At 37.5% G+C, this 264,814-nt stretch overlaps 46 protein-coding genes, 1 long non-coding RNA gene, 1 other non-coding gene and 1 pseudogene across 80 annotated transcripts; 25 read left to right on the top strand and 24 right to left on the bottom strand.

Annotated features, from left to right (window-relative positions):
• Positions 1 to 1,151: 1,151 nt before the first annotated feature.
• Positions 1,152 to 4,548, bottom strand: LOC140771123 (uncharacterized RNA-binding protein C25G10.01-like). Its single transcript, XM_073112529.1, has 7 exons — positions 4,449 to 4,548; positions 4,323 to 4,342; positions 2,721 to 2,852; positions 2,532 to 2,631; positions 2,312 to 2,461; positions 1,708 to 1,777; positions 1,152 to 1,605 (listed from the first exon to the last, which is right to left on the bottom strand). Exons 1-7 carry the CDS (start codon positions 4,449 to 4,451, stop codon positions 1,376 to 1,378), a joined length of 705 nt encoding a protein of 234 aa, XP_072968630.1. The 5' UTR covers positions 4,452 to 4,548; the 3' UTR covers positions 1,152 to 1,375.
• Positions 4,549 to 5,470: 922 nt separating this feature from the next.
• Positions 5,471 to 10,189, top strand: LOC140770061 (uncharacterized). Of its 3 annotated transcripts, none has more exons than XM_073111048.1 (5): positions 5,471 to 5,697; positions 7,073 to 7,324; positions 7,479 to 7,622; positions 7,709 to 8,428; positions 9,977 to 10,189. In XM_073111048.1, exons 1-5 carry the CDS (start codon positions 5,572 to 5,574, stop codon positions 10,169 to 10,171), a joined length of 1,437 nt encoding a protein of 478 aa, XP_072967149.1. In that variant the 5' UTR covers positions 5,471 to 5,571; the 3' UTR covers positions 10,172 to 10,189. The 3 variants fall into 3 exon arrangements, with proteins under 3 accessions (XP_072967149.1, XP_072967150.1, XP_072967148.1); XM_073111049.1 differs by lacking the exon at positions 9,977 to 10,189 and adding an exon at positions 9,702 to 9,960; XM_073111047.1 differs by lacking the exon at positions 9,977 to 10,189 and adding an exon at positions 8,861 to 9,520.
• A 241-nt stretch (positions 10,190 to 10,430) lies between these two features.
• Positions 10,431 to 12,303, top strand: LOC140770063 (serine/threonine protein phosphatase 2A 57 kDa regulatory subunit B' beta isoform-like). Its single transcript, XM_073111051.1, has 2 exons — positions 10,431 to 11,465; positions 11,580 to 12,303. The coding sequence occupies exons 1-2, from the start codon at positions 10,431 to 10,433 to the stop codon at positions 11,874 to 11,876; spliced, it is 1,332 nt and encodes a 443-aa protein (XP_072967152.1). The 3' UTR covers positions 11,877 to 12,303.
• Positions 12,304 to 12,460: 157 nt separating this feature from the next.
• Positions 12,461 to 16,487, top strand: LOC140770062 (probable hexosyltransferase MUCI70). Its single transcript, XM_073111050.1, has 7 exons — positions 12,461 to 12,817; positions 12,896 to 13,072; positions 13,911 to 13,982; positions 14,062 to 14,258; positions 14,922 to 15,337; positions 15,422 to 15,606; positions 15,985 to 16,487. Exons 1-7 carry the CDS (start codon positions 12,733 to 12,735, stop codon positions 16,356 to 16,358), a joined length of 1,506 nt encoding a protein of 501 aa, XP_072967151.1. The 5' UTR covers positions 12,461 to 12,732; the 3' UTR covers positions 16,359 to 16,487.
• A 163-nt stretch (positions 16,488 to 16,650) lies between these two features.
• Positions 16,651 to 20,621, bottom strand: LOC140769505 (RNA pseudouridine synthase 2, chloroplastic). The gene is made up of 7 exons (XM_073110209.1): positions 20,236 to 20,621; positions 19,997 to 20,140; positions 19,384 to 19,638; positions 18,853 to 19,052; positions 17,893 to 17,971; positions 17,354 to 17,529; positions 16,651 to 17,256 (listed from the first exon to the last, which is right to left on the bottom strand). Exons 1-7 carry the CDS (start codon positions 20,575 to 20,577, stop codon positions 17,154 to 17,156), a joined length of 1,299 nt encoding a protein of 432 aa, XP_072966310.1. The 5' UTR covers positions 20,578 to 20,621; the 3' UTR covers positions 16,651 to 17,153.
• Positions 20,622 to 20,844: 223 nt separating this feature from the next.
• LOC140771095 (probable protein phosphatase 2C 60) lies at positions 20,845 to 24,055 on the bottom strand. 3 transcript variants are annotated; one of them, XM_073112490.1, is made up of 5 exons: positions 23,631 to 24,055; positions 22,897 to 23,315; positions 22,180 to 22,547; positions 21,500 to 21,736; positions 20,845 to 21,336 (listed from the first exon to the last, which is right to left on the bottom strand). In XM_073112490.1, exons 2-5 carry the CDS (start codon positions 23,213 to 23,215, stop codon positions 21,091 to 21,093), a joined length of 1,170 nt encoding a protein of 389 aa, XP_072968591.1. In that variant the 5' UTR covers positions 23,216 to 23,315; positions 23,631 to 24,055; the 3' UTR covers positions 20,845 to 21,090. The 3 variants fall into 3 exon arrangements, with proteins under 3 accessions (XP_072968591.1, XP_072968592.1, XP_072968589.1); XM_073112491.1 differs by having other exon boundaries at positions 22,897 to 23,260; XM_073112488.1 differs by having other exon boundaries at positions 22,897 to 23,254; positions 23,631 to 24,054.
• A 6,535-nt stretch (positions 24,056 to 30,590) lies between these two features.
• Positions 30,591 to 33,807, top strand: LOC140770779 (aspartyl protease family protein 1-like). 2 transcript variants are annotated; one of them, XM_073112046.1, is made up of 10 exons: positions 30,597 to 30,949; positions 31,026 to 31,158; positions 31,504 to 31,742; positions 31,828 to 32,055; positions 32,146 to 32,281; positions 32,361 to 32,434; positions 32,551 to 32,656; positions 32,742 to 32,802; positions 33,181 to 33,252; positions 33,336 to 33,807. In XM_073112046.1, exons 1-10 carry the CDS (start codon positions 30,633 to 30,635, stop codon positions 33,536 to 33,538), a joined length of 1,569 nt encoding a protein of 522 aa, XP_072968147.1. In that variant the 5' UTR covers positions 30,597 to 30,632; the 3' UTR covers positions 33,539 to 33,807. The 2 variants fall into 2 exon arrangements, 1 of the variants encoding a protein (XP_072968147.1); XR_012106053.1 differs by lacking the exon at positions 32,742 to 32,802 and having other exon boundaries at positions 30,591 to 30,949; positions 33,336 to 33,474.
• Positions 33,808 to 35,987: 2,180 nt separating this feature from the next.
• On the top strand, positions 35,988 to 39,376 carry LOC140770903 (aspartyl protease family protein 1-like). Its single transcript, XM_073112227.1, has 10 exons — positions 35,988 to 36,351; positions 36,644 to 36,767; positions 37,045 to 37,280; positions 37,378 to 37,602; positions 37,698 to 37,833; positions 37,907 to 37,992; positions 38,080 to 38,182; positions 38,278 to 38,338; positions 38,775 to 38,846; positions 38,925 to 39,376. The coding sequence occupies exons 1-10, from the start codon at positions 36,029 to 36,031 to the stop codon at positions 39,131 to 39,133; spliced, it is 1,575 nt and encodes a 524-aa protein (XP_072968328.1). The 5' UTR covers positions 35,988 to 36,028; the 3' UTR covers positions 39,134 to 39,376.
• Positions 39,377 to 45,674: 6,298 nt separating this feature from the next.
• LOC140770651 (putative UPF0496 protein 2) lies at positions 45,675 to 47,203 on the top strand. The gene is made up of 3 exons (XM_073111904.1): positions 45,675 to 45,814; positions 46,185 to 46,645; positions 46,760 to 47,203. The coding sequence occupies exons 1-3, from the start codon at positions 45,754 to 45,756 to the stop codon at positions 47,201 to 47,203; spliced, it is 966 nt and encodes a 321-aa protein (XP_072968005.1). The 5' UTR covers positions 45,675 to 45,753.
• A 2,162-nt stretch (positions 47,204 to 49,365) lies between these two features.
• Positions 49,366 to 52,182, bottom strand: LOC140770650 (aspartyl protease family protein 1-like). The gene is made up of 10 exons (XM_073111903.1): positions 51,875 to 52,182; positions 51,611 to 51,722; positions 51,060 to 51,295; positions 50,740 to 50,964; positions 50,512 to 50,647; positions 50,362 to 50,435; positions 50,136 to 50,238; positions 49,994 to 50,054; positions 49,693 to 49,764; positions 49,366 to 49,610 (listed from the first exon to the last, which is right to left on the bottom strand). The coding sequence occupies exons 1-10, from the start codon at positions 52,180 to 52,182 to the stop codon at positions 49,366 to 49,368; spliced, it is 1,572 nt and encodes a 523-aa protein (XP_072968004.1).
• A 1,360-nt stretch (positions 52,183 to 53,542) lies between these two features.
• LOC140770754 (putative UPF0496 protein 2) lies at positions 53,543 to 55,628 on the bottom strand. The gene is made up of 2 exons (XM_073112016.1): positions 55,261 to 55,628; positions 53,543 to 54,804 (listed from the first exon to the last, which is right to left on the bottom strand). Exons 1-2 carry the CDS (start codon positions 55,319 to 55,321, stop codon positions 53,768 to 53,770), a joined length of 1,098 nt encoding a protein of 365 aa, XP_072968117.1. The 5' UTR covers positions 55,322 to 55,628; the 3' UTR covers positions 53,543 to 53,767.
• A 1,767-nt stretch (positions 55,629 to 57,395) lies between these two features.
• On the bottom strand, positions 57,396 to 61,174 carry LOC140769519 (uncharacterized). The gene is made up of 5 exons (XM_073110229.1): positions 60,852 to 61,174; positions 59,976 to 60,094; positions 58,132 to 58,189; positions 57,941 to 58,018; positions 57,396 to 57,864 (listed from the first exon to the last, which is right to left on the bottom strand). Exons 1-5 carry the CDS (start codon positions 61,030 to 61,032, stop codon positions 57,671 to 57,673), a joined length of 630 nt encoding a protein of 209 aa, XP_072966330.1. The 5' UTR covers positions 61,033 to 61,174; the 3' UTR covers positions 57,396 to 57,670.
• Positions 61,175 to 62,330: 1,156 nt separating this feature from the next.
• Positions 62,331 to 64,196, bottom strand: LOC140769581 (peroxidase 64-like). Its single transcript, XM_073110328.1, has 4 exons — positions 63,760 to 64,196; positions 63,458 to 63,646; positions 63,222 to 63,384; positions 62,331 to 63,125 (listed from the first exon to the last, which is right to left on the bottom strand). Exons 1-4 carry the CDS (start codon positions 63,952 to 63,954, stop codon positions 62,731 to 62,733), a joined length of 942 nt encoding a protein of 313 aa, XP_072966429.1. The 5' UTR covers positions 63,955 to 64,196; the 3' UTR covers positions 62,331 to 62,730.
• Positions 64,197 to 71,766: 7,570 nt separating this feature from the next.
• LOC140770875 (protein FD-like) lies at positions 71,767 to 73,238 on the top strand. The gene is made up of 3 exons (XM_073112192.1): positions 71,767 to 72,589; positions 72,698 to 72,775; positions 72,901 to 73,238. The coding sequence occupies exons 1-3, from the start codon at positions 72,239 to 72,241 to the stop codon at positions 72,970 to 72,972; spliced, it is 501 nt and encodes a 166-aa protein (XP_072968293.1). The 5' UTR covers positions 71,767 to 72,238; the 3' UTR covers positions 72,973 to 73,238.
• A 3,907-nt stretch (positions 73,239 to 77,145) lies between these two features.
• Positions 77,146 to 82,829, top strand: LOC140770180 (protein FREE1-like). The gene is made up of 10 exons (XM_073111231.1): positions 77,146 to 78,061; positions 78,396 to 78,482; positions 78,586 to 78,717; positions 79,693 to 79,839; positions 80,074 to 80,139; positions 80,227 to 80,337; positions 81,013 to 81,105; positions 82,073 to 82,106; positions 82,191 to 82,261; positions 82,567 to 82,829. The coding sequence occupies exons 1-10, from the start codon at positions 77,315 to 77,317 to the stop codon at positions 82,642 to 82,644; spliced, it is 1,566 nt and encodes a 521-aa protein (XP_072967332.1). The 5' UTR covers positions 77,146 to 77,314; the 3' UTR covers positions 82,645 to 82,829.
• A 442-nt stretch (positions 82,830 to 83,271) lies between these two features.
• LOC140770649 (GDSL esterase/lipase At5g42170-like) lies at positions 83,272 to 85,855 on the top strand. The gene is made up of 7 exons (XM_073111902.1): positions 83,272 to 83,393; positions 83,512 to 83,587; positions 83,918 to 84,203; positions 84,311 to 84,441; positions 84,878 to 85,108; positions 85,194 to 85,449; positions 85,653 to 85,855. Exons 1-7 carry the CDS (start codon positions 83,272 to 83,274, stop codon positions 85,853 to 85,855), a joined length of 1,305 nt encoding a protein of 434 aa, XP_072968003.1.
• Positions 85,856 to 87,047: 1,192 nt separating this feature from the next.
• LOC140771059 (uncharacterized) lies at positions 87,048 to 87,839 on the top strand. The gene has a single exon (XM_073112438.1). The coding sequence runs from the start codon at positions 87,059 to 87,061 to the stop codon at positions 87,575 to 87,577; it is 519 nt and encodes a 172-aa protein (XP_072968539.1). The 5' UTR covers positions 87,048 to 87,058; the 3' UTR covers positions 87,578 to 87,839.
• Positions 87,840 to 88,250: 411 nt separating this feature from the next.
• On the top strand, positions 88,251 to 90,958 carry LOC140770181 (uncharacterized). Its single transcript, XM_073111232.1, has 3 exons — positions 88,251 to 88,461; positions 89,309 to 89,764; positions 89,870 to 90,958. The coding sequence occupies exons 1-3, from the start codon at positions 88,351 to 88,353 to the stop codon at positions 90,551 to 90,553; spliced, it is 1,251 nt and encodes a 416-aa protein (XP_072967333.1). The 5' UTR covers positions 88,251 to 88,350; the 3' UTR covers positions 90,554 to 90,958.
• A 2,214-nt stretch (positions 90,959 to 93,172) lies between these two features.
• LOC140771181 (cell number regulator 13-like) lies at positions 93,173 to 101,104 on the top strand. The gene is made up of 7 exons (XM_073112619.1): positions 93,173 to 93,963; positions 94,716 to 95,077; positions 96,665 to 96,765; positions 97,732 to 97,803; positions 98,593 to 98,699; positions 99,646 to 99,739; positions 100,452 to 101,104. Exons 1-7 carry the CDS (start codon positions 93,556 to 93,558, stop codon positions 100,502 to 100,504), a joined length of 1,197 nt encoding a protein of 398 aa, XP_072968720.1. The 5' UTR covers positions 93,173 to 93,555; the 3' UTR covers positions 100,505 to 101,104.
• A 538-nt stretch (positions 101,105 to 101,642) lies between these two features.
• On the top strand, positions 101,643 to 103,686 carry LOC140771182 (SKP1-like protein 1A). Its single transcript, XM_073112620.1, has 2 exons — positions 101,643 to 102,034; positions 103,265 to 103,686. Exons 1-2 carry the CDS (start codon positions 101,702 to 101,704, stop codon positions 103,436 to 103,438), a joined length of 507 nt encoding a protein of 168 aa, XP_072968721.1. The 5' UTR covers positions 101,643 to 101,701; the 3' UTR covers positions 103,439 to 103,686.
• A 2,077-nt stretch (positions 103,687 to 105,763) lies between these two features.
• LOC140770036 (basic leucine zipper 19-like) lies at positions 105,764 to 109,916 on the bottom strand. 4 transcript variants are annotated; one of them, XR_012105989.1, is made up of 5 exons: positions 109,732 to 109,916; positions 108,743 to 109,531; positions 107,566 to 107,712; positions 107,258 to 107,379; positions 105,764 to 106,073 (listed from the first exon to the last, which is right to left on the bottom strand). XR_012105989.1 is itself a non-coding variant. In XM_073110994.1 (3 exons), the coding sequence occupies exon 2, from the start codon at positions 109,503 to 109,505 to the stop codon at positions 108,744 to 108,746; it is 762 nt and encodes a 253-aa protein (XP_072967095.1). In that variant the 5' UTR covers positions 109,506 to 109,531; positions 109,732 to 109,915; the 3' UTR covers positions 105,764 to 106,073; position 108,743. The 4 variants fall into 4 exon arrangements, 1 of the variants encoding a protein (XP_072967095.1); XR_012105987.1 differs by lacking the exon at positions 107,566 to 107,712 and having other exon boundaries at positions 109,732 to 109,915; XR_012105988.1 differs by lacking the exon at positions 107,566 to 107,712 and having other exon boundaries at positions 108,743 to 109,528; positions 109,732 to 109,915.
• A 1,617-nt stretch (positions 109,917 to 111,533) lies between these two features.
• On the bottom strand, positions 111,534 to 112,944 carry LOC140770039 (ubiquitin-conjugating enzyme E2 28-like). Its single transcript, XM_073110997.1, has 4 exons — positions 112,734 to 112,944; positions 112,121 to 112,248; positions 111,907 to 112,011; positions 111,534 to 111,819 (listed from the first exon to the last, which is right to left on the bottom strand). The coding sequence occupies exons 1-4, from the start codon at positions 112,801 to 112,803 to the stop codon at positions 111,676 to 111,678; spliced, it is 447 nt and encodes a 148-aa protein (XP_072967098.1). The 5' UTR covers positions 112,804 to 112,944; the 3' UTR covers positions 111,534 to 111,675.
• A 96-nt stretch (positions 112,945 to 113,040) lies between these two features.
• Positions 113,041 to 115,446, top strand: LOC140770040 (uncharacterized). The gene is made up of 2 exons (XR_012105990.1): positions 113,041 to 113,186; positions 115,012 to 115,446. It is a non-coding gene; the product is annotated as an uncharacterized lncRNA (long non-coding RNA).
• On the bottom strand, positions 113,735 to 117,038 carry LOC140770038 (rac-like GTP-binding protein 5). The gene is made up of 8 exons (XM_073110996.1): positions 116,928 to 117,038; positions 116,611 to 116,775; positions 116,009 to 116,096; positions 115,807 to 115,916; positions 115,652 to 115,715; positions 114,429 to 114,493; positions 114,241 to 114,306; positions 113,735 to 114,157 (listed from the first exon to the last, which is right to left on the bottom strand). Exons 2-8 carry the CDS (start codon positions 116,707 to 116,709, stop codon positions 114,056 to 114,058), a joined length of 594 nt encoding a protein of 197 aa, XP_072967097.1. The 5' UTR covers positions 116,710 to 116,775; positions 116,928 to 117,038; the 3' UTR covers positions 113,735 to 114,055.
• An 869-nt stretch (positions 117,039 to 117,907) lies between these two features.
• LOC140770037 (proteasome subunit alpha type-7-B-like) lies at positions 117,908 to 120,831 on the bottom strand. Its single transcript, XM_073110995.1, has 3 exons — positions 120,591 to 120,831; positions 120,095 to 120,509; positions 117,908 to 118,315 (listed from the first exon to the last, which is right to left on the bottom strand). Exons 1-3 carry the CDS (start codon positions 120,761 to 120,763, stop codon positions 118,154 to 118,156), a joined length of 750 nt encoding a protein of 249 aa, XP_072967096.1. The 5' UTR covers positions 120,764 to 120,831; the 3' UTR covers positions 117,908 to 118,153.
• A 5,911-nt stretch (positions 120,832 to 126,742) lies between these two features.
• LOC140771209 (uncharacterized) lies at positions 126,743 to 131,958 on the top strand. Of its 2 annotated transcripts, none has more exons than XM_073112654.1 (2): positions 126,743 to 127,020; positions 128,538 to 131,958. In XM_073112654.1, exon 2 carries the CDS (start codon positions 128,658 to 128,660, stop codon positions 131,616 to 131,618), a length of 2,961 nt encoding a protein of 986 aa, XP_072968755.1. In that variant the 5' UTR covers positions 126,743 to 127,020; positions 128,538 to 128,657; the 3' UTR covers positions 131,619 to 131,958. The 2 variants fall into 2 exon arrangements, with proteins under 2 accessions (XP_072968755.1, XP_072968756.1); XM_073112655.1 differs by having other exon boundaries at positions 126,743 to 127,094.
• A 5,054-nt stretch (positions 131,959 to 137,012) lies between these two features.
• On the bottom strand, positions 137,013 to 141,081 carry LOC140771207 (26S proteasome non-ATPase regulatory subunit 4 homolog). Of its 2 annotated transcripts, none has more exons than XM_073112652.1 (11): positions 140,947 to 141,081; positions 140,722 to 140,835; positions 140,474 to 140,579; positions 139,664 to 139,778; positions 139,349 to 139,558; positions 138,983 to 139,268; positions 138,553 to 138,679; positions 137,909 to 138,012; positions 137,735 to 137,800; positions 137,495 to 137,582; positions 137,013 to 137,248 (listed from the first exon to the last, which is right to left on the bottom strand). In XM_073112652.1, the coding sequence occupies exons 1-10, from the start codon at positions 140,956 to 140,958 to the stop codon at positions 137,532 to 137,534; spliced, it is 1,191 nt and encodes a 396-aa protein (XP_072968753.1). In that variant the 5' UTR covers positions 140,959 to 141,081; the 3' UTR covers positions 137,013 to 137,248; positions 137,495 to 137,531. The 2 variants fall into 2 exon arrangements, with proteins under 2 accessions (XP_072968753.1, XP_072968754.1); XM_073112653.1 differs by having other exon boundaries at positions 138,553 to 138,676.
• Positions 141,082 to 141,674: 593 nt separating this feature from the next.
• On the bottom strand, positions 141,675 to 145,656 carry LOC140770129 (bifunctional protein FolD 4, chloroplastic). Its single transcript, XM_073111144.1, has 5 exons — positions 145,315 to 145,656; positions 143,742 to 144,067; positions 142,488 to 142,724; positions 142,210 to 142,377; positions 141,675 to 142,057 (listed from the first exon to the last, which is right to left on the bottom strand). Exons 1-5 carry the CDS (start codon positions 145,499 to 145,501, stop codon positions 141,887 to 141,889), a joined length of 1,089 nt encoding a protein of 362 aa, XP_072967245.1. The 5' UTR covers positions 145,502 to 145,656; the 3' UTR covers positions 141,675 to 141,886.
• Positions 145,657 to 145,781: 125 nt separating this feature from the next.
• LOC140770128 (peptidyl-prolyl cis-trans isomerase CYP21-1) lies at positions 145,782 to 149,262 on the bottom strand. The gene is made up of 7 exons (XM_073111143.1): positions 149,055 to 149,262; positions 148,686 to 148,764; positions 148,181 to 148,228; positions 147,379 to 147,402; positions 147,052 to 147,234; positions 146,336 to 146,411; positions 145,782 to 146,258 (listed from the first exon to the last, which is right to left on the bottom strand). Exons 1-7 carry the CDS (start codon positions 149,127 to 149,129, stop codon positions 146,096 to 146,098), a joined length of 648 nt encoding a protein of 215 aa, XP_072967244.1. The 5' UTR covers positions 149,130 to 149,262; the 3' UTR covers positions 145,782 to 146,095.
• A 642-nt stretch (positions 149,263 to 149,904) lies between these two features.
• LOC140771538 (small nucleolar RNA U3) lies at positions 149,905 to 150,118 on the top strand. Its single transcript, XR_012106192.1, has one exon. It is a non-coding gene; the product is annotated as a small nucleolar RNA U3 (small nucleolar RNA).
• Positions 150,119 to 151,037: 919 nt separating this feature from the next.
• Positions 151,038 to 155,407, bottom strand: LOC140771428 (uncharacterized). Of its 2 annotated transcripts, XR_012106163.1 has the most exons (6): positions 154,676 to 155,407; positions 154,033 to 154,138; positions 153,843 to 153,949; positions 153,670 to 153,737; positions 153,465 to 153,556; positions 151,038 to 151,269 (listed from the first exon to the last, which is right to left on the bottom strand). XR_012106163.1 is itself a non-coding variant. In XM_073112983.1 (5 exons), exons 1-5 carry the CDS (start codon positions 155,245 to 155,247, stop codon positions 151,199 to 151,201), a joined length of 924 nt encoding a protein of 307 aa, XP_072969084.1. In that variant the 5' UTR covers positions 155,248 to 155,405; the 3' UTR covers positions 151,038 to 151,198. The 2 variants fall into 2 exon arrangements, 1 of the variants encoding a protein (XP_072969084.1); XM_073112983.1 differs by lacking the exon at positions 153,465 to 153,556 and having other exon boundaries at positions 154,676 to 155,405.
• Positions 155,408 to 157,747: 2,340 nt separating this feature from the next.
• LOC140770404 (endoplasmin homolog) lies at positions 157,748 to 163,242 on the top strand. Its single transcript, XM_073111594.1, has 15 exons — positions 157,748 to 157,852; positions 157,972 to 158,098; positions 158,190 to 158,343; positions 158,431 to 158,511; positions 158,600 to 158,711; positions 158,824 to 158,950; positions 159,041 to 159,179; positions 159,870 to 159,987; positions 160,100 to 160,284; positions 160,504 to 160,719; positions 160,798 to 160,963; positions 161,040 to 161,181; positions 161,272 to 161,422; positions 162,107 to 162,511; positions 162,772 to 163,242. Exons 1-15 carry the CDS (start codon positions 157,786 to 157,788, stop codon positions 163,033 to 163,035), a joined length of 2,454 nt encoding a protein of 817 aa, XP_072967695.1. The 5' UTR covers positions 157,748 to 157,785; the 3' UTR covers positions 163,036 to 163,242.
• A 707-nt stretch (positions 163,243 to 163,949) lies between these two features.
• On the bottom strand, positions 163,950 to 166,295 carry LOC140770648 (thaumatin-like protein 1; annotated as a pseudogene).
• A 77-nt stretch (positions 166,296 to 166,372) lies between these two features.
• On the bottom strand, positions 166,373 to 167,256 carry LOC140770203 (cold shock domain-containing protein 4-like). The gene has a single exon (XM_073111260.1). It carries the CDS (start codon positions 167,176 to 167,178, stop codon positions 166,612 to 166,614), a length of 567 nt encoding a protein of 188 aa, XP_072967361.1. The 5' UTR covers positions 167,179 to 167,256; the 3' UTR covers positions 166,373 to 166,611.
• Positions 167,257 to 168,947: 1,691 nt separating this feature from the next.
• On the bottom strand, positions 168,948 to 176,816 carry LOC140770114 (protein PSK SIMULATOR 1-like). 3 transcript variants are annotated; one of them, XM_073111117.1, is made up of 12 exons: positions 176,458 to 176,816; positions 174,820 to 175,145; positions 174,611 to 174,703; positions 174,446 to 174,536; positions 173,204 to 173,297; positions 172,617 to 172,714; positions 172,408 to 172,477; positions 171,854 to 171,954; positions 171,598 to 171,714; positions 169,895 to 169,971; positions 169,707 to 169,751; positions 168,948 to 169,589 (listed from the first exon to the last, which is right to left on the bottom strand). In XM_073111117.1, exons 1-12 carry the CDS (start codon positions 176,623 to 176,625, stop codon positions 169,067 to 169,069), a joined length of 1,803 nt encoding a protein of 600 aa, XP_072967218.1. In that variant the 5' UTR covers positions 176,626 to 176,816; the 3' UTR covers positions 168,948 to 169,066. The 3 variants fall into 3 exon arrangements, with proteins under 3 accessions (XP_072967218.1, XP_072967219.1, XP_072967220.1); XM_073111118.1 differs by having other exon boundaries at positions 172,617 to 172,711; XM_073111119.1 differs by having other exon boundaries at positions 174,820 to 175,138; positions 176,458 to 176,597.
• Positions 176,817 to 180,641: 3,825 nt separating this feature from the next.
• LOC140769470 (probable magnesium transporter NIPA6) lies at positions 180,642 to 184,568 on the top strand. Its single transcript, XM_073110165.1, has 9 exons — positions 180,642 to 181,122; positions 182,200 to 182,256; positions 182,341 to 182,431; positions 182,536 to 182,696; positions 182,781 to 182,908; positions 183,041 to 183,178; positions 183,870 to 183,962; positions 184,057 to 184,174; positions 184,261 to 184,568. Exons 1-9 carry the CDS (start codon positions 180,999 to 181,001, stop codon positions 184,350 to 184,352), a joined length of 1,002 nt encoding a protein of 333 aa, XP_072966266.1. The 5' UTR covers positions 180,642 to 180,998; the 3' UTR covers positions 184,353 to 184,568.
• An 860-nt stretch (positions 184,569 to 185,428) lies between these two features.
• On the top strand, positions 185,429 to 191,093 carry LOC140771414 (uncharacterized). Its single transcript, XM_073112951.1, has 13 exons — positions 185,429 to 185,759; positions 185,846 to 185,933; positions 186,011 to 186,218; positions 186,293 to 186,383; positions 186,835 to 186,870; positions 186,983 to 187,081; positions 188,006 to 188,136; positions 188,311 to 188,359; positions 188,518 to 188,607; positions 188,685 to 188,738; positions 190,054 to 190,119; positions 190,491 to 190,588; positions 190,656 to 191,093. The coding sequence occupies exons 1-13, from the start codon at positions 185,679 to 185,681 to the stop codon at positions 190,723 to 190,725; spliced, it is 1,161 nt and encodes a 386-aa protein (XP_072969052.1). The 5' UTR covers positions 185,429 to 185,678; the 3' UTR covers positions 190,726 to 191,093.
• Positions 191,094 to 193,404: 2,311 nt separating this feature from the next.
• On the top strand, positions 193,405 to 194,976 carry LOC140770338 (uncharacterized). Its single transcript, XM_073111488.1, has 4 exons — positions 193,405 to 194,032; positions 194,124 to 194,186; positions 194,282 to 194,356; positions 194,469 to 194,976. The coding sequence occupies exons 1-4, from the start codon at positions 193,625 to 193,627 to the stop codon at positions 194,796 to 194,798; spliced, it is 876 nt and encodes a 291-aa protein (XP_072967589.1). The 5' UTR covers positions 193,405 to 193,624; the 3' UTR covers positions 194,799 to 194,976.
• Positions 194,977 to 196,401: 1,425 nt separating this feature from the next.
• LOC140771055 (E3 ubiquitin ligase BIG BROTHER-related-like) lies at positions 196,402 to 201,531 on the bottom strand. Of its 12 annotated transcripts, XM_073112428.1 has the most exons (10): positions 201,270 to 201,531; positions 200,896 to 201,178; positions 200,768 to 200,808; positions 200,349 to 200,390; positions 200,146 to 200,267; positions 199,963 to 200,071; positions 198,248 to 199,255; positions 197,129 to 197,229; positions 196,867 to 197,021; positions 196,402 to 196,634 (listed from the first exon to the last, which is right to left on the bottom strand). In XM_073112428.1, exons 1-7 carry the CDS (start codon positions 201,453 to 201,455, stop codon positions 199,202 to 199,204), a joined length of 837 nt encoding a protein of 278 aa, XP_072968529.1. In that variant the 5' UTR covers positions 201,456 to 201,531; the 3' UTR covers positions 196,402 to 196,634; positions 196,867 to 197,021; positions 197,129 to 197,229; positions 198,248 to 199,201. The 12 variants fall into 12 exon arrangements, with proteins under 12 accessions (XP_072968529.1, XP_072968531.1, XP_072968526.1 ...); XM_073112430.1 differs by having other exon boundaries at positions 196,402 to 196,449; positions 196,556 to 196,634; positions 196,867 to 199,255; XM_073112425.1 differs by having other exon boundaries at positions 197,129 to 199,255.
• Positions 201,532 to 202,642: 1,111 nt separating this feature from the next.
• Positions 202,643 to 207,405, top strand: LOC140769694 (triosephosphate isomerase, chloroplastic). Its single transcript, XM_073110515.1, has 9 exons — positions 202,643 to 202,895; positions 203,444 to 203,470; positions 204,132 to 204,201; positions 205,198 to 205,321; positions 205,714 to 205,798; positions 205,957 to 206,089; positions 206,183 to 206,356; positions 206,807 to 206,889; positions 207,059 to 207,405. Exons 1-9 carry the CDS (start codon positions 202,734 to 202,736, stop codon positions 207,113 to 207,115), a joined length of 915 nt encoding a protein of 304 aa, XP_072966616.1. The 5' UTR covers positions 202,643 to 202,733; the 3' UTR covers positions 207,116 to 207,405.
• A 667-nt stretch (positions 207,406 to 208,072) lies between these two features.
• Positions 208,073 to 212,232, bottom strand: LOC140769693 (transcription initiation factor IIB). The gene is made up of 7 exons (XM_073110514.1): positions 211,758 to 212,232; positions 210,796 to 210,820; positions 209,552 to 209,681; positions 209,331 to 209,461; positions 209,081 to 209,169; positions 208,555 to 208,631; positions 208,073 to 208,474 (listed from the first exon to the last, which is right to left on the bottom strand). Exons 1-7 carry the CDS (start codon positions 212,105 to 212,107, stop codon positions 208,341 to 208,343), a joined length of 936 nt encoding a protein of 311 aa, XP_072966615.1. The 5' UTR covers positions 212,108 to 212,232; the 3' UTR covers positions 208,073 to 208,340.
• A 951-nt stretch (positions 212,233 to 213,183) lies between these two features.
• LOC140771138 (uncharacterized) lies at positions 213,184 to 216,775 on the bottom strand. Its single transcript, XM_073112555.1, has 6 exons — positions 216,372 to 216,775; positions 215,460 to 215,659; positions 214,411 to 214,551; positions 214,254 to 214,334; positions 213,526 to 213,650; positions 213,184 to 213,444 (listed from the first exon to the last, which is right to left on the bottom strand). The coding sequence occupies exons 1-6, from the start codon at positions 216,592 to 216,594 to the stop codon at positions 213,396 to 213,398; spliced, it is 819 nt and encodes a 272-aa protein (XP_072968656.1). The 5' UTR covers positions 216,595 to 216,775; the 3' UTR covers positions 213,184 to 213,395.
• A 693-nt stretch (positions 216,776 to 217,468) lies between these two features.
• LOC140771380 (uncharacterized) lies at positions 217,469 to 220,670 on the bottom strand. 4 transcript variants are annotated; one of them, XM_073112898.1, is made up of 4 exons: positions 220,517 to 220,670; positions 220,319 to 220,391; positions 219,024 to 219,922; positions 217,469 to 217,977 (listed from the first exon to the last, which is right to left on the bottom strand). In XM_073112898.1, exons 3-4 carry the CDS (start codon positions 219,848 to 219,850, stop codon positions 217,803 to 217,805), a joined length of 1,002 nt encoding a protein of 333 aa, XP_072968999.1. In that variant the 5' UTR covers positions 219,851 to 219,922; positions 220,319 to 220,391; positions 220,517 to 220,670; the 3' UTR covers positions 217,469 to 217,802. The 4 variants fall into 4 exon arrangements, with proteins under 4 accessions (XP_072968999.1, XP_072968997.1, XP_072968998.1 ...); XM_073112896.1 differs by having other exon boundaries at positions 219,024 to 219,907; XM_073112897.1 differs by lacking the exon at positions 220,319 to 220,391 and having other exon boundaries at positions 219,024 to 219,907.
• Positions 220,671 to 222,137: 1,467 nt separating this feature from the next.
• LOC140770343 (putative HVA22-like protein g) lies at positions 222,138 to 225,333 on the top strand. 3 transcript variants are annotated; one of them, XM_073111496.1, is made up of 7 exons: positions 222,138 to 222,318; positions 222,515 to 222,594; positions 222,699 to 222,797; positions 222,885 to 222,941; positions 223,028 to 223,091; positions 223,176 to 223,388; positions 224,706 to 225,333. In XM_073111496.1, the coding sequence occupies exons 2-7, from the start codon at positions 222,563 to 222,565 to the stop codon at positions 225,030 to 225,032; spliced, it is 792 nt and encodes a 263-aa protein (XP_072967597.1). In that variant the 5' UTR covers positions 222,138 to 222,318; positions 222,515 to 222,562; the 3' UTR covers positions 225,033 to 225,333. The 3 variants fall into 3 exon arrangements, with proteins under 3 accessions (XP_072967597.1, XP_072967596.1, XP_072967595.1); XM_073111495.1 differs by having other exon boundaries at positions 222,549 to 222,594; positions 222,699 to 222,941; XM_073111494.1 differs by having other exon boundaries at positions 222,699 to 222,941.
• A 1,378-nt stretch (positions 225,334 to 226,711) lies between these two features.
• LOC140770219 (novel plant SNARE 11) lies at positions 226,712 to 231,518 on the top strand. The gene is made up of 10 exons (XM_073111283.1): positions 226,712 to 227,112; positions 227,446 to 227,538; positions 228,111 to 228,204; positions 228,311 to 228,348; positions 229,079 to 229,173; positions 229,464 to 229,543; positions 230,626 to 230,682; positions 230,791 to 230,883; positions 230,971 to 231,045; positions 231,183 to 231,518. Exons 1-10 carry the CDS (start codon positions 227,039 to 227,041, stop codon positions 231,273 to 231,275), a joined length of 792 nt encoding a protein of 263 aa, XP_072967384.1. The 5' UTR covers positions 226,712 to 227,038; the 3' UTR covers positions 231,276 to 231,518.
• An 8,591-nt stretch (positions 231,519 to 240,109) lies between these two features.
• On the bottom strand, positions 240,110 to 243,160 carry LOC140770088 (probable inactive purple acid phosphatase 29). Its single transcript, XM_073111077.1, has 4 exons — positions 242,766 to 243,160; positions 241,838 to 242,229; positions 240,912 to 241,362; positions 240,110 to 240,412 (listed from the first exon to the last, which is right to left on the bottom strand). The coding sequence occupies exons 1-4, from the start codon at positions 243,154 to 243,156 to the stop codon at positions 240,381 to 240,383; spliced, it is 1,266 nt and encodes a 421-aa protein (XP_072967178.1). The 5' UTR covers positions 243,157 to 243,160; the 3' UTR covers positions 240,110 to 240,380.
• A 3,569-nt stretch (positions 243,161 to 246,729) lies between these two features.
• On the top strand, positions 246,730 to 251,413 carry LOC140769476 (uncharacterized). The gene is made up of 2 exons (XM_073110171.1): positions 246,730 to 246,859; positions 250,571 to 251,413. The coding sequence occupies exon 2, from the start codon at positions 250,585 to 250,587 to the stop codon at positions 251,119 to 251,121; it is 537 nt and encodes a 178-aa protein (XP_072966272.1). The 5' UTR covers positions 246,730 to 246,859; positions 250,571 to 250,584; the 3' UTR covers positions 251,122 to 251,413.
• An 871-nt stretch (positions 251,414 to 252,284) lies between these two features.
• LOC140771404 (uncharacterized) lies at positions 252,285 to 255,877 on the bottom strand. Of its 4 annotated transcripts, none has more exons than XM_073112931.1 (4): positions 255,731 to 255,877; positions 254,719 to 254,902; positions 253,001 to 253,274; positions 252,285 to 252,730 (listed from the first exon to the last, which is right to left on the bottom strand). In XM_073112931.1, exons 2-4 carry the CDS (start codon positions 254,885 to 254,887, stop codon positions 252,397 to 252,399), a joined length of 777 nt encoding a protein of 258 aa, XP_072969032.1. In that variant the 5' UTR covers positions 254,888 to 254,902; positions 255,731 to 255,877; the 3' UTR covers positions 252,285 to 252,396. The 4 variants fall into 4 exon arrangements, with proteins under 4 accessions (XP_072969032.1, XP_072969031.1, XP_072969033.1 ...); XM_073112930.1 differs by having other exon boundaries at positions 255,760 to 255,877; XM_073112932.1 differs by lacking the exon at positions 255,731 to 255,877 and adding an exon at positions 253,388 to 253,511 and having other exon boundaries at positions 254,719 to 254,859.
• A 3,322-nt stretch (positions 255,878 to 259,199) lies between these two features.
• Positions 259,200 to 263,110, top strand: LOC140770996 (two-component response regulator-like PRR95). The gene is made up of 8 exons (XM_073112341.1): positions 259,200 to 259,493; positions 259,624 to 259,785; positions 259,885 to 260,015; positions 260,105 to 260,257; positions 260,380 to 260,554; positions 260,656 to 260,983; positions 261,939 to 262,656; positions 262,736 to 263,110. The coding sequence occupies exons 1-8, from the start codon at positions 259,313 to 259,315 to the stop codon at positions 262,805 to 262,807; spliced, it is 1,920 nt and encodes a 639-aa protein (XP_072968442.1). The 5' UTR covers positions 259,200 to 259,312; the 3' UTR covers positions 262,808 to 263,110.
• The last annotated feature ends 1,704 nt before the right edge of the window (positions 263,111 to 264,814 follow it).

Below are 264,814 nucleotides of genomic sequence, written 5' to 3'. Positions count from 1 at the left end.
GGCTTCACGGGTCGGGTGCATAGCATTAAGTAAAAGAAAAAAAAAACCCATCTCCTTCAAAGGAATGAGCCCTAGCTCCAGCACCCTCATCTCTCCTATCTCAACAGTCAACAGTAGATGACTGAGCACCACACAGACAAGTGGTGACTCTCTCTCTCTCCTCTGCTACCGCAACTGGCGAGCAATTGGTCTCGCCACCTCCCCCTCCCCCTCTCTCCCTCTCTCCCTCTAGTATATCACTCTCTAATTAGTCTTGCAAGACTGCCTTGGTGCCCACCTATGAAACACGGACACTTCAAATAGCATGCCGTGTCCGTGTCCGACACTTGTCGAACACCGACACTCGTCGGACACTCATTGGACACGTGTTGGATACTTCTACGACATATCCCATATTTAAAAAATTATAGAATAAATTCGGACACTCCATAGACACTTTTAGACACTCTTGAGAAACTTTTTGGACATAAAATTTATCATATAATATAAAAGTTGATAATATAAATTATCGATTTTAGGAAATTCCTGCATATGCTATAGAAATATAATACAACAATCACAAGTTAGTACACACAAGAAAATTAATATTAATGCAAATTATTGTAAAATCACAGATTCGCCTATGCCATCCACTGTAATTAAGTAATGATAGTTAGTTATTTATTCTCAGGTAGTTAGATATTTATTCTTATAATATAGAATTTTATTATCACATATTAGCATTATCTTTTTGGCTTTGTAGTATTGTAGACGTTTTGTTTTTCTCTCATGAATAATTTATGCATGCTTATGTATTTATACTATAAGTTTAGAAAAATATTTCTTTAAACGTATCGATAATATATATAATGCTTTTATTTATTTATTTTGCCGTGTCCTAAACGTATCGTGTCCTGTTTTTTTAAGATTTGTCGTATCCCCGTGTCCGTATCGTGTCGTATCCGTGTCTGTGCTTCTTAGGTGCCCACAAATTGCCTAAGCGCAGATATGCGATGGGTAATTGCCCACATATAGCACTGCCTTGGCACCCACATATTGCCTAACCACAGCTATGCGGTGGAGTAATCGCCAAAATATTGTGGCCTTCTTTCAAACATTACTCAAGAAAAATAAGTACCAACTAACCATGACAACAAACATTACCCACTGGCTGAAAAAAACTTACTCTAGATTTACCATAATAAAGCATACAGATAAGAATCTTAGTCAACAGGTACTGTAACAAAGCATACATCAGCATAAAAAACAGAAATATTTAAGCCCTTCAGTGATAGTCTTACAGTTAACTAATCTAAGGTGGTGAAAACCAACAGAAAAGGTCCACTTCCAACTTCACATCCTGAATCGATGAGGAAAAGATCAAAAGATACTAAGCTTACCTGGCATAAGTTGTGTGGCGGCCATAGCCACCTCTATCTGGGCTTCTATATGGGGAATATGGTAAAGACCTAGATCGATCTCTTCTTGTCCTACCACTATAAGGTGACCTACGAGGAGAATAATCACGGCCACCACGATAGGGGGAGCGCCGTGGAGATCTACGATAGCCACCACCATAATCATCACGATCATACCCTCCACGGTATCTTCCACGATCATACCGACCTGTCAAAAGAAAATGTGGGAGAAAAGTTAAAGTCACTAGCAAACAGCAAAGGCAACCATAAAGGCAACTATCACAGAACAGAGTTTAGAAAGAAAACTCACTGGTGTCCCGGGTGCTTTTCATGCCAAGATAGTTTCCAGGTGTAGGTGTTCGTGGACGCCCTCTCCTCGACTGAAGACAAACAAGAACCATAATTCTTTACAAGTATCCCACCAACAAGAGATACAGAAATAAATAGCAGTTCATGTTTTGTCAAAAAAGGTTACTACAAAAACATGATATTGAAGACATACTAGATGAGGAAGAAAAGAACAAGGACAAAAATAACAAATTCAAACACTGAAACACTAGCACCAACTCCTGACTAGCAGACATCTGATAATTGCTATTGGTAAGGTACCATATATGCTTGATTAGAGTTGATAAAGTCCGTTGATTAGTTGTTGTGAGAGTTGAAGATGAATGCTGATGTTGTTTAGTTGGAAATTTGCTATGTTTAGTTGATGTGATGCATGGTAAACCATTAGGCTGTCCATTCATCAAGCTGTATGACTTAAGTTGAAATGGGTGAACTCATCATCTTGATTGCTGCACATAGCTTGCGCAATGTCTTCTGAATATAACCAAAAACCTTCAAGTCAAAGAAGGATAAAATACAAGGACACATCTCATAATCATCACCCGAGCTGAGATGCAAATAATTACCCTTTCAACAGTTATGTATCTGCCCTCCAGAACAGATTGGTTGAGATATTTGATACACCGCTCTGCATCTTCAATGGTATCCATAGTCACAAATGCAAAGCCTCGTGAAGCGCGTGTACGAGGCTCAACAACAAGATGGCACCCAACCACCTGAGGAAATGAAATCATCAATACCAGTTTCGTCTACACCCCTAAGGAAGAAGTTGTAGTACAGACTAACCTTTCCTTCCTTGAAAAAGTGATCTTCAAGGTCCCTCTTCGTAACTCTAGCAGAAAGCCCAGTTACATAGAGAGTATTCCCAGGATTTACAGCATCACTCCTGCAAGTTGTCAGATAAGATGTGCAATCTCATCTAAAAGAGCAAGTTTACTGGCTTGGAAAATAAGAAATTAAGAATACACTACAAACCTGCCACGGCTTCCAGATCTTGACCGTGTCCGTGATCTAGGAATGGGAGACCGAGACCTAGACCGAGACCGACCCCTAGATCGCGATCTTGACCTACGTCGATCCTCATAGGGAGAAGGAGATCGTGAATACCTGAATGAGTCGTGGTCATATTAGATCAATCATTCCAGACAGCTATTAATAGGGGGGAAAAAAGAAGGAATATCTGGTAACAGGGCAGCTCTTCAACAGAATAAGACACATTCATAATCTTTGCATGAACAAGCTTGCATTAGGCCAAAGAAAACAAGTTAGAGGTCCTTTAATTATAATTTCTAGATCAAAAGAACATTTCACCACTATAAACAGACAAATTTCTATCAACTTTAAAAGAACAATAGTGACATGGATATGAAATGCAACCAATAATGATTAACTTGCAAAGAAAATAAGGCAATGCATAAGAAGTTTGATTAAATATTGTGTATAGGACAATTTATGTCTGAAGAAGGCCAGCCCAGCACCAGCCGTTCCACATCTTGGGAATACATATCAAGACAAAACAAGTCCACTCATCTAGTTCAGCTGCACTCCACACCTGAATCTAATCAACAAGATGTTTACCAGCAACATCCACATCTTGGGTGAAACTGATAGATCTCAACACATATCAATAAATTGAATGTGAATGCCTGTTGGAACAACATTTGATCGCTCAATGGCAAGACCTTTGAATGTTAACAAGCAAGTAGGAAAAACCAGAAAATTCGCACCTTAACTTCCTGACATAATCTCAAGTTTAATGAGAAAACTGAGGAGCCTATGTTATTCAGATATGCAGACGACCCATGATATTAGCACGAAGATCTAAGCATTACCATCTACATCATTTCCATAGTGAAAGTGGTTAATATGCCTCATTTCTTAAATCAGTTCGCAGATAGTAAAGCAAACCCAAAAATATTATGAAGAGGCAAGAAACATGACTAAAGAAAGACTGCATACTTGAGATGCCCTGAGCTCATATTGGAGTAGATTGAATAGGGATGAGCAGTTTCATGAACTGTTTCTCATCAGCATAATTCTTTTAACTAGGAATAACAATGTAATTGATGTCTACAGCTTAATTCTTTAGGTTACCTAGATATACATTTTCTAAACAAGCAATACACCTTATAACTTTTTCCCATATCTTTCCTTAAGTTTCTTTTCAATCTGTTTAATTTTTTGTTAATCGTTTCACAGAGATGAACCTGAAGAGAGAACAGATAAGGAACAGAATCTATCTAGACCCCAATTTTTCCACACGTAGGTAGTACATGATCGACGTCACATCAAACCTTCTCCATATCAAATCACTAGCCATCAATAAAAACCGACTGTATAACTAAGACTTATACGATAGATACAAAATAAAAACGACAACAAGATATATTACTCCAGTTTACGCAGCACAAGACATCCATGCAACATAAGGATCTCAAGACCTAGAAATCAGCTACCAGTACTACCAATCAAGATGGGAGAAAATCCTAAACCTTATAACCGATTCAGATAGAATTAAAGTATGGAATAGAAGAAGAAAGATAGCATCGCAGAAGGTTAAAAGCGTCAAAGCTTTACCTCTTTCGTGGAGAATCTGCCTGCAAAGGACCGTGAACGAGGAAAAAGAAAACAAGTATTAGGAGAAGAGACAGCGCATCCTAGTGGAAATATAAGACAAAACAAGCAAATAGGTATCGAAATCACCATGGCGAGATGGAAGCAAGGAGACTTAGAAGACGGAAGCCAGCCGCTAGGGTTTACTATTTCTCCTCCTCGATCAATAGAAAGTTTCAAAACTCCAGAAGAGCCCTATTAATGGCACAGAAGCCTCTTGTATATAGATCGGCGCTAGAGTGGATCTAAACGGGTCGGGTCGGGTCGACCTGGATAGATCCAGTAATAGTTTGGATCCAATTAAGAAATGCTTATTATCAATGGTTGGAGTTATAGCCGCAATTTTTATTTTTATTTTTAAAAAAAAGCACTGTGATTTCCATTTAGGATTATCCTAAAATAAAGACATATAATTTGTAATAAAAATAAATTTAAAATAAAAATAAAAAAATGTAAGAAAAAAATAAATAATTCACCTTGAAATTTTTTACACAAAGATCAGATAAAACACATTAGTTCAACGTGGACCGAGCTAGATTGATGTTCGTCGTTATATCTTAACTAGAAAGATTCATCTTTTTTCAAACTATAAATATTTTCACACCTCTATAAAATGACTAAATAGGCTAAGAAAAATAACATATAATTGGAAAGAAATTTAGGAATTTTTAGTTTATTAATATTAAGTTTTAGATTCTCGCATAGACTACTTCATATTATATCAAAAAAAATATTAAAGAAAGAAAGAAAAATTAGAATTTCTCTTATTTTCTTTTCTCTTCTATTGTATAATTAACTAAGAGAGAGACTTTTTTTTTTACTTTTATCTTTTTTTTCTCATATTCTTATTATTTAAATAGAGTAATAGTTATTCTGGCATTAATACTTTAAAATTAGATCGTTATTATTTTTTAAAAATCTTATTAAGTTATTTATAGTTTTGTATGAGAATCTTCAAATTTAACTTGTAGATTAATTAAACATAATAAAAAAATAAATATAATTATATTGGGGTAAAGTGGGGATTAAATTGTAGTTTAACCATCTATATTATCTCCTATATCTTTCAAGTTCATATACATATGATTGTTATTTACATACGACATAAAAGCTCTCGCGAATCCTCCTCCGGCTTTGTATCCGTCACCGTCTCCTCTGCTACTCTTTTTCTGTTCTCCCACTCTCTCGTGCATTTCGTCGAACATCTGAGGTGATGAACTTTAAGAGGGTCTTCTCGTCAAGGAAGAGCAGCGCGGAGAGAGGCTTCTTTAACCTATGGGGAAGGGAGGTCGGCAAAGTTGCCCCGAGAAACTTCGCCAATCGCATCAAGGCTTCCGAGGTCAGTTTTTGTTTACAGCCCCCGTTGGGATTGTCTTTGAGAACTATGATTTGATCTGATTCTGCGAGCAAATCGATACCTTGATATTTGTCGCTTAAAAACCTCCCCTTTTTCCGAATGGGCATTCATAGACATTATCCTATTAAGAATTTACAATTGTTTTCTTTTTTTTTTAAATTTTTTTCAAACTATCATAATTAAGAATCTGTTATGACTTTTTGCACTAAATTAGATCATGCATACACTTAATTTGGCTTAATCCCCCTAAGGCCCAAGTACTATAAATTTAATGGAATTGAGCTTTTTCCTTGAGAAGAAAAGGCAAATCCCTAGTTCAAAAATGTATCATTTGTCTCCCTCGTGCAGACTATTCCCAAGTCTGGAGGGATTTGTGGAGGGTTGCTCTTACTCTTCTAGTTTGCATTAGCGTAATTGTAATGAAGAAGGTTGATACAGTTTAGGGGTTTAGTCCGAATTTTTTTACAAAACTTCTATCCAAGCATAAGTTATGTTTTATTGTTCAGCAGTTTAACCGTCCTCATAGCTTTTGTGAGAAGTCTCTATTGTTTGATTTTGCTTTAGTCGGGAATGTGAAACCAGTTTATAGAGGGTTGATGTTAGATGGGCAGCCTCTTGTTAAAATCAATCAATTCTTTAGAGCTTCTTCATTGAGTTGTATGTTACCAGGCCCATTTGTTGAATGATGAGGATGATGATGAATATATTAACATAAGAAATTGCTTGACAAAGACACCATTTCTCTTGCATGATATAATCATTTTCAAGCTCTCCTAAGAAAATGGTAACTTGAATTAAGAAGATATCTTGGCTTTTTGATAAAAAAAACTAAAAAAGACATGTTGACTTTGATGTATGTACAAGTTGTCTTGCTCCTTTAAGTTATTGTAAAATTGTCATCATGTATTTATACATCTGGAACTACCGGTCAAATAAGACTTACTCTTTTAATGAGCACTTGCATGTCAATTGATGCAATGATGTGAGTACAGAATCTTTATACCTTTTATTTTGAACTTCATTCAACATGTGTGACGAATGATTGTACATTGGGCTGCTTAAACACTTTTGGTTGAGTAAGTTTATTTCATCATGTTGACGACACATCTGATAGTCATGTTATTAGAATGGAAAGCTGGACCTGTAAAGTATGACTTTTATATTCTCCTCCTCTTCTCAAATAAAACCAAGGAAATTCTCTCCTATGCCTTTGGTTGGAGAACAAATTTTAGCTGCCAGAAGACAGTTTTGATGCTAAGCTTTCTGTTCTCGATTATACTATTTTCTTTTGAATATCTATTGAACAATATTAGTTATTCCTCTGGTTCTCTGAGTTTGACTAAGTTTCTCGGTGCAGGATCTTATTCTGCGTTTAGGAATCCAGAGAAAGCTGCAGAAACACAGAGGCTGTGTGAATACTCTAAGCTTCAGTGGAGATGGTAGAATTCTTCTGTCAGGATCTGATGATAGAATGATAATTCTCTGGAATTGGGAAGTTGGCTTGACTAAGTTGTTATTCCATTCTGGACACACTGACAATGTTCTCCAAGCAAAGTTCATGCCCTACACTGATGACAGGACCATCATTACATGTGCTGCAGATGGGGAGGTATATTCTCTTTCTGTCACTTCTCGCATGCTCTCTCTCTCTCTCTCTCTCTCTCTCTCTCACTGTGTGAGCATGCATGCATATGTGCGCGGGTGTGTTGTTTCTCCATTAACTGACATATCATATGTATTGTCTGTGTTTTCTATTATTCCAGGTAAGATATACTCAGTTAATGGAAAGTGGAGCAGTAGCTTCAACGATGCTTGCCAAACATGAGGGCTGGGTTCATAAGTTGGCTATTGAGCCAGGAAGTCCCCACACATTTTATAGTTGTGGAGAAGATGGTGTAGTTCTTCATGTGAGTTGTTAATCCATTTCCTTTCTTTTAGAAGTTTCCTTCTATCTGCTGCTTTATATTAGCCTTACCATTTTCCATCCGCACAGTATGATCTGAGGACAAAATGTGCTACAAAGCTCTTCACATGCTGGTCTATTCAGGATATGTCATCTTATACATCAGTTGTTGAGTTGCGTGCTGTTGCAATAGATCCAAGAAACCCCAATCTCTTTGCAATTGCAGGAACTGACAACTATGCTCGAGTTTACGACATTCGCAAATACAATTGGGATGGATCAAGTGATGCTGGTTGTCCGACTAATTTCTTTTGTCCTCCACATCTAATAGGTAGGGACATTAATGGAATAACAGGATTGGCTTATTCTGACTCCAGTGAGCTGCTAGTATCTTACAGTGGAGAGCATATCTATCTCTTTCCGAAGGAAGGACTAGTTTCAAATCATGTCCATTCTGCTCCAGTGCCTATGCTGGATGAAGATGCTGAATGTGCATCCTCTCATAGTCCAAGTGGCAGGTGTGGGCTCCAGGTTTATAGGGGACATGTCAACAGGGATACAGTCAAGGGCGCGAGTTTTTTGGGTCCCAAATGTGAGTATGTTGCTAGCGGGTCAGATTGTGGTCGCATATTTATTTGGACAAAAAAAGATGGTGAGCTTTTGCGTGCAACGGAGGGAGATAAAGTGGTGGTGAACTGCATCGAACCCCATCCTTCTTCCACCGTGATTGCAAGTAGTGGCATTGAGAAGGACATCAAGATTTGGAGTCCTGATGCAAACAGAGCAGTTTCACCATCTAGTATGGATGAGGTACACTTTCTGTTTATCCCAACCTTTTCTGATTATCTTGGATTTTCTTTTGCTCGTTCTTATCCATAACTTTTGGCCATCGCGAGGTTACTACTTTTTTCTCCCTTATATTTACCTGGATATAGTTTTTGATGTTTATTAGTATGACCTCGATGGCTCGGCCTTCAATGTGATAGTCATTTGATCAATTAAGATCTTTACTTTTGATGAGACATAAGTTTGTATTGTTAATTAGCCTTCATTTTCATGGGTTATTTGTTCTTCATCACTTACCATCATCGTTGAAGCATGATATTTAGGCCTGACATTTTCAATATACATTTTCTTGTTGAGAATATTGTCAAAAAAGTTGTAGAGAATTTTACAAACTAGTATCCATGATTTGAATGGTGGAGAAATATTCTGATCTGCTTTCTGTTTTTTATTTGGAAGATCTCGACCGACAATTTGTCTGCATCTGATGATACCGATTCCAACTCTAATGACGATAATGATCACGATGATGACAGTGATGATGTATTTGATGATAGTGACTTCGATATGGACATGGATTTTGAGTATGATGATGAGAACATTGATGATAACGATGATGATGATCATAGTAATAATGATGAAGAAGACGATGACGACGACAACGACGATGATGACCAACAAGATGGAAGCAACAATGGTCACAATTATGGCTATGACCTTAATTCCAATGGCCACAATGACTGTATGAATGGTTTGCCACATGTTATTAGATGAAGCAGAAAATTAGAAATTAGGGCTTTCTCACTTTAGCTTTCCTTTGGACTTGATGATGCAATGCTGTGAAGATAAAAGTCAAAACTGCTGAAAATGGTGAAGAATGCATCGTTAGTGAATCTTGTAGCAAATTATGCTGGTAGAAGAGCATCTGGGGAGACCTCTAGGAGCCCTCTGATTCCCTACAATCTTCCATTTTAAGCCTCTCAAAGTAGAAATTAGAATATACATTTCATACACCTTTCTTTCTATATATATATTTTTCTCATTATTCTAGAGTTCTTATTAGTCTGTACAGAGGAACATGAAATGAATCTAGCAATTCTTTTTTCTTTTTGTCTCAAATGAGAAAAACTTTATCTGTTGTTGGTTTGTGATCTATCATATGGGCTTCATAATATTCACTATTACTGTCTGACAAGAGAAATTTTTTTTTTAATGTGGAGCTGATGTTAATTAACCTGCTGTTTTCCATTTGGTGATGTATCTTGTTTTTAGTACCTACCATGTGTTACTTGTTTGTTAGATGGCTGTCAACACATGGGAGACACCTCTGAACTTAGTAGCACCATAGAAGTTGCTCAGAATGAGCTTATGACAGATAGGCCATGGACAATGGATGCTTCATTAGATGTCTAATGAGATGGCAAGGGACAAAAATGCTCACATTATACTAGAGTAGGCATCCTATTTCTTGAGATGATCTTTGGTTGACAATCACATTAATGAGTGTTAATTTAGCAAGTTTTGATAGGTTCAAGGTTTATACAATCGTTTTTACCTTGAACAATAACTTGCCAGGTAAACTACAAATGGCATTTAACTAGCTGCATAAAGTTGCTGCAATCAGGCATTCTGATTACTTGCTACTCTCTATTTCCCAGCTTGATCATGTATGCTTGGATTGAGTTTAGCTACGAAGCTGGTGTATTTACTCTCATTTTTCTTTTAATTAGAGTAAGATATCTTAAAGGGTTAAATGGGTTTAAAAAATAACACAGTGAGTTGAAGAATAGTACTAGCTGAAGTTAAAACCAATTCTATGTGCTATCTCTATCTCCACCTCAACCGTCGGAATTTACAACTCTACCTTCCACCGAATCCTTCGCCTCCATTTGGCTTCTTCCTCCATTACCCGCCAAATAACCAAAGCAATTAATATAAAACCACAACCCTCTCCATCTCTCTCTTCTTCTTCTTCTTCTAGCACATCGATCCGAAGCAGCCATGGCGATCTAGAGATAGAGAAAAAGAGATGGGCGCTCCCGAAACCGCACCAAAATCCAAGAAGAAATCCACCACCCTCCGCCGCCTATTCGACCTGGACCCGAACCCAATCCCCCTCCCCCTCCCCCTCCCCCGACCACCCCAATCTGAGACCGAACCCGAACCCGAACCAGAACCCGAATCCGCCACCTCCGTCCTCCTCTCCCTAATCTCCTCCTCCTCCGACCCCTTCTCCGCCCAAGAAGCCAAGCGCCAAACCATCTCCCAACTCCTCTCCACCCTCAGACTCTGCAAGAAACCCCTCCCCGACCACCTCGTCCCGCCTCTCCTCTCCCTCTTCTCTGCCCAGCTCTTCCGTCCCCTTCCTCCCCAACCCGACCCCCTCCTCCTCCTCCTCGTCGACGTCGACGACTACTTCCCTCCCCCCTCCTTCTCCCCCTCTTGGCCTCACCTCACCCTCATCTACGACGTCCTTTCCGCCCTCCTCGCCATTGTCGACTCCAAATCCTTACATTCCCACATCACCCACTCCTTCCTCTCCAATCTCACTGCTCTCTTCCACTCCGCCGACCCCCGGGAGCGCCACAAGCTCAAGAGCACCTACCACCAACTCTACTCCCAGCTCACCGGCGAGCGCGCCTTCATGCGGAAGTCAATGCGCAACGCGCTCCTCGAGGCCGACCGCCATTGCGGCCTGGGCGTGGCGGAGTTGCTGGAGATATGGGGGAGCATAATCAATGGGTTCGTGGTGCCGCTCAAAGAGGAGCACAAGTCGCTGTTGAAGAGAGTTCTGATGCCACTCCATAAGAGTAGAGGGATGCCAGGTTTCTACAAGCAGCTGTGCTACTGCGTGTTCCAGTTTGTGGAGAAGGAGATGGAGTTGGGTGAGGTGGTGGTGGAGGGGATGGTCAAATATTGGCCAGTCGCCAATTGCCACAAGGAGGTGTTGATGATTGAGGAGTTGGAGGAGTTGGTGGAGGTTTTGGATTCTCATCAGTTTGGGAAGGTGGCTGTGAGGATATGCTCCAGGATAGCCAACTGCATGAGCAGCTGCAACTCTCAGGTTCTATTTCTTTCCTTTACTACTACAATATATATATATATATATAGCATGGATAGCAGAGTTAGATTTTTGATAGAATGGCGTATTTTTATTTTAAAAAAAAAATTTATATAGGTAGCAGAAAGGGCCCTCTATGTATGGAGCAATGAGCAATTTGTGGAGATGGCATCAGGAGTAATGGATCAAATACTTCCAACCATTGTTGAAGCCATTGAGAATAACCTCAGCTCACATTGGAGCAAGTCTATCCACCATCTCACTACTAGTGTCAAGAAGCTGCTGGAGGAGATGGAGCCCACTCTGTACTCCAGGTGCCTTGAGGAGATCAAGAACCAGGAGCCCATAGCAAGGAAGGAAGAGATCAAGAGGAGAGCTATGTGGGAGATGGTGGAAATGGCTGGGAGATTATAAATCCAAAATATAAATGTATATAAATGTGACAGAGGAAGGAAAGCCTTAAGTTTGGTGATGATGCAAAAAAACATCAGAAGTTTTAGTATTATTAGATCTAATTTATTAAAATAAATTAATTATACTACGAAAAACTCCATAATTTTTTTATATAGACGAGCAATTAAGGAAATAATTATTTAGGAGATTTTATATAAAGTTAGAGAATCTAAGTGTCAGCAAAAATAGTGAAATGTATGCAATAACTCGATGGAGGTGTAATTATACTTCAATCAAATTCACCTATTTGCATAAAATAACATAGACTAGATTTGTTGCCATTGGAGGAGTTATCATCGATTTGCAAATCCTTTAATCCCAAAATAAAACATTAATAGATCTTTTATTAACTTCTTAATTAAAGATCCAATATTGATATAAGAGATACGCACGCGACTGCAAGAATTCCCGGATATAATTGAGTCTCATCCAAATCCGAAACCCGCTTCATGAGTGGATCCGCTCCGCTCGACACTTCCCCCCACTTCCCTCGAAGTCACTCGCCGCATCTCTCTCTCTCTCTCTCTCTCTCTCCCTCTCTCGCCCCCCAGATCTACTGTGTTCCTCTCTTGCTTTCTTCTCCACTTCCTTATTATTCTATGTTTATCTATACCCCATTCTTTCCAGTCGAGCAGTAGTTCTTCTTTCTCCTCGAAATCACCTTAAAAATCCCATCTTGTTTCCAGTTTAGATTAAAAAAACTAACAACTTGGGATCTTGAAATCTTTCTTTCATCTATTCTTTGAGTGAATTTGCTTTACTGTCGTCCAAATTTCTCGTTGTAATCGGATTTAAAGATGGAGTTCGGGAGGTAACGATGGAAGCGGAAGCCCAGCAGCGCTCGCTCTTGCTGCGAGCGTCTCGAAGGGCGGATCGGAGCGATCAGACACCTCACAGCAAAGGTCAGAGGCACGAAAGTTGCCTTCTTGGAGCTTGTTTAGACATGTAGCTAGGGTTTTGATGGGTTTCCTTTGTTTTAGATGAAGATGATGGTGTCTTTTCCCCCGAAAGAATCTCACAAGATCCTCTCAGGATGGTTTGGAGGAGGGGTTTCATCCGGTTGGTGTTCGTGTCGGCCATTGCTTGGGTTATGCTCATACTCGTCGCTTTGTTGTTCCATCTGTGGTCTTGTCATTCTTCTATCAGCTTCCTCTCAGGTACGAGGAAGGTGCAAGATTCTTCCTTTTTCCTGTTCATTGATCAGATATCTTGTTTTAGTCTTGATTAGTTATAGTTTCTTTCCAGTTTCAAGAGTTTTACAGTGTGATTCGTGCCCCAAGGATTCAATTTTGCTTTATTATTCTTCTCTTTGTCGTGGTTCTTTTTGATATTGATGTTTATATCCTTTTAGTTAATTGGATAAGTTACGGCATAATAGCAATTTAGCATGTTGTAAAAATATGAGTGCATCCTACATAGTGAGGTTTTTGTGATGCAGACTTAATCATGCTAATCAGCAAGTTCTGTTCACAAGTTATTCCTAATTTCTTGTGAAGGATTACTTGCCTGGTTCTTTCGTGCAGAATGGAGGAATCATAAATTCATTAGTCTTCATCCCTGTCTTGAAAATTTTGCATATGCTACTTGCTAGTCTAATTACATCAACTTTGATGTTTGATAATCCCTGGCTGCTTTATTCTTTTTAACATTCTTCTTTCTTTTCAATATCCAAAATTAATAAAAGGAACTAATTATCAATCGCACACACTTATTCCTATTAGGCTATTAGCCTTTCCATGTACATGTTTAACACTTTTTTGGTGGTTATCAATTGCTTTTCCAAGTCAATATAAGTAATGCTGTAATGCAGATAAATTCTTATCTTTATATTTAAATGCGATGATTTCCTATTATCATAGTCTGTCATGCTGGTGCATGTCAAATAGTTTGTGGAGCTTGTTAGCATCACTGCCTTTCCTAATTTTACCGAACAGTGGCTGCAATTGTAGTTTTCATTTCTAACATTACATGGTTTCTCATTATATGTTCCTGCAGCTCTTTGTAGAAAAGACAGTAAAGTGCTTCTCATGTTAGACACGATGGGACTGTCACCAAAATCACTCCATCGTAAGATTTTGTTGCAATATTTGGGCATGTATCATGATGGGTTCTATTGTCTGACTTTTTTGCTGCATTTTGCGATTAGGTTGCCCTATTCCTCTTGCAGATGATCCTGAAACCATAGTTATCCCAGAGAGGACGCCTGATAAAATTCCAAAACGTTTGTCATATATAAAAGTTGATGAGCTAGACACTGAAAATACCAATTCTTCTCCACTGTTTGGAGGGCATCAAAGTTGGGCCCAGAGGGAAGACAGTTTTAAATTGAATATTACTATGAAGGTGAACTATCTACTTATATTGTGCTCACATTAAATAATTATTTGCTCATTTACTCTTGCAAATATTGAACCTTATTTTATGCATTCATCTTGTTCTGCTGTTCCCTTCGAATGACCTTGATATGAATAATCTTGACAACCGACACATTCTAGAGTGGTAACCTAGACACAAGCAAGTTATTTTTCTTTATATGGCAAACATTTTTTCAGGTGTCACCATATAATTTATACGTTTCTAGTAGAATAAGTGGATAACCTGAGTTACTGATGATGTAAAATGAACTAGTGTCAGGCGTCTGTCTCAGGCAAAAAATTTCACAGTTAATTTTTATTTATGGTAATAGTTTTGCATGTTTACTTCTTGGCCTATACTAATTTATTTAACTTGCGTCAGTAAGCAGTTGACTTCCTCTGGGTCGTACATGGAATAGAAACTGCCCAGTATTTTTATTCCCAAAATCAACGAATGAAATTCTAGATCTTCTATCTTTGAAACATTGATGTCGGTTAAGATATGAGAAACTCCAGTGCTCAAAGTTGGTAGTTGTACTATCTATATAGCAATTTGTTTTGTTCTTGTGACTGAATTTGTAATAACATTGTAATGTTATTGTTTCATTCGCTTTTGGTCCTGAGACATTGTTTTGCTTCCGCCCGCTCTTAGGTACACTGCGGATTCATGAAAAATGGAGGTGCAGAAATGGATGATGTTGATGTTAAATATGCACGGAAATGTAAGTTTGTGGTTGCCTCTGGTATTTTTGATGGATACGATATTCCCCATCAACCGTCGAACATAAGTCTTCGTTCCCAGAAGCTATTCTGCTTTCTGATGGTGGTGGATGAGGTATCCCTTGATTTCATCAAGCAAAACACTAGCATTAGGGAGGACAGTGATGGAGGAAAATGGGTGGGCATTTGGCGCCTTGTGACACTGCACCATCCACCATATGATGAACCTAGAAGGAATGGAAAGGTTCCAAAGATATTGACTCATAGATTATTTCCTCAAGCTCGGTATAGCATTTGGATTGATGGAAAAATGGAACTTATTGTTGATCCATTGCTTATTCTGGAAAGGTGAGCTCCTCTTACTTCAAATAACCAGTTCAATTATTTCTTCTGTTCTCAGACCAAAAGCCTAACAGTCTGTAAAATTAGCAGATATCTTTGGCGAGGAAAGAACACATTTGCAGTTGCTTGCCATAAACATCATAAGAGTATCTATGAGGAGGCTGATGCAATCAAGCGCAGGAAACGGTATGCCCGGCCACTAATTGATCTTCACATGAAAATTTACCGTTATGAGGGGATGGAACCGTGGAACCCGAATAAAAGGACAATCAGTGGTAAGCAGAAGTTAAATTTTTTCTCAAGTCTAGCTGACATCTATTAGCACTTCTCAATATCCTTGTATTATATATTCTTAACATCTACATTTTCAAATGCCATTATTTGACCTTAAGTATGGAATCAGGAATGTTATTAAAGAGTCCCAACATTTGGTAGAACTCAGTTGGAACTACTATTATACTCTTTCTTGATCTAGGCTGTTCAGTGGTAGAGCATCGCTTACATTACTCATAATGTACTGATATAGAGATAGATCTTTGTCTATGTAAAGATTGGCACAGAACCATTTAGATATAGTACCAAATAGTTTATGCATATAAGAACTCCCATTCTTCTTGCTTTATTGCTAAATTTACTTGCCAAACTAAATGCAGATGTACCAGAGGGAGCCGTCCTAATACGAGAACACACCACAATGACCAATTTGTTCAGCTGCCTCTGGTTCAACGAGGTCAATCTTTTAACCCCTAGGGATCAACTCAGCTTTGGCTATGCGGTGTACCGCCTCGGAGATGCATTCAAGTTTTTCATGTTTCCCAACTGTGAATATAATTCGTTGTTCATCTTGCATAGACACACTAGGGAACATTCCTCTGTTGTCGAGTGGGTTAAATCTCTTGATGAGTTTAAAGGGAACAAGAGTGGGCTAAAAGAGAGCAGGGGAGGATTAGGGCTGTGGACACCTTATCCAGGAGATCTCAACTCTGTCCAACTCCCGCCTGTTTCGAGAACGTCGCCTGCAGGCTGAGATTATAATTCTCAACCTTTTATTGGTGTGGGTCGGGGGCCTTAACATGATTGGAGAATTTTTGTTGTTACTTGGTTTACATTCATTTATATATATATTTTTGATGCCCCATTAAGGTATACTTGGCAATTTAATGAGATTAAAGTTATAATTTATTTTTTGAAAGCTAATGACGTAGATGAATTCTACCCCCAAAATTCATTTCCTATTCTCCAAGGTGGATTGTCTCAGCAGGGCAGTGAAATTTTCAGAATTTGTCAAGAATTGGATCATTAGATTAGGAGTATATAATAAAAACAGCACAGTGAATCTAAAGCCTAGAATCTCAAAAACATATGTAGCTTGAATAGTACATGAAAAAGAACTTTCAGTTCTGATGACAGTATGGACATCATGCGTAACTGACATTGGACCAAATCTTACGCTCTTTTTACATTACAATTTTCTTTTCTGTCAATATTTATTCCCGGAAACAAACCATTTTTGAGTCAGAGATCTGTCAAAAATCAGCCAATACCTTCCTGTTCTGAACCCTTGCAATCACTAAAATGGGGTATCATTGTATGTTACAGTGTTTAAGGACTTTTCTCAGAATGTTGTTGGATATAAATCAGCTGCATGCGGATGCCATTCTTCTGTGCCTGTTCTGATGCAAATCCAAGAACAGAACAGCATCTCAGAAACTAGCTTGAGAGACAGCGCAGGGTGAAGCTGTGTAGAGTTGCTTTAAATAAAATTTTGGCTTTTCTTCAAACGTAGAATTGCGCAATTGCTCAGCCATGCTCAATTGCCTGCTCATGAACGTGTTATGTTCCTAAGTTGGTCCAAAACTTCAGAAAAATCATTAGGTGGAGAGCATGAGAATTGGAGAAACTCTCCTGTGTGCGGATGCTTGAATCTGCAAAAGGTCGTGTTATGAAGAGATGACTTAAAGAGTCAACCTCACAAAAGTGGACGAGAAGTACCAGAATGAAATGTATCTAGTGCTTTCTTACCCAAGTGATAAAGCATGAAGGCATGGCCTCTCTAACTTTGATATCAGGCTTGAGATATGGCCATGGTATCTTGAAGGAGTTCTTGGCTTGAGCAGCGACAGTGCCATGCTTTTGGTACCTCCATAAACTTCATCACCGAGTAGAGGAATTCCCAAGTACTTTGCATGTGCTCGAATCTACCACAGGCCACAGGGCATCAATTAAAAGTGGCAAGGGAAAAGATAAATTAACAGCAAACAAAAGAGATAATTTTATGCCCAAGCAATATCCAGATTAGAGTGCAGCAATCCAAATCAGTATGTGCATATGAATGAAAAAGGAGAATAATGAACTTTTGATTGACACTGGCACGAATTCACCATGATTAAAAAAAATTCAGAGGACACTAGAAATAAATTATTCTGAAATTTTTTGTTCACACAATTTTCTGAAGTTTACACTGAAAAAACATTTGTCATACTTCAGAAAGGCAATAAAACAATGTCTTGAGTATTGTTGTTTCTACTCCACTATGAAGAGGCTCACTGATGTTTTAGTACCTGATGAGTGCGCCCTGTTTCCAATCTCCACTCCACTAGTGCGGATCCACCACCGGCAAGAACCTCAATTACTTCATACCTGATGTGTGGACAGCTCAATTAGAATTGCAAAGGTGAAGTACTCTCTAACCACAACATAAGCCTTATATCTGATTGATCTGCACTTAGATTCCAACCAGGCACAAGAGCACGCTTTTTAGTGCCTAACAAACCATCAAACTGGTATACGCCATCAGGACCCTGAGCCAGGAATGGTGGTTTCAGACACAAAGCACACTTCATGAGTCTACAGCAACAGTATCTATAACTGTTTCTATAAGTTATTCTATCCGTCAGATATCTATTACTAGTGTTACACCTCAAGTCCTTAACAATAAGGAGCCACATGGAAAGTGTCTGTGACTGATTATTAAAGGTATGCCAAGCTTAATCCTACCTCTATTTCTTTGTATGCAACAAATAACCACAGATGTTCCAACCTCATAGGTAGCTAAATCAAACACTGCTTGATCCAAACATGAGAAAGCAGAGTCAAAGAAAGAGTTAGAGAATGCCAGCATTGAGAAGGTATATATTCATACCCCTTTAATTAAAATCATCTAACTAACTAGATTTATAAGATATGTAGGAATTGTACACCATTGTAGACTAACTAAACCAGGGAATTAACTTAAAAACAATTATAACATGAGCCTAATACCATTTTGGTGTTTATTTCTGTCATTGTGGTTTAGTGTGATATTATAAACCAAGTAATAATATGATCCTGCTTTATTTTCATCACTAAACCTAGGAATTCCAATTTTGGTAGTTTTGTTATTATATAAGATTGCCCATCCAGGACAATGCTTTAAGCTGTCCTTCCTGAGTAGCAAGTTCAGTTTAATCTTGTGTCAACTATTTTCCTTGCAATACATACCACATTGGGAATAAGTAAGACGCAAGAAGAACATGAATCACCTACTAGCAGCATGGCGAGCATGTCTGTGACTTGAAGCAGAAACAGCAACCATACGTGTTCGATTATTGGGGTCACGAGCTATTGGTATCTCAACTCGTGCAGCATTTGGATTAGGTACACCAGATGTGAGACTTACATATACTCTATTAATGGTGTGCAGCTTGAATTGTTCTGCTAATTGGGCATGAGCATGCTCATCCTGCCATCAAAGAGGAACACAAAAGGTATAAGCTGAATTTCAGCCTGGCAAGCCTACCATAGTAATGCGTCTCAGAATAAGTTAATTTATACCAACACGAATATTCTAAAACAAAATATCTTATAAACCAGCAAAGTTACTAGATCCAAGTGGTGTGAAATATGTTCAACATATTTTATATCTAACATGGAAATCATTTGAAACAACTTGATTTGCTTCAGCGCAATATGTTTTATTTGTATTCTTTAACACTAAGCTAAAAATTTGTTTTCATAGAGATAGCTAGCTAATGAAGATAAACCTGTGTGGCCATTCAACTAGTATTAGTTACCTTGGCAACGACAAGCAGTCCACTTGTCCCCTTGTCAAGCCTGTGCACTATTCCTGGGCGCACAAGAGCCTCATGAAAACCTGGACTTATTTCTGCAGATAGTTGATCAACATGAAGGGCATCAATCTCCTCATCAGAAGAATCCAAGTCAGCCATCATATTATTCTTCACGCAGGTAAAGGTTGGAAGCCTACAATGATGAAGAACAGCATTCACAAGGGTGCCATTAACATTTCCAGGCGCTGGATGAACAACCTAAAAGACACCAGAAAATAAGCAGCAGCAACACAGGATTCAGACTATGATACCTTATTGAGATCAAGACTAAAAGAAAACGTTTTAAGGGATAATATTGGAAAAAAGAAAGTCCTGCTCACCACAAAATTATAGAAGAAAAGTCACATGAGAATTAATCAAGATAGCTAGAAAATGTCTAGAGGAGTCTATTGATTTCTTCAATTCTTAACAATCTCCATGGTTTATCTCAGCTGATGGGAAGACAACCTAATAGTCTTGGACATCATCAACAATCTAACTACATGATTTAAACCTCAATGATTTTTTTTTATAAAAAAACGTCCTACATTTTACTGCAAGCAAAAAGAGTTTTCACCATGTGTGCAGGTTTATTCACGACAAGAACATGCTCATCTTCATATACAATATCCAGGGGAATGTCTTCCGCTTCCGCCCTCAGGGGTTTCAACTCAGAAACCGTGCAACTAATCAAATCCCCGCCTTTTACAATATGCGAAACCTGCCAAAAAAGAAAGATAATTAGAACGCAAGTGAGAGAGTTATTGAGTAAACAAGAACGGAAACCCTAGGGGAAAATGCGAGCTTGTTCAGAACCTTATCAATGGTCCGGCCATTGACGGAGACGAGGCCGGATCGGATGCTCGACTGGATCCGAGCCCGGCTAACGCCTTCGATTCGAGAGGAAATCCAAGCGTCGAGCCTAGACTTATTGGATCCCGAATCCACCGTCTCTTCCAGACGAAACCCGGCGTGGTTGCTCCTGGGTGGAGGAGACGGGTGCGGATCCAAATTGCGTGGAGAAGAAGAAGAAGAGGAGGAGGAGAAGAGCGACTTGGAAACCCTAGCTCTAGGGTTTCCACGGAGGAAGGCGAGAGAGGAGGAGATGGAAGACGAAGAAGTGGTGGCGGCGGCCGCGGCCGCGGGAAAAGATAGCATTTTTCGACTGCTACGAGGGAGGTGTCCGTTTCTTTTCGGATTGAAGAGATATTGTTTTCTCTATTGGGCCTCTAAATGGGCCGGACTTAATTAAAATTTGGGAATATAATTTAGCAGATATATATATATATATATATAAGTTCATATTCAAAAAAATAATTTGCAAAATCTAATGCTATCCCTTCATAATAATTCAGATAATACTAAGTAACATTAACGTTTACCCAAAAGAATTCACCAACATTAGTATGTAAAAACTAAATAAAAGGCAAACAACTTATTCTGAAGATCTTATTTAATCTAAGGAAGAGTAAAACTGATTAAAATTCTCAGCCTTGAAGCTCCTTTCTTGCTGTTCAGATTGAGACATTGGATAACATGGATTTCTACTCTATATTAAATTTATACAGGTAGTGAGAGCTTCGACGCCACCATTTTTACATCATTGTTGAGAATACAATTTGGTGCAGCAGACAGAAAAGATGAACGATTGGTTCATAAGGAGATGTCGAGTTAGGTCGATGGCGTGTGAGAATTCCCTGCTGGGTTGATACCTCCACATCTTACAGAGAGACCAGGACCTTTGTGTGAGCTTGCCTTACTTGCGAGATTTGAATCAAGGAATACTACGACGACGGTTATGTCATCGTGGAAGTGCCTACGGACCCCTCGGTCAATCTTCTTGAGATCAGAGTACCTCATCTCTCTCTTCTTGGCTGCTTCTTGCATTGCAGCTTTGACAAGCCTCCGAGCACTTCCCTGCGATATTCCAACGGCAAAATGTCAAATGGTAGATGAGTATATATCAATGTATTAAATGGTACTCCAACTAAACAATGTCCAAGAGGACTGGTCTAATGCACAAGTCAATACTCTTGCACAAGCAATAGTTATAACTAGTATTGATGGAAAAAGAACTTACACTCCGTGGACTGTTATGAACAATGTCAACAGCCTCTTGGTTGCTAAGGTGCTCCCAAAGTCCATCAGATGCAAATATAAGAAACTGATCGTGAGGTTGTAGTGGTTGCACAGAAATTGACGGTTCTCCACTTAGTATAGGTTTGCTGAAAGGTTCCCGAACGCGAAATTTTGCATATAACGGTTCCCTGTTGAATTCTGCTTTTTTCAGGTAAGCATCACCGATGGACCTAGAAACCTGCATCAAATTGCTGTGCTTTCTGAGATTTTAAGAGTTTGTAAAATTATAGCTAAAATTATCATTAACATGTATTGAGGTAGAGTAAATAGAGTAAACAGTAGGCACCTAATGTGCGGGCAGTTCCAGTGTTATGAGAGAAAATGTAAAACAGGGTAATTTGAGAACATTGTGTAGAAGTGAAAGGTGTAGTTAACACTTGAACTGTTCAAGGCCACAATTGACAAGAATAAACAAAACAAGATGAGAATCATCTCAGCTGAATCTTGAATAGCTTCCAATGTTATCAATTATCACCAGAAGTGCATGTAACTAACCTGGTTAGATCATTCCCTTTTGAGTTAATTCCGAAGTGTTCTTCGGAGTTGGGTCGACATGCTTTGTTTTGGGTTTATATACAATTTCCACTAAATGAAATATGGGAGCGATGATATGTTGCATACCTGAATGAGACCCTTAACACGCCAAACATTATGCTTCAGAACAACAATTTTTGAATCATCTGGGTGCATTGCCTGCAACTCTTTTCTCACAGACTCGATTCCTGCATTATGCTCTGCTGATAGCTGGACAGCCAAAACTTCTCCAGTTGCTTTGACTTGTCTTCCCAAAACAACACGGGAGTCCCCAACATTAGCTACATATAGCATACCACCACTGATTACGCCAACCAGGCAGCACGAGCCAACAGCCGCAAGCTGAGGTTTCATAGGCCATTGTTTGGCAACAAGAGAGAAAAATCCCTCTTCAGTCGCTTGATATGCTTTCCGTATTACATCAGTTGAGATTGAGTGTTGTTCAGATGTAAATCCTGCCAAATATGGCAGCTAATGTCAGACAATACACACAATTGCCATTGCAAGACAAAAAAACATTATTAGCTCTAATTACATAAAGAGGTACGTGATATGCAATCATGCCGTTAGAGCAGATATACTATAAACTGATCGAGACTAACAACAATATTCATGATGTCACCAAGCAAAAACAAATTTATGTCAACGAGTGAATCAATATACCCACTTAGCTCAAGAGGAAGCCTTCTAATTACTAGTGGATCATGATATTGAGCTAAGAGTACAGATTGAAACAAAGGAGCCTAGTGAACTAAAAATAAATTACAATATCTTAAGTATAATATGTCCAGGTTCAGAACCTACTCTTAAGATTCTGGAAGAGATGATCAATAATATAGTGAGACGTCTCCGGACCACCATGGCCATCATAAACCCCAACGAAGGTCCCATAAGGGCCCGAATCCAAAGAGCTCAAAGGCCCTGACTCAATCTGGCTTTGATCCTCAAGCAAGCTATTGGCTTGGACCACAGCCATGGAGAACTCCCCATTCATGTGCTGTCCAGTGTCCTTGTACCAAAGAAGTCCATCCTGCTTTCCAACTGCATCAGCACCTGTTCCGATATATCGATCGGGCGACGTCCGCCAACAGGCCTTCAAGAAGCTCATCAACCTTGCTAACATCCCTCATCTCACCCAGGCCAGCCGGCGAGATCTCATCATCTATTCCTTACACAACAACAGCATCCAAAATTAAAATTCAAAAGCTCTGATCTCCCTTTCCCTATTCCGAAACAAAAGGAAGCATATAAATGTTGTCAAGTAGAGCAACAACAATCGAATCAATTAAAATATACTCACCCATCAACTAGAAGATAAAGACAGGTTCTAGACTAAGGTAAAGGTCAAAAATTTCATCTTTTCTTTGTTGAAAATTTTGAGAGCATAAATGGACTTTGAGGAGGAGTTGAAACATAACACGAGATGTCTTTTTTCTATTGTCATCTCCCGAAGTAGATGATTCTTACGCAGTTCAGCATATCATACATCACAAAAATCCAAAACCAACATCCAAGCATCAAACGGTTCTCATTCTTACCTCCAATAAGGACTCCAAGACTTGAGGGGGGGAACTAGGAATCCTTGTCATACCGAATCATAGAAACCGAGCCGGAGAGAGCCTCAGAATCCAAAGGAAGCACGACCCAGGTTCCCATCTCCGTACAGCGAAGATAACCCAAGAGACAACTCCCCTCGATAGTGCCGTATCCGAGGGAATTATTCTACCATTACGGGCAAAAGGCCAGGAAAAATCCCACCTTTCCGTCGGGAATCGCTCCAACCGCGTCGAGATTGATCCGCTCCGGTGGATTACGCGGTTGCAGACGACGCTAGATTGGCTCCTGGATCGGGAAAAGGAAGTAGTTGGGCGCTCGATATTTGGTTTCTGTGTAGCTCTCTCTCTCTTATGGGATATTACAACAACAAAGAAAAGAAATATAAATCTCTCTCTCTCTCTCTCTCTCTCTCTCTCGGAAATAAAAACCCCATTTAAATAAAGGGAGGCAACGAAGGGGAGACGAAGCCAGCGAGGCAAAGAGGCAGCTCGTGGGGCCCACCACCACACCAAAGCTGACAGGTGGCGAGAAAGCGTGCATGGAAGTAAATTAACTTTGGCGTCGGCATAGATTATGTGGATCTTTTCGTTTCAAACCCTACTATATACGTTTATTTTATTTTGGTGCAAAAGTAAGGACTAGACCATAGTAAATGTTTCTTTCTTATTTTATTTTGCTATGTTATATAGTACGGAATCACAGATAGAAGACTTAAATCCTACTCCTTCTTTCAAACAGTAAAATTTCTTATCAATTACTGGGGAGGGTGGAAGTGAAGAGAACTCACTCTCGATCATGCAATATGTCCTACAATTAAATTAAATTAAATTACATTAAGATGGTTATTCTTAGCTATTCTTAATCAATCCTCCTCATGCTTTATGACTACTAAATAGACCAAGCAAAGAGGTGCTTCTCCCCCCCTCATAGTTTACTTGCTCTTTGCTCTAGAAATAGAGAGTGAGAGAGAGAGAGAGAGAGAGAGGAGATGGAACCAAACTCCATTAAAAGCACTTTGAATAATGGAGGGGCTTTTTGGGCTCCACTTGAGGAGATCCAACCTTACCTCCATGTCCACAAAACTGCACATTGCTTCCTCTTTGATGGGAATGGAATGATTGGTGGGTAAACCCATGAAGGTGCAAGGAAGATGTGCTCTCTCCCTCTCCATAACTTTTTCCTTTTTCTCTTTTCATTGAGTCTTACAAGGTGTCTGGGAGTAGGATTGGCAAGTTCATGCATGGCTGAAAAAGAAATATGGAAGGAGAAGGCTTGTGGAAGGAAGCCAATTCTTTTGAGAAGTTCACTTTTTGAGCATGCCATTGTGATGGTTTCTCTCATTTTGACAATGATAGACAGTGCAATTTAGTAGTATTTGCGATACTAAAAATGATGTCAAGGACAAAGAAAGAAAGAAATAAATCTTAGTTTTTATTCATAAATTAAAAGGTGCCTAGCTAGCTAGTTGGATTTAGTGATTTATCCCATCCAAAAAAATTCAAATTATTCCTTATAAGCCTATTTGGTGTATCTTTTCAGAATGTTGCTTTCATTACATCATTAATTTTATACTTGATTAGGTTCCACCAATAGTCAAGTTTATACGTGAATAGAAAAGCTTTTCTCCTTGTGAGGGTTTATCTTAAATCTAACTAATGCTAGCCTATACAAAATTTAATTAATTAGGTGATCCTTGAAAATAACTACTTGTTGGATACCATAGATATATAAAACTTATATGCTCATAAGGTAACATGGTCAATATTAAGCTTGCAAAGAAATAATTTAAATTGTAAACTTTGACTGCACTACTATATACTGCACAAGAGTGGAATATACTTATGATGTATTAAATTGAATGTACTTCCAAACAAATAGTACTCAATGAAATTGTCTCTTTTGAAGTCAAAAAGGTGGTGGAATATATTTATGATGTATTAAATTGAATGTAGTTCCAAACAAATAGTAATCAATGAAATTGTCTGTTTTGAAGTCAAAAAAGTGTAATACTACATAAAATATTGAGAGGGATTTTAAGAGGTTAGTTAGACCTTATACATCACCACCTCATCTCTTTCTTTGAATTCCTCCTTCATTTCAATGATCTTCTGGAGGATTCAATCTGTCTTATTCATCCATTTCTCATGTCACTCATGCAATTATGCAAATTAATTAGAATCCCTACTTCTAGACCTCTTCTCATTTGGATAAATAACTCTTGGGCTTCCCTTTTGTCCTATGTAGTCATCAACAATGACATTGATTAATTCTATACTTCGACGAGAATAAGAACAGGAAAAAAAAATATGTCAATCGAAGCTTCTTAAGGAAATATAAACACTCCACCAAATGATTTTTTATTTTTAATTTTTCTTTTTTTGTCAAGGCATTAATTGTGTGTGACGAAACAATATTAGTCATGAAAACAACCTTAGTATTTTTATGTTCTAATAATGTTTGATGTTCAACATGTTAAAGTACTATTATCGTCTTACGTATCATATCAACACAAGTTTGAGATTAGCATTTTGATAATAAGTTACAAGAAAAATGCTATATATATATATATATAAAGAAAGGGAAGGAACTTTGAAAACTAGTATTAGGTACAAGAGTTGGAGAACGATAGAAAATAAGAAGAAGAGAGATACCTAAAACCCTAGTTAATACCTCCCCTTAGTTAAGTTGCCCTTGTGATTTTGATTTGTAGCTTACTACGTGTCCTTTTCTAGAAACTAATTTCTAGTCTCCCTCTTCCCAAATGCATCTTGTTGGACCAAACAGTTGTCAATTCATAGATCTCTCTCTCTCTCTCTCTCTCTTATTCTTTTTGTGAGAGATAGAAGTATTATTTTGTTAGGTAAAAAGGGAGTCATGACCACACAAAGTTGGTCTACGTGCTCAGATGACCACCATGCATGATAAGCATGCGTGGATGGAGAAGTATCAAAACCTAATTTCTATGCACTCAGAGCAGTGAACTTATCAATAGCAGGCCATAGTTGGTGAACTATAGCTTCGACTAAAGCATAGTTTGTTTTTTTTCCTCTTCTTCTTCTTTTTGTGTGCAGGTTGATATCCCATGGAGATCCAATACAAATTTAGAACATGCATGAAAGAATAATAAGATGGTGGTTAAGAAAAAAGAAGAAGCTATCAGTGGGGATATGTCTGCCCTATATATATCCGGGCATGAGTTCCTTGTAACCCTAACCATGTAAATTTTTCTTTTCTGGCTAACTTAAAGTGGGAAGTTGTTTTGAATTTGTTGTTGAAACATACAAGAAACTGAATTTAGAGGGTTTGATATAAAGAGAAACAATCCTAAAGAGAAACATGGAGAGAGGCTTAGATATAATAAGTATTGTGATTCAGTGCGGGCAGATCACGTGTGGGTTGCTCATATTGGGCAGTTCTAATCATGGCCCATGTTACCCCTAAAGCTTCGAGCACACTTAGAATTGTCAAATGCGTATAATTGATATATTAACATATATTTCAGATAGATCAAAGTAGATGATCGCTACAAATAATTTGATGATGCTACTAACATGCAATTACATAGTTATAGATATCTAATTCGTTAAAATTGTTCAACATTTTATGTAGTTTTAGACATGAACCATCTTTTGTTAATATTTTAATTTTTTAAAAGAAGCGAAGACAAGCTTAAGAAGGATCACCACCACACCTTTTGTTAATATTTTGTCCTACCTCACTCCTCTTCCCTTCTCTCAATGTCAAAGAGGTACTTGTAACATAAGTGCATAATGAAAAACATTACAGAAACAAGTGTCAACTTGTTTTATCCAGAAACAAAGTACATCATCAAGCAAAAATCCTTTACATTTAGCAGTGCTGGAGATATCCTGACATGAAAATGTTGAATTTTGGCTCTGGACAGAGACCACATTATTGAACACCATGAGATATGCATATATCAATGAGTTAGGGATGACTAATCAACTGGGAAGCCAAGAAATTTGTTCATCAAACTAGCAGTTGGCATTGGATCTCCTGGTGTTTAAGGAAGGAAAGTCTCCAAGTTCATCGCCTCAATAGTCTCGCACAGAAGAGATTAAATCCTCGTTAATGACCATGATTAGAGGTTTACCCAGTTGCAGAGTCCTGCACCTGCATTGGAAGCTCAAAAGTTCAACTACTTCAAAACAGAGCATACCTTTCTTTCAGTCTCAATGTTACAACGAAGGGAAATATGAGACAATAGATTCACTTCATCAGAATTATTTTAAAGGGCAAAGCTACACTCTATCACAATATATATATATAAACAGTGTGTTTTGTGCAACGTAAGAATTGGAAAAGTAGAATATTCTCACTAAACAAGGTGTACACTACATTCTTGAAAACCAAAACTAAGTTCAATACTTGAGCTTATCATAAATTAAACTAGTGAATTTGCAAAAATATTTTGGTCATCCAGACAGTGGATTTGCTCCTGGGAGCTGAATATTGGACGATGTAATATCAAGATAACTTGTGATTCAGTCCACAACTTCCAGATTTAATTGGACAGCCATACAAGAACTATCCAACAATGGAGGTAATCCAGTATGTAAGTGTTCACTTCACCAATTAGAAGTTTGGAGATTGTTAGAAATATTAATCACTCACATTGGAAAATAATGCACATGCAAGATGAACACAACCAAACAAAAAGGAGATTGTATACATGGATTTCCAAGCACATCGTACAAAATGTTTTATTTTATACCAGTTCAATAAAAATAAGATCTCATATGTTATGCCACTTAAATATTTTAATCAGAACAGTGCTTCTCCATTCAGTTATAGAAATCACTTTAAAAGAACTTTTAAAGCACAGGGATGTAATGATATATTTTCCCGCTGATTTAAGTAAATAATCACCTCTTTCTCTGCATGGCAAGAAGCTGACAGAGATCCTCTGATAGTTCCTCAGAAAATAAGTGTCGAAATATAATGAATACACATCCAAAGAAGGTAATATTAAATGTTTCTTTTAAGGCTTCAAATGAGTTCTCAAACATCATATTCCCACTTTTGTTCTTGTAGTTCTATTATTTGATATATACAAATAAGTAGATGAAAACCACTATAAAAGCATGTCAGTAGGACATTGTTTTAATTTGAGACTAACAGAGAGCTGGTGTCAGATAAACAGAGGACTTATATTTGGGACTATTTTTGCTTGATCATTGAAACACACTAAACTAGGGAACCACATAGAAACCACTAGTTTTAACATTACATCATGCCTTATCAAATAGATATTCAGAAAAGTTTTAACATTACATCATGCCCAACATCAAGATATATTTTAACCATCAAAAAAATATCAAGTCGACTAGACTTCAACTTCCACTAGACATTAAACCCTTAAAAAGGACACAGATAACCAACTTACATTGTTTGTCCATGTAAGGAGCTCAAATACCACTTATTAATCAGGATTAATTGTAGAAAATTATTCACTTAATGAATGTAGATCATTGAAGATGCAAGCATCATGAAAAACCCTGATGCTTAAAGACTATCAAGAATGAAGCTTATTATCTAGAAAAAGCAAAGAGAAATGAGTGCCTTTGAAGGTATATAGGTTCCATGGCCCATTTGAATGAGAAGAACAGTGTAGCCCTTTCGGAATAATACTTCTACCACTGGAACTCAATACTCTCAGTACTCAGTAGCCATTTATATGTGGTAATATGGCATGAAAGCATTTTAACACAACATATAAATATATACATTTGCATCCAAGTAACTAAACACTAAATAGTCAATTTTCTCTACAATCTAACATACACATTCTCTACTAACTAAACTATGTAATTCAACACAGCAATTTCTACTAACAAACTTTCTCTACAATAGCAATTCAGCATACTCATATAGCAAATTAAGGAACACTGACAATGCTAAAACGGTTTTAAATTCTAGTTGAGAAAGTTATCAAGAACAGAAAAATGCATCAAAATGGCATATTTAAACAGGTGGTAGAAGAAAAGCCACAAAAGAATCAAGCATCTGTCAATGAATCCATCCATCTACCAAATCCAACTAAAATTTTCAACCAGACAGGATGTGACCATGAAGAAAACTACATCCTTTCTCGACACCGAGAGGGAAATGGGAAGCCGAGGGCTCGTCCTCAGCGAGATGGCGCAAGAGAGAGAGAGAGAGAGAGAAGGCAGCTACGACGCGCAGGAAGAAAGAGGAATTGGGCCGACGGCCCAATTTCCGTCACTTAATGACGTAACGGGTTAAAAGAAAAAGTTTAACGGGTTTAAAGCGACCCAATACCCGACCCGCTATAACCAATAACGTCGAAAACTATCCCTAATCAGAGCAATCGATTAGATGCATACCAATCCAAAGATCTGTAACAAGAGAACGATATCTCTTCGTCAATCCTACTTTCCCAGATATATTCCATAGATTGTAATAATATTACTAATTTTCCTCTGAATGATTAGTAATGGGAAGCACGATGCTTTACTCCGAGTTATTGATCTATGTGACAAGAACCTTATAAGGGGCAAGTGTTTCATGGAATGCCACTAAGAATATCTACATTATTATTATTAAGAATTTGATAAATAAAAGAAGATATAAATATTTTTATTCTTAGTTATATATTCCTTTTTAGTTAAGTATATATGTGTCTGAAAGGTATCCATACATAACTTATAGGTTCTCAAAAAGTATAGATGTAAACATGACATTTAGAAATATATATACACCAATAAGAAAATTTAGACCTATTTATATATTTTAATTATTCCTTTTATTTTGTAGTAAGAATGAGAGAGAAGAACTATTCCGACTCCAACTGTCAACGGAAGCCGACGACTCCCGCCAAGACCGCTTCTTCTCCCCCTCCAACTACTGTTCTCTCTCTCTCTCTCTCTCTCTGTGTCGCCCGTTGACCAAAACTCAAGGTTAAATACCCAAATGTCAACTCAGGCAATTGAGCTCCTCCAATGGCTTCCTCTTCTCCTCACATCCTCCTCCTTCTCTTCCTCGCCGCCGCCGCCATATTTGCCTTCTCCTCTTGCTCCGCCGCCACCTTCGGCTTTGACATCCACCACCGGTTCTCAACCCCAGTGCGGCGGTGGGCCGAGACGCACGGCCACCCGGGCGCGTGGTGGCCGGAGAAGGAGGGCACGGCGGAGTACTACGCCGCCCTCGCCCGCCATGACCGCGCCCTCCACCGCCGTTTCCTCGCCGACTCCAGCTCCTCCGAGCTGATCACCTTCTCTGACGGGAACGAGACCTTTATGTTCAGCTCTCTCGGATTGTAATACTCTCAACAGCTTAAAATTTACTTGTAGTGTAATTATTATTCTAATTCTTACTTATTATTATTATTATAGCTTGCATTACGCATTCATGGAGTTGGGAACGCCGAGGAAGCGATTCCTGGTGGCGTTGGACACCGGAAGCGATCTCTTCTGGGTGCCCTGCGATTGCGTGCAGTGCGCGCCAACCACCTCCCCTAGATATGGTGTATGCCTTCTACGACATTTCCCATTATTATCATTATTATTATTATTATTATTATTAGTCAACTATGTTAAGGGCATTCTTGTAAATTTACACCTCTATGATATACTCTTCTAGGCATGGCTGTGTCCAGATCTACAAGGGATAAAATTATCATGGTTTATTCAGCATCCCCCTAAATAGATTAAAAAAAACTTATTGAGAGATTAGAAAGTCAGCTCTTGAGACGAAAATTTTGTTTTGATATATAAACCGCATGATAGAGAAGAAAACAAAGAGACTAATTATGTTCTAATTTGATCTTTATCCTTCCAAGTAACTTTGTGTGGAAATTATAACTTTGAACAGAAGCTTAAATTGAACATATATAGTCCAACTCAGTCTACAACGAGCAAGAACGTCCCTTGCACAAGCGGTCTATGCGATCTCAGCAGGCAATGCTCTGCAGCAAACAGCAGCAGTTGCCCCTACGTTGTTCAGTATCTATCTGCAAACACTTCATCCTCTGGAACTTTAGTGGAGGACACCTTGCACTTGATAAGAGAGACAGCTACTCCTGAAGCTGTTGAAGCATCAATTGTGTTTGGGTACTTGTTCTTCTCTTTTTAAAAGCATCTCATGATATCAGTAGTACTTCTTCATGTTGGATGCCATCCTCATCATATTTTGCAGTTGTGGGAGAGTTCAGACTGGTGTTTTATTAGAAGCTGGAGCTCCCAATGGCCTGTTTGGGCTTGGTTTGGATAAGATATCAGTTCCAAGCATCTTAGCAAGCAAAGGAACTATTGCTTCTAACTCCTTCTCCATGTGCTTCGGAGATGATGGTTATGGGAGAATAAATTTTGGGGACAAAGGTAGCTTAGACCAGGATGAAACTCCATTCAGTATCGACATTCGACAGTAAGTGTTTTTTTAATTTTCTTTGCAGCGGTCCTTATTTTCAGCAATCACATATGAGTTACTCTGTTGCGTTTAAATCGTTCTCTGCAGTCCATCATACTTCATTAGCATAACAGAAACACTAGTAGGGAAGAATAAATCCAGTACTGGGTTCAGAGCTCTTGTTGATTCTGGTACCTCCTTTGCATTTTTTGCTGATCCAATCTACACACAGCTCGCCACTAGTGTAAGTTTACTCACTTGATCATGAATTTGAACTTCGTACTTCGAATGTAGCAATAATGTTATTTTCTTTCCTTCCATAGTTCACTGAGCAGGTTCAAGAGAAGAGGAGTGCACTTGATCCTAGTATACCTTTCGAGTATTGCTACGATTTAAGGTAGTCTTATATATATATATATATATAGATAGATTTACGCAGATGTTTTCATATCTTTATGATATTTAGAGGCCACCCTAGGCCTTACCTAATAGATTTATTGTTGCCCTGTGCAGTCCTAATCAAACAGAATTATATTATCCTGAAATCAGTTTCGTGACAAAAGGGGGTAGTTTGTTTCCTGTTAACCATCCTTATGTTCTACTCGGCGACCAGAAGGAGGTAAAAGTACAGCATTGATGCACAAATACATTTTTCTGACTTAGTAGTATTCTTACCAAATGGTGTTCTTTGTTTTGATACTCAGAATAAATTGATCGGATATTGCCTAGCTATTCTGAAGAGCGACAACGTGAATATAATTGGGCGTAAGCTCTCAAAAATTTGGTCTCTTCGACTATGATATACTCTTCTAGATTTTATAGAAAACTTCTCTCTTGATCAATTTTGTCTTTCTCAAACTACAAGCAGCCAATTTCAGAGGTCTGATTGTAGCAAACTTGCTAGTAGCAAATTTAATTGGTCTACATTCTTTCTCAAGTTGCTACTAGTGATTGCTCTCTTCTTCACTTATTATATGCTCATCTAGATTTTATAGTAAATTTCTCTCCTGATTAATTTACCTGAAATCAATTTCAGAGGTCTGATATCTGTTGACAATCAACTGAGAAACATATTTTCCTTCCTATAAGACTTGCTATAACCTTATTCAAATGACATGACATATTCACCAACTCTTGATGCAGAAAATTTTATGACTGGCCTTCGCATTGTCTTTGATCGAGAGAGGTCAGTCCTGGGCTGGAAACAATTCAATTGTAAGTGCTCACCCCCTTGAAATAATACAGCCATCAGCCTTTCATCGAATTACTATTTACAACGACAGAAAATATCACAACAGGTTATAATAGTGAGAGTTTCGACAATCGAAATTCCTCTTCCTCTCCAACGGCTGCTCCTGCACCAAGTAGTGATAACTCCAAGGGAGCATCAAACAAGACTATAGATGCATTGGCGCCATCACCTTCAGGCGTTTCATCACATCTGAATGCCATGGCAAGCATTTTCCTGATGCTTTTCCTGCTAGTAGTGGCCATTCTCTGATCAATTCTAATGCTGTGTGATTGATGGTATACTTGTTGATCCGCATACATCATCATGCACATATTTGCCTTCCAGTAACAATACCACATCACAGTGCAGAGGAAGGGTTCTGTATTTGCATTGTAAATTTTATTCCTTTTGTTTGTTTGATATTTGACATTGAGATTTGTTGCTTCTCTGCATGATCAAGTTTCAGCAATAAGGACATGTTGGCATATAATTGTAACATCAATACTATCAATGTTTGGATCACAACTCTAGATTTTTTTTGACTGGATTACTGCCGTCAGCCGTTAGGTTTTCCATCCAAAGCTAATTGCGCTCATATTTTTATATCCTAGATAATGTTATCAATTTGAATATGTACTTATACAAGGTTTTTGAACATAGCTTTGATTAATGCGAGAATTCTACTTGGATTGATGACTATATGATTATTGTGTAACAGCTGGTTATAACAACATTTTATGAGGATTGTTTGTTAGAGAATGTAGTGTTGTTAATCTTCTTTATTATTAGTTCTAGCTATTTGCTCAATAATATTGGTAGTATTTAAATGATCTAGAACACAGTTTACTAGTTAATATTCCAAGTATTCTCCTTTCAGATATTGACCCATTCTTAATAATGTTAGCTCACCACTAACAGGATTTGAACATAGACTATATTTCAAATTAAGAATCTGTTTGAAGATTATGCCCTCTTGGGGATTTAATTTGCTTGGTAAAGAAATATAATCATCATCATCAATAATTAACTTAAGCTCTTGTACAAGGTTCTGAACATAACTTATACTATGTAAGAAAATTTTTAATTGGATTCAAAACTATATTTTAGGGTAAAAGGATAAGATATAGCGTAGACAGTTGCATCTGTTAGTCAACCGTTAATTACAATCAAGACAAAGTTAATACATACGTTATTCAACTATTATTTACCCCCACAAAATATAATCTGATTTGAATATCGTATAAGTAGTTTAGTTATTTTGTAATTTATAGATAGCGAAAAAGATAACGGTGCAAATGAAAAACAAATAGTTTTATGTGAAAATTTTAATCCAATTTAGTCTAAATCACAGAGTGATTAAATGTTTAAGTTTGAAGTATAAAATATTAAGTCAAAATCAAGCTAAATCAAAAGAGGCAAACTATAATTTGCAAATAGAAGACTTGGTATAATATTGCTATTATTCTTCTAAATGATTAGTAATGAGGAGCATGATACCTAACTAAAACACTCTGAATGTTAATTATTATTTAAAGGGGGTCAAAGTTTGAGCTCCATATGCATTCTGTGCCATTCTCCTGGACTCAGGATTTTTTTTTTTGGAAGATTAACATCAAGTGGTTCATGGAATGCCATTAAGTCATGCTAGTTGTGTAACAAATATTCAATAAGGTATAGTGTATAAGATTGATAGGATTAAACCAGGTCAAAGTCAGCTGTGAGACTTGCTTGCTATGGTGAATGATATTAATTTTATTTTAAAGTGATATTAAATTTATTTAAAGAAAATGTATAATTACTATTAACATGAAGAAAGGTAAGTTATGATATTTAATAGGATATTATTAAGTTCCCACTTATCTTTAAAAAAAGGGATAAACTATGTAAATAAGTAGGAGGTAGTAAACCTCACATATCATAAATAACTCTTTTATTAGTTACTAAGACCAAACTAAATACCACCTAAATTTTAAGTTACAATTTAAAATTTCTATTTGTGTCGCTCAATCTACTTATAGTTTTAATACAGGTTATTTTACAAATCACATTCTATATTTTATCTATTTTATTATTTATACTCATCTTTGATGATTTTGTAACTCGACCACTATTTTTCTTTATAGTTCTAGTTTCATATTTGGATATTATTTTCACTAACTAATATTAACCAAATTATTAAAATACTCTGACCACTATCTTTTCTAAAGGCATAAATAATTTAAGTATTTATAAATTATTTTGTATATTATAATGAAATATTATTTTGCTGGTACCATTTAAATTAACCGAGGATATTAAATAAGAATTATAAGAAAAAAAAAGTAGGTATTGGGTTACATAAACATCGTAGCGAGTATGATTCATAAAATAGATAAAATATAATGCGTGATTTATAAAAATTTTATAAAAGTAGCAAAACAAATAAAAATAAAAGAAAATTATGTTTTGATTTTTTTTTTGTTTACATTAAAATTAAATTTAAATTTTGAAAAAGTTTAAGGAAACACTCTAAATTTTAGCGTTAACTATGGTGACTACATATCGTATTATAATGATTATTATCTTCACTTCTACCGTACTTTTCTATATTACATTTTTTACCCTTCACCGCTGTGGAGTTTGGTGGGCCCCCCGATCTTGACCACCAACTGTCACATAAACCCGACGACTCCCGCCATGGATGCAATCCTCCCCACTTACCTACTTCTCCGTCGTTGACCCCAAGATTAAAGTTCTATTAAAACCCACCATGGAATCCCAATGCACACCGAAGACTCTCCAATGGCTTCTCTTTCTCCTCTCCTGCTCGTCGCCGTCATCCTGGCGGTCTCTTCCTTCCGCCTTGCCGCCCCCGCCACCATCGGCTTTGACTTCCACCACCGCTTCTCCGGCAAGATGAGGCAGTGGGGGGAGTCGCACGGGTACCCCGGCGAGTGGTGGCCGGAGAAGGGCACGGCTGAGTACTACGCTGCCCTCGCGCACCACGACCGCGCCCACCACGGCCGCTTCCTCGCCGCCGGTGACTCCTCCATGCTCACTTTCCTCGACGGCAACTTGACGTATCGCGTCAGCGACCTCGGAATGTATAGCTTTCGCTTTCTCTCTTTCTTCTCTCAAAATCTAAGTATTAAATATAGAAACTAGTAATAATTGCTACCAAAAATTACTTCATTAGTTAAATCTAAATAATTATGATTAAAACATAATTAGTATAACGAAGTATATTTTATCTTAAACAAAATTTATTGTAACTTAAAAGAAATAAGAAGTATTTAATAATAATCTGCTCAAAAGAATTTAATGATAATAGTGTGGAACTGGTACGTTTTGGAAAATTTGGGCTTTTATTTAATATTATTTGACATGTAATTTTAGGTTGAATTACGCGTTCGTGGAGTTGGGGACGCCCAAAAAGAATTTTCTGGTGGCTCTGGACACGGGAAGTGATCTCTTCTGGGTGCCCTGTGATTGCGAGCAATGCGCACCAGCCCAATATAGAGTATGTCTTCCTCGATACTCTCCCATCCTCTCTGTTTCATTCTTCCTATCTACTTCTTTACTGTCTTCCATTTGGTTTGGTTTGATTTGATGAAATTAGCTATTTGTTTTGGAGGATTGAACGAGATTAATAGAGTTATACAGAATGCAGTTTTGCTCTTTGCGTGAACTAGATGTGGATTGATAGCTTTTCATGCTCAAAAGGATTAGAATTTATCTTGGGTTGCCATTCTCCTAACTCCTTTTTTGGTTGTGTTGTGGACATTAAACTCTGACAGAATGTTACCTTCAACATTTATAGTCCTAGTAACTCTACAACAAGCAAACTAGTTCCTTGCAGTAGTAGCTTGTGTGAGCTCCAAAGCTCTTGCTCTGGAGCAAGCAGCAGTTGCCCCTTCGAGGTTCAATATTTATCTGTGAACACCTCATCTTCTGGAATACTGGTTGAGGATGTTCTGTATCTGACAACTGAGACTGCTAGTCCTGATGTTGTCCCAGCTTCTGTTGTCTTTGGGTATGTTTGGTTTCTTTTTTTTCTCTTTCAGTATGTTATCATCTTAATACGCCTTCAACATTTTATATGATTTAATGGGTTCCTAATTATTTTGTAGCTGTGGAAGAGTTCAGACTGGTGCATTTCTAGCTGATGTAGCTCCCAATGGCCTGTTTGGGCTTGGTTTGAGTAATATATCTATTCCTAGCATTTTATCAAGCCAAGGTCTCATTTCCAACTCCTTCTCTATGTGCTTTGGAACTGATGGTTATGGGAGAATTACTTTTGGGGACAAAGGTAGCACAGACCAAAGTGAAACCCCATTCAATGTCGATAAAAAGAAGTAAGTATTTTTTTTAAATATATATATATCTTTGCCGTATTTGTTAGAAGAAGAAATCTTCATTCAATTTTCTGAGTGAATTCTTTTGTATGCAGTCCATTTTATTCTATCAGTGTGACAGGGTTAATAGTGGATAAAGCGAATTTTACTACTAGGTTCAATGCTTTTGTTGACTCTGGTACCTCGATCACGCTTTTGGCTGATCCAATCTACACACAGCTTGCCACTAGTGTAAGTAGTTACTTGATCATGAAGTTGGATTCCACACCTTGATGAAGCAATTATATTTTCTCTTCTCTTGTAGTTTACTGCCCAGGTTCTCGAGATGCCACTCCCACTCCCACTCCCACTTTATCCTGATCTACCTTTCAACTTTTGCTACGCTTTGCTGTAAACTCACATTCCAAAGATTTGTTTATACCATTATGGTTTTCAGAGGCTGCAGTGCCTAATAAATTGTGTTATTTCTCCATGCAGTCCTAATCAAGATAGCATTTATATTCCCAGAATTAGTGTTGTAACCGAAAGTGGAAACCTGTTTAATGTTACTGATCCTATTGTCCCACTCATCAACCAGGAGGTAACATAAAATAACGGCACAATTATTATCGTCTTACTTATTATATATTAATATGCTTAGTAAATCATGTTTCTCTGGTTCTCCTCAATATGTAGGGTACTCTATTTGGGTATTGCCTGGCTGTAATCAAGAGCAGCAACGTGAATATAATTGGGCGTAAGCTATTCTATTCTCCATTTTGACTTATATACTGTTGCAAATCTTGTTTTGAGCTTAGAATTTCTATAGATGCTTTTGCTATGATTTTTCTATGTATGTTGACAGTAACAGCCAAAAACACTCCTAGGATTACCTTTGAGCTGAATGACCAATACCATTGAGCTGCGAATGATTATTCTTTATGTTCTATTATGAGAAGCTCATCTCACTGTCATAGTAAACATTTGATGAGAGTTCATGAAGCAACTCTTGGAACACTCACATCTGTCAACAAGCAGTAGCAAAATTATATTCTTTTCTAGGAGGCTGGATTAAAAATTATACTCTATATATTCTTAACTTATGATAATGAACAATATGATATTCGCCACTTGCTGCAAAAAGTTTACAGTATCTGATAGTTGTGTTTGCTGCATGACTACTCCTGATGCAGGAGATTTTTTGACTGGCCTTCGCGTTGTCTTTGATAGAGAGAAGTTAGTCTTGGGTTGGAAAGAATTCGATTGTAAGTGCTCACCCCCTTGAACTAATACAGGCATCAGTCTCTCACCCAACTATTATGACACCAAAAATATTACAACAGGTTATGGAACTGCGAGTTCTGGTAATGGAAACTCTTCTTCCCCTCCAGCATCTGCTCCTGCACCAAGCAGTGATATTCCAGATAACTTTAAGGAAGCATCAAACAAGACTAAAGCCACAGCTCCAGCACCCTCACGCAATTCATCACATTTGAACGCCAAGACAAGCCTTTTCCTGATACTTTTCCTGCTAGCAGTGGCCATTCTCTGATCAATTCTCTATGATGGAATGCTTATGCGTCAGATACCTTGTTCATCCACATACATCATGATGCACATATTTGTTTTCCAGTTACAGACCGCATCTTCAGTGCAGAGGAATAGCTCATTATTTTTTATTGTAATTTTTATTCTTTTTGTTTGCTTGATATTTATTCGTTGATCAATATATTATCTTGTATCCTATGAATTGGGTGTTCATAAGTGGTGTTGCACTGAAATAATGAAGAGTACATTTGGGTGTATCATGTTGCATTGCTCCCCTCATCAGTCATTTTATTTTGAAGGATGCAATTACAATTACCGTTAAAATTCGTCGCATCCTTTTTGTATAGTGTCTGAATTCTTATTTGGATACTGTGTTGAAGCATGCATTTGTTGAGTTAAATCTCTGTGAATGCACTGCACAGCGGTTAGATTTCCACTTCATTTCTAAACCTATATTGCTTCTTTCATGCCAATGTTTGAGAGACTTCTTCCATTTGTTAGGTTTCACAACTACGAAATACAAACAAGATTTTATCATCAAGAAATAAAAATTATCATTCTCTAACAGCTTTCTTTCAGATAAGTCTTGACAATAAGAGCCAAGTCTACCAACCAATACATATCACAAAGGCATGTGCACCTAAGTTTATAATTCAAGGGAGTGATAAGATATCCCAAGCAATCAAGGGATAAGTGTTGGTTGTGATAAATGCATTCAAGGGGTATCTGAAAGTGTGGAAAGATTTTCTTGTATATCACGTATGATTACAGGGGTACATATATAGCAGCCAAAGGGAGAAATTCAAGCCTACCTCTAAGGCACAATTACAGCCACAATTACATGCCTAATTATAGTGGTCTAACACTCCCCCGCAGTCTAATCGGGAGCTTCGCTAACGGTCAGACTGGACCGAAAATCCTGGAAGAGTGAGGTAGGAAGACCCTTAGTGAAGACGTCTGCGTACTGTGATGTCGTAGGTACATGAAGAACTCGAGTATGACCGAGGGCAACTTTCTCTCGAACAAAGTGGAGATCAATCTCAACATGTTTTGTTCGCTGATGTTGCACTGGGTTGCTGGAGAGATATACGGCACTGACGTTATCACAATAGACCACGGTAGCTCGGCGAGGTGGATGGTGAAGCTCATTTAACAACTGTCGCAGCCAGGTAGCTTCAGCAACACCATTTGCCACAGCTCGGTATTCTGCCTCGGCGCTGGACCGTGAGACTGTGTGCTGGCGCTTGGAGGACCAGGACACCAGGTTGTCTCCTAGAAACACTGCATAGCCGGAGGTAGAGCGACGGGTATCCGGACAGCCAGCCCAGTCTGCATCCGTGTACACGACAAGGTCTGTAGGTGAAGAGCGGCGCATAGTTAGGCCAAGTGAAAGAGTACCTTGCAGATATCGCAGAATCCGCTTGAGAGCCGTGAGGTGAGGCTCCCTGGGGTCATGCATATAGAGGCACACTTGCTGAACAGCAAAGGCGATGTCTGGACGGGTGAAAGTCAGGTACTGTAGGGCACCAGCTAGGCTGCGATACTGTGTGGCATCAGCGACAGGAGATCCCTCGGCAGATAATTTGGAGTGTAGATCAACAGGGGTGCTGCATGGCTTGCACTCACTCATCCCGGCTCGCTCCAAAATATCTTGCGTGTACTGACGCTGAGAGAGAAATAACCCAGTAGCAGACCGTGACACTGAAATACCCAGAAAATGGTGAAGTTGACCCATATCTGTCATAGCAAACTCACGCTGAAGGGCCGCAATGATATGCTGTAGAAGACCAGCAGAGGAAGCAGTGAGAACAATATCATCCACATAGAGCAACAACAGAGCTGTATCGGCTCCTCGACGATATATGAAGAGAGAGGTGTCTGACTTTGCTTCAACAAATCCAAGCGAAATAAGATGAGAGGCAAACCGCTGATGCCAAGCACGCGGCGCCTGCTTCAGACCATATAGTGATTTGTTGAGTCGGCAAACAAAATTAGGACGAGAGGAATCCACAAAGCCCGTGGGCTGAACGCAGTAGACTGTCTCTGTGAGAGTACCATGCAAGAACGCATTCTTCACATCCAGTTGGTGAATAGGCCAGTCCTGAGAAAGAGCCAGAGAAAGAACTACACGGACTGTCGCGGGCTTGACCACGGGACTGAAAGTTTCATCATAATCAATGCCAGGCCGCTGCGTGAAACCCCTGAGAACCCAGCGAGCCTTGTAGCGATCAAGAGAGCCATCAGCGTGCAGCTTGTGACGAAAAATCCACTTGCCCGTAACCATATTAACACCAGGAGGTCGTGGCACAAGACTCCAGGTGTCATTGGCGAGCAATGCATCAAACTCAGCTTGCATAGCAGCGCGCCAATGTGGATCAGTCAGGGCATCGCGGACGGAGCGAGGCAGCGGTGACATGGCCACAGCATGGAGATTTAGGCGATCCACAGGTTGGGCGATGCCGGCTTTTCCGCGCGTGCGCATGGGATGCGCGTTGTCGACGGGGGTGACGGAGACGGGGCGTGTGGCCACTGTGCGGCCGGTGGTGGTGGTGCTGGTGGCAGCAGCCCCTGCGGGATGGACGGAGGCAGCAGCACCGGGGCTCCCAGGTGGCGAGGCAGGGGAGACGCTACTGGCAGTAGGTTGTGCAGGTGACACAGGGGACAGCTCAGGATGTGACGCCGGGCTGGTGGGTATACCTGCATGCACAAACGGAGCTCCAGGAGCCGGAGTGGTAAGGTCATCCTCATCAAGAAGGAAGTCCAAGCTGGAGGATGCCATGGGCGTGGTAGACATGTTGGCGAAGGGGAAGGAGGATTCATCAAAAACGACATGGCGAGAAATAAGAATGCGGTTCGACTGAAGCTCCAGACATCGGTAGCCTTTGTGTTCGGAGGAGTAACCGAGGAACACGCATAGAGAGGAGCGGGGTGCAAGTTTGTGAGGTGCTGTGTCGGTCATGTTAGGGTAACAAGCACATCCAAAAACTTTGAGATGGTCGTAGGAGGGTTGGGTGGAATAGAGGTGGGTGTAGGGAGTTGAAAAGGCGAGAGTTTTGGTGGGGAGGCGGTTAATCAGGTAGGTTGCGGTGTGAAGTGCCTCGACCCAGTAGACCGGCGGAAGACTTGCCTGAAAAAGAAGAGATCGCAAAATATTGTTAAGTGTGCGGAGAGAGCGTTCGGCCTTTCCATTTTGCTGGGAAGTGTATGGACACGACATGCGAAGTGCAACGCCGTGGGAGAGAAAGAACGTGCGGGCCGCAGAATTGTCAAATTCGCGGCCATTGTCACACTGGATGCTCTTGATGGTGGTGCCGAATTGAGTTTGAACATACGCAAAAAAATTTGAGAGAGTGGAAAATGTCTCGGATTTTTGACGGAGGGGAAAAGTCCAAATGTAATGGGAACAATCATCCAAAATGACAAGATAATATTTGTACCCAGACACACTAACAATAGGAGATGTCCAAAGATCACAATGTATCAAATCAAAATTATTAAATGCTCTAAAGCTAGAAGACCCAAAAGGCAGCCGTGTGTGCCGACCGAGTTGGCACGCATGACAGATGTGGTCTAGATCATCTTTATTGCAGGAGATAACACTGGAACTGATGAGTTTGGACATTGCTTCACGCCCAAGATGGCCGAGACGCCGATGCCAAATCGAGGTAGGTGCTGCGATGAAGGCTGCGGTGCTGATGTTGGGTGGGAAGAATGGGTAGAGGTCGCCGGAGCTATTGCACCTGGCGATCACGTTCCTGGTGTGTAGGTCCTTCACAGAAAGGCCAAATGGATCAAATTCAATAGAACAGTTGTTATCAGTGGTAAAACGGCGAATGGAAATCAAGTTCTTAATTATATGTGGGGAAACTAAAACATCATTAAGAACAAGATGACGATGCGGGAAAGAAAAGGTTTGTGATCCAGTGGCTGTTACGGGAAGAAGTGCACCATTTCCAACAACGATGGATGAAGGTGTAAGTGATGAAGGGGATGAAACAGAGGAGAGTGTACCAGCGTCCGCAGTCATGTGGGAGCCAGCGCCCGAGTCGGCATACCATTCGGAAGGTGGTGGTGGTGGGGTGAGCGACATCGTGTTGAAGGACTGCACCAACGAGTCTTGGTTCCATGCACCACCATGAGTGGGGTTCCAGGGTGCCGACGCAGGCACTTGATAGTGCGCGGGGTGCCCCTGGTGCGTCGGTGTCGAGGGCGCAGCTCCCCCGTAGACATACGGCGATGGCGTAGTGTAGCCGTATCCGCCTGGAACGCCGCCAAACGGGCTGCCATATTGTGGAAAGGCGGTGAAGGCCTGCTGTGGCGGTGGTGGGCGGCCATATGGCCACATCTGCAGAGAACCAGTCCAGGGCTGGCCGAAAGAAGGGTGTACCCCTGGAGGTGCACCGCTGCCAGGAAGCTGCTGCTGACCTACCCCTGGAGGTGCACCGCTGCCAGGAAGCTGCTGCTGACCGCCACGGCCGCCACGGCCACGGCGACGGTTGTTGGAGCGCTGCCCGCCGCTGCCGCTGGGCGCCCCAGAGGGACGATGTGGAGCCATCTGGTTCACCTGTCGCGGCGTGTTGGAGGGTGGAGTCGGGCCGGACGCGACCGGCGTCATGACGAGGGCTGCAGGCGGTGAAGGAGGCCGGGCGTCGATCTCCAGTTCCTCCAGCAGGAGATGGGTGCGTGCCTCGGTGAACGTCGGAAAGGGGCGGTGCATCTTAAGAATCGTCACCATGTGCCGGAATTTCCCGTTCAGGCCACGGAGCAGAGTAAGGACCATCTGACGATCGCCGATAGGATCGCCGAACTCAGCGAGAGACGCCGCCATTGTCTCAAGGCGACGACAGAAGTCGGTGATTGACAGGGAGTCTTGGCGAAGGTTGCGGAATTGCGTCTCGAGGAGGAGGGCACGGGACTCCTTCTGCCCAAGGAACTCATCCTCGAGATAGCACCACGCCTCACGTGCGGGGCGCTGCCGGATCATGAGGGACTGCTGCAAGTCGCTGGAAATGGTGCCGTAGATCCATGTCAGCACGACGCAGTCCGCCTGGAGCCATGTAGGGCGCTCGGGAAGTGCCTCATCCTTGAGGACGTGGTGAGTCAGCGCGTACTTGCCGAGGACAGTGAGGAACAGCCCACGCCACTTGGTGTAGGTGTTCGTGGCCTTGTCGAGTATGACGGGGATGAGGGCCTTCACGTTAACGACGGCGGTGGCCTGAGCCCAGATGGCCTCGTGGGCGGCTTCAAATTTGTCGAGGGCCTCAATGTGGAGACGGGCTTCCTCGTCCTTGCGTGCCTGCTCGGCAAGGGCGGCCTCCTGGGTTGTGGCCGCATCGCTGGTATCCGGCATGGTGGGAAAAGAGAGTGGTTGAGATCAGCGACCGCGTATGCGTGCAAGGGGCAGGGCAGGGCGGGCGATCAAGGCGCGGCGATCGGCTCAGCAGCGCTCCGGGCGAGTGAATCGGCGGCAGGAGCGGCGAGAAGGACCGGCGGCGCGTAGACTAGGATTGCGGAAGGGTAGCGGATTGTAGCCGCTCTGATACCATGAAAGTGTGGAAAGATTTTCTTGTATATCACGTATGATTACAGGGGTACATATATAGCAGCCAAAGGGAGAAATTCAAGCCTACCTCTAAGGCACAATTACAGCCACAATTACATGCCTAATTATAGTGGTCTAACAGTATCAACCTTAGGATGTATATCTAGTGGCTATTTAACATTATATGCCACGTATAAGAATGGTTCTTGCACGTTTGGATTTCTCAAGATATCTAATTCCATAATATCTAAGAGATGGAGAGATCAATCCACAAGCCAAGGGTTTCTTGCTGAGTTGATGTACACGGGAGTGCACCCAACTTTCTTTTATAAATTTGGTGGGGATGATGATTAGAAACTTAATAGTGATTAATTATATTAAACTAACAAGATTAGTTATACATAACAACGATCATTGGATGATATATATATATATATATAGAGAGAGAGAGAGAGAGAGAGAGAGAGATAAAAGAGCACTCTTTTCCAAAAGGAGACAAGTTTTGATATCTTAGAAACTTATGCCTAATTGACTGTAGATAATTTCCCTTTTTGGACTATCTCAGGAGGATTTGCCAACTTGATCTTATCCAAGGCTAGATAGTGTGATATTAACCTTAATAGCTTGTGTATAAAGCGAGCTTGTATGAATTTTTAATTAGTCATAGAGCATAAAATCTTGATATTGAATCTCATTTGCCCTAATAATTGGTACCTATTTAATTTAATACATGTCTTGGGCCTATGAAAAATTATTAGAGTAATCAATGAAATTATCAAAGAAATTATTATAATTGGGATTGTATAAGATCCATTCCAATTTGGGTACCTATCCAGGTCTTGACCTAATTAACTTGCTCATAATGTACATGGTGATATCTATGGTGAAATGGACAGGCACATCTAAAAGGTGATCAAGAATAGATATCTCCCATATATATGCAAATTAATTGTTCAAATTTATGCAACTAGAAGGAGCCACTGCATTCATGTATTCTCCTCTTACTCGGATAGCTATTCATCATCATCTTCTTATTCTTCTTCTTCTTCTTCTTCAACTATTCCATCATCCGTTTCAATCAAATGCTCGCCAAGTTGAAGACTCTCCTCTCCAAGTCTCCCCTTGTTCCTTGGACATGCAGTAGTGAGTTGCTTGGATTCTTTTCTTCCATAAACTACGCATCCTTCATCATATTATATATTTTAAATTATTATCTTTTCCTATAGGATTGACTCAAGCTCCGGATCTCCAGCTGATCATGATGATGGAAGAATTAACAACATAAAAAAACTTAAATCTTTTTGTTTCATTTACACCTTGGTTTAATTTTTATTTCTCTAATTGTCTAAGATAATTAGACAAATAAACAATCAAAGCTAAAGTTACAAAATACCCTCCTATGTTTGGTTCGATTTTAACTTAAACCTCTTATGGTGTCGTGCACTCTCCAAATTAATTGGGTTAAACTATATAAAGGGATAATTTTTTTTAATTTTTTGTCTCCATTTTCTAGGCAATAATAATTCATCAAGAACAATCCGTAGCAAGGGAAGGAGTGGGAGCAACCACAGCTTGAACATCATAGAGGAATACATGGGTGCATTCCGGACAAAGTCCTTCAATGCTATGTGGACTCGAGTCCGACAACATCTCAACACAACTAAGACCAGACCATTCGAGTCCGAACCAGACTGCACCGATCTCCTTGAGCCCAACCAGGATCTACTCACCTCCATCCTCTATGATTCCCACGCCTATATCCCCTCACTCCTCCTCGACTTCTTTAACACCAGCATCCATGCCTGCAACTTCTGCGTCTCCCTCATTGAATCCGTCGACAAAGCCCGCGACAACAACCGCTTGCTTCGCTCCGCCCTCGACCGGCCGGAGGATCGCCGCGACCTCGAGCAGTTTTCGCGCCTCAGCAACCCCTTCTCCGGCCCCAGTTGGATAAAGTTCCAAAGAATCCACGAGGTGCGCGCGTCGTCCAATTATATAATATATATATATATATATATTAGCATCTGAAGCTCTGCTCTGATACTATGTTAATAATAATATATGTATGTATGTATGTATGTGTGCAAGATTTATAGTCGTATGCAGAAGAAACTCACGTTGGCCCACCGGAAGGCCGGGCGGCGGGTGAGGCTAGTAAATGTGGCCGCCCGGGCGGCGACATGCGGGGTGGTGGACGAGGTGGAGGGGTACTGGGCGGCGTGGGAGGTGGTGCAGCTGGACGCGGCGGCTAGAGGGGCTTTCGCCCTCGGCCGCGATTTCGACACGATGGGCCGGATGGTGGAGCGGCTCGCCGACGAGATCGAGCACGGCAGAGAGGTGATCGGGCTCGTGTTAGTGGAGATGGAAGTGGAAGAAGGGAAGGGGGAATTGGTGTTATTAAGGGAGGTGGTGAGAGAGTTGCAGGTGAGTGAGAGTTGGTTCATGGACCAATTGGCTGAGTTAGAGGAGCACGTCTACCTTTGCTTGCTTAATATTAATAGGGTTAGGAGGATGGTGCTTGAGGTGATGTAGAAATGTTGAAAACTAGTAGAGTGGAAGATTAATTTTGTATGAGTTTCTATTCTTCTCTCTCTCTCTCTCTCTCTCTCTGTGTGTATATATATATATCATTGTGTGGACTAAATTCCCAGACTTGTCTATGCACATGACCTGTGATAATTAAGTTGATTTATTTGGTAGAATTTATTAAGATATGAGCTAAGTTTCACACTAGCAAAATTTATTGAGAACAGTGTATGCGTATAAACCACTTTACAAATTAACATTCTACAAAAAGTGATGGCGTGGAATTTTATTAATTCTTGATTAGTTTTTTTAACCGTCCGTCACTTTTTTGTTATAGAACGTTTTAAAGTGTTTGTGGGTAAAATAATTATTCAAGATCCTCATCATCTTACTTAATTTATGGCACCAACCTAATAGTGTGAGAGATTACTAACTTGCTTTGTAATATAGTGTTTGTTTTAGAAAGAAATTCTCTTTCTTTGTAATATATTATGAGTTGCATGACAATGCATCTATTGTTGTCTTCTCAAGAATTTATGTTTCAGTGTGATTTATGATGGACTTGATACCTTTTGATATGCCTTTGCTTACTTTTAGATGTTTAAGAGTTCTTTCACCAGCTTTTGGCCTATCAATTATTTCATGGATATGAGGTTAGTTTATAATTATTTTGAACAATTTGTCAGGTTTTATTTATACTAATATAATAAATTATGTTTTAAAATATAATTTTTTTTATTTAATGTGTCTAGATTTTATGTATAAGCATATACATAAGTTATGACAAGTTATGAAATATTTGATGAAAAATATTAAAATGAAAGATTAATCTTGAAGTTAAAGTATTCGAAACGATTCTAGAATGATTATTAAAGTGATTAAATGGTGTCATGATGGTTAAAGAAGTATTAAATTTTATCAAAAGGTACAAGAATAAGCACTCTGCATTCAACTGTCTAGTCTGCTGTTTGAAAAGGACATTCGAACGCACTTGGGCTACGTTTGAACATACCCTACAGCGTGTTTGAACACGAAATCGTGTTCACACATACAGAGAACGCGTTTTGGTCGTTCGAATGCACTCGAGCCGTATTCAAATACACTCGGGCCGCATTCGAACGCACCCAAGTAACATACAAGTTTTTGGACTTCTAAGAGTTCTGATTTAACTTTGATTTAGCTTTATCTTGTTAACTGATATGAGAGTTGAGATGCCCTAACTCTAGAGAGGTGGGTGATTGCTTTTGAAAAAAATTTCTTAGAGCTATAACGTTCTTCCACCAACAAGATCCGTCTCTTTTATAATGCACTAAGCTTTTGTCTTAAAGATTATTTAAAGATCAATCTCAAGGAGATTGGAGATCAATCACGGGAAGCGGTGAATCATAGATTCTAACGAGTAAGACTAAGAGAAACAAAGATCTACAAACAACAATTGAGAGAGAGCCAACCAAGAACGAAAGAACCTGGAAACAAACCCGCGAGCGAATACCAAACAGAGCAAGAAGGAGGAAGGGCCGAAGGCGGCTTACTAAGCGAGAAGGCTTAGTAAAATCGATCGGTTGTTTTGTAAATTAGTTTTTTAACTGCCACAAGTTTAGTGATTGGTTTTAATCCAAGTTTGGATATTTTTTTTTCTTGTTTAGATTTTTCCACATAAAAATCTTGGTGTTCATTTTTGCTTTACTTTTTTATACTTATTCCGTATTTATTTAAGCAAAGAATTGATATCATTGCTAAGGGTTTAAATACATACGCGTGTCTAAATTAATTTTTTCACAATTTAAAATCTACTCTATATTTCTATCAACTATACATTTTTCATAAATTATTTTATTATGTCTTATTTATGGTACTCATAATAATATAATATTATGCAATACAACTAACTAACGATTTTAATAAATACAGCTTACAATCTCGTTATTTTTCTAGATATAATATCTTGAAAAACATGTATCTGTTATACATATGTGTCTTTAAATAAAATAAAAAACAAACAACCCCTGCAACCAAAGGGCAAGTTCGAACAAAAAAGAAAGGTAATAGTTTAAAGCACTAATGAACTTCTAAGAATATCAGCCAGCAGGAATCAGCACAAAGGTGATATATTAAGAATGACTCAGCTTATTGATAGCATTTATTATACTTCGAAAAAAATAAACGTGTCAAACAAAGACTAAGAATGCCCTTGGAGCCACTGGCTGAGGCTCAACTTGTCGTCGACGGCGGCGAATGCTGATTGTGACGAAAACTACGAACAGGACCAAAACAGATGCACCGATAATGTAAATGGTTGTACGAATTAGATTTATTGAACTGCCTGAGGGTGATGGCTTTAGTGCAGAGTTAGCCGTTGCAGGAGGAGGAGGAGGAGGAGAGTTTCCATTGCCGGAGCTCTCAGTTCCATAACCTGTTGCAATAATTTTTGGTGTCATAATACTTGGGTGAAAGACTGAGTAGTGTATTATTTCCAGGGAGGGGTGAGTACTTACAGTCGACTCGTTTCCAACCCAAGACTAACCTCTCTCGATCAAACACAATGCGAAGGCCGGTCATAAAATTTCCTGCATCAGGAGTTGTAGTCATGAAGCAGGTGGTGAATATATCATCATGCATGGCAAGTATATATCAATAGTGTTCATCATCATAAGTTAAGAATAGAGTAGAATTTTTATTCCGGCCTCATAGAAAGGGATATAACTTTGCTACTGCTTGTTGAGAGATGAGAAAGTCTAAGCTCAAAACAAATTTTGCAACAGTAGACAAGTCGAAATGGAGAATGGAATAGCTTACGCCCAATTATATTCACGTTGCTGCTCTTGATTACAGCCAGGCAATACTTAACTGGATTACCCTACATATTGAGGAAAAACATATTAATTATAAGTAAGACGATATTAAAAATAATAATAATAGCACCATTGTTACATTTTACCTTCTCATCAAACACCAAGGAAATGGGAGGAGTAATTTTAAACAGGCTTTCAGTTTCGGTGACAAAACTAACGCGAGGTGTAGTGAGTTCATATTGATAAGGACTGCATCAAGAAATAACAAAATGTATTAGCTACGCAGAGCAGCCTCTGAATAGATACCATAATGATATAAACGACCACATCTTTAGAATGAATATATATATATATATATATATATGAGTTTACCGCAAAGCGTAGCAATAGTTGAAAGGTAGAGCAGGATCAGGTGGGATCCGCTTCTCTGTAACCTTGTCAGTGAACTACAAGGGAAAAGAAAATATAATTGCTTCATCAAAATATGAAATCCATCTTCATAATCATCAAGTAACTACTTACACTATTGGCAATCTGTGTGTAGATTGGATCAGCCAACGTTGTGAAAGAGGTACCAGAGTCAACAATAGCGTTGAACCCAGAAGTAAAACTCGTATTCCCCACTCTTGATCCCGTTATGCTGATAACATAAAATGGTCTGCACACGAACATTTAAAATAAAATAAAATCACTCACAAAAGTAGATGAAGACTTCTTCTGATGACAAATAGAGCAAAGGAAAAGGCTAACTTCTTGTTATCGACATTGAATGGGGTTTCACTTTGGTCTGAGCTACCTTTGTCCCCAAAATTAATTCTCCCGGAACCATCAGTTCCAAAGCACATAGAGAAGGAGTTGGAAATGAGACCCTGGCTTGATAAAATGCTAGGAATAGATATATTATTCAAGCCAAGCCCAAACAGGCCATCGGGAGCTACAGCATCTAGAAATGCACCAGTCTGAACTCTTCCACAGCTACAAAAGATTTTGGAACCTATCAAATCATATTTATAAAAACTTGAAGGGGATATTAAGATGATGGCATACTAGCAAAGAAACACCAAACATACCCAAAGACAACAGAAGCTGGGACAGCTTTAGGACTAGCAGTCTCAGTTGTCAGATAGAGAACATCCTCAACCAATATTCCAGAAGATGAGGTGTTTGCAGATAAATATCGAACCTCGTAGGGGCAACTGCTGCTTGCTCCAGAGCAAGAGCTTTGGAGCTCACACAAGCTACTACTGCAAGGAACTAGTTTGCTTGTTGTAGAGTTACTAGGACTATAAATGTTGAAGGTATTATTCTGTCCCAGTTTAATGTCCACACAACCACAAAAACAAAAGGAGTTAGGAAAATGGTTAGATATGGAGACTAACTTGTAAATTCTAATCCTTTTGAGCATGAAAAGCTATTATTGATCCACATCTAGTTAGTTAATGCAAAGAGCAAAACTGCATTCTGTATAATCCTATTAATCGAAAGACCCAACACTTGTTCAATCCTCGAAAACAAATGGCTAATAGCATCAAATCAAACCAAATGGAAGACAGTAAACAAGTAGATAGGAAGAATTAAACAGAGAGAGAGAGAGAGAGAGAGAGAATGGAGGAAGACATACGGGTGCGCATTGCTTGCAATCGCACGGCACCCAGAAGAGATCGCTTCCCGTGTCCAGAGCCACCCGAAAACGCTTTTTGGGCGTCCCCAACTCCACGAACGCATAATTCAACCTTAAATTACGTGTCAAATAAAAACTCTTTTTAATTTTAATTAATCTCTTAAATCTTAATCCGTTAAAAAACGGTAATTTTTTTTATATTTTATATTCTAACAAATATATTGATTTAATCAATTATGGTTAATACTTGGAGAGTAGCCATACAGTCCGTGGTCGTCGAGGCGAGACGTCAAGTTGCCGCCGGAGAAAGTGAGCATGGAGGAGTCACCGGCGGCGAGGAAGCGGCCGTGGTGGGCGCGGTCATGGCGCGCTAGGGCAGCATAGTACTCAGCCGTGCCCTCCTCCGGCCACCACTCGCCGCGGTAGTCGTCAGACTCCGCCCACTGCCGCATCTTGCCGGAGAAGCGGTGGTGGAAGTCGAAGCCGATGGTGGCGGGGGCAGGGACAGCGAGGCGGAAAGAAGAGAAAGCCAAGATGACGGCGAAGAGGAGGAGAGGAGATAGAGAAGCCATTGGAGAGAGGCTCAATTACCCGAGTTAGCATTTGGACTCCGTTGGGGTTTAAATACGAGCTGACGAAACCGCTTGGTGTTCTGCGTCAACGGTGGAGAAGAAGGGAATGGGACGAATGCGTTCTTGGCGGGATTCGCCGGGTTCGTTTGACAGTTGGAGAACGGAAGAGCGTGCGGCCCACCAATTAAACTTTACTATGACTCTATGAGCAGCATTACTAGCTAATTAATCATCTAGTATAGCCTTTGCTCAGCATTACTAGCTAATTAATCATCCAAATGGATGATATTTTATGCCCAGAATTAGTTTACTCATCCTATAATATCTTGTATCAAATCAGTGCTCATCTACTTCTCTCACTAAACACTTCAAATTGTTAGTGATTCCATTCTCACTCAAGTATAGTATCTATTATATTTGATATTTTAACTGATTCTGTTAAGTTGGATAAAAACAATTACAATGACTCGTTTGAAACAAAATTATACAAGGGTATGGATATGTAAGTATCCAAAATAACTCGATGGAATAATCTTAATATCATCCACCATTACAAGCAAGTCTCTCAGCTGACTTTGACCTGGTTTGATCCTATAAATTTCCTATGATAACTAATAGTACTTAAACATTTCTAATAAATATAGTGCCTTAATGCAATATATAGTAGCAACTAGGATGCTGCATATATGATGGCACTCCATGAACCAACCACAGATGTTGTTAATCTTTCCATATATTATTCTGCATCGAGAAGGGAAGAGATTGGCACAGAATGGGTACGGAGTTCAAAACTTTGATTCCATTCCGAGTGTTTTTTAGCTACGTATCATGCTCCCCATTAATAATAATTATGTTAATTATATCTAAATAATATATTTTGATTATTTTAAATTTAATTAATATCCGTTTAAGATCCGATCCTTTATTCGAAAATTATTCGTTTTCGTTTAGTTAGGATATGGTTTTAAATTTTACTATCCTATTTATTTTCACCCTAGATCTAACCCTGGTCACTGTTACTATCTAAACTAAATCTGGTACGGAAGAATTGCCTCGTTCACCCTCGAAATGAAATCTGTAACCTCGCTGTTAAATGACATCTGTCTACAGATTTATTCCTTTAAAAAAAAAAGGTCGTTTTAAATTTTAATGAAAAACCATTCAAAATATTCTGTAAATGCTGTCATTGCCTGGTTTTTATTTTTTATTTTTTCTTTCTGGACTTTAATATTTTGCAAAGCTAATTATTAATACAATAGGATGTAGGATATGAGTGAGAAGTTTAAGAGGGGCTAAATTGCAAAATTACATAAATTTGAGGGAGCTGAAATTTGCAAAAATTCTATTAAATGTTCGGATCTCGGCCCCTACTTGAACCAAAGTCTTCGTAATATAATTTAACACAATTAATTGCACTAAGTGGAGGTGAAGCCTCATTAACCATTCATTAATTTACACTCAACCCCCCTCCTCTCAAACAATCTCATATCTCACCTTCATTTCCTAAGACAAATGGCTAAACAATAAATTATAATAATATTATTATTAAAAAAAAAAAGAATCAAGAATGAATTGAGTTGAGTTATTATGGCATCATCTCTTGAGCTACCAACCTCCTGCTCCTGTTAATAGTAACCAAGCACAAGCAAACATGCTCCTCCAACTCCTCCAGCTGCTCCCCCAACTCCACCTCCCCTTCTTCCACCTCCTTCGCCACCTCCCTCACCACCTCCCTCTCGCCGCCGTTCCGGAGCACGATCCTCGCCACGTCCCTCCCGTGCTCGATCTCGTCGTGAGCCCGCCGCACCATCCGACTCATCGTGTCCAGATCCCTCTCCACAATGTACGCTCCCTTCGCCGCCGCGTCCAACTGTAAGCTCGCCTTCTCGTAGCAACCCTCCCTCCTCCCCCTCCTCCTCCTCTGCCTCTCCCTTGCTGCCGCCGACGCTGTTATCACCACTCCCAAAGCCAGCGTGGCGTGCAACGCGAACACCAGCGCGGCCACGATCGCCGCCCCGCACGCGCCGATCAGAATGAATCTAGACGCCTTCTTGATCATCCGGATAATCCTAGAGCGGCGGAGGAACTTTTTGTGCGCGGCGGCTAGGGTTACGACGAGCGGGGGGTAGCGGCGGTGCGCAGTGTGGAAGAGGGAGAGGTTTGGAGGGGAGAGGGGATTGTCGAGCTCGACGCGGCGAGCAAGGTCGGCGAAGGCGTTGTTCTTCTTGTTGTTGTTGTTGCTCTTGTTGAGGGAGAGGAGGCGGAGGAGGAGGTTGGAGATGGACCTGTGGTGGTTTCTGGCAAGGGCGATGGAGTCCAAGAGGGAAATGCAGGCGTTGGAGGCTTCGAGGGTGGCGTCGAAGAAGTCGAGGAGGTGGGCGGCGGCGCGGAGGCCGGAGGCGGCGGAGAGGAGGGAGTCTTGGCTCGGGTCGAGGTGGAATTTGGTGGAGAAAGTAAGAGGAGGAGGAGGAGAAGAGGAAATGGAACGCCTGAGATGATGATGGTGATGGTGGTGGTGGTGGTCGGATTTGGACCAGAGGTCGATGAAGGAGTTGGTCCGGAGGGCTTTGTTGTACTCTTCTTCTACGTTCACGGTTGTATTAAATCTTTCCATGGAGACACCTGCCAAAGATTGAAATTTTTTTAAGAAATTTTCAGATAACACCCTATATTTGAGTAATTTTATGCTTAATGTGTATGTCTTTAAACTAATTTTAACATATATCCTTAAGAATAGAAGGAGTATCAATTGTAAAACTATCAAAATGCAGGTCTTATTTGCAAAAATCCCTTATTTTTTTGTTTTGTTTTGTTTTGTTTTGTAGAGACTGATTAGTGTATAAGTTGAAGAAGTAATGTTTATTCCTTGGGGAGGAAGTAAGAGGTAGACAAAAAAGAGACGAGTTATGTTATCCAACTTAATTGATGACAGAAAGAGATCCCTACAATTAGATTCATGGTTTATGTTTGCTTAAAAAATATATGGTAATTAATGTAACCAACAAATGAGATCATGAAAGGAAATAATTCATCAAACAGTCTTAGTTTTTCTGTGGATTGTAATGAGGAAAAACTCACCAGCTGATCTTTGTAAACTTGAATTCACTGAAGCAGATCTTAACTTGTGCCACATTCCCATCTTCACAAAACTAGAAGCTCACTTTTGGATAATTAATCAAACTTGAAAATGAACACAAATCAAATCAAGCCATTGCCTTCTCTTTGAGGTTAGCTGAGAGTTGAAACTCCCACTTCCTCCCTGCTTTCTTTCTTTCTTCCTCTCTCTCTCTCTCTCTATAGCTAGTATTTAACAAGTAGGAGATCAGTGGAAGAGGAGAGGTGAAGGCCTTATAAAGGGAAGACGAAAAGAAGAGAAGAGGAAGCCACTTCTCCCACCGACTCTAAAAGGAAACCCTTCAACACGTCAGTTAATCTCTCTCCCTCTCCCTCTCTCTCTCTCTCTTTCTCCCTTACTCTTTGCCGCGTTATCTTCCTTGCTATGCCATATAATTAATGAGCGTGATACTTCCACAAGCACACGCTACTCAACTAGCTTAGTCCTCCTCATCCTTCCTTAATTCTCTCTCTAAACCAAAACACTCTCTATCACTTATGTATATATATATATTAATGCCTATATAGGTGGAATTAAGTATTTTATTTGGTAATTTCCTAGAAGATACTTCCTTATCATGGGGATATCATTAATTAGGGCCCAAAAAGACTAGGTCAATATAATTAATAGCTAGCTCCTCAAATGTTGTATGCGTTGCTACTTGCTAGGGAGATCGATGACTGTTTGGGGTATGTTATGGAATATAGAATAATTAACGAAAGTCTTATATTAAACCCAACGTAGTCCCTAGTTAGGGTTGGTGATAGAGATTGGCCCATGAGAACAATTATTAAAGAAAATTATCCTCTTCTGTGACGTATCCTTTAATTTAGATTTTTTTTTCCACGAGGAGTTTGTGTCACTATGAGGTTGGTAAACGGATGTATACAAGTTTATACGTAGGTGACGATTTATCCACAGTTTTTATGACGTGTTTTTGGATAAGTATTTCAACAGAGCAAACGTATATCATTAGGATTGGCTTTCATTTTTATTTTTATTTTTATTTTTCTACTAATATAAGTTATGTGGGGATCTTTTCCCCCCTTACTATTTCCACTGTTTGACTTTAAAGGAAAAGAAGAGGTAAATTTTCATTTCACACCCTGAATTATATGTTTATTGAGGTGTGCATCCCTGCATTTTAAAATAAAATACCAAGAAAGAAACACATTGGATTACCATTATATTTTCCATTGCATTTTATAGAAGAAATTTGCCCCCAAGTAGGGTAGGACTAGGATACGGTGTAAAATAACATAAAAAGTAAGTTAGGGTGCAAAATGAAAAAAAGAATTCCAAGAGTAAGGCATGAACGCAATTCTCCCAACTATGATTGAGTGATAGGCCTCCTTTCAGCTAAGTGTGTACGTAAGGCAATCCAGTCATGCTTCAAAATTCGGACTTATTCCATATGAATACATTTATTCACCTCTCTACCTTATAATAATGGACAAAGATTTGGCATACAGGTGGCACCTATTGGAGCCTCCAATTTCAAAAACCCAATTCCTCAAGGCAAAGATTTCGTGCCACATACCATTTAATAGAGAGAAAGAAGGGAAATAAGCGGTCACGGATAACTTCGAGATATCTTGGGTTTATACGGATAAAAACATCTCACAGGTCGTTATCCGGGGGAACGATGGATAAGGGAGGAGGGAGGAATTGCTTCGACGGATATCTCGCCGCGATTTCGTTACCGACTGCGGGTGCCACGTCACTGCAGAGGCATATGACACGAATATCTTATTCTTGATGGGAATAGTGTACATGGTGAGAGGCATGCAACTCGTGCCAAAAAGTCTTTATGGAAATTGTTGGTGATATCATTGGATGTGATAGAGATGGCTCATCATATGAAATTAAGTCATTAAATTCTTCCTAATTGCTTACAAAGTAATCAGATACACAAAACAAATAAGCTTGACAATTTACTAAACATTCATGCAATATCTAATAAAGAAAGCATAGGAGAAAAACTTAATCATAATTTCCTCGATAAGTTTCTTGATTATAATTTTAATCTCTTTCTTCTTCTTTTTTTTATTTATTCGCACTCTGATTGAGCAGCAAAATAGAAACAAATGCAGAGATGTCATAAAATTATTTTCGAACATTGTATATAGATATTGACTCTATTCAAAAACCATTTGACCATTCAAACAGGATAAAGGTGGCGACATTCACTAACTAGTGCACAGAGATCTACATCAGAAAGCAAATGCAAGAAAGTTAAAATGCAACAAGATTACCCAAGGCTTACCTCATTAGACATGTAATAGCAGAGCTATCTCAGTTAAGAGCAGGCAAGAAGAGGAAGATTAAATAAAAAGGATTAGTTTCGCAACCAACCATGCAACTCTGGATGATCTAGAGAGGAAGAAGCAGCACAGGGCAGGGGATAAACTCTGCCAGTAAGTTCGCATCGACGTGCTTTGAGTGAATTGCTTCCATGCTTAAGACTACTAAATCCAAGTTCAGGTCATCAGCAATCTCACCAATGATAGCAGTTGGTTTCTTGCCTTCTCCAAGCCGCTCCATCAACCCAAACTCCTTAAACCCGCCTGTCCAAGAAAAGGTTATACCTTAGGAATGAAGTTTTACTCAAATCTTTTGGACGGACATCTGAGCTACACTTACCTTCAGAAAGGTGCCATCTGATGCTAGATAATTGGGCATCATGCTCTGGGATGGACTCCTTTGCCTTGTCATCAATAACTGCAAGGAACATCGAGCCCTATATCACTTGATCTCCTGTACTAGGAGGTTAAATGTCTGAAACTTGTGTTTGCAAGACTTCTACAGTAAGTAGGTGCAATTGGAGAGCATACCAACAACTGTGATGTCAGCTCCATACTTTTTCGCCAGAGAAGTGGTAGTTGCTGCAGCCTGAGATTTTTTTTTAAAAGGTTGTAAGTGCCTATAATATGTGCTGCACAGTCACATTCTACAAAGCAGAAGGAAATACTATGCAATACAAATATCAGATTTTATACAGTAAAATAGAAAGATGTCAGAAATCCCCTTTCTTGAAATTATTTAGCAGAAATATGTTAGCCATAAACCCTTTTAAAGGAATCTGAATTGTAATAGTTGGTGGTAGATAACTGTCACCACATACCACTGATTGCAGGACATTATTTCTTATCACCAGAGAGGCAGTACGTGGGAGAATAGAATGAAATAAATTTGGAATCAGGAACATATATCTGATATTCTGACATTGGGCAAAATTACTCAACTTGAAACAGCCCAGTAGTTCATAAAGTTATGAGTAAAGAACAATTATATACTAATATTCAGCTTAATAATAAGTAATTCTTTTTTAAGGTAGTTCAGAAACAGTATTACAAACCCAACAGTCTATTACATGTCATTTTCCTCACATACCACATTGCAAAAACTCACCAGTCTAGTCTGCATTAAAAGGACTGAGATGCTCGTTCCAATAAAATATTAGCATAAATACATGCAAACAATCATGGGTAGCACATTAGACATTTGGAGTGGCTTACTTCAAACCAATGCATACTCTACGTCATGATATATGCTCAAGTATTTTCTCCATAAACTCTTTATTCTTCCTCCTGGATTCTTGGGATCACTTGAATTTATCTACTATATGTCTTGAACTTTCCTAAAAGCGTAATGTCTGCAGATAAACTAGTTATGCGACACCAAATGTACCTGCCTACCACATATTCATTTGCCTTCAACAAATTACTATGCATTAGCTCTCTAACTACAAATACTTATAGACCACTCTGATTCTTTTAGCAACACATATAGGCACACAAGCATCAATACCCACATACACATACCGAGGTTCTCAAATGTGAACGTGTGCAATAAACATTCCCACTCATGTTCAATTCCCAAAAGCCACATGTCACCTACATAGGGCAGATTTAAGGATCAAGATATAGCTAATAGTGACTGGCTTGCATCCTTATGACACTACTATGAATCACTGCCTTTTCTGATATTAGCCCTAACATTTCATGGATCTGTTGCCCAGTTTCTAATTAAAGCATCTTTGAGAAAGATGACATATAGTACAAATAAGAAACCAGACAGCAGTAGAAGACTGAAGATCTTCCTCCTGCCTACTTTCATTAGCTAGTTTACCACAGTAAGTGTAAACACCTGATGGTTAGTAGGTTAACTAGAGAAACAGAAGAAAGTTCTACGCAAGAGGTAGATAATTGGTCCGTAGTATATTCATCATAAATGCACCTTGGAAAGAAAAACAAGAAAAATCTATTGACCGATCAATAAATGATATCCTATTGAAAGTGAAAAGACAAGAAATGAAAGCCGCTGCAGTTGCATCATCGTCACATGAGAAAAATAAATAAGTGGAAGTTTCAGTGGAGAACATTCTGCAAATGCTCATAACTAGGAAGACCATGAAAGAGAACTCAAGAATTTCAATAACTTGATCAACAATATTTATAAGATACTCATTCACCCACCCTGATTAACACATATCTTGCAACCATGCTTCCACAGATTACTGTATCATAAAAATAAATAAAACAAGAGCAGATATTTGCAAATAGCTTAGAAGAGGATACTGGAACTTCTTTTCTTTTATTGTCAAAAATATAATAATAGTTTTTCAATATTAAACTAAGATATAGTAGGTAATTAATATCATCAAGAGAGATAAAACCTGTCTTGTTCCCTCTGAAAGGTAAGGGTTCCGGTCAGTGATTGGAAGGAGGACGTGCTTAACATTCGTGAGAGCATCTCCAGCGACAGCACTTCCAGAGTCGTCTGTTTCTGCCCTGACTGGCATTCATTCATGACAGAAAAATTAAACTTTACAGACCATCTAAATCTACTTAAATTTAGCACATTGACATTATACTCCAAATTTTGGAAAATCAGTAGCAAGAGTTCCACAGGGCATTCCGTATAAGGGTTTTTCTATTAAATTAAGGAACTTGGATTTCCACAAAAACCAAAAGTACTAATCATAATCATGAGGTATATTTATTGCTCTTCTTATAGTAAGTATCATAATAGTTACGAGATGAGGATCCTGTATAAGGGGTGAACCGTAGTGGATAGGATCAGAACATTCTTTGGCTCTAGGGTTCTAAAATTACTCCCAACAAAAATTGTTTCTATCTAATCACCGAATTCATTAAACGGAAGGTATGACGGCAGCTAAACTTTAATCAATTAGATAATGAACCTATTGTAGAATGATTAAAAAAAAATAAAGGGTCTAAAATGTACCTTTAAGATGAAAGCTACAAGGTGATTCAGTTAGGTCTTCCTTAAATCCCTCTGACTAACTAATACCCAATTAAGAAGCATTCAAAATGCTAATGCACAACATTTAAAACACTGTTCATCGAAGTGTTGAACATAACCAAATCCACTTCACATCTCTACTCTAGCAACACGTAAAACTGAACTACAAGAACAAAACTTTCCGATCTATTTCACAGAACATCGAGAGACAGATTTCACGGATAACCAATCCATCCATTAAGACGTGCAAACCACAGCGATAACGGAAAAGATCAGTGACGGGTACCTCTATGTTGGTTTCTTCGAAAGATGGAAAGAGACTTCGCCCTCTTAACCTGCAGAGGAGAAGAAGAAGAAGGGAAGCGAGAGAAGGCGATGGGCACCAACTGCTGCGAGGAATCGGCAGGGGCGACGGTTGGATTTGGGCAAGCGAGAGGGAGAGTAAGGAGAGAGTTGGCGAAGGCCATAGAGGATTTTGGAAGACTTGAGCAAGAGGAGGTATTGCCGTTTCGAGATAAGTAGTGCAGGCGAGCTGTTCGACGATATTACTCTCAGACGACACGAGCAGCTTCGAATACAAGAAGTGGCATTTAATGCGATAACCCAAATGAGACGAATTTTTGACCCAACTCATTAACATGAAGTTGTGATCGGATTTGAATCTAATATTAGGGTTAATTACATTTTATACCCCCTAAAATATACTGGAATTTTACGGGAACACTTTAAACCTTTTTAGGTTACAATGTCCCCTCTAAACTTTAGCACAAAATAAAATGACTAACTAACGAGGGTGATGAAAAATGCTTGATGACAATACCTCTAATAAATTAATGAGCTTATCGATTAGCAAGCAAAATAAAATAAAATTATAAAATTACCTAAATAGCCTCATTAATTCTCCCCTTACCCCTTACCTCACATCTAACATTCTTCTTGTCACCCCCGGCGATGAGCTCGCACTGGCCTTGTGCGCCTCCACCCTTTTTGGCCGTGGCTGTCCTCGCCCTTACCATCCGTGCTCATGGCTACCTTTGCCCTCACACTCATCGCCCGTGGTCATGGCTATAGCTATGGCCATAGTCGCCCTTGTGCTCACCCTCACTGCCCCTAGCCTTGCCCTTATTGCCCTTGTCCTCACCGTCGCTGGCTTTGCCCTCGCCCTTATAGCAAGCAAAAGCTTCTTCTCAAGGTCAACGGGTGGATCTACCAGCACTACCCTTCAAAGATAGGGGAAAGGGGTGGAGAAGATGGGGATCGGTAGTCCTAGCCAATTGGTGCTAGGCCAACGATGGAGTCTCGGTCATCAATGATAGTGAAGAGTGAGGAAGAGGATAAATTTTGAGAATAAAAAAAATTATATTATATTAATATATATCTTTTTATTCTAATTTAATAAAGGGTGGTATAAATGTTACAAGGACATTTAGGTTATTTTAGGGTTAATAACTACAAGTAATCGAATTCACCAAATTTATTTGGCAGTGGACTAACGGAAAAGTGACATTGAAATTTCTAAAAAATGTAGGAGGAAATTAAGGAGTTTCTATAAAAATTATATATAATTCAAATGGTTTAGACATAAATAACCCTAAATATTATCTAGCTTTTCTTATAGATACTCTATCATCTAATTCATTTAATAAACGGATCTTATTTGTGTTTACGGTATCTTTTGTTAGAAAAACACATAAGGACCAAATTAAAAAAAAATAATGAAAAGATAAGGAGTAAACTGGAATAATCACATATGTAGGGTGTAAAATTGAAAAATTCATATGGTGCTTATCCTCGACAACTTTTACACCATCATCCTCGACAACTTTTACACCATCTCTGCATGTGAATCCAAAATTTCCAACTTAAAGCAACCAACAATGTCATGGCACAGCACAAGTATGGAGGACAAGAACTTCCCACAAGTTTGAAGACAAGACCTATTCAATTATGTTTGAACCCAAAAAGAAAAAAAAAAAATCTAATTACTGGTACATAGAAAGCCACAATAGAAACATATATAAGACACAAAATGGTTACTACTCTCAAAAATCTTCTTTGAAAGATGAATCTAAGTTTTATCCATCTCTCAGTTTATTCTACATGCACACAGTTGACAAACTTAAAAAAGCCAAGAAGATAAATAGATGAACAGATTCTTCCTTCATCTAATTAACCACCCTGCAATCCAACCTCACTTCGTCTCCACCATTCAAGCTGCTCATTCTGATGATAGACTTCACAAAAGCTTTGTAGAATTCTTCTTGTGAGGTAGCAAAAGTTGAGACCAACTCCTTTGTCTTGGCATTTGTCAGCAGAGCTTCATCAGAGGAGAACAAGCTCATCCCACTCACCAAGAGCTTGTAGTAGTTGTTGTCGAACACTGTGGTTGTGGAGTCCATGGTTGAGCCTGCACTCCTTACTTTGTTATTTTCAGGGCATGACTTCCTTATTCTTGCAGCAAAGGATGGATTCAAGGAAGGATCAATGTCATTGGTTGCATCAAAGTTGTGGATTCTGTTCTGGAATGAGGAGCAATGGGCAAATCCAAGGGTGTGACCACCTGTAACAATAGAACCATGTCAAGATTCTTTTTCTTTTTATTACTTATAGTTGTCAAAAAGGAACCGGTCGACGCTCACCGACAAGGTATTATTACCTGAGAGCGCGGCGAGATCTCTGGTCGATAGGCCTCTCTGAGAGAAGCTTTGCTTCAATTGAGAGAAGTTGAAGGTTGGTGCTGGTAATTGTGAAGTATCACTGGCCTTTGAGATCCTCCCATCTTTCCTTCCCTTTGGCACCTCCCATGAAGGACCTCCAGACTGCATGCAATTCAATTAATTAGCACTCACTCCAATTATTGTACATCGATCTTTAGTGCATCACAGTACTTACAAGGGCTACTGCATCTCTTGCAGCTAATGCCAATATGTCAGCACAGGAGACAACACCAGGGCAAATTGCCTCCACTGCTTTCTTGGCATTGTCAATCACATAGAAGGCATGCAGTGAGATGTTTGGAGAACCATCCTTTTCTGCTGTGTTATTCCCCTTTGAGTCTATCAACACTGAGCCATCACAACCCTGTTCAGAAACAAAAATAAAAAAAATATAAGTACATTTATAGTCAGAACTTGCAACAAATTGACGGGATTAATGCAATAATCCATAGGTATATATTGTAGAGAGAAAGAGACCCTTATGAAGCAATCATGGAAATGCATCCGAAGCAACGCCGCAGGAACTGTCTTATCGTTAGCCATGGCTTTCTTAACGGCCTCGGTAACCGTCGCCTCGACGTCGGGGCATGTGTCGGCGTAGTATTTTTTGCTGAGTGCATTACTAGTATGAACAAGAAATAGCATCAAAAGTGAAGTGATAAATGCAGCCATCTCTTTCTCCCTCTGACTATCTCTCTCTCTACCTCTGACTATCTCTCTCACTTTCACAGTATTTATCTGATGTTGAAATGAATTGTGAGGAGAGATGCAACATATATAGAGAGAGGGAGATGAGGAGAAGGATATGAGGAGTGATGGAGTTTCTTTGGGATGATAAAGTTGGGTAAACGAAGTGTTTGGTGATAAATTAAAGAATGGTGATGATAATGGAGTAGTGTTCTTGAAGCTATCCTATCTACCTGTCCTATGATAGAAGCTGGTTTCTTTCTCATTGGGAGTTTTATCTGTGGATTTACTTAATCCAATGTATGCTGGACTAGAGAGAGGATGGATTAACATAGTTACAAGACACTACTTATCATGAAACCAAACAAACATATTTACCTTGACCTCTTTGTAAGGATGAAGGCATCCAAAGTATTTGTGGGACAAGAGACTATGACCCAACAACAAAATCAGAGTGGTTAATGATACAAGTTTCATCTGTGAACTTACATCTACAAGAAAGAACTTGAGAATCAAGGAAGATTAATGGTGAAAACAGCAGTGTTTCTAGCTTGCCTTGAAAGGTAGTTTCTTGAGTAGGATTTATTCTCAAGCCTCAAGAAACAATGCTGTGAGAAGTGATTTGGTGGTTGTCCTGTCAAACAGAAGCAATTCTGACACAATTAATCAAGTATCAACACTACTGAGAGAACAATTTAGAGAAGTATCAACATCTAATAGCATTACAGAGACTCATCTAATAATTGAAAATTCTTTTCTGATAATGATAGCATAAACTTCTTATCTACTCTGCTGAATCTATGAAGAGTTTAATAGTTAAACTATCAACCTTAATCCATTATACCACTTCATCTTCTGGAGAGTTGCATAACTTTCACAGCTAAAAAACAATCATAAACAAGATTGACTTGTCCTGGCAAAAGGGAAGTTGGTAGTTAGAATTGAACTATCATGGCTACAAGCTCTTAAGTTTTACCTACAAGCATTTAGGTCCTTTTCTTTGGCCCCCATTTCTAGTGTTCTTTATTGACCATTGTAAACAAAACTGGGGTCTATCAGTTGGAGAAGGAGGTGACATTATAACAAACACATTGTCCTTTTTTCTTTTATTCATGCGTGCATGAGTGTTCCTAAATCATCTTAAGAAGAGAAGATGTGGTCTATGAATCCAATCATGCTACAATCCTTGCTTATTGTCTGATACTCTCGTCCTACCCTATAAATCTCAATTATTTCTGAAACAAAATGAGTGATGAGACTAGGCAGGGGTGTAGCTTTTGTTTTGGGTATAAAATATTCATGGACTTTCTTCTGCAATAAGTGCTATCAAACAAGTCGATGATTAATGAGAATAACTTTAGTTTTTCAATGTGTAGCGCAATTGGTCATGCAAGGACTGAATTTTTTGGGCCATGGATGCACAAACTGAGCTTGCTTTATAGGCCTCTCTCTCTCTCTCTCTCTCTCTCTCTCTCTCTCTCTCTCTCTCTCTCTCTCTCTCTCTCTCTCTCTCTCTCTTTGGAGCTTGTGTAGAGCAATGTGTATAGAGGTATAGATTAGAAGACTTTATGCTTCTTTCTCTAGGTGATGATTGAAGGTCTACAATTAACTACATTTGTGCAAAGAGCAATGATTCAATGATTAGTTATTAAAAATAACTTTCATCTGTTGATAAATTCAAGAGTATATAAGACATTTTATACTAGATTTATCGATAAAAAATTAAAACTTAAGTATTTTCTTATTGCTTATTCTTATAACTTTTTTCTTAATAATAGGAGTATTAATTTTTACCAATTTATTACTATTATTATAACTAATTTACCCTTCAATTTAGAAAAGTGATTAGTATTTTCAGTTCATATGTCTGGTACTTTTGGTTAATATTATTTAGTATTATTTAATCTCAACCGTTTGATTATGAAAGAGAAATTAATAGTCCTTATTGAATCATTTACTTTGTATAAAAACTGGGAGTACTATCCGATGATGATTGAATCCCACTAATATATAATAAAGACCATGAGTTTGAATTCTCTCGTAAATTTGGGAGTTGATATATCGATTGCTACTGAAAAATTGTACGATCTTCTAACTGTAATGATAGAGTAGAATAGTAGCGGATAATCAGTAAAACAAAATAAATAAAACAAATTTGAATATATTTATCTCAGCTTTTAGTTAGGATAAAATTTTCAAATATCCCAATAAGTTATTTCAAGATGGAAATGACTATTTCACCCTCCCCAATATTATTTTTAGAATATGAAAATATTTTGATACCGTATTTCTTTGTGATAGTATCTATATTGTGTAAATATAGTGAATTAAAATTAGATTAAATTTTAGCCAGAAATTCTAAAAACAATTATGATATGATAACATAATAATTGTAAATTAAAATCGCAAAATTAGGGCAAAATTTTACTTTATCTCCGGAATAAGTCCTCGTTTTATGCCAATTCGAATTTTTTTTTATCCCGCCTGCAGCATATTTGAGAATCCGAGCCTGCACAAAATCCTTCGCCTTCCAACATCCGCACCATCATTTCTGTCTGCACGAATTTCCTACATCCAGATTTGTACAAGATCCCTTACCTGCTATATAGACATGCTTCAGTATCGCAGCCCTAGCGGAAGGGTTTGGGAGATAGAGAAGGGTCGATCTCGGCTCGGATGCGGTGAAGACGAAGGTGGTGGTTGAGGCGATAGCCAATGTGATTCTTTTGATTGGCTCTCGTAAGTTAACCGACTTCTAATTGGATCCCCATTTATAGCCTATTTCACTTTTAAAGATGTCACCTTGCGATGTTAATCTCGTTATGATTGTGACAAGAGTAGTTGTGCTTTCTATTATGTTGCTTTAGTGGTGTTCTAGTACGTCGTTGAAATGTGCAATTTGCCCACAGCTTGCCATGTGAGACTCTATAACTTTATATACGGAGTTTGTTTGATGAAATGCCTAGGTGACGCAACGCAACTTTCCACGAAATATTATTCACATATAGTGTGTTACGCCATTCTCTGGTATGGAGATGGTTAACTAGCAATGCGAATCGTGACTTGATCTGTCAATGTGGAAAGTGCAGTATTCGTTGAATTTTAGGTTCAGGAATGGTGGTTGCACACTGAAATGGGTGAGTTGCCCACCACCTCCAGTTAAACTAACTCTGGAATTCCACGTATAGTCATGCAATTTACCAAAAATCATGAAGTTTAATGGGTACATTTCAGCTTGAGTAGTAATAACTGTTTGCAATGAGTATGTATTGATTGTAGTCTAGTTTCTTTAGCATCCAATTTTGTTATGTGTAGCTAAGTATTAGATGTGCTCAATGTTAGAAATATTAATTTCTATGGTGTTTTTTAAACTAAATAAATAACTTTGTGAATGGATGTTTAGATAAAGCATATTTTCATGATTATAACTACTCTAACTAATTGTCAGTTATATGACCGGCATATTTTGGTCTTTGACTTCCCTAACTATTTTTCAGTTATGTAACTATCTAAGCACCTTGGTGTCTTTTCATTTTCTATAGATTGAAAATGATGCTATTGTTTGGTGACATACTAAAACCTTTATGGTTGTTGTTACACTTCATTATTTTTCAGATCAAAGTTAAATTTTGCCAATTGCAACTTGATTTGTGATGGTCTTATATCTCGAGAATATATTGCATTTATTATGTTTGATCGCAATCAGTGGGCGACAAATTTGTTTAAGAGATACTCACCTTTGCTTGATCATTGCAAGAACCTAACCATTTGATTTTATTTGCCTCCACTATTTTCTATTTAGTTCCCAACACTCAAAGTCTTTCTTTTTATAGAAAATAAAGATTACTCACACATATAAGTTCAATAGATAATAAGGCCACATTTGAATGAACCATACACCAATGGTTGACATTTCTATATTACACCAGGCAACTCGGGTGACAAACCTCATCAATGCCAATCTGCCATTAAGGCTACTCTTGTGACCAACTCTAACTGCAGGTACTCAATTATTGTCTTGGAAGATAGATAGAAGGTATATTAGAATATGGAGTTACTATAGGATGTTTAGAGTAGATGTGGTGGAATCTCAGTCACGTAAGAATAAGAATAACTGTTTCAACTTGTCTAAAAAGAAAACTAAGATTCTCAAGGAGTTTGTCTTAAGCAGAATCCAACTAAGAGTTGAAGTTTTGCTCTTTTTTCATGAATGTTGAAGCTTGCATCTATGTATGGACACTACAAGCTTATGTGGAACTTTGAGAGAGATCTTTTCAAATGAAAGATTGTCCCATTTTGTTGCTTTCATCACCTCTACCAAGATCACCTTGATTCTCTATTTCAATTCCGGTTCTTTATTTTTGTTTCGTACTAACAAGTTGAAACATCTGAATAGTGGTTCAAAGCTGAATGGCTGATTTCCTGAAGAATTCTCTAACCTCTTTTCTGTGTTAGTACTAGAGCTATCGTAGATCCAGGGCCTCCTCATTTACCGGAATCATGGTAACACAGTAATTTTGTCCATTGCAATTTTCCGAACAAGGTCCTGACTCCTGAGTTAGTCCAATATTGGTGTGTTGACTTGGTTAAACTCTAGTAACTATGTCCAAATTTACGGGATGCTGCATATTTTGCACACAACATCTGGTAAATAGGTTCACATTAACTTACCTATAGGGGTTAACTGTCCTATAAGAAGTAGACTTATTTTGGGAGTCATACATTTTTCATAGAGGCGTAATTGTTATAGACTTATAGTTACTTCCTCCCTCACTATCCTGGCTTCATCCATGATCTAAAGTAGCATCCAATTGGCACTCAAGTGAAGAAGTATGATGCATATTTTTCTCACTACTATTTCATTCAGAATGTAAATAATGTAACAATCTTCTCTTTCCATCTAATATAATCTGCAAGAAGTGGATCTTTGTGATAATCATGTGGCATTCAATTCTTTGTTTCTGAGCATGGATCAGAGAAGCATTACTTTCTTAAATATGGGATAATGCTATCCCTACCGAGAGGCTGTGGAGCTAGTAATTATCACTTAATATATCAATGTAGTAGTAAAGATTTTGTAGCACCAAACCATATGCAGATTGCACAAATTCACAGTTGGAGCTATTGATAAAGGTTCCACGGCAAATCAGTAAATGCTTATAATATTTCACCTATTCGTCATGTGTTCCAATTTTCTGTCTCATTGTATCTATAATCTGATGTATGTTATTCAAAATATATTGAATCCTCATGTAATTTATCGCACTATATCCTATCTTTCTGTGTAGAAACATGTTCTGATGATCTACATCGCCAAATAATGTATACGTCGGTGTTCAGTTTTACAGGGAATTCCATGCTGCATAGTGCACGATGCTGTTTCCAACCCATTCCATGGCCCAGGAAAGATCACCTCAGATTTTGCTAAAAGAATAGGCAGCACAAAGATGTCTTTGGATGAGTGACACACCTATCAACTTTCTAGAGTCTATCTATTCCTCACTAATAATTACTCCTCTACCTTTTTCCTTCTTTTTGTGGGTGTTTATGTGTGTGGATTCAACCTTGTATGAGGTACTCTAGATTGTATATATTTAACTAAATTCATGTAAAGCTTTATCTAAATTGACAAGCAAACGATCAATGTAATCAAATTGTTATACGAAGTGAAACAGGATAGCATATTTCCAGGCCACTTTGATAGTTCGAATAAGCTTATTTTGAGACATCTATGGATTGAGAATTTGCTGGCTGATTGCAGAGAGTTGTATGTTATGATTGTATCTTCTTCACAGGAGTGCATGTAAATCTACATGCACTTAATACAAGCAGGCAACTTGCTCTTCATTTAAACATGTTAGTTTCCACAAAACAGATGATAGTATTTGAATTATTAGTTACAAGCAAGGAGAGAGATGTAAAAAGGAACAGTGATTATTATGCTAAACTCCGATCTCTCCATGATATCTTTTACCATCTTATATATATAGAATAGATTCAAAACCTAGATTTACCACTAAAAAGTTGGTAAAATAACAAGTTCAAAATTGAATTTGAATTTTAAAGCAGCAATCTTTATATTGCATGCCTCCTCCCCACCCCGACACAAACTCTCATGCATGCAAAAGGTTAGTTTTCCTTCAAGCTAATATGAATTCAAAACTCTCAAAGGCATAAATTTTCACACAATAATCGAGAAAAATCTCTTCTCAGTTTCCAATGCAGTTATAAACATCATCATCGTCAATCATATATACATTTTCCCAAGATTAAAAGTTCATCAGATATGAAACCCTCTAGTAATATACACCAAAATTAAATATAATTAGATATACTCTTAACTCTATCTTTATTTACATATATCTATCTATCTATCTATCTATCTCTATTCTCTATCCACCTTTCTTCTTCGTCTTTTGCTGCCTCTTCTCGGGAAACCCTTTCTTAGCTACAACCGGAGCCGTCGATGAGTAGACGTCGTTGATCAGACGGTAGCGCTTGTTCCTCCGCCGCAATCCTCCCACCTCGTCCTCGTCCTCGTCGTCCTCCGCCGCCTCCGGCGGCAGCGGAGGAGCGAAGTTACCCCTCGTGCTGACGGATCTCGGCGAGGAGGACGAAACCGACGCCGACGCGTCCGGCGACTCGCCGGTGCTCTCGCTGAGCTGGACGAGCTGCTCCGCCGCGTCGAGCTCGGTGGTGGTGAAGGCGTCGGCGGGCGGCGGCGTCGGAGGGGGAGGAGGAGGGAGGGAGGAGGAAGACGAAGAGGGGATTCGCGTTTCCATTCTTTTCGCGGTTTTAGAGAGTTGGTAGTATTCGTGGTTTTCTTCTTCTATTTTTAGCTTTTTCCCTTTATTTATTTAAGAAGCCGACTTAGAACTTGGACGGGCTTTCCGTTGTGGTGTCTCGCGAGTAATTTTTAAAGTGGCGCGGCGCATAAGTTGAGGGTCATAGTAACTGTGGGTAATACTGAGGGTGGACTTCATCAAAGTCAACTCAGTGTTATTTAAATATATTGGATTATTAATTTGGAAGAAGATAGTCGACGACTATCTGTTCATCATTCGTCAATGATGTATAAAAACGATTCCTAGATCGAACTTTCAACTCAATATATATATATATATATATATATATATATATATATATATATATATATAATTTCGAGCTTTTTGAGCACCCTTTTTATAATTTCAATATAATTTTGTTTTAAACTTTTGAAACATCTAGGATGTTATTTAAATGAGCCTGGCCTGGCCCATTCTATGTCAATCAGAGCCCAGCCCATGTAGTTAGTACTGAACCTGAAATCTCTCTATCTAATCCTTTTTGCAGAGAAGAGTAGACGTGTGCATTTGATTTGAAGGAGTTTGAAATCTTGGAAGGATTTCTAATGTAATTTTCCATGTCATCCTATTTGTTGGGGGTGAGGCATATGAAACACTGTGAACCCACAAGAAGAAGAAAGCCAATGTACTTAGTACTTGTTAATAGAATCTCATGTATGAGTAGCATATATTATAGATATAGTGATTCCAGACTGTGGATCCACAAAGAGAGCAGCAGTATAGAATGGGCTTGATTATCCTACTCTTCTTTCTCTTCTAATCATCTACACACCTCTATAGCTCTACTACGTCTTGTGATCGTCTCTACAGAAAACAAAAGGAAGAAGAAGAAGAAGAAGAAGAAGAATTCTTAATATATTATTATATGAGAGTGATTCAAAACTTGGGAATTGGCACTTGGCAGGGAGTTTCTTATGCACTTTCCATCTACCAATCCATTAAAGCAGCTCAGATCTCAGATGTAGATCAGTCACATCCAAGACCAAAGGAAAGGGTACTCTTTGCTCTCTCTCGTCCACCACAAGAAGCAGTTCAAAAAGCCCCATCATTCTTGGGGAATCCCATTTACTTGCTACTACAAATAGTATTGAGGAAATTAGCAGGTAGACCCAATGGGTAAGCCCCCACATGAATGGCCTGCGTTTCTTAGTGTACATCTTGTACCAAGATCCCATTTTTTTCATAGGTCAAAAGCATCAACCCACAGTGAGCAGCAACAATTAGCATCCTTTCTCCTCTTTTTTCTCAATCTACCATCTGGGCATCTAATAACACCAACAAAAGCAGTATAGAAGAATAGCTGCCATAATAATCTTCTCCACTTTCTCATCTCCTCCTCCTCCTCCTCCTCCTCTTCTTCTTCTTCTTCTTCTTCTTTCATTTCTCTCCTTTTAGTTTTAAGGAGTTAATTAAGAGGAGGTAGCATGGAAGAGGTGTGGAAGGATATAACTCTCTCACTCCATGACCACCCAACCTTAACCTTAACACCTCTCCTTACCCATCCCCTACCTAAAAATCCACATCAATTCACGGCTCTCAACCTCTTCCACCACCACCCGACCTATGCCAAGGACAAGATTAACAATGGCAACCCCTCTGCTCCTCCTCCTCCTCCTCCACCTCCTAATCACTTGGATCCCATTAGTCTCTGTGGCAGGAAGCGGGAGGCGCAGGCCAAGAAGCCCGACACCGGCCCCGGCGGCGAACTCGAACGCCGAAAGAAGAGGATGATCAAGAACAGGGAGTCAGCTTCAAGATCAAGAGCAAGGAAGCAGGTGGTGCAGTTGTTGTTATTTATTAATCAAACAAACAAACAAACAAAAAAAATCAACTTTTGAGCTTATGATCAATAAATTCTTTGTTGTTTTTGTTATTAATTGTAGGCTTACACAAATGATTTAGAGATCGAAGTTGCACGTCTAGCGGATGAGAACTCCAAACTTAGGCGCCAGTTTGATGAGGTATATCTATCTATCTATATCTATATCTACATATATATATATATATATATATATATATATATGGGAGATTGAAGTATATATAAAGTCATTAATTAGTAAATTTGTGAGGTTGTGACTGTTTGTAGTTGAGGTTGGCAATGGGTGCGCAAGTCCCTGTCAAGCGAGTGTTGCTGAGAACCTCATCAGCTCCAGTTTGAGGAAAAAAAATAAAGAGAAAAAAAAAAGGAAATGTAAGAAGATACCAATTCAACTTTCTTCTAACTTAATTCGCCACCTCTCTCTCTCTCTCTCTCTCTCTCTATTATTATAGATTGTATAGTAAATAACAATATATATGTGAATGTTTGCAATGAATGCTCTTTTCTCTGTTTCTTAGCTCTTAGGTAAATTGCATGCTGTGGACTTTGTAAATCTAACGCTCTTTTGAGTTTGTAAGACTCGCCATTAATTCATTTCAGGAATGCTTGGCTGATGTCCTCCTCCCTTGATGCTAAATTCTTCAACTCTACTCTTTCTCTTTCTCTTTCTCGAATATCATGAATTAGAAAAAGATTTATTAAAACCACTCTGCCTTTTGCTTTTTATTTGTCGAGACGTCTTTAATGTTGTCGGAGATATCCACTTAAGGATAAGAAGAGATAAGGTCGGCCAAAGGCTTATCTTTTCTCTTAGGGTTACCTATATCTACTATACCTCTTATTCTCTAGGGTTTCTATAATAATATCATTGGTTTACTAAATATTTATATAAAATACTAACGTATTGTGTTTCTCATTATATTTGCTTGACTAATGCCCTCATAAAAGCGAAGCCAGCGGACAAATCTATCCATATCAAACGAATCAGATGCGATTTTGTAGATGCATGCATACCATGTCACTTTTGTTCTTTATATAGTATATATAGTATATGAACGCATCCTAAAATTAGCTTCCATTCTCGCATGATATGCCCATTAAATTATATATTATATTATATTATATTATATTATATTTGGCCCCTCCAATGGGCCACGCATAGATGCATGACTATGTCATGCATGCGTATTATGGCATCTATAATTGTACACATCTCTCTCTCTCTCTCTATCTCTATTTTTATAGATATATATATATAGAGAGAGAGAGAGAGACAGGGGAAAATAATTATCAAAAAATGCCTTACATTGTCCTCATTATCGTTCAATTTTCAAATTGTAATTTTTAATGCATTAAAAATATTAATATTAAAACGTATGTGTTCTTCTTCAACATTTATAAAAAATATTTATTTATTTTTTTCATATATAAATATATATATATTAGGCTTCAATTATCCTTTATTTATTTGTATGCCTGCATGTAAATTCCTCTAAATACATATTTAATCAATTTAAGTATAAAAAGATAAAAATATTCTTAACCTATTTTTTCAAGTATTTTTATCCTTTTCCTATCAAATTATTTAGACTTAATTTGAAAAAAAAAGAAAAAAAGAAAAACAAAGTAAATAGTTTAATATATCGTACTAGGGCTAGGGCTAGGCTAGTCGTGGGATCTCCTAGTAGGTCTTCAATTTGTTTTTGACCAACTTCGATATTGGTGAGATGTTGCCAGATTTTGATAGTACGGACTTAATGTATGGCACCGTCTGATTTGTACCTCCTTTAATATTCCTTTTTCTTTTCTTTATTTTTTTATTTTTCTTCAAGGGAAAAGCTTCGTACGACTCATATCATTATAATTCATCAAAATAGTATCATAAAAAGGGCATGGCCGGATGGCCCCCCTCCCTTCCCCTCCCCTCCCCTCTCCCCCAACCCAAACACAAGCTCAAACTTTTGGCAGAAAACAGATCGTATAATAGTAAAAGCATAGTATCAGTACAAGTACTCAAGCATAATTAAGAGCCAGAGAAGAGAAGGTAGGGTGACGGTTCGAGAAAATTTGATAGATCCAAAAATCTTTGACAAAGCCAGCCCTAAGAGAAACACGAATCGTCTGACTCTGTCGAGACTAACATAAGGAGTCGATGAATATTGTTCTATAGTACCACCACGAATCCTACATAATGGAGATGCCGCCTCCAATTGGAACACTGATTGATGTGGAAAAAGATGACACCCTTCCTTCCTTGGAGACCAGTTCCATAGAAGAGGAGAGGCCACAAAATTTTTGTCTACACCTTTATTGAGCAAATCTGCAAGAAAGCTAAAACGGAGCTCTTCATGGCTGAGCGAAGGAATACAATGAATAAGGGGAGCTTGAGCTCCTACACTCCCACTCTCGTCGTCGGTGCTAGTGAGAGACGAGACAAAAGGGGAACAAGGTTAGAGAGAGAGAGCTTAACCTCTTCGCACCTTGCCAAACATCGACGAAATTGTCCCATCAGAGAAGAGCAACGCTAGAAATGAGAGAGAGGGCATACGCATCGGTGGCACCCTAGCAACACATAAAAGAGATAGAAGAGGGGGCAAACCTACCGGTGCTATGCTAGGGTTAGGGATGTATCAACTCCTTGATCTCCCTAAATTATTCATATAAAATATGTTCAAGTTCTCATCTTATTGGTAAATTAACAAGTAAAGTAAAGTCATCAATGTTGATGTATCTTAGCATGGCAAATATTGATTTTATAAGAGTTAAAAAAAAAATACATGTAGAATTTTCAAAGTGGCATGAATTACAATCAAACTAACACCCACTATGTTCTCATCTATTACACATCCACAACTTTTTCAAGCAGTACTAAATAGACCATGAACATGAGAGACATGGGAGATATATCAATTAGGTGAAGCATATGGACCCATCAAGTTACCTATCCCATGCTTTATGGAACCTTTTAATGCACAATCTCCTGTCCCATGAGTAACTTCCACTTTATCCTTTCTAGCCATATAGGTCATCAATCATACATATTATAAGGTCTTGTTTTGATGATTCCATTTCATGTCCTAGACCTTCAAAGTGTTACAATGTCCTCCTAATACAAATCCATAGTACACATTAAAACTTTGTCACTTATATATATATTATAATTTTTATTACTAGCTATACTTTTATGAAGGTTGTGGGTGGCTCTGCACTTGAAGGGGTGTGTGTTAAAAATATTTATATATTATTGGTTGGTAATTTAATAACATAGATTTTTAGTCAAATTGATTAACTGTGTTAGATGTCTACAAATTTCTTCTTTTACAACTCCCATTAAGAAGCTTCATTGTAGCTTAGCATGGCAATATATGATAAATATAAGGCTTAAAAGGGAAGGGAAAAGCTAATTGTGCTAAATGGCAACTTAGATTTAGCTTATATGAACATAATTCTTTGTTTAGGTGCAAAAGTCTCATTTGCCAAAATCTTGGCCTAAGCATTGGTAGTCTAGTTTGGTATTTCCTATCTTATTCTTTTTATTCCTTTGCATGTGTTAATTATTGTTTTTAATTTTTGTATAGCTTTATACTTTTGTTGTATATTAAGTGGCCCTTTTATCTTAGGGTTAACTTTTTTTTATTATTATTCTAGAGATACAATCCATTATTCCATAATAACAATCAAATATTCTATCGCGCACTAACTCAATTATCAATTTATAATTAATATTTATCCTATCAATCTACTTTATATCAAATCAAAAATATATTTTTATCTTTTTATTCACTTTATATCTATCATTACACTTTTATTTTAAATACTAATAAAAATAGGAATAATTATTTCTAGTATAAATATTTTATTTTGAGAATAATAAATAAGAATACCTATTTTCAAATAATCAATATTCATATTAATGAATAGAGAGGGAAAACAAGAAATAATAATAATAATTACATTGTTCCCTTGTTATCTGCTGAGGAGAAAAGGTGGAGAGAAAATGTTTAGGATAATAATATTTATTTCTACATAAATAGTTTTATTTATTTTTTATAACATATTTATCTTTAACTATTGAGAAAATGATAAATGAGGTGTCACATCATTAATTTTAGTCCATAGAATGATCATTTTACTAAATAAAAATTCAGAAATATTATATTTTTTTAAACTCAGTTAGAGTTAGAAGGTAAGAGATTTTCTATAATTTATGAGGTTAATATATATACAGAAATAGGCAATAAATTTTAGTATAATTTTCTCAAAATTGTAATATATCCAGGCCCCATATCTTAAGCCCAATTGAGGCCCATCTTTGAAGCCCAAGTTACCGTGCGTTCTATTAGAACGCGAAACATATAAAAACCAGCTAAATACCCATCAAAACCGTTCATTATTATCTCATAGTTATCAGATGGACGGCATCCAATTACGCGAGCACGTTAATGTAAAGTAATCCTCGACCGCCAAGTTACGTAATAGTTGAAAATAACTACCGCACGACGAAGGCAGCGTTTCTTCTTCCCGAAGCCCCAAGGAGACGAGGGCGCACGAAAGCTATCAAACAACTCCATTTCCTTCCTCTCGGATTCAACCAAATTCTAACCCTAATTTTATCTCCCTCATCTTTCTTTTGTCCTTGATTGCGACCGCGGTCTTGAATTCGATCTCTTCTCGATCGGAGATGCAGCAAGGAAGCGATTACAGCTCGCCGCGGCCCTACTACCCCCCTTACTACGCTCCCTCCTTTCCGAACCCTAACCCTAGCCCTAATACCAGCGAATTCCCCGCTTCCAATCCGGTACAGTCGAGTTATGCCTCCGCCCCATCTTACTCCCCGTATTCCTATCCGGCTTATTCCCAGAATAGCGAGGTAACCCCTTCTGCTCCTTCCTATTCCCAGCCCCAATTCCCTTCCTATGAATCGTATCAGTCTTCGCCCAATCCCAGTTCGGCTTTTGCTTCTCCGTATGAGGGCGCCGCCGGTAGATTTGATCAAGATGATGGGTATTGTAACGACAATTCGAGGTATGTGCCTGCTGTGACAGGTGAATACGGCAAAAGCTCGGAATTTGAGCAGGATTTCTATGGGAAGAAGCCGGATATTGGGTATCGATACGATCAAGGCGGCGTGCCGGATGATGGGCTTAGCGAGGGTGTATATGCATATGATGGGGGAAAGAATGAGCCATATGGTGCGAGGGGAACGGCGCCTTCCAGATCTTCGGCTCTGTTTGATGATTATGGAAGGTCAATTAGCTTGCCTTCGGGTGGGATTGGGAAGGAGCAGGGTAGTGGCAATGCAATGAAGATCGTTAGGGCCGTGCCGAAGGTGGATGCCCAGCAAGATGCGAAGAATGGGGTGCAAAAGTTCCGGGTCAAGCTGTTGGCAGAAGGGTCTGGGCAGAGCACCATGGATGTCCTTTGCCAGGTTTGGATTGAGAAGAAATTGGAATTGAATTTTTCTTTGTTGATTATTAATATTGTCTCAAATTGGAAATAAGTCGAAAATAGAGCAAAGTTTTTATTTATTTATTGATATCATGTCAAATTGGCATTTTCAAGTTTAAGCTGATATTTCCAACAAATTTTATCTTCTCTTTTTTGGTTGTAACATCCATTGCATAGAAGTAGTTGAGATTTTATTCTAAAAGCCGTTCATTCCTTTAACTCATGGCCCTCCTACTTTGCTTTTAATAACATATGTAGCTTAGTTTGTCTATTATCTGTTTTGTGCTTTAGTGATTAAGTCTATTCTCTCATAGGTTGGTTTGGATGGAATTCGGATGCTTGATCCCACCAGCAACAGGACATTGAGGATTTATTCCCTTGATACCATGACAAAATGGGAAGTAAGTCAGCTGAATTGGTCATTGCAATACTAAGTGTATGACTGTATGTTAACTTCAATTCGAAGCAGATTACTTCATTGCTTCTATTGACTTCTTTACCTAGGTATTGGATTCGTCTATCTTTGCCTTTTGGTCTAAGAGCTCTGTTGACATTGAACCAAGACGAATAAGGTTGAAATCAAACAGTTATACTACCAGCACCATTCTTGACACGGTGACAGCCGCATCAGTGCAGGTTTGGCATGCTATCTACCTTGCTGGTTTGGTGGTCTTTTATTTGTAATATTGACTATTGAGAAAGAGACTACCATTATTCATTATGTGATTTTGTGTCACAAATCCCAAATCTATTGTCAATGAATTTACTTGTTTTCCAATTGTAGATTGTACTGATGGAAAGTGCATCATTCTACGCGAGAAAGCATTACTTTTTTTTTGTAATATTTCTCCATAATTTGACATTTTTCCGAGTGGCTGAATTAATCTTCACTCAGATTCTGCTCTTTTCATTGAGCTTCCATCACTAATATTGTAATAAACTAGCTAAATTTACTTGTAACTAATTGTCTGGAGAAATTTTCAGTATGATATGACAATGGCAAATATTGCTATAAGAGTTCACCATGATAAGTTGTTCAGCATTATTTGTTTGAGCACTGTTTTAACTGAGTGAACATGATAGACTGGACTTAATCTTGATAGGCGAATTGATAACTCTTGTAAATTGTACCATGTACTAATTCGTTCAGGGTATAATCCGTTACCTTTAGTTTCTGATTTTATAGGCTGGTTGTTTGAGTATTTGATATAACTCATATAAGAGCTCTTATTAATATGTATTAAGTATTAACTAGATAACTAGGACAAATGGAAACCCAAAGAGCTGGCCATCAGATGATCCATACCTTAAATATTTCTTCTTTGACAATTTCTTGTTGAATTTTCATCTTTAAACTGTTGGGCAAAATACATGGTGGAACATTGCTGTTATGCAGGAATCTTTCCTGCTTGGTGTTTTGTCGTGCTATTATGACTTGAACTTAGTTATTCTTCTTCTTATACTTATATTTGTTTCATCTCTTCTCTTCTACAAATCTGCTGTGGTAATATTTTCTTTCATGCCTTCCATTGTTCTGCATACTTTTGTCAATTATGGTATGTTTGTAGATTATACCAGGAATTTCTCATTCTTGGGTTCTTCTAATAATAGTTCAAGGAGATGGGTGAAAATAGCCTTATTAGAGGCAAAGGACTTGCTGGTGCTGCCAAGCTGTCTGAACAGCCAACTGAAAAGAAGAAAGGTCTTGTTGATTGGGTGAACTTAATAAAACCAGGCGATGAGGAGAAAGACCACTGGGTAAGGTTTTGTGTGTTAATTTTTTTCTTCCACTGTCTAACACCATCATAGTACAGTCATCTCTTTCATAATCTTTTTTCTTTTGTAAATAATGATCTGCTAGAAGGATGTGTTTTTAGATTATTCTGGATTCACAATCCTATAGGCTAATGTAACTTTTATTGGTCCTTTGTTGGTCCTTTTCTCTGGAGGCCTTAGTTTAATTAGTGCTGTTGTGTTCCTTTGTCTGTTCAGGTGCCAGATGAAGCAGTCAGTAAATGCCCATCATGTGGGACAGATTTTGGAGCATTTGTCCGAAGGGTGCGCGTTTATGTACTTTATAGTTCATCCTCCACAGCTACGATTTAAGTCTCATATTCTTCACTAACAAGGTAACTTGCTTTTCAGCATCACTGTAGGAATTGTGGTGATATTTTTTGCGACAAGTGCACCCAGGGTAGAATTGCTCTCACTGCCGATGAGAATGCTCAACCAGTCCGAGTTTGTGATAGATGCATGGTATTCCTTTTTCATCAAATTCTATTGTAGTTCAATTGGTTCAGGTTAAGATTGTATAGCTTCTGTTAGTATTCGAATTATATGGCTCTGGCATATTCTTAAGGAGTATTTTTCATGAAACCTTTCCAAATATATATCAGGTGTCTTTCTTAGTAGTTTTTTTCTCCTTAATGGAGGAGGCTTTACATGTTTGTTTGCACTGCTATGTTTGTCATGTGTTGTTCCAGTATCTTTTCTGTGCTTGGTTGTGGTCGTAGGCGTCTTCATTTTTAAGATAGTTTATATATTTATTCTTCATTTACTGCTCCACTATTATCTTTTTAGCTGTGTAATAATAATGTAACTATATTCAGTTTACTTATATCTGCTGATTTATCCACTGTATATTACTGGTATCTTCTTTTATGTTACCATTTGTCTCCATTTTCTGAATAACTTGACTGAGGTTTTCGTTTTGTCCAGTCAGCATGGTAAATTTCTATTTGCTTGCAAAAGTATGTCAATATTTGCATGGTTTAGAACAAAGAGAAAATGGAGATAACAGCCCTAAGCAGCTGGTCTTTTCTAATTAGGTAGTAGCATCAAGAACTATCACAGTATCAAATATATCTCTAGACAAAATATGTTCTCTATTGCTCACTCAGGTCCAAGGATTTCTCATCATTTATTCCACAGGCTGAAGTTTCTCAAAGGCTGAGTTATGCAAGGGAATCTGCCAATAAACCTGTTGGACTGCACAGTCATGAGGATCTTGCTAGAAAGCTTCAGGTGTGCTCTTTATGTTAAATGTGGTATATATAATTGGTGCAACTTTACTACTTTGCAGAATTTATACTTGGCCCATCTGATTTATGGAAGAAATATACAAAAGACTCATCAATGGGTTAGTTAAGTAGCAGCCTCCATTACCATCACATTGTGGCTTTTTGGTTGGGAAAAGTTTTTTAGTATACTTCTTATATTTATTTGGAAGAGAATGGATGAAAATATTAGGGTTAATCTTTCTCCCAATCGCCTTCACTTTCCTAAATTTTGTCACCCTCCTAACTAGAAAGAGTGTTTTCCGAAATCCTAATTCCTTCAAGTTCTAGTCTTATAATTGACTCCACCCTCTTCCTGCTTTCACTTTCTTAAAAGCAAAATTCATCTTTTCAGTAATACCAAATGCATATGGTATCCAGAAGTCCCACTTTTGGCAACGAAGCATTCCCTTTGAGAGGCTGTGCTTTTCAGTATGTGATATAAATGGACACCTCATCCTCAGTTGGGCACTTCCCTAAACTGAAGGAAGATGACTGTAGAGTGCAATGTAAAATTTTCGAGTGTCTCAATGGGTTAACTTACAGCTGGTTGCTGCCTGGGGTCGACCCTTTTAGATTTAAGGTGCTATCAACCTGTTGGACTAAACAAAAATTGTCAGTGCCAGTCATTTTAATTATTAGGCCTAGTATCGTTAATGGAACATGGTCTTAGTACAAGTGTTTGCCTGCAGGTTACTCCTGCACTTGTCATTAAACCTTTTAAGCCTGGTTGGTGGATTGGTCGATCCATATTATCTCTTAGTCTATGACAGCCAAAGAGCTCCAAAAATCTGCTTTAGAAAGAGAATTTAAGATGGTGGGGAGGGCTGGTTTCCCCATTTCTAATCACAGAAATAAATATAGACTGAAGTTGTAGGATTAACTGTTCTTTTAATATCTTTTACTTTTTTAAACTTATTGGTGCTTTTGAACAGGAGGAAATGGAGAAAAATCTCAATCTATCTTCAGGTATTGTACTTGTACTTTTATTCCCGATATCCTGATACATGCTCTATACATTGCCTGACATTTCTCTGGTGTGCTGCTTGACAGGATCAAAGTCGGATGGATCTGGGAGGCAAATGAGGGAAGTTGCATGCCCTACCTGCACAGTTCATCTTCAGGTTAAACTTGACATCTATCATATATAGAGACCTTTTCTACTTGTTTTCCTGGAAGCTTATGTGGGAATTCTGCTGCCCTGACTGCAGCAGCAGCAGGAATTTCCTGCGATCATCCAACATTTTGGAATTCCCAATTTAGCTGCCAAAAATCAAAAACTTAGAACTCTTCCAACTGGTTTGGTAGGCGAAAAGGCCTAACAAGCAAGTGGTCCGACTTCAAGAAGTTCCTGCATTTGGCTGCAGATGATCTGCTTTAGTTATGTGCCTGTATCTGTACTTATGTGTGTCATGATGTTCATTTGCAGGTCCAAGTTCCAGCATCTGGATCAGAAACAATAGAGTGTGGTGTGTGCCAACATCCTTTCCTTGTTAGTGCTCATTGACGGCAAATTCATCAATACAGCATCATGGCTTGGCTATTTTAAATATGTATATTTTAAAAACAATTTAGTTGACTTTCAAATGTAACTCTGAGTTGGTCTTGTACACAAACAAACGGTTATGTTGTTTAAGTGATGGTGTGATGATAGAAGCTGGAAATAAAATGAATCGGATGGGTTTTTTCCCCAGTTTGCACTCACCAAATCTGTAATTATTATTTATTTTTTTTTTGTATTTTTGAGGAAGAATCTTTCAAAGCTGACGTGGCTTTACAAAAGTTCTCTCTGTTTTCCTTTCTTGGTGCTCTAACTCGCATTTGGCCCCTATCTGACATAATAGGGAAAATTTTATAGAACACTAATAGTTGCAGTTAATTCTCACTTAACCACATCTAACAAAAGGGCATCAAAATGTTCACTTGTTTGGAATCATTGTTCTCTTCCAATCCAGTGTTGCTTTTATGCTAAAATTAATAATTTCATCTGTACTCGAGAAAACAAAACAAAACATCCTCTTTTTCGCCCCCTTTTCCACACATCTCTTCTCTCATTTATTTCGATTCACTCGAGTTGTCTCATGCCAGCAACAAAGACAGGCTGTGCCAGACAATCACACAGCAACAAGAGTCAATGACTTGGTCTGGGCCTGTCTTGCTCTTTGAGATTGAATGCAACGACTCAGAACCTGACGTTGCTCAGATTTCTAAGTGCTCCTCAAACGGGAGGTTGTGGAAGAAGTTGCAGTCAGATAGGTAAGCAATAAAGACAAGGAGAAATGGGTTTCTTCTTATTTAATGCAACTCCCCCATATGGATTGCCATTTACTTGAATTCATCGAAACTTGAACCACATGTATTTACTTCTGTCTAGATTAATTGCTTCAATGGTTTGTGGATGTGAAAGGGAGCAAGGATTGAAAAATATAATCGAGATAAGGAAGGAGAGTGTGAGCTTATTATGACTGCAGAGTATCTGACGTATCCTCTTCTCCTACCCTATTTTTCAATGCTTGTAAGTCCATTGCGCCATTTAGGTGTAGACATGATACGTCTGCATGCATTTGCTTTGGTCTGTTGTTGCTCGTGATCGGACTCATTTGCCACCCATTTCTTATAAGTGTTTGCCTATACGTCATATGTCTAATTTATATATCCGGGAGATCTCCATCAACTAAAAAAAGTTATAAAACATTAACTTGGAACAGTTATGCGAACATGGTTGGTCCAGAATTGAGCTATTTTCTTCTCGATATAAGTATATATTTTTCACTACATAGTCGCACTGCAAGCACCTAACTGCACCTTCCATGGCAACTCCTTATCTCACCTTGCTGTTTCTCTCACTCATGGTGCCAACCATTCAATCACAAGCGTTAGTCGGAAATGAAACTGCGCCCCGGGTGCCGGCGGTGATAGTGTTCGGCGACTCGATCGTCGATCCGGGCAATAACAATGGCATCCCAACGCTTACAAAGTGCAACTTCCCTCCATATGGAAGGGACTTCAAAGGACAGAGAGCAACAGGAAGGTTCAGCAATGGAAAAATTCCTACAGACTTCATAGGTAAGACAAGAACATGCATTGACCCAGTTCAGAATTATTGCAGTCTTTGATCAGAAACTTTTCTTTTCCTCAATTTCCAAAATTCTGAACTGGAACAAAAAGTGCAGTGTCTCAGTTAGGAGTCAAGGAGTACTTGCCAGCTTATCTGGATCCACAGCTCAGTGAACAAGACCTGCTTACTGGTGTAAGCTTTGCTTCAGGTGGAGCTGGATATGACAACATTACAGCTGAGTTAGTGGTATAATCTCCCATCTTTTGGCTTAATTAACATATTAGTTATATACTTGAACTCTACATGCAGTAATTGGTGTTTCATGTTTGGAGTTTTGGACTTTGATGTAGGATTCAAGTTAAGAATCCATAAAAAAAACATCAGATAACAGTTTCTACTTCTCTTTCTTACCCTGCATTTTCTGCAAGAGAACAAACTAATATCATGCAGATTAGACAATGATTATGAGTTAATAACACACACCAAATCTAGGAGATTAGCTCCAAAGTTGGCCAATGAAGAAAGAAAGTATCTGATTGATCATTTAGCTACTCTGATTACTAGCATATCCAACTTGAATTCTTGTTATGACTGGTCTCAAATGCAACAACTGATCACTTTCACCCCTGAAGCATAAGTTTGCCACTAATGATGTCTTGATGCTTCCTCCTGACTGTTTCAGTCAGTTTTCACATTATGGGATCAGTTAGAGATGTTCAAAGACTACAAAAGGAAAATAGAGTTAATTGCAGGCAGCGAAAGAGCAGCGATTATAATCCGCGAAAGCCTTTACCTAATCTTTGCAGGGAATAATGATCTAATGGTTACATACTTCACTACCCCTCTCAGAAAAAGCTATGATCTCCCTTCATACATCAACTTCATAGTTCAGTCTGCTTCTAGCTTTATCAAGGTACATATGAACTCACAAATGAATGATCATAATGGTTCATCAAAATCATGAGCTAATATTCCTATGTGTTCTTTTTATTGAACAGGATCTCTACAATCTAGGAGCTCGTCGGATCGCCGTCGCAGGAGTTCCTCCCTTAGGCTGTGTTCCTGAGGAAAGAACACTAAATGGAGGAGTGAATAGAGATTGTGTGGAAACATACAACCAAGCTTCAATTAATCTCAACAGTGAGCTAACCATGAAGCTAAAAAGTCTCTCTGTTAATCTTCAAGGGAGCCACATCATCTACATGGATGCCTACAATTCACTGCTTGATCTTATGATGCATCCTTCCAACTATGGTACATAACTCTTAACTTATAATCATCAAAAAGTAACATATAATTGTCGAGGGATCTGAGAGGTATACAAGCAAATATATCAACTTTAAAATAATATACCCATAAATAAGAAACTATATAAATATATATGTATTCAGATCGACATCTAAGGATTCTCCATTTGAGGACTAATAATTTGTTTTGTGTGCTTATATCTATGTTAGGATTTGAGGAAGCAACAAGGGGATGCTGTGGAACAGGGAGAGTTGAAGCTACCATCTTGTGCAGTGAGCTCAGTCCATTCACTTGCATGAATGCATCTACATACTTATTCTGGGATAGCTTCCATCCAACAGAGAGAGCATATGAGATCATCGTAGCTCCCATGATTCAAACTTACCTCCCTCTCTTAATTAATCCAAACTAGCAAACATAGCATTGAGATTTATTTCTAAACTCTTGGGTCTTTATCATAATATCCAATTTGTTTATTTTTCCTCATTTGCAATCAGAGAAAGCTATCATAAGGAACTGTGATAACCCATCTTTATCATCTGAGAATTATAAAAAAGCCTCACTCTAAACAAGGAGAGGGTTTAAGATCCCAGATTTATCTTAGTTATAACTGACACTGTTAACAAGAAAAATATTAAAGGATCATTATGCCCTTAGAACTCACATAACAAATATACCCACTATGATGGGAGAAAGGAAAAGAGAATTAGAGAGATGTTTGTAGGGATTTAGGAGATAAAGGAGAGCAGTTTAAAGTGTAATTATCTCTAATCCAGTGCACGAGCTTAAAAAGAAAAGAAATTAAAAAAAAAAGAGGGTAAAATATTTTTATGAATTATTACTGAAATAACTCATTATGCTGTCTCGAACACGCCGACGTTAAAAGGTCAACCGGGGAGCAAAGCTCCCGCGTGCCTGCTGACTTTTATGTAGAGTCCAGTCCAAGTCGACGAACACCGAACAATCTCCTCGCCAATACAAAGATGACTCGTCATCCACGCTCCAGCGAAAGCTCATCGCCCTAAACTAGTAAGCATCCCGTCCAGTTTCGGTCATTGCAGCTGATCGAATGTTACTCTCATATAGCACGTGACCCGGTCCGCTTATCCGCAAGCCGAGGAAGAGCGTAATCATATACCCACCACGCAAGCACACAGAAGCAGAAGGCCAAATTACGATTTTACCCCTGAGATGGATGTTTTCTTTTTAGATTATAAATTAAAAGATTTAAAAGCTAATTAACGTCTAAAGGGAAAATGTACTTAACTTTAGATTGGACACCTTTTGTTTTCTTATTGGTCGACACTCTGTTCTGTGTTCGCTCACGACATAGCTGATCTCTTGTCGGATAAATCTCTCCGGCACCATCCACGTATAAGTACGGCGGTCGGCTCCGCAGGCGCGACAAACACCCCCTCCGCCTGACACTTTTTAGTAGTTTTTCTTCTCTCTCTTTCTTTCCCTTTTCTTTTCCCCCACTTTTGAGCTGCTACTGCTCAAAAGTTATTTCTCTTTGACAACCATCTCAATTCCTCATACTCATATGTGTGTGTATATATATATATATACAAACCCAAGAGATCGAAGCCCAAAAGAAGATAGAATCATATAGGTAATGGAAGAAGCCAAGAGGAGTACTACTACTACTACTCCAAGGAGAGAAGAAGAGATAGTAGAGACAGCCTTAGCAGCAGCAGGAGTTGCACTCTTAGTCTCCGGGCTCAAACGCCTCCTACCATTTCTTCTCAACCAATGGCCAATGGCCTTGGTGGTCTTCCCATCTCCTCTTCTCTTTTTGCTGCTCAACGTTGTGATTGCCTCCATAGTGGTGGTGTCAATGCAACCCAAGTGCAGTTCTGGAAGCAAGAAGAGTACTACGGATCATGGCGTCCCACGCAAGAAGAAGAGCATGAGGAGGAGACCAAGGAGGAAGGTGGGGAGTTCTGATGCAAAGTTAGAGGAGGAGGAGGAGGAGAAGAAGAAGAAGAGAGGAGAGGAAGGAGGAGGAGGAGGAGAAGAAGAGGTTGATGCAGAGGAGTTGAACAAGAGAGTGGAGGCTTTTATACTGGCGTTTAGGAGGCAACTGACGGTGGATTCCTTCTCCGGTGGAGGCCAATGCAAGCTTGTTAATTGATTAGGATTTCTTCTAAAATAATATATATATATATTCTTTGATTTGAACAGTGGCTGGGCTTGTAACTCCTAAGCAAGCTTGTCGGATGTCCGGACTGACTCTACGAGGTCGGCCCGATAAAAAATCTAGCTCAATTGTGATTGATCTATATTGTTGTTTAGGTGTTTGAGTTAAGGATCATCTTTAATCCTCTTCTTATCTTAATTACTACCTAATTTGAGGTACTGTTTTGGGTTGCCTTCCTTTAATATTTTGTTTATTTTCCCACATTGATAGGGATTATAACTTAAGCTGTAACTAATCCATTGTTAAGAAACTGTGAAGTTACTCATTGAAAGCTATTAAGAAAGATTTATATATTTTTAGAACATTTTGTAATTATGGCAGTTAATTAATTAAATTTGTTCGTCTTTATTAAAATATTATCTAGTATTATTTTTTTCTAAATTCATTCTTTGGACCAAGTACCAATATGTTCTTTAATATATATATATATATATATATATATATATATATATATATATATATATATATATATAGAACATTTTTCTTATATGGGTTAGTGGAGTTTAACCCGTTAAGACCCGAACCCGTTCAAACCCGACAAGGCCTACCGCCGTTTATTTTGGGGGTATCAAAACAAAAATATCTAACATTTTCCCGCTCGCGAATCTAGAAGCTTGTATAGACGACGGTCGCAATCCCAATCCTTCTTCTTCGTCTCTAACTCTCCTCGATCTGTATTCGATTTGGTGCTTTTTTTTGGTACGAGAATGGATCCGTGGGCCTCCGTCTTGGATAGAATCAAAGATTTCGCTGAATCTAGCAGGCGATTCGTTAATGGCGCACTTCGGAGGCATTCAGATTTCCGTCGTGATAACCCCGTAAGCAATATTAGTTGGATTCAGTTCTTTGGTTCTTCTCGGCTTTTGTGCTCCTTGACTCTGTTGCTGTACTTGTATTGCATGTTAACTGTTTGGTTAAATGTCAAAGAAGCTGAGGATTCGTTGAATCCATGTCTGTGATCTTGGTCCGCATACGAAGATTTTCCCAGATGTGGTTCTTCATTTGATTAGTATACGTTTTAGTGCAGTTTTCAATTTCTTTTGTTTGTGTTGCTAATTATTGCGAGTATGGTTGCAAATTTCTGCTTTTTTTTCTTCTTGCTCTTGGATTCACAGTGCACATCAATCAAATGTGGTGAAGTTGGTCCTGGAAAATTGGTGCCTCTTATTCTTACCATTGAGGAAGTTGTCAAATTGAACATCCATATCAACCAAAGTTGTCAAAATGAGAAAAAGAAAACTAGTTCTTTGAGTTGTAGTTCTGTCTAAATTTCTGTTTGTAGTTGAGATTGGTGTGTAATTATTGCATATGGAGTGCTCTTGATTTTATGCCAAACAAGATAAATTTGTATACTACATGACTGAAAAGGGTGAAGGTTCCATCATAATAGTCTGCGAGTTGGGTGAAGCATATTGTTACATGTCAAACATAAGGTTTGAAGGTTCTCATTAATAATCACAAGAATCGATGATACTGGTTGCTCAATGCATATTCAACTTAAGCAGCTCGACCTATCTTGACTTGGGAACTGGGAAGTAACAGTAGGCATGAATTCTGTATTCTGTCTATGTTTCTTGTAAGTGATTATGAGTTATGACAAGTTGACTGTCATCTGCAGCTTTCTTTTTTTTTTTTCCATTTCTAACTTGTTATTTCCTCTTGTAGATAGAAATTTTGAAGCGTTTGCAGCGAGAAGCATTTCTTGACATAATGAAGCTAAGGGACAGACAGGATAAAGTGGAACGTGTGCTTTCTTTATATAAATCTGGTAGAGAAGGTCCTTTTGCAGAACGAAGCACACATATTAAGGGAATCATTAATGTGGGTGGAGCTCTATTTTTCAGTCCTGAACAGGAAGACCATGGTACCCTCGATGGTGCAGAAATAAGCACCGGCATTAGTTCAAGGTTTATGTTTGAGACTACAGTTAGACAGAAGGATTATCTTATAACAGAGCTTGTGGCTAATCATAGCATTTATCATCCAAATGACGTTATAGGGATCCCTCTAGTACTTGCAAAGGTGATGTATGTGGCGAATATCAGTGATTATTTATCTGTTATCTCAATACCATTTGGAGCCAGATGTGATGATTTTCAAATTGATACTAATCTTGCACAGGTAGTGAGTTCTAGAAATTTTGGCTCTTTATTTTTCCCTTAGAAGTTATGGATAGAGTATTGGTAACTATTGACTGCTAATATATGAGGTAATAATTTTTGACAGGGTGGCTACATTAGCGGCCTATCTTCATTTAGACCACCTTTTTTCAATAAAAGTTACATCTCTGCTGCTGGTTTAAAAGTCAAAGCTTCACAATTTTCTGCTTCTCTAGCTGGTTTGGCTTCTGTAATGGGGAAGCAGATGGATGCTGACAGTTATAGGAGTGTCTTGAGCACGTTTTGGCAAATTTCCTGCCAACTAGCTGAGCAATCAAAACTGACCGTGTCTGGTGTTTGGAAAACACCTTTCACATTTTCTCAACCACTCAAACTTGGTAACCTTGTCTATTCCACGGGCAATTTGCAATCCCATTCCAGTCCTGATTCCAGTGTTAAAGCATCTCCTGCTGCTTCAAGGTGGACAAGTGACGGAATTCCTGTAGGATCCATGGCTATGGTGTTAGAGATTGATGAAGATACAAAATTTGGAGGTTGGATTGAGGTGCAGAAGTCAAAACGTCAATTGCTGAAGTGGGCCATCTCCTTGTCTGATACACCAGAAGATGAACTAGGCTGGGCTGTGAGTGTAGGAGGAAGGGTTGATGGGCAATTTAATATGGTGCATTTGGAAAGCTTCCTAAATTTTAATGTGGGGAAGAAAGGCAATTTGCAGCCTGGTATTGTGTATATGATGGAAGGGAGAAGTCACAAACCTGCACTAGTATTCCGGTCAAGTTGGTTAATGTGATTATCATATAGCCTACAATTTAGATGACTACACTGTAAATTGCTGGAAGTTGTTATGGTTCTCTGATGGAGGGACCTGCTATAACAAAATGAGGTCAGATATCTTATTCATGCGATACTCTTATATTTATGTTTCATATTCTCAGTATTCGCCCTCTCAGATATATGTATCTATGTAGTATCAGGGGCATACTGATGATTATGATCAAGATTACAAACAAATTATGCAAGTCATTTATTTATGTGTTAGTTCTTCCTTCAAAAAATCTGTCCATTGCCTTGGTCATGCTCTTCTGGGAAATTCTTCAGAATTATGTAACATGATGTCATTCCTTTGTTCACTGTATTCATTTGGTTCACATAGGAATCTATTATGTAACTTTTATGCCCTAAAGAAGTTATCACTTCTCTACTAGGTGTACAATTCTTTTACATTGATAAGCCTGAATCAAATAGCCCACATGCTAATACTCTATAGATAAGTAAAAACAAATTAATGATTATAGTGAATCTTGCTGAATTTAGTGGGGGTAATAACTGGATGATACAAATTTATCTTAGTTTTGACTTGAAAAACTGGCTTCACCTGGAATGGTGATTCTGTTGTAAGAAAAAACATTTTGGGTTGTTTGGTTCGACGTATGAAAATACTGCATCTGTGGAAATAGCTATAATTTTAAACCAACACCACTAGTAAATAGTCATCAGGTTCTCACCAATTTAGGGTAAAAGAAAGTGGTCTAGCTCCCTCCCCTTTCATTTAAGGTGGAGAAACTGCATTTTGGCATTTAAGGTGGAGAAACTGCATTTTGGCATCCATTCTAATTGAATGGATGTTAAAATACAACACATTAGCTTAGATTAGTATCTAAAGACTCTACATAATGGAATCTATAAACTACACGGTGTATTTAAAACATATCTTGATGCAGCACCTTAGAAGCTTCACACCAAAATGCCTCTTTGTTCTGTTTGGTGAGTTAAGGGATCAATATCTTCTATAGATTATCATGTTATTCATGTAAAATATTGACAAAATTAATATTTTATATATAGGATAAAGCATTGAAAAAAATTAGCATTTTACATCTTATATAAAATGTCTATAAGTTCATTGCTTTTCAGACGAGCCTATGTGGTAGCAAATGATGTGTCAAAAATAAATCCTTTGAGGTAATAAATTTAAGAGGTGGACCATTTAGTTACTGGTAAGTTCAGCAATGTTTTGTAAAGCAAGCTTATGTGGTGGCAGTTAATACTTAAAAAAGAAACCCTTTTAAGTTCAGAAGAAAGAACCATTTAGGTAATTAAATTTGTGAGAAGTGATAGTTTGGTCAAATACTCCTCGTATGACTCGACTTACATGGCGTCAACATCTGAAGAGGTACTGCTGGATTTTTATATTACATCATAGTTGGCACTACACATGAAGGACCAAAATTTTATTCTTTCCAGTGCCTTCCATTAAGCAGTAGAAAATCCTTCACATGTGATATAAAGGGACAACCATCACTTTGGGAATCTTGATTAACGTAAATTTACCTATAAAAATTTAGATAGTTGACTTAAAATAAAGAATAATATTCTGGACATTGAGAAGTTTTTTTTTCTTTTGGATAATGTTGTCCTACTGGAATAGTCTTTAAAAAATATATATCGAAAACTAACAGGATTTCTATGCAGCAAGGCACTTGGGATGATTCATTTCTCAAGCTTGATATTAATATATATATATGACAAGGTAATAAAAATCATGATTTTTTATTATAAGTGGGATTATGTAGATGACAGCTTGTATTGAATTTTCTACCTTTGTTTTTCTGATTAATGGTTATAATTGCTCCTTGGATTAGTATCTGTGCTAGGGAGACCCTTTATTTATTTATTATCTATGCTTAGGTTTTATCTGCTATGTTTAATGATGAAATGAATGAGGATTTGATAGATGGGTTTAGGATTAATGATGATATTAGAATATGCCATCTTATGTTTATTGATGATATTCAAATTATTAATAAAGCAAGCTTCTTTAACTATGATGCTTTAAACTTTATTTTGAATAAATATTTTATGTAGATGAATCAACATGTCAACCTGCTAAGACCAAAGTCCAGTCGTTATGATTTTTAGCTTGAGGGTGAAAATGTGCCACCTTGATCAAGTCTACTATTCATGGGTTGCTTTCCTACCTCCTTGGCTACATACACATCTGCCCATCTTATTTACCATTGGTAAAGGCAAGGGGTTCTCTAGTCTGCATCTAATCAATTGGGATATTTGCTAGTCGCCTACCTACACTGGGGGTCTTTAACCTAACCTGTGGGATTCTCGGGTATTTCACGGGATAATGTGTTTTTAACACCCTACACGGTATTATATAATTTATAATTTCTCTGTGCCTTTTTTTTTTTTTTCTCCTCTTGAAAGAAGAGTGAAATACAAGAAAAAATGGTGATCACCGTGATGGTAGCGACGATGCGACGATGAGATAGGTAAAAAAGATAATGATAAGATATGGAAAATAAGAGGAGATGATGAAAATATTTTAATAATTTAATCGATATTAATTAATCAAAATAATATTATAATTGTAAATAAGAATTATAAAAAAAATTTGTTCGGATTATAAAATCTTCAACACAACACAGTAAAATTTTCTATGATATAATTGACTTTTCTGATTTTTTTTTAAAAATAATATTACAAAGGAGGAACAAATGTCACTGTAATTCCCCTAGTACAGTCCAGCTGTAACACTCTCTCTCTCTCTCTCTCTCTCTCTCTCTCTCTCTCTCTCTCTCTCTGTCTGCTACAACAGAAGTCTCACTGTCACAGGGAAGTCTTCGCTTGCTTTTTTTACTTCCCTGTGACTTCCCAAACTCCACCGGAAGAAGACGACACTCTGCTCCTCACCGAAACCAAAGCCATTCTTCCCCAATCAAAGCTCGGATCTGGCTTCGCCTATAGCCATTTCGATCCACCTGTATAAAAGCTCGGATCGAAATGGCGACGTGGGAGCAGCTCGGCGAGCTCTCAACAGTGGCGCAGCTCACCGGCCTCAACGCCGTACAGATCATATCCCTAATCGTCGGCGCTGCCAACACCGCGCGGTTGCACAAGAAGAACTGCCGGAATTTCGCGCAGCACCTGAAGCTGATCGGGAATCTCTTGGAGCAGCTCAAGATCTCGGAGCTCAAGAAGTACCCCGAGACCAGGGAGCCGCTCGAGGGATTGGAGGACGCGCTGCGGAGATCGTATGTGTTGGTGGAGAGTTGCCAGAACCGGAGTTATCTTTACCTTCTCGCTATGGGGTGGAACATCGTCTACCAGTTCAGGAAGGCGCAGAACGAGATCGATCGGTATCTAAGGATCGTGCCATTGATTACGCTCGTGGATAACAGGCGCGTAAGGGTAAGATCGCTTAAAATCGTTTCTTTTGCTGATCTAGTTGAAGATTCCTTTTACTATAATTGGTCAAGTGGTTTTCTTGGTGCTGGATAGCGACCTCTATCAGCGTCATCTGAAGCTGAACTATTAGTTTTTGACTGCAGGGTCTGTGGTAATTCAAGTGAGTAGTCAACTCCACAAGTCGTTATCATTTATTTTCTGAATAAGAATGAGAAGAAGAATACTCGATACATCTACATACATCTTAGGATGCTTCTACGAGGATAGAAAAAAAACTGGGATAGATTTTCATCTTTTGTTCTATTGTGTGGAAATTTTCCTTCCATTAATTTAAGCATCGATGAAATGGTGCATGGATTATTCTCTTTCGATTTGGAAGAAGGCACCCATATTATGGAGATGATGCCAGTTATGACCAATATTGTAGGATTGTTCTTGAATTATTCGGATGCTTTCTACTTATTCTTGGGAATGAACTGTTATTTACTTTTGTGCGCAAATTGCAATGCTGCATTGGATATTGACTGTTGTAAGTTATATCTATGATTAGGAAAGATAGTGTATTGAAAGGAGATGTATTGTATTTTGAGATTTTCATTATGCTTGTATCCTTATAGACATCAATGTGCATGCTTCATAGTATTATGACTATCGTAAAACCTGCCAATACATTGATAATTGATGTGCTCTTTGATTACCAGCAGTTCCCCCTCCTTGTAGTGTCATTTACACTTTTTTCTAGTTACATTTCTCAGGAAAGGCTGGAGTATATTGAGAAGGATCAACGTGAATATACTTTGGATGAAGAAGATAAAAAGGTGCAAGATGCTATATTGGACCGCGATCCCTCAAGAAACCATACAGTGGTACTCAAGAAGTCTCTTTCTTGTTCTTATCCAAACTTGCCTTTTGATAAAGCCCTCCAGAAAGAAAATGAAAAGCTCAAATCAGAACTCCAGAGATCACAAGTTAATTTCGATCCTGGTCAATATGAAGTGATTCAACATCTTCTTGGGGTGACACAAAGTGTAGTTAGTTCTCTACAAGAGAACAGTTCGCCACTCAAAAATCCCAAGAAAGTCGAGCAAGAGTATTCAGATGCCAACAACAGCAAAGGGTATGCCTTTGATGGACATTATGCTACAAAGATATTGATAAGAAAAAAGCATCTAGTCTCTTTTCGTCTTACTTGCTCTTGAATATTAGGTTAAAAGATAGGAGTTTTGACAGTGTACTTTTAGGCCAAGATGATAATTGTTTTTGCTTTCTCTTTGATGTGCTCAGTATTTTGTATATATGTCAGGCTTCTTGTGTTACCTTTTATAGACTTTGAAGTTTTATGGCTGGCTGTTAGTCCTGGAAAGATGCATTTCTGTTGCTTCCATCCTTTTAGTGTAGTTCTGTTAGTTCTGCATATCCATCAATTCCTGTCTAATTATCTGGATTCAACATTTGAGTCTCTTTTTGAGCATGTAAAATTCACAATAGTTTTCTTTGTTCAAGTGTAAGGGACTGGATTTGTGAAGGCCATATCATTTGATCCTTGTTGCTCATGAATTCTGCCTCCCTTAAATTGGTGATCCTCAATTTCCTGAGGAATACCTAATTTGAGGAATTGTATGAAAAGATCGTGGAAGTGTGAGTATTATCAATTGTAAAAGGAGACCAGAGGCTTGTAGAGAGATCTTGGACTTAAAACTGCAGTAAGAAATTTTCACACAATTGAAGTCAGGGACCTTTGCTTAATATGTTATTGAGATGTCTTTCCTGCAATGAGGGTGAAATGCAAGACTAATAGAAGAAATTCATGTTTTAGAGTTGGTATCGTCTATTAGATAGAAAAGCTACAAACTAATGCAAATATGAAGTACAAGCCTACAATCATCTAATATTTCGAGTATGCAATAACTTTTTTATATAGTGTTTATTGGCCAAAAGTATGGATTATTGGACTAAGAGAATTCCTCAATATGATACAAGAACTTTGTATGGACTATTATAATTTAATGAGGATTCTTTTTGGTCTACTTGAATATAATGTTTGGACGATGACTGGCGGCACAGTGTGTCTATTTTCATCATTATTATTTCATTTTGTGTTGCCTCAATTGAATCAATATGAAGATTTTCAGGCCTTTCTAGGGAAAACCTAGCTTCATTTTTGCTAGTCGTAATTGATGTTTCCGTATCTTATGAGGTTTTCTAGATGTGTGATTCTATGATAGTGGTTCAGCTTATTGCATCTTTATTTTGTATCTAGAAGACTAGAAGACTCAGAAAGAAGAATTAACATACTTCGTTCAGTGTAGATGTGAGATCTTCAACAGGTATCTTCAGCTACCTTTTGATTGGGAAAAGGAGGAACGACTCATTAGACTATATTTTAAATTTCATCTATGACTATTAATGCATTGGTGATATCATGTCCTTATAAAATCTTTTGATAAATTAGGGTGCTGAATATATTCTGTAAATGGACTCCTGATTATGAAGATTCCTCCAGTCCATATTGCTCCCTTATTTTCCATTGTCAATTCATTTTGAAATTTGTGATATATGCTCTTTGAAGAGTGACATAAAATGCAAAATTGCTGATATAGCTATTCTTTATATCTTGCTGTGTAATCTACATGACATAAAGATCTTAATTTATGGCTTCATGCTGACCAGATTTTGACATTGTTAAAACTTGGATTTGATGCAGAATTGCTTCACCAAATTCATCAGATTATCACTCATATTCCAACAACGGACATGAGGAATGGCATTCAGATTTACTTGGGTGTTGTTCAGAGCCTTCTTTGTGTATGCTATGCTTAATGTCCTTATCTCAGATTTATTATGTATTAAATGTATCAATGAGTTTTAGGGTAATTTTCATGTCCCACGCTGCCTTACTAAAAATGTGTTCTTGTTCTAACCCTGTATTTGCACTTGAGTTGCTACTTCAAAAAAATTTACACCCTTTTAGCCATTGAGTGCATCTTGGGATCCTTAATAGACAAGTGGGGAGAGTTTGAAGTCTTTTTCACTTTTTTCAACTCTGTGTGAGCATTTTTGAAACCCAAGGCACCTTCAATGGCTACAAATGTGTTAAACAAAATTCTGAACACAAAGTCTGTAGTCTAGACCTTTTCACTATTTCTAACTTGAACCAACCATGTATGTTCCCAAAAACGTTCAAATAACACGCTGGGTCAACTTTAGCTTCATATATTTTACCAGAGATACTAAAAAACAAACATTCCATTTATTTGTATGTAACATTTTGTGAAGCCCAAATTCCTTCCTTATTTTTTCTCTCCCAAATCTGACCATTACATCTTCTTGTTTCAAATGTTTGTTGGAATGTTCAGTTAGAATTGTTGCATATTTTACTTAATGTGATGCATGTAAACAAGGCCCATATTAGATAGCCATAATTGGTCTGATAAGTTTGCCTATCTCACTAGAATAAGTAACTAATTTGTGCCCATTTTCTTGTAGCTTTTCACTGCTGAATAGTCTCTTCCTAGCCAAGGGCTACACTCCTGTGATTCCTATGTTATGTCAATCACCTAGCACCCTAGAAAGATTATGAAAAGAATCTTTTATTTGGCTACAAATTACTGATATTTCAGATGTAAATGGGCAATCTCATTAGGGGAGTTATTTTTAAATGAATACCCAATACTGCAGTGAGAATCTAATATTTTCTTGTTACTTTTTTTTTCACTGTTGCACTTTCTCTAGGCGTTCTTGAACTTATACTATTTCTCTCTTCTCTTGCAGGTCTGAAAACTTTCTTTTATCCTTGTGGAACATTCTCAAAAATTGCTACAGTTGCCAAAAATAGGGACATCTGTAGGTGCTTGGAAAAAGTTCATGAGTTATCTTTTATTTTCATCTTTTTTGCTAATCATAGTTCTATTGTAAGCCTCAGCTATTTTCTATAGTACCAACTTATATTACAAGATTAGATTTGATTTGCTACCTTTTATGCTATGACATTTTCCGAGAGGAATTTGTAGACTGAAGTGATGATCAGAAGGATACTTTGTGGATAATACTGTTGGTAAGGCTAAGAAGCATGATCACCGAGATTAATCCACCAGAATAAAAAAAAATTGTATTAGATGGTACAAAATGGTAGCTTTAAGTGGTCCCTCAGTAATGTTTACTCCTCCTTATCTCTTTAAAATCTTTTCTAGGGAAGCAAAAACCATTCTAAATATAGTGATTGTTAAGGTTTTCTAAATAATGTCTAATAAGGGATAGTAACACCTTTGTAGTTATGTTTGACCAGTAGATTCAAGTTCACAATGGTCTTCTCTTTTTTCGATGCACTAAGTTTGTTCATATACTTCATCTATGCTCTCTCTTTTTTCTCCAGATAGCTTATGAGAATAATCCAATGAAACAAGTATTGGGTGATCGGAAGTTCATACTGCTTACAATTTTCAGCATTTTGAAAGAAATTGTAGTTTAATCTTAAAGATAATCACATAGATGTTTCTTTTGCCAATCCTTTATTAGAGGTTCCAGCTTAAAAAAATAAATGGATAAATTAGGTCTTATATTTGTAATTTCAATGCAAAGCTTGAAATCAATAGTATCATCTGAACATTAAATGACTGAGTTTCTTCTAAACAGCTCCAGCAGAAGTCTGCAATGACTTGATAGCATATTCATTAATATTATCATGTTGCTGTTACACATGCTGTGTCAGGAGGAAACTTCGAGAAACATTAAACATCACGGTAACTATGCTTTTCTGCACTTCTGACTATTTAATCTTTGGTTTCTTCTGTGGTTTGACTGATTCAGTAGGGAGATTTCCTTCTAGCAACCATGGAGTGTCCTTAAGCATTCAATATTTCTGCTTGGATCCTTTCAAAACAGAAAAAGAAAGACAAAGCTAGAAGTGTGACATTTTGCCTATGAAAGTTAAATTTAGACTGTCTAAATGCACAGCATATTTACTATGGATCACCATGGCACTTCTGCTTTACTGGATAGCTCCTTATAAGGTCTCCGCTCCAACATGGTTGCTAGCTGACTGGCTTATACAATATTTTCTTCTTCTTTTTTTCTTTCTTGTTATTAGTTTTATTTGCAAGATAATTCCACTCTGTAATCACTAATATAGACCAAAACTGTTGTCGCTTGCAAACAACATTTACTGTGCTGTAACTATGTGATATACAGCTATCCACAACATATGTTAATTTTGGTTCTTATTTGTGTTGAAATTCAGCTACATATTAATATTATAGTTTTGCAACTGGTAGTCAGCCATGGAAAATACCTTTCAGTAATGGGATAAGGCTGCATCTTGGCCTCCCCACACCATGCATTGAGAATACTCGTGCACTAGGATGTGATTTCTTTCTTTTTCCTTGTTTTCTTATGTTTTAATGATAAAGATGAGACTTCAAATGGGCTTTTACCTTGGTTGAACATTTGGTATATATTTCAAGTCATGTGCACTATTCATGACTCTATATATCTCTAGCAACTACTATCTGAGAGTAACTTCTGCACACATATTTTATTTATTTATTTATTTTGGTTACTTGCACCAAGTTTTTACATGTAAATGTGCATTATTCCACAACAGATGCAGCATGACATAGTGCATTGTGCATGGTGCAGTTGCTTGGATTGTGAATCAAGTTAGATAATGTAATCTTCTTTTCTTGGCAGGGAGGAGTTTTTGATGATTTCTTGTCGCATTTAATGTGTTGTTGTTGTGCCCTTGTTCAAGAATGGCGAGAAGTGGAGATTCGCGGGGTTTATGGTATGTCACTCCACCACAGAATTCTCTGCTTGTGCCCATTGGTCAGTTTGGTTTATCCTTTATCTTAAACATGTCTTATCCCTCTAATTTGGAATGATTATGAATTATTCTTTTGTTAGAGGCAAATGAACCTCATTAAAATCATGTCTCCTTAATCTGTTATGTCTAATCAAGTTTTCAAATTAATCTCTTAACCTGAAAATGACTAACTTAACTGTTGAGGTTATCTTTAGACCAATACAATTATAACCTTTAACCACAGAACTAGTGGAGCTACAACCTACAGCCCTTCAATCATTTTTCTAGAATAGTACTACTATAGTAACATAACTTTGAAGTTTTAAAGAGAAAAAATATAGGATCTCTTTGCAAGTAAGCACAATATGAAAACACTTGGTTTCTCATAAATGAATCCTGAAAACTCTCTCCTTATAGTGTGCTTGGAGTGTACTTGGTTAAGTACATGCACTTTGCATATGTATCATTTATGTCTCTTACTGGTCAAAATTTACTTTAATCTCTTATTACATATAAACCAAGATATAATAATTTGTGGTTCTGGAAGATATGCATGTCTCAAATCTCAATAAAAGGCTCTGCCTCTGCTTGTTGCGAGCAATCCGATGTGCTAACATTAAATTGATATATTTTGGCTTCTTAGATAGTTGAGCGGTTGATCAATCTTGACTTTCCCGTTTTCATCTAATTGCAGGTCCTAGAGAGACCAAAATGACCCCACCAGTTTCTCAATATATGCAATCTTGAATCACTATTCAAGCTGAAGCACATCGAGTACCATATTGAATCTCTCCAGCTGATTTAATACTATAGTAAATGCTAATTACTACTTCCAGGGCTCCAAGTCAGCTTTGTCTGATTACTTACTCATTAACCTGTACAATTTCTTGTCCTTATTCCATACTCCATACGTAGGAGGATGTACAAGTATCTTTTGTAGTGTGATTATGTTGAAGTAACTGAGCAGCGTTAGTACCTTACATACCCTCAAGTTTTCTTACGTATTAGCAAAACTTACCGAGGTTCAGATTGCCTTTATCGTTGCTGCTTCTAGGATGACTCACTGCAGGAAGATAGCAAGATGATCACCAGAAGGAAAGAAATATTTACTGGTGCACTGCAAAATATCAGTGGGTGCAGAATGAATTCGAGCAGTACTTTATGGTATTCATCTTGCTTGAGGCAGGGAATGAGATCTCTAGCTAGAGACGCCTCACTTTTGATAATGAAAACAGAAGTTATGTATGATTAAAAATGTTGCCCAATTACTTTGTGCCTATATTATGTTATTCGGACATTTTATAGTGTTTCATAATGGCTAGGCACTGTGGTGATGATGCTGATGAATTTATTGCAGGATAGAATGATATTTCCTGGTGCCTTCCGACATAATTCTTTCAAAAATTATGTAGTATTCATTTAAATTTAATTTAATTTTTAAGCCTTTAAATATCTTACGCATGTGAAGAAATATTAAAGTATGACATGAGAAGAAGTGGTAGGAGGCATCAAATTTGTTCAAAAAAATTTAAGCGGGTAAAAATTTGAAATATATTATATTCAACTAAAGATAAATTTAAGATCTTAGAGTAGATAATTACTAATTAAAATGATGCTATATGAGTTTGAGACTGTGAGACTAGAACTAAAGCTATGCACGTATCTGAAATATGTGGAAGGAATAAAAGACCGCCCATGCAGCAAATCCGAGGCCTTCTACGAGGTAATCTAACGACCGTCCGATCAACTATCAACCGCATTGATTTGATTGACGACAAATTCCTTATGCCTATTCGGAAACCAAATATCTCGCTCTCACTGCGACTCCCCCCGCTATTTATACCCACCCCAAACTTCACCCCCCGCTATCCTCACTACTCTTCTCTCATCTCCCTCGATCGATCGCTTAGGGTTTTCTCCATTGCCTTTCTCCTCTCCACTCCCATGGCGTCGATGGAATCGTCTACTGCTCCGGCGAGGAAGAGCGATATCGTGAGGCTGAGAAGCTCGGACGGCGAGATTTTCGAGGTGGAGCCGGCGGTGGCGAGGCAGTCGGTGACGATCCGAGACATGATGGACGAAGACGAGAACGGGGTCAGATTATTCCCCATCTTTAACGCCACCAGCGCCACCCTCAGCAAGGTCATCGAGTATTGCCGCAAGCACGCCTCCTGCACCGACCAAGGCGAGTGCTTGTATATTACCGACGATGCCCTAAGGAGGTTCGATGAGGAGTTCATCAATGTTGACCAGGATACCCTCTTTGATCTTATGATGGTGAGTTTCCTACTGTTCTTTGATTCCTTTCCTGGGATTCTCTTGAATATCTCTCCTTGTGTTTCTTTCTTTCTTTCTTTATATCGGATTAACAAGACTTTATTATCGTATTTGATCTGTTTCTTCTTGATGTTTCTCTTTGTTTACCATGATGGTGTGAAAGAATAAATAAGGGTTAGTATTTTAACCTTTTGGTTTAACTGTTTATCTAACATGGTATTAGAGCTACTACTTGTATCGAAGGTCATGAGTTCAAACCTCAATAACCAGAATTTGCTACCTTATTCTCGTACTATTATGGTATGATGCGTCATGCATCATATTATCTATCATCTATTTACGTGTAGTATTAGAGTTCACACCTAAGGGCGCATTAGAAAATAATATATATTGTTGGTTTGTTATATAACAGTTTAAGCTTTTAGGTTAACTGGTTAGAAAATTTAATTAGTGTTCTTGTTTTTTTGTCTATATGTTAGTGAAATGATTTAGATTGAGGATGTTGTTAGTTATGGTTAATTTATACGTTGCACTGGTACACAGGTATTGGCAATGCATGTGATGGTTCTTAACTTTTTATTCAAGATGTTCTACGCATAAACCGATCCTGAAATGGTAAAGTGTTGTTTGATGTTAATATGTATTTCTACTTTTCTCATGTTGATTTTTATAGTTTAGAAACAGTTCCGCTTGTTGTTCACCAAGAATTTCTAAGTCGGAAAACTGCAGCTCCCATAACTCAGTTGCTGCATTAGGTGCCAGTATAAGAATTTCTAACAAATAGAACCAACTATTTTCCAGCAATACCCCGTAGTATCTATCAGCTTCTGTAAATTATTATGTCAACATTGTCCATCGGATCCATGCATATCTTGGAGATCATAGGCTTTGGATCCAAGGAAAGGTAGTCCAAAGAGTGAGGACGAAATGAAGGTCATATGATTTCGAATACATAGAGATATGATATGGATATTCTCTTGTTGCCTTCTGCTTTACATACGCTTGATTAAAAGCTTATCTACTTTTTCTCAGATCTCTTTCACTCGTAGCTCACAATGTGTTCTACGCAATGCTTTTGGCAACTTAGAGAATCTGCTTATGTTTCTGTCATGTCATTGTTCTTCTTGATGATTTCTTTGCAGACAATTTGATTAATCCTCTTGGCTATAATATTGCTGAAATATTTGCGGTTGCTCTACAAGACTAACCCTTTTCTTATGGCAACTGCAGGCTGCTAACTATCTGAACATAAAGAGTTTGCTGGATCTGACATGCCGGACTGTGGCTGGTATGATGAAAGGAAAAACCATAGAGGAGATCCGCATTACTTTTAACATAAAGAATGACTACACCAAAGAAGAGGAGGAAGAGGTGAGAATGGAGAACGCATGGGCCTTTGATTAACTGAAATAAATCTTCTTTCTGATTAGAGGAGTAAGAAGCAGCAGACAAGAGTTCACTACATGTTTGGTTTATGGTCTTCTGTGTTTGTTTGGAACCACAAATGTTTTGCCTTTGTTCTTGGCACATGGAATGTAAATTGAGTTGGCTAATAACTCTTTGTTCTCTAGATTGATATCGATAGAAAATTTGTTAGTTTTCATAAGAATAATTCAATGACTATAAACATTTTTTCTCCAGGGGGAGGCCTAACTTCTACTCATCTCTACTCGATTCGCGAGTTGTTCTATATTTTTGTTCCCGATCCTGTGAATGATTTATCTAGAAGTCAAAATTATAGAAAAAAGAAAGAATTTTAGAATAAGCTGCATCAAATTGATTGCATTAACTGAAAAAAAAAATCCAGGAGAAATGGGTTATGATGCTGGTTGGAATGCAGACATACCTCTCCTTGGGTAAATGAGTAGATTAACTGTTCACACAATTTGACCGCAAAATTCCAATTAAATGTACTTTGAATGCAAGCATCTCATCATACATACCTTCAGCTACTACGATTCACAGTAAGGAATGCTAAGGAAGCACTCGAGGTAACCTCAAAGTATTTAAATACAAAATTATGGAAATGAATATGAGATTGCATTCGTCTTCAAAAAGTTTATGACAAGAATCTATTTTAACTGCTAAGGTGCAGGTAGAACCAATCAGATAGGATCACTTCTGCTTTTTAGATTTCTTCGTTGGATTGTCGAGTTCCTCCACGTAGTCCTCCGAGGACCCCTCAATAGCTTCATCAGGAACATCATTTGGAGCATTGTGCTTGGTAATGTAGTCTTTGAGTATGCTCACACTCTTCTCTTTCATTTCAATCAACTGTTGGGAAAGAATGCCAGATTCTGAATTGATAGAAAATGACTCTGATCCAAGACACAGTGTCGCTTTAACCTTGGGAGCAGAATGCCCTGCATCATGTAATTGATCTTCCATTACCAGCAGACCTGCATTAGTAAATTGTGTCAAAGGAGGCAAATTACGAACAATATAGTTCGTAGAAAGTTGGCAATGAATCATACTAGCTTGTGCATTTAGTTATGAAAGTGAATAACTATTGCCACATTCAACTTGAAAGGATATGAAATCTGTCCTCTTACATATATAATTATGTATAGATTGATCACTTCTTGTGCTAATGAGGTCGCATTTACATTCATTTTGCAAGCACTCACAAGCAAGTGCCAAACTGGTATATAAAAACACAGACACAACCCAAGAGAGGACAACTTCTTTTACCAACTTCATATAGAATGATGTTCCACAAATTACAGCATCAAAACTACTATTACATACTACAATGTTGGTTAAACAGCCTTTTCTGGCATATATTAGGATGTTCTCCGGTCACTCAATCCATGTTTCCATTTCCATATATTTCACTGCTACTTTGCCCAACATTATAGAATTATTTGTAGCCAGAGAAAAAAAAAACTAGAAACAAGACAATCAAATGCATAAGTTTCCTATATATAAACACACCCATGTACAAATTCTAGTTGAACTACTACTATATGCACAAAAATGTGACCCTTGACCCACTAAGAGGCCTCCACAAACTTTGCCCTACATAATATTAACACCATCAAGTGGACGCCTTGCATGCAATAAAATCAATAGGATTCAAAAGTAATCTATGAACTGAACCCAACAAATAAAACATTAAAAAAAACAAAACAAAAATATAGTATAACTATATCCCTAAAAAATCCAAAAAGAAATAAACTTTTCAGGAATCAATTACTTGGTTGGTCTTGAATTCGATTTAGCCGATGCCCCACTAGAAATCCAACCCCAGAAACTAGAGAGGAATCAAGAAACCCAAATCCAAACATAAAAAAGAGACCGTCGAGCAAGGGAGGAGAAGAAATCTTCACCTTTTGCCTTTGCCTTTGCCTTTGCCTCCGCCGCCGCTCTTTTCTTCTCTCGACAACACTGTGTCGTAATTTCTTTTCTCTCTCTAATAAGATGCCTGCGCCCCTTTACGAACGAATCGGATCTCACACCAAACCCGTTATCAAGGTCGGATCCGACCCGAAAAGTACAACAATTGGTTCTATTGGTAAATTCGGGCCAACATCTTAAATTACCACTAATTGGAAATTATTTGATTTTACGAACCCTTTTTCTGGATTATTAAAATAAAAAATGTGATTATTAAAATAAAAATGTGTCACGTAAGTATTTCCAAAGAGGTGTTAGTGGCTTAGTGCTGCTAGTTTCCAAATTTCTCACACAAAAAAAAATAAAAAAAATAAAAAATAAATTTAATCACAGTTAAACAAATGAAGTGCATATATATTCATTCGGAGGTCAAACAGTTAATACATTTTGGGTGAACAAGAGAACTGAGCAGAAGAGGATCAAACTAATTACAATGACTAAGATTAGCCAACGCAACTTAGGGATCAAAAAAACATGAGCAGCACTAAGCTCTCAGTTCAACATTAAGAGTAGCAAAATGTAACCACGAAACTGGAACGGAAAAAAAAGGAATCTATGGAAAAGAGCTGGCGTGAAGCGATCGCTCATTTGCTGATGAAACCCTTCGATGTTATTGCCCCGGCGGAATATCAGCATCTGATTGCTGCATAAGAACATAAAAACGACGAGGAGAGGGATCAGTAACCACAAACACAAAATTGAGCAGAAGAATCACTTGATTACTCCTGTTTTAGATTAATATGTTCATCAAATGCCGCCAAAAAGAAAAACAATATTTACCAGAAAAGAAAACAAATGCTGCATAGAGCACAACTTAAGAGAAATTTTCCCAGGAATTTGATAACTTTACGACTAGCTACCAAGCAGAGAGAAAGAATAGGTGGGGGTAAAGTTTAAGCTACAAAGAAAGCTTTCTATCTATGTAGCATAGATGATCCGCTTTTTAGTTGACATCCAACTCTCTAAATAGCACAGGAGATAAACTAGCTAATTGGTTCTTTAACTTATACCATTCCAAAATCTAAATGATGAAGCACTGCCAATAACAAACTCAGATGATACCGCATTATAGGTTATTCATATTAAGATCAGCCAATATCCTGCACTCTGAATCACTAAAAAACTACTCATTCAGTGCACTTCTGCAGCTAGTATAGATGTAGGCTGTACCTATGACACCCTTATGTATTGAATGCACTTGCTTCCAATAGGCATTATATGATTCACCATTAGATTGCTAGGAAGTCAGTCACCTTAAGTTTTGGTATTCTCTAATACGTCAAGATCAGCCTACAGATGCTTCAGTCTTTAAAAAAGTAACTAACTACATTCAGCATCAGCCTCAGGGTACGTAATTTCCATCCATACTCGCAATTAATTTTTGACCGCTAGCCAAATCTGGGGATAAATGCTTACAGAACAATTATATTGTCATACTGACTTGCCAATCCCATTTAATGACGACACTATAAATGGTTTGATAATCCAGTACCGAGAAGTGACAACAATGTTTCCACTTCAACCAGGGTAGGCGAGACCACAATAACATCCGAGATGAGGTGAACCTTGCATTACATAGCTTTTTGGAAGCAAAACAGCACTAGAAGCTCACTTATTCAAAACATGACAAAGAACTACCATCCAAATGAGAACCTTCTAATGCTATTTGGCTTAGTATGTGCCTTCTCTGATTGGGTTGACAAGTATGTGCTATGGAGAAATGATAGTCAATAAGATCATGTTAGTATGTACTATGCATATCTCTTTTGCCCTCTTATTTCCGTTATACATGGTTAGTCAATGTGTGGGGTATGGAAAATTTCTCACCTTAGCCAACTCCATAACTCTGCTCTCCGACAAGTATTTTCTAGACACCACTTCACACCAGCCCCACAAAAAGAAAGATGCTCTTACTTATTTCTGAATAGTAAATTGCTACCGGCCAAATGCTACAGAAGAAGAAAACATCAGAAGTAAGCTTGCAGCTCAAGACATATAGGAGATGCACGGTTTAAAAAACTACAGTAAAGTCTTGATGTCATTAAACAACAGGAATTACTGGAATTTGATTAACATCCTTACTATTACTCTATGGCAAATAAAGGGTAAGAGATCCAAAAGTTGTTATCTCTTACCTTGGGCAACTCAATAATGCCCCAGCACATCATGAAACCACTGGAACGCCATGCACATGGGCCAGCAGACTTCAGAGATTTTATAAGGGCAATAGAGTAGGAATGCACTTGGCTTGATCTCAAGTTAAACTTTCCCAACCTGATGATCTGTTTACATGCTAGGTAAGTTGATCGTAGAAGCTAAGTGTTCATGCAAGAGTTTCAAGAGAAGAAGATTGACCTATACAAGGTCTTTTGTAAATGAGAAGAAGACTTCCAGACGAGTTCCTATGGAATTGACGTGGTGGATTTAGAAAAGAAAGAAGTGCATATAGATGTAATAGTGTAGTTAAGGGCATATTAATAAAGTAATGACAGTCTAAAAACAATACACAGAGATATAAGTGAATTCCCTATTACGATAAGTTCAAAGGGGTCGCACTAAGGAGCAATATTTATGGACTTGACTTCAAATTGAGATCAAGAATGTGCTATCTTAGAAGGGTTAAACAATGAAAACAAGTCGGTGCTCCAAACTTGAAAAGTACAACTTTTATTACACTAATTTGATTAAGTCAATCATTAACAATAAATAACAGCAACCAATGTAAACAGAGAACAATTCTGAAATGACACAAAGTTCTTCCAACATCTACAGTTGGACTCAGAACAAATCAAATATCACCTTCATGTCCAGAAGTCTTTAAGATCCAATTCATCCAGCAGCATATCAAGAATTAGTACTTGGTAGGACATTGAATAAAAAGGATTACTCAGTGACAAAAGACCAAATTCGGCTTCACATTTCTTTGATAAGAAGGGAGGAAGTAAGTCAGAACAACAAAAGAGTTTGGAATTGGAAGAGATTAATTGGACAGTTTAATGTAATTAAGTCTTGATTGGGGCATACAAGTAGTAAGTTTGTAAACTTGCACATAAAAATTATGGGCATAACAAGGGCAGACAATTAAATCCTTTCCAACTTTTTAAATCGAATAAAAATTCATATGCCCCACTGATAAGCACCATTACACTGCCTAAAATAGGATAGTGAACTCGCTACTTACAGCTAAACTGGAGTATTGAGCAAACAGAAACAGAAGAAAAACGGTGATTTGTTTAGTTACTCCATGCACTAGCTAAATAATGCATGTATCTAACTGAATGGACATAAAACCAGAAAACAGATAAATCTGACCTTAATATTTTTCCACATCTGATGAACAGCCAACTGGCATCATACTCCCGCATCCGCATGCCAGAGAATTCTTCGATCCAGAATTTGAACTTCCGATGCACTGAATGCTTGCAATATCACAAACACCTAATGCCTGACCATTCACAGCACCATTTTGACCCACAGTTTTCCCTTGCATTCCTGGGCCAACGCAGTATACCTGATCATCACATATAAAGTCACAAGCATTTATAACCTGGCCACCTCCTAGCAAGTTCCCCTGCGTCACATCTGACGCCAATTCCCCACCCCTTTTCACCGGCTTCTGGTAAGGAAAAGAACCAATCTCCCCTTCAATCCTCCCCCTTATATCAACAAGCAAGCATTTAAGCCTAGCAACCTCGGCTTCAAGAGCGGCTTGACCTTGAACCCTCTTCATCAGCTGTTGGTTTATGGCTCTCAATTGGACCACCTCGTCCTCAAGCGACGCAGTTTGGGCCTTCTTCTTCTGCCGATACTTCCGAACTGCTTCACGATTGCCGAAAGGTCTTTTCTTTGAGGAAGAACTCTTCTCGGTGGACTCCGCAGTCTCGTCCCCCGAAGCCGAGAGGATCTTAGTGTGGACGTGGAAGCAAGTGTGGGTGTGAGAAAGGTCAGGGCCAGGAGGGTTGCATGTATGGGTGTGGGTGCAGGAGTGGTGTTGGCTGCTATCTTTAAAGATCTCGTTGAAGAAACTATCAGAGAATTCCTCAGGATTGGCAAAATCAAGGTCCGCCTCCTCCATGATCTTGACTAGAAGAAGCAAAGCTACTAGAAAGAAGAAAAAAGTAGCCAATGCCTTAGAAATCCTACTTCAAGTAAGACCCAAAGAACAAATTTGGATCCGGACAACTACGAATTGCACACCTTTTAATAATTAAAAAAAAGATCAAATTTCGAGCACGACCCAGAAGTCAAAAACCAATCTTTAACCCAAAAACTAAGTTGCAAAAGGGGGAAGAATCGAATACCCAACAATAACAATCAAAGATTCCAATCGCGAGCCTTCGAACGACTCCCCACATCCATCAAGAGGAGAGCTCCAACCAAAGAACCCTAACAACGCTACAAAAGCGAGGACTTTGCGACCGACCCCAAAGTCGACCAAAGCCAAACGACGAGATTGGAATTTTTGACAAGAGATACAACCGAGAAAGCGAGCCCAAGCGATTGGTTAAAATCATCCATGTAAATTACAAAGGAATCACGCGGGGGGTGGGGTGGGGGGGCCATGGGTGATCTATGTACGATTTCCTTTTCATCTCAGCCGTCCATTACATATATATATATATATATATAAATATATATAAAGTTACCAACACTTTGGATCTTAATCGCCTGTTGACTAATAAACAAAGAAAGGCAAAACGTGGGGTGAGTTTTTCTTTCAAATTTCTTTTTTTAATCCGTAGATATAATGATGTGATGTGATGTGAAAGTTGGACCATGTGGCCATACCTCATGTGATGCGATAGGTATAATTACGTGGAGCCCCTCAAAGAAGTATATATAATAAAAAAGGAATGGCTTCAAAGTTTTAAAACAATTATTATTTCTTTGTTTCTTTCTTTTATAAAATTAGCTCACTTATTAATTTTATTTATCAAAATATATTGCAACTCAAATTAAGTATCTTACTTTTATTAATATTTCTCGCTTGATGTCTGATTAAATTTTGATCAAAATTATTATATTTATTTATTCCTCTTCGTAATGGCATATTGTGCATCTAAAATGAACGGTTGATTATAAAATTATGACTTTAAAACTAGGTAAACTAAAATAAGTGGCTAACTAATCTAAAAATTAAATGCTAAATTTATCGGTGTTTTACTATGGTTATAGTAAAACATAGACATCTTTTAAATAATATAAAGAGTCCTTTTTCACATGTTTAATGCTATTGAAAAAGGTGAAGGGTATTTTTTTTATAATTATCTTTGTTAATGTTAAACATGTTAACCATGGTATTTATTATACTAAAGTTAAATAATAGAGTAAGCATGTATTTTTCAACCAATCACCACCTTAGATATGAATTTAGTTTGTACAAAAACTAAATTGCCATTATTTTTGTCTGTATATATAGTTCTTATTTAAAGATATTTTTGTATCTTGTCTATTAAATTACTAGAATTTTAACTTATAGATGTTAAAAATATACACTCAAAATATGAAATTTAGAAGGGTATACATGTGAAAAATAAAAACTGATGATTAAATCTATTAGCCTAATGGTCTAATTGTGGGGGCATTAGCTTTTCTTAATCTTGGGTTTAAACTCTTTGTTTCGATTGTGCCTAGGGAGTTTATTTGGAGGTATGTGGGTATCAGTGGTCCCTTGTTTAATTAATTGTGAAAACATACATGCTTAGTGGAATTAACAAAGGAAGAAATCTAATCCACAGAGATGGAACTCATATATAAAACATACTTGTCTATTTGGCTGTCTTGGATCATATGAATCAATTAATTTCTTGAACCTTGTTTAGGTAATAGCTATTGGTGCTCCTGAATAATATTTCACAGAAAGTTTATTCTGCAACAAGGGCTTAAAATAGCATCAAAGGCTTTGTTTACTATAGTCTTACCATCTGATGGAACACTGAGAGTTATCAGAAATTTCCTTTCAAGTTGAGCTACTTCACTTTATATACCTTCCAAAATCCATAAGAAACCTTAAGATCATTCATACACCACCTAAATACCTTCATTGAATTTATCTTAATGTTGTCTTCTTTTTGTTGCTTCTGTTTTATGGTGAAGTTTCAGCTTAAAAATTCATCTGATTCCTTACTGATAGAACATCCATAAACAGAATGCAAGTCAAAATTGCCCTGATTTATTTTCACACACTGTTGCTACACTCATCCTCTCAGTATAGCATTACTGAAACAAATGCTATAGATATGTCTCTAGCCCATGGCATACTTTTGAGTCCAATTGCGAGCAGTCGACTCATACCGCGATCGGTCAGTCTTGCAGATGTGAGCAATCTCAGGGACCAGTGGATCATCAGGGTTTGGATCAGTCAGCAAAGAGCAGATTGATAACAATACCTGCAGATGATGAATTAGTGTAAAGCATCAGAATAAGAAGATATTAGTGAGCTCTCACTGAAATTAATAGATGAAGTGAATAATAACCTTGGATATGGTTAGAGCTGGACTCCATTGATCCTTGAGGATGTCTAAGCAGATGTTTCCATTGCTATTGATGTTTGGATGGAAGACTTTTGTCCTGAATACTACCTATCAACAGTTTTTTTTTTTTTTAATCAAATTTCTAATGCTTAATCTGTGTAAAAGATGATACTATTTTCTGTTTTGAGAGAATGAAGTATCTTGAGATGTTTGTTACCTTGGGAGGTTTGAATGGATAGTCTGGTGGGAAATGGATGGTCACAAGGAAAACACCACCAGAGTAGGGGCTATCATTTGGGCCCATAATGGTTGCTTGCCAATGGAACATGTCATCTGCTACAGGACCTGAAAAATAAAACAATTAACAAGGTAATCTCCTTGTGGTTGAAACTAAGTTACATTTGTTATCATGTGTATGCCTTAAGCACGAATAAAAAGTTTATGCACATATTAGTTGGAAACTAAGTCATATAATTTTATCACACTCTTTCACCGAAGATAGAAAAATAAAGTATAACTTTAAGTTATGCACGTTAATTACACTTAAGCATAATTTTAGAAAGAAAGTGGTATTTAGTATGTTATTTAAAAATAAGGAATGTTTATGCACTAACCAAATAGTGATAAATACAGTTTGATTTAATGATGGTATGGATAGTTATGTCATTTGTATAGTCAGTTTTAGATGGAAAATCTAACGGTTAAAATTGCATCAAGCTATATAGAGGGTAAACTATAATTTGCCCTAAAACAAAAAACCAAAAGAAGAAGAGTTCATCCAAGTAGACTGATTAGAGCATATCAAGAACAATAAGCAACAAGACAAATACCTGCACTGCAAGAAGTTGGTGGGTCTCTTTGCAGGTCCTTGAGCTCCTTAATTATTCTCCTTGAAGCCATTCTGACAAACTACTGCTACTACTACTTATCTTGGCTCTGAATTGGAAGGAGGAGAAGTAAAGATTTTATAGGAAGATAATTGGTGGATTACAGAAGAAGGGTATCAAATAAAAGATGAAGAAATGGTTGGAGAATTCCATCTGCTAAAATTAATGGGTTGGGTGGTAGGCACCACTTCTTTTGTATGCTTGCCATGATACTTTGAATTTTAAAGGAGACAAAGGTAGGCATAGAACCAGTGGTTACCATTACTCAAAGGAGAGGAATCTATGGGTGGAGGGCCTACCACTCATACAATGCAATGTATATGACCAAATAGAAAGCAAAGATATTTGTGATTTGCTCAATGAGAATCTTCAACATTTGGAGACTAGAGGTATCAGGTATGTTCTTCTGATCTTTGTACTCCAGAATTCAGAAATTTCTTTTTTTTTTCAGTTCACATAGGACCCTAAGAATAATGCTATCTTATCCAGTTGATATCTTCTTTGATGCAACTTTTGATAATTGCATTGGCCAGCAAGTCATACAATTAGCTCAATGAGATGATTTCAACTTATTCTCCTGTTTCTTTTCCAATCTATTTGAGAGTATTCTTCTATGTAACCATGGATATACAACTCCTGGAAAAGTATGCTTGCCTTTCTCTTGCTTGATTTCAGAATTAATCAGCATGAAAACTTCTTATCACAGTATGATCCAAAAACATACAATCAAGATGAAAAGAAATTCCACTAACTCGTGATCCAAAACAACTCTTTGATTGGAATAGAAAAGTAAACAATATTGCATAAAAACAACAGGCTATCATTTATAACTAGCTGACCTTAAAGACCACTACTCGCAAGTCTTGGAAGGAAGAATATAAAATATAGAGAATTTGACTGGAGATAAGCAACAAAAAGTTGTTAAATATGACTCTAGAAAGCTATTGTGCAAAGTAATCAAGCCTCCAGTAATTAAATTAGGGTACAAGAGAAATATTACCATGTCCAATCTAGGAAAACAGGGGGGTAAAAAAACAAAAGGACTTCTCTCACATCAACGTGAATAGGTAAATGAACAAGATACACCTTATCTTACATAAAGTCAGGTACAAGATCACCACAAAGACAGAACAAAGTATCAGTTGATGCTTCAACCGCTTGCTTGCTGCTTGTCAGTAGATAATCCACCAAGGTCAAGAATTTTAATTGACATGAGAGTACGAAAACAGGGTAGCTTGTGGGTCATTGTTTTCTCTATCCTATGATCATAAAAAGGAGCAGCCCTTCTGTGCCTTTCTCTTCTTCTTCTTTTGCTTGGGAGGCTGGAGCACCACCTTTATAGCCGCATCAAAAACTGCCTTGACATTCTGCAAATTAATGCACAGAGAATATAAATCAGTAACAAGGAAATGACAATGTGATATAATCAAGGATAAAGAATCAATAATACTTGCTGGGTCTTCGAGCTGCACTCAATGTAGGCAGGAGCCCCTATTAGCTTCCTCAGTTCTTCTCCCTTCATAAGTTAGCAAATTCAAACATGGAACTATGATAAAAAAAAATTGATGACAAGAATATAACAATAATATATAGGAAAGCGGCAAAAGGGAAAAATGCAGAATTGCCATAGACCAACACCTGAACAGTAGTAATTGGAACAGCACCAGGGTGATCAACAAAAAATTGCTTATCATCCCGAAGATCTGCAAACAAGCTAATTGGCAGTTACATACAACATAAAGAAATCTATAATATAAAGGACATCAAGCTACAGGACTAATATAAACATAAAATTTAAAAAGTAGGAGATCAATTATTTGTATCGCCAGATAACTTATGTTGATTATAGTATGTATCTTGGAAGCATGCTCAGAAAAAAAAGAATCTCAGGAGATGTCACAAAAAGCTAAAGAATACACAAAAACTAATGCTGCATGTGAGCTTAAGTGTCAAGTTCAACCTGCAAGGAGTAACATGCTTCAAATCTTGATCTTACTACACTAGAATAGATGGTAATGAGCAGCATTAAGATGTAATGTTCATATGAACACATCAATACATCATTCAAATTCATCTGCCAAAACACATAAACAACTATGGATATACGAATATATACTAACATAGTCTAACTAGACAACAAGTTTATGGCAGAACTATAAGTATAGAAAAGAATCAATTTGCTAGTATGTCTATAATCAAATTTTTAATCCATTTCATACAGGTTCGGAAAGAAAAGAGTAAAGGACTCCCACAAATGTGAATGTTTTTGTTCTTATAGGTTTGACTATCTTATATGGGGTCAAATCAGGGCCAGCTACATGGGGAGACCCCTCAGGAGGAAGGGAAATTTGAGTCTGAGACATTGATGCCGATTATAATCTATATTCTCATAAGCACTCACTACTTCAGTATTGGAACTCTACCAGTATATAGGTACCACTCCTCATCTTTTACCAGTGTCTGAAACTCTACTTCCTGGATTCTAAGCTTTCTTTGAGTCAACCTCTTCCATGCTGGTACACATAAGGGAGCAGGAGCATCTTTAAAATATTTGACACTATGTCGTCTGTAACTAAAGGCCAATGAGGAATTGCAACAAACATGCAGGTTATATGTCAACAGGTTTTTAGCCTTCTATGTTATGGTTATTGAAATATGTATACAAGCATATATGAGCTTTTAATTTCATAATTTTTCTATATCATATATTTCTTAAAAATGAATTAGCATACTAAACAAGGATTATGATCTCAGTGGTAACCAAAAAAGAACAGCGTACAAGCTGATATATACACTTCAGTTTTACACATTAATAGTAATGCAAGATAGCTATAACTGTATAATGAAAATGGAGATCATACCAAGCTTTGTCCCTACAAGAATTATAGGCACACCAGGAGCATAATGCCTCAGTTCAGGAATCCACTGAAAAGATAAGAATCAGCAACTCAGAAAAAACATGAACTTAACTTATTACAGAAAACTAGAGCAAGGGATAAAAGAACAATTTTCTTGCCTTCTTAGAAACATTTTCATAGCTCGCCTTACTGATAAGAGAGAAGGCCAACAGAAAAACGTCAGCCCCACGATAGCTCAGCGGTCTTAATCTGTTGTAATCCTCCTGCCCTGTTTATTCAGTTAACTGTGATATTGATAGCCAAAGAAATATGACACATATGAAGAAGTAGTAAATGAATAACAAGATGAGAGAAATGTACCTGCAGTGTCCCACAAACCTAAATTCACAGTGCTACCATCAACCACCACATTTGCGCTAAAATTGTCAAAGACCGTTGGTACGTAATCCTGCCTCTCGAAACATCAAAGTAATGTTAAAAATCCTATAACTAAAGATTTTGTGGGTAAATATCTGTAATCACTAACCAGTCATCCAAAAACAGAAAAACAGACGAGAAGCTAGAAGAAAAGTTGCCCTTGGATGAAATGGTCTTCCAGCAACGACAGTTTAACACGATATTGTATCCCAAAAGCAATAAAAATAGGGACCGTGCTTGTTCATGAGACCCTATATAATTTTAAATAAAATGCACGTCAAAGTCCTTGTAAACAATAAATAACCACTTTTGATCAGCAATGCCCTAATCTGAGGAAGTCATTCCCAACATTCTCGGATCAAAACAATGGCGAATCAAATGATCCTCGACAAAAACAACAGAAAAGCCAAAAGAAATGATTCTCCAAACACACATTGCCTCCGACCAACAAAAAACCGACCTTTCTCCTAGAATTAAACCCTACTGGAAACCGGCTACCCAGAACTCATTCAAAAGAGCAATTTTTATCAACCACCAAAGCTCACCGTGGGGAAAGTATTGCTGGTGTAGGAAATAAGCATGCAAGTCTTCCCGACCGCCCCATCCCCCACCGTGACGCACTTTATAAACCTCGAGGCGCTCATCTCCTCCTCTTCTTCAGCAACGCATCTGAAATCCCCAAGAGAGAGTCCCAATTGCCAATTCCAATTCTTCCATGAAATCAAACAAAAGAACAGTAAGAAACGAAACCTAACCCTAAACCTGGAAGAGGAGATCTACAACAAGATCTCTATTTTCGATCTCCCTTTAACTTTTTCTTTTAGCTTTCTTTGTTGCTCGCTTAGGATTAGAATTTTTTTACCTTTCGAGAACCAAGAAATCGCGCGGTTGAAGCGGTCGTCGACGAATTAGAAGTGCAGCGAGTGAAATATAAGAATCGCAAGGGAACAAATCGAGAGCTTATTCGAGCACCAGCTAATAATAATAATAAGGGTTAATTACATTTTTCACCCTTTCGACTATCAGTTTCTCACTTTCACCCCTCAATAATCTATCTAATTGTATCACGCTACGTTAAAAAAAAATTATTAGAATTTTTTTAAAAGAAAAAATGACTAATTATTTAGATTTAAATAGATAAAAATATCCTTATTTTATCCTCTTCACTCGTTAAAAATGGATTAGTTATCGTAAAGACTATTGAAAGAGAAAATAAATGTTTTATCCATATACTAAGTTAGTTAAATATTTTAAAATCAAGATATAATTAACCCTAATAATAATAAGGGAATTTTTCATTTCACACACTCTACATTATAATAAGAATACACGCACGGCCATGCTAAATACCCACAATTTCCCAGAATACCAATTAGATGTTTGTAGTTATTGATTTAACATACAGGAAAGAAAATTGGTTGAAATCTTATTAGGGGACCAATTTATTTTCCCCTCTTCAATATTATCCAAAAATGAGGCAGATATATAATTCCAACAGGCAACAGGGATCCTTCTCATTCAAAAGAAAAATGTTGAAGAGTTTTCTGGAGAGTCTTCTGTATGCAGGCATAAGCCTAATTCTTGGCACAAGAACTCTTAAGACAGCATCAGAAGATGGTAATGATCCAAGCAAAACTACTACATAACAAGAGCCTAATCCTTCTCACTTAGTCTCAGAATCACGATTTAAGAGCAAAACTTATGAAGCAAAGTCTACCAGTAAACCAATGCAAGCCAATGTCAGGCTTACGTTTCACAAAACCTCCAACTCATTGTATAAGACTTCATGTTCACATTGTTCAAAACGAGGACATCAGATCATTAAAATTTGTGACAGCAATAGAAAAGTACACCAGGCGAATTGAGAATAATTATGATAAAGCCACAATACATCTGATCGAGATGACTGAGAAATAGCGTAATTAAGTGTGACAAATAAACCTCAAGTCAGTGACACCTTTACTAGAAAAAGATCTACTGAGTTGAACCAATTTACCCAGTATTTATCTGAATAGCAAAAGTTTGGAATGGTAACAAACAAGAAACTACTATTGAAATATTCCTGGAATTTATGACAGGATCCAGACATCAGGTTTCTCTAGCAGGGCCTTTCTTTGCAGCCTCAGCAGCAGCCTTCTCTGCCTCGATCTCGGCAACATAGGCATCAATTTCGGCTTCATCAAGTTGCTGAAGACCCTTGTCACGTGTCATGACAGCAATTTCTATGTTCTTTCCCCCACTCTCCACGACCTAAAAAATTGTTAACCAGTGCTCATCAAATTGATATGGACCGTGAAAGGCACAATTTAGATAAAAATCATAGAACAAGTCATTAAAGAACCTTTCTTTTCTGACAAATTTGGGCAAAGATTGCTATATATATATGTAAGGAGGCTCAAATGGTTTTGGAAAATAACGAAAGAAGGATTAAAGGGTGCAGTGGAGATCAAAGGTTCAAAAGGAAGAAAATTTTCCAGGAAATATCTATGACAGTTGATTTGCAAGCAACAGTTCACTCCAGTATCAAAAAAATAAGTTCAAATTGAAATTTAGAAAAAATAATTACATCTATAAACTAGTAGAACAAACCACCAGATCACCATCTGCACTCATGGTAGGTGCAAACTTTTCCAGTCCTAGCTGCTACTTGCTACTGATGAATTATGATCTGATATCCATTACAGGCTTACGTTCTGTACTATTTGATTTAAGTATGTGATACTACATGTTACATTTAAGATGAAAACTGCTAATTTCTAAGGTAAACATCAAAATTTTGTTTGACAAAGCAAGTAAAAGAGAAGAAACCTCAAGCATCAACTATCTGATCTCAGCCTTGTCATTAAAGAAAAACAGGAATGTCCATCAGAAGCGGGAGGATAAACTGGGAACTGGGAAGTCTTCTTAGTTCCCTTTGGTTAGAATAGAAATTTCATAAAGCTAGACGAATCAGTTCAACATAAAAATGTGTCACAACAATATATTTGAGTCTCTGTTAAAAATATATGGGAAATGAGAAAATAGACATAAGAACATTTAAGGACCTCTTTTATTGCAATTGGTAGACAAAAGGTATTGAAGAAGACATTGATATACAAATGGAAGTGCCACACAACATCAATGATGGCCTCCCGCTATAGAAGTTTCCAGTTATGGCCAATGAATGTTATACATCATAATTGATGTGTTAGGCATCAATAAATCTGATCAAGAATTAATGTTGGCTAGGCCAAGACCGAACTCTGATAACAGGGCATTTTGGGCCTGACCCAAAAGCAACATAGTTTCTAGTGGATCAGCTCCTTTCTATCTGAAAGACTGAAACCAATCTATGTATCTAACAAATGGTATGCTCAGTTTAAGGTCAAAATAGGTCATGTTGGCCAAGATAAGCAACTCATGCCCCCAAATGAACTACTTAAATATATAAGTGCTATACTAAACCGATCTCCAACCTGGTTTCAAGCAGGTTGGCATTGTTTGCTACTAATTCAAAAAGGTAGTGCGGCATTCATATGTGAAATCTGAGCAGAAACAAGGTAATAACTTTGTCTTTGACTGAAGTGCAAATGTTGAAGAAAGATGATACATGCATAGGGCATACAATATGGCATAGAGAGAAAAAAAAAATCATAATTGCTAAGAGTAAAATACTAACATATAATCTTCATAAGGGTCAGAAAAGAGTAAGTAGCAATTAATCATTTCAGATAAAAATTTCAATGAGTGGAAAACTACGAATCAATGAGAGAAAAAAAATTAAGCCCCTTGGTTGTTTAGCCTAATTGTTAGTTTTTCTTTGAGTAGTAGGGGGACATGCTGAACATGGAAGGTTTTGACAGATCGAAACCTCTTTGGTTCTGGTGATGATGTTTTATTTTGTTTCAATGAAACAGGGCTCTTCTGTCAACCAAAAAAAACCTACGAATCCACACACATTATACTCTGCCGCATATCTAAATCCAAGTCTAAAAATATTAGAGTATTCAACATTGTCTTGTAATTGACGGAAGAAAAAAGGCAACTTACTTCGAGCAAGGCGCGGATCGCCAGCTTCACAGTCTCCTTCCCCGACGTCTCCTTGTAGTTCTTCTCCAAGAACTCCCTCATAGAATTCGAGTTCCTCCCGGTAGCATTGGCCTTCCAGGCTGAGAAGGTCCCCGAGGGATCCGTCTGGTAGAGCGCGGGCACGCCGGTGTGGGGATCAAACCCAACGATGAGCGTCGAGAGACCGAACGGCCTCACTCCACCGCTCTGCGTGTACTTCTGCTGCAGCCCGGCGATGTACCTCGTGATGTACTCGACGGTGACCGGATCCTCCACCGTGAGGCGATGGCTCTGGCACTCGATCCGGGCCCGGTTGATGAGGACGCGGGCGTCGGCTTTGAGACCCGCGCAAGCGAGGGCGATGTGGTTGTCGAGGTTTACGATCTTACGGACCGACCTGAAGAAGGATAAGAAGGAATTAGAACAAGACGAAGAAGAAGAAGAATAGATCCTAAACCTAACCAATAGAAGAAAAGACCTGGAGTCTTGGAGTTTAGGGGTGGATTTCTTCTCGACGCCGAGGACGAGGGTGTCGAGGCCCCGGACGCCAACGGCGGCGTTGCCCTTGCGGACCGCCTCGAGGGCGTACTCGACCTGGAAGAGGTGGCCATCGGGGGAGAAGACGGTGATGGCGCGATCGTAGCGAGCCATGGGTTCGGAATGCGGTGATCTTTTTGAGTGGGAATAGAACGGACGAAGAGGGGAAAAGAAGTCTCCTACGGAAGCCTCTTGCTTTACTTGGAGAAGAAGGTGGTAAACTTGGGCTAATCCTAACACTTTAATTGGGTCTGGCCCAATTAAAGCCCATATTTTTTGTCAATTGAGGCTTACTTTATTAAATCCATATAGATATTTTTAAAGATTGTTTAACCAGGGTTTGAAAAATTGGGATTAGTAGGAAAAACGATACGTATTGACCGGAACAAGATTGTTTAACAAGATTTTGAAAAATCCAGATTAGGATCGGTCTTAAGGAAAAATGATATGTATTGACCGGAACAAGATTGTTTAACCGAGGTTTGAAAAATTGGGATTCGGATTAGTCTTCCAGAAAAACGATACATATTGGCTGAAACGGCTACATCGATCACTCAGATTAGGTCGAATTTGTTTCATTATATAAAATTCTAAATATTATTTAAAAATATATTTATAAAAATTTAGAAATGATGATAATAAGCCTTAAAAATTAAACAAAAGTACTAACTTACTCAAAAGTCAGAATTTGATGAATGTTGAATTCGCTCTCATAAATCCCTATGGTCATCGTCATAATCAACATGAGTTTAAAAATAATGATGTCTAGAGTTCGATGCTTCAAAGAGTGATTGCATCGTATCAAATGAATCTTATTTATTTATGGGGAGGATAATAATCAATATATGAATCTTATGTTATGATACTAAGAAAGATAGTGAAGAGAGTAATAACCAATATAAGGATCGTGTGATTATTTCAAACAATAAATATTTGATGAACCATAGTTCGTTAAAGTTCACCAGGGTGAAATTTGCGTAACCGGAGTTAATCAGAGCTAGATCTCCCCGTTAGAAAGTAAAAGTGAGAATAAAAAAAGAAATGAGTGAAATAGAGAGTGTGAGAAGAAAAAAGTAAAAGAGAAACGAAAAGAGCTTGGGGACATTAATAATTGATATCTCCAAAACTAACTGATCCCAGTCATTTCTCGACCGATCCGACGAACCTCGTGTTTAACTATAATTCATGAATAAGAAATGATAAATCAAAGAATTTCACTCTTATTGGCCAACAAAATGATTAACAAATCACTAAGACTATACCAACATAAGACCCATGATATAAAAGTATATAATTGAAATGCAAAATAAGCTATATATATATATATATATATATATATATGAAATCAATTGAGCCGTATATACCAAGCTATAGTTAATTAATTGGGCCTTAATTTTACACCTAAATTAAATTTTTTTTGGTGGGGGAGGGGGGGTGCCAATCACTAGAATTTTAGAATCCAAAAAATTCCAACCATTCTCAATTGGTAACAAACAAACTAGGGATTTGTGGGATTATCTCATGTGTAGGTGTCACATATGCATGATATAAGCAAACAAGACCACCATAGTATAATTAAATAGATCCCAATGAATAGACTATGCTAAAATAAAAGTTTAGTTGGTAATCGATGTGATACTTCCAGTCCACTATGTTATACTAAATTCAATCCAACACTCTGTTATCTTAATAAGATATTATCAAAACCTACTATATACATAATAACATGTTGATGCTTATTTAATCATTTTAATTGTTGAAATATTATTTTTTAATTGTGAAAGCTATCATGCCCTTCTAAGATTGTTGACCACTCGAATTTGTTGCATATGGGAGGTCTTTCCTCTTATCATTTTGGTTATTGGATGCAATGCATGCTTAGGTCACCAACACCAAACTTTTAATTTTTAATCATGGAAGCTTATGCTAATTGAGTTGAATAATTATCTAAACACATAAGTCTATGGATAGGCCAACTAATCTACATCATGCATAGTTTTATTTTATTTTTTTTAATATTATTAATAATTGTTAATTCACTAATTATTTTAAAAGTTTAAGTTTTTAAAAAAACAAATGATATTTCTTTTCTTTTATTTATTTTTCTTATTTAAGGGTTTAAATATTTTAATAGGCCTATTAAATAGATTTAACTTAGACATGTGGATATTTATATTTTTAAACAATAGACATACCTAGTATAACACGAACTTATGACCACCATTTTGATACTTTTATAACTCATTAATTACTCACTCTGGAAGCTTAAGCTTTTAAATTTTTTATTTATTTATATTATAACAATAACTAATATTTTTGATATATTTTTTGTTCATCATAAAATGTAAATATGACTTAATTAATATCAACATTTTTTTCTATATTATAATAAACAAGTTGAAGATGTCATAGTTTTATTAGAAAGGAAGGGGTTTTCCACTTAATTGCGCTAACTATCTTAATACTATTTAAATTTGACTATTTTTTCAATTAAATATGGAAAATACACTAGATTTTTTTTCAAAGAAAAAGCTCTTTTATCATAAAAATTTATAATTTAATCAGACTAGTTTCAAATAGACTCACTCTTTTTTTTTCATGAGACTTTTCACCTCTCAACTCTATATATAACTTGTTCATTTTGATTATAATTTAGATGCTTTACTAACCATTTCACTCGTATTTAGTTGATAAATGTATTGAATTGAATCAATCATAGATGTCTTACAAATATACCTTGATAAAAAAAACCACCTAGACATGAAAAAAAGAAGAGATAAATTAACGTAAAATAATTATTCAATATTTTTCGTCCATACTAAAATGTCAAAATAAACACAGATATATAATATAATATAACAATTTTTATAACTACACTCTATATTTTACCTATTTTGTTATTCACACATTGTTTTCGATGATTTTATAACTTGACCACTCATTTTCTCCTATAATTTTCATTAATACTATGACGTTATTTTGACTAACTAACATTGACCAAATTACTAAAATATCTCTACCATTCTATTTCATTTTCTATATCCATCAATCTACTTTATTCACCATCATCGTCACTGTTGCCACCGCCTTTCCTCATCTTCCCCTGTCCCCCTCCTCCTTATTCTTTGGTAAAAGAAAAGGAGGATAAAGAAGACAGGAGTAATTTATATATTTATATATTATAATGAAATATTCATTTCTAGTATCGTCTAGATTAACCTAGAGTGTTAAATGATAATTATAAGGGAGAAGGATAAGTAGGGTTACAAAATTCTCAAAAACAGTGTGTGAATCATAAAATATATAGTTCGATACATAAAAATCCCTATAATATAATACAGTATAGTGTGTGAAATAAAAAAATAAAAAAATTGAAGAAAAATTGGAGCCCTTTACCATTGATGGGCCTATGCTATGGGGCCCAGCGATAAGGAAAGAATCACATGCTGGGCTTCACGTCATGGACCCCAATGTTCGGAATATTGGAAAATCACGGGTCCTGAACTGCAAAAAAAAAAAAGAAAGAGAGAGAGAGAAGTTTTCCACATCGGGGCCCACCGGGACTGGGAATAGTTTCTTTGCGAATGAGTCCAACTTGCCAAATCGGGACTCACGGCCACGCCACGAGAGCTTGACGTTGCTTTTTGTGACCACGTGATGGATTGGTGAGGTGGAGAACGATACCAACCTTATGAACCCCAAAAGAAACTTATTGTTCTGAATCTGGTATGGACGCACTTGCTTTAATTCTTCCCATCATGCTCAAGTTGAGATGTATCCAACCATCCCCCCATCCCCCCCCTCCCCTCTCTCTTATCACCTCTTGTGCAGTGGAGCCTCACATCCTCCCCAATTCATCATTTCCTTGTAGATTAATTCTATAAAATGTTAGTTTCATTCGTCACTGGGATTCCGTCATTATTTCGGATCAGATGAATTTTGTGGGTCGAGTCCTTCCAATCGGTCCGCCGCCTCCCCTCGTCGATGTTTTTATTTTTATCGCACTTGGAAATTTTAATCGTCGACTACAAATAATTAAATATTAGTGTGTATATGACTGATCCGTCCATATCGATTAGCCATTGTATATTGTTAGGATTTAGTCTGATTCAACATATTGCTTGTTTGATAGGCACTTCCTTGGTTTCTTTTCTCTCCCTCTTTTATTTTCTTCCTCATCTCTTTACTTGTTTTTTGGTGCTATTGTACCCCTTCTCTCTGCTGTCGCACATTCTATGTCACTGATGCTCCCTTCCTCTCCTCCACCACCATTTGCTAAATTGATAGTGGTCGAAGCTTGTCAAATCTAGTGGATAGGGTTATCAAGCTTAACCAGTAGCTCGAGTCTGGCTCAGCTCAGTTATAGCTGAGTCGAGCTCGAGCCGCTAAAATCGACTCGAAATTAATATCAAGTCGAGTCTGAGCTGAATTCGGCTCGACTCGATAAGCTCGATATAAAAGGGGTGAGATCACCTCAATCCCTAAATCATCGCCTCCTCCTCTGCCGTAGTGTGTCGGTGCCACCTCCTTTTCCTTTGCCAAGCCGTTATCGTTGTGCGTTCTCCTCCTCCTCCTCCTTCTTCTATAGTTGGAAGTCACCGCGGTGTCACCTCCTCCTCCTTTTTTGGCTCGGCTTGAACTTGATTTGGTTTGATCCAACTCGACTTGAAATGAGGCTTGATGATAAGCTCATTTTAGGCTCAAGCTTAGCTTAGGCTCGTCTCAAGTTAAGGTGAGCCGAGTTTGAGTTTAATTCAAACTTGCTCAGGCTTTGTCCGTTTACACCCCTACTATTAGAGGGGTTTTTTTTTTCTCTCTCTATTATTCTTGTGTATATTTGCTTCTTGGCTAAAATGAATTTGTAATAAAATACAGATGCGGTGGCTTGGACAGTGTTTCTTCAAATATGTGTGTTATTTAAGTTTGATACCGTGTGCTGTATTATTGTTCTGTCGCTCTTTACCAAGCAGCGGAGATTTATTTAGACTATCAGAATGAAATGTCTCACCTCATACTCTCTCTGTCTAACAAAAAAATCTCAATCATTTACACCCTATTAATTTTTAATTATTATAATTACGTTTTTCGATTTTGTCGAAATCCATCTATCAGAATATTTCGCAATTAACAGGGAAAAGAAAAGGAGGGGAGTAAAACTTACTTCTCCTATAATCTAATAACCCCAAGATTGTTAATAATTCTTTTTTAATATAGAAATCCTCAAAGATAATAGTAAACAATCCAAGGTTATCAATACCATGAGCTGGTGCAAAATAATTCAGAAAATAAATTAAGTTGCCCATATGCATCATAAATACCCCTAATTATCATACAATCATATCCTTTTCTCACAAAGAAAGTGAGGTTGGAAAATCTTCTAGTAGCTCTTCATTCTTCATCAAACTCCTTAAAACTAACTAGAAAATATAGATCAAACCAAATTACATCAAGATCTAATTAAAAAATAAAATAAAAGATCAAACCAAATTTATCCCAATACAAGGAATACCACTGATCTCATTAAGAACAAAAATACTGGGGTGAGAGATGGGAAGTACGTTTTTGTCGGATAGTTGGAAATTAGCGTACATTCGTTGAGAATTATACAGCTCACTTGCTACTTTTATTTACATCATGTGTTAGGATTTATTTGCTCCTGAATTCATGCACAATAATGCAATTAATTATGTATGCTTTTAATTCTTTTTATTATTATGTGGTGTTATTTAATGTAATTAATTACTACCGACTAGATTAGCGGGTTATCGGGTAGGATTACTATCCATACCCGAGTGCGAATTTACTGGTTGCTGTTTTGACTGACAGCTATCGCTTTTCTTTTGGTGAAAGCGGTGGTTTGAGTCTGACCGCTCCCAAACCCCGAAAACCGGGACCAGACTGCTGCCGTTGCAGTACCTGTCACTCCATCCACCGGCCACAGCCGGTCTCGCCCACCGTCCCAGCTGGTCACCCCGCGGAGCCGTCACGCGACTCCTCCCATGCCGCACGTGCCATATGGTGGGCCCCGCCCTTCTCCCAGCTAGAATAACCTAATTAACTATTTTAATTAATTAATCAGAACGGAATGTGAGGAAACAAATCACAGAGAGAGAGAAAGAGAGAGAAGAGCGCGTGAGAAAGAGAGCGAGAGAGGTCGCGCTCAGAGGCGAAAGGGCGAGGGTTCGTGGAGAGAGCGAGAGAGAGAGAGAGAGAGAGAGAGAGAGAGAGAGAGAGAGAGAGAGAGAGAGAGAGAGAGAGAGAGACGGAGACGGAGACGAGAGGGACAAGGAGAGGGGGTCAAAGACGGAGCTACTTCCCCTCCTTTTCTAGGGTTCCGGCGGCGGCGGAGGCGGAGGCATCGAAAGACCTCGGTAGATGTGGCTTCCTTTGTTTCCTGATGGTTTTCTTTTTCCTTGGATTCTTCCCTATCTGTTGTTTTCGCTCGGTGAGCGGATCGGATTTCATTTTTGTCTGTTTGCCTTTTCTTTTCTTTCCGAATTGGACGCTTCTTTTCGCCTTTTCGGTTTGGATCGTGGAAGGAAGGTGGTTTTTGGTTTATTCTCTTAGGGAAAGATCTCGTTGCGAAATTTTATTGTTTCTGTTGATATAACATAATGATCTGTCTGCATTGAGGTTGGATAAATTATTATATGTGATCAAATAGACCTAATGTTTTAGATTCGCTGTTCTATTAACAATCGATTCAAGTCGTCTTGGGTTTAGGACTGTAGTTCTCCAATTTTTTTGTTTGATGTTGGTCTATGATTACTCTTCTGTTTCATTCAATAATAAATTGCCTCGGTTGACTTGCTTGTAGGATCACTTTCCGTTTTCTCTTTTGAATCGTTTGATAATTATTTTGCGACTCTCTACTTAATTCGACGGGGAATTATATTGTTGGACTTGTTGCTGTAGGACTTGACTATGGCACCTTCGAGTACTGAAATTGTTTAGAATTCTTTTTGTGGGTATCTGGTTGAGGTGATTGTGTTTAGTTGACTGCAGTCACTCGGTGGCAGTCTGGTCGTCTTGCCCTGTTGAAGGCTATTGTCAATTGATTAATGGATCTTCTTCTATGTTTCAATCTTTGAAGATTCCTTTCCAGTTTGCATTAGGAATAACTTAACATATGTAAGAAACCAGAAGCTTGGCCCTAGGACATGCTCCCATGTTCTCTTTTGATGGTGCCTTTCATTTCATAATAATTGAGAAACAAACCCTTTTAGAATATATATAGATCTATAAGGACATCTCCCCTCAGTTTCTTGAAAGGTAGGTTTACTAGTTTAGAAGACAAAATTCTATTCCGTCACAATTCAAGAGGCTATCAAATTCAATAGCCAATCCTGGTGCTTGTGCTTCCCCTGTGGATCTTGCAGATTAGAGCTTTACACAAGCTATCTGCGATGACGCAAGTATGTATCAACCTGCTTATTATATACAGTGTAAGATCCAGTCCAACAAATTAGCGCATCTGAAACCCATATCTGAAGTCCAAATCAATCCAATTGTTGGGCCTAGTGAAGTCCTCTCCTTGTGTGGTCCTCTATAATGCCTCAGTTGGTTTAGAATGCTATTAATTAGTGAAGAAAGGATGTCCCAGTTAATTCATGAGAAGACCTTGTAACTTAGTTTCAGTAAAGTGAATTTGAATGTGTTTTATTCTAACTTTAGGATATATTTGGAGAATAACTGAGTAGGGTGGGGAAGTATACTGGATATTCCTGTATTTGTATATCAATACATGGAAACGGTCAAAATAGATATACAATATAGCCTAGACTAATATTTCATTAAGTTGTTTTATCTCTAACTACTTTCTGATATCCTGTTTTGCTCTTTTGTACCATGTCTTTTGCGCCTGATCAAAGTACTCCATTTGTTGCAGAAATAATTGAATTAATGACTACAGATCAAAGTCTCTACTCATTTACAGCTGCGGAAATAGCTTTATATTTCTGAGATTCGAAGAGTTAAAGCTTGCACTGCCCCTATAACATCAGCTGCTATGACACTCGAAGATTTCTTTACTCTTACTGAGATGAAGGATGGTATTTCAAATGTTGCCAGGATTGAGGAGTTGGTTTGCGAGATTCAAAAACTAAGAGATTCTGTTGGTAGTGACATGGGTGATTCACTAAGGCAATGGACAGCAGTTGCAGGCACATTAGCTTCCACAGAGAACATGGAGTGTCTCAGACATTTTATTCAGTTGAATGGGCTTTGCTTTCTCAATCAGTGGCTTCAGGAAGCACAGAAGTGCAATAATGATGTCAGCAACAATGTTGCCGACGAGTTGATTAATGTAATATTAGCATCACTTGAACGGCTTCCTGTTGACAATGAACAGTCAACTTATTCTGGAATTGGAGATACTGTTGAACAACTCCTTGCTCATGGGAAGATTAATATAAAGGAGAAGGCAAGAATGCTATATGATAGGTGGGGTCATGTGAAGGAGGATGTTAGTACTTGCCATGAAGTGGACAAAGTTGGAACATGCCAAATTAATCAGCTCAAACCTCCAGAGATTGCCCAGACAGCTGAAGAGGAAATATGTCCTGGAAATCTAGTTTCTGATTCTGAATGCATCGGAGGATGTGGTGAATTAAATGAGATAGAGCCTGTAAAGGCCGAATCAAACTCAAGTGTCACAAGATGCTCTGACAGTGTGGAACTTGATTCATCAAATAACGCTAAAGTTTCTATATCAAAACAAATCCTGTCTTTGAAATCTTCCAATTTCAATCTTGGAAATGCTGTTTTAGGTGATGTAAACTCCTCTCAGTCGTCCCTTGTTTCAACTGCTTTTCAGGAGAATTTGTCAGTTGCAGAAGAATCTTCTGCTTGCATTGGTGTCACGATGGTCACATCCTGTCCTAGCAGTTCAAAATATTCTGAGGTGAAAATTGATAATCAACGTGATGTGTTAGTAAAGGATGTTTCTGCTGGTGTAGAAGACATGGAGGTCGATAAATTGGATAGTAATCCAGGTGTAATTGGTGAGAGAGAAAAATGTGACAAGGAACAAACTGTTTCCTTAAATTTGGATTATAAGAATAATGTATCCAGTGCATCAGAGATACTGGAGCCTCAGCTAGAAAGTTCGGAAAGAACAAAGGAGTTCAAACAGCTTGCACATGTTACCCAGGGTTTTCAAGATTTATCTGATGAGGCAAGCATTCTCAGAAAGAAAGATGGACCTGCGACAACTTCTCAGAGGAACAAGACTGCTGTATTTCTCGGTGATATCAAAGACAATAAAGGAGAGACCAAGTTGAAGGAAGTCAAAGGAATGGAATCTGTGAACCTTGTTAATTGTTCAAAAGCACTCGAGTCTAAGGCAACTGTCCCAGTAGAGGAGAAGTTAAAAGGAGTTAGTGAGTATGATGATATGGATGCATTGGAAGTTGCACGACAAGTTGCCATAGAAGTTGAGCGTGAGGTTGTTGATTATAGAGAAGCTCTCTGCAGCTCTCCTGAGGTAAATTCTGGAGATACTAGAGATGCTTCTTGTCCTGGTTCTGAAGAGCCCAAGCAATATCAAGCAAATATCGAGGTAAATAATGGGAATAGATCGCCAGATGTGAAAGAATACACAGGCAGTGCCTCCTCTCTGAAAGAAGAGAGTTCAGGTATTACAGAGAATGTCAGTTCTGGTAGTGTCAAACATGAGCGAGATTCAAACTTGACTTCCTGTGCTCAAGAATCAGGTTCAAGGTCTGACAGAGCTGTCTGTGAGTTTGATCTTAATACTAATTATTGCGCTGAAGAACCTGATTGTTCAGTGAAGCCCATTGCGGATGTCCCTAGCAACATGTCTACGCCTATTCTTGTTGCTGCTTCAAAAGGTGCTCCAGTAATTCCGGTTACTCCCCTCCACTTTGAAGGTGAATTTGGATGGAAAGGTTCTGCTGCCACTAGTGCCTTTAGACCAGCATCTCCCCGAATAACTTTAAGTGGTGAAAAACCATTAATAGCTCCTAAGGAGAAGCCAAATTTCCTTGAATTTGATTTGAATGTAGCTGAAAGTGAAGATGATTTGGTTGTTGAACCAGTACCAGCAAAAGTACTTCCTACTTCCTCTGACATTCCTTATGGGGTTTCTTCAGTAGAAGTCATTTCTAGAGAAGGAAAGCTCGAATTGGACCTTAACCGCCTCGGGGATGAGGATGCTCCAAGTTGTCCGTCATTTTGGAAGCCCCATCGCCAAAGTGGTGAGCAGAGCCTGTCTTCTGCTTCCTCATCATCTTCAAGACAACATGCTTTGAGAGATTTTGATTTGAATGACAATCCATCCGTCCTTGATGGTGGCAGTTCCCATGACATTGATCAATCATCTTACAAAGCCTTCGATATGCATGGTGGAGCTAAGATCAATAATTCTGCCTTTGCAATCATGGGTTCAAGAATTATGATTGAAAGTAAGGACTTCCCCAACCAAATGCAGCAGGGTTTTCTGTTCAACGGGATAAGTAATGAAGCCAGAGGCGCTGCAAGACCTATGCTGCCTTATGCTCACATGCCACCTCCTGGTTATGGATATACTGGGCTCGCCTCAGGTTCTGCAATGCCTATTCCACCAGCAATCTATGGGCCTGGAAGCTTTCCGTACATGATTGATTCTAGAGGGACCCCTGTCATTCCACAGATTATGGGCAGAGGACTAAATAGCCCACTGTCAGTTAGGCCATCTTCTTCGACAAATGCAAGAAGTGCGTCCCCATCAAATGAATTTGCATCTTTTCGACCTGGTCTGGATTTGAACTCTGGAATGGTATCAATGGAAGGTGGGAACAGGGAAAGGGGAAATTTCAGGCAGTTTTTTCTGCAAGACCATAATGGTTTGATTGCTGACCATGTGAGAACTATGCCACAGCCTTCTAGTCCAGGGATGCCATTCAAGAGAAAGGAGCCTGATAGTGGTTGGGAACCTTACCAGTACAGTTACAAACATATGACACAGTAACGTCTTTTTTCTTAATTTTTTGATCTCTAAGGCTCTGTCTTCGTAACTGCCTTGGATGATCCAAAGAATTATAGGCCCTTGAAAATAGAAGGCAACTTGACCAGGTGGGAAGGATTAATAGAGTAAAATGAATAAGATCGGTTTTAGGTAGTCTGGTGGGTATTGATTGCTCCAGAATATTATTAGGTATTGATTTCAAAAATTATCTGTAGGTTTGATTGTTTAAATGCCAGTTATCTTTCGCTGATTTATTGTAATGGGAATTATTGCTTGTTGAAGCAGAGCTCATGTATATCTCATGAATATTAATATGCAGCAAATTGAGTCATGGAATCTCTTAGATTTGGTTGTCATGTGAAGATGTGGCAGTAATTGGAACATTGTTTTCACTTTTCAGCATCATACCTTCTTGCTTGAACTGTTTTTCTTCATTATGTTAATGGTATAGCTTGTGCCCTGCTGTATGGAGGTATAATCATTGTATCACTATTTAATGGCTAGAAAGCATGCCACTTAGCATTTTGGCCATTACATCAATAACATTTGATATTTTATTTGTTGTATACCACTTTTAAATTTCCTTTCCCTATAAATCTCATATTGCATATAAACCCTTGAAGACACCATTTTTCCTTTTCTTTTCATGTATTTCCATCAGATTCCTTGACTTTTATGCAAATATCATTTATTCATTCATGTTATGTTTGGTTAACCAGTACTCCAAACCCACTTTTGTTTACATATATATCCTACGCTAGTATGTTAGCAAGACTAAGAAACTTCAAAGAAGGCATGCATGCAAGTCTCAATTTTGAAGAGGTATCAGGTATAAATCTCGAGATTTATACACATTAATAAAGGTGAAATCTTTTAACATTAGTCACATAAATAATTTAGTAAATTTAATTATAATATCTAGAGAAATATATATGCAATGGGCGACGTTGAGGAAATGGTGGAATACATACGATCTCTTCAGATTAAGCAAGTCCTCGCACAATTTGTCAGCCTCGGTACGTTCTTCAATCCCATCTTTCTTCTCTTATTCCAACAATTTAACTGCTAAATTTGAATCATGGAGTGGTTGATTAGGGCTTCTGTTCATTCTCGTTGATCTCTACTTTTGCTTGCAGACTTCTGATATCATTAATAGACTAAAAAATTGTGGCAGGGATGATTTTGACATCGACACTGATCATATGGAAGGGTTTGATGTGCGTTACGGGGAATGAATTGCTTGTTGTGGTTGTGCTCTCTGGAAGTAGAAAACCTGTGTTTAAGAGGGTGAGTTATCCTGTCAAGTGTTCTAGATCACTGTTATATGAGGTGCCAAAAATTTTCAAATCCCATCTGCATATTGTATTGTTTGATGTTGGAAGTGGATGATTATTTTTGGTGCAATCGTAGTATATGCTATGCTTGCATATTTGATAACTCATTAGAAATATGTGTTGTATTGGAATTGTATTCAAAATGCTATATCTAGTTTTGACAATTGATCTGTCAGATCATAATATACTAATAAGACATGTTTGTGTTTGTGTTTTATGCAACTTTATCCATTATTGACTTAAAATCTGAGCTTCCTATGACAACTATCTGACTCTTATTTTTTACCACATCTTTGTAACATCAACATCCAGTAGCATCGACATCCATAGGTTTTCTTTGCTTGTTTTTCCTGTCTTATAGTTTATTCTAGACTTAGTCATTTCACCCTTTCTGTTGTCTAATTATCTTTTTTTTCCTCCTGTTCAGAGCTTGTAGAGGTTTAAATTTGAGATCAGTTTGCTGTTTTGAAATAATATAGAACAAATGATAATGCATTCACCTTGCAGTAATGGATGGAGCCTTTTGTTTGTTTATTTTCCTCATTGGAAAAATACTGGATTTCTTATTTTAGCTTTAAAATTTAAAATCATTAAACAATTGAAGCATGATCAGAGTAGGATTTACCTGACTTTTGTACAGTCATACTCTTGGCAGGCAAAAGATGATCAAAATAATTGTTAGTTCAATAACCTTGGTGGAGATCTATATTTAGTTTGAAAGTGAAGATCCAAACCCAGCCCATATATTTTTCTAATGGTGCAAAGCCAACTTTAACTGAAAAGGAAATTAAGTTTAACGAAAAGAAACAATTCTGGAGACCTGAAGTTAAAGATTCAGGAGGTATTCACTGAGGTTTTCCTTCCTTTTCCAGTTGATCAGCCATCCTAGAAAAGTTTAGGTTAGTAAGTAAATATGATTTTGTTAGAAATGAACACCAATGATTTCTTTTGTGATAGTATGATGAGATTAAGGTTCACATATGATGTAAAGAATAAAAAACTGAATTCAATTGAGCACATATAATGTCTATTAGTATTAAATTATTTATTTATGTGATCAATTGCATACCTGGTAATTTGCAGGGCAATATTATGTTCTTGTGCACGAGTGATAATCCAATTTGTGCTGGGAAATAGTCATTTTTAATGTTGATTTAACTCATTTTTAAGTCATATATAAGCATTTTTAACTATATGTGAATTCCGTTTCTTCTTCCATGTACTATATTTAGGTGATGTGGAGTTAATTAGACTGCAGTAGCTTGCACGAACTGTTGGTTCTTCTGATCATTCCATTTTATTGTTATCTTCTATAGTGGCATGACATCCCAATTGTCCATCATCATGTAATTAAGGTAAGTGGTTCATTTTTCTGTAGCTAAGTCATATATAAGGGTATTTATGTTACTTTTCATATTTGTGAGGCTGAACATAGAGCTCAATGGTTCACTAATTTGGTTCCTCAGTATAGGGAACTGTTAGATAAATGTTTCATTTAATATTCCCCTTTTAAATTAGTTATTTCTTTCTCACCTATCTAGTAAGATAATTCTACTTGAGCACCATGTTTGAAAGAGCCATTTAAATTTGACCAGATGTTATATGACTGGTTTTGAGCTTTTATATGTTTCTGTTTCTAGGTTCACGAGTGACTTGACTCTTGAGAGATTGATATTCTTACAAAAGGTGCTAGAAATTTCAAATTTGTTTTATCTACAATGAGTTGCTTTCAAATTTCAGCCTAAGGATTGATGCTGAATTTTAGACAATGTTCTTAGTATTTTAATGAAATAAAGCAGCAAGCTAAGTTTCTACAATATTATATCAAATTGTTGTAGCATTTGAAAAATTGTTAAGAGGAAGCTGCCTTCCAATGGATATTGATCATTTAATGACCCAGGATCCGGTGTCCTAAATATCCGGTGGTCCATCTTCCATTATGAATTTTGGTGCAATAGGCTTCTGTATGCTCACGGGCAACTTCGGGTTCAGTAGCATCACATAATGGGCAGGGCTGAAGTGTGAGTAGGGGATGTAATCGAGTTGAGCTTGATTGAGCCTCCAAGCTCTGTTCAAGCTTGGATTGAAATTAGTTTCAAGTCCAACCTAAGATATCAAGCTTGAGTTGATTAGATTCAATATAAGACTATTTCATCCTCATGCCTATTTTGAGCTGCTTGATTCAAGTTTATTTCAAATCAAGCTTAATTCTAGCTCGTATAAAGCTTGACTTGAATCTGGGCTCTGTTCAAGCTTGGATTGAAATTAGTTTCAAGTCCAACCTAAGATATCAAGCTTGAATTGATTAGATTCAATATAAGACTATTTCATCCTCGTGCCTATTTTGAGCTGCTTGATTCAAGTTTATTTCAAATCAAGCTTAATTCTAGTTTGTATAAAGCTTGACTTGAATCTGGCTTGAACTGGATCTTGGATAGTCTACACTTTATAAAATTTAATTAAACATGTAACCAAATTAAATTATTTATTTATAATATTAAATATTAATTGATCAAGCTTGTGCTCAAGCTGGCTTGATTATTTTGACAACCCTATGGATGAGCATATCCTAGTCTAAAGATTTTTTTTATTCAACTACACTTTCTCTGTCCTGATATAATCTTTCAGGTTCTTCCTTTCAGATACTACTCTTTTCTTGAGATTGCTAAGCTCAACAAAATTTTGCCATATGTTGGGTGACCAACCATTATCATGACTGAGAAACTAAATATTGAGCTTTGATGATGATAGTCCTCATTATATCTGAATATTTACACCTTCAGATCTCAAGATGATGTGTTCTTTGCAAGAATCGTGAACCAAAAGAGTTCCTACTTGGAGAGGGGTGGATGGTGTACACCCTCTGCCCTATAATTCCAATTGCCAAGTAATCACAATGGAATTTACTGGTTGGTGCCGAATTTTCTGAATTTAATTAGTTTATTTGCATCTGTTATGAGAACCTCCATAGACTACAAGGTCTGTCGTATCATCTTCACCACATCTTGTATGGGTGGCAATAGATACATTTTCTTTTTCTAGCTTTCTTAATATGTAAGACATTTGCAGGGCATCCTTTTGATTCTGTCTATCACAGCATTTAATCCCAACTTTACTGAAAAAATAACATATATAAGATATCCTATTAGCAATCGAATACATTTGTCAATCATGTGAATACCTTAGAAAGTATATATATTTTTTCTAATACATTCTGTTTTGCTCTTCAAATTTTCTTGTATAGTGACCAATCTGTTTTTCTTGCAGTTACTTGCTCGTTGGTGCAGTAGGTTTGCTCATTACCTCAAAAGGAGTAATAGATGGAGGCGAGTCTGATTTTGTTGAAGAATAAGTTAATTTGTAGGTAACGGTATACTGTTTTCTATCTATGCTTGAGGAGAGTTATGTTCTCAGTGTTTGGTTGCAATACCAGGATAAAGAGTCTTATCTTCTTATATCAACTCTAACTTGGAATTGAAAAAAATAAATGAAGCTAGGGGGTTTGGTACTCATGGTAATAATACCATGAAAATGTTAACTAATATTATAATATTAGTTACATCAGATTTGATGGTGTTCGGCTATAAAATATGAACAGAGGAATTCTCATATACAAAAATAAGGGGTCTTTTATTCTTCAATCAAACGTGATCCAAGTGTTTAGTGACAGCCTTTTGCATTGATTGTGTATCAGATATGTATTTACTACTATAATCTCCCTATTGAGGCTTTGACGTGCTATTAGCAAATGTTTAACTGCTGCTCAGCTTTCACCATAACGAATCATACTGTGGTAAAGAACTGGCTTCTTAAATTTATTAATTTACTATACCGTTGATTTTAGAACCGACAGAATTATCTACTCTAACCCAATTCCAGGTACAAGCTGAATTATACTTGTGTGGCTTCCATTGTGCTGTTGCTTGGGATGATTATTATATAGATTGTGGGAGGCATTTGTTATAGATGGTGAAAAAAACAATTAAGTGAATGACTATGTGGTTTGCTTTGTCCATCACTGTCACTTTTCAGGGAACGAACAAAAAGCTGGAGAATTGGATACTAAAAAACAACACAGAATTATATGGTTTGATTGAAATGATGGCAAACACTAGCTGTCGTATACAAATGATGCATGATTGTTTAAGAAGTGCATCCTACAACAACAGGGGATGAGCATAGTTTTCTAATGTCTTTGAATTCTTTTCTGTGGGGGACTTAACGAGACAGTCCTTTGTAGTTTGTGCCTCATCCATCAGCACACAAAAAGTGGCATGCGTTTCAGTTCCCATTTTCCGTCTGCAAGAAGAGAAATCATAAGTTAAAAAGCCAAAGCCAGAGATTGCAAGGGGACTAGAATAATGAAAATAGAAAAATGATAATCTTGACTGGGTTCACAGTGGTGATGCCCTATCTACCATTCATCCACTCTTAACTTGCATAACCCTTTTAGGCAACACAATATTAAATGCTGCCATATAAAGCAGGCAGCCAACAAGCTACTTCATCACATTGTAATAAGTGGATTAGTATTTAACTTGTTACCTTGGAGAGCAAGCAGGCACGGGCAGTGTTCAGCGAATCACTTGTCGCCCTTGTTTCCATCTTTATCCTTATCTTGCTTCTGCTGGGTCTGGAGGATGGCATTACAAAAGGTTAGTCTGCAAGAAAAATTAGAAAAAAGAAATGGAACTCATGCGACTAGTAAAACAGGACTTCATATTGAACAGCTAACTCTTCAGTAAATGTTCCAAGCAACAGAACCAGTTAGCATAGTTACCATACCTCTGATTGTTGCAAAGAGGCCAGCAATTCTTTCACTGAGGGGTCATTTGGGTCAACACCAGGAAGCTGCGAGTTAAATAGTAATTAGCTTAACAAGAAAACAAAAGAATAGAGCTCCAAAAAGAAAATGCGGAACACTAGAAATGGACAAAACACTTTAGGTGTGTAATTTACCGAACTAAGGATAGAAGATACAAATGATTGGTCTCCCAGCACTGCATTTATCTCAGGATCGGTTGATGGATCCTTCAAATTCTCCTGCTTTGACATCTCTAAAGCTGAGCAGATAAGGTGCAGTATATGAAATCAGCATATTCAATTAAAAAATAATACAAAAAATGATAATAAAAAATGCATTATTATACTACTGCATACCTAAGATTCACCAAAAAATTAGTCAACGTCAGCATTCAGTAGATAAGACAAACAAATGTAGTTTAAACTTTAAAGATGCAGAAAAGGTAATATTTTTCCATGCCTTACATAGACACATAAAGAGTAAGAATTAGAGGAATATTATAAAGAAATCATGAAGCATTCAGTACTGATTAAGAGGAATAAAAAACATACATATATACTACCTGCAATAAGTAATGGTAGTAAAAGTGATCTCTGTAATTGTTGACAGAAGCCATAAAAGCAAAAGTTCATTCTTTGTACTATAGGGTAATCGACTACGTTTAGATCCCATTATATAAAAAAATTCAAAATGATCTAGCATAATGCATTTTTCTAGAACAAAATCTGTTAAAAAGTATTTTACCTGCATGATGTAACACTATAAAGCTTACACTGCAAACTAAGAAGTAACAACTAACCTAAAGACAACTGTTGGTCATCATTGCTAGCCTCGGACATGTCAGCATCCCTGACAGCTAGACCAGTAGACCTAGAATCATCCATGGACATTGCAAGAGCTTTCAGCAAGGCAGATTCATCATCCTGCTAGCATGTCATGTGAACAACAAGCAACATAATTTTCCTATCAATACTTATGAATATCAAATCAGTAAGGACTGCTTTCAGTCTAAAGATTGAACTGTACAGCAAGTTTGGAATATTTAATATAATCCATGCACGATCATTCAGAAACAGTGGCAAACACTGGCCAGAGTCGCCATGATAAATCTCCAAAAGATAGATAATTTATGCCTCTAAAGACATAGTAAGTTGGCAAACTTAAACTAATCCTCAATATATGCAAATTTTCATACCCAAGATAACCAGAAATGTAGTAAGGAAACACACCGGTAAATTGTCTCTTTTATCATCAACTGCAAGATCTTCAGCCATTATATCATGAGAGCTTGAAGATTCCCCTCCTTTGTCTTGTTTAGGAGCATCCTCAGTTGTCTTTTTTGCAGCAGCTTCTTGCCTTGCCCTCTCCTCTTCCATTGAAACTCTAAGTGCAAGAGCTAGCTCAGGATCTATGTTAGGATCAACACCAAAATCAAAAGATGACAAGCCAGCAGCAGCAGTTGCAGCAGTAGCAAAACCACTTCCTCCGTCTCCATCACCAGTGAATATGGGTGTGCTGAAAATAAGAAATTATAAATCAAGTTGAGTGAATTCTAAAAAGAACAGGAACCCAAAGTTCTTGTATCTACTAGTTACCTTATAAGTACATCAGAAAGATTGCTTGGACCAGGGGGAATGTGAACAAGGTGACTGCTATCATTGTTATTTACAGAAGCAAGGAGAGCTTCGAGCTTCTCAGGTTTAGCATCATCAGCTTCTCCAAAATTCACAATATCAAGAGCAACACTGTTTTTCTTCAACCTTTTGCCAATTGCCGCCAGCACTTTATTGTCATATTTAACCGGGCTATAAGAAAAAGTACACAGAGAATAGGAAAGTAAAAAAGGAATAGCCACATTAATATACATATTTCTCTGTAAAAAGACAAGGCAGTATCATCGGATGTAATACCTTCCAGCAAAAACTATTATTCGTTGCTGCTGATTTTTGTTCTGGCGGTGCTTAAGAGCAAGCTGAGCAACTTGTATGCCTGACGTCATGTTCACCTCACCACCCACCTCCAGTCCTATATACCAACAATTTAACAAGACAAGATGTCTTACGAATTTATGATGGGTAATGGATAAACTTAGCAGGACATCCATGTCACCACTAAACAAAGTTCAAGTTTGACTCCACTCAATCAACATATCAGCTTCTGATTCCAAAAAGATCATAACTGATAATTAATGATCCTTAGATTGGATTATAAAGAGAAATTAAAGATAACACATATACCAAAAACTTAGCAGATACAGATACCAATCCATATACAGAACTCCTATACTGATGGCATGGGTCCTAAACATATTGGCTAGAAAACCACAGAGAAAACCAACATTATGATTTCCTAACGAAGATTTAAAAGCTGATTTATAATCAGGCTAGCTCCTATATGCCAAGACTGAGAACATAGAAACACATTACTTAAGAGAAACTAATGTAATCTCATAAACGGAACATTGAAGTTATATTAAAGCTCAAACTTCAATGCCTTATTCAGAAGGCAATTTATTTGTTTCAGCTTGAACAACACATAATGATTAAAAACACTTTGAGAATTTCCAACATAACGTCTTACGAGAATAACAACTCCCCATTTTCACCCCTGATTTCAAAAAATTCTCTTCCCTCAAGCATCTACTAGCTTGTAGTCTAAAACCACCAAAAAAATTACCAAATAAGTGAGGCAGCAGTATGAAATCAACCTAAAAGACATACCATGCATGCAAGCTAGGATTTTTCCAAGATCGCTAGTCGGGGTGACCAAAACGCGCACACCTTTACCCGCCATCGTCAGGACGCCAACCGTATTCTCCGGGTTCGACTGCAGGAATTATAAAAAAAAAACTCAAATCAGTTCCGCAAACCCATAATGAATAAAAAAGATTAGGGAATAACGAAGTCAAAACCAAAACCCTAAATTCCATCCAAAGGGGGAAAAGGATGAAGATGAATCGTAGGCACACCTGCGTTTTAGCTCCGCAGATGAGATTGATGGCGTCGGCTTGGGCTTGGAGTCGGGTCGGCGTGTAATCACCATTCCTCATCCACTCCGAGTTATCGATACAGATCATGGTGGCCTGCGAGCAAGAGAAAGAAGCCAAACGCCACAGATTCAGCAAGCAGAAGAGAAGAAACTCAAGCAACAGTAAGACGAAATAATAAGGAGAGGAGCCGAAGGTGGTTTCGACCTCGAGAACCATCGCGACGAAGCCCTAATCGAGCGATCGAGAGAGAATCCGGTGCAGAGACGAAGTTTTTAGATGCTTGTTTAATTTAGAAGCTCTAAGGACGAGTCGTCGACTCGTAGCTGTGGAAACGGGTCGGATCTAATTCCGCACCCGTATTTGACGACTCCGATCCTGTTTGAAAGAAATATACGATATTATATGATTTGAATTGCGAATTTAAGACTTTCTCAACCAAAATAAAATAAAAAAAGGGTTGAGAATTTAAGTCAGATTTAAATAATCTAGTTAGCAATCTATAGGAAAACAACTAGGATCAAATAGTAATAGAGAGTAGACAATCTTTAAAATAAAAATGAAGGTCAAGATAGATCCTGAACTATGTTTCAATGTAATTAGACACTAATTTTTAACGAGTAAATGAGAATATGCGAAGGTTATAATTATATGATAAATATATCTTAGATCAATCAATAAAATTTAATTGTTATTCCACCTCCAGGTAAAGAGGCATTGATTTGAAATACCAGCTGAATGCCAACACAAGCCAAGCTAAAATCTGAGCAACTTTCTCATATCGATCAGTTGGAGAATCGAATTCTACAGCGACTCAAAGCACATGAAATCAACCAATTTAATCAATTTATTACAAGCAGCTCAATAAAGGTGATCAAGGGAAGCATTTGGAACATGACTACCTTGTGGCCCAATGAAAAATCACAAGAAAGATATGGCCAGAAATATATATAAAAATAACATCAGCCGGCTCTCAAGCTGTTGTCAAAATTATTCATTACATAATTCCATATCTGGACCCATTTTAGGGGAGCCATTATGTGGATCTAATCTGAATCTCAAATTTAAGAGGGAACAGAACAGTTAGCCACAGGACTCAACAAGCTTTGAACTTCTTTAAGCTAAATAAACCTTCGAAGTTGCAATTTTACTTGAAGTTGTGGATTCTCTTCGCCGAGTCGAGAGTGTTAGATAAAAGCATTGCAATGGTCATTGGACCAACCCCACCAGGAACAGGCGTAATAGCGGAGGCTATCTTTGAGACCTCTTCATAACAGACATCACCCACTAGCCGGTAACCTCGAGGACTTTCAGCGTCCTGAAAAATATTTGTTCATTTCTTCATTAGCAGAACGTCACTCAATTAAATGAAAATAGCTCAGTGCAGTGCCCCATACACAGGTATTGTACAAATAACTGAAAAGAAGAATATTATAATTTGTTTCATATAGCAAGAAGTGAGTCTCTTACATCAATTGGATTAATCCCAACATCTATCACGACTGCACCAGGCTTTATCCAGCTACCTCTTACCAGATTGGCGACTCCAACAGCTGCAATGACAATATCGGCTTGTCTGGTAATTTCCTCAGGGTTCTTAGTGTAAGAATGCACAATGCTGATAGTTGCATTTGCTTTCTGACAAAGTTATTGAGACCCAAAATTTCCCATGAGAAGGATAACAGAAGGATAGATGCTTATTCCACTGTCCAAATAAAAATGTTATAGTCAAAGATGATGGTACATACTTGCAATAAAAGTGCAGCAGGCATCCCAACAATATTGCTCCGGCCAACTACCACAGCTCGTTTCCCCTTGATATCAACAGCATACCTGTGCAGCAACTCCATACATCCTTTGGGAGTACAAGGAACAAATAAGGGTTCCCTACCTTGCATTGCAAGACGGCCGATATTCAGCGGATGGAAACCATCAACATCTTTCTCAATACTAACAGCATTTAAAATGCTCTGCTCATTCATATGCTGCAGCATAACAAACAACAATAGGTAATTAAATTAAAAAAGGAAATCCCATATATTCCAATTATGAGAAGGAAAGATAAGAGTACAATTTATTGGTTAAGTCAAGCACTTTATTATGCCACCAAAGAAACAAGCTCACTGATCTATATGTGGATTAGATATTTAATAAAGCCACACATGGCAACATCTTGGCAATATTGCACATGCGTTACGTTTTTCACATAAACTGACGAAAAAATATTTCAAAAATCAAAATAAATTGTAATATTAACTATCTCCTTCCAAGAAACAGCACCTGCAAAATGCTGAAAACAGATAAGCTGAAATAGCATGAGGTGACATTTTTCCACCACTCACAACATTAGCATCATTAAAGAATCTTTAAACAACATCGGATCATCCCAAACAATCACAGCTTACAAACCCCATGGAAGATCACACAAACTTTAACTAGCGATAACCAATCTAACACCATCTTTATGTGAAGTGTGGGTAAATGCCTGGAAGAAAGCAAAATGATGTAAGCAAGAAGCTCGCTGTATAACCTAAAATAACAGTTGGTGGATAGGAGTAACTAAGTTAGAAGAATCCCTTAGGAATTGAAAGGCTGGCCACATGGAGAAATATGATATGTGAGGTAAAAGCTAGAACTGTGGTGGGGTTGATAATTCTCAAACTTTAGACAGGATATAATAGTTGAAATATGAAAACTAATCCCAACTCTATTTTAAAATTTTTTAATTGATGAAAAAGCATCCTGACTATTCATCAGTATTTATTACTTCCCCAATTCAGTAAGAGATTATTCTTCCATAATATCGGTGATGCGCTTATGATGTTAGACTGTGTCTGCATAATATGCAACAAAAGAACCTTAAAAATATCTGACTCTTTGAGAAAAAAAAAAGTTATTCAAAGTTCATGCACAAATAATCGTGATAAACTATAAACAATTATATATCTTAGCAAGCATAATAAGCTTTCTTACCAACTGAATGATTAAATCATGAGACTTACACGAGGTAGAGGCAACTGAACCAAAATCCCGTGAACTGATGGATCATCATTAAAGCCTGAAATATGCTTAAGAACTTCTTCCTCTGTGCTATCCTCAGGCAAGTGAACTTCATAGGACTTGATACCAACAGCTTCACAAGCTTTCTTCTTGTTACGGACATAAGTTTGAGAATCTTTCCTTGCCCCAACTAGAATGACTGCCAATCCAGGAACTATACCAATTGCGTCTTTCATCTTAGCTATTTCTCCAGCTATTTCATCTTTAATTTGCTTTGCCACCATCTTCCCATCAATAAGCTTAGCAGAAGTATCAGTAGTCATAGCAACTAAAAAGGCAAACAAACAATGCTTGAGCAACTAATATCTGACAACAAGGTAAGATTGATGGAATTTGGAAAAGATGAATAGTTAGAGATGTATAATAAAAGATAGAAGCAAACACATCTAATTTAACTTGCAGTAGCAAGCTGAAATTTTCAAATAATATTTAGAGGTTCCACAAGATGAAAGACAACTTTTAACTCAGAAGATTATCTTCTTCTTTTTTAAATCGTCAAATGAACATTAAACTCAGACTGAAATAGTGAAATTTAAACAGGTAATCATATAAAAACAATTGTCTACACTTAAACAAGGAATTGACTCAAAAACCATAAACCGATACTTTAGCTTGCAAGAAAGATTTTATATGGGTAAATTATATTTTACCTCATGTAATTTTGCCCGATTTCAATTTGCCCATGTACCTTTAACTTAAGCACTTAATTCTTTGTGGTCTAAACTAAGTCATAACCGTTAGTCAATTATTAGCGGAGATATAAAAAGACTAAATTACTCCCAAAAAAATAGAACTTGATTCGATAATGTAGGAATAGTTTGGTCATTTAGTAACTTACTCGTGGTAAAAAATATAGACCAATCAAAATAGAGGTAATTTGGTCATTTGTATTGGATGAAAAATCTAAAGGCTGCAATTTGGCATAGACCACAGAGGAGTTGAATGTTTAGATTTGAAGTACAGGAGCGAATATTGAAATCAGGTCAAATCACAACCAAAGGGAAGTAAATTATATTTTGCCCATTTTACATTTTAGGGAGCTTTTCATTGCGGAAATTGAAACTTCTAAGTAACAGTGCACTACTATATATCTAGACTCGTGATTCCAGTTTTCTGGAATAGGAAGAGCAATAGTGGAACGAGGGGGCAATGGTAAGAGAGATAATGAAGGAAAGGCACACTCTATGGATTAAAAAAAAGAGTCCATTAGGAGTGCAGCTAGTTGGGAGGTGGACTAAGATAAAAGGGTACTACTAGTTTCTTCAAGACTAGACTTTTCCGCCCAGACTCTCCTTTAAACCAATTCTAGACCTGCTTCTTTTAAACATGAAAGATTTACCTTGCACGCAGTAGCTTACAACAAGGTAGAGAAAGCATGACCTAATTCATGTCGAGGTATCTACTATATCAAGAAGCAAGAAAAGATACCAGCTTTCCGCCATTGTTCTCTACATTACAAGTGGTGAAAACAGAAAGAAAAAGAAAACAACCGAAGTGAAGTCGTCGAAATAGAACCTGGAGTGACCGCGGACAAGCTCCAAAACCGCGAGGCGGCGGAGCGAGACGAGGTCGGGCTCGGAGGCCGCAACGGAATCGAAACAGAGCGGTGGAACCGGAAGTCTTGAGCGTGTAGCTTCCTGTGGAAGGGAAGAAGACGTGCGGTGGCCGAGGAGGAGCAGTCGGAGAGAATCGAGGAAGCCATGCCCCGACTAGTAAAGGAGAAGGTAATAATGAAAAATAAAAAAGAGGGATTTTTAGGGTTTGGAAGGAAAAGAGGGAGGAGACGGCGGAGAACAAGAACGGGCGGTATTTCTCCCAGTGGTCCGGCGGATGACGGCGAGAATAAATCGGTGGCAGAGTGGAGGGTATTTTAGCGGCGCGAAAAGGCGTTCCAACCGGGTCGGACCCATGAGGATCCGAATCCAACTTGAATAACTAGGCGAATAAGAAGATATCATTATTTTTATCCAGGCCTGCTTATTCGTGAACGAGGTGAATAATTTCACTTGGCATCAAAGTATTAGAGGAACTTCACTAGCAGTACAAACAATACATGCCACAGAAACTGGGATATCACTCTTATGTCTTAAGTGAGAAAAAATTGCATGTTACAAGATAATACTCCTAGCAAACAACAAACTAACAATTGATTCAAAACTCAGAAGATATTAATCCCACCAACTATTTCCTATAGTTCTTCAGATCAAGTGGAAGTCGTAGTGCAAGCATCCACCCCATCAAATTCGTTTTGATAGTGAAACTGCTTCATGATGTTGGGGATTGCGACACCGAAATCTCACATTTCCTCATCCCATTTGCTCTTGGGTATCTCCCCTGAGTCAGCAATTAGAACCTTCTTCCTGGGTTTACCATTGTAAGTCCCAGCTCCTCCTTCGATCGCGTAGACGGTATCCATGCCCTGAATCACCTTGCCGAAGGCAACATGCTCGCCGTCCAGCCTAGGAAGCCAGAATTGTTGGACATTTATCAGTTAAATTCACTCCTAGCTTTCACAGGTTCTGAGATCAATCCTTACCAGCTTGTCTTAATTGTGGTTATGAAGAACTGAGATCCATTGGAATCCGGCCCTGAGTTCACCATAGAAACAATACCTACAAGAAGAATGAACATTTAAGATGACAGTGAATATTAGAAAACAGCAGATATATTGTCTCAACTCTCAAGTCCATCAAACATGACAGACAAAGGATAGAAAGCATTGCAAATTTTAAATATCTTTTGCTCTTAACTTAAACAGGACACATTGAAATTAAAGAAAAACAGGTAGATCTGGATAACTGAAATTTTCATTTTGGCATAGTATTCTTCCATGATCTGTTTGCATTTCTAGGTGTATCAACCTAATTTCTGACAAATCCTTCCTTCTTTAACATAAAAGTTGTTTTCTAACCAAATTGCTGGAAATATAATAGTTCAGTTGGTATGTCAGAGCATAATTACTACCTAACAACCCATCGTACTGATAGCTCGGGCTCACTGAAATTTTGTAAAGTAGGATCAAACCTTTCGAAGCTTTTAAATCATTCAGCAGGCAAGATGATGTTGCAGCATATGAGAAAGATAAACAAGTTCCAGTAGAATCTTTAGCATTTTCTATTTACTTCGCATGATGAGAATACAAAGAACTATATCCAGGAGAAATGAATGCAGTTTAGTTATTTGCATAATTATCATCTTGAGCTGGACACATATTCAACCAAGAAATAGAATTCATCGATTGAATATCTAAACCTGCTTGCGAATGTTTTACGATGAAGTTCTCATCAGGAAAGGTGCCACCATATATAGATTCTTTGCCCCTTCCATCACCATAAGTGATATCACCGCCTTGTATCATAAAACCAGAAATTATGCGATGAAATGGTGTTCCCTTATAGTGAAGAGGTTTTCCATTGGGCCCATTGCCATTTTCACCTGCCAAGCATATAATGATTAATGACATCACATAACTTCTGAAAGAGCTCATTTTCTTAAATTATTTCATGTCTCTTGCAGTCTAAGGAAACAACTATCAAACCAATACATTTGAATCATTACAGTTCAATGAGAGTCAAGTACCTGTGCAAAGAGCCCTGAAATTTTCTGCCGTACCACAAAAAGAGAGCGTCAGACGTCACCTTGGAAAATGGGTCATGAATTCAAAAGGCAAAAGATAATTAATATGGAAGGAATATATGAAGACCTCTGACATAAATACAACATTAATAACAAGATTGATCATCAGGTTAAATATTATAAGCAGGCTAGAGTTTGATTTGTGCAAACAGGATAAGGGGGGTGATGAAAAATGAATGCTCATGAGAGATATGGGTACATAATAAATATAACTCATGGCCACTAAGAACTCAACACATGAAGGACTATTCAGCTCAGAAGTTCTGTGGCATTTTATCAGATGTTTTAAGGCCTTCAGTGACAGGGAGCCCCAAAGCTTTGCCCAGATTAGACCAACTTTTCCCTCTAATGTTGGAATACTATCATAATGGCAGGGCACTCAAATGTCTTACAAACTGATCTGACATCATTAATAGATGGCTCTATAAAAGCACTACAGCCACATGTAGGGGAAAGATAATAACAAAATTCGGCCAAAGTTGTAGTAGGCACATAACTCTCTCCTGAAGTCGCAGATAATAAGACCCAAAAACAAAAACTGAGGTGGCAGAGGAATGAAACTGTGAAGAAATAGGTTTCATTGGCTTTGGAAAAAGAAACCTCGCAACTAGATATTGCACATAACCATTTCATAAATCCAAATTAAAAAACAGTAATCTATATTAAATTTGTAATCTGGAAGTATAGGTAAAACCAATTTGGTGCAACGTATAAATGATACAGAAGAAAAGGAACATCAGCATACCAACAGTTTTTGGCACCAGCTCTCCATACAATCCAATAACAATTCTACCTGCACAGAAATTGAAGAAAAATGTATAGAAGCATCGGCAGCAATTTAAAGCTCAAGGTATGATCTCTGCCTAGGCAGCTGTGGCAAAAACTTTTAAAAGCAGCAGGCTATTTGACCAAATTACACAATTACAAGTTAGCAATATGAGTGGCGAGTCATGTTGAAAAAAAAAATGGAGAGAGTATCATGCAGAATGGTCACACTTATGACAAAAAAAATTGCTTACATATCCATCATATCTCAGTGGCATGTCTAGCATTCGACCATTAATTGGAGCAGTTGACTCAGATGATTATTCAAACTTAAAATAAAGAGATGACATAATAAGAAAAGAATAAGTTTCAGATAATTGAACTAAGAAAGAAACGAGAGTAGCAGTGAATTAAAGAAGCATGCGGATAGAATTAACATATCATATAATGCAGTTGGAAGAAGCAAGACTTCCTCGAATATGTACCTATGTGCTGCCCATCAATGTCAACATCCAAGTAAACTCTATGCGTTATTTCAGGCAACTTTTCCACCTTAATCCCTCCCTGCACAAAAAAGAAAATACACGAAAATTAGACAAAATCTTTTAAATTTTACAAAATTTTCAGGGCTAAATTTCTCAGGAGAAAATTATCCCCGCAATAAGACTGGCTGCTGCGGATCTCCACCGAGATCACAATACCTAACAAAAACACCCCCATCCACCCGCAAAATTACACTCCCATTTCGATCCAAACTGTGACTGCGAGATGGTTCGAGCAAGATCGAGAGACGGATAGTAGCAGCACGGGATCGGATAGCAAGAAATAGATAGGAAGTGAGGGAGTTACTGCACCTGCTTGCGGGAGACGGAGAAGGCGAGGAAGACGATGACAAGGACGACTAAGGCGATGATGCCCTTTCGAAGCATCGTGGCCTCGTTCTCGTTCACCGGAGTTCCTCCTCACTCACTACACCATCACCATTACCTCTCCTCTCTCTTCTTTCTCGATTTTGGGAACGATCGAAGCGACCGAGCGAGAGAAGTTAACAGAATCGAGCTAGAATCCCAAATCGGCTAAGACCAATTTAGATTGCGACTCGAAGTCAAAGGCCAACCTAGTTGGGCAGCAAACCATGGGGCCTGAGAAAACTGGGCCAAGGCCCGACTCGGATCCTCTTAGGCACAGCAGGACCCGACCCGGATATCTATTGGACTGGGTCGGGTCTAAATCTTGTCTAAGCCCGACCCAATCCGATCCGATCCAAGCACGTAGCATCCGACCAATCTATTAGATTTAAATTTTTATTTTAATTATTTAAATTTTTTGCCACCTTCTTAACGAAAGCACTCAATATAAAATGCATGCAGGTTAAAAATATTTAAAATTTGATTATTGCATATGGGATAGAAGAAAACAAATTTGATTCAAAGGTACGATTAGAAATCTTTTTCTAAAAAGTAAATATATGAGAGACCAAGTATACAATTTGGCTTCCTAAATAATTTAGTTTATTTCTAATAAAATTTTAAATCAAATGAGGCTTAGCAAGAGACTGGATTGGGCCAAGTCCAAACCCGGGCCATGGCCCATGAGCACCCCTAAGCCCAACTGTGGGATTGCGTTTGAATGTAGTTTAGTACCATATCGATATATTGATAAAGGAAATCGCTACTTATAAAAAGAGGAGTTGGTACGTATGGCACGACCTTACTTGAACAGGATCTGTTCTATAGGCTCGTACCACTGAATCCTTTAGTGTAAAGGAGACAGGCAACTTAAGTCTGGTGGATGAAACATGACCTCACTGCCAGAGCGTGATTAATGGCTGAAATCCTTAGGGATTTAGGGCTGTAGAGGATCGTTCTCAGCTTGGCTACCGCCGGGCTGGGGTGGCTCTGAGGTTGTCTGACAGACCCAATCAATATTTCTTTTTTCTTTTTTCTTTTTTCTTTTTTCTTTTTTCTTTTTTCTTTTTTCTTTTTTCTTTTTTCTTTTTTATGGATAGTTCTGATGGCAGGTGTTTGGTTGATGCGTGATAGGTGTTCGATAGGTGGTTTGAGAGATTAGATGAATGTCAGAGAATGGCAAATCTTCCGCCTGTGGCCTTGTGCTCCAATTTACTTGGATGAATCACTACAAAGTCATGCTTCATATACTAAGGGTACCTGCTTGTTTATACCATCACAGGGAAAATGAAAGAATGAATATTCTCAGATTATAACTTAAAATAAGTGGCCGGAAAAGGTTGTCTCACAGTATCACAATACTGTGATTCTGAATGACTGTTGAAGGTTTAGATGGTCTGGAATGTGGTTCAGGATGTTTTGTTATAGTATTATGGGATTGTTCTGCCTCGTATATTTTGATTGGTTGGAACTTGTTTTTTCTGTTGTTAGTTGCTTGGTTGTGTTGTTGGTAGTTAGTTGTTTGGTTGCCGTTATTGTGTTGAAAGTTGTGATTGTTGGTATGATTTTGGTGTGTATTGTTTGCAGACCCTTTGTGGTTCTGGTTGATGGTAGTTTTTCTTTGGTTAGGGGGTTCGATATACTGTGTAGGGTTATTCAGATATTTCTGAGATATTGTTGACCTTTGTGATGGACAGTAACTATTTTAAGTTTCTATGTAAATTTTTTTTCACAAAAAGAAAAGAAAACTTAAACAACATAAGCTGCATTATCAATATGATAGGCTTAGACATATAAACTGGGCTTAAGCCCACTTGCTCCTAAGAAAGAAGCTAATGAGTACTGACATCTTTTGTGCAATAGTGGGATAACCTGGAATGGTTGTCTATAATAAAATAACGGAGTAGAGCATAAACAAGGCTTACAATATTCATAAATAAGCCATTTGCTTTGTAAATACATATATTTACAGTCCGTAGAAACTGAGCAAGCTTTTAAGTAGGTTATCGGACCAAATGTAGATACAACCAATGCTACCAGGCAAGTACCAGCAATTATAAGGACAATCCTACAAAGTGGGTCATCCAATGTCACAGGAAGAACGTTAAGAATGTCATTCTTGCTGGAGAGAGCAGGTTAAAAAGAAATGTTTTGGTTACTCCTGCAAGCAAAAAAAAAGAAAGAAGAAGAATAAGAATAAGAAATAAGAAGTGGAGAAATATATATACATGCAGCAGCAATGAGGCTAAATAGCCAAAGTGCTAGGCATTTCACGTGAATTTGTATGGGAAAACACCGCCTATTATTATACTTTTAACTCTGATTGTAGGTACATCACTACATCACAAATGAATGTAGAGATTGCATGGGGTAGTTCACTATTTTGTGGAAGATAGCAGGAGACGGTTCCTAATGACACAAGAGTTAATGGGACAAAACAGTGGCAAGAAATAATGAGCACTCAAATGAAAAATAACTAGCATCGCCTCAAAGGAAGAATAACTAATATAATTACCAGCTGTCAAAACCAAGGATAGTAAAAGATCTTGCTTATAATCCATAAGCCTGTGTTTGGTTCGAGGCTAAGGCTAATCCTGAAATTGGCTAGGGACCATTAACTATATTCAGTAATTAAACACCATTTTACCTCTAACCAAATCCAAAACCAAACAGAGGAGAGAAAGTAAAATGAGTCTAAGTTTGATTTATTCTTAAAGTACTTGAAATGTCATCAATCATGTTCTAACATCATTAATTTCTATCCAAAATCAACCCATTTTTCACTTTTTCATATCATATCAATATAATAATAACACATTTTTTTAAAAATTCTATCTCATATGTCCTCAATTTCCCTTTAAAATGAACACATTTTTTTTTCCAAAAACAATCAAAATTTACTATGTCCGCAATAGCTTACAAGACAATTGTAGGCTTTTAAGCCTGTAAATGGCCTTGTAAGCCTGCAGTAGCTCACTAGGCTACTTTTTTCTTATTCTTTTTTCTTTTGAATAAAGTCCACAATTGAGAACTTCTTAAAAAGAAAATTATGCGACATTACACTCGAGCTTACATTAAGCTGGCAAGGAGCCCTTAAGACTTGGAAAAAGAAAACGAAAAACGACAAAACCTTTTAATGGTTGCAAACTTAAAGGCTTGTAAGCCCACAACCATTTGGATTTCTTTTAAAAACAAAATAAGAAAAAAATTGTCATTCAAAAACAGAATTTAGTAATAATATTTTAGTACTAACAAACTTTAAAATCAAAGAGTCAAAAATCTTTTTCTCTTTTTCTCTCTTTTTTTTAGTCACATCAAAGATAATAACTATACTCCTTGTCTCATTCACACAACTGAACACCCAATTTCCTTAAACTAATTTAAGCTAGTTAAAATGAGACTAAGAAATGAGTTTAGCTAGCCACGTTCAAGTGTGAGACTTAAACTAAACGAAACCTAAAAGACTACGACATCTGAAGATTGACAACTTTAATCCAAGATAGACGCTAAACTAAAATCGCGTTATCTAGGAATATATTCAGCAAGTAGCCTGATAATAAGTGTATACATACTGCTGCATAACCATCCCTAGGCCCTGTACAGGAGGGACCCTCATGCTGACTCTCACTTTATTGGGTTTTAATTATTAAGTAATCAAGCTTCTAAGTTATTCCAAGAATAAGCCACCTGCCAAGTCAATGTTGCCCCTTCACAGGACTCACCCCAACCCCAAACCTTTGTGGTTACAGTTCTCTTTTAGTGTCTCTGTTGTTCCCCTTGACATCATAATTACACTGTAATAGAAGAATGTAAGGATCACCTATTTACAATATCCAAAGGTGTCACTCATATGGTTCAAATTGCAAAATATTAGTAAATTAGTTGTAGGAAGTTTTGCTTAGTATGCCAATTACAGGGCCACAATCAACTTCAGTCTTCAGGACAACAAAATAAGGTAATCGCCTCCAGAATATCACATATTATAGTTTAACCGAGAGTATAATTATTGGTTTGTCTGCCATTTTGACCAGGAGATAGTACAATATGGTAGAACTTTAGAATTCAAATTACAGGTAAATAGTTAAAAATTGTGAATCTGTTGCAAATTCCTCCTCGTAAAGGATCATAAAAACCAAGCATGACAAACTCCACAAGTATGATATATGTATATAATTAATACAAAATATGTGATTTTTCATGACATATAGAGTCAAAAAAGTAAATTGGTTGAAACTTCAAATAACAGTAAATGTCATTCTTGTTTTAGTAAGAGAAAAGTAGGAGAGGGAGCTTGATAAATCAGATGGCTAAAACTTTCTAGGTGTGAAGAATACTTTGAGAAAGTGAATGCAATACCAAATACACAACAAGATGTTCTTCAATTCTTTAGACTATGGTGCGTTGTCATATAGCCTAACAATTCTTTAACATAACCTGACGAATCATTCCTGTGTAGGAAAAATATATAAGCAATTATTGTCTAGATGGAGTTCAGAAATAGAAAACACATACTAAGAGAGGATAAAGGATTAAAAGTATAGGCAGAAATCTATAGTGGTACCTTCCTTAGACAGCTTCTGACCAGTTGTTTCGTCATTGACGTCAGTGTGGGAAGTATCTTCTGACAATCTATAAGGTAATTCACTAATCAAGCAGTGACTAAGTGTAATCAACAAAACTATAGGCCAACATTCAAAAAGTTTTCAACCTCCATCTGGCAATAGTAATGAGTACCTTTCGACTGTTGAAGGGTGGTGCAAAAGTAAACTCGAATCAGATGTCTCCCTTTGGGATACCTCTGTAAGCGGAGAATCATCGCCATCACTCTGTTTAAGTTCCGCCTAGCAAATATAGCAAGAAATTAGTGTATTCTACCTTAGATCTAAGTAAGAGAATGACTGGAAAGATTCCAGACAGGACTTACTTTGGATTTCTCTATCATCCACCCAGGAATATTTTGGGAAAGAAGAGCGACATATTGTTCCATTGCAACCTCTGGGCTTATATTTCCAAGTCTTTGCCAAGCATGCCTAGCACCACAAAACCATGCCTATAGTCAGTAACAACCATGTACCCTGCTTATATAACAGGCTACACGAATTAGTGTGATTCTTTCCTATAAATTGCCTTTCACCTTTTGCCTTATCCCTTATCACTACAGTTTTTGTGCAGCTGAAGTTAAAAACCTCACCACCAACTGACTAATTTTATTCACTCCAACAAGCCCCAATCCTTGCCTTTCTAGAACATGGCTATTTTTGGTATTCCAAATAAACATCATCAATCCTATTCAAGGCAATTCACTAGTTATTGTATGATTGCTCTCATATCCAGGTATATAGTGATCTTACCTTCAGTAGCATACTATTCTAAAGTAATGCATCCTAATTTCAAATTTTTATGTCTTAATCCTTAGTTGCAAATGCCTGAATCGAAATTAATACAGCTTATAACTAACATTAGAACAAATAAATGGAGCCTATATCACTTTAGGAAAGGAAATAAACCTACTAAATTACTAATAGCTTCATGAGATATATATACAGTAAGATGATAGAGTTTTATACCACTTGGCACGAGTGGAGAGCTTCAACGCCATGGGGTGCGGGTCGTAGCATGGCCCCTCCGTCGCAGCCTTGTGAAGCCCATACAACTGCATCTGCAACTCGTTACTTAGCTTCGCCACCGCCGCCGCACCGCCCTCACTTCCCACATACTTAACAGCCACATCAAAGAGCTCTTCCACCTCGCTCCTCTCAATCCCCTCCCACTCATCCTCCCCGTGGAGCAACGATCCCCCTTCCTCTACCACTTCCTCTTCCTCTTCCTCTTCCTCATCGATTCTCTCGATCTCCACCTCCTCGCTCGTTTCTTTCATAAGAACTTCTCCTACTCCGGCCTCGTCAACTCCAGATTCCTTCTCCTCTCGTGATCTACCTTCTTTCACCTCGATCCCGCCAGAATCCCCCCTCTCCTCCTCCCCCTCCTCCTCCTTGATCGGCCGGAGCTTAAGATCCGCCGCGACCTCGGTTCGATCTACGTCGTCGGATTCCTCGCCTACAGCGGCGATCTTGCCGATGAGGAAGGCGATGAGGATGGAGATGAGAGCGGTAAGGAGCAGCTCCTGGTAGAAATCCATCGCAACCCTACCTTTCCTAACCCTTATACTCTCTCAGCTTCGCTTCGGCTCCAAGAAAAACTAGAGAGAGAGAGAGAGAGAGAGAGAGATGGAGAGAGGGAGGTGAGGGAAAAGCAAAAGGGAAGTGGTCGGTGGAGGGATTTGAGTCCACGTACGAAGGATTGAAACGGAGAGCGCCAAAAAGAACCCAAACGAAGAGAAACGAATATTCCATCTGGAGCTTGGGCTAGCTTATGCGTGTCGCGCGCAAAGATTCTAAGTTTGATAAGGTATTTTTTAAAAATTAAAAATTAAAACAAAAACTCAATAAAATTTATCAAAAAAACAAAACTCATCAAATTTATCGTCTATTTTCATATGCATCCCCCTTTATTTATTTATTTTCTTATACACATGCATCCTTTAAACTATAAAAACTCTGTCGTGTTATCCGCCCAAACTAATAAAATAAATTTGAGTACAAAGATTATGCGGGAAGAGGATTCTTTTAGCTTCCCTAGTATATTATATGTTACATGAATTTAGTACAAAGGATATGTATAAAGCAATGAAGCAGTCAATATGATGAGAATTTGAGAACGATATGTTTAATTGATTGGGTCCATCAAACATAAATTATTGATAGCGACTTAGCTAGTGGTGGTGGTCTTGTTTGTCTATCCATCTAATAGTATGACAAAATCTTGTGCATCAATTTTAAACAAACTCATTTTTTGTATGGGATAAACCTCAAAGCCTTGGAGACACATATGACCCAGACTTTTGCTAGTGTTGTTCGAGATAGGGTTGGTGACCAATCTTTGATTACTTTCATTGACAAGTGTCACAACTAGCACTTATAAGGAATGTATTGTGGTAGTTGGTTGCTAAATAGAAGCAGGGGACTTTATCCCTTAATTATAAGCATTAACTGAGTCTCTCTCTTTTTTTTAATATCTTTTGATCTAATTGTTCTTAGCCTCGTAATGTGATAGTGATCCAATTTTCTTTTGCTGTGATAATGATAATAATTATATTAAATGGTGTGTCAATAAAATTGTATAAGTGATTAGTAGTGGATTTAACGATTCTGGTAACGTTTCTTTTTAAGTTATAATTTTTTTCATTCGAATTCGAGTGCTATTAGAGCTGGCAGATGCATGTAATTGACATAGTAACGTACATCTGATAGTTCTAATCATGTTTATTCTAATTCTATGATTTCCAAGTGTTCAATCTTAAATATGATCATAGCCGTTAGATGCACGTAATTGAGACACTATGAACTACCATCCATATGACTACTAATCCTAAGTAGCCAACCCATCAGAAGACTTTCCAATTCTTTTGGGCTTGTGTCTTTAGAGATCTCAGCCCAATACTAGAGGGGATGGGCTTCAGCAATTTAGGCTAATGGGATAAAGGATTGGTGATAGATACCATAGAAAAATCATGTTACTTGACATTGCATTATAGTACCTATCATGTTTTCCATGCTCTAGGAGATTGAATCAAAATATAGAGAATCTAAGGTTTAGATAAGTGTTAAACATATTTTACCTCGGCAATTTTGGACAAAAATTATTTTACCCTTCTTAAATTTTATTTTGTATAACTATGCATCTACGTCTCTTTGCACTTTTAACTAAATTATAAATACAAACTCTAGTAATAGTGATGACAAAATGACTTAAATAATCTACTCTTATGTTAAATAAATATATATACAATGATATAAAACAGAATTAAGATGTTAAGAGTAATTTTGGCCTCAAATATAGAGAGTAAAATATATTTAAAATTTTAAATAATTTAATAAACATTTAAGACTCCATGAACTATGGTTCATTTCTATATGCACCCATAGACTAATCTCTCGCTATGTAAAGCTGCCAATAAAATGTAAAATAATTGTTTTATTTTAAACTTTTCTTTAAATCTGATTATATGACACTAATATATTAGTTTTTAATGCATTTCGAAGATTTTTAATAATTAAGAGGTTCATGCCACGAAAATTAAATGAGCAGTTATAGGGTCTAGATGTTATAATCCCTAATTTAATAAAATTCTCCGCGGGTAACTTTATTCCACAGTTATTTTAAGGCCACATATGAGTTCACTAAATGGGTCCCAACTCCCAAACCAATTAGAATGCTAAGTCGCACCGAGAGGTCAACAGGTCAAGCAAAGAAGGTTCTAGTACATCGACGTCGAGGCACAACGAGTCGCCCAATCACCGGTCGCCACGTATCATCCATCACAACCGTAGCTATAACAGCTTTACGAGCTTTGGAACATCGCAACCGTCCGTCTCCCTGATCATCTCTATCGTGCACCCTACGCTAAAAATGAGCCCAGGAAACTAATAAACCACGTCAAGACCTCATCCAGATCCAATAAAAGACCACCACGCGGCATTTGCCAAATCCTGGCCGTCGGATGCTCCACGCTGGATTGATAATCTTAAACCTCGTCTCCGACTATTTAAGCGCCGAGACCAAGACCCTCCGCTGTTGTAGATCCGAACAACGGTTTGATCCAACTCAAGCGAACGCCATGAGGAAATGGGCACTCCCTTCCGCTCTTCTCCTTCTCCTCCTCCTCTCCACTGTCCCGGATCAAGGTACGAGGGTCTATCAATCTCCTCTACTAGTCCTCTCCGATCTATTTTGCGGGATTTTTCGTGTGATTTCGAGTGTTTTCGAGCTGTTACTGATGCGATCGTTGCGGATCTTGTTGCAGGCCGTAGGCTCCATGCGAATGCGGAGGAGAGTGGCGATTCGGACGAGCTCGTGGATCCGCCTAAGGTGGAGGAGAAGCTTGGTGCCGTCCCTAATGGATTGTCCACTGATTCCGATGTCGTCATGAGGTTTGTGGACCTGATCTAGTGTTTTCCCTTCTCCTTGTTGAGTTTAGCTCTGAAAGATGCGATCTTTTTGTTTCTTTTGGTGAAATCTTAGGGAGGCGGAGTCGATCTCGAGGAAGACTCTGCGGAGTAATGCCGAGAAGTTTGAGTTCCAAGCTGAGGTTTCTCGGCTTATGGATATAATCATCAACTCGCTCTACAGCAACAAGGACATCTTCTTGAGAGAACTTATCTCTAATGCATCAGATGTATGCGACCTTGTATATTGAAATTGTTTCCTATATGTGTTCTGGTTCTAATCTTATATGGAGTTAACTATTTTCCCTTTTGTCTAGGCGTTGGATAAGATCAGATTCCTTTCCCTCACCGATAAGGAGATGCTAGGAGAAGGTGACAACACTAAGCTAGAAATCCAGGTGAGTGGTGTCACGACGAAAGAGAATTAGTTTTACACTTTCTCTAGATTACATTTGATTTGAGCATGCGATTTATGCGATGCTGCAGATTAAGTTGGATAAGGAGAATAAGATCCTATCTATTCGTGACCGAGGTATTGGTATGACGAAGGAAGACTTGATTAAGAACTTAGGAACCATAGCCAAGTCTGGAACTTCAGGTATTGGCGCATTGCTAACCTTAAGCTGATTGGTATAGATAATTATCTAGTCCATTATTTTATATAAGTTGGGAACATGTGTAGAGATAATTATGCTGCTTCTTATGTGCAGCATTTGTGGAAAAGATGCAGACGGGGGGTGACCTCAGTCTCATTGGGCAGTTTGGTGTAGGGTTTTACTCAGTCTATTTGGTTGCTGACTACGTCGAAGTTATTAGCAAGCACAATGAAGACAAACAGTATGAGTGCTACCGCTCATTTTCTCTATCACTTATCATGGGATCTTTTTCTTAATTTGATGCCATGGATTACCATTATGAAATTCACAGATACGTATGGGAGTCCAAGGCTGATGGGTCATTTGCAATATCTGAGGATACATGGAATGAACCCCTTGGACGGGGAACTGAAATAAAGTTGCATCTCAGAGATGAAGCCAAAGAGTATTTGGAAGAGGACAAATTGAAGGTATGCTTACTTCATTGTGGTTTTTTCTGCACTTCATCTTACAAGAAGATTGCAGTCTCTGTTGCTACAGTTTCCATTGGTTCCATGTGTTTGATTATTACATTGTATACGACTATGATACTTAATCATTCTTCGTATTTTTTAGAATAGGAATTTTGATCCAAAGAGGGTATCATTGCTTAGCTTATTTGTGGTGTTCTGAAATACTTATTTGTTTGACTCTCAATACGGATCAAACTCACTTTCTATCAATCGTCCACTATTATATGCTCTATGTTATTAGAACCAATCTACCGTAAAATTCACATATCAAATAAGAAGTACGAATGTGATTAGTGGAAGGGCAAAAAAAAAAAACAGAATACTGGCTACAAATGGATGGCCACTGTTGGAGACCTGGAGTCCTAGTTCAAAAATTGATTTCTGCAAAATTACTTAGAATTTCTTAGATCATGCAGGCAAAAATAAATGATAAGCAAATAAGTCTTATAACTCTCTCAGATATTTCTTATAAGTCATAGGGCCAATTACAGGAACGACATTCATGTTGTAGATATAATAAGCAGTTCCATTACAATCTTTGGTATCTTGACACTAGATGACAGTAATTCAATTTGGAGCAGGAAAATTTGATAATTATATGCCATTGCTGTGGATATTAATTCTTAACTTCAATCTCTCTTCTTGCAGGAATTGGTAAAGAAGTATTCTGAATTCATCAACTTCCCCATTTATTTATGGGCAACCAAAGAGGTTGACGTGGAAGTGCCAGCAGAAGAAGAGGAATCCAGCGAAGAAGAGGAATCATGTAGGAACTTTTGATATAGATTTCAATTTTATCAATAGTCATTGTCAAATCACACTAGGTTGATTGGTAAACATGTTATCCTAGTTCCCTTTTCTAATTTTTTCTGTAACAGCTGAAACAACAACTGAAGATGAGGAAACTGAAGAGGAAGGAGCTGAGAAAAAGTCCAAGACAAAGACAGTGAAAGAAACAACTTACGAATGGGAAGTCTTGAATGACATGAAGGCTATATGGCTTCGTAACCCGAAGGAGGTCACAGATGAAGAGTACTCAAAATTCTATCACTCTCTATCTAAGGTACATGCTTATAGACTTGTTAGAGACTGATTAACAGGACTCACGAGCAAATCCTTTTATTAGTTGTCTTCTAAGAAATTTGTGGGTGATGTTGACTTTTGTAGTTGTTTAGCAGAACTAGTAGTTTGCAATTTCTATAAAAATAGCCATACATGCCAGAAGTTTCTTTAGCTTACTTTTAAATTACCGGCTACTTGATTAACTTTCCTTCTTTTTCAGGATTTCACTGATGAAAAGCCTCTAGCTTGGAGTCACTTTACTGCTGAAGGTGATGTAGAGTTCAAAGCTCTGCTCTTTGTACCTCCAAAGGCTCCTCATGATCTTTATGAGAGTTATTACAACACTAACAAGTCCAACTTGAAGCTGTATGTCAGAAGGGTTTTCATTTCTGATGAATTCGATGAGCTTCTTCCGAAATACCTTAGCTTTTTGCAGGTCTGCATATTCTTGTATAGATTATAGATATGTGATATATGTGAGTGAGCTCACATGGTTTTCTTTCCATCTGTATAGGGTCTTGTTGACTCGGACACACTTCCACTTAATGTATCAAGAGAAATGCTTCAACAACACAGCAGTCTGAAGACGATTAAGAAGAAACTGATCCGCAAGGCTCTTGACATTATTAGACGGATTGCTGAAGAGGATCCTGATGAATTCAGCAGCAAAGACAAGACAGGTATTTTTGTTCACTCTCAGTACAGAAATTGCAATTTTTTCCTAGTTTTTGGTGATAGGATGACCTTATGAAACAGACGTGGAGAAAACGAGTGAAAATGATGAGAAGAAGGGGCAATATGCTAAGTTTTGGAATGAATTTGGCAAATCCATTAAGCTTGGCATTATTGAGGATGCTCACAACAGGAACCGTCTAGCTAAGCTCCTTAGGTTTGAAAGGTTTGTCCTAACTAGATACTCTTTGGATTTGTTTGCATTGGAGAGGCGCAAATAAAATGAATCTTATATACCATCCTTATGTTATTTCAGCACCAAGTCGGAAGGTAAACTTGCCTCACTTGATGAGTATATTTCAAGAATGAAGCCAGGACAAAAGGACATTTTCTATATTACGGGAACTAGCAAGGAACAGTTGGAGAAATCTCCATTCCTTGAGAGGCTTACGAAGAAGAATTATGAGGTAAGATAGAAGCATGGTACCTTTCTTTGTGCAGCATATTTTTATTAATCAAGTTTAGAATGATTGAGGATCAATGGAAAGCATAATATGTTGTCATTTCCTCTGTGGTCTGTGCTTTCTACTTGAACGAGGTATTGTACCTATGTTAATGTCTTTAAAGTTTGTCAGATTTATTGCCAGGGCTGCATGGTGTCTAACTTTTTACCAAATTTTGAGAAACCCTCAGCAAACTATTGAATGTTCCTTGCCATTTGTTTCTCCAAATGATCCAAGATTCATGATGCTTGACCAGCACAAGTATTATGAATTCAATTGATTTGCAAGTATGTGTATAATAATATCTCGTATACCCATTTTTTCCACAGTATGTTTCTTTCCTTTTCAAGTTATACATCCTGAGATCCTGTGAAATTATGCGTCGTCTGTTTTCAAATTCTAGAGTCAGTGCAAACTTATTCCTATCCAGCACTGCTATTCTACTCTTGAGATGTCGGCCAGTCAGCCATGTACACAAATTCTCCAGTATGATGGACAGATTGAAATTTCCATATTATTTACTTCAACTATTATTCACCAAAATTCACAAAGGCAATGTTTGTCTTGGGCCATATTATGATGTTCTTAATTCATACAATTGCACCTTCCGAGAAAGAACACTGCTTATTTTCTTCCACAATTTTTCAGGTTATATTCTTCACTGACCCTGTTGATGAATACTTGATGCAATACCTTATGGATTATGAAGACAAGAAGTTCCAGAATGTGTCTAAAGAGGGTCTCAAGCTTGGGAAAGACTCAAAAATGAAGGACCTCAAGGAGTCCTTCAAGGAGCTGACTGACTGGTGGAAGAATGCTCTTTCAAGTGAGAATGTTGACTCAGTAAAGATAAGCAACCGTTTGGACAACACTCCTTGTGTCGTGGTCACATCCAAATATGGGTGGAGTGCAAACATGGAGAAGATTATGCAGTCTCAGACTCTTTCTGATGCCAGTAAGCAAGCATACATGCGTGGCAAGAGGGTCCTCGAGATTAACCCAAGGCATCCTATTGTCAAAGAACTCCGCGAGAGAGTTGCTCAGGATCCTCAGGTACTATTTTTACCTAAAATTCATTATTGATTTGTCTATGTATGTGGTTCCTTAATTAACATGGCCTCAATATTTCATCAATTTTTTGGAACGATGATTATTTCCTGCGATTAGTTTCTTCAGAATTTCAAACTACTATTGAATTTGGCACCTCAATTTCCTTGTCCACCATGGATTTTGCGGATCTGTGCCCTTCATTACTTTGTACGGATTTCTGATTATTAGGTATATTAATGGAATCTGTGTGCCAATATCTGCAGGATGAAGGCGTAAAACACACAGCACGGCTCATATACCAAACAGCTCTCATGGAGAGTGGTTTCGTGCTCAACGATCCGAAGGAATTCGCCTCAAGCATCTACAAGTCTGTCCAGAAGAGCCTAGACATCAGTCCTGATGCAACAGTAGAAGAGGAAGATGAGACAGAGGAAGTTGAGGTTGAAGAAGACTCTACTAAGAAGGAAGCTGACATAGATTCTATTAAAGAGGAGGTGGAGGATTTTTCCGCCAAGGATGAATTGTAGACTTAGTAGCCTGTGCTGAGCATTAGAAGAACCCTCTCTTTTTCAGAGTTTTTAATGACGTTATTAGGAAAATGAACCAGAAGAATGATCTTGAGTGTTATCCAATTTCTATGCAGTAAGCATGCATAATTAAGGAGATTTTGAGGTGTACCTTAGTTGATCAACAAAAGTACTGTCTATAAAAACTTCTTTTCCTTTCATCATTAACCGAGTTCTGCTTCAGGATGCACAGATACATATTCCTCACTTTCTTTTCTACAGTATCCCTCCTCTCTGTGAGGAGGTGATGATTATTACTCTTTTAGCTACTCTTGTTTTCTTGCTGGTTGCCACCAAGGAATGCAATGTGTGATGATTGGTTAGCTATAGTGCCTGGCATTGGCCTTGAAAAACTAATCTGGAGGAAGCTTCTTTCGCCGTAGAATTTAATCTATTTGGCTTTGCTGTTTTTCATTATTATGATTGAATAACTTGTAAAATATGGTTGACTACCTAATTTGGTGTGCATGAATTTTTCTTCTCTTTTATTGTAGATTATATTTATGTGTTTCTTAGGTTAACCATTAACTCTCCATACATTGATGTTGGGGTTATAAAGCTATAAATTAAAAATGAGGTCTCATTTGTCTCATCACCTCAAACATTCATTCTTGCCGATGAATTTATTTCCACTCCTCTCCACGTCCTTAACCCAATTTAAATAGCAATCCCTCTCCAAGGAGAACAACGTTAAACATTAATTATAACCAAAATATAGAATTCTGATCATCAACAACATTACAAACAATAGAGAAGTATTAAGCCTATTAAAGAAGTTTTGCTTCTTATCTTTTATAGTATTGATTTAAGTGTTAGCGATGCATTGATATTATTCTATATGATAAATTATCACTGTACCTCAATGTTTGAATTTTATTAGCTCAGATCATAGATTCGAGTTCGATGATTCCCGTGTAATATTTAGTAAATTTTTCACAGAAGCTTAATATAATGCTATGACTTAATTTTACATGGAAGAAATATTAATCACCTGGCGATGTTGGGGCAAAAGGTGACGGCGTAGTCGGCGCCTCGGCGGTCCCGGCGGCGCAGGTGAAAGTGGACGTGGCGTCGCCGTAGGCGTAGCTGTATGCGCGGGGATACGCCTTCGGTCCGCACGTGTCGTCCCCGAACGCCTCGCACGCGCTCCGACACGCCACCACCGCCAGCTCCGGCGGGCACGCCCCGTTGACGTCGACCGCGCACCCCGTAAACCCACAGTAGGGCACGCTCCCGCCTACCGGAGTCACCAAGATAGGTAGGCTGTAGCCGTCTACTAGGCCGACGTCGTAGAAGTCGTTCGAGTTGGCGGCGCCGAGGGTGAACTAGGCTAAGGTGGCGGGCCGAGGCAGTCGACGGAGCCGGAGCAGCAGTCGGCGGTGGCGCAGGAGAAGAGGTTGAAGGAGGAGTCGGAGGAGCAGAGGGTGCGGGCCCAGACGCGGCCGGACCAAGAAGTGGGGCGCCCACGTGGCGGGACTCATTTGGTGAGAGGGGGAAACCGGCGGTGTGGAGCGGCGGCGAGCCGGAGTTGGAGAGGAGGCCTGGCCACACGGTTCGGTCGCAGTTATTGGTTAGTAGGAAGGTCGTAGATATCGCACTACCTGAGATTTAAATATGTATATATAAATATATATATATATATATGGATTAATTCACTGTAGATATTAATTAGAGAGAAGAGAGAGATTTAAGTTGAGCTTGGAGAAAGGAGAGGAGGAGGAGAAGGTGAAGATGATTCTAAATATATATTAAAAAAGAGGGAGGGATCGAGCTCACATTCATTTGATTATCGTATCTGCGTTTGGTATCGATTCTCTTCTTAATACTACTACTCATGACGCACCTCCAGGCTCCTACTCGAAGGCTAACGATTACGATCAACACTCCCTCTGTTTAAAATCCTCCTATCCAAAATTTCGAACTCGCCGGAACTAGTTTAAGAGGGATTTCTAAACACTGTTCCTCCGACCGCCTTGCTGATTGATGCTGAAGTGCTCTTCATGCAATCAACTTGTTTTTTTACCTTTTCTTTTGTAGGGGCTGCCACAGGATGTTGCAAGTTTAAAGCATTGTTCTTCTATGATCTCGATTGGGAGCCAAAGACATCATCAACTTGCTAGCGGCTAAGAGGAAGGTTTGCTGCCAGCTCCCTGTCTACTCCATTTCTAATTTTGTACGAGTGCTTATATCTATTATTACTTGCTTGATACTTTGCTTGATTGTTATTTGGTATGTGATTAGGAATTGTATTTAAAGTGCGATGGTTAAAATGATGCATGTGGATAAGCTTTGCATCTGAGATCCAAAGCCAAGTCGATACAAGTATAAAAGGGACTGGATATTATAATTACATATGGACTGAAGCCCACGTTGGGTTGAGAAAAACCTCAGCCCAAATGAAGGATTATGCCCTATTTCCCTTCTATAGAACTCAATTACATCCACATTCTATCTCTAATTAAATATGGATCGCAAATGAAGTTAATTCGTCTAGCCAAATTATTAAACAAATTTTATTATCTCAATCAATTTAATCTGCTTATGACCGGACTTAATAAATCATTCATGACACAATACGAGTAGTAACTCATTTATAACATAAGAAAATTATTTATAACCCAACTAACTATTTAACAAATAGTTTATGTTTGTCAACACATTTAATAATCGAATCATATTTATGTTTGCATAATTATAACCCTACCCTCTACCCGAACTTGATCGCCACCTCAGGCACACAACTTGACATTTAAAACCTGATACCGTTAATCTATTGATCAAAGATTGCATTTATTTGGGAGATATAAAAGTGGGATTGAATAAGTTATCTGAGTGTCATAAATCTTATGTTTGATATAAAGATATAATGGACTGAACTAATAATCAGAACAGAAGGGGATAGATACAGCCATCACCAAATTGACCCTTTGAAAAAGACATCTTCCTACCTTTATATCTAAAAGAAAAGGAATTGAAAGCAATATTAATCTGATGATGCTTGACATGCTACCACACTATAACTAAAATTAATTACTAGTAGAGTAAAATAGAAAGGATCATTCAACCAGTCAACTCTTCGCAACTATGATCATCATAAATATTCACAAGAGGCAGAAATGGCTCATTTTTCATATCTCAATAGAACCAACATTTCTATAACAAATCTGGATACTTATCAGATGAAGGAGACCTCTTCCAATTAAAGATTCTGGAGCTTGCATCGCATACAAATTAAAGCATGTAAAAGAAGAAGGGTGGAACAATATTGTAGAACAAACATAGATGTAAACTAGTAATATAAGCAGAAGAGGAAGATCACATTGCATCCAAAAGCAAAATACATTTCTATAGCAAAAAGGAGAGATCTTAGACAACTTTCAAACAGTGTATGTAACAACTGATGTATGTTTCTCCTGTGCTTTAATTGAAATCAAACCATCCTAAGAGATAAAAGAGCAAGACATTTTAAACCCTAGACCAAAACCCTAAGATAACCAACTACTAGGTCAGGTAAAAAGTTGAAACTTTTACCACCATTCAGCCGCGGCAATCTCTAGCGAAATGCCCCGTCCCCCCACAGCTGTAGCAAGATCCGCCGCCACTACCTCCACCATACCTCCCTCCACCACTACCACCACCACTTCCTCCTCCTCCTCCCTGGTAGCAATCCCTGGCCATATGACCCGCCTCTCCACAAGAATAGCAACTTCCACCACCTCCTCCACCGCCATAAGACCCACCTCCGCCTCTCCCTCCTCCATACCCTCCTCCATACCCTCCTCCGTATCCCCCACCTCTGCTTCCTCCACCGCGTCCGCCGCCCCCGTAGCGACCGCCTCCGCCTCCGCCGCCACTTCCGGCGCCGGTGACGCTGGATCCGTCGGGGCCGGTGACGTCGACCGCCTTGGTCCTGCCGTCGTCGCCCTCTGCAACGGAGAACTCGACCGACTCGCCCTCAGCGAGAGAGCGGAAACCGTCGGACTTGATGGATGACTGGTGGACGAAGAGATCCTCGCCGCCGTCGTCGGGGGTGATGAAGCCGAAGCCCTTGGTGCCGTTGAACCACTTGACGGTCCCCTTCAATCTAGCGTTGCCTTGCGCCATTGGAGAGGAAAGAAACAAACGAATAGAAAGAGACGGAGATCGGCGAAAACCCTAACCCTAGAGAGAAGAGAACTGTGCCTTCATCATCTCATATTTATAGAATACGAGGGTTGATAGTATCGGGTTATCGGATTAAAGGTATATAACAAATAGCACCCGTTACCCGTCAGCCCGTCATAATTTTCAACTTGTATATCTAATTATCTATCCATCTGAACCCGGATTTGATTTGGAGCTCGAAAGATTTTGGTTTTTTTGTGGAATTTAACGATATTGGTTTCAGTATATCCTTTTAATTTTTTTTCGTGTCAAATTTATTTCACAAAATTTACTTTATATATATATATATATATATATATACATAGGCATCTTATTTATTCGTAAAAGGTTTTATAGGAATTTTGTAATATAATTTTTAACTAGAGAAAGACGAGAATAAATTGTGGCCGTCGGATGATAGATGATGGAGAGGTGGAGATTGCAGAAGAAAAAAAAATATAGGAAAAAGGAGGGTCAGATTGTAAAAGTTTTAAATACAGGTATGAATTATAAAATAGGTATAACTTAGAGGGTGATTTGTAAAATTCTCCATTTCTTATTCCCCCCTGTTCCCGACTTCATCCATTCTATTCGTGAGAGTAACGCCGACATCTTATACGGATCGGCGAAATCGATTATTAAGCGACGGCGATCCGATATTTCTACCAGCATTGGTCCGTCTCCCACGTGCGGCGAGGAGATCTCGAGACCGACGCGACGCCGGGTATAAGGGCGTCTTCCGCCGCCCGATCCCGATCATCATCTCCTTGTCGTAGTCGGCGCGCTTATCCGGGTCGGATAGTGTGGCGTACGCCGACTGGATCCGGATGAACCCGAGGACGTCGTAGAGCGTCGGGGAAGGCGACGCCGTGGCGGCGCAGGTGAAGTTTCTACGGCGGGGAGGGGGAGAAGGCTAGTCCCGAATTCCGAGGCGGGAGTTCTGATGAGGGATGGATAGCACTGCGATCATGAGAGCATTAAGGTGGAATAAATCTGAGACTTGAAGACGATCGGACGATAAGTTGTTATGTATATATAATTAGTTAGAGAAGGAGCTTATTCTTTGGGAAATTTATTAGAAAAAACCTATATTTGTTCTATTATTATTGTAATTCACACCCTATTACATACATATTTATTTTTCCACCCTTTTATTTTGCCGAAAACATAGATCCAGATAAAAAATAGAAAGGGAACCATAACTTAAGATCAAAGGAAAAGTATTTAGATATTGCTATCTATAAACATAATAAAATATTCTTTATTCTTTAGAAGTCAAATAAAAGTATAATAATAGAAGTCAAATAAGAGATATTTATAATGTTGGTGTGCGAGTGATAATAATAAAAAAATATAGAGTATTTTTGATAAATTCTTCTATTCTTATCCATCTAGAAGGCTGAGTCAGCAAAGGCATAATTGCTCTTTTACCACCGGCACCAGGTCTAGAGGATATTTATTCGCAGTTAAAGAGGATCAGAGTGTCGGAATAAGACGCTAGAATGCGGATAAGTGGACCAGGGAAGTAGTTGGGAGTGAATAAAACTCGACATGAATGCGAATTTTGAAGCATAAAAGCATCGACAACGATGTTGATGCGGTATTCTTTGGATAAATCCTGGAACACTCGTATATGTTCTTGGACTTGAACTTGAAGCCTGTCAATGTTATAGGATGAATCCAAAAGCAATGTGGTCCAGGAAATGCAAGGTTAGACACAAACTCGCATATACAAAAACCCTCGCATAAACTTATATACAAAAAAGAGAATAATAATAGTAATATCACATATACAACATAGTGAAATGATAAAAGAGAGAAAAAAAATATATATGATTGGATAGGGCTTCTAACAAAATGGTATAGAGTAGGAATTCAGTAGTGTATCCAGGCCATCCATAATATCCAAGATTCTTCTCTTCTCTGTCTGTAAATCTAATGCTGAACTGAACTCTTTAGCCGGGGAGTTCCCCAAACTCAGGCTTAAATCGCTCTTTCTCTTGGTTCTCGTTTCTTTCATGCTTGTCAATTCCAAACTTTTGCTTCTTCTGTAAATGATCTTCTTTGAGCTTAGGGATTCCAGCATCTCTCTTTCCTCTTTGGAAATTTGAGGGAAGGCGGAATCTTTACCGTTGGATTGCAGAGATGAGTCTTCCTTAGTTTCGTTAGGGGGTGCTGTTTCTGCATTGGACCGAAGTGAACCTTGCAAGGAATTCAACCCATAACCCCTACTTTTGACCTGGACTACTAGATGGTGAAGCCACACCACCAATTCAAGTATATATTGCTCGGTCTTCTGCTTATCGGCATGGTGAAGTGTCTGAATGCGGGTAATACTGGACTGTTGGGCTGGCTTCTTGTTTATATCAGTTCTGCAAAAGAGCATCACGTTGAATTGTATGTACAATATGAGTATAAGACAAAGTAATGTTACTGTTAAATTTTTTCTCAACGTAGTTACAAGAGTAGGGTTGATATATCAAACTAACCCCATGCTTGCCCATTCTCCAACCCACCCAAAACCTTGATGAGCTCTGCCAAATTGAAATGAGAAAGATGAATATTAGGAAAATAGAAATGCATGACTTCTGACGGGAAGAAACAAAAAAAAAATAAATGATAAATTATGGACCTGTGATATCACGAAGGTGATATGTGCCAGATATTTGAAACCTACCTAATTGTATTTTCTGCTATTGGTACAATCCATCGAAGAGTCTTCTGCATCTCAGCTTTGATTTGAGAAACAGTATACTGAAAAATGACATGCATGTCAGGAAGAGATCACGATTCCATTATTGTGCACAGTTTTGTAACATCTACAAATTAAGCATCACTGTTGACCATCTAAAAACCTAACACTTGTTTCCATATAGGTAGACTGCATTACAGACTATTCAAATAGAACAGCTCAATTGGGATGTTCAAATCTTGGCCCAGCCCACGAAGGACCGTAGCCATGCCCAAGCCTGACTTGGAGCCAGTCAAGTCGGGCCAGGGCTTAATCCCATAAAGAGTAAAGGTTCATAAAGACCCTTGTATTGGTCACAAGGCTAACAAAGCAACTAGGACCCAACTGAACATAACAAAGCAACTCGACTAGGTCAACCAACCCAACTAGGCTAAGCCTGCCGATAAATAAACTAAGGATAGACTGAATTGTATCATGGTTCCTTATGTAAACTATATTACACTATCCTATATCAACCTCTACCTTTCCACATGTACTTACTTTATCTGCTATTATTATCAGTGTCCTCTCTATACCAACATCTCATTACATTGTCCATAATCTTCTAACTGAAATTGTTTTTCTTTAGTATCACTGCACAGATTCTTCACATAATATTGATTAGCACTTTTCAGTGCCACTCATGCCCATTGCCTATACTTCATCAAGAGATCTAAGAACATTTGTTGGGACTTTTTTTTAACTCTCTCCCAAAGTTATGACCGAAATTGGAGCAGATATGAACACCTATCATCCCTTTCCCATTTGCAAGAATGTACCAAAGAAAAGATTATCTACAAATTTCACAGGTAAGTTTCCAAACTATCAGTTCTCAGATTACATCATGATCTAAGTTGATCTAACCAGAAGAATCGACACCTTTATACAGATCTTTTCAGTTAGGCTTTAGTAAAGTTATTCATGAGCCCTTAATTTTTATTTTAAACTGCACTAATCACTCTCTCCAACTCATCCAATAATAAGCTGTTAAATGTTGAAGGGCATAATAATAATTGTAAGATAAGCAAACCAGATTTGCAGTACAAAAGAGTCCTCTATTTTACTAATGGCTAAGATCTATAACTAAATGATGAAACGTGTAATCATCCTAATCATGCATAAGTCTTTACTGCTACGAATCAAATGGTTGCATCCATAATGATAGTGTATACAATCCCTCATGCAATGTCTGCGTAAAATGACTTCTGCATTGTTCCTCTGCTTTTCTAATTCCCAAGTTGTATAATCCTTATAACTGATAATTTTAAAGTTTATCTTCTAACATGTAGATAGGATACCAAGGGCAAATGTAAAACTGGTAGAGATATCCAAAACATTGAAAAGAATATATGTTTTGCCTTTGATATTGGCTAAGTTGGTTCATTAATTGACTCTATGTTCATTTCATGTACTTAAGCTGTCTAGTCTATTGGAACCTAGTAGAGGAAACCTTCTGAACATAGGCATTAGAAGGATCACAGAGTAAACATACAAACTGGTACTATGATTATAATTTCTTTATTTTAGCACTTTTGAACAATATGAATCTTCGCAAGTAAATAGACTGAAAATGTTTCCAACTGACAAAGGAGATAAGAAAACTTAAAAATGATCTGTTTCTGGAATATGAAATAATGCATAGCTAATACCTCCTCTTTACAGTTGGATGATTGCAACCGCGAACGTAGAGCTGATTTCACTGCTGTTGGTAATCCATGGTATAAGTTTTCCCTTGTACTGGGAGGAAGGGAAAGTGGTCGAGAAACCTATGAAAAGAAATATATTGAAACTTCATAAGAAAGCGTCAAGTGAGAAGCCTTTGTCCTTTAGAAAATCACTTCTCATCCCACACCAAACAAAAAATGATTCTGGTTTTTTTCATGTATAAGGGTGGCCAATACTTACTATATTATCAATTTGGTTGATGATGTTCGCATAATGCAATGCAAGACCACAAGGGCCTAAACGGTTATCCTGAACTGGCTCATAGCCAGTAGGGTTCGTACCTGCCAAAATTCCTATCCATATCAATAATAGATAACAAATTTTCAGGAAAAGAACTTAAAAAGTGAAATGAAGATTACAGCAAGAAGATAACATCATATATGTTTTACATTTTAAAGCTTTAAATGCAACTGATATATCAGAAAACTAATCTTGAGATATAAATACTTACGATTGCTATAGTGTAGGTTAACTTATTATATACTTGCTACATATCCTTATGCAGCGGGTATTGTTTGTTAAATGCTACATCATAGAAAATATTTGGTAGATTAAATATCTCGCGATGAAAAGATAAGCTACACTATATTTTGTATGATACTCTTGGCAGTATGACAATAACATAGATGAATTAGCAAGAACGAGATGTTGGTTTATATCTAGTCATTCATCTAAGGAACAAAAATAAAATATCCTAAGTATCAAAATTGTAATGTGAATGCTCAAAGACATACCAGCATTAGTAAATGCCTGTGCAATCTGTTTATGTAAGAATATGACAATGTCGACGAGTTTCTCAACCACCTGCCAAGAATTTCACATCATATATTGGATTGAATAGTTTCAATAGAGGGAATAAAAATGCAAAAGAAAAAGCATGTCATGAGGGCCAAATTCTACACTTATCCATTGCATCCTTAAAAATTATGATCATGCTAATTACCTCCTCCAAATTTCTAGACCACAGGGATTTCTTCTTCAAACTCTTAACAAGCTTCCTTTGGCGTTTGAGTTCGCTATGCAAGATCATAAGGCTCTCTGCTAAGAAAATGAAAGTGAGCGGAAGTTCATCAATAATAACAAAGTCTAAGCAGTAGATGATAACCAAAAACAAAAAAACAGAAAACAGCACTAACACATGCAATGTAATTTGGGCACATGATATTTTGGAATCAGATAGTTGTATATAAAAAGTCGTATATTACATCAAGTTATATGAAATATCTGGACTGCATTACTTGTCACATTCTAAATTTCTAATATCCTCAAGAAGAAATTAGATGGTAACTTCACAATAAACACAAGAAAAAGGGAACTTGCCTTTTCTAGTGCATCCCAAAGATTGAAGTTACAAATTAATGGCGACTGGCAAGCCACATGATATTGAGCTAAGAAACTAGAATAAAAAACTCTTTGCCCTTTGTTGAACAAATTACATCTCAAATTGGCTCTTAAGCAACCATGTAAGTTTCAACTTAAATAAATAGAAGAATCTTTAATAATGTTAAGAACACCAAACTACGTCTTTACCTCGTCTGGCTGCAGGTAGGGACTCTTCCTCCTGAAACTTCCTTCTGAAATCCTGCTCAAATCTGTCTAGCGCATGTAACTCATGGTAGAGCTCCTATGCACATAAAATAAGTTAATTCCGTGAAAAGCTAGTCATCAGCACCTAAATCACATAATCATTAAATTCATTAAGACCAATGCAGACAGTTCAATGAGATAATTCCATGAAAATAAGTATAATCAGCTAAATCTCAGTCTCATTGAATTACTATTATTGCCTAGTGACTGCAAAGACAGTTGAATCAGAGGAGTGCCAGCATTGGCCATTATGATTATCCAGTTTTCTCACAGGGAATATGCTGCATGTATGGACAATGCAAATTAGTTCACAGTAAGATACAATTATCCTTCTCAAAACAATTCTGATGTGCATATACTGAATGAAAGGAGAATGATACCAATCTAAAAGATATCATGTGTTCTCCACTAGAGAGCAAACTACTGGGTGTGCAACAAGTTCTTAAAGAAATTCAGCTAACATAATATTTGCATGAAATTGTACTGCAAAAGTAAGTCCTATCAGAAAACCATCCAAAATTCTCCAAACCAGTGTTCACAGTTCTGGCTGTCACGTTTCACTTTTTCCAGGGAACAAGACCATCACTGAAACTTTGAGCTGAAGTTCAGAGTTTCAGTTGGCATTTCACTGTTTCCAGGGGAGTAGACCACTAAAACTTCGAGCATGCTTCCAACATTGAAGTCAAATATTTATGAACTTCCTGGCACTCATCAATTGGTCCCCAAAATGAATAGCTCATGTTTTAAGACATCTGTTTGTTACAAGACATGGTAGTTTTGAAGAACTATTCCTATTTTTTTCAGTGGCACACTTGTCACACACATATACTGCAGATTTCCTAAAAAATTTGATATCTCCTGATGTTCTGAACTATTTGTTAACAAATGGATATAAATATTATAAGGAAAACATTCCAAAAGCTGAGTAAGTTGGCAAGAAGATATGAAATATGCACAAAAGATGTAACTAAAAGGTAATACATGAGATAGAAGCTAATTATCTAGACCTAGAGGTCTATTTAGTCTAAGCAATTTAACTATATACACGACTTTCTAGGCAGAAGAAATACAGCTAATAAAGAGGAGGCAAGTTGCAATATATCACAGTTTTCAGTTCATTCAAGCAACAATTATTTGAATCATTAGGAATTAAAATGAAATTAGGTTTCTTCACATCACACATACAGAAGTATTCTGGGCCAGGTTTATCAAGTGTTGCACAGTTGCTTCAATCTCCTCCTTTGACTGTTCCTGGGGTGTAGGATCCGCATTAAATCTGAAAAATCAGGCAATACATTCTAATTAGGAATGATCTATAATCATATTGGATCAGTAAAGATGCCGACATACTTCTGAAAATAGCGCCCTAAATTATGCCATATAGGGTCTTTAGATAGGTCCCCAAATCGAATTACTTCTCTAGAGAAAACTGCTACTTCATCCCTGCGGAAGTAACATTTAGTTCAAAATTAGTGGACATTAGGATGATATAGTAATAGTGCTTTAGGATTCAAATATGTCAACAAATTAACTAAAAACAGTTCAAACCTGAAGCCTACCTCTTGTCAGCAGCTGCTATACGTAGAAGCTCATTGTTATCTGAGGAGACCAATATTCTCACTCCATCTGACTGCAAAATTTCTTCCTTCAAAAATTTGATGTTTTCATCTGAGAAGGACCTCCACAAGGTAGCAGCTTTAGCAATTGTGTTTGCAACTTCAAATGAAAGAATTGAAACTTTATTTCCCCGGGCTGTCATCCCAGAGATAAATCCACTGCCTTGGTTGAAACTTGACATACTACTTCCAAGGGTATCCAAGACCTCCACAGCTTTCTCCAGACCAGCCATGCTAGCTCTTCCCAATATTGAACTTGTTTCTGATAACTGGGAAAATTTTGTGATTTCAATGCTCGCTCAAATAGCAACTCATTGCCATTTCAGAAAATTGTTATACACCGGTAGTTATGACTAACATTTTTTTTTTTTCTAAATTATAGTGCAACAAACAGAATAAATTTAAGGCATGATTAGAGTATAACCAAAATTACTGATTACATGAAGAATCTCTTTGCCCTTCTATTGAAGTACCTGTTTTCAAATACTTAAACTATCACACAAATGCAAATATAGTTAATCAAGAATCTAAGAGAATATTCTTTAATTCAGAGCTTCAAAACCTTGGAAATATGGCCAATCTGGGTACTTTACAATGTTTGAACAACTTAAAGCATGTGTGTCATGTAACTATGTAAGCATTCGACCTTATCAGTGCTAAGCACATTAAAAATAGATGATACTATTAAGAACACTGCTTCTTCTTGCACATTGAGCTGCATATTCAATTCAAAAGAAAAGGAAGCCCATTCGTAGCATTATTCCCATTTGTCACTGCACACCATCTTTGACCACTATAATAGATTAATCTGCATTTTGTTCACTTGCTTACATCTGACACTCTACCATATCTAGGAGTATCCGTGGCTTCTTTGTAGATTTACACTAACAATTTTGGTGTGAAGTCCACACCTTTCCACATCCTTTACTTCACAGCTCCAACCCATAGCCAGACGACAAAAGGAGACAACTCCATTACATAAAAATAGAACCTTCAGTGCGAGCCAGAGACATGCCCGATGTTTTGTCCTCAAAATTAAAGCTCTTATCAGTATCAGTGTTCTTTTCTCCTCAACAGCTTGTCGTCATCTCTTTGGTATTAAGAGATACAGAACTAAGGCTAATGGTTCACAAGGAGAAGGAAGTATGCTTCTTGCTTGCACTCGGAATATACTACACACACCTACTGTGACCGAGTTTTGTATACAGTGAAATGTGACGAATGCTGCCGTAACAGCTCTCTAAGAACATCTCCTCTGCCAGATCAACTTCTTTGCTCGTGACAACTTCATATTAATAGTTTGTGGTAGAGAATCATTACCAAATTACTAAAAGTAGCACATATAAGCATCTACGCCGAGATTCACAGTCTCAAACAGACTTAGACATCATCTTCCTTCCCAAATTGCTTCCCTTTTATCATTCCCCCGTCCCGCACGAGACTCCTTTATCCCAAATTCAATAAATCTCAGCCGCCAATTCACAACAAATTCGCATAATTCTAACCACCAAAAGAGTAGATACCAAGCCAAATAAAAAGATAAAGTTCAGTTATAAAACAAAAAGAAAAAAAGAACCGCACCTTTCCAGCTCCAGCACCAACCTTAGCCGGCTTGATCGCGAGCTCGCCGGAATCATAACCCCCATAAACACTCCTCCTATTAACAGCAGCCAATCCAACCTCCGGCTCATCCTCCAACACCGGACTCGATCCCTTATCCTCTCTCCTCTTGGACCAAACGCATCCCATCTCCCCCACAATCCGCAAAAACCTAGTCAAATTAAACGAACCCTAGAAAATCGAAGAGAAGAAATCCCTATTCTCCCTTTGGCTTCGGCGACGCGTATATGTAAACATACAAAGAAACCTCTGTACTTTTCTTCGCCATCGCCGTCTTCTTGCGTGCGGAAGAGTTGAAACTTTCGCGACTCGCGAGCACACGCCAAAGTGTGAATCCTACTTGGAGCTAGGCGAGCCGGAAGGCGCGAAATTACGCTTTCGCCCCTCCGTCCGGTCTACGTCGGTTAGCGGGAGCGGGAAACGAAAACGACCATATCCCGTTACGACACGGCACCGGTTGGTCCGCTGATCAAATCGCGGCCGCCCATCTGGCGCCATAGCGGGGCCCGAGAAGAATTATGCGACGACCGTGGACGCCAAAGTCGTCGTAAATCGTAGTTGTCACGTCCTCGAGGCTCGAGCTCTTCTTTTTTTTTGTTGAGGATTTTACGTAATTGCCACTTCATTTATCATAATTGCTACAGAAATTATTGAGCTCTTTTAAAAATAATATTCTGTTAATTATAAATCGATTATAATTTATGATAAAACTATTTTTTGTTTTATAAATTATTAAAATATAGTTTAAAAGCTAACTATTATTATGTTCCAATATTTATGCACAAGAAATTCATCTTATTTTATATGTGAGATAAAAAGTTATTGATAAAATATTTTATACTTTAACCTTAAAATAGCTACTTATGTGTGTTTATTAAATATTTTTGATAAGTAAACTATAAACAAATGAGCTCAGTAAATACAGAGAAAACTTATAATAATATAAGAAACCTCTCTAACTTATCTCTGATTTATTTAATTAATAAATAGATATAAATTAGGATATTATCTTCCAATTTCTGTACTCTTATATAGAAAATGTTGATTAATTTCCTGTTTAGAATATGAGGTGACTCAATTTATGAGAATGCCCATTTTGGTCAAAAACTCCACACCCGCGGATGTAGGAGATTCCTGCGGCCGATTTCTTGGCGTCTACTGATTGGTCCCAGAGCGAAGTCGCGGCAGCTGAGGCTGTAGGCGATCCGCCCGCCGCCGACTTGGTTATGTTTTTAAAAACCTTAAGCTGACGTGGGAATCGAATCATGGCGACATAGATGCTAACGCCGGGAAGTCGGCAGGCCTTGCTAATTCTGTAATTCTAGTCAACTCGGGGATCCAATCCATTATCCATGGATGGATGACGCGATGATACTATGGTCAACCTGAGATGACATAATACTAATATGAGTTTTTGACTAAACTAGTCATGTTACTAATATTTGCATCAAAATTGACTACTCATTAAACACTGTAGTCACACTGTAGTTCTAATAAGTTCAGCATTTTCTTTCTGATCCTAAAACACTAAACTCATTAACGTTTTATGTATATAAACTCTTTAAACTTTTGACGATAAAAATACTAAATTAAACAGTATTTTTGTTAGGTTATTAAACCCTATTTGATAATAAATTTAAGTAATAATTTATTTAAAATATATATATTATATAATGGGGCAGTCAAAAACTCCCTTTTGGTATCATCCAGAAGATATGGGTCACAATGTGGCATTAATTTAAAATTAAAAACATGCCAAGTTTGACAAGGAATTGCCTGAGAGTGTGGACAAAGGAAAATGCCTACCTCCGATCGTCATGGGAGGTTCGTTTGTATGAATCACTTCGTCAGCTTTAAAGATCAGGGATGTTGTATATTAATATATGAAATTTTTTATATAACACCCTTCCTTTTAATATAATTAAGATTTACACCCTATATTTTCACTATGTATAAATCGAGCTCTATAATTTAATAAGTATGTGAGAAAAATACTCTGGGTCAGATTTAGACTAGCATGGTGAAGATATTTCATTAAATATATATATTTATTTCTAAGATAATTAAAAAAATCCTTAGTATGATTTATTTTAGTGTAGTTAATTTAATTCAGATGTTAGTTAAGTTTAACTAACTGATGTATCGTAGAGTATTTTTTGCATATGTTTTCTAAATTAATAGGATTTGATTTATAAATAGTAAAAATATAGGGGGTAGATCACAATTTGACAAAAAATTTATTAATATATTATGACCACTTACGACTAAAATAAATCTAACTCTCTCTCTCTCTGTATATATATATATATATATGTGTGGACTGGTATGATACTAAGAAGAATAATATTAGTAGATCGAAGCTGCCAGATTAGAACTTGACCGTGATAGAGAAATTACAATTTACGCCACTCTGATTTGGGCCGATTTTGACTTACATACTTTTCTTTCAGAAACTTTACTCTTATGCTATCTAAATCAATTCACCATTTAATCCGCATGCCATATATTATGATTTAACTTTTAAGGGTGATATTGATAGTTTGGCCATTTTGTAATTTAATTATGATGAGAAAATTCTAAGAATTATAATTTGGTTAGGAGAATTAAATGCTTAGGTTTGGAAGTATATTGGATGAGTTTAAGTCCAGGAACACTAATCATGTATGACCACTAAGGTGGTCATCCAGTGACACGAGGATTAAATCTACTAAATTTCTATTATTTTATTTTGAATTTGAATTTGAATTTGGATCTCTTCGTAGGCAACCCATCATGCCAATAATGTTTTAAGGGAAATTTATAAATAATATCCTACGTTTGTAACTGACCTCTTATTCTCAAGGATTTTTTTTCTTAACTTTAAAAATACTTTTGCATAAAATATAATCACAAAATGTTTTTCTTAAATAGCTTAAATATTTTAAATTTCTAAGCAATGGAATCCGCACGGAGTATAAATTCCATAGGATATACATCAAAATATCGATCATATACATCCTACGACTACTTTAATTATATTGCATGAGCATAAAAAACTATAAAATTTAAACTGATACAATCAAAACTTAGCCGGACATTTGACAACAATTTTATTTTATCAAGCTCATAAGCTATAATGCTAATTAAAAATACTATCTATGTTACGAACCGACCTAATCCAATCCGCAACGGTTCTAAAGCTTAGATTCTAGCTTGATAGCCCTCCAGTGGCTAGATGGATGCTAGGTTTAGTTCTTGGTATGAAGGGGGGAGAAGTTATTATGGAAGAGGGTGATTAGAAGTTGGAAGAGGCCGACCAAAGACTTGCACGATAGGAGAAGGGAGGTAGGAGAGGGTGCCAATGGCTAAAGACAAGTAGAAAATGAGATAAATGGCAAATCGAATTCCAATAACAAGATCATCATCCTCATACAACTCTAACAAATCTTCAAAAAACAATAACTAAGTTAAAATCAGAACAAAATAACCGGAGAAGTCATAAATATAAAAGTTGTAGATCTAGAGGTTGGTGAGCTTATCCAATTATTTTGATATTATTTAGATATGTATAGAATATTCTATAAATATTTTTTTGAAATTGCGAGATTTAGCTAATTAAATAAATTCATAACCTGCTAAGACTCTAACTAAACAAAATAACCAAATAAGATAATTAGACTCAATCCATTAAGCTCAATCTCCCTTTGATGTGATTCGATATGACTTGGTTTGCATCAATCTATTTTTTAATATATATATATATATATATATATATATATAGTGAATAATTTATTTAATATTAATTTTAATATGTACGGAGAAAATTAAATTTATAGACTTTGTTTACTTTGAGTTTAGAGATCTCCCGAACAGGGTTCTTAAATTAGTTCAATAATTAAATATATATATATATATATATATTTAAATATTTAATTAAAAATATTAAAGAAATAAAAAAATAAAAAATACGATAAACTAATCAAATTTGAGAGTTAGTCTCAAATCAAATAAGGCCGTATAGATGTTACTATATAAGTTAATAATTTATGGGATAGCAGGCAGCCGCAGTAGATTTGTCGGACCAAAAATCACAATCCGTATGCACGCGACCAGTCTCATTGCTTCCCGGGCCCACCTCCACGCTTTTGACCCGAAGATTGCGCCAATTGGCGCGTGATTCCACCCAGATCCACCCGAGCTCTCCCCCTCCTCTTGTTCCTCCAATCCCGATCCACGACAGGAAGCGCCATCTCGAGCTCCGGATCCCGCCGGCCTCTTTCTTCCTCGCTCTCTCTCTCCTCTGGGCCCCAGTCAAGGAAGACGACGCAAGGCGAATTCCCTCCCCTCCCGCTCAAAGATTTCCTCTTTCTTCAGTTCAAATTTGGTGGTGGGAGAGGGGGGAATTCGATCTCTCTCTCCTCTCTCTCTCGATTCCCTTTTATGTTCTGGTTCCCTTTGTAAGAAAGATCAAAGCGAGAGGGAGAGGGAGAGGGAGAGAGAGAGAGAGAGGTAGATCTTGAGGAATGGAGGTTTCGGATAATTCCAAGGGACTTATCCTCGCCGTGGTATCGAGCGCATTCATCGGGGCTAGCTTTATCCTGAAGAAGAAGGGACTCAAGCGAGCTGGGAATTCTGGGACCCGCGCAGGTGCGAATAGAAATTGGAAAACCCTAGATCTCGTTTTACCTCAATTCTATCTCTTGGATCTTTCTCTTTTGTTTTTTTCTTTTCAATTTTCTACTTCTTCTACTGATGGTGTCGAGGTATGAGTAAAAGGATCGGTTATGTTACCAATTCTAGCGGTTTGAGGTCTTAATTAGTCACGACTGAGAAAGTCAAGAATGTATATGAATTCTTGGTGATCACTAAGCATATGATTGAGCGACATTGTTATGGTATTAATTTAGAGAAATGTAGTTAGTCGTAGTAATTTTTCCAGCTCATTTAATCAAAACAGGGCTTGAGAGTTGATGAGTATTGAAACAACATAGTGGGGAATTTATGGACTTAAGCAGTGTACTAGAAACTATCACTAGACATTACGTTGGGAATTCTGAAAGACAATCGGTGTTTCAAGTGAGCATGACCTTGGAGGAGCAGTAATCTTGAGCAGAATTCATATCCCAGAATTTCATAGGAGTAAAGGTAACTACATGCTTGAAATAAGAGATATCAGGCTGACATTGAGATTTTTTTGGTTTGACAAGTGATTATTATAGCATGAGAAATTATGCTGATATTACTTTGAATATCATTTGAAGGAACTATAGGGATTAAAGAGGCTATTATATATTACAAGCATCAGATCAGTAAGTTAGAAATGCACCAAAAGAAAGTAGATTTGGCAGGATTTAAACAATTAGAAATACATAAATTTGCATATTTTGACATGTGCTTTTATGTGTCTGTTTTTGTCTGCGTGGACATGCACATTTATATATGGACAAGGTACAAAATGCTATTGAAAGAATCAAAGAAACATGAAAAACATGCAAAAACTTTCTCCATGCTAGGATTTGGAGGTGGACAAACAATATGCATAATAAGCATATTGGCAATACTGGTACTGCTGATAGAGGATATTTGGATGTCATGGCGTACTGGTATAGCTGTACTTGATACAAATTATTCTGATCACTTTTTTCCTTCTTGCACATTGAACATTTTCATTCTCCTGTTTACCCTTCGTATTGTTACTTAAAATTTAATTTTCTTTTTAATTAGGTGTTGGAGGATACACGTACCTACTAGAACCACTATGGTGGGCTGGAATGATTACAAGTAAGCTACTTTTGCATAGTTGACTAGAAGATATATTCATGAGGTCCTTAACTAATGTATGTTCTGGTGTATCCTGACTAATAGTGCTGGTTGGTGAGGTGGCAAATTTTGTAGCTTATGTCTTTGCTCCAGCAGTTCTTGTGACTCCTCTTGGTGCATTGAGTATTATTGTCAGGTAAAATTGGAGAAGCATTTTGTTTCGTGCGGTCTAGACTTCCTATCATAACTTCTTTTTCATAATAGATTTTTATGACCATATATGTTTGCTTAACTGAACAGTGCTGTTTTAGCACACTTCATGCTGAAGGAACGATTACAGAAGCTTGGCATTCTTGGGTGTGTATCTTGCATCGTTGGTTCAGTCGTTATCGTTATACATGCACCTCAAGAGCAAACACCAAGCTCTGTAGAAGAAATTTGGAAGCTAGCCACTCAACCTGGTAAGATAATGAATTGTGGCTTTATAGATATGTTGTTTATTGCATATTCTTTACTAACTTCAAATTACTTCTATATGTTGGCAGCATTTTTGGTATATGCAGGAATCACATTATCACTTGTAGTGGCACTGGTGTTACATTTTGAACCTCGATATGGACAGACAAACATCTTGATTTATCTAGGCATCTGCTCTTTAATGGGTTCATTAACGGTAAACAGCACAATGTTTTCCCTAAAAATACACGGTCACACTTGATTGTTGTACTTCCACAAGCATGGTTGAATATTCTGTTATTTGAGTAGCAGAACCTCAATTTAAATTAATTTTCTTGGTGTCTCACAGGTCGTTAGCATAAAGGCCATTGGAGTTGCGATAAAACTTACTCTAGAAGGAATAAGTCAGGTTGCTTATCCCCAGACATGGCTTTTTGTCACTGTTGCTGTCATCTGTGTCATCTCGCAATTGAATTACCTGAACAAGGTCTGTGCAATAGCCTCTACTACCCCCCGCCTCATCTTCTCCTCTTTGTAAATTCGTCTCTTAAATTATCTGGTCGTCACCTGATTTTATAGTTAAGATCAATATTATCTGAATCATTCAATTTGCCTGCCGATTTGAATTTGAGGGTCATATCTTTCGAACCGTGTAAATGGAATTCCTCAGAATATTTTGATTTTGTTAGTCTAGGCTTCTGCATAAAAAGTGCGAATACTCTTGATAATTAGATACAGGGAGTGTCCTTTTCCCACTCTTTAATTAGAGAACTAACTTATTAATTGCTTGGGCCCAAGACCTGAACAAGATATTAAACAGGGAAGTTGCAAATAATAGCTGATATTGCACTGCATTGTATAGTATATATTATTTAACAATCATTTAGGTGGTAATCCTGTACTCTCATATTTAAACTCTGCAAATCTCTTCGTTCTCTATTACATCAATGGCATTTTCATGGTTATGCTGTTTGTGAAATGCATTTTATGTGATTGCTGAGTTTTCTTTGGGCTGCTAACTTCTTACAAAGCTTCAAGACATAAGAAATCCTTAGGATTAACTGATAGATGATGTGATACAGTTTGTGAAGCGTTTCCACATGATCTGATCATTTGATGAATACCAGAAATTTCTGCAGTATGCTGAAACTTATCTTTCAGACTTTCACCTTCCTCAGGCACTGGATACCTTCAACACGGCAATTGTTTCCCCAATTTACTATGTCATGTTCACCACTCTTACAATAGTGGCAAGTGCCATAATGTTTAAGGTAGCCATCTATCTACGTTCGCATCTCTGTTTCTTATAAGTAATTTAAATTATTTGATTAAAGTTTACATCTATCCATCTTCTTGTGGTTGTAGGATTGGTCTGGTCAAACCATAAGCAGTATAGCTTCTGAATTCTGTGGACTTATAACAATCCTTTCTGGGACAATCTTATTGCATATAGCTAGAGAACAAGAGGTAGCTTCTGCAGCAGGTAATCTAGATAAGCTTTTCTCTCTTTCTTTCTCGAGAAGTATATAATTTGAAGTTTCTAAGCTATTAACTTGCAATTCTATACAGGTTCGATATCTTGGTACATCAGCATTGGTAGCGACGATCCAATAAAGAACATTGACGACGACTACTTTGTAACACTACGGAGTTCAGATTAATTCTACCTTCTTCACCAAATGGATTATAAATATATCTCCAAAGGTTTAGAGCGCTGCAGCCTGCAGGCAAATGAGAGGGAGGTCCCCTTTTGCTTATTCTTTTCCTCATATTTATTCACTTTTGTACATATAAGTGTGTAAATTAGCGCACTGGGTCATTTCCAATGTCATATAAAACCAAACGTATTTATCGTAATTATGATTCATTCTTATCTCTATCTATTGATGATACTAAGAGTAAATAATAAATTACCCTTATGATTATGCTTAAAATCAAACTACTTAGTGAATTTTATTTTTATTACTTTGACCCAGTTATAATTTATGAAAATTGTCTGCCAAACTGAAGGAAAAAGATTCTAATTTTTTTTAAAAAAAAATCCTTAAAGAGATTATTCTTTTCTGCCAAAATAAACATTAAAAATATCATAATTGCCTTTCTTCTATTAAATTACTTATCATATTTTATTCCTCAAAGTTACATCGAAATACTTTTTGCTCCCCCTTTTATCCTCTCTTACATAAAAATGCAAGCCTCAAATCCTAACTATTTTTAAATACTTTTATTATAGAATAAAATGTCTTTATCATCTTAAAATATAAAATTAATAGTTGTTCAAATAATAAGATAATTATTAGGGAATTAAAATTTACTGAACAAGAATATCACTTTCTGTGGGAAAATTGCTTTGTACCTAATAATAATTTTTTTCGTACATATCATTTTCCTTTTATATAGTATGGTGCTACAGTATTTTTGATGGCTCCTTTGCCAGCCATCTAGTATCACATTAATGTAAAATCACAAGGAAAACAAAGAGGTACAAATTAAAAGTCTGATAATTTAATTTTAGGCATAATTATAAGGAGGTGATTTGTAATTTATTCATAGTATTAACTGGGGACTAATATTACCTCAACTACAAAACAACCAGAATTTGTTATATTTTAGTAATAATATTGAATCGCCAATAGAGATAATTATCAGGTGGGCCGAACTTTTCAAGTCAATCGAGCTTAAATATTTATTCACGGCCACTAGACTTAGACTTGGTTGCCTAACTAAATTATAACATATGAACCAGCTTATAGTCTATAAACTCTTGAATTATTAAGGAAAAAATCCCCATTATGGGAATGGTTGGTCGATTAGACCTTGGGATTGTTTAGCTCACGAAGAAGTCCGAATCCAAATCCAAATCCAAACCAAACCAGTATCGTTCGGACCCATGCAACAGTGAGCAGACCAAATATTAGATCCAACCAGCCACGACGAGTCGACGACTCCCCCCGCTTCGTAAACCCAGCCTTCTCCTCGCGTCGGCCATGGCCTCGGATCCGCCTCTCGCTCCTCTCATCGCCGCGCAGCTCAGCTATCTCCTCTCCCATTCCCCTCTTCCAATCAAAGTACTCATCGCCATCACCGTCTCTCTTCTCCCTCCCCCTCGCCCCCTTCTCCCACAATTTTGAATCCTATTCTGTTTTCTTCGCAGGTCGATCAGATCTGGTCCGGTTGCAAGAACGGCCGCTACTCCGATCGATTCACTCTCCTCATCCCCTTCTGCCTCGATTACGTCAAGTGTAAGCGCTGACCTCATTCGTATTCTCCGAATTCCTGACTTGTTGTGCGAATTCTTCCGATGCCCATCTAATTGCAGGGGACGTGATCTATAACGCCCTTTTCCCCTCGATCGCCCCGGATTTCGTGTTTGCGGCGGAGGAAGAGGGATTCAACCCTCTGCTCATCGTCTCCGGAGGCGGCGGCGACGGGGGAGGGGAGGAGGAGGGGCGGATGGTTAAGAGCTGTTTGGTAGATTGGGACAGCAAAGATCCCTCGAGGTTGCTGGCTCTCGTTCATGAGCTGAGGTGCGTGCTCTTTGAGATGCCGCAGCGTCGTCAAAGAAGCGAATTTGAGTTGCTGACTGATGCTTTGGTTGCAGGGAGTTGTACATGCATTACCAGAAGAAGCGAGTAGGGGAGCTTGACGACGCGAGATTAAAGTTTGAGATGAGCACCGCTCTTTCTAGGAAGGTAAAGCTCCCGTGCTTCTTTCATTGTTATAAGAAAGCGACCGTAAAGTGAAAGTTTTTTGGTGATTTTGAAATGTGAAAATGTCTAGGATTTCCATTGATAATTGGATACGATTAAGGTAATAATGTTAGCTAGTCAGTGATTATTTTGCCAAGTAGAAGTAGAAAATAATTTGTTAAATTTGGCTAAACAAGGGGAAATTTTAGAGCATAATTTAATTAGTTTGTAATTTCCTTGACAAGTGACGGTTTTGCAGATTGGGCCATTAGAAATAAGCATCCCTTAGCATTAACCATCTATCTCAGAAACATTGCTATATTATAATATGCACCAAAGTTTTGTCTTATATTCTGAATTTCTCAGTTTATTTCTGGTTCGTACAGATATTTTCTTTTACTTAAGTGTGACAACTAATGAGAAATAGTATGCCTAACTTTCTTATATGCAACAGGGGATTGAAGTCGGCATGGTTTCGTTACCTGATAGAGTAAGCTCTTTGAAGGTCCAAGCTATCAATTTTTCTAATATAAAAAAAAATGCATTATCATTCTCTGTTTTTTATGCTTCTACATTTGACTTACTTTTATATTCACATATAGCCAGAGGAGGTGAAATTTGCTGTACCTCTATTGGATCTGGACTTCAATAAAATGGTGCATGGTTGCCCTTGGAAGCATCAACAAAGTATACATTTACAGGTTTTCTCTTGGTCTAGTATGTTTAACCGACACATTAGATATTTCATTTAGAGATGCAATGAAGTACTTATTTGAATTATTAAATTGAACTCACATATGCTACAGTAGATGCCCTAAATAGGTATACTCAAGCTGTTCATATAGACAATGAGTTGGCACATAAATCCTGACAGAAAGTATGCCTCTATCTTTTGAGAAGGAATGAATGGTTAGTTACAGCAGCAATAAATTGGTTCAATTTCCTTCACAATTTTCTTGAAAAATATCCAGAAGTTTGTCATCCAGTGTTTAAGTCTTGTTTTTAAGCTATGGATTTAGACATTCAGCTAGGATTTTGATATTGGCATTCTGGTTCAAAATTGCAAGTTGGAATTATTTAGACAATTTTGGGGAACACGGTCTTCATTCTACGTTTGCTGCCTCTCTTCTCTCTTTGGTGAGAAAATCAATTGCTCACTTTGACAACTTCTCTCTTTTATGGTCCTCTTAATAAGTAAAGTTTTGAATGATATTTTATAAGTAGTAATAAGTTTCATTCTTTTGTGTTTTACTCAATCAAGTTCTTTACCTTACTCCTCTTCCTAAGTCTCAGTTTTAACCTTGCGCTTCCGAGTTTAAATTGTGTAGCACTGTAACTAATGGATAGATTTCATTCTAAGGAATCTCTATTTATGTTTATTCCATCCTTTGCAACATGACCAGTTTAAAAATTTGCAATCTTATAATTAAATATGAGGTTCCCTTCTATGGAAATTTTCTATATTTCAACACCACCTAATGAAGGATTCCAAAATAGATTAGGAATAATCCTTCTGAAATAGGTTCTTTCACAATTTAGTAATTATTGGATGTCTTGATAGATTAATTTATTGATGAATGCATTCATCTAAATTATTTTTATATTTTGATTATTGCATCATGCAGGTTGTTTTTCCTGTTAGCAGAAGTTATTCCTCCATTCCTCCTGCCCCACGAATTAAATTAGTTTCAACTTCAGATCTGAAGGCACTATTCTCTATAGAAGATGTCAAACTCCCGTCATGGCTAGATGGGATGTAAGTCAATTTGATAAATAGCCTGATCAATGCTGTGTATTTCTTCTCTTTATATAAACATTTACTGCTCTCCCTTTTGTGGGCTACTAATTCTAATACATAACTTTTTGGCTTTTTCCCCATTGGCTGATGTTTTGAAAATAATCATTTTCTCTATGCTGTGATTATATAAAGGTGCATGGCAGAGTATCTTCCAACTTTAGAAGATAATCTTAAAATGCAGGTCAGTTTATTTCTGTGTTTAAAAAAACAATAGCATCTGTAATGTCATTCATTGATCCAAATAGAAAATTGAAAGCAATGATCTCCACTCATTCATTATAAATGTTAAAGTTATCTATATAGCTAATCTTCTAAATAACTTATTGAACCATGTCAAAGGTTGTTGAGGCAGTTGCATCTATTGGTGCTAGAAGACGTTTTATCGAGGCTTTAGCTCCTCATTTTGGACGTCCTATAGAAGCTGATCCGGTCAGTCTTTGGAAATTCTGGTTTTAAAATTCTTGTCTATTTCCTCTATAATGACTATGATCCAATTCACACATCAGGTTTTCTGTCGGAGGGTCACGGTGCTTGCTGTCTCTGGGGTTTTTACTTTTCTGGTATGTCACACAACTTTCCACTTCCTCTATAATGCCCAACATTAATGGCATGTTGCCTTCTGGATTAGATAGATTACTGTGAAGGGCATAACAATATGTTTGTTGTTCATTTGACCTTTTCTGTCAAGTGTTTAAGGTGGTAAGAGAGTGACAGTTAGGAACATATAACATAGTTACATGTCTTAATAGTGTATGTGTATATGTAGTAGACATAGTTATAACTAATAAACTGGGAGACCAATTTCCCAGTTAATCTTATAAATCCTTTCTCGGTTACTCTGGCTCCCATTCAGAATTCAGAAGTTGATATGAGATTGTCAGCCTACATTGTGCAATGACTCTGGGCACTCAATCATGTCAGTGCAATGACTGACATGATGGAACTCTATAGACCTGATTTTGCTTTCTGTCACCATAACAGTGACCAAAATTCCTTGTAAAATCAGTGATTTTATATATTAGTGAAATTTAAGTTAGAAGTTTCTCTCATGTTTCGACCATGGATTGCCCAGGCACAAAATAGAAATTGATAGAAAATCTTTAACCTACATGGCCAAACATGTCAGTGCAGTGACTATCTTGTCGGAACCCCTTTCAGAATCTGCTACGTCTTTAAAAACGCTATTGCATGTTCATTCTCTCGATGTTACATAGGTCTATCGACATGGAATCATGTGAAACCTCAGTAGGTAATTCAGAATACAGACTGAAGTTTCAGCCGAACCCGAAATGGATCAGTCCCACTCTGAAACCAGCCTTTTGATTGGTTTCAAGCCGGTTTCAGCTAGATCGGGTCAAAACTGACCTGAAACTTACTAGTGCTAATGGGTCGGATCGATCCAAAACCATATTAATCTCTCTCTCTCTCTCCTTTGGTTAGGGTTTTCTTTTTCCCTTTTTCCATCTCTCTTTCTCCTCACTATTGCAACTCTATATTTGCTGCTACAGTAGCTGAGAGAGAGAGAAGGATGGGTTATTTTTTTCATATTAATTTTTAGGGCTTTTCTACATTTTATGACATTTTTAGATTTTTATATAATTTAAAAATAGTCCGATACTGAAACATCTGATTTGGCCGATAGATATTGTTTTTCCAAGCGATCGACTCTGAACCCAAAATTGATATTTAGAACCTTGGTTCAGAAAGAAGGAAAGAGTATATGGATTTTAGGGTCTAAAATTATTAGCTTATCCATACTTTTCTGTAAGATACTGCCTTCTGGTGGATTGTTTGTAACATTTATCTATTTTTTTGAAGTCATACAGTGACGAGTCCCTATTATTTCACATTGTGTGCTGAATGTTGCAATTTCAGGTTCACTTTTCAATTCCCGTTCAGTTCCCTAAGCTGCAACCTGTCTTGACACTGCAAAGTTCCCAGGTATCTGTGTTAATTTCTCACCGGTCAATTTTCCTTAGTTACATATACACATATTTGTCTAAGTTGACTAAGGAGAACATCTGAGAAGTATACCCATGTCTAGAACAATTGTACATACATAAATGTTGAGAAAGATTGCATATACAGTGAGCTGACGGCAGGTAGTTAGGTCATTGCTGCTTGCTCCCAACATTATAATTTGTTCGTTTTGCACGTAGTGTAGAATTAAACTTGCTTTCACAAGTCCAAACAACTCTGAATAGACCGAAATAAGATCAGTCCTACATGATATCTTAAAGTCCCTTAATTCAATATTTATCTTTCCTTTTACTACAGAGAATCAATAGTTCGTTTTTTGCTTTCATGTGCAGCATTTCAATTCTCAAGGCACACCTGTTATGTCACCTCCTTTAAATGATTATCCATGGAGCCCTAGATGGGACCAATCGCAGATGGTTGAACGCATCTTGTAAGTGTCATGCCGGTTTCCTTTTGATTATTGCTTTGAAAAACTTTTAACTATGTTAAGATTGCAGCGAATTTCTGGTCGACGAGTGCTTGAATTTCAAAAAGTACTGCAACGATGCCATACCTCAGCAACAATAGCAAGACGATCAACAGTACATTCCTTCAAGTTGTTTTGAACCATAGCCTGATTTTGGTGCCGATCATAGAAGGTCAATTGGAAAAAATTGAAGTAGCCAGGACTAGTTAGTTTGGAGAAAGGAAGCAGCTCTAAGATTGCAAGATGAGTGTAGCATATTGCTCCTGCTATTCCTTCAAATTTTAGCCAAAAATATAGCCATGGTCTCCAAGGGAACTGATTGCCTATCGAATCATGGGTATATTTCTCTGTTCATTCGTTTGTATAGTATTTGTATCTAGGGATAGTGCAGGTAGTTCTTCTTGTTCTGGCATTACGCCATTTTGAAAGTGGCAACTACTTGGAATGATAGCATATATTTCCTTTCCCACCTCGCGTAAAACAATTGACGATCATAACTCCTGCGCAGGCTGTAAACTACCAGAGTAATTGCCATCATTTTAAGGATTTCCTGATGACTATTTGGAGTCTCGCAGATACTTTTCCGTGCATGAAACATCTGCCTTGAAACGCTTGCTTTCTGTATGGATTTCTTTCAAATTTAATTGCTCGTTTACATTTCATCAAGTCACAAACACTCTTTGTTCTTAATTTTTATACACTCTTTTACCTTATTAACATTTTACTTTATAAAAACTTCCTTTAAAAAAAAAAAAAACTTAACGGGCCTTAAAATTTGGAAAAATATACATTTAAATTACATCTTTGGAGATGCCATGGATTAAACATCTTAAACAACATCATTATAACCGGCCTTTCCAATAAATGCAATTTAAGCCATGTGTTAGCGCACGTTAATTAAACTTCGCTCTCTGGCTCACCGTAAACCACTCAAAACCCTAACCCTAACCCTCAGATAAGCTATAAAAGCCACAAGGAGTGCTCCCCTTCAACTTCTTTCCCAGAGTTGCCGCCGTTCTAAATCCTCCTCCCTCTCTTAAAATAAGAAAGCTCTTAAATTTCCATAAGATTTTTTCCCTCCCTTTTATTATTCTGAAGGTTGTCTTCTTGTTTCCTTGTATCTCTCTTTCTCTGATCTTATTCTTATATTTCTTATCATACTGCTCTCTCTTTGGGGGTGTAATTGCTATGATGACATGTTATTTGCAACAAAAGAAGCAGGCTTTATATTAAGCAAGCTCTGTTGCTTATCTTCCATGACTCTGATGCAATTCCTTCTCCCTTTCCCTTCCCCTTCCCCTTCCCCTTCCCCTTCACTCTTTCTTTCTTTTAATGCTAATTCTATAGACTTTATATTATTACCACAACTTTTTTGAGATAATTTTGATCCTTAGTTCGATGCCAATATTTCTACTAATCCAAGGAATACCCATTTTGATTCTTTCACTAATGTACTATTACTTATTTGTTCTCTTTCCTTCAATTCAGTATTTTATATTTAAAAACAAAATATAATAATTATTTTACCCTCTAAAACGATTTCACTTTAATTTATTGTCTCTTTATTTATTTGTTACAATATTTTTACATCACATTAATTCTTAAATTAATTTACAAGTTATTATTCCACGTACCTATAAATAAATTGAGGTATTTTACCGATCGATTTTAAATTAACTTATAAATAAATTTATGTTTCAAAATTCTATATTATTCAGTTGAATACTTTACCAGCAAAACCCCTCTGGAAAAAAGAATAAGAAAGGGAATAATGGAAGATGACAAACTTTAACTCCGACAACTAATAAATACTCCCTGCGTAATCTATTCATCATTCGATTTGCCAAAAGAAAAATATTTAATAAAATTTAAAAAAAAAAAAGAAGAGCCATGAATATAAATATATTTATATTTTTCCAGTTCAAGCTCAAAGAATACCACTAAACTTTCTAATCCTTTTATCTAGACAATAAATTAAATAGTGGTTCATAACTCAAAATTTTAGTTCATTCAAATACAAGTATCTGTTTTAAGATAATATTTAACTAAATATCTATATTTCAATCTTAGTTTGAAATATTATGAGAAATAGTGAACATAAAAGATTACTTCGGTACATAACGGAGAAAAGAACAAAAATACTAGGAGAAAAGAACAAAAATAAGGATATGATTTTACTATTATCTAATCTATATTCTGTTCATTTATGGATTCTAGTTTAGAAAACCACATAGAATGATTAGATTACAGAGATCAAATGAAATTTATCTAGTCGGGCAGCACAATTATTATCTCTAAGTAATTAAAAAACATCTTACCTAGCTAAATAAGCTTTGCCATTGACTACATATGTACTTTCCATGATTTGCTTCGTATAACTTAGAGCGATGTCTCGATATCATTTAGTTCAAAGTAGTGAGTCGAGCGAGGGATGTACAAAACTTAAAACCTAAGGATAATAAAAAAATGAAGCTTATTTGCTCTCAGCATTCAAATTCTAACCTAACTAATATTCACTATTATTATTATTATTATTATTATTATTATTATCCCAAATGTCCTATTGCGATCGGTTGTAGATTTTTTGTTCAGCCGTCTTGCTCAGCTCGACGACACGTGTCATCCGTTACGGTACCAAAGCGAGAGACAGAATTAACCCGTCTCACTCCCCCTCTTCCCCTCTCCCCCTCTCGGTATCACCCACTCGCCCCCCACTCCCTCCTCTTCTTCAATATTTAGGAAACAAATAGAGGGCTAAAAATAGAAAAAAGAAAAGAAAAGGCCCCAAGACCTATCTCCATCCTCGCGACACGTGGCGCGTGCTCAGGCGTGCGCCGTGGGTTTTCCCTTATAACCTCAACAAGTCTCCTCTCCCCTTCCTCTCTCTCTCTCTCTCCAATCCCCTCTTCCTCCCTCTCTCTCTCTTTCTCTGTAACCCTTACCGGCCTCACCAACTACACTAGTATTCTTCTCTCTCCACCGCCGCTGCCGCCGTGTATAATGATGACTTCGTATCCTAGTGGCTGCACAGCCGCCATATTCTCTCCGGTGGAGCTGGAGGTGGCCGAGGTGCTGAGCAACTTATTACCTTCTTTCGTCCTCGAATCGGATCACCGCCCCGCCCTCGGGAACCTCCGGTGGGGCGCTCGACGGCGGAGATTCCTAACCCCTGACCAAACCCCTCCTCCTCCTCCTCCTCCTCCTTCTCCTCCTCCCCCTCCCCCTTCTGTCTCTCCTCCCCTCGAGGAGGAGCACAACAAGGACGGATCCACCCCCCACGGTGGTAACCCTACCGCCGGCACCTCCAGCCCCGCGACGCCGCTCTCCTTCCCACCTAGCGGTAGCGAGGAGCCCGACCTCCGCCCGCCGCGTCCGCCGCCGAAGCTGACCGCCAAGCGCCACAAGGAGGTAACATCACCTTAACCCCACCCTCTCCTTCCCTCTCATCTACTGTCGGTCTCTCTTTCTTGATCTCTTCGCTATCGTTGTTGCTGAGCAGTGGGTCAAAGATCACCAGGACTTGGTCGTTTCGTTATCTGACCAAAAAGCCAATCTCCTGCGGGTGTGTCTTCTCCCCTTTTGCTTTTAACCCCCTCGTTAAATCACTCTTCTTTTTTCCCTTTAACCTTTTACCCTCTGCTGACATTAATATTCCAGCAAATCGAGGAGTACCGAAGCAACCGCGAGCGATTGCGAGCAATTAATTCCTTCCTAAAACAACAACGATCCAAGGTAATAATATTAATAATAATTATTATTAATCCTTATCTTTTCGGTTCTTTTTTTTTTTCTTTTTTTGGGGGAGGATTTGGGATTTATTTACCTGAGAGAGCCTTTGTTATAGTCGGGGGTGGAGCCCGGGGGAGGGCGGTGGGGCCCGTCGGTGGAGCTGCGGATCGGGCCGTCGGCGGTGGATCGGACGTCTGGGAGGGTGGAGTTCGATTTGAACTCGAGCCCGGAGGAGGAGGAGGAGGAGGAAGAGGAGGAGGATCCGGTGTGGGACTGGGAACAGCAGAGCGCGTACAAGGCTGCCATGTCAGCCCAGGCGAGGAAGAGGAGGTTGGAGATCCAAAGGGAGAAGAGTGCCGCCGCTGGTTCACTATTCCATAGCCATAAGTTCCCATCTACAGCTCACAAGATGCCACGTCTCACTAGTACCAGTAGTAGTAGATGATAGGGTTCTTATTGTTTTAAATTTCTTCTTCTTCTTCTTCTTTTTAATTTATTATTTTTCTCTTTTTCCCCACTTAATATTTAGTTTTTTCTTTTATTTTTTGTGCCGGAATATTACTCAGCAGAGTAGTAGTAATATTAGTAGTATGGAGTATAATGTCAAATCGGCAATTGTAAGATATTATTAGTTTGATAACATATGGAAGTGAAGTGAAGTGGTCCTCTAAATTTTGGATGGGGAGGTTGGGGCCTTGTGGGGGGAGTATCTGACAAAGCGACAACTGGGGGGGAGGGGGGGGGGGGTGCATGGGGTTGGGTCGTTTGGGAGTTGTTATCCGTTTAGGATACTTCCTATAATAATAGTAGCAAACCCACTGGCCACTGGCCACTGCTTGATCAATCGATCGATCGATGGATCGATTTAAATAAACTATTGGAGTGTAATCCAATCCTCTAGTCTGTAGATAGATAAAAAAAAAAAAGGATGGTAAGAATGATGCTTTTTCCAGTTGGAACGTGAAAGGAGATGTCTTTATTTACTTTTTATCAGGTATGTCAGGTTCAGTAGGGTAATTATTGACTTCTTCTGTCTTCATATTTGAGTCTGATTTATTGAGATTACCAATTCATCTACTCCTCTTCGTTGTAATGTTAAAATTAAGCTTTTTCTTCTTTCGCTTGTACTACTTTGGGAACTTATTATTATTATTAATCTGGTGGTTAGTTAATACAAAGTTAATTTCTTTTTTTTCCATTTAGAAAATGGGGTCATCTGTAATACTACTAATATGCTGGCGGTGATTTGCAAAAGGTTAAAACCCAGCTTATTTCCACTACTTTTTACGTGAAAAGTAAACAGCCAAAAAGTTAAAACGGATCCGATTCCAATATCGACGGTGCATTCCCAGGTCCGATGTGCCTCCTTGAATCATCCACGCCGTGGTTTAGGTCCTAAAATTATATATGTCCCCAACCCAATAGGGTTGGTATCTTTTGTGTCATTCGATAGTCTTTTTGACTGCTCTCGGTCTCTGACGTGGCAGTTCGACAGCCCACAACAAGATGGGTGAAACCATGACCATGGCGAACCGTGCATGAGCTGTCCCAATGAGATCTTCTAAGTCAAATTATTGACTGCAAGAGCTGGGCTGGGCTGGGCTGGGCGACCAGATAATTCTCATTTTAGATCCTCGTGTCTCATCAAAGATAATATATATATATAAATATCAAGAGTTACTTTATCATCAAATTCTTTTTCGGGTATGTTTTAGTTATTAGAAAGTAAAATTTAATTAAAAAAAAACTAAATTTTAGTAAAATAACTTCTATTTTAATTATAATTATTTTCTTTTCTCACTTTCTAGCAAATAAATATAAAACAACCTCGGACTTATATTTCGCAAAAAGAAAAAGAAAAAAAGAAGGCAGCCTTCCTTAAAAAATTGAACTTTCCTAATTTCTTTTCTTTTATTTAACAAAAGTAATTAAGGAAAAAGTGACAATGGGAGGCTGCAAGTTAGAAACTAAAGCTATGTGAAAGCAACTGGCACTTCCTGATCTTCATCTTTTGCTTGGTTGTCATGTTGTTATGGAAACCCTAAAAAGACAGACATGCTGAAGCACCTGAAATCCATTTCTTTTTCTTTGACTTGCTTGAGATAGCATAAAAAGAAGTAACATCTCACAGTCTTCAGAAGTACAGAAGAAAAATTAAGCAAACACAAAGAACAAAAAGGGTCATCAATCCTGAGTGCTTACCTGTACCTGTAACCATTCATCCAAATTAGCATCAGTCGTTCCAGTGCCCAATTCCACCTTTGGTGCCTCTTTTGTTTTCCTAGTAAAACACACAATCATAAAAACAATTTAGCATCAGAGGATTCAGTGTTTCACTAGATGGGGAGGGAGCAAGTATAGTTTTGAACTACTTTGTGATTGAACTCGCAGATAAATAAGTACTAAAGATAAAGTCTTCTTCTGCATATGCATTGCATTTCTTTGTGTTTCATTATAGATCAAATATAAGACTTAATAATATATGATATCACTAAAAAGTAGAGGAAGTTTACTTTGAAAAACTGTTGCATTTGACCATAAGCCCATAGTTCAAAAACACCAACTATATCAACTCCAAGAGTAACAAGGAAGACAGACTCAATGCTGAGATGAGAAAACCCCCAAGCCTCAACAACTTCAAAGGTATCATCATAAACTGGTATGGATACTGACCAATATCATAAACAAGGGAGTCTAAATCAAAAGAGCCAAGTTGCAGAGAATAACACATTACTAGATTAACATCAACTCTCATCCTTTTGCTATATGACATACCTATCCACAGGTCATCAGATTAAACAAAAATACTTGCTTACAGCAAACGTACAGGGAGATGCTGCTTGGGCAGAGAATGGGGCTGATGCATTGTAGAATGTCTGCGACAAACATTGGAGGAAAAGAAAATACCTAAAATTTATAATATACAAACCAGAAAAACAACATGTCCCTTTCAGAAATAATTTCCATAGATTTCTTTTTCAGAACTCTCTTATCAGATTAATTAAAGCATGCGTCACTACAAGATTCACTTGGTCAATGCAAGAAACAACCATCTGAATCATATGAGTAAGCCCCAATGAGAATGATCAATGATATGGTTTGCAAATCGCATGTGTTTCTCTGCAAATAACTAGGCGTTATTCTCCAGCCACAATTCATTCATATGTAATTGGCATAAGTGCAATAAAATCAATTAATTGGTGATAAATCACTCGCATCTCTCTACTTCTCATCGAAAAATAAGCTCGCAGATCTAAAATGGATTAATAGAAAACAGAAAAGGGAAGACAAATTAACCCTATTATGTGCCCCCAACCAATAGTTTACCACTGCATTCAGAAAAGCATCAGATAGATGATTCAAGACAAATCAAATAAATAAATTAAATTTAGGTGTAATGCTTACATTTGGCTGAATCTTTTCGGGAAAACTAAAACTTAGCTAATGAACATGTAACTAGATCAAAAGGGACTGGAAGCACTCTATAAAATTAAGTTAAAGCTGCATATATAAATTAACATTCTAACTTCTCCCATCATACAGCATTAAATATGATCAGAATTATAAGTAGTTGAACAAAAATCTACTAAACCAAATTGCAGGGTTCCTATATTTTCTCAGAGATCCTTTTAATTTCTTGTTCACATACTCATCCTTGACTAAAATTTCCAACTTCCAAAGTAATCAACCATTCCAAACTCAAAGCATACATGAACTCGTAAGATTTTACTCCAGAGTCATCCTCGATATGACACCCATGAGATGCAAATGGTCGATCGCGCTTAAACGAAACGAAATCGCTCTAGCAAGAGAAAGATCCATCTCGACTCAAACAATAAAGAAGCGGATGAGATCAACAGGGGACTTACAAGGTTAGGAGATCAAAAGGTATACCTTGTAAGAGCGGAGAGGAGAGGAAGACGAGAGCTATCGAAGAGGCGATTGGTTCCGAACTTCCGATGGAGCGGGCGGAGACCGAAATCGACAACAGTAAGTCGGCAACCACTTCGCCAAAGTAACGATTTTACTTATAATTTTGTTATTGCCGACAAAAATTGTAGTACGGTGCCATAAAATTATTCATTTATTATTTATTTTGATCTTGTAGGATCACTCTATTTTTCACTTTGAAGAAACAATTAAATCTAGTTATATTTCACCGGATTTATATTGTTGTGTGAACGAATTCTTTGTTTATCACTTGGGAATTTGATAGATAGTGAAAAATAGTTTGGAGCAAAGGGATAAAAAAAAGAAGATGATGTTGTGATATTAAAAAGCTTTTAATTTCTTGAGCAAATGACTGGAAAAAAAGAGGAATATTTTTGACAAAAATAAAAGGACCTAATTTTATCAAAATATGCTTTGGTGTAGAAAGAAATATAAAAATATGATAAATATATCGGATGACTAAAATAAATCATCTACGAACACTTGTTATATATAGGGAGGGAATAGTGGAATCACAAGGTTACTCGTGCATTTTGGCTCGGGTGTATCGATCGAACACATCTGATAACTTTAATAACATTCAGAGAAAAATATGAGATTGTATATTTTAAGCAAAGATCATCAGAGTGCATTGACGTATATTCAACGGTATGTCTAGACCTACGCATCAGTATGCTTGAGGATATGCGATATATATATATATATATATACTATATATGAAGGAACTTTCAAGGAGAGAGAGCAGTAGAAACTTTTTAATCCAAATTAGACTGAGAGAGATGAAAAAAATAACATCATCTAGTTCTTCACCTTTCTAAGAGAGTTTTTGTCCTAAAAGTGACTAAAGAATGTCTCCATGAAGCTCGACGATTGCAATGATGGCTTTATTAAGAGCTGTCACTCCTGCCTATTCTCTGAAGTAGAAACCTCAGTGCTGCACATTGGACACACCTGCACCAAATCAAGGTTTTCCTCACCGTCAGTCCGAGCGAAATAAAGAATATCTGTACCTGAGTATAATGTTTCTTAACAGTCCATTAAATATATATACACCATAGTATTTATTTACTCAGACAAGAAACTGTTCATACTATCTGTTGAAAGGATAAGGATGAAGGTAAAAATTCACTTTCACCTTGAACTAATCTCATAGCTCTCCAATTCGACCCTAAAAAAAAAAACTACTTTCTAACCTCATTTCCTTCTTCTACCAAAACAATTTTGTCTATTTTTTTGGCAGAGTCTTAATTGGACCAAATGAAGCTGATCCCTATCCCTGGACCACATTGAGAAATCATGTGTGAAAAGAATTCCATAGGTCCATTTGATGGCACTTTTGACATATGGACATTGAAATCTCACAAAAAGTCTAACTTCACAAAGAGAGTAGTGAATCCTAGCAATTGAGATTGTCCCATAAATCAATTTCCTCTAGACGCAACCCGTAACATTTGCATTACAACATATCATATGAATATCAACCTGAAATTCATTACATTAGCCTATGTGTGCGACTGAATAACTATTACATGATTTCATGAGTTTGTTCTTGATACAGTCAATCATAGAATGATAATACGATAAAGATGTCAACTGACAAAAGATATAGAAGCTTGGGAACAGAGAACAAAGGAAAGTAAATCAACCAAAACAATTACCTTGTTTATTTGAAGCCACTTGTTTATACATTCAGAGTGGTATGTATGCTTGCATGAAAGCACAACCAAGGATTCACCTTCCTCATATTCTACCCGGCAAATAACACACCTGCAATATCAACTAACACGATCAGGATATGCAAACACTTTGGAATTGTAAACCCACAAGACATGTGAACATACTGATCAGTGTTCCCATCCTGCACATTTTGTGCCTTGTAATGTATGGAAGGCAAAGACGCAATTGTATCAGCGGAAAGGCCTCTGGTCTCAGTACCAATTATTTCACCCAATGCAACCAACTCCTGATATGATAGAAGCATTCTCATAAAACTAGTATCTCAGAATCTTCTTGCAAAATATAATGCAATAAAAAATCATACTACCTCATATGAATACTCATCTGGATCAACCTCTTGCCATGCATCCTGAAATTGTCAGAATATCAAAGGTCAAGTAAATTAGCTACTCAGATGTAGGTCAACTCATAATTACAACACAAACCAGTAATGCTATCTAATTGTTTACTAATATTTTGCTGAAAAAGTAGAAGTAGAAAATAATAGTTTATCGTGTAAGTTACTCATCTCATCTGTGCGCTGTGCCTTTGTTGACTCTATAAAGGGAAACTAATAGTCAATAATTTTAACAAATTGCATGTCCTACATGAATCTAAGGATATCCAGGAACGTGAATAACGCAGGCAAAACGAGAAGCACCTTTCCAGGAAACTATTGGTGTGAAACTACATGGAAATTTTGTAGAGTTTAACCGTAAAACACAGCGAGTAAAAGAAATCACTGGCCTGAGAGCTACGGCCATTCTCCTCGTGATCCACCACCCGCCCTAAATACAAGATCAACCAAGATCTTAGAACACCAACATCCAGTAATTCAAACGGAATAAAAAAACTTTAAGCAAGATCGAACTCACAATCATTGAGCCCCGCAAGTGCCATCAACCGAACGGCCACTTCGAGGTCATGCTCATCCTGAAGCGCCCTCGCAAACGCCTCATCGTCGTCGAATCCGCCCTGATCAAAATTATGATGGTTAGCATCGAACGCGTCGTTGCCGTAATCGCTTCCTTCGATACTCCCGCCTTCGTCGATCGGATGGTGATGATCAAATCCATCGTACTCATAGCTTGCCGCCTCGGAGCTCCCGTAGTCGCTGCCCTCGCCACCGTTCATCCGCAGCATCATGTACGCCCTCTCCTGAACCAATTCAAACAGTATAAACTGAGCGCGATCTTTACGACATGGATCCAAAGATCGAAGGGAGAGAACGGCGAACGAGATCACTTGCCTGTTCCTGGAGGGTTCTCGCAAGGGCGAAGTCGGCGTCGACCTGGCCCAGAGCGGTGAACGGCGTTCGAGACAGCGCCGCCGGCGCTCCGGAGGATGCGGCGGCTTCTTCTACTGCCGTCATATTAGGGTTAGGGTTTTCGTCACCAAGCTTATCTCCGGCGCCGCTTTCCTTCGCGTTCTCCATCGGCGAGAGAAGAGAGAGAAGCGAAAGAGATTAATATAAAGAACTGCGTCGCGATTTGAACTCCTCTTAAGAAGGAATTATAGCCGAAGGGAATAGAGATGCTTAAATAAATACACATAAAAGATCTTCTCCGATACTAATTTGGCTTCTTAAAAGCTTAAACCAATCAAAAGACGTCAAGTACTCCGTTGTAGCAAGTTTATGCATTAGAGACTTCAGCACATCACCTGCTGAGAGGAACAGCATAATTAAACCGCTACAGCGGGCATTAGACAGAAGGGACAATGTAACATTATTCTCTAGTAGCCAATAAAAATCGAGAAAAAGTTTAAGACAACGTTGCCGGCGGAGAACGTAGTCCATACTCGATAGCTAACATCGATAGGTGTTATTGTAAACGGTGTCCACGAGTAATATGCATGTTTTATTAGTGCGTCAATATAAGCTATTAACTCAAGCTATCAAATCACTAAATAATATTTTTATAATATTATTTAATAATTTGAGTCAAATCTATATAACTTTGTTGATAAATAATAGAAAAATTTATTAACTAAGAGCATTTCTCGAGCCGTCGGTTGAGAGATCTACTTATTAACATCTCTGAAATATAATAAAAATATAAAAAAAATAAAAAATAATATCAGTTTATGAAACTTTAGGGGTTGAAATCAGTACCGAATATATATAACCGGCTATTATAATAATTAAAATAAATATTTAAGAAATACTATGATTTTAGAAATAACAATGGGAAGGTGATTTGTAATTTAGAGTCTGACCTAAAAAGTTTAATGTGAATATAACTTTTTCTTCCCCTCCAAAAAGAAAAGTTAATGAAAGTGTTTATGATTTGATCTCCTAAGAGAATAAGTTTAATAGATATCCAATGATCTCGAATGTAGGAAACCGATACAGCCGTGTCTTGGAGAAGATCCGTGCCGCATCCATCACTATTCACCACTAGCGCTCTCAGAGTCGGGCTCGCCGCTCCAGTACGAGGACGCCGAATCGAAACGGCCTAAAGATTTTTTTTTCCCTTCGGATATTTTCTCCACAGAGCAGCCGTACACATCCAACAGCAAACACCCTTTCCATCCCCAACTACTCCTTGCACGTGTCCCAAGGAGATGGTCTCCCTTCGTTATCCGATGCTATAAGATACTCTCCTAGGCCTCTCACCAAACATCTGGCGAGCAGTAGAGGATAGAGAGAGGGAGAGAGAGAGAGAGAGAGAGAGAGAGAGGGAGCAGAGAGAGGCAGAGAGGCAGAGAGGCAATGGCGGCAGCGTCTTATTTGGCATCGCCGATTTCCCGCTTCGCTGGGCTATGGCGCGAGACTTCCTCGTCTCCTTCTTCCACCCACGCCCTCTTTTCTCGCCGCGTCGCAGGTCGAAGAGCTCCGCGAGGAGGAGTTGTCGCCATGGCCGGATCCGGAAAGGTTTCACCTCTTCTTTTCCCTAATTTAATCACTGCGTCTTATGCACTGGTACTCTAAGGATGAGAGGGTTAGCTAGATTAAATTAGGTAATAGTAGCTGTAGCTGGTGAGATTGGTGAAATAAGAATCGGGTAATTGCCTGTAGAAAATGTTCGAAAAGATCTTGAAGAGGCTTTAAAATTTTGTATGTCATTAAATTGATGGTAATGAGCCAAAAGATCTGCAACATAACATAACATAACTGATTAGATGATAATCTATTGCTTGTATCTATAATGCAACTGTGATGCTATGCAATTTCTTCATTTTTTTTAAGCTTTTGTTTGGGGAGCATTTTAAACTCTCAAGTTTTCTGAGAATATTTACTATGGACCATTTAATCCATTCTGCTCATGTTCGAAAAGTAATTCTGAATGGAAATAAATTTTGACATGTTGGTTCTTTCTGCTACAACGTATCCACAAAGATAGATCTCTTTTCTATATACGAACTCTTAACTCTTTTTTGCTTTTGTTTCCTTCTAGTAATGGGAATTTTTCTTGTTTGCAGTTTTTTGTTGGAGGCAACTGGAAATGTGTAAGTATTAAGTTCTTGTTGCATTGGTGATTGGTTTCCTTATGTTTTACTCCTATCCTTTTACTATATTGCTCAGCATTATAAACTGTCGCATCCAAAGAGTACACTTAATTCTTCTGTGACGAAGGAGTGAGAAAGGTAGCATGGGTCCTATCATTCAAAATGACAATGGAGAAACAAGTATGTCTGTTTGAAATAAGTTGAACTCTTAGGGAAGAAATCTCTGGAATTTAAAAAAAAATATATGTTTCACAAACTATGTTTATTTTTATAATTTTATTTGGCATGGCCATACTATAATTGATACTTTGTAGTGATCCATATTATATGGTGTCTACTTAGATATTCTTGAAGTTTCTACATGAGCATATAACATCATTTTCTAGCTGTCCCTGGCAGATGCTAGTACACTTTGGACTCCATTCTGCATGAAATATTTTGTCCAACTTTCTTAACTGAGCTTCATGCACTGAGGCACCCTTGCATAGCTACACAATTCTGACTTAAGCTTTTCTCTGCTTTCTATCTAAAACAATAATGAAGTATTTATTAGATTTTCTTTACTTCGACAGCATAACCCTTGGAGTTCTCCTTTATATATCAATGCTATGGTATGCTTTCTATTCACTTAATTGACAAAATAATTTTTTTTTATCATTAGAATGGCACGAAAGACTCTATCAGCAAACTCATCTCTGACTTGAATGAAGCTAAGTTGGAAAATGATGTTGGTAAGCTTATCAGCTTCTCATTTTGTCTCCATTAAACAAAGTTCTTACTTTTGATATGTTCAACATGTTAATTTATTTTACAAGAAAGCACAAAGGTAGGTGTTGGAGATTATATATATGGCCTATGAAACTAAAGAAGGTCTGAATAATTTAATTACCTCCCTGAGCTGCATTTTACATGTTAGGCTGCCTAGCAAGGATTCATGATGCTATTAACTTCTTCTTCTTGAAGGGACATGTATTTGAAATTTTGAATTGCTTCTTAGGCTCCTTATTGGTCCAAATGCTAGATATATGATCCTGCTGATTGTGTTTTCTACTGATAGCCAACATGAACAAGTTGGCTAATTTGAAAAATATTGCTGTGAGTACAATATTTGGATGCTCAACAAATTTATGACATTATATCTTATCTTACTCTGGTACACTTATTTTCTTTATTCTCTTTATCTCTTTTTGTGACAACCTTTTCCAGATCTGGATCTAGAATCTATCTATAGATCTTCCCATAACATGCATAGGCACTTAGATCACCAGGTTGCTTCAACATGATGGAAATCCTCCAAATAATACATCGTTACCGCTTATATTACATGCTTTCTATATCTTTTCTCAATGAACAATATTCTGATTTTGATATATCTGAACATTTTAAAGAGGGATAATATCTACTTTCAGAACCCATAAATCTGATATCCTTGATTCATGAGTATTCAATATCCTTTAGGGTTTCTTGACGGTTGAAGATGGAGAGTCCTATTCTCTTTCTCCTTAATGAAGAACCATCATATTTTATCTAAGGAAAATATAGCATACAGAATAGGTAAGACATAATACATCCACTTAAAACAGCCTTGGACCTTTACTAGTCATATATTTTATACAGTGGATTGTGATCAGCTCCCTGTTTGAGGAATATATAATATTCTTACTTTTTTGTCATTTGTTTGATTTCTTTCTTAATGCCTAATTTGCAATTTCCTGGTAATAATGCAGATGTTGTAGTGGCACCTCCATTCATATACATTGACCAAGTGAAGAACTCGCTGACTGAGCGTATTGAAATATCTGCTCAAAATTCTTGGGTTGGAAAAGGTGGAGCTTTCACCGGAGAGATCAGGTTCGCAATTTGAGACTCGTTGCAAGAATTTCTCTATTTTGTTCAATCTGGCAAAGAACAGTTAATTATATGAACATTGGTTCAGCAGGCATTTAAATCTGATGTACATTTAAGTCCTGATGTCATTCCAAAATTACAAATGGTTTCTTTAATTTCTTGTGGGGAAGTTAGTAATCATGATACTTTCGACATCCATATACTGATATAGTAAGGAGACACTGATAAATTTGTTAAAGTTTGTTTCTGTTTGAATGCCACTTATTAGTATTGTTAGATGAGAAATATTATGTATTATGTCATACCCACTCCCACCCCCACCCCCACCCCCCCAACAAAGAAAGAATAACAGTATGGCATAACTCAGCTTATACATTTTTTATTGTAATATCCAGTGCAGAGCAATTGATAGATGTTGGGTGCAAGTGGGTTATTCTTGGGCATTCTGAGCGTCGGCATGTTATAGGGGAAGATGACCAGGTACCAGTTTAAGAATCAGTCTCAAAAGTTTCATTACTGTAGGCTGTCTCAACTATGTTATGGTTTATCAGTCGATGAAATGAAAATAAGGTTACGAACTTAGTTTCAAGTGACCCAATAGTTCAGCTTCTAATATGACAATAATTCTCTAATTTCAGTTCATTGGGAAAAAGGCTGCATATGCATTGGGTCAGAATCTTAAGGTTATTGCCTGTATAGGGGAGAAATTAGAAGAAAGGGAAGCAGGGAAAACTTTTGATGTCTGTTTTCAGCAGTTGAAGGCTTTTGCAGGTGACGATTTGAGTTTATTGCAAGTAGAATTGTAAGGTAGGAAAAGAAAATAAATAAAATTTCTGGTTCTAATGCATCTCATTAATTTATCAGATTGTATCACAAGTTGGACTGATGTTGTTATTGCATATGAGCCTGTTTGGGCCATTGGCACTGGAAAAGTTGCTACTCCCCAACAAGCCCAAGAAGTGCATGTTGCTGTTCGTGATTGGCTTAAGAAGAATATTTCACCTGATGTTGCTTCTGCTACTCGAATTATCTATGGAGGTAACTCTAATCAATAGACTCATCTCTCATGGTCATCATATTTCTTTGTATATATATATATATATATATATATTTTTTTTTTTTTTTTTTGTGTTAAAAACTGTGAGATAAAAAATAAATAAATATTATCAGAATAATCACCTTTTTTTCTAAAACTAATAGCGAGGAATTCACATGAAGAAACAGGGTTTCTGTTCCACATTAAGAATCACATTGGAAATCTTGCTGTGCATAGAGCCAGACATAGATCTAGCTAAAAGAAAGGAAAAAAAAAATCCCATTTCCCATGCTTTTCATAAACAAGAGATCTTCTGAGATAACTCCCTCCAAACCAAAGGAGGACATCAAATTTTAGATGATAAGAGTTTCTTATTCTGCTCAAATGCCTCTGTTCGTCAAATCTCGCACCGTTCAACTGATTATAAATTAATATTTCTGCTATTCTTACAGGTTCAGTGAATGGAAGCAATTGCGCAGAGCTTGCAAAGCAAGAAGATATTGATGGATTTCTTGTTGGAGGTGCCTCATTGAAGGTGCAATAATGATCTATTTAAACTTGTTATAGACATATAGTGATGCATTGCTTATTTCAGTTATTTGAAAGCTCCTGCTCTATTTTAGACATGCTTATCCACTTGCATGAATCTCTTGGTTTCCTTTGGTTAACACATTGTGTACTGATGTTATCCATTTATTTCATAGGGGCCTGAATTTGCCGTTATTGTCAACTCCGTGACTTCAAAGAAAGTTGCTGCTTGATCCTCCTCTAAATGTCAGCCATAAGAATGAATAAAACCCAAGGGGCAGCTCGGCCTACTCGTAGCATATTCTGAGTCCGAATGAACTCCTGTTATTCTCTTCCACCATGAGAGTTTGCTAATTTTTTTACAGCCAGTGTGTGAACAGAACGATATATGTGATGGTCTATTTGCTCATGTTGTCATCATCGTTCAGAAATAATTTTGTCCGTGATCTTACTACCAGAACAAAAATTTAACACCTTTTGCATATAATTTTTCAGTTGAGCGTCCTATTTTCTTCTGATGATCTCCTTTCTAGCATTCTCCTACCACACAAGAATGACTCCTAGCACTTCTGATTGACCAAAGTTTCTTTTTAATTTTAATTTTTTTTTTCAGGTGATTTACTACAGTTTTCATAGCGTCTTATTAGGATTGAGATGGGGTGCAGACCAATCCATATGCATTGTTGGATATCCACTAGTGCATCAGTCGTATACACTCACTGACTACGATCATAACTGCTTAAATCCTATATTTTAAAGTGTGATCAGTCTTCAAATAAACGTGTGATCAATACACTAATGTGTTTTGATGACATAACTTTGTGTATTTATACTTTGCTTGTTAACTTATTAATCCTGCAGAAAGCACAGTGAATTAATCAGCTAATCTCATAAAGTTTACTTATAAGTTATAAGCAGATAATCCAGTAGAGTCATCAGAGATTATTTACAAGACATGAAAATAAAAGGCAACTTTCTCTACTCACCTTGTAGTAGAGCAACGGCGCACCTTCTAGATTACAACAAAGAATACACCAACACTAGAATTAGCATCGATCAATGCTGCCAGGTGCACTTCTAAGAAGGAATTTATTCTTCAACAATCGTTAGCATCAACTATGTGCAAAAACACCCAATTGGCCTATAATATGGATGCTTTGGATTTCGACAATATATTTTTTTGTTGAGAATAAGCAGAAAAGAACGAATTCCTTCACATTAGGTAGAAAAGCCCCCTTTTTTTTTTTCTTATAGCTGTCAAACAAGATAAATGCAACACCAATCTTCCAGTGTTGTGCCATCGAATGTTCATAGGTCCATGTCGAAAAGCACAAATGCACATGGGACCATCAAAATGACAGTCAGCCATGGAATAGTTTTAGCACCTTGCGTTCTGCAGCATGACCCATGATCATGATTTCATCTTCAATCGTTTTTGTAGGACTATCTAGTACAGTTCTACGGGCTGCAGAGATTCTTTAGGTCTTCCTCCTTGGCATAAGAGGCTGGAATGAGTCTCGAAGCATAAGGGTAGAGATCCTTGTAGGAATTTCTGATGGTGCCTTCTGCGACTCCAGTAGCTAAAGATATATCTGAAAATAATGTAGATGTCAGTAGAGATAGGAACAAAAACTGCAAATGGAAGTGGGAGAATAAGATAATAATGCAAAACCTTTAAGGGGCTTCTTGTCATCTGATAGCTGAGTTATCATGTAAATAACGGCTGCTGCGATAGAGATAGGGCTCCTCCTGCACAAGTGTTTGAAAACCTGGTTGGTGGGACAAGCTTTGGCAACACAAAAACTTGTATGAAAAGTTAATGCTTTACAACAGGTGTCATGCTGTTCAGGAGATTTGCCTATTTATACGAATGTACACTCCAGTCAAATGCTGCGGAGTCCTAGTCCTATGACAAAGTTTGTTAGCTATAGAAACACTAAGCATTCAGCACCTGGATGCCGGCACATTGCCTATATTAATTACCAAGAAACTCAGGAGGAACAGTAAAGCCCTCGGCACAAGAGTTCTGTTTGCTAGAGGAGAATTACTGACTAGTAACTGTAAGGCAGTTGAATATATCAAACAGTCAAAGAAAAAAATTTTGACCTCAGGCTCAAGTATAACTATCATGCATTAAAGGATAAAACAAACAAACAGATGACTGCTACCAGTTCCACAGAAAGTTTCAGAAGCAGAACCTTATATCAAGCTCTTCTGACTTCTGGACTGCCTCCTGAGCAGCTTTAACAGCTTGATTTGTCATGCCAAGATGTGAGCAGAAACGTCTCTGCATATTCAAGAAAGTCAAGGCAACATAAAGTATTATATACAGATCTGGAGAAATGAAGGGAGCAAATACTACAACATAGTAAATATATCACAAAAATATAATTAGTGGTCCATATTAGATTCTGAAAAATAGAAAAAGATTAGGAATGAGAAAAATACCAGGAAATCTCCTGCATGGATGGTACCCATCTCCATTGATTGACCCATCTCAACTTCAAGCTGCTTTACAATGAATTCTTTTGCTCGACCAATTTCCTTCTTTGTTGCTCCGTTAGCAACAGAACAAATTTCTGATTTGAAGAGAAAGAATAAGGTACCAGAAAAATGATAGATGCCAGAAAAGATATGAACAGTCTATACAGCTTAGATGAGGTTATAACCTTTTACAGTGCGAGGCCTATCCTCTTGTCTACAAGCAATGTATAAACAAGCAGCTAAGATTGCATCTTGATTTCTCCCTCTAATAGACTTGAGGTCTTCCACTTTCTTGTAAATTTCATTTGCTCGATCCTGAAGAAATGAAAATATGAAATGTCAACCTGAAGTCAGATAATTTAAGTAGAAAAAGCTTTCGATTGATCCAAGCATGATACTCACAAATCAACAACAGTTAGTGTATCCACTATACAAGTGCATAATTCAAGCAATTCCTACACCGACTTGAGAACAGATGTAACTATGGCAACACATGCATCACCATCACTGCTAAACTGAAGATTCTCATACTAGAGCAGGCTCAATTTATAAACATGCCTAGTCAAAAGAGGGTATACGAATATAACATGTACAGATTAAGGAAGGTGCTTTGCATTAATAAATAAACAAATTTACTATTGAGCTATCTTCACATAAAATTGGCAGGCTAGTTAATTAGTCTATAGTGCAGTTGGATAGTAAGCAGGAGGAAGGAGGAACTGATGGAATATAAAGAAGAGAGTGCCCGATTCCAGAAAAGGATGGCAGGATCAAGTAAAACCATTTAAAATCAAATAATGGCAGGCTAAAGTAAATAAAAGATGTTGATCCATCATGCTGCATACATCAATGCAGCACCATTACTCAAGCCTCTTCCTTTCCAGGTATAGAAATGTTTTCTCATATTCATCAACAAGCCATCAGTTCAAACAAAGTTTGTTCAAATATCCACGATAGTCTATTTCTCCTAAATCTAGGATGCTATGAAATGCAAAAACATCCACTTATGTTAATATAGTTACTTAATGAAACAAACTCCTCTTATTTTCTTATGGTAGAAATCATAATCCAACTATCAAAGATAAATTTACGTATATAATTTTGAGAGAGAGAGAGAGAGAGAGAGAGAACTCTGACTGAACACAATCAACAAGAAAGAAAAATCAAACATCTTTGTCACATTCAGGTTAAATTAATTCACAAATCACATAGAGGACAATAGTCATTCCCTAGCTAATACGGATCAAGAACTTGAAGTCAAAAATTTCTTTAGAGGTTAGTTCCTAACTACTTCTAATCCAAAAAGTTACTGATTTCATTTTAATTGCTTGCTCATTACTACTCTGGAAATGAGAAACCCTCCAATTGATTTCAAGCAAGATAAATTAGATACCACAACAAAATTCAGATAGAAAGGCGAAATCTGTACCTTGATAGTGGCAACAAGGCCCAACCTGGAAAAGGAAAACAAGGCACCTGATCAGTATTTGCTTCGATAACTGAAATCTTCAAATATGCAACTTCCAGGCACCACATATCATGCATCTTATGTCACAACAATTTAATTGCAGTTTCTGCCAAACAATTATTCGAGTATGTATGAAAATATGTTCTTGAAAAAACTAATAACCACCTGTATCTAGTTGCAGTGAACCTTGCATACATGTTATTTTCAAATTCACCAATAGCATAAATGATTAAACTCTTAACCAAACAAAACTGCCAGAAAAAATTACTGCAAAAGAAATGGAAGGAAAAAAGTGATTCTTCTCACAGAATCATCTCTGACCCAAGAAAAAAAAACACTAGCAGAACATTCCTAATTTAGGTTTTGTACCCCCAATAAACTGAATTAGAGATCGTAGCAATTTAATCAATAAAAAGATCTTTCCTTTAGAATACACTTCATCACACAACAGACAATAGAAAATATCAATTTAACATACAATCTAATCCCTATATACTAGAGATAATACAAGTAGACTCTTCCTTTCTTCCACCTTACTATCCAACACTCCTATTACATGGTCTAACATGCCCTACTAATTCAAAAGAGATCCGAAAAAATAGATCTCTCTATCACTATCAAATTGCACCGCAATAATCAGACCCAAACTCTTTAGCTCCTCCTAAAACCCAACCCTAAATTCCAACTGCTCTCCTCTTCAAATCCTGCCACCTAACTCACCAGTCTACCTATTCAAAAGATAAACTCGAAGAAGGTAATAAGAACCAAAGCTGAATCCATCCAAATTCCCTATAAACTTGGGGGGAAATGACAAAAAAGATTACTCCTTTTTCCACAATCTCGCCTAAATCTTCGTAAATCCATCTAACCCTCAGCCCGATCTTTCGAATGTAACCCTAATCACAAAGGGAGACGAATCGGACCTATCGGCCATGGTGGCGATGGTGCGGAAGGCGAGGATTAGGGATCGGTCCGGGTTCGATCCGCGATTCTGCCAGCGACCGAGCGAGGAGGAGAGGAACTCGCCGGAGGAGCCGTTGGGCTTCGATATAACGGTGGAGAGGCCGCCGTCGGTGAGAAGGGGGTTGGTGGGTCCGCCGACACGAACCGGATCATTGTCGCCGGACTCGTTGGCGAAGGTCCTCCACTCGGAGGTCTCATCGATGGAGTGGGCTTCGAGGACAAGGCCACACTCCGAACACACCGTGTCGCCGGCCGAGTGGTCAAACACCACCTCCGTGCTCCGTTTGCAGTCCGGGCAGAACGCGTCCATCCCTTACCCACAGTAACTACCCCCCACTGCGTACTTTTCCTCCTTCTCTTTAGAGAGAGAGAGAGAGAGAGAGAGAGAGAGAGAGAGAGAGAGGGGTCGGTTTTGGTTATGTGGGGGTTTGTAAAGGAGACCGGTAAGAGAAGCTTATGGTGTGGTGTCTAAATTTATAGTCAAAGGTTTAATTATAATTACATTTCTAACATCGTAATTAATAAATAACACCGAATAAAATTAATTAATTACAATTACAATCTCCACCCTTATAGTAAAGTCCATATAGTGTAGTGTTTACTGGGTGAAAATTATACTTAGTCCTCAGTACTCGAACTTGTTTATATATATATATATATTAATCGTAAACTTTCAAGATTTATCTATGCAAGTGTATGTGTATCGTTTCGTTTTCAATGTTTTAATAATGTGAACAGACCTATTAAGATCCTTCTCACCAACCCCCACTGGTCACCACCAACCAGTTCTGCACAGCAACTTGACAGTTTGTGAACATGGATGGATGGATACATCCATTCAATGCTCAGATAGAATGACAGAGATCCAAGCAAAACTTTGACTGCACTTGGAAGAATTCTTCTTCTTTCCCATCCAATTTGGAATTTTTATGTCTCTGATCACACTTTTGTAATCTTAACTGGTAAATTTACAAATAGCAAAGAGAGTGAACTTGGGAAGATAGAGAGAGAGAGGGAAAATTCACTGGTACACTTTCCAAGCAAAACTGTTTTCCTAACTAGAACAAAAGAAAGGCAAGGTCTCAATTGCCAATTTTGTTATGGTAAATTCAGCACCTGATGATAAAGGAGTAGTCCATCTTTGAATTATGTCTGAAAAAAGAGGATGTCTTTGACAACACCACTAAAATGTGGGTGTTGATATGCAGAAAGACCCCTTTTTTTTTCCTTTCTAAAAGGGGACTAGAACTATGTATTATTATTAGTCAGCATGTAGTGCTGCATATTATGATGACATCACAGCATATAGATACCAAACATGCCACAGATTTTCTTCAAGAGAACACAGATTAATGCCATTCAGATTTAGATAACACTCTATCAAAGTTCATGCTGAACTTCACCTATATATAAATTCTAGTAGCCAACTGAAGCTGAGAAATGCACATTTCAATATCTACATTCTAAAACTTTAACATTGGAACGGTTTGCCACAACAAGTTCACAACTCTGAAATATCATGAGAGAGCTTAGAAAGGCTGCGTGATTCACATGCTCAAGAGAGCAGCTATCGAGTAGAAGCACGTAAGGCTTCAATCTTACACCACTCCAGAAGGAAGACGAAGCACCAGTTGCCCACCAAGAAGGCTGTAATTGGAAGCGGTATATTAGAACGTGATTTAGAAACTGATTAATAAGAAAGACGATGATTTGTGGCGAAGTAGTTACCTCTTGACGTAGTAATAACAGAAATCTGCAAGGATGAAAGTTTGAACAATTTCTGAGAGAAGAACCATGGATGGCCACAGCCCATAGCCCAAAGCTGTCAATAAATGCCCACGGGTATCCAAGACCTATTAACAACAAGCATTTTTACTTTTAGAACCAAGCATCTAGATTATACAAAAAATTCTGTTGGTGTCTGATGAAGGTATGGTAGCATTGAACTTTCACAAAGGCAAATGCATCAAATGATTCAAGGAATTAACAAAAACAGCGCATAAACCATAAGTGATATAGAGATAAACATGTAAACTGATATGTCCATTATGATGGAAAAGAACACTTGCTTGTTAAAAAAAAACACTTGGTTTTGAAAAAGAAAATCGTTAGTTATCTCAATTCAAATTTGATAAGTTTCTCAGCCATATGTAATTTAACTAGAATATGCTTACAGATTTATAACTTGGATCAAAATATTACACAAGAATAATTGTTGTTTAATCACTTCACTGATCATGACTAACGAGTTCCTTAAAAGGCACTAACTACATTGCTGGTACTTGATTACAAGTATGCTTTAACAAATTTGTTCTTGCACATACCACTATATTAAGTATTGACACACTTATTCACTCAGAATATATATGAATTTCAGAAGAGTGAAAGACAATGAGAATATAGAATCGTAAAAGAAGAATAATTCCTAAAGAGACAACTAATTAACACAACCATACCTGAAGAACCCAATGTGCGCAACTCAAAAATCTAGCTATCCCCAGAGCAAACACGTAGTGAGCTGTGAATGGTTCAACAATCTGGAAAACAAATGTATAAACTTTTTTTAAAAAAAATTGCTATACAAGTTATGGAGACCTGAATTCTCAGGTTTACCTTTGTGTTTTGCATTAAACGTAATTGCGGCAATACGGAAACAGCTTCTAGATAAACACAGAAGGCCCAACAGAGCCTGTTGAAAAAGTTATGTGACGTCGAAGGATGAACAAGAAGTGCTAATAAAGCACAAGGCAGCACCTACGACATGAAGAGAAGCATTACCCAGTTCCAGTTATAAGGTCAATAAAAGGGTATGATGCAAAAAGTAAATATTATTCCAGGGCAAGCATGCTCCAAAACAAAGCATCTCGCCTAATACTTTAAAACTGTTGAGGAAAATCAGGGCGAGCAAGACATGTTTCATCACTTACATGTAAGCCATGAGAATTCAAAGATAAAAAAGGAAATGAAAAGACAACTCTTAATATATGCAATAACAAAATAATTATTTCTTCAGCATATTCAAACTCAAGCAAGAATTGCCAATCTTATTATATAGGGAAAGCAAATATAGATCATGCAAGTGCCCCAATGAGAGACAAACAAAGGTCCCTTGGCTATTTCTTTCTTTCTTTCTTGGCTTTCTAATTTTCTTCACTCATCTCTAAAAAATAAGGTCCCTTAGCTACTTATTTTTCTCTTGACTTTCTATTTCCTTACCTCAGCTCCAAAAAATAAGTTAACTTGACGGGAACAAACATCCATGAACTAATATCTATGCTTAATCTAGCAAACAAAAGATTCATAGTAGATGACTGGGACCTGAGAAAAAAAAAAGTTCTTCTATGGAGTTATTATCTATTTTATAAGTCAGATATGTTCAATTCCCAGATGATGTGTCTATCACCAAAGAGGGGACTCAAATTGGTTAATTAGGAGCAAACTTTCATCCATACGATAGTTACAATATTTAACTTACTTTGAATTCTGCAAAGTGTAAATTTATCATCAATCATACATGAGAGGAAAAAGTTTAGCTTTGTATCCTATTAAGCAGAAAAGCAACCAAATAATTTCTCAAACATGCAATAAATGATAACTGCAAAACAGAAATGTTTTTAACCTTTCGAACGTGGTGAGGTTAAAGAAATTCAAAGATGTCTTACCACATAATATATTACAAAGTTATCCTTATCCTCCATGTAACTGGACTTTAGTTTAAACCGCATCATATAAATAACCCAAAGAGTACTAGCAAGTGTAGCAGTATCCAGTAGAGTGTGGATGTCATATTCCATAACAAAACTGCAATATAATCTAACAGCTAGAAACAAAGCTGTTAAGTCCTGAGATTTGAGCGATAAACCTGCAATATTTGAACACAGAAAAGGAAAACAGATTATATTAAAGAAAGCATTCCAATTAAAGGAAAAAGTTAACAAAACCCCCTCCTCCTAATATGCTCGGGTTTTTTGTTTTTTGTTTTTTTTTGCTTTAGGGATTTAAATACTTAGAAAAACCAAATTTTACTACAAATATTTCAGAATTTTTTAAGTAAAACAAACTTCTAAGCATTTATATTTTTAATTGATTGAATCATTATCAGGGTATCCGACAGCACCCGGATCATGTTTCCCTTTGTCCTTTGCTCAGAGCTTCCTCTATGTGCATACCATAGGATGAGAGCAAGTTGTGGAATAGAACTTTCACTGTCAATCAAATAAGAACAAAAATTTGCACTATCGATTCATGATGCTAAGCAGAACAGACACACAAAATTGTAATTATCATGATCCTCCGGTTTCAAAGCCTAAATCTATGGTACACACACTTTTGAACCAAATAGAGAATCCTTATCAAAATTCCTATCATGATCCAAAGCCGCGGGAACAAAACCCTAGATCGAAAATCCAATCAAAAGATCGCTACTTTTTCGCTTCAATGGTTCCCCGACGCGTCAAAATCCCTATCCTTTGTCCATATCTTCTTGCAATCAGGAATAGATCTATCTAGGATCAAGCAACAACTCATCGTTTAAGCAACGGGAGAAATATCTAGGGCAAGATAAGATCTCAAACCAGCGCAAGTCTTCTCCTTTGTGAGCTTATAGATGAGAACAGAGATTCCGACAGCGTGCACTGCCTCGGCGGCGACGAAGAGGTTATCGTGGTCGTGGACAATGAATCGGATAAAGACGAGCGCGGCCATCCCGGCGACCACGGCAAGGAAAGCCTTCACCTTTGGCGGCTGCCGCTTCACCCATCTCAAAATCGCCTGCGTCGGAAGCTTCGATCCGCTCATTGCTTTTGCCGGTCGTGGAAGAGAGACTGAGAAAGCGAGAGCTAAAGAAACCCTTTTCTTTGTTTACTCGTCCCCAAAAAGAGAGCACCTTTTAAGGGAGGGTATTAGAGAGTGGAGGAGAGAGAGAGAGAGAGAGAGAGAGAGAGAGAGAGAGAGAGAGAGAGAGAGAGAATTATATATGAGCCTTCCGAGTAAGACCAGGAGACGTGAGGAGTATGAGACGAAAGGAAAATTGGAAGGAGAATCACAGATTTATAGGTGCGTTTTATCTATTAAGTACCGGATGGAAGATTATTTTGCAGAACGGTCATGTTCTTGGACTTCGTGAATATTTATAAATTTCAATAACTTTAGGGTGTTTATTTTAATTTTTCAGGAAAAAAGAGGTTCGAGCTGACTTGTCTACATTAGTGGGAAAAAAAGAGGGAATTTAGGTTTTCTTTTTTGTCTTGAGTATTCGAACCAAACTAGGCCTCATGGCAATCTTATTAGTGCTCTATCCTAAATATAAATACTATCTTATTAGTGAGAAAATTTTATTCATATTTATTTTATCATATCCTATTCAAATTCAATTTATTTCTCTAGTTCATCTGAGATTTATTATATATCAAATTTTCGGACAGATATGATGTAGCTCACCTCAGCTTACTCAAGCTCGACTCATTTACTCACCCTAATCAAATGGAATAAGGTTATTGAAATCGGTAGTCATGCCATTCCAAAAATTCATTTCATTCAAAGGAGAAAATTGGATTTCGATTGACAAGGACCCAGAAAACTGAATCCAATAAATAGGCTAAAAATCAATATTGAGATGAGCAAGAATATAACATAACAAATTGAAGCATTCTTGCAGTTTTGTCTTGCTGCAGAACCAAATTGCCTCAAGACATCTCCCATAATTTTGATAAAAAGATGTCAAGAAGCAGAACAACCTTTTAATAAAATGAAACAACAATATCCAAAAAAGACAAAGCTGTGCATACTCAAGGAGCCCTAATAATGAAATAAACTGTTTCTGAACTTATATACAAATGTGAATATTTATGTTTGCACATAGTGTGCATGGGAAACAAATGTGCTCTGTATATGACGAGGAAAAGGCAACATGTCAACACACCTAATAACAAGTGCTTAAATCACAATTCAGAGTCCCACAGTTCACAGAGAAAGTAAGTATACCAAATGGCACCAGGAATCGAAAACTATATATTGGGATTGTTCATCGCCATAAATTTGCATTGCTCATTCATGGCGAGCAGCTGTGCCTCCTTCTTGTCTAGCAAGGCTCTTAGCCTGACATTCTCCTCCATGAGTTTCTGAACTTCAGCCTCCTTCTTCGCCTTCTCATTCTCTAAATGAGTAGTCTTATCAATCAGCCTATTTCAAATAAACATCATTTAGTCAATCAATCTTTTCCTTTTCCAGATTTGCTTATTCCAAATTATGTTAATATACTAAATGAAAATCTCCTAATGTAAAAGATAAATTTATACCCACGAGATGCTACAAAAACAGAAGTGTAAAGCATTAATACAAGCACAAAACTCATATAATATAAACAAGCTATTATGAGAAAAAGATGAAAGACATAAGGGATGATAGTGGAAGAGAGATTGCTTTGCCAAAATCATATGCAAGAACATGATTCTAACAAAAATCACATTTACTGACAAAAGACTTGTTCCTGACAGAAAATGCCATATTAACATTGGTCATACTGCATGATAGACTGATCTGTTCAGATTGGGTATGAGACCTTCTTATGCTTAGTTTTCATAAGTATCTTATAGGTTCTGTCAAGAACAAAGGCTATGTTGGCCTCGACCATATCAAGGTTGATAAATGAATTATGGTGACCTCAGCAAGCTTTAGATTTTAGAGCATGAAAAGGCATTCCATCTGCAACTTTATAGAACAGAACAGACCAGAACATGTGAGCCGCAAAGACTTCTCACTTCCCAGGGTAATAAGGCATACATAACATTGCAGTATATTCATCTAAGAACCATTTACTTGGTTGGGCGTTGGTAATGCATTTAAATTTTAGCAAATGCAAGAACCTTCAGGTAGGTCATTAGGTCTTCTCGTTTAAGTTTTAAGGTAAAACAAGAACAATTGTGTACCTTCAAAGCTGCTTTCTAGCATTGTTTTGATGTCATATGTTGAGAAAATTATAGTGGTCAGTTCCTATTCTAGTTAACCTTTTTAAAAAAATTTCATTTTAAAGTTATTTCCCTTGCATGCTTCATGCAATGGAAGAGGGAAAATGGAACCTGATTAGGGAAGAATTGAAATTGACTCTACAACTGCGAGATGAGTACAGAACAGAAAAGGAGAGAAAAAGACAAAGGGCTTCCCAATGGCTCATGAAAACTGAAACAAGTAAAAAAGGTTGGTCAAACCGCAAAATATCAAAAACATACCTGTCGAAAAGCTTCTCTATTGTTTGAAATTGTTTTTCTGATGATAGGAGAGTTTCTCTTACACTTACAAGAGTGCTAACAAAAGATCTAAGTGACTCAAAGTCCTGCTTCACCCGACAAAGTTCCTGTTCATTTTCTGCAGCTCGCTGTCTTTGTTGAGATGTTTCTTGCACCATATCTTCAACCTTCTGCTTCATTTCATTCAAAATACTGTTTGTACCCTGAGCAAATTTTTCCATCTCTTCCACTTTTGCTGACATGCTCTCAATTAATAGTGTCTTCCTTCTTATTTCATCCAACCCTAACTTTACTTTTTCTTTCTCATTAGCGGCTTCAGTTTCTGCCAAAATCACCCTTTTGACAAGAGATTCCATTATGCCTGCCACAATACAGAATGATTTTTTAATATCATCTGTATCTCCATCATTAGCATCAAGGCGACCCGGAATATACTGACTACTACCAAGTAGTGTTTCGTAATCTGAACTTTCAAAAGAAGAAAGATTAATATCCTTAATCCAATCTGATAAAAGGACGCCATGTTTGTCAACAAGCCCTATGCCCTCTTGATGTTTAACTCCACATGAAATATGGGCCATAATTCTTGCCTTTGATTTCAGATAAGTTAGCAATGCTGCAGTAGTTTTAACTCTATGCCAGAGATATTCTAATTCCTTCCTTGTTTCACCCTCAGAACATTTAATTTTGGCCTTTACCTCCAGAAGTTTGTCGTGCAAGGCATCAACTTGAGATTGCTGGCTCTTCAGCTCCTGCCTCATCTGACACTCTTCAGTCAATAACTTGCGCTCCTCCGTGGTGTTTTCCATAATCTTGTTCTATCTTGCAGCACCTTAAGATATACTTTGGTCCAAACAAGATAAGACCTGAAATAGCAGCCCCTGAGGACATTTTATTTTGTGCAAATAATTGACTGCTAGTTTGCATGAGGATGAACATACTTTTGAAAATCACACACCAAAAATAAAAATATCTAGCCACACAACAATCTGATATTAGGCAGGTTCAAAGTATTAGTAGGCAAAGGTGACATAGAAATAAACTCATAATCATTAGAAATTCACAACAGTTTAGATATTTCTTATGTCATAAATCACGTTTTTCATGTACCAAATTGAGTTCTTTGACTATGATTTGATCTAATTATGGAACTGGCAGAACAACAGCAACAGCATCACCCTTCTCAAACCTCAAACGACCATTATAAACCAATCCCAAGAATTGAAATTTCTCGTTACACACATTACCAACTACGTAGATTAGAGATGCTGCCATACCTTATCCGATCATCTACTTCTCCATACACCCCAAACCACCATTGCAGATAAATCGAACAAATGGAATTTCTCGCTGTACCCATTACCAAATACGAAGATTAAATATGCTACCACCTAATCCAACCATCAATAAACGAATCGAAGTCGATCTAGAAAGGGAGATAAATGATTTTAGTTGGGATTAATGCTCGGAGATACCTCCGGATCAGCGGAATGGAGAAGGTGCCGCGTTGATCCGTTCGCTTTCCCTTTCCTCTTCTCCTTCGGTTTTCTTTCTTCTTCCTCTTCTTCTTCGTCTTCTCTTCTTTTTTTTTTCTTTTCTTTTTTTCTTTTTTGTTCTTTTCGTGCTCTAGGGTTCGCTGGTTTGGGTCATACGACGAGTCTATCGCGCATTTGTGGGCCCTTTTACTTGGTAGTGGATTCTCTGTAGCATCGGTTGAAGGAAGTTCCTGCAGTCAGGTCTTTTCACACTTTATGGTTGGCTGCCAAATTAAACGCAGTAATTAAAAGGACAGAAATCCAAGTTCTTTATATTTCTTTCCTTTTTATCATTCAAAATTCAAAGGCTAAATATAAGCCGAATAAAATGCCAATTCTCTATAGACATAGTGGCATTTATTATGAGTCGTTATTCCCTGCGTGTGGCTAAAATTTGAAGTTAGTTGATACATTGATTTGTTGACCTAGCCCTCGAACATAGCTTTTACAGTGTCAGAGTTGATACGAGACGATTCCAGTTGATTTGGTCGCAACGTCATAGGCATCTTTGTACATCAATTATGTACGTCTAAAATCTTGATTGCACATAAAAAAAATCACGAGTTTAATATGTACGTCAATTAGACGCTCACGATCAATGTGTAAGCACATATGTTCCCAAACTAACTCTGAATCCTAATTCTTCCAACACTTTAATTGTATAAATATTTGCAATTGGCTTGCACAATCGAGTTGCATCTTTAAGTAAGTTTATTCTATATGCAGCATTAAGAAGGATGTTACCTAGGTGGTGGCGAACATTTCTCTTAATTTTTAACATGGACGAACCGGTACTCTGCTGACTATCTTTTAACATACAATAATCTCGTTAGATAATTATAGAAGAGCTAATCCTTTCTTCTTATAAGTTTGACATAATCTCTACCATAAACACATGAAAATGCATGGTAACAAGAGGATGCTGTCCCATCAATCATAGATTCATTATTGGAGTATATATATCCCATTCACCGGACAAGGCTCTAAAGAAGGCAGAGAGAGACCTCCATTAGTAGGGACTGCCTTTTTGTCTTGGTACCACCAAACTTGTCAAGAAACTCGGTGGTAAATCGAAGGTTCAAATTAATTTGATTTCAAACCAAACTTAAATGTTGATCACAAAGGTAGAGATTCAAGTACGTGATGACAAGCCCACGTGGCCGTGGCTGTCCAACGCCAATCATCTCAATATATCTGCATGTAGTCGTGACAGCCACGTGGGGCTCCCGTTGACTCGGTCATGCTATACCTAAGAGGCCATCATTAAAGTTCGTAGATTATTATTATGATTCACCATCAATCTCTACATACTACAATTTAACCCATTACTCTAATTAATCTCACGAAATGGGTTTAGTATTTGGTCAAAGTAACATCTCTACCTTTTTACGTAGCAGTAACTAAGTTTCGGACATAATTTATAGTTAGTTAACTAAGTCAAACATAGTCTATATTTCCGTGTATTATATAAATATACAGCGTTGACATTATTTCCAACGTATTATCGTGTACACGTAGCATTACTCCTCCAAAGACGTGACGTGGTCGGGCGACGTGCATCCCTCTCGTCTCTCGTCTCTCGTCTTCCATTCTTCTCCAGCCTCTTCTCCTTCTCTCTCTCTCTCTTCCTATCATACCCGTCCGAGGCAGGGGACGGCCGTGGCGGTTCAAGGTTTCTTCCAACCCTCCGAGTTGCCGATCCCGATCTCCTCCGCGATTCCTCTCTATCGAGAGGGCCGAAGGTTTATTTAATCTCTTGATGCATTTTTTCTTTCATGCCCAAGATTGGGAATGCGGTGCACTTCTTTCTCTCCTTTTCCTTTCTTTTTTTAATTTTTATTTTTCTAGTCGTTGCTCATTGCATAAATTTCACATACATTGCCATGATTTATGTCATATTAGTAATCTAGTATCAAAGAAAAGTTCGATGTTTTGCAGAGAGCTGTCGGAATAATTATTTATTTGTTCATAGTGCTTCAGGTCAAAATGCTCGGCTCCTTTATTACTAGAGCTTTAATGTAAGAAATCCCAGCATTCTTTGCTTGATTGAGATTAATTCTCTTTTAGGGAGGTCATATAGAAAGTGAAAGTAAAAGGAATAATTTGTTCTGCTTCTTTGCAGAATGGTTCTTGGCTATGCCTATCCTGCATATGAGTGCTATAAGACTGTGGAATTGAACAAGCCGGAGATTGAGCAGTTGCTCTTTTGGTGTCAATATTGGTTAGAATTCATCACTTGTTTGTTTCAGAAACTAAAAAAAAAAAAAAAATTAAACTGCATCTTGTTTTACATGGTGGATTTTTGCAGGATCTTAATCGCAGTTTTGACTGTTCTTGAGAGGATTGGGGATACTCTCATTTCATGGTAATCAATCTTTCTTCTGTTTTTCTGAAGGATTGCTTTTATTGTTATGATTTCTCTTGTTGGTTTTGTGGGTTGGCCTCTTGAAGGTTGCCAATGTATGGCGAAGCAAAAGTGGCGTTCATCGTGTACCTCTGGTATCCTAGAACAAGGGTATGAAATTTGTACTTAATTGGGTGAAATGAATTGATTTTAAATCTGGCAATGGTTAACCTTGTTTAGTTTTGTTGATGCCAGGGATCGCTATATATCTATGACTCATTTTTTCGGCCATTTATCGCAAAGCATGAAACTGAGATTGACCGTAATTTGCTTGAATTGAGAACAAGAGCAGGTGATATGATGATGTTGTATTGCCAGAGGGCAGTGAGCTATGGCCAGATAAGGTTCTCTGAGATCTTGCAGTATGTTGTCTCTCAGTCACAAGTGCCGAAAACTAGCCCTGTTCAGGTATTATTTGGTCAGAATAAATAGGATGATATCTGCAGTGTAGCTATCAATTCATCCCTGCTATTCTATAATTTTCATCTAGTTCAGTTGATAGCAAAGAATAGATTGTTTATTACTATCCTCTTTTATCTGCAGCTAATGGCTGTCCCCTTTTCTACTATTCCTTTAGCTGCAGCAAACTATGTCTATATATTTTCCAACATAATGTAGGTTCTTCTTTTAATGAATAGGTTTATCGAGTTTGAATAATTTTTCACTGATATTTAACTGTTGGAAGTGCAGATCTTTTGCTCAAAGAATACTTCTGATTAATCCCGCCTCTCCGTTAGCCCCACACATTTTATACATATAAATCTTGTTAAGCCTGCTTCACCCTTTCTAGTTTCTTAATTCAACCATTATCTTGTAACTGTTGAAATCAGCAAAATGACAACCAAAAGGACTTTGCTCTTCAAAAGAATCTAGTTTAAATTGCGAGTCTGCACCAATTTGGTCTCAGAAAGAAATTTCTAGCATGGCCAAAACTACACTAGTAGAGTTGCAAGTATTCAAAATTGTAGCAACTTTGATCTTCACAAGAACTTTCTTTCTGAATCTGGAGCATTTTTTCATCTTCGAAGGAAAATTGAGTAAGAAACTTCTTGATATAATTGGTGGATTTTACTAACTGCTGCCCGTAATGCTGAACGTGTTTCAGATAATTGTATTAACCAGTAATAGATGCATTTCGGCAAGTTGATTTGTATGCCGCTGTATTTGAAAAGAATAAGTCTTAAACTGTATTCAATCTCTTGAATCATTGTATTAGCACATGAAAAAATTTCAAGAAGGGCTACAGCTATCCACAGATCCTTGTTGGATATTTAGGAGTAGTATTCATGCATTTCTTCTGAAATTTTCATCTATATGACTCCATTGCATGCAGATGAGTTCTGTTCCATCTCGGTGCGTATCAGACATCGATTTATGTCTATAAGGGGAACCACAATTCTTCTTATTCCATTATTAGTTTCTTGTGCACTGACAAGTCTTCATTATTTGAATCCTTGTTTGTTCTGAAACTCATCTGCAAAGAGAGCTGTTCCATCTTCGTATATGTTGCTGTTATAATTTTAAGATACTGAATCTAAATCTGTTCATCATAGTCGATATGATTGCCCAGTGCTAAGCATCTCAAATGTTGATTTTTAGACAATCTAGCTTGATAATTCACACAAATCCATTGATTGCATGAGGTGCAAGTCTTTGAATCTCCTTTGTATATTTGAATTTTGTACTCGATGAGTTGCTTATTCTAACATCTCACTGGTACGACAGAGACAACAACCGCCGGAAGCCACCCGTCGGCCACCTTCTGTGCCGCCACCCGCACAGCCTGCTCGCCCGCCGCAAACCTCTCAGCAGCCTCGACAACTTACTCGAGCTGCGCCAATACAAGAAGAACCTCCGACAAAGGCAGCTTCCGCCGCTCACCCGCAAACCTCATCGGATACGACAATCAATGTCCTCCCTCCTACCGAGGAACCAAAGCAGGTCGACGGGGCAGACTCCTCAGCCGTCCAAGAATCCGAGCCACCGGAAGAGGAGACAGTCATAGAGGACGCAAACCGCACGCCCCGTGCCAAGCTGAGAAAACGGCATTAGCCGTCACCGCTGCTGCTGCCGCCGCACCATCTAGCCGTTAAAACCATTTCTTGCATTCTCTCTGCTCTGCAATTGATTCATTTTCCAATCTATTTGATTGTTCTTAGAGGGAATTCAATGTAAATGAATGACTTTGTAGCAGGCAAAAAGACAACTTTCTTGTATTGATTCAAAAGAGCACCAAGACCCACGTACAAAATTACTGATTACATTGACATCCATGATCCATGATCCAATAACAACACCCAGTAACCAAAGAAACAGCCAAAGGTAAGCAAGCATTTGTTGAGTTTCATAAGGTTAGCCTTTGAACAGGGAGGTGGGAGACAAGGGAGCGGAATCCAACTGATACAATCCAATCGAAGGGCCCACGAACCGGAACAGGATCCAGCCGCCGATGATTATAAAGATGGAGGCGTAGGCGAACTTGTTGAGCCAGAAGAGGAGGCCCTTCTCCCCCACGTAGAGCTCCACCGCCTTCTCCGCCAGCGTCATGGAGTCCCAATCCTTTGGTGGCGGAGGAGGCTTGACGCTTTGCTGCTGCTGCTGCTGCTGTTGCTGCTTTGCTTGGTTCTTCGAACGCGATCGATACTTTATCTTGAGAGTGGGCTTCGGAGGCCGAGGAGAAGGATTGATGGTTGTGGTGTCGGATTTGGTGACGTCTTCGGCGGTGGCTTCGTTATCGCTGCCGACTTCCGGGCCCGTGGCTCGGAGGAGATGAGGATGTTGCCGGCGAGAAGGAGAGAGGAAGAGATGGATTCGGTCGTAGTGTTTGTCGATGGATTTGGAGTAGAAGGAGGAAGGTAGAAGTATTTTGGCAGCCATTTTCTTTGCTCGTCTTCTCTTTGCTCTTCGTTGGTTGAGGCTTTTTGGATTTAGTTTGGGTTATCCGTTGGCCGAAAAATGACCGATTTGCCCTCAAAGAGATGCTAATCGGCTAAGTAGAGGTTGGGCTAGTAAGGGGTTTTCCACTGGGCCCATGGGCTATTGGGCTACAGTTAACCATGGTTCATTTCTAAGCAGATCTTTATTGTATATTTGTATGGAATTTAATTAGATTTTTTTTTAATCAGAGATCTCTATTGACTATTGTAGATAACAATAAACTTATTCTTTATATATTGACGTGATTAAAAATGAAATTACATAGAGTAATTAATTATAAAGAAACTTCAAATTTTAATAATAGAAAGGTAGATAAAAGAAAGAGTGTTTTACATAATTATATAAAAAATATTATAATTACCACTAAAATCTTTTAAACTCTTTTAAATTTTTTTTATTGTGATTAGTTTTTATCAGAATGTTAATAGATTATTTTAAATTGACAGTTGTTAAAATTAATGAAAATATATATGAATGACTAAAAACCAATTAACTATATTTAAGTGACAGAAATGTTATGTTTAAAAAAAGATCTGTTTTAGGTGGTAATTATAGTATTTTAAAAGAGTTTTACTATTGATGCTAAAAATGATATAAAAAAAATTGATTGGCAATTAAATTAAAATTCCTAAAAGAAATCAACCTAACACCATTAATCAAATAATAATAATAATAATAACAATAATAATAATAATAATAATAATAATAATAATAATAATAATAATAAAGAAAAAAGAATTAACATAGCACCAATATAAATACTATTTCACTTCCAAAATTGGGAAGGGGAAAAAAGAAAAAAGAAAACGAAAAGCCAAGCTGTTCGAGGAGCTCCGTTATCGCTTCTCCTCCTCCGTGCGCCAACGAGATCTAGATCTCGACCCAAAGCACAACCCGCATTGCTCCACGAAGAGGTCTTCGGATTCGATCTCCGCGATCTCGAGGGAGACCGCAACCTATATAGATTCGTCACTACGATTCTAATGCCTCGTTGAAACCCTAGCGGTATCCGCTCAAATCTGGGTTATTGGACGATTTGGCCGTGCATTGGATTCTAAACGGATTTGTGATTTTTATTGAATCCTTCGGTGCTTATTTGCCCGTGAGCTTGGATCGGCGAAATGGATCTGTCTGCGTTTAGCGAGGAGCTGGCCGAGATCGAGGGGAAGATCAACGATATCTTTCGGGCATTGTCGTAAGGATTTGAGTCGTTTTCCCCTCATATTTTAATTATTTCTCGTTGATAATGGAAGACATATTATTTGTAGAAGTCAACCTTATGCTCTTATTACTTGATTATTTCCCTGGAACTTTTGAAAGGAGAAATGGAAGTATCTTTATATTTTTTTTAAGGAAGAAAAACTTCTTATTCGATTTATTTCAGGTAGTACCTTACCGGTGATTTGAATTTAGAGAAATCCAAGAAGAATATATAGAAGGACCATGCTTTGATTGCGACATCTGACATTATAATAGATGCTATATTATTCTACGATGGATAACTGATGCTTACCATAATTTTTCACAGAAATGGGTTTCAGAAATTGGAGAAGATCAAAGACCCAAATCGACGAAGTAGGCAGCTGGAAGAACTTACTGATAAGATGCGGGAATGCAAGAGGTACTTGCCTTTTTTCCTTCTATTTGGTCAGGGAATTGGGAAGTTGCTAGTGCATTAACTTTCTATCCCATCATTTTATGTTTTCCCCATTTTCCACTTTCTTGGTTCTTAGGAGCTACCATTGACTTGTCACTTGATACCTCACAATTTATAGTTTCAGCAATATGAAGATAAGAACCCCTGAACATAATATATCTACTTAGGTTCTACTGCTGCTGGCTAAATGATAGTTTGCAGCAAGGTTTTTTTATGTTATTTTTTTGCATGTTTAGGCCAGATCATTTGTTAAGTTGTCCTTCAACATGTTTTGCTGGCAAATCCAGCTTGCGCAACATAATGTTCCTTTTGTTTGCATCTAGAAATCTAAATTTCAGCGTCTTGAGAGATGCCAGTTGATGTAACCCAATATCTGATTCATTCTATGGCTGATGATGCTGCATTTTGAACCTCGTGTGTCAAGCATGTATAAATGCTAGTTACGGAAGATAGAAGAGATTTTTGTTCAAGCTATTAATGCATTTTATTATAGGTTTCCTTACTGATGGCATTTTGCCCTTTTGTTGGTTTGCTAGACTTATTAAAGAGTTTGAAAGAGTGCTGAAGGAAGAAGAGAGTCGAAATACTCGTGATACCGTCAAATTGCTGAATGATAAAAAACAATCAATGGTACAATTTTACACAAATCATATGATCTCCTAGTTTGACTGGATGTGTTCTATCTAAGAATCTATTTTGGAACACCTTATTAATTGGAAGCATTCTTGTTTTGCAGATTAAAGAACTAAACTCGTACGTTGCTCTCAAGAAACAGTGAGTTTTTATCTCTACTCTTGGTGCACACTCAGATCTTTGCTGTCATTTTTATTAGCAACTTGCAAATCTGCTCATGCTTATGCAAGCATAGGCCATACAATAGAACCATTTATTTGGAGTCTTCTTAGTTTCCATGTTGCCTTTTCATTTGAATCTCATATATTTCTAATATCTTATTAGCTTGTTGACACTATCTATTAAGTGCATTATTTGCCTGAAAAGAAGGAATGACTTATGTAAGATAAAAAAATGATTATTGGTTAAGGATTTAAAATGTAGAATGAATTTAATGTAGGAACACTAGGAGTGCCCAATTTGCTTGAAGAGCCAAAATAAAGCTGTAATAAGGTCTACTAGTAGAATTCTGTTCCCAGCTGTCCAGACTCCAGAAACCAATTATAGGGCAGAATAAAATTTATTCAGCTATGTTGCAAAATTGACAGGTCCCTGATGTACCTAATGCTAATTAATATAATCAATAAAAATGGAACATGATGTGTATCAGTGTATGAACTAGGAGTATTAGAATACTGTTAAACAACATATTTGTCTTGTCATGTGTAGCTGTCGCATTTTATTAATTCTGTGGTGCACTGCTGTCTAGATTAATATTGAGCTTTTATCCTTTTTTGTTATTCTACATTAGATAATCTCTAATTGAAGTGCTTCAAATCTGATTGTCCATTTTTCTAGTTCTTATATTGTGGTTATCTCTGTGGAATTGCAGGCAAGCAAATACTCTCGATAATAAACGAGTTGATCTATTTGACGGTCCTAGTGCTGGAGATGGTTTTGGCGAAGAAAATGTCTTATTAGCATCATGTAAGTGATGTTATTATGTGATCTTGTCAGATGAGCTGTGTGCATTTAAGGTCATAACTGTCTTCAAGTTTTCAACTGGATGGTGTAGATAATCTAAGCTTATAAAACTTTGATAAAAAGGAGGAGATATATTTTATCATGGCTAAATCAAGAGCTTGTGTAAAGACCAGCACATCTAAACACAATTTACTAAGTACTTGGAAGAACCTTTCAGATGATCAAATAATAATTTCTCTACAATTCTAGTATTTCCAGGTTTATTTGTTATCTAACTGCAACATGCTGTGCAGCTATGACTAATCAGCAATTAATGGACCAAGGAAATCAGATGATGAATGAGACTGATCAGGCTATTGAACGTTCAAAGAAGGTTAGGTTTTCCTTCATGTAGAATCACTCCTAGGCAACTCAAGGCATTGCGGCTGGTTTTCTCATTGTTCTTGCCTGCTGTTTTGTCCTTATACCTCAAATCTGAAATGTCAATTCATTAAAGAATTTAGTTAGCTAGAAATAGTATATGGAACTAATACTACTGGAACTACAGACTCCCTCGGTACTCATCTTTTTATTCCTGTGTCAATCATCTACTTGGTCACTTTGTCAAATATGATCTCGGTGGAAGGAGGTAGTGGTTCTACGTGTTGCTTTTCTACATTTATATTCTAGGGGATAGCTCTCTCCAAAAACATATTCTTGGAGATAGTGGCTGCCCAATTTGGTTTTTCTGAAGCTTAAATAGACTGGAGTTCAGTTTCATAGGTCAATCTGCTAGCTGTGTTGATGATGTTTTAAGTTGCATAAAGAGGTCTGACTTTTCCTCAATTCTCATACAAGCTCTTTTCCATTAATTTTTCAAAAGTCTTTGATCCAGATGTAAACTTAACTAAGTCTTTGATCCAGATGTAAACTTAACTTAGTTTCTACTGCACATTATTTACTTCTTTGGAAGCCCTTCATTTCTTTCACCCTTGATTCTTTTAACAGTTCAATGTAAGTCTATTCTTTTTCTTCACCACATGGCAGATCGCAGAACAACACCATGGTGACCTTTTGCTTTGTCATGTAGCACATGGTATTATTTCTCTTTGTGCTATATGATGAGCCCTTGAAGGCTTGAACTTTCAGCTTTCCAGGCATCATTATTAAATTGATTGCTGTAGTATAAGAGAGATTGCAATATCATTTGCTGCTGTCTATATGTGGAACTACTATGGAGGCTGTGCTGCTATATATAGCTGCCAAAAGATGGTTATTTATGTTTGAAGGAAAATTGCAATTTACCATTATGAAAAACTTATCTGTCCAAAAGCAAAACTGTTATTGTGTTGACTGCAGGCATAATAAATTTGCAATTATGCTCCATGGTCTGGGGAATCTAATTTCTCATGAAAATATTCAATTTCATTTACATTACTTTTAGCTGCAACTACTTACTCTGACACTGTATTATAGGTTGTGGAAGATACTGTCAATGTTGGAGCTGAGACTGCAGCTGCTCTCAAAGCACAGGCATGTTGCCTATCCTGATTTTCCGTCAAACCTTTAATCTATTGTTTGATTTTATTTGAGAGTAGGGCAAATGAGACTCATTTTGTTATCTCTTCCTGTATTTGCTAGACTGAACAAATGAGTAGGGTTGTTAATGAGCTGGACTCGATCCACTTTTCTATTAAAAAAGCATCTCAATTGGTGAAAGAAATTGGCAGACAGGTTAGTTTCTCAAAGACACGCCGTGCACTTCATTTCTGGTTCTTTATATCACCAAGTAATTGTTTCTTCCTATCTTCATAAACTTAGGTTGCAACTGATCGATGCATAATGGGTATGCTATTCCTCATTGTGGTTGGAGTGATAACAATAATTATTGTAAAGGTGAGTCAACTATTCAAATTTGATCAGTTGTTCTGTTAGAAATCTATGTCCAATTAATGGGACCTGGTTTTATTTTACTGTAGTCATCTACATATCTTGGATTCTTTTAAAATTACCTTGATGTTTCAAATGTCCAGATTGTGAACCCACATAACAAGGATATTAGGGATATTCCTGGACTTGCTCCGCCAGCAAATAGAAGACTCTTATGGGTTCCAAACAACAATTGAAGCTCCATCCTTCGCGCCATCTGCATAGTTTCAACCTTCAGGCCATTCGGAAGTATTTCACTATTTGGTGCAATATGGCTGAGCACCATTCTGTAATTTAATCCTGATAATTGGTTCAGTTACCCAATTCTTTAGTATCCTTTGACTCATGAGGCGGTATTGTATTCTTATGTTGTGGTCCACTTCATTCGGCACAAGAAATATGTATGTTCTTATATGTGAAGAGAGAGGATAGTTTTGCCATTGTTCCTTTTCTTTGTTACGTATCCTCTTTGTGATATCTTGTACTGAATTCTTCAGCTAACCAGCTGTGTTGTGTGCTCTTCCTTACAGTGCAAAAACCTTTTTTATATATCAATTGTTTAGGTCCTGTTAGTGTTAGATAAGACTTTGATCTTAAATAAATATCCTCTGCGAACAAACAAGGATTTTAATTCCCAGTAATCCTTAGTTCGTACTAAATTTGATATGTTTTTGTTGTTTGTTTTTCTTTTCTTATTTCTTTAATGAACAATTTGAATGGGGTTGGTTGGGGTGTGGTTTAGAATAGAGTATATATAATATACATAAACTGTGCACATTAAAGTTTACTATTACAAATTTAAAAAATCAATATAATTAAACTGGAAAAGCCCCAGACTGATGTGCATAGAGAGGGGGTGAAAGTTCCGAGATTTCCAGCCCACTGTACCATTGGTGGCAACTGTTGTATTGTACTACTTCTACAGTTGTACTACCATATCATCATCTTTGCAATTTAGAATTCCTTTTTCCTATTCTACTAACTTTATTTTATTTATTATAATATATCACTGGAAGCCAACTTGCAATCAGATGTAACATATCATCTTAAGCCAACTATTTGTTGGCCTGCTCTTTTTTTGGGCTATTTAGTATCTACTAATAAAATATCTGCCTTGTTTCTCCTCTTCCCAAGATAGCTGTGTAGGTTTCTTTCTTCTCTTTCTCAGCTATGAGAATTTGCTTTGCAATTTATGAAAATTACTCTCCATAGATCCCTATGGTTACATCACCTAATATAATTTCATCTTTAAAATACTTCCTCCGAACTTAATGGTAAAAAATAAAACTGAAGAACTCTATGATCACTCAAGCTCTGCCTTTGTTTCTAGCATCGAATGACAAACATAACATCTACTCGGAAGGGATAAGAAAATTTCATTAAAACTTTCTACTTAAGTCTACCTCTTCTAATTTCCAAGCCATAAGCTAAGAGTTTAGAGGTGAATTTGATCATATATATAATCAAACTAAAAACAAGGTCGTCATACAGTAATTTCTCACATGAAAAAAAAGAAAATACTTTACATAGAGAAAGCTTCTCCACTGCTGCATTTGTTGCCTAGCAGAATTAAACTCTTTTCCATACATGTATGGAAGGAAAAAAAAATCAAATAAAAAGAAAAAAAATGGAGAGAATTTCGACTTCAAAGTGCTTCATGTCTAAGGATCAACACCTTGTTGAGATTTCTATCTAGTTCTTTTATCCTGCAACCAGTGGGGTGAAGTTTATGATGGTTGGTCTCCTGTGAATCCTAATCACCTCTCCATTATTGTGCTCCTCATCCGAGCTCTTATTCGCTGCACAATTCTTCACCAAAGACTTGGAAGAAGAGCTCGAACACCGGCGATGCCGCCGCTCTTCTCTCTCCAGGGCTTCGTCCATCTCTATCTGCTCCTCGCGGCATTCATCACTACAGAAAGGAGTATTCCCTCTGCAATAATATTATGCAAACCAGGAGATAAATATCTTTTTCCCATGCAACGTAGTTAACGTATAGTGATCTATCTATCTATCTATCTATCTATCTATCTATCTATCTATCTATCTAGGATTATGGTTTTCACCTGTACATAAAAATGTCGTGGCCCACGGCGATAGGCCGCTTGCAGAGAAAGCAAGCGTCGAGGAAATGGTGCGCGGCGCCGTCGCAGAAGAACCTCACCGTCACCGCCTTCTTCTGGTCTCCGACCGTTCTCTCTCTTGGCGAAGAGTTGCCGACAAAACTCGAGGATGAGAAGATGGAAGAAGAGATGGAAGAGGAAGAAGAAGAAGAAGAAGAAGAAGAAGAGAAGGAAGAGGGTGCTTCCATGGTTAGTTTGCTGTTTCTCTGACACTGATCTTCTTAGCTTAGCTTTCTCATTCGTTTCTTTTCGACTTTGGGTTGTGGAATGGGAGGGTTTGAGAAGATACTGGGGAGGTTATAAAAGTGGTGAGGGGGAGAGTGGGAGTGCAATTTGTATGCAGAAACTGTGGGTTGGAAGGACAAAGTCTTTGGTTGAATCCGTTGGCTGAGGGAGGAAAGAGCCAGCAGCATACTGATTCCACTTTCCAGCTTATACTCTGGAACTAGAAGGGGCCAACAACAAATAAATTTTCAACATAAATTTATTAATTTATAGGGTCTTCTTTGAAAATTATCCCATATATATATATATATATATATATACCCATATGATAAAATTATATTAAATTAAAATTTTGCTTAAAAGTTGCTCATAATTTGCACCTTGTTTCTATATATATATATAGAATAAATAAGGGTCATGTGTGCGATTAATAATAATAATAATAATTATTATTATTAATATTGTACACTTTGTCCTTCTTCATATCGTGGCATCATTGCCCTCAAAGGTACGACTCACGTGGAATGCACATGCAAGATGATCTAATAACTCTTTTTTTTAATGTTTTATTTTGGGCGATTAGGTTTGTTTTAAAATCATTCCCTTAAGTAGGTTCTTGAAACTCACCTATGCCCCTAATTAGTTTTTAAAAAATGGCCGAAAAGAAACCACGCGTTAAGGACGTGCGCGAGTTTAATTTACGTTGGACTTTGAATAGAACGAATAAATAGTGGCTTTATCCATCTTTTAAATCATAAGATATGATGGATAGAGTTGGATAAGTTTTGAGTAAAGCTTGGATAACCACAGAGCCCGACGTATAATAACTAGACATTAAAATCCAATGGCTACTTATTATTACTCGCAACAAAAGGCCGTTGTTTTCTTCCTCCATTATTTATAATAAATATAATTTTTAATCCAGGAGGATATATGGAAATAATTCACAACTTAGGGATATATGGAAGTATCTTTTACTCTCTCTTTTTTAAATATTTTTTTAACACCGTGAATTTATTTAATACTCCTTTCAAATGAACCATGGGTGGCTTTTGTAATAAAACTAAAATCTAGGTGGTGATATGCAATTAGTTGAGAGAGAGAGAGAGAGAGAATGGTTTTCTTTGGGGGGGGGGGGGCGAGGGCGATTTTATTCTTTGGTTTGATTGAGCAACAAATTGGAGCAAGTTGGCTAAAACCAGTGGTAGAGAAAATATCCAATTAATATCCTTCCAATGCCTTTTTGTCTCATCTCATGTCCAATTTGGCTTCCAAGGGGCGAAGCTTCCTCACATCGTTTTCCTTCTCTGATGTCATTTAGTTCGTCCTCTCTCTCTCTGTCTCTGTCTCTGTCTCTGTCTACTTAACCTGCGCATGTTCATCACCTAACCTCTTATAACTGGGTAGGAGCTGCCTGCCTCCCTGGGTTGGATGGATGGAATTCTCTGCTGGTTCCACTTCCCATTTGGTAGGTAGGTTCAGATCTGGTCGAGTTTAAATGAGGTCTAGATAATATAACTATGAATATGATCTATTTATTAAACAGAATACATAAATTATAAGTAAGTAAGTAAGTTATCGGGCGAGTTATAAAAGGGTTATACTCATTTAAAGTCTACAAATTAGTATTTAGGTTATCATAATATTGCCGCCCCTAATTATCGGATACCTACTAGCACATTTATCGTACGCATTTAAATGATACAACAGTGAGATGTGTGTATTATTAATGTGTTAGCTTGTATCTAACTATGCACCCATAGACCCATTGAATCTGCACTCATTTGGGAGTTAGTGTTGGTTTTGAATTATTAATAAATCTAAGACATAACATTAACATTGGATTACCTTAATCTTTTAACCAATAAAGTAATTAAAACAATTATCTATTTTTAAAGTCTAATCATTAGTACAAATTGCTTTGAGTTTAAGGAACCCCCACTGAACTAGTTTAGAAATCTCTAAATTAGTTTAATAACCAAACATCTTTTTATCCTTTTTATATCTAATTAAATTTATTATTTAAAAAAATTAAAACTAATTAACCTCAAACTAAACAAGGTCTCAACTCTCCAATTGCTAGGGTTGAACCCCACATAAATGTTTGAAAAATTGTGACAAGTGCGTTATGAACTTGCATTGTCCCAATATAATCTGTTTCCATGAAAGGATTTGGCTCTGTGATCTAACTTAATAATGGACTTAATTATCTTATATGTCGGAGAAAGGACCTAAATTGTCTAGCCTGTCTGAAGTGAGTGCAATTGGATAATTGAGTCCCTTTCCTTCTAGAAGTGATCATTGCATTGGTGCCTTTCCGGAGAATATCTAAAACAATGACAAAAAGGAGGTGATATGTTGGGAAAATTATAATTTATCTTATGTGATATTATGTCTACTTTTATTTTTCCTCTTATAATTTTATTTGTCGTTTTGTTCCTTATAATTATATCTAAACTGAAAATATTATTTTTTAATTATATTTAACTAAACTATATATCGATTTTGAAGATAATCGTTAAGAATAAAGTTATAAAAAATTTAATAAATTTTTTTAATATATCTAAAATAATATTAATCAAATTTTATATAATTAAAATATATATCTGTTCGATATATTTATCATCTAAAGTTTGATTAGTATTACTTTTACTGTTTAATTATATACGGCGAAAAAGATAACGATTGCACTTTAATGTAAACCATGCTATGTAAATAACATAAATAAAATTTTCAGGGGGTGAAATATATTAGGTCCCATTAATTTGAAGGCAGGAATCTCACAATATTCCTCACAATATTCGAGAGATTGGGAGAAACATATAATTATTTGTCAATTTCAAATCATTGATGTTATATATAAAGGGCAAACAAACAAGAGACTGGCAGTAGTAGTCTATCCCAAGCCCCCTGTTTCCTTTTATTTTAGTCCAAAAAGCTAGCTCAATTGATTTTGCTGACCCACCTTAAGGCATCACTTTTGAACTATGGGCTGCCTCCATGTTCTTTGAATTTAACATTGATCACCAAATATAAGATAGTGACATATGACCAACTTCCAAAAAAAATTCCTCCTTTTGCTTGGAATAAGAAGAAGAAGAAGAAGAGATCAAGACAAAATAGAGGAGATATGAATTGAGTGGCGAGGGAGGAAAAAATATGAATGCCATTTTCACTTTAAAGAGACAAAGTTATAAAGTGCACTCCTTTATGATAAACAATGGAGTTGTCTATTGCAATTAAAAAGAAAAGGTAGCAATTTGAAAATGTAGTACGAAATGAAGTGTAATAGTTGTACTTTTGTTATATATGTCCAAGTTGAGAAGAAACTGACATTGAAGATTAGCCCAAGGATGATCTCCAAGTGGCTACATATTTGGCAAGATAAATTGTTTGCAATTGATAGAAACCAACCATACACAGATTGATTTATTTTCATAACAGTATTTATACAAAAGCTCCAAGGAGATTACTTCTAAAAAGCAAAAAGTCTAGAAAAGGAAATGATCGCCACCATGCCAGTCTCATCGTCTCTCCGTTGAATTGATTAAGCTCAATTGATTAAGCTCTCTTAGCATCAGCCATCATGGCTCTGTCCTGCTGTCGAAGGCTATCACCGTCGCGGTTTAGATACTCCTGATATTTCTCCTACAAAATCCAAGAGACAAGAGAGTTGAGGTTACCTATTCAAGTCCTGGCTACATGTAAGGTTCACAGATCATTCACAAAATCTATACACCAAAAAATAGAAAGTAAAAAAAAAACAAAGAATACTATTCCAACAATATGTACCAAAATCCAGGGTAAGAAGACCACAAACCACCAATAAGTAGATTGTTCTGTCAAAAGTTATTCCAAATACCAAAAGTCCATAACATTAACATAAAGGAACATTTAAGGTATGACAGAATCCAAGAAATGTCATACCTCAGATATCTTCAGCTTGCTTCTTTATGTTCATTTATCTAGAGTGTCAAAGAAGTGAACAGCATCAAGCCTAATAATTACATGCTATAGAATTGAACTATAGAGTATCTGGACAATAAGAAGTTGACAAATTCCTTTACCTGTGTGAATCATAATGAAAAGCAAGGGTTTCAACTATAATAAACAACAGTTGCAAACACAGATAGAACCTACAGGATCTTGCAATAAAACACCACAGTGGTTGTGCACGTTTGCTTTGTGAGATAAGGATGTTCCACCAGATCCACAACAAGAACTAATCTTGCTAATTAATTGAAGGTGAAGGTTTATGTGATCAGATCTTAAAGGGAAATAGAGCAAGAGGAATACTAACTCTCCTCACTGAAGGAATTGGCTCCAAGATGACTTAAATGTGTTATTCCTATATTCTTCCGACTAAATTCAGTATAGGTAGCCAAACAGTGTGCATACCCTAATATACAGTAGTATCAAAAGCTTCAGTGCACTTTCAGAGATCTGTCACAAAAGGGATAAACACATGGCCCTGACAGAGTGAATAATAGCTTAAAGCTCTTAGATCTAGCAACTAAACCCACATTACCCAACATTCCAAAAGATTAGCTTTAGGAAAGTGTAAGAAAGTTTAGAAGTACTACTAGCAAAATGTTTTCTATGGGGGGTTCAAATGGAAATTAGTATATTTTCTACCAGAATCAATAAGTTCAATTCATTAACCTTCTTTCGATGCATAGGGGTACAAGAAATTCCATATAAATTTCCTCAAAAGAAATCTAACTAAATATCTTCTACCAAGTTTGGAATCCACCAGTCACTAAATGGAACCCTAAAAACTGTTTTCTACTGTTCAACAAACTACTAACTCACTGGAAAAGCCAATGCCATTTATATCGTGAATAGCAAGTCTGCATTCATTGGATGAACCACAGACTTTTATATGACCGAGGAACACAAGTAAATGCTTATAGACGGTACACAGCTCGATCCTCCTTTTACTTTCCAAGTAAAATATTGAAGAGTTCGATATAAGCACAATAGATTAGTACTATGAACTAATACATATTGCAATCTGTTAATTGACTTTTTGTCCTAAAAAAACTTGACTTGGATCTATATCTAAGGACATAAATCTTTACTAACATTAGAATGAGATTGATAGCAGTAGATCATTTTTTATTAAAAAACTGATGCTTTCTACTGATATGCCATGTTAATGCTTTTGCTGATTTTTTTTATGAAAAAATAATCAGTAAGCTGCACAAATAACTGTCCTAGTTACTGAATTCAGGACTCTTTGGCAATTCTTGTCTTTGAAAATTGTCAGGCGTTCTGTCGTAAAAGCTAACATCGATATGTTAACCTTATTCTCTCTAATAAGGTCAAACGAAAAGAAAATGTCAGCCGCATTCAGAAATTCTCACTGCTTCTAAAATAATCAAAGAGATTACCTTCTCTAAGAAAGTCACAACTTAGAACAGTTACACCACTGAAACCACCTCTTCTTATGATCTAAATCTTATTCTCACCTTTCACGAAGATGGTGTCAATCCGTCCTCCTCCCACAAAGGAAGTATGTAATTTCTTATTCTTTTCCTCCAATAGTAATATTCATAGCTCTAGGACTCGGAGGATGTTGTCAATCTGTCCTCCCAATGTAACGCATAAGTGCATTGGTCATGTTCAAAGCATCTTCCTGCAACTGAAAGTAAAGAATCTCCTTTGCGACATACTTAGTCAAATGATGTGTCTTTCAAAGAATCAACTTTAATTTCCTTCCACCGAATTCGACTTTGAATCATTTTGGAACGCAAATTTCATACTCTCATCCTTAAAACACACAAAAAGAGAGGGTTTTTATTATTATCAAACAAGAAATGGATGAGATAATATAACATGAGCATCCAACGACCCATTTGTTAAGGTCCTAAGAGGGCATTAACAGTGTACAAATGGCCAGAAAATAGTTCAATTTAAAGTTTCCGTAACACCTCAGACTCCCCCGCCCCCACACAAAAAAAAAGAAAAACAAAGAAAAAGAAGAATCGTGTACTTCAGTAATCCTCACCTTTGCATGAAGGAGCAACACCCCGGCGAGGCCAGCCGTGGCGACGCCTCCCCAGATCAACAACGTCGACGAGAACAGAGACCATTTGCGGAGGATCATATTCTCCTTCTCGTCCTCTTCCTCTCTTCTCCTCCTCTTCGATTTGTGGATCGCTTATTCGCGTTTTGCCTTTCTCGCCAAACTCCGTAGGCGGTAGGTCGAGCCATCGAGGACTGTGAGAGTTGGTATCGGATCACTCAGCAAAACATGGATCCGATCCGATCCGATTCGATCCGATAAATTTATGGTATCGGGTAAATCCTAAACGGTTGAATCCGATGGATAACTAAACTTCTTTCTTTCTTTCTTTCCTTTTTATTTGGCATATATACATTTTAAACTCATTAAAATAAAACTTATCTCTCTCTCTCTCTCTTTTTTAACACAACTTATTAACTTTCTCTTTTCTTTTCAGGTATATTTGTACAAAGCAAAGCCTTCCCTATGTGTGTGAGAAAGAGCTAAGAAGGGAGTATTAATAAAATATCAATTTAGTGACCATCTCTTGAGTCTTCTCCATTCCCGCTACTTGGAACATTTGATTATCCTTGGTCAAAAGATGCATCTAATGTGTACTATCTTTTGCTTTTATGAAAGACAAAGCCAACATGAACAACAAATAATACCTCTTAGATAGCATCACAGATTCTCCCTTGCTATCCAACAGTAACAACTTCATATAATAAATTATCAAACCAGAAACCTCAGCATACATTGTACAACATATCCATTCATTTACATAGTTCGTAGCCAAAAGCAATCGACAGAGAATTTTTAAAAGAAAAAGGAAAAAGAAAAAGTTGTCAAAGATAACTCTGTATGACTACCTCTGGACGATCTGCAGAAGATACTTAATCGTCATCTGTTGCACAAAGGTGAAAAATAATTATCTGGCTATGCCAATCTCAGTTCCCGACATGTCTCTTTCTGCGCCTCCCTGTTCATTATCATCAAGTAAGTATCCATCTTTTCTTTCTTTATTGCATGCAGTAACTATAACTTGAATAAGTTTTCGCATGGTGGATGTCTGATTGATAGTAATATTGCATAGTAGTCTTTATATCAGTAAGAAAGTAATACTACAGTAACCGACAAAGATAGTGAACTTAGAGAATTGTTATTTTACATCGTGTGGACTCCTTTTCCTCCTCTCTTTCCTTCTTTTATTTTTATGTGTGTTTGAGGGTGGTTGGTGGCTATACTGCCAATAAATGAGATTAGGTTGTGTTCAACTTTTGCTAAAATTATGTACCGCAAGAGTTAAAGAATTATTCATAGTTTCTACCAAGATAACTTATGTCATTCCTAACCTGACATTTTCTCAAAGATTTAGTTATCAGTCAATTACCTAATAAGATCCAAATTCTTGACATCACAAATTATCAAGTATCTCAGTGGTATATGCTAGAAAGAGAATATTGGGAGGAGAAGCTTACCGTTTGATCCCTTGCTCCATAGGACCAGAGTATCAATTGTAGAGAGATACTCATCATCCAGGCGCTTCCATGTCTTAATTGACTTCACTTCTCCCCACTCACCATCCACTGTCTTTTCTAGGTGTGCAGACACCACTCTAGCCCTTCTTGACCAACCGGCCTTCCCATAGGCATGGTACCCAAATCCACCAGCATAGCATAGCTGAATGCCAATGAGCTTGCCACAGAAGTCATTCAAGTGATCATGTCCCACAAAAACGGCCTTCACATCTCCAGCCTCTACCATGGTGGTGAAGAATCCTGAATTGATTGATGGTGAGCTGATACCCTCCTGTTTCACTCCTGTAAAGTTGGATGCGTCAAACTCGCTATATTCAGGCAATGGTATGTGGAAATATGCAAGACCAGGAGCCGCGTCCTTCTGCGCCTGTGGTTTGCTCATGTACTTCTTCTGCATCCATTTCCAGGTACTTGATTCAGTCCATACATTTCTAATGGTTATATTCAAGTATCAAGATTCTTCAGCATATTTAACTCTTACAATGTGAAGAAGAACCTCACTTCCTATATGTGTTAATTTTGAATTGTAACCAATGATGTTAATTACATTTTGTTATGAGATATCCAATGGCAATTATTCTCATTGCCATCTTGAAAGCCCATATTTACCTTCTAATCTCTGCTGATCTGCTTGGGTCTATTCTTCCATGTAACAATTAGCACTATCCACAATGTCAGATGCCTAAGCAGATAAAGATCCTAATGGCTTAGAAATTTGTTACTATCCATCAGGAGAGAAGATTGAAGTTAATAACAAGGGATTAATTTTGATATATCTACTAAGATTATTAGGACAGGGAGATGCAAAGCTGTAACTCTAGTCTTTCATAGGATTATTTGCAAGAACAACGGTTTGATATCGTTACCTGCAAGTCTGAAGAAGTCTTTTGAAACCAGACCTGCTGTGAAGGCTTGATCCAGCCATAACCAGGGATAGAGGGAACGGTTGAGTAGTCACCACTATCAAGAAAATACAGGTTGAGAACTGATTTATTAGCAAGTGGAGAGCCCTCAGCCCCGTGCACCTCCACATTATAGTTGCCAAAGCCATCAATGTCTATGCCACTGGGGTTGAGGCGGGATAGAGTGTGAGGCATGCCTACAATGTGATGCATCACCCCTTGGCGGGATAGCGTGGACTCCTGGTCGTGGTTGCCAAGAACGGCCACCCACGGGAGCTTGAGAGCTATCGCAGGTGCAAATGATGCATCCAAAGACTTTTCCGCATCAGTGGCATCGAAGCCAAAGATGTTGTCACCTGTTCCATAACAACCAAACTTTTAATACCTCAGTACCAGTTCTCCACAAAGGTACAAGCTCTTTATTCCTCAGTCTTAATAGCTAAATCTAAGTGGTTAAATTGTGTACTCTTATTCAAGCGATCCAGAAATTACTAAACAAAGAGCAAGTACTAATTTCTATACTACCGATATAAATTTGTCATCTGGATCATTCTCACCCCTAAATCCCAACCATTTAAAGTTCTTCGTAGACTACTCCTCAGTCGTATCTCAAAAATCAACATAAAAATAGGTAAAGACACTGGAGACCAAAATTAAACTACCAACAAATGTTAAAATTTCTACTCCTTCCACCGACTAAAAATAAAAACAACATTTTTACCAACATCCCTGGGAACAAAGCTAAGGGATCACGCTGGTCATTAAGTGGAATTTACTTAACTACCAAAAACTGATATGCCAAAATTAGAGTAGTGCTTAAACTAATGCAGTAGTAGCAACCATTGGAATAACTTTGCGAATAATTGTGGGGATGAAGTTAAGGGGATCAAACCGGTGAAGACGACGAGATCGGGGTTCTCAGCTCGGATAACTCGATAGACGAAGGCGGTGGTGTTGAGATCGGAGCAGGTAGGCATCTGGTTCGGGAACACGTCGAGACACCCCGTCGTCCTCCCGTCGGCGTAGTGCATGTCCGCCACCTGCAAAATTTTGAACTCCCCGCTCCGCCGCCCGAACCGGAGCCGGTCCGCCTGACCCGCTGCCGGCGCGCCACCTACGTCTCCTCGTCGCGCTTCTCGAGAATCCACGGATATGGCGGCGGCGAAGAGGAGTAGGAGGAGGAGAAGGAAGTCTAGGTATCCGCGTTTCACCTCCATCTCGGAGCGAGTGTCGAGTGTGGATAGGGGAACCCCGATAGCGGAGTTAAATAGGACGAATAGCATAATGATCGACGATAACTTCCGGGAACTTCTTTCTTTCATTGAGATTGGACCCTTAGAATCTTGCCGTTAGTGCTCGTGATTAAACGAGTGAGATTATTTTTATTTTATAAAAGAAAAATTCACTAAATATCACTCAACAATTAAGCTACAGTGGTATTATATATATATATATATTAAGATTTATTACTCGAGACAAAACTTATTATCCTTTTCATATTATATTTTGAAATATTTATCCAAGTAATGTAGGTTTTGCAAATGCGACCTAATTATTTTAAATAAATAATTATTTGAGAAAAGACTTTAGAAAGGTAATCTTCTCACTCGTAATAAATAGATATTCTCACAGGTCGCAATGTGTGGAAAATAGGTGGATGGGTGTCGACGTGGCCGTGAGTCCGTGACGGCCGACATGTGGGCACATTTCGTTGCAAGTCCGCATAAAGTCAAATTCAATATTTGGCAGATATTATACGACCGCTCAAAAATATATACTCTGTGGTTGCCACATTTTTAATTGACATTTTGCTACGTGTCGTTTGTGGTAAGGGACCCACATTATGTGGAAGAATGTGGCAATTTGTGGAATTTGGATGGCTAACAATTATTGGCCTTAGTCCACCCACTTGTATTTTGTCTATTATTCACAAGTTAAATTGCAAAAAAAAAATAATAATAATAATAATAATAATTTTATCTTAAAACCTTATTCTCCAAAAATTAGTGAAATTTCATGCCAATCATTCAAAATTAGTGGCTAAATTTATCTAATAACACTAACTATATCCAACTTTACCGTCCGCCTATCGATTGAAAGGGTCAAAATATTCTAATTTTAGAAATATGAAACACATAATCTCTCCTCTCCACCGTCCCTCTCCCTCCCTAAATTTGGTCTCTAATTAGGTATCACTATTATTTGTGCTATTGCTAACCTTATGATGGTTATATATACTTCTATCTCTTAACTCTCCATCTCGCAATTTGATTCTGCAAACATTTCAAAGTAGGCCACCACTACCATCATTACCACCACAACCGCCCATCGGTCGTAGCCAATAGAACACCATGGGCGGCTGTGCAAGTAGACCTAAGGACAATGTAGATGGTAAGATCCCTGAGGAACTTTCTGTTGAAACCTCGACTCCCTCTAAATTGATCGCAAATGTTATTGAGGCCACCACTGCCATTGAGGTACTCCTTTTACGCTTAGCCACATTTGATTATTTAATAAGGATTTTCTTAATCTATATATAAGCCCTTAATCTACTTGTGTAAATTTTGAAGAAATCTTAAATAAATCTCTATAATACAGAAGAGAGCCTAATGACATATTTTAGCAATTAATTATAAGATTTTATTTTGCGGGCATAACTTAATAAATGTTACAGGCTACAACTGAATCAAGTGAAAATGTAAAGAAGGAGAGCAACGAGGCTCCCTCAGTGGATCTCGTAGAGCCAAAACCTACTGAGACAACCACAGATGTGAGCGAATCAAAGACTGATGCCGTGGAGTTGAGCGAATCGAAGATTGATGCCGTGGAGATGAGCGAATCAAAAATTGATGCTGAGGAAGTGAGTAAATCAAAAACAGATGCCACAGAAGTTGATGAATCAAAAACAAATGTCACAGAAATCAAAGAAGCAAAAATAGATGCCACAGAAGTGAACGAGTCGAAAATAAATGCCACAGAAAGCAACGAATCAAAAATAAATGCCACAAAAGTGAGTGAACCAAAGGTTGACACCATTGAGAGAAATCTCAATGTAGGAGAAGATAATACTGGTGCCAAGGAAGAAAAAATTGAGGGTGTGGAGAAAACCGTTGAAGCAACAAATACTAAGGATAAACCATCTGAGAGTTAAAGTAAGAAGAATTCACAACTAATAATTACTTTCAATTGATCATCATTGTTGTTGCTTGTATTAATGTTTCCATTAGAGATAAACATGAATAAGATTTTGTGTTACGTTGTTGGTTAATGTTAATTGCTAGTTTCAAGCTCTAAGAAATTTATATAGTTAAATAGCATACATATATTTGAAATAAAAGCTTACCACATTTATCTTTACATTTAAATCTTTATCTGATATGAATATAACACTGTTTATATTTAATTTGGAACTTAAGTATATATTTATATTAAATTTTATTTTGTTGACATAGATATGAGGTTGGTATTTTAGGGTAGGAATAGGTTAGAATTATTCCATTAACCACATCGATATTTGGTGCATTTGGTGTGACAAAACTATATTTGTTATAAAATAATAAGACTTTTATAAATCACACCTTATATTTTGTCGATTATGTAATTTGCACTCCGTCTTTGAGGATTTTATAACGCGACTCTGTATTTTTCTTATAATATTCATTTAACACTCTAAGTTAACTTAACCTAACCATAATCAAACAGAATGATACCGGAGAGAGAATATTTAGTTATAATTCACTATATAATTTATAATATTCCTAAATTACTCTTATACTTATCTCTAATTTATTCATAATTTGAACATCCATAACTTATTGTCTTTTTCTAAACTATGGAGAATATCATCTAAATGCCAACCCGACCTTAGAGCTTCCAAACTCTAAGCCATGGAGACCTTTGTCTAACTTTATTGCTTGCGACCTCAAAGGCGGGGAGATAAATAAAGAAAATTTAAGGAAAGATGGAGAAAAATGGGTGAAGTTAGGAGAAGCTTTTAAAGCTTGTTTGTTGCAGGGATTTTGGGGATTACTGTGGGGTTGTACGGTTTGATATTTTAATTTTATGAGGTATGGTTTAGTTCTAAAAAAGAGGATTTAGATTTTGTGGGGATTTGGGTTAGCTAACTGGCATTAACTATATAACATGATTAATGTCACTTACCTAAAGTAACGTTAGGATGTTAAATAAATATTATAGAAAAATTAAGAGGTTGCATTATAAAATCTGCAAATACGAAGTACGACTCACAAAATAGGCAAATATAAAATGTAATTAATAAAAATCTCTAAATTAATAGAGTGATAAAATCATAAAATCACTTCTAATGCCCAAAATATTTGGCTAATAGAATGGTCATAGTTTTGTTACGAGTTAAAACTCAAATTCTTAAATAAGATATCGAAGGAAAAAAAAAAAAAATATATATATATATATATATATAACCGTTAAATTAAGATTATAAATTTTAGAGAGATATTGAAGTATTAAAAAAAAACTTAACTAATTATGCTACATTTAAAAATTTAAACCTTTGGCAAGATAACACCCATTAATTTCTACTAAAGAGGCCGTCAATTATCATTTTCTATCATTATCACCTCCTTAAGAAAGAAAAATAAATACATATACTCACTAAATTATCTAGTTGATATATAAAAAAAATTAGCTAAATATTTGAAGGAATTAAAGTAGATCGGTTTAGAGTTTTATATTTAGAAAATGTTGTTGTATATGGCAAGAATTTTAACCTTAAATTTTATTCTCTCTCCCGGATCCGGGTTTGTGTTCGACCCGGATCCGGATCCGGATCCTATATCCTACACGACTCCACCACCCGAAACCCTCGACTGCTACTAGTTCCGTAACTTTCTCCTATTACAAGTTTACAATGGCGAGGTAGGGGGTGATCGCAAAGCCCAGCCCCTGCTTCGACAATAGCTATCGAGAAGATCGAGGAAGCAAAATTCGCGCCGCCGCCAGTTAGAGGTCAGCTTCCAAGTCTCGATTCTTGCCTATTTACCCCATTCTACGTTCTTCGAATTTGATGGGCTGCTCGTCCGGATCTTGTGACGATCTAGTGCGAAGTGGCTCCTTTGTATGGATTGATGAGATAGATTTAGGGTTGGGCTTAATTTTGGATATGAAATGGCATATATTTTTTGATTGCTCACTGTTGAGAGAAAATGGTAGATGATTATATGTAGAAGATAAAACCTCTTATTCCAGTTGGTGTAGTTGTATTCAGTGAGAATACGTGGAAATTCTTCGTTGCGCTTGTCATTTAAGGTACTATTGTACGTGTTGCTTACTCATGGAGTTTCTGAGAATTTGACATGAGAGATGAGGTGGTTGGATGAAAAAAAAGGAGCTCATTTGCATCTCTTTTACTAAATACGGTTTCTCTTCTTCTTTTTTTACCTTACGTTAAATATTTAAATACAACATGCATTTTGTCATAGAATCACATGAATAATCACACCCTTTTGATAGCAAACAGAAAAAAAAAATGCCTGAATGAAACACACCATGATCTTTTATGATAGCTTTGACGATGCATCATAAGAGAAGTTAAAAAAATTATAGTACTTGACGTCATATTTGAGATCACTAATATCAGTAAGATAGCTAATATATGCAGTATAACTTTCAGATGTCAGCGATAGATTGTACCCAGGGACTCAGGAAGAATGCTAATACTTTTCTAGATGTTAGGCCTCCTCCAGAACCCGTAATCTTAATGTAAGGTTCAAATCTACCTAGTTTTTTTTATTTGGTCAGGTGATTTTTGTTAGATAAATATCATACAACACTTTTTTACTGATCCAAGTTGACTCAGCTGACTTTGATCTGTAGTAACCTAGTGCACTAATATAAAATAGAATCAGATCTTATGAGGTATGTCTAGCATTTAAGTGCTTTTGTGGATTGATTTTTTTCTTCTAATTCTCTGACAAGAGTTCGTTTTTTTCATTTAGTTCGTGAAATGAAATAAGATTCAGGGAACCATCTTGTGGAAAAAAGCCTAAGGCCTCTTTCTCTTCCTCTGAGTTTCCTTTCTTATCCCCAAGTGTTAATCTTCTTGCCATTTTCATCTTATTCTTTATGATCTCTGGCCCTCCGTAGATCTGCTCTGATGACTTTTACCTTGTACAACTTCCATTAGTCTGTATTGATGCAGCTTATCTGGATGTGGCAAGCTGTGCTTCTACATTTGTTCTTGATGTGTTTTTCCTCTTCCAGATCATTTCTTTCTGTTGGTTATCTGTCCCTTCTTATCGCTGATAGACTCCACAATTGTACATCCTCCTTCTCCACCTTTACTTTTTCAAAAAGTTCTACTTGGTAGGCCTTGATGCTGGCTAGAACTTTTTTATTTTAACCAATGATATTGTGCATAGCCTTGCAAACTATGAAATACAGATACTTCGTTTGGGGTGTTGTACACATATACAATATGTGTTAGATATCAATATGTCACTGATAGTTCGATATAACATCAATACGTATTAGATAAGACTGAAATAGTATCTGAACTAAAATAATAGTTTTAATTATTCGTTATGGCTCTGATACATCTCCAATACAGTATCGATATGACAGGATACAGGATCAATATGTTTTTAAATTTTATTAGCTTTAACGGGTTGGGTTCGAATCCGTCCATTAACCCATTTTACTACCTTCAAGGCTTAATAGGAAATAAAGAGACAAAGAGGAGGAAAAACGAATTTCATGTTTTCCTTCCTCTCTCATGTTGAAACCTTAGCTGTTCTCCTCACAACTCCAATGGAACTCCCTCTCTCACGTTCTTCTTGCACTCCTCTCTCATGTTCCAACTTGGACTCTACCGCTCCTCTCTCTTTCTTTCTACCTTCACATGATGAGGAAGAAAACTATTTTTATTTTTCTGTTTTTATTCTTGAAGTTGGCTGCAGCGGGAAAAATCCTTTTTTTTTTAAGTTGGCTTCAGGGAGAAAACAGAGGAAGACATCATGTTCTTTTTATCTCTGTTTATTATTATTCTCTCTCTCTCTCTCTCTCTCTCTCTCTCTCTCTCTCTCTCTCTCTCTCTGCCTTCACAATATTAGACTGTTAGTATGCAATGCTTTGATGTTAGTAATTTAGTAAAAGCCTAGAATGCTTCATTGCTTTTATGTCAATCTGCATTAGCTAATATGAGAAATATGTTAGTAGGCTGCAATAAGAGATATTAGAAATATGTTAGTATAGGCTGCAAATGTTAGTATCTTAATTCTAATCACTTTGCTCATTCGGTGGCATAGTGCATGTATGTATTATCTAATGATGAAACTTGGGTTTCTATGAACTTTTGGAGAATGATATGCATTTTTACCATATTTTATATTGGTTAATAACTTAATATTTAACAATAGATTGGAATATATTCTTTTATTGATTTATTGTTGGCATATCCATGCCATATCACCATCCTGTATCCATGATTCACAGCTTGCAAGGGATATGGTTGTTTATGTTCATCGTTGTCATATAGAAATGTTAAAGGGTAATTTGTCTTGTTAATGTCTCCTGTTACATCCAATATTGGTTCTTTTTTTCTATTTCTTTTGACAACTTTATTTGTGGTTACTCTGCCCTTAGAAAAGGACAGTCGGATAGATTTATTTAGTCAATAGAACTATAATATTATATATATACCTACATACTTGATATTTTTTTTATATATACCTAAAATCATTGTAACTTAGTGCATAAGGTTGCAATAAGGTTTCTCACTACTCACTAGGCTTATTCTAGCCAAACAGGCATTATTTTTTGGTCATCAATTCTTACTAATAAGCCTGCTTTCTAACTTTACATTTCATCTTGTGCACCATTCTTCTTACGTGCATGCTCATGCATGTCTGTCAAGACATGGATCCTGGGTTGCTATGTTGACTTTTTCGAGGATTTTTTGCATACAAAGATGTATGGTTATAGAGAGAAGAGTGTTCTAAAATACTGAGAATGTGCTGCTTTCATTTATTAGACAAGTTAGAGTTAAGCCATTGCCTCCCCTGGAAAGATAAGATTGTGGACGACTCCAAAGAACACTGTTTCGTTAGGTAGCTGTTATCACTGATGGCTCCATATATATATGTAGTTTTCTTTTGCCAGCTGCCCTAATGAGATATTGCAGTTTGTAGATGAATTATTGCATTTCTAGATGTAAGCAGTATATTAAATATGGACAACTGAAGTATGTCCAAGTTCATAATGCAGCTCTAGTTTTCATCAAGTAACAATATAATCAGGTATTGCACTTCTTATTTAGTCAATACTTGAGATGTCATGGACCTTCCTCAGGATTTTCTTCATTTGTTTGCACTCCTCTTTTTTAGGTGAATAATCTTTTCTCTTTGAATATCAGTGTTGCTTATCTAGATGTAGGCGCTCAAAGCTAAATGATTGAATCACGGCCATGATCTTATCAAACTCTCACCTAAAAGTCTAATCATGGCAAGGTTAATTGTGTGTTCTCCTGATAAAATATAAGCCACTTATTTGGAGGTGATAAGATGGAGAACAAGGACACATATTAGGTGAACCAAATTAACCAGGATGGCTAGTCAGAAACCTTCATTCAGTAGTATCTTTTACGCTCTTCTTTTCAATATAACCCTTCTCAAAGTGGTTGCATAAATGTTCTTATTCTGAGATAACTTGTTGTGATCTTAGATTCAGGCGTTGTTATGGGGGATTCCTATACCGTTCAGATAAGCAGCAAGTTAATTAGTCAACTAACTAGTGGTGAGGATAAGGTGAAAAGGAGAATCAAGAGACCCAAGTCAAAGATCCCAGTAGAACATGACCAGTCCCAGAGCAAGGCAAAGCAAGTCCCTGCTGCACTGCAGGGTAGCTCCACTGGCGGATGGCCGCTTCAGCCTCCTATGTTTTTACCAATAACTCCTCAACCACCCCCAGTTGCAATACCAGAGGTGGAAGCTATTCGTGCTGTCTGCCAAGAGAGTGAAAAGGTTGTGGAGAAGCTAGAGAAGAGGGAGGCGCACATGCTTCGAGAGCTCACTCAGAGAGCAAAAGAGCTACATGAGAAGGAGTTCAAGCTGCCATACCAGAATCCTTTGCCCTGTACAGCTGAGAGAGAGAACTGCCTCCAGTGTTACAAGGATAATTCAAAAGAGCCATTAAAGTGTGCACAAGCTGTAAACGCATTTGCTGAATGTGCTCGTCAGGCAAGGCATAGTTACAGTTCAACAGTTGAGCCATAGAACATCAAGCTTCATATAGATGGAGTCCATGACCTTTTTCTCTTCTGTCGTTAAGAATGTTTCAATAACAAGGGTTATGATGGAACTTGCCGTCGTTTTGAATTCTTACTGATTCCTCTTTTTCCACAGATTTTACTCTGTGATTCATTGTATCTCGTGGAAAATGACATTCTGGGTGAGGTCATATTTCCATTTTTGGCACAAATTCATATCAAACTAAAAGGTTTTCAGCGTTAACAGTTTCCAATTTGATTTCTTGTGAGTCTGGATTTATGTATACACAGTTCAGAACTCAGGACATTGGGCATTTGTTTACCTCAGGTTTTTCTTCCTTTAAGGCAGTTAGAAATTAACAGTCTTTATATAAAAAAAATTTATTTGTGAGGAAAGCCCGTAGGCACAACAATCAGTACTGTAAACAGTTCTCATCAGCATTGGTGAAATAAGATATTAAATGTGAACAAAAAGGACAGAAGTATCAAAGGGTCAATGCTTGCCATTTCTTAATTGACTAACTCAATTTCTGCTGTCTAACTGCTAATGCTTTCATATGCAAATGGAGCATGTACAAACTGTTCATCGACTTTGCACTGGTATAAGATGTGGAGTTTTTGACCAAACTAGCCCTCTTCCAAAACTTTTTTATCAGAATAGACTATTTCTAAACTTATTTACCAAATGAGATCTAATTTACTGTAGTCATAACAAAAATATTGAACTGATCAGCATTTTTTTCTTAGACAAAAACGCTGATCAGTTGAGCGTTTTTATTTGGTCCTAAAATATTGACCTGGTCAACGTTTTATATATATAAATCTCTTTAACTTAATCTTTTAGTAATTTTAAAAAAACAAATCCGACAATAAAAATACTGAACTGATTAGCATTTTTAAAAATATTAATTAGTTCAGTGTTTTTATTATGACTATAGTGAATTAGACCTTATTTGGTAAATAAGTTTGAGGAGTAGTTTATTTTGATAAAAAAATTTAAAAAATGAGGCTATTTTGGTCAAGAACTCTAAGATGTTGCAGCAAACAATATCTTTGCTTCGCCATCAAATTTCATGGCTGTGATTAAAAGTTGCACAATCCTCACTCGGTAACCAAAACCATTAGACCTAGTACAATCACTCCCTTCGCCAACAAGGAATATAAATATCGTACAGGAATAGCACATTACTTGATTGGTATAGTTCACAACAAGCTTGGCTTGTCTAAAGAACAACGGGGTAATATCTAGTTAATCAACAAGATACAGAACCTTTGAGTCCAATCACTTTCTATGCCGACTTCTATGATGATGTTTGGATCTCTTCTCTTTCCTTTTTGTTTTTCCTGAACTTTTCTTCTCCTCCCTCTTATCCTTAGAGCGGTGCCTCCTTGACGTAGATGCATCATCAAGTGTGGACTTTTCACGGCATGCGACTCCGAGGGACTTAGATTTCATAGATTCAGGCTTCTCTGGACCAAGAACCCGGTGTTCCCATTCTTCTTTCACCCGCACATCAGAGCTAGGTACGAGATCCACATTATGATGCAATGATGACGAGGGATATGGACCAGCTTCATCCATCCTTGAACCTATGGCACCTCTTCCTCGCTTGGCCCTAATACAGTAGAAGTTTCTTTTAGTGTACAAGCAGAGAGAAAGAAAACATAAGTTTGCAACTAGATTCAACGTTAGCTGTGAACACTAAAAATCAATCCTCCCATCCACAGGACAGAAGCACCATTGGATTAAAAGATCTGCTAAGAGAAAACAGCAAAAAAAATTGGCCTCATGATCTAGGAAAAATATCACCATGGTAACTCTGGAGAAATCTACTCAGGAATCATACATTTCCCTAATTATTAAGGAAAATAACTCTTTAACAAACCTTGATTGAAGAAATTCTTCAATTTCTTCATCCTTTAAACCACCATCCTCATCTGAGTAGCTCTCATGATCCAATTTGCTCAATGAGCGAGAGTCAGAAGAATCTTTATGTTTTCGTTCCAACCCCGACTTCGAACTCCGTTTTCTCGAATCACTGTGGCAACTCTCGCTCCTGCATTCATGTCTATCTTTGGATCTGTTTTTAAGCTTATGTTCTAACTCCAGCTCCTTCTCCCTAGCATGCCACATTTCACTAACCTCAACAGCTCGGTTTGCTGCAGTACACCAATAAAATCAGTCAACTGATCAGAAAGGAAAAACAATGAATTAGAGAAAATACTGGTCCTTAAAAATAATAACTTGCAACCGAGAGAGAATAGATCAATACGATGGAAAGACTGTTGCTCTCTGGGTATAGACATATGTTCCGGTCAATTTCCAGAAAACTTGATGACAAAAGATCAACACAGAGGACCTCAGAGAAGTATGTTGTCTTGCTACCAAATCCAATGCTGGGAAAAGTTGACATCACAATCAGTAGCTAGATTCCTAGTTTCAAATCATTTTTAGCTCTTATTCTGAATTAAAGAGAAATCTTATTATTCAAACAGGAGACTTGAAACCTCATTGCAAAAGCATCCAAGCAGATATACTTATTAGTCTACCGGATTGACATATCCAAGAACTACAAGCATGCCAATAACAGTATCTTGCAATCTTGTGGATAAGCAAATCTGCATTGTTGCTTTCAGATACATGCCACCAAGGCATTTATAACTTCTGCAGGTGCACCTTAATGGATATCCCTTACAAGGTATGTAGGTTAGTACAAGATTGACGAATCAAATCAGGCCTGAGGTGACAGAAATACTCAAAGTTCCCAGAGCGATGCCTAAGCAGTAAGGTTGTCCAGAAGAATATAGCCCTTAAAAATTAATATATGTATACATGATAATTGTTACACAAATTAACAAGTGTGTACATAATTTCTCTTTCTAAAGGGCTGTACATCACACATGATGCATCCAATACAGAAGTAATATTATTTCCATTCTACATGAACACGTTAGAAAAAATCACCTACTAGTAATTCAATGTACTATTCATTGACAATGGTTCACCAATACTACTTACTAAAGTTATTCTCAAGCTGTAGAGACTTTTTCATGAAAACGTTGGAACTTGATGCCTACAATGCCCTATGAATTCAATACTTTACAAATAAACTCCCTTTAGGCTGTTATAGTTATTAGGTAACTTCAACATTGTGATTTTGCTCCACTGAGGTTATTTTAACCCCAGTATGCCTGCAAGTATTGCTTAAAAATCATGTTATGCAATAAGTCAAGGAAACCGGCCTCGCCATAATGAATCTCGACCATGTTTTTCATATCCAAGAAAAAGTTATTAGGGATTTTTAATCTACCTAGATACAATCAGTTATTGTGGAGGAAATATGCTCTGTTTCCATGAGACAATGTAAGCACTTTGCAGTAACCAATATGAATCATTCATGCTATTCTACAGTTACATCAGCTCAACTTTCTGGCAATAACACGAACATACCTCAAACTTAGCCCCTCTTATTTTATTTTTATTAAGACAGATTTAAGTTGAAGGCAGATACTGCCATCTTTCTAGGAGAAACAAACTTGAAAGATAACTAAGAAGTGCAGTCCGAATCAATTATTTTTAATAAAAACAAAATCCATGACTAACCTTGTTGCACTCCAAGAACTGTGGCAGTGAGGAATCGTGAATTTGGACGACATCTTACATTAGGTTGTTGCAGATAAACGTGAACACCTTCTTGGTCAGCTTGTGCGCGCAGCCTCCGTGCCTCTTCTAGCAGTAACGCAGCAAGGCGATTCTCCGTGTCTAAATCCATTGTTTGTGGGATCCACTAAGCATAAGACAGGAGAATTACACTTGGAAGGTCATTATGAAATTCATACAAGATAAATAAAAACAAATGCGACTAAAAGAAGCATTATTAGCAAAAATGTATAGCACAGAAAAGGTAAAGCAAATGCAAAGTACTTCAATATAATTCATGTTGAGAACATAGAAGCATACCATATAGGAAAATTAAGTACATGACAAAAATACTTAACCCAGAAAAAGAAGAAAATTGTCTAAAAAGTAATGTGCTGCTAAAATCAACAAAATCTATGTATATTAACATGAGCTAGTTAATAGATTTAATCTTCTAGTTCTACAGATGGGGAGGAAAAGAAATCAGAGATACCAGATCAAATACAAACATACACAAAGAAAGAAATAAAGAAGGAAAGCAATGAGGTTTTCGCTTCTCATTGCTGAACCGCTCTTTGGTGCAACGAGCTTCGCTTGTTCCTATGGCGGCGTTCTTTATTCAAAAAGAGGATCTTTCTTATACAAACGAGATAACCGCGAGAAAAAAAAAGCTCATATAGCTCCTTCTGACACATAAAAATTTATCTCACTGAGCTTTATAATCCGATCAGACCACAACATAAGACCCAATACCAAATCTCGATAGGAGTTTCAGAATACCAACGAATTCTCCCACATCCATCTATAATCTATCTATCTACGGAATCCACAATAAAAACCCTCTTCAGATCTATAAATTAATGCGCGCAATTTTCTTAGAGAGAATCCCAAATTAAAACTAGGGTTCAGACTAGCACTTAATCGAATTCAAAGAATGAAAACCTAGAAAGCGGTAAATAAGAAATAATCCACAAACCCTAACGATAAGGAGAGTTGGGAACTGACATCTAGATCGCGGCCACGAGGAATTTTCCTCCTCGATCTCCTCGGTAGCGATCGTCGAACCCGAGCTGGACTTCGCGAATTCCCCCCCTTCGTCGTTCTAAATAGTAGTAGCCGAATTCTATCAACAACAACGAAAATAAAAAAGTAGTCGAAGGATTTGTATTGGATGTAGGATTCGGATCTTTATAGGATAAAACTCCGAATCCGGAAGAGAGGAAAAATTACCCATCTGACGCGACTAGGGGTGAAAACAGGTCGGATTGAATAAGAAGTCAAAATTAATTTACCTGGTCCGGATTTGGATACGTACAGCCGGAGTGGAGTTGATGGGCTGGGGAGCACTAATAGTGTTGGTGGAGAGGGTAGTTGGGTCTGGAAGTGTTCCTGCAGATAGGATCCGATCAAAATCACCTGGCAAAGTGTGATAGCCCAAACGGCGGAGATCGAGGTAAAGGTAACAATGGTGATGATCGAAGGGTTTGAGAAGGGGATGGAGAAGGGGGTGCCGATGGTCCCCAACACAATTTGTCAAAGAGAGTGGGGTGGGGTTGCGAGAGTGGATGGATTGCTAGAGAGAGTGAGGGAGAGAAATAGGGAATTGGTTGGGACTTAGGAGTGTGGCGGTTTGATGGTGAAAGATGAGGGTAGTTGAGGAAACGAGGAGTTACTGAGTTAGGTTTCAAGAGTAGAATGCTTGTTAGTGTTATATAGTATATAATTATTCGGATATCCGACATCCAAATCTATATCCGAACAAATATAATATAGCCGTATTTGGATCCGAACTCGAATATTTTAATAAACTGCTATCCGCATTCATATCTGAATTCGAACCAGGTAAAATATTTTGACTATTCAATCCTACTTGGGTCGAATAGCGGGTCAGATTAGAAAAAATCCGATCCATTTTCACCCCTAGTCCGATGCCATCCTCATCTCTCTTCCCTATCTCAGGCAAACATTTTTTATTTATTTTTTATTTATATCTTATATATACATATTATTTTTTTGACTTAGTAGTGGTTCTAATTCGATATGTCGATAGGTTGGACTTAGTAGTCTAATTTTTTTGATTTGTACATAGTTCTAATTTTTTGATTTTTTATCCGATTCGTATTCGTATCAGATTAAGATTCGACTCAAATTCGATTCATATTCATATTTGTTGAAGATTTGATTCGTATTCGTATCCGTTTAATAGCCGATCCATATTCAAAAAAATATCTATATCCATTTAGTTAGGATATGATTTTATATTTTGCTACCTCTCAAATATCCATATTCTTATCTGGAGCAAAAATATGGATCCTGATGTTTGAGCACTATCCGATTTCACCTCTATATGTGACACAGGGTTAAATTCATATATATCAAACCACAAAATCTAAGTATGTGGAAAATTTGTTAAATTTCTTTAATGCGAGTATGGGTTGGGCCACCGAGTTACTCCTCCGAGTTAACATATATTGCTTGAACCATTAAATTGAGTCGAATCAAGCCGTGAACCTCACAACAAATTTATTTAGAGATAGACTTAAACTTATGACCTCTTAAGTGACAAGGGATACCCTCCTAACATCCTAAAGTTGGATGATATGAGTATAATTAGTAACCCAGCATTTCACAATAACTATAATTTATTTATTAATCGACAATAATGAGCTTTTGTGTATATTTCATATATAAATTGTGCGAAGTAAAATATTACAAATAATGCATCCCGCCGAGAAAATTGTACCTACTCAACTTTTAATAGCCCAAACTTGCCATTTAAAAAAAATAATATCAGGGAGCCATTTGCAACTAAAAGCCTTTATGAGTCTTGATAATAGTATGATGAGAATTTTTGGGGGAAAAACGTTAGTAAACTAATAGTCCATTAAGCTTCAAGCAAGCTGTTACAACTTGATAATGAAAATAAAATGGGAGGTAAGACGATGATCCTAAAAGCAAGTCTCCCTCTTAGTCAGCATCACTAGCACCATAAATTTAAAAAAAAAAAAATCTTATTAAAAGATTTGTACGTTGAACGCATATGTAAGAAGACTGATATCCTATGGCTCCATCACGAATTCACTTGCTAGGCTGGTAGAAAAAACTCATACAGAATTCCGTCACATGACCTAGTCAGTAATAAACTTTGCAAGTCAACATGCTCATAATTTCCCAAGTTAACTTCTAGTATATAGATTCTAAAAATCAACCATGGAATGCTTGTGTGGAGATGCCTCAAATTAGCTTACTTCAAGCTAAGCTAGTCAGAAAATTTTATATTTCACAGAAAAAATGAAGGAAAAAAATATTACACGACAATTTTATTTGCTAGGTAATAAAAAGAAACCCCTCTTCATCAATATTACGAACACTAGCAGCAGCCAATAGATTTCACGGAGCCGCTGGACCGGCTTTCAATGAACCAGTCGGGGCAAAGCCTCAGTGGACCATTTCGTTGAGTATGCTGAAAGGTAGTTGAAGAGGAAGAGGGCGAAGATGAGAATTCTTAATCGATTCAGTTTTCATAGTAAAATATTCTCTCTCTTTTTCTAGTATATAATTAGTCTACCTGCTCATATCTATTAAAAGGAGGGACAAAGCTCAAACATTTTCTGCCAACTATTACATCTTACACTCAACTTGTTAAGATTCAAAATTAAACTGTAGGTAGTGTTTGATTCATCTAACCCTTGAATGAGTTTATATGCGGCTATCTGGAGGCATGCTAACCAGAGAGACTGATGTTTAGTTGCTAATAATTTCTATTAATGAACGAGGGAGGATCATTTTAATATTTTCTGAATAAGCAAGCCTTCTTCGATATGCACCAACCAACTACTTGAGCCCATATATTATTTAGAATAATTAAAGTAAGATCTTAAGGTTCCAGGTACGATTTGATCAAGCTTTATATAATTTAATCTTGATTCTATCATCGCATTTGATTCCAGAGTGATCCAATTCCATCGAGCATCTCCCCATCTGTGTATAAAACAACAAATAGCATCCGATCCGAAATTTATTCCCACAGCCGCAGCCACAGCCGTAAACTCCGAACCCCACCTTCTCCGCCAAACACGTGGCACGTCTTCTCAGTGTTTTTCCCCAACCCCGTCCTTCCACGTGGCAGGAGCAAGAAAATATCAACTCCAGATCTCAAAGTGACACGTGTAACTCGCAGACGAGCCCCGGCGGAGCGCGACGCAAAATATCTAAAGGATGGCCCGTCTGACGCCACGTCAGCAGAGGCCCGCGGAGGTCCAATGGGAGCGTGGGTCGAGATTTGTTGACGTGGCCATCACGCCTTCGGGGGTGGGCAAAGATATTTCTGGCCCCAAGTTGGGGCGGTGACCGGATCGCTTCCGGTGGCGTTAACCGCGCGAGACGGGTACCACTAGAAAACCTCGAGGTGAGAGGTGAACTTCTTAGATTTATTATTGCAAGGCAAAAATATCTCAAGGTGGCAGGAGATATTTTAGAAGAAGTTAGACAAACAATAAAAGAGAGGAAGTAGAGAGAGAGAAAGAGCGAGAGAGATTGGAAAAAATTTAGGTTAGAAATGGATGAAAGAGAAGGTGTTGAGATGGAGATGGAGATGGAGATGACGATGGAGGAGGAGAGTGGCGGGTTGAGATGGGAGAAGGTCTTGCCGAGGACGCCGGTGAGGGTGCTTCTCGTCGAAGGGGATGACTCCACGCGCCAAATCATCGCCGCGCTCCTGAGGAAGTGCAGCTACAAAGGTTTGTTCTTTTATTTTTTTGGGTACTAATTTCATATCTTGCCATCATTTTCGACTATGTGTTGTAAATGAGATTTAGAAGGGAAGTGCAACAAATTTGTTTGACCGTTTGACGTCCTTATTTTGAGCAGTTGCAGCAGTCTCAGATGGCTTGAAGGCATGGGAGACACTGAAGGAGAAACCTAATTCTATAGATCTTGTTTTGACTGAAATGGAGCTGCCCTTGATGTCTGGATTTGGTCTACTCGCGACGATAATGGATCACGAGATATGCAAGAAAATTCCCATTATAAGTACGATTACCTAGTATCTTCAAGTTTTCTCCTTTTTCAAGTATGAATTAGTAGTGTAATTTGCAAAACATTTATGAACATTTCGGTTGATTACTGCAGTGATGTCTCCGCATGATTCGGTTAGCATGGTTTTCAAGTGTATGCTGAAAGGCGCGGCGGACTTTCTCGTTAAGCCAATCCGGAAGAATGAATTGAGGAACTTGTGGCAGCATGTCTGGAGGAGACAAATTGTACGAACTTGTGCAATTTTCTTTAGTTTCAGTATGATTTTTCATAATCTCGATATGTCTAATTCTGTTTTATTATTATTACTTATTAGGCAAATGGTGAGCCTGGTGGTACCAATGGGCATCAAGATGTGGATAATTCTAAGCGTGCTGTAAGAGTTAGAGAAAAAGAAAAACTTCCAAGTGAAAGCCTATCTTGTGTGCAGAAGAATAAGGAATGTAGTCAGCAAGGGAGTGATGCTCAAGTAAGTAGTACCACATATAGGCTTGAGATATACATGGCTTAGCTCTTGTATTATGAGAAAAACATTAGGTTTCTAGTTACACATATATTTTACTTTGTTGCTTTTGTCATTGCATTTGCCAGAGCTCTTGTACAAGATCAGACTTGGAAGCTGAAAGCAAACATGGGCAAAATATTCTGGAGCATGAGCAGATCGAAAGCAGAGATCCATCTCCTGTGAACCATGTGATGGCTCATAATGGTGAACGTCATATTCAGTTAGGAAATTCGATATCAATGCATGAGCGTGGAGTGGAAGGTAATCTTTTTGCAACTTAATGAAACCTGCCTTCTAAATGTTCTTCCATCTTATCTGACTCAAATGAACTAATCACCAAGGTCATGTGTGTTCTATTGCAGCTACTGGAAATGAGGATCTGATAGCAAGAGGATACCCAGATCATAACGATTTAGTTGATGAAACTTATTACCAAAAATTTTATCAGGGCGTGCCCCCTAAACAGATCCCTGATTTTCTTCAAGTTATTGATAATCAACCAAAGCAAGATGCATTAAACAATGGGGATGCTTTTCGAAATAATTCTCGTGAGAACGAGATCAAGCGCATATCAACTCCCTTGGCTCAGCTGGATATTTCTTTAAGGAATGTTGAGTACTGTTATATTAAAAAGCAAGAGAACAATCAAAGGAATTTTCTGAACCACTCGAACTCATCAGCCTTCTCATTGTACGTGTTTCTTGTTCTCTTAAGTTCCTGTCCTCTATTGTATATATATTACATGAACTTCCAGATTTATTGTTGTCCTTTGTCTAGTAAGAAAATTATTGTCCTTAAACTTTGACAGCTAATTTCCTTTTTGCACTTGAAAGGCCATCTTTTCTTGGGGGGGTTTACAGAAGGTAGAAGTAGTTTTGAAGCAAATAGCAACAACCCTGACGATATTCCTGAAGAAAGGAAGCTTTACGCATTTTTTTTAGCATGAGCTTGGGAATATCAGATATAATATTTTTGGATCAGTTAATACCTTTGGAGTTTGATGAGCCAGTACAAAACTTCTTTACAGCTCAAAAGATAACTAAGTGAAATTAAGAGAGAGCTGTTAGGAGACGATAGTCTTGTGTTCGGTCTTGACTGGCCTCTCTCTTTCAATATCTATGGAGACAGACTACTTCCTTTGTACCCTGATTTTAGACTTAATTGGCTCTTACCATGATGTTGCAATCCCAGGGTCAACTCCCAGAAATCTGACTAAATGGATAGTTGGGGGCTGGTTTATAGGATGATCTAGAATATAGAATTTCTTATTGAGCAGCTGATGCAGATAATCCCTTTGGCAATAAGAGCCCTCTTTATTTCATGCTCAAAATTACCTATCAATTTGTATAACAGGAACAACAACAATAAATTCTATCTGGATCCTTTTCATCCATTTAGCTCTATTAGTGCAAGGCTCTCCAGCAAATTTGATAATCTATCATACTGTTTACCTGAAAGTAATTACAATGCAAATAGAGATCAGAAGTATTCAATATTTTACTTGCGAGCTGTTCCGTTCATTAACTTCATTTCAGATGTGAAGGTTGAAATTCTTTAGTTGCTATACAGAAGATTGAAATTTCCTTTGCCATTAGATGTTATTCGGGATACCATAGTGACTATTTTTTTTTCGATTGTCCCGCAGGTACAGTAATAAGACTGCAGTAGCAGTAACTTCTGGTAATGCTAATGATGCTCCAGGATGTACTAGTTCAGCACCAAGTATAGATTTTGAAGATACAAGGACCAGTGGCATTAGAGTTCCACTTCCAATTCAAGATGGAACATCAACTGAATGCACTCCTACGCAAGCTACACCATACCGGATTCCAGTTAGAGATGTATCATCTGACCAACTAAATTCTCAGAATAATGAAGTTATGCAACCGCTATTCTATCCACACACAACACAGCCACTTTGGAATCACAATCCATCCGTGAGGCGAGAAGAAACAACTCTGCAAAATTCATCATACAGTTCTGAGTCAAACAAATTCAACTGCATAAAAGTTAACAATGCAATTGATCAGACTATTACAAGCTCATCTCGCCGTTCAGAACAAAGTCAGGATGAGACTACAGATGTGTTCCATGAACAGGGAAATGCTCTATCTATAATAGGTGAGAGTGGAAGTAGTAGTGCTTGCACTGGCGATAGGATTCATGTAAGTAATGGAACAGCAGGAATGACAGGATGTATCACCTCAATACATAGATATATTGCTACTGCAGAGAATGCTACTAAAGATGGTGTATTTTCGTATGAAGTTCCAATCTCAACAAACTTTCATTCTGCAAGCCCAAGAGAACTAGCCTTGAGCAAGTTCCGACTCAAAAGGAAAGACAGATGCTTTGAGAAGAAGGTAACAATCATGACTTCATAAATTTCCATCTTTTAGCACATCTTCCTCAATAGTTATTGATAATGAACTTTCTACACAGGTCCGCTATCAGAGCAGAAAAATACTTGCAGAGAAGCGTCCTCGAATTAAAGGACAATTTGTTCGCCAATAAGATGGTTTCGCCACCTTCATTATTCAATCAATTGATTGTTGCACTCTAAAAGGAATATAGGGTTTGCTTCAGCTACAGTACATAAGATCTGGAGAAATGAAGCTTATCAAAATTTTGTATGTTAAATTATTAGCCAAAGGAGTTGTTATCTTGTGTGCAATACTGATGGTGAGAACTGAGAAGTATTTATTTCATTCTGGAGAGTGACTTCTGTATGCTGTGAATGACACCGAAGAGTTGTAATTTGTATACATTTTAGATACAGATTGTTTCTCAAAAGTACTGTTTCTCAATGATTTGCATTTGTTTATAGTTGGCAAGCAACATCTCAGTTTGGTAACTGTAGCTTTGCTATGCAGGTACAATATGAACTCTTTTAAGTCACATGGCAGGCCGCCTAAGTAGATTTTCTTATGGTTGAGATTAGCCAAGACTAAGTCATATCTAATGATACCTAATCTACTCTTCAACATCCAGATGGTCCACCGTCCAATTAGGCGATCAAACCTAAAAAATAATAACCTATCTCTTATATGGATATGCCAAGAATGACATCAGTTGGACCTACTTGACATGTGATGAAATTCAGATTGTTTTTAAATGCTTGGAGTATGTTAATCATGAACTCTATTATGCAATGTATGACGGAACTCAATAATTAAAAAAAGCTTAATGTTAGTGCATTATGACCTCTCTCTAATGCACCGCCCGGAATCTTATTTTGTACAATGACATCTTGATATCTACTATAGTATGAACAAAAATAAAATATTTCCCCTTATATAGAATGAATAATGTGTGGGCATTAACTATTATTTTCTTTACGATTGTCTGTCGATAGTAAATTTTCGTCAGTAAATATCACTCTCCCGGGACCTGGTGATGCTGATTTGGAAGGAGGCCAGGACAGGAATGAGACAGCTTTTGGTGGGAAAAACGACCGCCAAAGGTAGTGGCCGGGAAGAGCTTATCTATGAAGGTGGAGCAGTTTGAGTGGCTAGAGGATCAGATGGCCATTTTGATGTGGAAACACATTGGAGATTGAAAGCCAGAGGAACCGGCCATTGCTTTGGAAGCGGAACAGGGGATTTTCAAATGTTCTTTTTGAGTTTGATCTCATGCATATTCTTTTGAAAATAAAAAATAAAAATTGCACTTCCGAGGTGTATATATTGGTCAATATATACAGGACTATTTATTATAGATTTTTGGGTCTTTTTAATTATTACAAATTTATACAATTTGACTGCCTATATTGGTTTAGTATTAGGGAATTTGGTTTGGGACAGAGGAGAAATGCTCTAATTTCTCTTAGTATCGTTCACTTGTTAAATATAAATAGGTTTATTCAAGAATTAATCTTACCTAGTTTACTAATTTAACATTTATTTATTTATTTTATATAATTTTTAGAAACTAATTTATTAATAATATAAAATTATAATTTTACCATTTGAGATCACAGTACATAATTAATTACCAATCATATCATCTCTCTTATCTCCAAAGGCAGCCTTGCATACTCGCTAATGCCTGATATTACTCTGTATACCTGTGCAGCGGAGTGGGGGGTTATAATCCTATGCAAACTCTTCTTGAGGCTGAAAAATTAACACTCCCCTAAATTTAGGAATCCATACAAAACTTGAGAGGTGGTTATCAAACAGTTCGTTTATCGTGAGAGGTAGTTATCAAACAGATCATTTATTGAAGTCTCCCTGGCATTTAAAGAAAGAGAACGTACGTATCCAGCTCAGCTCACACCAATCTATCTCCCTGGTCAAAACATCTAATAAATAATTAAATGTCGGCCAATCTTCTTTTCTTTTAAAGATTTTGGAACACGTCAGCCCACCTTGCCATCACCAAAGCTTCCCAGATCTAAACACACCATTAAGTTTAAAACAAGATCAATATTATTTTAAAAAACACACCCTATATTTTATTACTCAAATCTTATATTTTGCATTTAGGCTACTAAGTAGTAGAATATTCCGTTATTCAAAT

The sequence above is a fragment of the Typha angustifolia genome, chromosome 11 (assembly GCF_048772165.1).
Source record: "Typha angustifolia cultivar Huaian chromosome 11, ASM4877216v1, whole genome shotgun sequence".
Lineage (NCBI taxonomy): Eukaryota > Viridiplantae > Streptophyta > Magnoliopsida > Poales > Typhaceae > Typha > Typha angustifolia.
This window is presented reverse-complemented; position numbering and strand designations above follow the sequence as displayed.

Bases quoted from the DNA above. Each gene is read 5' to 3' on its own strand.
- LOC140770061 (XM_073111047.1), top strand. From the start codon at position 5,572: ATGAACTTTAAGAGGGTCTTCTCGTCAAGGAAGAGCAGCGCGGAGAGA. The intron at 5,698-7,072 runs GTCAGTTTTTGT...TTCTCGGTGCAG, and splicing joins ATCGCATCAAGGCTTCCGAG to GATCTTATTCTGCGTTTAGG. The intron at 8,429-8,860 runs GTACACTTTCTG...TTTATTTGGAAG, and splicing joins CACCATCTAGTATGGATGAG to ATCTCGACCGACAATTTGTC.
- LOC140770062 (XM_073111050.1), top strand. From the start codon at position 12,733: ATGGAAGCGGAAGCCCAGCAGCGCTCGCTCTTGCTGCGAGCGTCTCGA. The intron at 12,818-12,895 runs GTCAGAGGCACG...CCTTTGTTTTAG, and splicing joins TCAGACACCTCACAGCAAAG to ATGAAGATGATGGTGTCTTT. The intron at 13,073-13,910 runs GTACGAGGAAGG...ATGTTCCTGCAG, and splicing joins TTCTATCAGCTTCCTCTCAG to CTCTTTGTAGAAAAGACAGT.
- LOC140770650 (XM_073111903.1), bottom strand. From the start codon at position 52,182: ATGGCTTCTCTATCTCCTCTCCTCCTCTTCGCCGTCATCTTGGCTTTC. The intron at 50,965-51,059 runs GTATGTTTGGTG...AATCTTTTGTAG, and splicing joins CCAGCTTCTGTTGTCTTTGG to CTGTGGAAGAGTTCAGACTG. The intron at 50,648-50,739 runs GTTAGCCTTTTC...GTTCGTGTGCAG, and splicing joins TTCAATGTCGATAACAAGAA to ACCATTTTATGTTATCAGCA.
- LOC140770063 (XM_073111051.1), top strand. From the start codon at position 10,431: ATGGGCGCTCCCGAAACCGCACCAAAATCCAAGAAGAAATCCACCACC. The intron at 11,466-11,579 runs GTTCTATTTCTT...AAATTTATATAG, and splicing joins TGAGCAGCTGCAACTCTCAG to GTAGCAGAAAGGGCCCTCTA.
- LOC140770903 (XM_073112227.1), top strand. From the start codon at position 36,029: ATGCACACCGAAGACTCTCCAATGGCTTCTCTTTCTCCTCTCCTGCTC. The intron at 36,352-36,643 runs GTATAGCTTTCG...ATGTAATTTTAG, and splicing joins CGCGTCAGCGACCTCGGAAT to GTTGAATTACGCGTTCGTGG. The intron at 37,834-37,906 runs GTAAGTAGTTAC...CTTCTCTTGTAG, and splicing joins ACACACAGCTTGCCACTAGT to TTTACTGCCCAGGTTCTCGA.
- LOC140770088 (XM_073111077.1), bottom strand. From the start codon at position 243,156: ATGCTATTCGTCCTATTTAACTCCGCTATCGGGGTTCCCCTATCCACA. The intron at 241,363-241,837 runs GTAACGATATCA...AAATGGATGCAG, and splicing joins AGACTTCTTCAGACTTGCAG to AAGAAGTACATGAGCAAACC. The intron at 240,413-240,911 runs GTAAGCTTCTCC...GATAATGAACAG, and splicing joins ATGGAGCAAGGGATCAAACG to GGAGGCGCAGAAAGAGACAT.
- LOC140770219 (XM_073111283.1), top strand. From the start codon at position 227,039: ATGGATCTGTCTGCGTTTAGCGAGGAGCTGGCCGAGATCGAGGGGAAG. The intron at 227,539-228,110 runs GTACTTGCCTTT...TTGGTTTGCTAG, and splicing joins AAGATGCGGGAATGCAAGAG to ACTTATTAAAGAGTTTGAAA. The intron at 228,349-229,078 runs GTGAGTTTTTAT...GTGGAATTGCAG, and splicing joins TACGTTGCTCTCAAGAAACA to GCAAGCAAATACTCTCGATA.
- LOC140771123 (XM_073112529.1), bottom strand. The intron at 2,853-4,322 runs GTAAAGCTTTGA...CGACTCATTCAG, and splicing joins GCAGATTCTCCACGAAAGAG to GTATTCACGATCTCCTTCTC. The intron at 2,632-2,720 runs GTTTGTAGTGTA...GACAACTTGCAG, and splicing joins AGATCTGGAAGCCGTGGCAG to GAGTGATGCTGTAAATCCTG.
- LOC140770129 (XM_073111144.1), bottom strand. From the start codon at position 145,501: ATGGCTTCCTCGATTCTCTCCGACTGCTCCTCCTCGGCCACCGCACGT. The intron at 142,725-143,741 runs GTAAGTCTCATG...GTTATGCTGCAG, and splicing joins TTCAGTTGCCTCTACCTCGT to CATATGAATGAGCAGAGCAT. The intron at 142,058-142,209 runs GTAAGAGACTCA...AATATTTTTCAG, and splicing joins TTGGGATTAATCCAATTGAT to GACGCTGAAAGTCCTCGAGG.
- LOC140771059 (XM_073112438.1), top strand. From the start codon at position 87,059: ATGGAAGAAGCCAAGAGGAGTACTACTACTACTACTCCAAGGAGAGAA.
- LOC140770996 (XM_073112341.1), top strand. From the start codon at position 259,313: ATGGATGAAAGAGAAGGTGTTGAGATGGAGATGGAGATGGAGATGACG. The intron at 260,016-260,104 runs GTACGAACTTGT...ATTACTTATTAG, and splicing joins ATGTCTGGAGGAGACAAATT to GCAAATGGTGAGCCTGGTGG. The intron at 260,984-261,938 runs GTACGTGTTTCT...ATTGTCCCGCAG, and splicing joins AACTCATCAGCCTTCTCATT to GTACAGTAATAAGACTGCAG.
- LOC140770338 (XM_073111488.1), top strand. From the start codon at position 193,625: ATGATGACTTCGTATCCTAGTGGCTGCACAGCCGCCATATTCTCTCCG. The intron at 194,187-194,281 runs GTGTGTCTTCTC...TTAATATTCCAG, and splicing joins AAAAAGCCAATCTCCTGCGG to CAAATCGAGGAGTACCGAAG. The intron at 194,357-194,468 runs GTAATAATATTA...CCTTTGTTATAG, and splicing joins TAAAACAACAACGATCCAAG to TCGGGGGTGGAGCCCGGGGG.
- LOC140770779 (XM_073112046.1), top strand. From the start codon at position 30,633: ATGGCTTCCTCTTCTCCTCACATCCTCCTCCTTCTCTTCCTCGCCGCC. The intron at 31,743-31,827 runs GTACTTGTTCTT...CATATTTTGCAG, and splicing joins GAAGCATCAATTGTGTTTGG to TTGTGGGAGAGTTCAGACTG. The intron at 32,803-33,180 runs GTAAGCTCTCAA...CTCTTGATGCAG, and splicing joins CAACGTGAATATAATTGGGC to AAAATTTTATGACTGGCCTT.
- LOC140771181 (XM_073112619.1), top strand. From the start codon at position 93,556: ATGGCGACGTGGGAGCAGCTCGGCGAGCTCTCAACAGTGGCGCAGCTC. The intron at 95,078-96,664 runs GTATGCCTTTGA...GATTTGATGCAG, and splicing joins GATGCCAACAACAGCAAAGG to AATTGCTTCACCAAATTCAT. The intron at 96,766-97,731 runs GTATGCTATGCT...CTTCTCTTGCAG, and splicing joins TTGTTCAGAGCCTTCTTTGT to GTCTGAAAACTTTCTTTTAT.
- LOC140769470 (XM_073110165.1), top strand. From the start codon at position 180,999: ATGGAGGTTTCGGATAATTCCAAGGGACTTATCCTCGCCGTGGTATCG. The intron at 182,432-182,535 runs GTAAAATTGGAG...TTAACTGAACAG, and splicing joins GCATTGAGTATTATTGTCAG to TGCTGTTTTAGCACACTTCA. The intron at 182,697-182,780 runs GTAAGATAATGA...ATATGTTGGCAG, and splicing joins GAAGCTAGCCACTCAACCTG to CATTTTTGGTATATGCAGGA.
- LOC140771404 (XM_073112931.1), bottom strand. From the start codon at position 254,887: ATGGATTTAGACACGGAGAATCGCCTTGCTGCGTTACTGCTAGAAGAG. The intron at 253,275-254,718 runs GTTAGTCATGGA...GGTGTACTGCAG, and splicing joins AGTTCTTGGAGTGCAACAAG to CAAACCGAGCTGTTGAGGTT. The intron at 252,731-253,000 runs GTTTGTTAAAGA...CTACTGTATTAG, and splicing joins GAAGAATTTCTTCAATCAAG to GGCCAAGCGAGGAAGAGGTG.
- LOC140770404 (XM_073111594.1), top strand. From the start codon at position 157,786: ATGAGGAAATGGGCACTCCCTTCCGCTCTTCTCCTTCTCCTCCTCCTC. The intron at 161,182-161,271 runs GTTTGTCCTAAC...ATGTTATTTCAG, and splicing joins AAGCTCCTTAGGTTTGAAAG to CACCAAGTCGGAAGGTAAAC. The intron at 161,423-162,106 runs GTAAGATAGAAG...ACAATTTTTCAG, and splicing joins TTACGAAGAAGAATTATGAG to GTTATATTCTTCACTGACCC.
- LOC140771055 (XM_073112423.1), bottom strand. From the start codon at position 201,455: ATGGAGAACGCGAAGGAAAGCGGCGCCGGAGATAAGCTTGGTGACGAA. The intron at 201,179-201,269 runs GCAAGTGATCTC...GAATTGGTTCAG, and splicing joins CGAGAACCCTCCAGGAACAG to GAGAGGGCGTACATGATGCT. The intron at 200,268-200,348 runs GTAGTATGATTT...CTATCATATCAG, and splicing joins CAGATGAGTATTCATATGAG to GAGTTGGTTGCATTGGGTGA.
- LOC140770037 (XM_073110995.1), bottom strand. From the start codon at position 120,763: ATGGCTCGCTACGATCGCGCCATCACCGTCTTCTCCCCCGATGGCCAC. The intron at 120,510-120,590 runs GTCTTTTCTTCT...ATCCTTCTTCAG, and splicing joins CCTAAACTCCAAGACTCCAG to GTCGGTCCGTAAGATCGTAA. The intron at 118,316-120,094 runs GTAAGTTGCCTT...ACAATTTTTTAG, and splicing joins CGATCCGCGCCTTGCTCGAA to GTCGTGGAGAGTGGGGGAAA.
- LOC140770651 (XM_073111904.1), top strand. From the start codon at position 45,754: ATGCTCGCCAAGTTGAAGACTCTCCTCTCCAAGTCTCCCCTTGTTCCT. The intron at 45,815-46,184 runs GTGAGTTGCTTG...TCCATTTTCTAG, and splicing joins TGTTCCTTGGACATGCAGTA to GCAATAATAATTCATCAAGA. The intron at 46,646-46,759 runs GTGCGCGCGTCG...TATGTGTGCAAG, and splicing joins AGTTCCAAAGAATCCACGAG to ATTTATAGTCGTATGCAGAA.
- LOC140770754 (XM_073112016.1), bottom strand. From the start codon at position 55,321: ATGGGAATGTGGCACAAGTTAAGATCTGCTTCAGTGAATTCAAGTTTA. The intron at 54,805-55,260 runs GTGAGTTTTTCC...AATCTTTGGCAG, and splicing joins AAGTTTACAAAGATCAGCTG to GTGTCTCCATGGAAAGATTT.
- LOC140769505 (XM_073110209.1), bottom strand. From the start codon at position 20,577: ATGCTATCTTTTCCCGCGGCCGCGGCCGCCGCCACCACTTCTTCGTCT. The intron at 20,141-20,235 runs GTTCTGAACAAG...CTTTTTTGGCAG, and splicing joins ATGGCCGGACCATTGATAAG to GTTTCGCATATTGTAAAAGG. The intron at 17,972-18,852 runs GTGATTCATGTT...TCCACACATCAG, and splicing joins GCTCGCCATGCTGCTAGTAG to GTATGAAGTAATTGAGGTTC.
- LOC140770038 (XM_073110996.1), bottom strand. From the start codon at position 116,709: ATGAGCGCCTCGAGGTTTATAAAGTGCGTCACGGTGGGGGATGGGGCG. The intron at 115,917-116,008 runs GTACATTTCTCT...CTGAATAAACAG, and splicing joins AGGTTTGTGGGACACTGCAG to GGCAGGAGGATTACAACAGA. The intron at 114,494-115,651 runs GTATGATCTCCA...GCTTGTTTGCAG, and splicing joins TCTTGTAGGGACAAAGCTTG to ATCTTCGGGATGATAAGCAA.
- LOC140771138 (XM_073112555.1), bottom strand. From the start codon at position 216,594: ATGAGCGGATCGAAGCTTCCGACGCAGGCGATTTTGAGATGGGTGAAG. The intron at 214,552-215,459 runs GTAAGACATCTT...TTCATGTCGTAG, and splicing joins ACTTTGTAATATATTATGTG to GTGCTGCCTTGTGCTTTATT. The intron at 213,445-213,525 runs GTAACTACTTCG...TTCCAATTACAG, and splicing joins TGTTATTACTACGTCAAGAG to CCTTCTTGGTGGGCAACTGG.
- LOC140771380 (XM_073112898.1), bottom strand. From the start codon at position 219,850: ATGGAAAACACCACGGAGGAGCGCAAGTTATTGACTGAAGAGTGTCAG. The intron at 217,978-219,023 runs GTATGTTTTTGA...TATTTGAAATAG, and splicing joins ATAGAGAAGCTTTTCGACAG to GCTGATTGATAAGACTACTC.
- LOC140769581 (XM_073110328.1), bottom strand. From the start codon at position 63,954: ATGGCTGCATTTATCACTTCACTTTTGATGCTATTTCTTGTTCATACT. The intron at 63,647-63,759 runs GTCTCTTTCTCT...GTTTCTGAACAG, and splicing joins TCCATGATTGCTTCATAAGG to GGTTGTGATGGCTCAGTGTT. The intron at 63,126-63,221 runs GTAATAATACCT...CTATTGTTACAG, and splicing joins AGATCTCGCCGCGCTCTCAG to GTGGTCACACCCTTGGATTT.
- LOC140770039 (XM_073110997.1), bottom strand. From the start codon at position 112,803: ATGGCTTCAAGGAGAATAATTAAGGAGCTCAAGGACCTGCAAAGAGAC. The intron at 112,012-112,120 runs GTAACAAACATC...AACTGTTGATAG, and splicing joins ATCCATTCAAACCTCCCAAG to GTAGTATTCAGGACAAAAGT. The intron at 111,820-111,906 runs GTTATTATTCAC...CATCATCTGCAG, and splicing joins CAGCTCTAACCATATCCAAG to GTATTGTTATCAATCTGCTC.
- LOC140770114 (XM_073111117.1), bottom strand. From the start codon at position 176,625: ATGGGATGCGTTTGGTCCAAGAGGAGAGAGGATAAGGGATCGAGTCCG. The intron at 173,298-174,445 runs GTATGTGTGATG...TTATGTGCATAG, and splicing joins ACCTGGCCCAGAATACTTCT to GAGCTCTACCATGAGTTACA. The intron at 169,590-169,706 runs GTTAGTTTGATA...GCTCTTTTGCAG, and splicing joins GGAGAATGGGCAAGCATGGG to AACTGATATAAACAAGAAGC.
- LOC140771209 (XM_073112654.1), top strand. From the start codon at position 128,658: ATGACACTCGAAGATTTCTTTACTCTTACTGAGATGAAGGATGGTATT.
- LOC140770649 (XM_073111902.1), top strand. From the start codon at position 83,272: ATGACTTGGTCTGGGCCTGTCTTGCTCTTTGAGATTGAATGCAACGAC. The intron at 83,588-83,917 runs GTGAGCTTATTA...TTCACTACATAG, and splicing joins TCGAGATAAGGAAGGAGAGT to TCGCACTGCAAGCACCTAAC. The intron at 84,442-84,877 runs GTATAATCTCCC...TGACTGTTTCAG, and splicing joins ACATTACAGCTGAGTTAGTG to TCAGTTTTCACATTATGGGA.
- LOC140770875 (XM_073112192.1), top strand. From the start codon at position 72,239: ATGGAAGAGGTGTGGAAGGATATAACTCTCTCACTCCATGACCACCCA. The intron at 72,590-72,697 runs GTGGTGCAGTTG...TATTAATTGTAG, and splicing joins GATCAAGAGCAAGGAAGCAG to GCTTACACAAATGATTTAGA. The intron at 72,776-72,900 runs GTATATCTATCT...GACTGTTTGTAG, and splicing joins TTAGGCGCCAGTTTGATGAG to TTGAGGTTGGCAATGGGTGC.
- LOC140770180 (XM_073111231.1), top strand. From the start codon at position 77,315: ATGCAGCAAGGAAGCGATTACAGCTCGCCGCGGCCCTACTACCCCCCT. The intron at 78,062-78,395 runs GTTTGGATTGAG...ATTCTCTCATAG, and splicing joins CCATGGATGTCCTTTGCCAG to GTTGGTTTGGATGGAATTCG. The intron at 82,262-82,566 runs GTTAAACTTGAC...GTTCATTTGCAG, and splicing joins CCTGCACAGTTCATCTTCAG to GTCCAAGTTCCAGCATCTGG.
- LOC140769519 (XM_073110229.1), bottom strand. From the start codon at position 61,032: ATGGCCTTCGCCAACTCTCTCCTTACTCTCCCTCTCGCTTGCCCAAAT. The intron at 58,190-59,975 runs GTTTTATCTCTC...AAAAAATCTCAG, and splicing joins TTTCAGAGGGAACAAGACAG to GCTGCAGCAACTACCACTTC. The intron at 57,865-57,940 runs GTAAGTGTAGCT...TTTCTTGGACAG, and splicing joins CAGATGGCACCTTTCTGAAG to GCGGGTTTAAGGAGTTTGGG.
- LOC140769476 (XM_073110171.1), top strand. From the start codon at position 250,585: ATGGGGGATTCCTATACCGTTCAGATAAGCAGCAAGTTAATTAGTCAA.
- LOC140770343 (XM_073111495.1), top strand. From the start codon at position 222,563: ATGCTCGGCTCCTTTATTACTAGAGCTTTAAT. The intron at 222,595-222,698 runs GTAAGAAATCCC...GCTTCTTTGCAG, and splicing joins TTTATTACTAGAGCTTTAAT to AATGGTTCTTGGCTATGCCT. The intron at 223,092-223,175 runs GTATGAAATTTG...TGTTGATGCCAG, and splicing joins TCTGGTATCCTAGAACAAGG to GGATCGCTATATATCTATGA.
- LOC140769693 (XM_073110514.1), bottom strand. From the start codon at position 212,107: ATGGACGCGTTCTGCCCGGACTGCAAACGGAGCACGGAGGTGGTGTTT. The intron at 209,682-210,795 runs GTACAGATTTCG...TCATTTCTTCAG, and splicing joins GCCTTGTTGCCACTATCAAG to GATCGAGCAAATGAAATTTA. The intron at 209,462-209,551 runs GTTATAACCTCA...TCTTCAAATCAG, and splicing joins TAGGCCTCGCACTGTAAAAG to AAATTTGTTCTGTTGCTAAC.
- LOC140770036 (XM_073110994.1), bottom strand. From the start codon at position 109,505: ATGGAGGAGGCGGACCTTGATTTTGCCAATCCTGAGGAATTCTCTGAT.
- LOC140770128 (XM_073111143.1), bottom strand. From the start codon at position 149,129: ATGCTTCGAAAGGGCATCATCGCCTTAGTCGTCCTTGTCATCGTCTTC. The intron at 148,765-149,054 runs GTGCAGTAACTC...TTTTTTGTGCAG, and splicing joins TCTCCGTCTCCCGCAAGCAG to GGAGGGATTAAGGTGGAAAA. The intron at 147,403-148,180 runs GTATGCTGATGT...GTGGTACGGCAG, and splicing joins GCTGGTGCCAAAAACTGTTG to AAAATTTCAGGGCTCTTTGC.
- LOC140771182 (XM_073112620.1), top strand. From the start codon at position 101,702: ATGGCGTCGATGGAATCGTCTACTGCTCCGGCGAGGAAGAGCGATATC. The intron at 102,035-103,264 runs GTGAGTTTCCTA...TGGCAACTGCAG, and splicing joins CCCTCTTTGATCTTATGATG to GCTGCTAACTATCTGAACAT.
- LOC140770181 (XM_073111232.1), top strand. From the start codon at position 88,351: ATGGATCCGTGGGCCTCCGTCTTGGATAGAATCAAAGATTTCGCTGAA. The intron at 88,462-89,308 runs GTAAGCAATATT...TTCCTCTTGTAG, and splicing joins ATTTCCGTCGTGATAACCCC to ATAGAAATTTTGAAGCGTTT. The intron at 89,765-89,869 runs GTAGTGAGTTCT...AATTTTTGACAG, and splicing joins TTGATACTAATCTTGCACAG to GGTGGCTACATTAGCGGCCT.
- LOC140771207 (XM_073112652.1), bottom strand. The intron at 139,559-139,663 runs GTATTACATCCG...TTTTTCTTATAG, and splicing joins ATAATAGTTTTTGCTGGAAG to CCCGGTTAAATATGACAATA. The intron at 138,680-138,982 runs GTGTGTTTCCTT...ATGACATGCTAG, and splicing joins ATAAAAGAGACAATTTACCG to CAGGATGATGAATCTGCCTT.
- LOC140771414 (XM_073112951.1), top strand. From the start codon at position 185,679: ATGGCCTCGGATCCGCCTCTCGCTCCTCTCATCGCCGCGCAGCTCAGC. The intron at 185,934-186,010 runs GTAAGCGCTGAC...ATCTAATTGCAG, and splicing joins CTGCCTCGATTACGTCAAGT to GGGACGTGATCTATAACGCC. The intron at 190,120-190,490 runs GTATCTGTGTTA...TTTCATGTGCAG, and splicing joins TGACACTGCAAAGTTCCCAG to CATTTCAATTCTCAAGGCAC.
- LOC140769694 (XM_073110515.1), top strand. From the start codon at position 202,734: ATGGCGGCAGCGTCTTATTTGGCATCGCCGATTTCCCGCTTCGCTGGG. The intron at 202,896-203,443 runs GTTTCACCTCTT...TCTTGTTTGCAG, and splicing joins CCATGGCCGGATCCGGAAAG to TTTTTTGTTGGAGGCAACTG. The intron at 203,471-204,131 runs GTAAGTATTAAG...TTTTATCATTAG, and splicing joins TTGGAGGCAACTGGAAATGT to AATGGCACGAAAGACTCTAT.
- LOC140771095 (XM_073112490.1), bottom strand. From the start codon at position 23,215: ATGTTAGCAAGGTTGATGAGCTTCTTGAAGGCCTGTTGGCGGACGTCG. The intron at 22,548-22,896 runs GTAGGTTCTGAA...CATATTTGGCAG, and splicing joins TCTCTTCCAGAATCTTAAGA to GATTTACATCTGAACAACAC. The intron at 21,737-22,179 runs GTATGCAACATA...AATTTGATGCAG, and splicing joins GTGTTAAGGGTCTCATTCAG to GTTTCTAGGTCCATCGGTGA.
- LOC140771428 (XM_073112983.1), bottom strand. From the start codon at position 155,247: ATGGATTTCTACCAGGAGCTGCTCCTTACCGCTCTCATCTCCATCCTC. The intron at 153,950-154,032 runs GTAAGTCCTGTC...TATATTTGCTAG, and splicing joins GGATGATAGAGAAATCCAAA to GCGGAACTTAAACAGAGTGA. The intron at 151,270-153,669 runs GTACCACTATAG...TTTTGCTTGCAG, and splicing joins TCAGAAGCTGTCTAAGGAAG to GAGTAACCAAAACATTTCTT.
- LOC140770203 (XM_073111260.1), bottom strand. From the start codon at position 167,178: ATGGCGCAAGGCAACGCTAGATTGAAGGGGACCGTCAAGTGGTTCAAC.